Genomic DNA, 288,358 nt, shown 5'->3' with positions numbered 1-288,358 from the left:
CTGGATGACCAAATGTTATTGGCAGGGGCACTCCGCAACTCACTTGCTAGAAGCTGCTTTTGCTTGGTCCCGAGTCAGAGGTTGAGCGTCGGCTTCTACAGCCATTGCGTCAATCCACTGCTGGATGAAGGCCTCTCTCACGCCGTGTGGGTTGCGTCGAATTGTGAAACCGTACTTAACCACGCTGGGCAGTGCGGTGGTTTGGCGAAATTGAGGAACATAGACATTGGAGCATAGGAGTACAGTACAACAATTGCTTTTGCTGAGTTACCCTCTACCGATCGCCGCACCGGCACGACCTCGAAGTGGCCTACAGCGCACCCGATGGCATGCAGCGGGCACGGTGGTGACTCGTCCGAGGACTGTCCAGGCTCCAAAAACAAATTCCTGCTTAGCTTCTGAGATCCAACGAGATTGGGTCGGAATCGGCCGAGATTCGGGGCGCGATGTGCACCTGTTCCGAGTGCGGGAAGGCGCTGCGACAGGAATAGTGTCGTCTGCACGGCGTGAGGGACGCGTGCAACGGAAGTCACTGCCATGCAAGACAATACTGAGGATCGTGAAGTAACCCCACTGTGGTCTGCGCTCCGTCAGTGGAGGAGGAGGAACAGAAAAATGACACGAACAATCTCTCTCCTGAAGCCCTCTCGTCGTGGCGAGCAGACGTCGACATTACACAAGAGTTTAATATAATTATCAGACTTCTGCCACGGTGGCGCTACAGTAGGGAGACGTTAACTACCTCGCCTGGTATACAAGAGGTCGTGGGTTCGATCCTGACCCCGACCCCTGCTGTACATTTGAAGTTTGCGGTGTCTCTCACCACGTGGTCGCGTGGAATTTTCTCCGGGTCCGGTTTTCCCTCCGCATTTAGAATCAACATCATGCGTTTCGCGTGTTTGGTTACTGCTATACATTTCCACGTGATAAGCCACTTCGTTAAGCAATCATTTATGATGGCCAGGTCGCTTCTGAAAAAAATCTGCATAGCTAAGTGGGCCTTGCCTGGTAAAATAAAAACGTAGTTTTAGTTTAGCTTATAAATTAGTGGCCGATGTTTAACCACACGACAGCGCCGCCGTGACATTAATGAGCTCTAGATTTGAAGCTTTCGTGACTGCAAGGATCCATACTCTTTGGTTTTTTCGGCGTTTCGAAGGCAACACAAGCCTCCGTCTTGAAGACGGAGGCTTGTGTTGCCTTCGAAACGTCGTAATTTAATTTATTTGGTTTCTCTCTTTTAACCTACGTGACTTTACCGAAAAAACCAAAGAGTATTAATGAGCTCGTTCGCAAAGGTGACCAGGAGACCTCGAGTACAGGATGGCTGGGGTACAGGAGACCTGGAATAAATCTGCAAATGCGTGAACTATTTTTCGCAACCTGGGCGGAGTGGTGGCGCAGTGGTTAGCTCACTCGGCCGACCCGGTGGCAACCTGAGACCCGATTCCCGGCCGTCACCCACATCAGTGGCGAGTGATACCTGAATATATCTGGGGCCTCCCCTAGATCGACTCAGCCGTAAATACATTCTTGTACTAAATTATTGCTATATCTGAACCAGTCTTGCCCACTCTCCCCCACCCATTTACTCACCAACCCGCGCTGACCAAAGTGGTGAAGTATGGTCGGATATTTTTCGATTTTAAGCTTTCGTGACTGCAGGGATTCATCTTCTTGGTTCTTTCGGTAAAGTCACGTAGAAACTGGTCGGACATCATCATCATCACCACAATCCATAGGCAGGTCGCCTGTAGTAGGTGTCCACTGCGCATTCCGTCATTTGTTGTTTCCACTTTCCTCTCTGTCTTGGAGTGCCAACATGCTCAAGTAGTGGCCACAACTTTCTGCCACCAATCTCTTTATGTCGCCATGAAGCCACTCTCTGTTAGTTCTTCCACTCTTTCCGGTTCCTAACAACAACAACACTTTACGTTTTCCTGTTCTTGTCCATCCTACACGTGTGTGTCCAAATGGTTGAACGGGCTGTTTATTTGTTTAGCCAAGGTGTGTAATATTAAGAGGTTGATCAAAAAAATTGTTTTGGGGGGGGGGTAGATCGCGTAAATGTACTTGTGTCGTTAACCCGCCACCACCCGACACAGCCAATTAGAATCGTGAAGATGTCTTCCTGTATCGGTCTTCTGCACAATTCTGGAAAATTGAAAATGTTGTGGGTTTACTCTCCAACACACCGGTGTGCTGAAGTAGTGACGAACTGGCAGGTGTTATTTTACGTGACAAACCTTACTAATTGGCTGTGTTAACAACACATTATTCATATTTACGTGATCTAATATTGTTTCGCGAAAGCCCACGTGTTAAACTGATTAAGAGGTTGGGTCTGGGGCTATGGCACATTGGGCACATCACGGAGTCTTGAACGTCACGTGGTGGTGGTGATGGTAGTGGTCGTGACGTGCGCCTGTAATACAGCGCCTTGGAGGCAGGGGTTGGTGGATCACGCAGAGATTTGTAAAACTCCGACACAACGCGGGCGGGGATCCCAGGTGGCCAGGAGATGGCAGCGTCCAACCCAGGGGGTCGGACACCCGCGGCTCCGGAGGTGCATTGCGGTGGCCCTTTGAGGACTGCGGTGCGGCTTCTGCTTGCCGAGCCCTGACCATGGAAATCCAGTTTACAATGAGGTTTCAGTTCGCCATGGGAGTCCAGTTTACCATGGAAGTCCAGTTTACCATGGAAGTCCAGTTCACCATGGAAGTCCAGTTTACCATGGGAGTCCAATTTACCATGGGAGTCTAGTTTACCATGGAAGTCCAGTTTACCATGGAAGTCCAGTTTACCATGGGAGTCAAATTTACCATGGGAGTCCAGTTTACCATGGAAGTCCAGTTCACCATGGAAGTCCAATTTACCATGGGAGTCCAGTTTATTACCATGGAAGTGCAGTTCACCAAGACTGTCTCGTGACGTGGATTTATTAAGGATCACCGTTTCATATTCACCACACTGCATAGCGGCTCTTGAAATTTGGGGTTGTTGTTTTTGACCGAATTCGAAAAAAAAATATCCTCTTGTTTATTCTGTTGCCGATCCCTGGTCCAACCGCACAGGTTGGGTGAACCCGTGTGCAAAACCGTGTGTGGGACGTGTGAGGGTTATCCCTTCGTATGCGCGGTGGGGTTTCACCAGGATCCCCATTTGCATCTCACACGAAATCCTAAATTAAAACGGTATTTGCTCGAACATCCCCAAATGCAGTAACCTCTTTAAGTGTGAGTCTTGAGACTCGGTGAGGATTTCCAGAATGAAACAATGTATGACATGACAAAGATCCCCCGTATATATTTAGTAGACTTTAGGGGCAAGTGCTGTTAGAGAGCACCTATGAAGGCCGGAACGGCACACGAGGGGACAGTGGCCAACACCACGCCCGACCGCCTTTGTCTCCCCAGTGACGATGTTTACACACCGCACCAGGTACTCATTTAAGGCTGAGTCGACCTAGGGGAGGCCCAGGACCGGTTCACATAATCGCCACTGGTGTTGGCCGTGAGCGGGAATCGAACCTGGGTCGCCGGGTTCATAGCGCAGTGCGCTAACCACTACACTACCGCTCCCCACACAGACGCACGCACCACGCACACAGCACACACACAGCACAAACACACGCACGCACACAGCACGCACACAGCACACACACACGCACGCACACAGCACACACACAGCGCACAGACACGCACGCACACAGCACACACACACGCACGCACATGGACATACACGTGAGAGATGGTGGCGGCTTCGGGAGTAGCCTTCCTCCAGCAGTGGACCGGCGACTGGAATCGATGTCCGTGGTCCGAAGCTCTTCGAGTCCGTGATGACCCGTGGGGTGGAACGTGGCCCCTGCGAGTCCGACTCGGTGGCGCTGAGGAGGAGGAGTGGGGGGGGAGGAGGGGGTAGGAGGGGGAGGAGGGGGAGGAGAAGGGGGAGGAGGGGAGAGGAGGGGGGGGGGAAGAGGAGGAGGGTGGAGGGGGAGGAGGAGGGATGGAGGAGGAGGAGGGGGTAGGAGGGGGTGGAGGAGGAGGGGGTGGAGGAGGAGGGGTGGAGGAGGAGGGGCTCGCTTCGTCTCGGATTCTCGCCACGCGTTCGTCTCATCAGCACGCGGTGCGCCACTCGCATCGCGCGGGCAAATGAAGACCCCTGCTGCCACGTGGGTAGCGCAATCACAGCCCCCCCCCTGCCGCCACCTCCCCCCCACCCCTTAGCCTTTGTGTGCAAGTGCTGTTAGCGAGCATCTATTTAGGCTGACGTGGCATGCGACGAGATGATTGCTAGACGCGCAGCCGGCCGCCTTTGTCTCCCCACTGCCGACGATTACGCACTGCTGACTGTTGGGGCAAGTGCCGTTACCCTGTAGCCCCGATAAAGGGCAGCACGGCACACGAGGTGGCGGTTGCCGCCTTTGTCTCCCCCGACTTTGTCTTAAATCCCCTACAAGGTACCCATTTATGACCGAGACGAGGACCTACGGAGAGATGCAGGATCGGTTTCGATATTAGCCATCAGCGGGTCCCCCGGATTCGTAGCTTCGGTGCGCTAACCACTGCGCCACCGCTCCACACACGCGAATTCCAAGCACAGCTCCCCGAAAACCAATCGTATGGCCCCACGTGTTTCGCCAGGTGGGAGCGCATTGAGAATGCATCGCACGTTCTGATGGAATGTGGGCATCCCACACTAAACCAGGGACAATTAGAACACTGGACTATACGTTTTTCACAGCTCGCTCGAACGCAATATTCAACGTTTTAGTACACGCGCCATGCACCACGCGGGTGCTCGGTTCTCCTTGAAGACACTTTTTGACTTGCGTGGGGTCATCAGCATCATCAGCCAGCCATGAGCATCTAGCGCTATCCACTGCTGAATGGTCGAGTCCCAAGCCGTGGCCATTTCCTCTTTCACTGTCACGCTACGGAAACGATCCGTCCAGCACTCGAGCTGATTTAATCCGCTCCATCTCCGCAGTGCAGGATCCCCTCTATTCTACACGTGACTCGTTTACGGGAGCGGTAACACAGCGGTCAGCCGCGCTGCGCTACGAACCCGGCGAACCCGAGTTCGATTCCCCCGCTCACGGCCAACACCGGCGATGGTTATTTGAACCGGTCCTGGGCCTCCCCTAGGTCGACTCAGCCTCAAATGAGTACCTAGTGCGGTGTGTCAACATCGCCACTGGGGAGACAAAGGCGGCCGCGCGTAGGGCTGGCTACTCACCCCTGGTCGTATGCTGTACCGGCTTTCAAAGATGCTACTCGCTAACAAGCAGAATTATAATTAGAAAATGTATTTTATACTGGAGGAATCCGATGAGCTATCAAGCTCTTTTTCACAGATGTTCAGTAGGGGCGGGTCAGAACTTTACAAAAATAAACAATAGAAACACACGGTAGGAGTGCAAAGTATAGCATCGCGTAAAACATATACAAATATAACACATTGTGCAAGAGCGCAGCTGCGTGGTCAACACATCTGCGCCCCTATATAATGAACGAAACAGGTGGACTTCTCCACAAATATGGCTGTCGCCTGATGAAGCTGGTTGTAATTACTGGCGAAACGTCGTACTCGGATTGTAAATGTTGTGGCTTGGCTCTCCAACACACCGGTGTGCTGTACTAGTGACGAATTGGCCACGTTCTGTTTACGTGACAACCCTTACTAGTTGGCTGTGTCGGATGGTGGCGGGTTTTAACGACACATTTATATATTTACGCGATCCTACCCAAAAAGCCTCTATTATGGACAAATTTAACTAAACCATTTTTATCTTACTAGGTAACGCACACTGAGGTATTAATTTATTTTTCAGAAGAAAATTGGCCACAATTGATAGCTCAACAAAGTGGCTTATCACATGGACATTTATATCAGCAAAATAACCTAAATGCATGTTTATAAATGTGGAGGAAACACTTGAGGACTCGGAGAAAAAAAAATCCACGTCACCACGGGGATTTAGACACCGAAAACTCCAAATATACAGCAGCAGCAGGCGTCAGGGTCCGGATCGAACCCCCGACCTCCTGCACACCAGGCAAGGTAGTTAACATCACACCACCGTGGCGCCCCTTTAAACAAATAAAGTACTTACGTTAAGATTGCAAGTTAGTGCATCAACTCCCAAGTTTGGAAAAGGCAATAGTGCAACAGCAAAAACAGTCCCAGGCCACACCAAGGCAACACACAGTCCCTCAATAAAATTGTCCATTAAAATGTAATCAGCAATACATTGTTAAGAACCAAATGTATTAATCGCATTTGCATGTGGCTATACCCAGCACGAATCTTCTGCTTCAGCATAATTTTCTGAAGGAAGATGCATGATGTTAAGCGCCCGCTGCTACAGTCTGTGAAGGCGATACGGGGGATCTTTTATCTTTCTTACTCGTTTCACTGCCACTGCGTTGTGAGTCTCGTCCTCCGGTCATCATCCCACGAGGCGACTCCGTCCTGTGGTGATGATGGCGATTTCACGAGATCGCGTAACCGTCCCTGTTCTACACGTATCTCTCTCTCTCTCCGTTTGGTGGAGATGTTAACTACCCCGCCTGGTAAACAGGAGCTCGTGGGTTCGACCCCGATCTTGACGCCTGCTGTATATTTAGAGTTTGCGTGTCTCTCTGCCCGTGGTCGTGTGCATTTTTCTCCGGGTCCTCCGGTGTTTCCCTCCACATATTAGAATCAACATCACGCGTTCAGAGTATCTGGCTGCTATGACATTCCACGTGATAAGCCACTTCGTTGAGCTATCATTTGTGGCCAAGTCGCTTCTCGAAAAGATCTATATAGCTCAGTGGGCCTTAGCTGGTAAAATAAAATTAAAATAGTTTATTTTATTTTTAGTTTATCTGGTCACATCTTAGTTTTGCAGTGTAGTTTAAACACAAACGCACACCACAATCCACCCGATAGTCAAATGAAATCCCCTGCCGTTTATTTTAAAATGGAAAAGTAAATAAAGTGAACACAACCAAACATCCCAGAACAGATCTGGGAATCGAACCGTAAAACGCCTTCCTCACCGGCTCAGCAGCCCGCGAAATTGACAAAGGTCATTAGTTCAACTTAACTCTCCTGACCCCGTGACCTCCACGGGAGGGGGGGGGGTCTCACCAACTCGCTGTGAGCCCCCTGAACTTGCAGTGACAAGCGCAGTACAACAACAAACCCGGTTTACGTCTCCCTCCCCCCTTCCCAATTTTATAGGTCTTTTCGCAAATGCGTCGTCGCTGTGTTACGAACACCGCTTCTACCGGATGTGCACTCGCCCCAACCCCCACACACCGACACGCATCCCCCGTCCTTTCCTCGTCTCCGCCACCACCACCACCACCTACGACTAACCCTGTACATCGCTTCGAGTTACGTCGTTTCGATATTCGTCGTCGCACCTTCAAGGAACGCAACCCCGACGTAAACCGGGGCTAGGCGTGGGGGAGGGGGTATTTCTGTACAGTTCGGTATATTATACACACATTTTACCATGCCCTTTGTTTGCCCGGCAAGGCTCTGAGCCGAGTCTCAAGACACACAGTATGCAAGGAGGAGTTGCTGCCACCTTGGAGATGTTTGGCACACACACACAACATCTTCCCACTTGTGACAGTCGTTGTTTTGCTTGCTGTGTGGGAGGAGACCGGAGAAGCACGCAATGCGATGGGGGGTGGGGGTCATGTACGTATGTTGAACTTCTTTCGCACCGTACGTAGACAGCCACGCTCATCGGAGGTACGGTATTGGGGGGGGGGGGGGTGCAACACGCTGAACACAAAAAGCAGTTTTAAAGAAATTCGTTTTCAATCTCGATGATTTAAAAGTGCATCACAGCTCCATGTGGCTTCCTAAAATCGGAATGGAAGAGCGTTCCAGACGGCCGCAGAAGCGCATCCGAAAGCGCCGCGCGATGCAGTGACCGCCTTTATCCGTATGACCACTCAAAAGCGCCGCACAGATAGATTCAAGCAACTATTCCCGTGGCTGCCGTCTCCTGAGCACCGTCACGCAGAAAAGGCGTTTACAGAAGCAGGGGTGGTTTTGTTTTGCTCTTTCGGGAAGCCTGGGAGACGAGTCCGACTCGCACCGCGAACCAACGCCGAATCACGCCTGCATCGCTTGCGAGGTCCGGATCATTGCAGGTGGCGAGATGTTAACTACCTCGCCTGGTATACAGGGAGGCGTGGGTTCGATCCCGACCCTGAACGCCTGCTGTATTTTTGGAGTTTGCGTGTTCTCCGCTGTGGTCGCGTGGACGATTTTTATCCGGGTCCTCCGGGTTTTTTCCCCTTCCACATTTAGAATCAACGCCACGCGTTTAGAGCCTTTGGCTGAGATACATTTTCCACGTGACGGTAAGCGACTCCGTTGAGCAATCGTCATTTGTGGCCAGGTCGCTTGTGAAAAAGAGCCGCATATCTCAGTGGACTTTTCCTGGTGAAATAATTTTATTTTTTTATTTTTCATCGAAGGCAATGTCCGACACTGAACCCCCACGGCAAGCTTGCCTCTCAGCTCCCCCGGTTCGACACCCTACCCCCAGCGCTCACCCACCCACTGTGTGTGTGCTGTGTGTGTACTGTGTGTATACTATGTGTGCTGTGTGTGTATTGTGTGTACTGTGTGTTTACTGTTTATTTGTACTGTGTGTGTACTGTTTGTGTGTATACTCTGTGTACTGTGTGAACTGTGTGTGTGTACTGTGTGTATACTCTGTGTACTGTGTGTGTGTACTGTGTGTACTGTGTGTGTACTCTGTGTACGGTGTGTGTACTGTGTGTACTGTGTGTGTGTGTACTGTGTGTGTACTCTGTGTACTGTGTGTGTACTCTGTGTACTGTGTGTGTACTGTGTGTGTGTACTGTGTGTGCACTGTGTGTACTGTGTGTGTACTGTGTGTATACTCTGTGTACGGTGTGTGTACTGTGTGTACTGTGTCTGTACTGTGTGTGTGTACTGTGTGTGTACTGTGTGTACTGTGTGTACTGTGTCTGTACTGTGTGTGTGTACTGTGTGTGTACTGTGTGTACTGTGTGTACTGTGTGTATACTCTGTGTACTGTGTGTGTACTGTGTGTGTGTACTGTGTGTTCTGTGTGTATACTCTGTGTACTGTGTGTGTACTGTGTGTACTGTGTGTGTGTACTGTGTGTACTGTGTGTGTACTGTGTGTATACTCTGTGTACTGTGTGTGTACTGTGTGTGTGTACTGTGTGTACTGTGTGTATACTCTGTGTACTGTGTGTACTGTGTGTACTCTGTGTATACTCTGTGTACTGTGTGTATACTATGTGTACTGTGTGTACTGTGTGTACTGTGTGTAATGTGTGTGTACTGTGTGTGTACTGTGTGTACTGTGTGTATACTCTGTGTACTGTGTGTACTGTGTGTATACTCTGTGTACTGTGTGTGTACTGTGTGTGTACTGTGTGTACTGTGTGTGTACTCTGTGTACTGTGTGAATTGTGTGTGTACTGTGTGTGTACTCTAGCGCAACTCGGCAGGCAGCTGCCTCCTTGTGCGTTTTAGCTTTCCATAATAACGAGGGCTTTTTATTGTTTGGATTAGATCGCGTAAATATAAATGTTTTGTTAACGCAGCCAATTAGTAAGGGTTGTCACGTCAAACAAAACCTGCCAATTCGTCACTACTTCAGCACACCGATGTGTTGGAGAGCAAACCCACAACATTTACAATTTAAGTACCGTAAGGTTTCGCAGGTGATTCTTTATATTTATGGGATGTAACCCAACAAAACCTTTAATGTGGATAATATTGGTCGCGAAAGCCCTACTTACGTGTTAAACGGTTTCGCTTTAGGGAACCCTTTTGTTTGGGAAAGCATCTACTACCAACGACCGCACGAAGCGACGGAAACCTGTAAAGGTCGAGGCACCCGACAATGCGCTCACCCAACACGTACCCAGGAGTGTGGGCGCAATACAATGTGTGCACACCACCGCATGCATACGCAACATGCAGGCGTGTTTGGCCTGGCTACGTCTGTCCATTGAGCTCTTCCTGGGCTCAGTGTCTCTACGAACGGTGTCTTCTCGTGGGACGCTGCGTTGGCAGCGAGTGGCGCACAAAACGATCAGACAAACTCGACACATTCGTCAACAACGCCGTGGCCGTGAAAAGGAATACAGAATATGATATGCGACGTTTCGGGCAATTGTCCTTCTTCCTCACAGAGAGAAAGAGAGATGAAGCCTCCATTTTAGTTTTTTTCTTAATTATCAATGCTGCGATTATTGTCAATATAAAATTCAAATTTACAGGTGAACATCACTGTAGCAGTAGCAGAAATATTCTATACTACACAAAGACAAAAATCCCCCTGTATAGCCTCAACAGACTGTTGGGCCAAGGGCTGTTAGCGAGCACCTATGAAGGCCGGCACGGTACACGAGGGGGTCGGTGGCCAGCACCACGCCCGAACGCCTTTGTCTCCCCAGTGGCGATGTTTGCACACCGCACCATGTACTTATTTGAGGCTGAGTCAACCTAGGGTAGGCCCAGAACCAGTTCAGATATTCTGCGCACACACACACAGAGTACGTGGATGGGGCTGATAATGACCGACAGCTCACACACGTGACGCGTGTTACCGGGGGGGGGGGAACCACGTGGCCTGACAGAGCGGGTTCAGCCGTGCTCCGATAATGAGGAGGAGGCGAGCGAGCTGCACAGACCAAGCGAGACTGAGAGAGTGGCATACCGACTCTAATCACCCAGCAATGTCTGTCCCTAACGCTCGTGACGTCACTCCACATCGACCAGCCCCCCCCCCCCTCATTAATAATCATGAGCAGGTGACGTCCTACAAATGGACACACCCCACCCCTCCTCATTAATAATCATAAGCGGGTGACGTCACTCAATATAGAGTCCTCCTCCCGCCTCACTAATAATCATGCACAAGTGACGTCACTCCACATCGAACAGCCCCCCTCATTAATAATCATGAGCAGGTGACGTCCTCCAAATGGACGCCCCCCTCCCATTATTATTACCTGCTATAATGAGCCAAGATTGTCTGTGTGCAACGCTCGTGACGTCACGTCACGTCGACCAGCCCCCCTCATTAATATTCATGAGCAGGTGACGTCCTCCAAATGGACCCCCCCCCCCCACTATTAATAATAATGAGCGGGTGACGTCACTCCACATGGGGGGGCGAGGCGCCTCCTCGCCCCTCCTCGGCGTCAACTCACAACCCTCACTACAAAGGCAGAACCCTCACGTCACGCGATCTCCGTAACGCTGTTGAGACATCAAAGTAAAAAGGACGTCGTGATGAACAAGGGATTATAACCTTAAAATAGGTCTGTGTCACCGCGGCCTTACACATTTCACGCAAATTGATGCAATGAATATCACGTCGCGGTCTGCCTTTCGCTTGCAAGTTTCAGGTTTACTGCAATACACCCGTCCTGGGACGGACAAAGGGCTAGTAGAGAGAGAGAGAGATGAAAGCAGGGATACAGATGGACGTGTGGAGAGAAGCGAGAGGGGCAGTGAGAGGTCAATACTTAGATATGTAATGAAGAGATAAGGAGAGATAGCGGATGCATGAAGCATCACGCAAACTTGGCTTTTGGCTGGCCATCACATCCATGGAAGGGGTTACGACTGGAAATCTGTGAAAAATAACTTCATAGCTCATCGGATTCCTCCAGGATGAAGACATATTCTGATTCTGAACAAAGACGGTCAGCGCATCGCACGCTGTCAGATGCGCTTCTGCGGCCGTCTGGAAAGCTCTTCCTTGTAATAATGTATTCGAAAGCCACTAGAGCTATGAACTTGAAAATGATCGATATTGACAAACGAATTTCTTTAGTTTGTTGTCCTTCACTCGATTAGCACGGTTGGCTACGTACGGTGCGAAAGAAGTTCAGCATACAAGGGAGATAGAAATGGGAGATGGAATAGAAGAAAAAAAATAGAGAAACAGAGATGGAGAGTGATGAAGACAGTGATTGGTGACGAGGTAGGGGGTGGTGGTGGTGACGAGGTAGGGGATGGTGGTGGTGGTGACGAGGTAGGGGGTGGTGGTGGTGACGAGGTAGGGGGTGGTGGTGGTGACGAGGTAGGGGGTGGGGTGGTGACGAGGTAGGGGGTGGGGTGGTGACGAGGTAGGGGGTGGTGGTGGTGACGAGGTAGGGGGTGGTCATGGTGACGAGGTAGGGGGTGGTGGTGATGACGAGGTAGGGGGTGGTGCTGGTGACGAGGTAGGGGATGGTGGTGGTGACGAGGTAGGGGGTGGTCATGGTGACGAGGTAGGGGGTGGTGGTGGTGACGAGGTAGGGGGTGGTGGTGGTGACGAGGTAGGGGATGGTGGTGGTGACGAGGTAGGGGGTGGTCATGGTGACGAGGTAGGGGGTGGTGATGGTGGCCGCCATCTCGCCCTCCCAAGAGCCGCGCTTCTCGGAGGCAAATGGCGGTGGGGGGGGGCAGACGAGGCGAAGAGAGAGGAGTGAGTAGGTGTGTGTGTGTGACATGGAGTGAGTAGGTGTGTGTGTGTGACAGTGAGTGAGTAGGTGTGTTGTGTGTGTGTGACACGGAGTGTGTAGGTGTGTGTGTGTGTGACAGGGAGTGAGTAGGTGTGTGTGTGACAGAGAGTGAGTAGGTGTGTGTGTGTGTGATAGTCAGTGTGTAGGTGTGTGTGTGTGTGACAGGGAGTGAGTAGGTGTGTGTGTGACAGGGAGTGAGTAGGTGTGTGTGTGATAGTGAGTGAGTAGGTGTGTGTGTGTGATAGTCAGTGTGTAGGTGTGTGTGTAACAGTGAGTGAGTAGGTGTGTGTGTGTGTGATAGTGAGTGTGTAGGTGTGTGTGTGTGTGTGACAGGGAGTGAGTAGGTGTGTGTGTGATAGTGAGTGAGTAGGTGTGTGTGTGGGAGTGAGTAGGTGTGTGTCTGTGTGTGACAGGGAGTGTGTATGTGTGTGTGTGTGAGTGAGTAGGTGTGTGTGTTTGTGACAGTGAGTGAGTAGGTGTGTGTGTGTGTGTGTGTGACAGTGAGTGAGTAGGTGTGTGTGTGTGACAGTGAGTGAGTAGGTGTGTGTGTGACACGGAGTGTGTAGGTGTGTGTGTGTGTGTGACAGTGAGTGAGTAGGTGTGTGTGTGACATGGAGTGAGTAGGTGTGTGTGTGTGACAGTGAGTGAGTAGGTGTGTTGTGTGTGTGTGACATGGAGTGAGTAGGTGTGTGTCTGTAACAGTGAGTGAGTAGGTGTGTGTGTGTGTGTGATAGTCAGTGTGTAGGTGTGTGTGTGTGTGTGACAGGGAGTGAGTAGGCGTGTGTGTGACAGTGAGTGAGTAGGTGTGTGTGTGTGTGATAGTCAGTGTGTAGGTGTGTGTGTAACAGTAAGTGAGTAGGTGTGTGTGTGTGATAGTGAGTGTGTAGGTGTGTGTGTGTGTGACAGGGAGTGAGTAGGTGTGTGTGTGATAGTGAGTGAGTAGGTGTGTGTGTGGGAGTGAGTAGGTGTGTGTCTGTGTGTGACAGGGAGTGTGTATGTGTGTGTGAGTGAGTAGGTGTGTGTGTGACAGTGAGTAGGTGTGTGTCTTTGTGTGACAGTGAGTGAGTAGGTGTGTGTGTGTGTGACAGTGAGTGAGTAGGTGTGTGGGTGACACGGAGTGTGTAGGTGTGTGTGTGTGTGACAGGGAGTGAGTAGGTGTGTGTGTGACAGAGAGTGAGTAGGAGTGTGTGTGTGTGTGTGACACGGAGTGTGTAGGTGTGTGTGTGTGTGACAGGGAGTGAGTAGGTGTGTGTGTGACAGGGAGTGAGTAGGTGTGTGTGTGATAGTGAGTGAGTAGGTGTGTGTGTGTGTGATAGTGAGTGTGTAGGTGTGTGTGTGTGTGTGACAGGGAGTGAGTAGGTGTGTGTGTGATAGTGAGTGAGTAGGTGTGTGTGTGGGAGTGAGTAGGTGTGTGTTTGTGTGTGACAGGGAGTGTGTATGTGTGTGTGTGTGAGTGAGTAGGTGTGTGTGTTTGTGACAGTGAGTGAGTAGGTGTGTGTGTGTGTGACAGTGAGTGAGTAGGTGTGTGTGTGTGACAGTGAGTGAGTAGGTGTGTGTGTGACACGGAGTGTGTAGGTGTGTGTGTGTGTGTGACAGGGAGTGAGTAGGTGTGTTGTGACAGAGAGTGAGTAGGAGTGTGTGTGTGTGTGACAGGCAGTGAGTAGGTGTGTGTGTGTGACAGGGGGGAGTGAGTAGGTGTGTGTGTGACATGGAGTGGGTAGGTGTGTGTGTGTGTGTGTCAGGGAGTGTGTAGGTGTGTGTGTGTGATAGTGAGTGAGTAGGTGTGTGTGTGACATGGAGTGAGGAGGTATGTGTGTGTGTGTCAAGGAGTGTGTGTCTGTGTGTGTGTCTGTGTAGCGGTTTGCACGCTGCGCTATGAACCCGGTGACACGGGTTCGATTCCCGCTCACGGCCAACACTAGTGACGATTATCTGAACCGGTCCCGGGCCTCCCCTAGGTCGACTCAGCCTCAAATGAGTACCTGGTTCGGTGTGTAAACATCGACACTGGGGAGACAAAGGCGGTCGGGCGTGGTGTTGGCCACCCACCCCCTCGTGTACTGTTCCGGCCTTCATAGGTGCTCGTTAACAGCACTTGCCCCTACAGTCTGTTAAGGCTATATGGGGGATCTTTGTCCTTGTGTGTCTGTGTGGGTCTGTGTGTGTGTGCATGGATACAGCAGCGGTGTCGGGGCAAGCGACGTTCTGTCGGCGAGCGCCTATTATGAGGCCGTGACCTCGCACGACTGGGTGGGGTGACGGGGCCCAGAGGCAGAGACACACAGAGACAGAGAGAGATAGTGACACAGAGATACAGAGAGAGACAGGCAGTGACACACAGAGACAGAGAGAGACAGTGACACACAGAGACAGAGAGAGACAGGGACAGTGACACACAGAAACAGAGAGAGACAGTGACACACAGAGAGACAGTGAGAGACAGGGGCAGAGACACACAGAGACAGAGAGAGACAGTGACACACAGAGACAGAGAGAGACAGGGACAGTGACACACAGAAACAGAGAGAGACAGTGACACACAGAGACAGAGAGAGACAGGGGCAGAGACACACAGAGACAGAGAGAGAGACAGGGGGCAGTGACACACAGAGACAGAGAGAGACAGTGACACACAGAGACAGTGACACACAGAGACAGAGAGAGACAGAGACAGTGACACTCAGAGAGACAGAGAGAGACAGGGACAGTGACACACAGAGACAGAGAGAGACAGAGACAGTGACACTCAGAGAGACAGAGAGAGACAGAGACAGTGACACTCAGAGAGACAGAGAGAGACAGAGACAATGACACTCAGAGAGACAGAGAGAGACAGAGGCAGTGACACACAGAGACAGAGACAGAGAGAGACAGTGACACACAGAGACACAGAGAGAGACAGAGACAGTGACACTCAGAGACAGAGAGAGACAGAGGGACATTGGCACACAGAGACACACGGAGAGACAGAGGGACAGTGACACACACAGAGACACAGAGAGAGACAGTGACACACAGAGACAGAGAGAGACAGAGGGACATTAGCACACAGAGACACACGGAGAGACAGAGGGACAGTGACACACACAGAGACACAGAGAGAGACAGTGACACACAGAGACAGAGAGAGACAGAGGGACATTAGCACACAGAGACACACGGAGAGACAGGGGTACACAGCGAGACGGACTCAGTGGATAGAGAAACAGAAGGAGACATATACCACCATCACCACCACCAACAACAGCAGTCACCTCTCTCTCTCTCCAGCCACGCAGGCGATGCCTCCTGCGACCTCTGTGCTGTTTGATAAAATAGTTTTTAGTAATAAAAAAACACGATGAGATGACGTCCCGTATTGCAGACGTTTTTACGTTTTCGCGAGACTGCTTCGTTAGCGGCAAATTGGCAAGATGAATTAACGCGCGCGTGCCACCCCCAACGCGCTCAGAAGCCACGCCAGGGAAGTTTCGTCCGATGAATTACACTGTGTAACAATGTGTTTTGTTCCTGGGTAGTAAGTGTTATTTCCTAATTGATTATGCCTCAAAAGTACAGAAAATGGCTATTGTTCCCCATAAAGTTTGCTTTTGTGACCAGGACGTTGATATTTTGAAATGTACCTATTTTCCAGAACATTCCAGATCGATTCAGTGCTGAGTAAACTTGGAGTAACTTCTAGAACACTCTATAACTTTTCAGTAATATAAATAGTAGTATAAATACAGGGGCCTTAAGCCCACCAGTTCAGTTTAGTTCCAGCTGCCCAAGTGGATACATATCTGTATTTTCCTGAGATGGCATCAAGAGGCTGCAAGCATCCGGCAGACGCATTTTGCTATGTTAGCGGCCAATTCATCAAGACAAGAGCAAAAAAGTACCCCGTGGAAGCATCTGCTAAGATGTCTGAGGCCTGCAAGGCATATTTCGGCATGCCTGTCGGGGATCAAGACAAACCCTGGGCACCTGCGAGCAATGCAAAAAAACTCTAGAAGGTGTTGCTCGGAATTTTATGTTATAGAATTTGTTAAAAAATTTAAATTGTAAAAGTTTAACATGTTCAAATGTTTTACAATTTTCTCTGGTGAAGAACTACGTCACAATAGGCTGTAGGATGTCCCTCAAAGTCCATATCCTTGATGCTCATCTTGATAAATTCAAGGAGAACATGGGAGCGTACTCGGAGGAGCAAGGCGAGCGCTTCCAGCAGGATATACTATTATACTGGACTTGAACGCCGCTACCAAGGACAGTATAACGAGAACATGATGGGAGATGACATTTGGGGTCTGATTCGTGAAAGTGATTTACAGTATAATCGTAAATCTCGAAAAACTACTCACTTCTAAATATTTTGTAGTATTTTTTTTATTACTTTACTATAAATACATGTTAATTTTGATGTATAGGCTTTTTTCTGACTTTATGTGAACGAAAAGAGACAAATTCGCCCGTTTTCTCATTGAAAATAGGTAAAATTTTAAATATCTCTGTCCTGGTCACAAAAGCAAAGTTTGTGGGGAATAATATAAATTTTCTATACTTTTTAGGAATAAGCAATCACGAAATAACACTTACTACCCAGGAACAAAAATTGTGTTGCATAATGTCATTAATAATTAACAAAGTCTGAGTATATTTTGTGTACGCGCCATTTGTTATAGTACAGCGGGCTTGGCTCTCCAACACACCGGTGTGCTGTACTAGTGACAAATTGGCATGTTCTGTTTACGTGGAAACCCTTACTAGTTGGCTGTGTCGGCTAGTGGCGGGTTGAACGACACATTTATATATTTACGCGATTTAACCCAAAGAAAAACCTGTATTATGGATGATATTGGTTGCGAAAGCCTACTGCGTGTTAAACGGCCGTTGAGTTGTTTGACGGGACGAATAGCCTTGCCAGTAGGGGGAGCGACATTGCTATGTTGTTTTTTTACCAAATTAAGAAATAATTTACATAACTTCGTGATTTTTTTTTAAACAATTTTTTTTATCGCGATGGCAAAACATAACGACCTAACATCGCGGGATCTTTAAACTTCCCATGTGAAGCTGACGGCACTATTGTTGTTAGCACACCCGCAATATTAACCAGGGTGGCCGCTATCCTTTAAACCATGAACTCCCGCAACAAGCGGCGAACGCGCTGCCATATCACAGTGATAGCAGTGCCGGATTAAGCTAGTGTAGGGCCTGTCGCATATGTTATAAAGGGGCCCTAAATAAAATAAAAAACACAAATATTTCAACACTAATTTTTCACTTGCATAGTAAAGTAATTGTATTTTTATTTATTTGATATACAGCCAGATAATACGACAAATCGTTAACCTTAAACACCCAGTCGTCCGTAAAAGTTGAAGGCAGTCTAGTACTACAGTAATAGAGCAAGTGCAGAATCGCTGAACCGGAATTGAGAGCTTGAAAGCATTTAGCGCGGGGCCCTTGAAAGTGCGGGGCCCGTAGCATTTGATACTTTTGCTGCTAGGAGAATCCGGCACTGAGTGATAGCACGCTCGATATGTGGCGCCCGTGAGAATCGATGTTTTTTTAAAAAATATATACAGAACAGTATATCACTTTCCAACTAAGTTCGAATTCACACGGTGATAGTTGAGCCCTCTCCGTCTGTCTTGTAACGCGAGGTCACGATAACCCCCTGTAATCATGCTCCCTACACAACCGAACTTGAGTATGGGCACGTATAAAGTTGTACCGCTACGAGGGCTATGCTGGTCTCGGCCAGTGGTTCTCAACTCGGGGCGGGGGATACGCGGAGCCCCGGGGGGTACGTGGCAATGTCCGGGGGGGGGTACGCGAAGTGATTTAACACATTCCTGCGGAGGGAGCTGGTAGGAACGTTGGGTTGCTCGGTCAATGGCCAGGGTCAACGGCGGCGTGGTGTATTCCGCAAATATGGCCGACTGTGAGAGCGGACACAAGCCGGCGTGAGTAGGTTAAACGTCGAGTTTTATAAGGGCACCACTGGGTGACCAGCCCCTCCCCACCCAGCCCCACCCTCCTCACCCAGCCCCTCCCCACCCACCCCTCTTCACCCCGCCCCTCCCCACCCTCCCCACCCAGCCCCTCCCCACCCTCTCCTCTCCACCCAGCCCCACCCCTCCCATTTTTGGATCCACGACGGACGGACGGACACAATAATCCCCTGTGGGCTGGTGTAACCAGGAGGTTCCTACCAGTATAAACGTGTGAAATTATACTATACGTGAGAGTCATTGGTGAACAATGATGTTAGAACCTGCCAAAATACAATAACTACGATACAAATGTAATCCATATGGTGACCGAGAACGACCTTAAAGACCCTTTTAAACTCACTGATCGATAACAGTTTGGTTTCCAAGCGTAGCCAGCGAGCGAGAACAAACCGCGTCGCGCATGCAGAGCGTTAACATCGTTTTTTTTTATTCGCTTGCAGTTACGAGCGAAGTTAGTGTTCGATAGTCGTACATTTATCACTCTGGGCCATGTTGAGATCAGGCAAAGTGGGGTGTAATAGTCATGATAATTCAAATGTATAATAATAATTATAATGTATAAGATTAATAATAATGTATAATTGCGCATTCCATCCTCGGATCACAATGCGCATTGCAGGACAATCGCGAAACAAAAACAGAACCGAAGGGGCCAACCGAGCGAACTAGCGAGTGAAGGCCACTTTACAGAGATGGGGGTTTCACTTCGGCTTGAGACAAACATTCAACAAGTTAGGGGTGTGTGTGTGTAACAACACAGAGTAGCCACCAAAAGTGTTGGGAACCACTGGGCTGGGAGGGGTTCGATCGCACCCACCCCCTCCACCGGCAGAGTCGCGATCCGAGCGGCCGCTGTCTCTGTGCTCGCCGCTTCATCCTCCTCCTGCTGGGCCTTCTTTTGCCGCTCGTTAAAAAAAGCTGCCGAGGACACACAGACAGAGAGAGAGGCAGACAGCCAGAGACGCGTGCGTTGGAAAGGCCACCTTTACGGAATCCACGCGTACGGCCGATGTTTTCCTCCCTCCCTTTTTTATTCATGCTCATTGCTCAATCCCTCCTAATCGCACGCCGTTGTTCATCACGGTTATCAGAATCAGAATAATATGTGTTCATACTGGAGGAATGCGATGAGCTATAAAGCTCATTTTTTAAGCAGATGTCAAGTAGTTGTCTACTCAATGGAGCGCAGAACAAAAGATAACGGCAAACGAGACGGGTCCAGAAAGACTCGAATATTTGGATGGAGTCGCGATGATTCATCGTCTGAATCGTTACACCACGAACCGCCACGGTCTATAGTCCGGTGTGGTCTTCACTGGACCAGCGTGGTGAAGTATGGTCAAATAACCCACACTGCGCGTGGGGAGGACCACATCCAGCAGTGGATTGACAAGAGGGTTGTTAACGTATGAAGGTTGAACTTCTTTCGCACCGTGCGTAGCCAACCGTGCTAATCGGAGGTGCGGGGGGAAGGACAACAAACTAAACACACAAGACGACGTTCTATAAGACGCGTGCATTGTTCGGCGGATTCACCGCTGCAGCAAGAAGGCGCGGGTTCCACACCAGCCGCCCAACGACTCCGAGGCCGCTAAAGCGAGAGAGGGGGGGAGAGGGGGGGAGAGAGCGGCTCCGTCTCTCGCGATGGCCCAGATCCCACGTCTGCGACACGACCCGCGGATAAGTTTGGCATCTCAGCAGACTCGCCCGCTCGCCTTGCTGCGAGCGGTCGCCACGTGGCGCTGGGATTGGTGAACTTGGAGATGGACCTCTGTGAGTTGTTTGTTTGTTTGTGGACACGGCGAGTGGCTCCCTGTAGGGGCACGTGAGTAATTACTACCCGTGTGCCCTTCCTCGACCGAAGGCCCCATGCATCTCAGCACCGCCCCGGTCATTCACCACGACCCCTCCTCCCTCCTGTTAAGCGCGCTCGCGCTCGGGAGTTACCAAAGAGCGCTCCGGTGTCGCCACGTGAACGTTAAAGACCACTCAAGCGGCCCCAGCAATCATCGTAGCAGAAACAGTCAACCTGAACGCAGCGACACTTTTTGTTTAAAGGCCATTCATTGCTAACGCAATACATTGAAGAAAAGGCCATTGCCTGAAACGTCAACCAATTGTATTTGTTGTTGCTGTTGTTGTTGTTGTTCACGAGCAGCCCTCACGTCCATTGGACTTGACCGTCCGTTTGTCCCTCTGGACGTGACGTCCTGCCAGTGGGGAGCGGTGGTGCAGTGGTTAGCGCTACGCTGCGCTACGAACCCGGCGACCCTGGTTCGATTCCCGCTCAACAACCAGTGATGATTATTTGAAACCGGTTCTGGGCCTCCCCTAGGTCGACTGAGCTTCACATGAGTACCTGGTACGATGCGTAAACATCGCCACTAGGGAGACAAAGGCGGCCGGGCGTTGTGTTGGCCACCTACCCCCTAGTGTGCCGTGCCGGCCTTTATAGGTGCTCGCTAACAGCACTTGCCCCTACAGTCTGTAAAAGGCTATACGGGGGGTCTTTGTCTTTTGACGTCTTGCCAGCTGAGCCAGCCAGCCAGCAAACCTTGTTTGCTAATATAACTGCAGCATGATTGTGCTTGTGCACGACTGCCAGCAACATTATTTGTCACAGGAAAAGTGTTGGGCCGCAAGCCATATACGTTTGACAAGACACATTCGTCAACATCAAATTTTATCAGCCATCAACGTTCGCAACGATCGGTTGTTCAGCACCGGTGTCATATACACACACACAAACAATCTCCAGTGTAGACTGTCGGGGCAAGTGTTCTTAGCGAGCACCGGTTTAAGGCCGTAACGCCGCACGAGGATGCTGGAGACAGCACCACGACCGCCCGTGGAGTTGTATACACACACACACACAGCACAATGCTACTCATTTGAGGCTGAGTCGACCTAGGGGAAGCCCATGACCGGTTCAGAAAGTCGTCACTGCGTGTTGGCCGTGAGCGGGAATCGAATTCGTGTCGCCGGGTCCGTAGCGCAACGCGCTAACCGCTGCACCACCGCTCTCCCACGGACACACACGCTCAGCAGGGTAGCGTCTCTCTCTCTAGCCAAGGGCCTCGTCGCGTCGTCAAGATTTGCACTTAGTCCATGAGCCCAGACCAGGTGTCTCACTCGTCCGCACCACTGGAGGATTTCCACAACTTGACTGGTTCCAATTTCTTGATGTGGACAATGCCAGTGAAATATGTGATTCACCACTTGAAATGAGTGAGCTTAACCAGCAAATCGCACGTATTATCCGTGTAAATATATCAATGCTACTCAAGTTTTGTTACATTAAGAAGAGCCTTTTTTCTCGAATTCGGTACAAAATAAACCCTCAGTATTTCAAGAGCCGCAATATTTTGGAAGTATCCGTGAAAAAAATATAATTCAGAAAATCGTATCAAGTCAAGCACTATAGGACATTACATCCGTATTATCGTTGTAATGTGAACATTAGGGACTTTATATAAAGAACGCCACCCCTAATTAACCGCCGATTTTATGACCCTAATCTCATCCTGCAACTTTCGCCATCTGACATCGATTAACCCCCCCCGCCCTCCCCGTATCGTTCGTGGTGAGCTCGCCCACTGCCCACTGCCCCCCTCCAGCCCCCTTAGGAACTTCGTGGAGGGGGTGGAGAGACGGGCTGGGTCCCTTCTGTTTTTGTGTCCCGGGGAGCAGAAATACAACAACCCCGACGCTGGTGATCTCACAGCCTGACGACCACTTCGAGCTCGGAGAATCAACCCAGTGCCGATGAGGGCGACTGGCATTGCTGTCGGGGCTGGGCCGGCGTCGCAGGGGTGATGGGGGGGGGGTGTGAAGGGGGCTATGAGGATGGCGCCTTTCTAAGATGTTAAACGCAGCACAGCTCTGCGCCAAGTCTCGTGGTCATCGTCATGAGAATCATCGTCAGTAGCAGCAGCAGCAGCGACGTTTTCACGAGGGCACGGGCGCCGCAGTGGTGTGGAGGTTAACTGCGCTGCCTGGTATACAGGAGGTTGTGGCTTCGATCCCAGCCCTGACTGCTTTACATTTGTAGTTTGCGTGTTCTCCCCCGTGGTCGCGTGGATTTGTCTCCGGTTTTTCCCTTCCACATATAGAATCAACATCAGGCGTTTAGAGTATTTGGATGAGCGATGATTACATATTCCTAATGGTGACATCGATACGATTTACTACTTTTTTTAACCAGCTAAGGCCCACTGAGCTATATAGCCATTTTTCAGAAGTGACCTGGCCACAAATGATAGCTCAACGAAGTGGCTTATCATGTTGACATTTAACAGGACCCTGCGGGGTGGGCTGGTAGGAATAATACTTAGTACAGGTACAGGGATATCGACCGGGTATAGAGGAGTTAAAGAAAAAAATTAACTGTATTCTAGTGTAACGTTAATTAAAAGTGTTTGTTTTGACAAGAAACGCTGTGAGATTTAAAGACCCCCCAACAACACCCTCAACACCACCCCTCCCACCACCACCCCCCACCACCATATTCTTAGGTTTTTTCGGTAAAGTCACGTAGGAAAAACATTCAAATTAATGAAAGTAAAATAAAATAAAAATCACGACGTTTCGGAGGCAACACAAGTCTCCGTTATCAGGTGGGACCGTCACAGCCAGATTTGCTGCATCAAGTGAGGCAATGATTCAAGATGTAATCCCTTAAAAGCAAGTTGAGGGGGAGGAGAGGGGGGCGGAGCTCATCAGAATGTGGTAGCCAATGAATGGAACGTATCGGGAGGGAGGGGGGCGGGGCTCAAAGACGGCACGACGTGTCACGTAGAACGCCTCGAGAGGGGGAGGGGGGGCAGGGCCAAAAGAATGGACGACGTGGTACACGTCGACGGCGTGGACGTGGTTGTGCGCAACAACTACTGCTGCACACGCCAACGCATTGGACAGAGAGGGGGGGAGGGGAGGCCAAACGAGAGTGTGGTGCAAGTGTACGTGGCCATGTGTGTGTACAAGCACCTGTTGATACACATGATAGAAAAGAACGAAAATGCCCATGTTTATGCAAGTGCTGGCTGAACAATGAAGAGAGTACTGTTAAACACTGGAGATGTTAACACTCGGTAAAGTAAAGTAAAATAGTGCCTGTCAGATAAGATGGTCCAAAAATGTGTAATTAAGTCTTTTTTGCGTGGTTGATAACATCTTTCCAATGATTACTAAGTTTGTACCCATCATCACGGTTGAAATTATGTCTGTGTTTGTATATTTGTATGGCTTCGTGTACAAACATTTGATGGTAGCCAGGAGGTTTGCAGAGAACCTTGGTCTCGGAAAAGACAATTTCATGAGAGCCCACCGAGTTGTAGCAATGATCGGCAATGGCCGAAGAATCAGTTCTGCCGTGTTTCAGATCTGACTTGTGCTCGCGGACACGATCAGAAACATGACGTTTCGTTTCTCCAATGTAGCTATCACCACAAATGCAACTCAATTTGTAGACTCCAGGATATTGTAAGTCAGGAACGACATCCTTCACAGATGGGATCAGATCACGGATTTTATGCACCGTACTGAATCGGACTTGGATCTTATGTTTGTTTAGAATTTTGGAGATCTTTTTGGTCACGCCTGCTATGTATGGTAACGTGATAGTTTTGGTCGGAGTTTCATGTGGCTGTTTCTGTGTGGTGGGAGAAACAGCTTGGCAGATAGTGTGGTCAGAGTATCCGTTCATCCTGAGGGCCCGATGTACATGTCTTAATTCACCGGTCAGGTGGTGTTGGTCAGAAATGCCATGGGCTCTGAGGTATAGCGTTTTAATGAGAGAATTCTTTTGAGATAGGCCTCGCGAAGCCTGCCGCACTAGGCCTCGCGAAGCCTGCCGCACTAGGCCTCGCGCCGTGCTTTTCGTGCACAAATAAGGCGATTAAATGTATCTCGTCTCTGTGTTAATAAACGTTTCTTGTCTCTGTGTTAAAAAACGTGCTGCGTTTCAGTAAAGTAATTTTTTTTTTAAATAAACGTGCTGCGTTTCATCTCTGTGTTAATAAGCCTGCCGCACTAGGCCTCGCGAAGCCTGCCGCACTAGGCCTCGCGCCGTGCTTTTCGTGCACAAATAAGGCGATTAAATGTATCTCGTCTCTGTGTTAATAAATGTTTCTTGTCTCTGTGTTAAAAAAACGTGCTGCGTTTCAGTAAAGTAATTTTTTAAATAAACGTGCTGCGTTTCAGTAAAGTAATTTTGAAGCGAAGTTTAAAGTTTTGCCGTGATGCGCCGGAAGCGACGGCCATCTTGTTTAATTCACAGATCGCAGGGGGAGCGGGCGGCCATCTTGTCGGACAGGGTCATGCCAAGTGTTTGCAGTAGGGGGCGATGTTGATACACGGACGGACGGACGGACGCGGACGGACGACGGACGCGGACGGACGGACGGACGCGGACGGACGGACGGACACATTAATCTATTGGTGGTCTGGTCCACTTCGTTCCTACCAGTATAACAGCCAAGTTCTCTAAACGCGTGATTCTAAATGTGGAGGACTCGGAGAAAAATCCACCCGACCATGGGGAGAGAAACATGCAAACTCCGATTTAAGAGCTGCTTGGCTCACAGGATTCTTCATAATCAACTGAACTGACCTCCTATATGCCAGGCGAGATCGTTGACATCTCGCCAAAGTGGTGCGCGAAGGTCTGCGGTGGCAGTGATGCACAAAACACAATTAACAAAATAAACTCAACACATTCGTCAATAACAACAACAGTAGCAATAACAGCAACTGTGTAGCTTTCAACAGAAAATGAACGTGAAGCGACTCACAGATTCCACCGGTAGATCAAAGACTACCCGCCGTCCCGGTCACGCGAGCACGTGTATCAACGCCACCTCCACTGACATTTCCACCGCAAAAAATAAAACGACACTTTTTTGGGGTTGGTCTGGGTCAAGGTTTTTTTTCCGAGATCAAAAGTGGTGGCTCAACGCTCTCGTCTCGTTCTCCTTTCTCACGCTAACCTTTCAAGCGATGCGGACGGTTGTTCGTCGCAGCAGTAGGCGGAGGTGACGATTCACGCTGTACCCCGGGAAGTTTCAGACAGGAGTTGGTGGTTCATGTAGGGTGGTGTCCCCCAACAAAGACAAAGATCCCCCGTATAGCCTTAACAGAGTGTTGGGGCAGCGGTAGAGTAGCGGTAGCGCTACGAAACCGGCGACCCGAGTTGGATTCACGCTCACGGCCAACACCGGTGACGATTGTCTGAACCGGTCCTGGGCCTCCCCTAGATCGACTCAGTCTCAAATGAGTACCTGGTGCGGTGTGTCATAAACATCGCCACTGGGGAGACAAAGGCGGCCGGGCGTGGTGCTGGCTACCCACCCCCTCGTGTCCCGTCCTGGCCTTCATAGGTGCACGCAGACAGCACTTGCCCCGACAGTCTGTGCACAGTACAAGGATCTGACTTAAGAAGATAGCAGCACAGCAATCGTGTTTGATGTGTTATTCACACGTTTTTTTGCGTGGGTTTCCTCCAGGTACTCTGGTGGGGGGAGAAGCAGTAGTCCTTCACTCGGGGGGTCACAGCTAACTGGTGGCGAAATGTTAACGACTTCGTCTGGTATACAGGAGGTCGTGGGTTCGATCCCGACCCTGATGCCTGCTGCTGTATATTTGGAGTTTGCGTGTCGCTCTCTACCCGTGGTCGCGTGGATTTTTCTCCGCATCCTCTGGTGTTTCCCTCCACGTTTAGAAACACGCGTTTAGAGTATTTGGCTGCTAAAATGTCCACGTGATGAACCACTTCGTTGAGCTATCATATGTGGCTATTCGCTTCTGAAAAATAACAATTTATGCAGCTCAGTGTGCCCGGTAGCATAAAAAACATGTTTAGACTTAAATTTCGATTTAAAGCTTCTTTCGTGACTGCAGGGATTCATCTTCTTGGTTCTTTCGGTAAAGTCACGTAGAATGGAAATAATAAAATAATAAAAATAAAACAATAAAACAATTCTCACGACGTTTCGGCCACAACGCAAGCAGCCGTCCTCAGGTGAAGAACGTAACTTTACCGAAAGAACCAAGAAGATGTTTAGACTTACATCACCAGTACTGACTGACCAACATTGTAAAGTATGGTGAACGGACCCCGTGCCTGACAGCGTGGATTGACAAGGGGCTATCAGAATCAAAATATGTATTCATACTGGAGGAATCCGATGAGCTATAAAGCTCATTTTCACAGATATCCAGGAGGACATCCGTAACATCACCTCTCACGGGCAAATTACAACGCTCTCTCTGTAGGGCAACTGGCCAAACATCTCGCTTACACGACTCTCTTGAAAACGAGTTTTGAGACTCTTCTGAAGTATTCCACACGATTGTATGTTTGTTGAACTTCTTTCGCACCCTACGTAGCCAACGTTGCTAATCATAGATCACTGTTGTGTAAAGTCGCGCCCAACTCCATCTCAAGCTAAAATATCCGGACGCAACGCGACGAATTCCACATTTCTGTGGCGAGGGACGAGTTCATCCATCGTCCAAACAACGGACCGTCGACTTCCACCAATGTGGTACACGTTTTAACCAACCCCGGAGAGGTGATGGGTTAAATGGCAAGGAGAGGGGCGGGGAGGGGAGAACTGACATGTATGCTGGCTGTATTTGACTCGGAGTTGGCCTGGCTCTCGCACGGATGGCAGTGGCGTGCCCCGGGTTACACTTCCAGGGCTGCGGGAGTCTAAATCTGTCTCATCGAGCAGTCTGACATTACGCATCGATGTATTCTGCAGCTGAGCACCGTGTGTGTGCGTGTGTGCGTGCGTGTGCGTGTGTGTGCGTGTGTGCGCGTGTGTGTGTGCGTGTGTGTGCGTGTGTGTGCGTGTGTGTGTGCGCGTGTGTGTGTGCGTGCGTGAGTGTGTGTGCGTGTGTGTGTGCGTGTGTGTATGTGCGTGCGTGTGTGTGCGTGCGTGTGTGTGTGTGCGTGTGTGTGCGTGTGTGTGTGCGTGTGTGTGTGCGTGCGTGTGCGTGTGTGTGTGTGCGTGTGTGTGTGCGCGTGTGTGTGTGCGCGCGTGTGTGTGTGTGTGCGTGTGTGTGCGTGTGTGCGTGTGTCTGTAAAGTACTGGCCACCCACCCTCTCGTGCGCCGTGCCGGCCTTCACATGTGCTCGCTAACAGCACTTGCCCCAACAGTCTGTTAAGGCTACACGGTGGGAATGGTCTTTGTCTTTGTTAGTCCAGGCGACCCGAGTTCGATTCCCGCTCACGGCCAACACCAGTGACAATTATCTCAACCGGTCCTGGACCTCACCTAGGTAGTCTCAGCCTCAAAGGAGTACCTGGTGTGGTGTACAAACATCACCACTAGGGAGACAAAGGCGGCCGGGCGTGGTACTGGGCACCTACCCTCTCGTGCGCCGTGCCGGCCTTCACAGGTGCTCGCTAACAGCACTTGCCCCAACAGTCTGTTAGGGCTCACGGTGGGAATTATCTCGTCTTTGTCGCTAAGGGGAGCGGCGGTGTAGTGGCTAACGCGCCGCGCGACGAACCCCGGCGACACGTGTTCAATTCTCGCCCATCTCCAATAACGGCTGGCGAATATTCGAACCCCGTCCTGGTGACTCGCCGAGGTCGACTCAGCCTCAAGCGCGTGCCTGCTGCAGTGTGTAAACAGCATTGGGGAAACAAATGTGGCTGGGCGCTGTTGCTAGGCACACCGCCCCCTTCTTGGACCATGTTGGCCTTCGTGGGTGCTTTGCTAACAGCACTTGCCCCCAACGGTATATTCAAAGCCTATATGGGGGATCTTTGTTTTGTGTGTGTGTGTGCCCTGAATATCAAACAGCACTCGAATCCCCATCTCTCTCGTTATCGAGTTACGACCGTTATTAATTCATGTCGCCGTTGTTTGTTATTTTCATGGGTGCACAAAACCAATTGCAGAAAGGCATGACCCAACAAAAAATTAAACGCCTCTTATCTTGTAGCTACGGTACCGAGGCTCTTGTGTGTGTCCTGGTTTTTTGTTTCCTCTACGCATACATTTGTCGCTTTAGTTAATGAGAAGAATACGAATTCTAAAGTCACTTTCAGGCACACTCGCACCTCCGATTAGCACGGCTGGCTACGTATGGTGCGAAAGAAGTTCAACATCCATACATTCGCTCCAGTGGCATCGCTGCGGCACCATTGTATTGAGAGTGTAGCTGACACTGCTAAGATATTGGATGGAACAAAAAAATAGGGACATTTGGCATTCGTGCCCTCATCAGAAGATGTATATATACTGGAGAGTCCCATGAGCTAAAAAGCTCTTTTTCACAGATGCCCAGCAGTTCACGGATGTCAAGTAGACATCTGCGCAAAGGCTATCATCACAGTACAAATGCTACCATCGCGAAGGGAGGCGATACGGTTCTGCTTTGCAAGCTTTACTATCTCGAGTCGACTCATGCAGACAGCACCGTCCACAGCGGGGGTAATTCGAGGCCCGGGGTAAATCCAAAGGTGAGGGCCCCTCCCGACGCCTTCGAACTAAACCGGGAGTCAGTTTAACACCTCGCAGTAGGGTGTTCGCGGCCAATATTATCCATGATAGAGGTTTTTAGGTGAGATGCCGTAAATCTAAATGCTGTGGGTTTACTCTCCCAACACACCGGTGTGCTGAAGTAGTGACGACTTGGCACGTTGTGTTTACATGGAACACCTTACTAAGTGGCTGTGTCGCGTGGGGGCGAGTTAACGACACATTGAAGTGCCAGGCCGCCCCCCAAAGCACGGGGCCCAGGGAGGTTGCCCCGATTCGCTGTACCCCTCTAGAACCGGTTGAGAGTCAGGGTGGAAATTGCGAAAGGTGACCGGGTTTCCATAACCATGACTTAAACCACCGTGATTTAAGGTCGCCACGGTGGTGAGATGTTAACCACCTCGCCTGGTATGCAGGAGGTTGCAGGTTCGATCTCAACCCTGACACCTGTATATTTGGAGTTTGTGTGTCTCTTTCCCCATGGTCGCATGGATTTTTCTCCGGGTTCTCTGTTGTTGTTTTTTCGCTCCACGTTTATAAGCAAGGTCACGCGTTTCGAGTATTTGGCTGCTATCAATTTCCACTTGATAAGCCACTTCGTTGAGCTATCATTTGTCATAGGTCGCTTCTGAAACAGAGCTGTGTAGCTCAGTGGGCCTTACGTGGTACGAAAAAAGTCTTATATTTTATAGTTTAAATAAGAGCTGTGTGATTTTGTTTTTGGGTCGCGTCTTCTATTGAGAATTGCAAGCAGCGTCCAGCCCCCGATGCCCCCCCCCCACCACCCCACATTAAATAAGGGATCACCACAGCAGAAGTGTAATGAGGTCACGCCGTGTGGCTTTCTTATTAAAACGTTGATGTAATTTGACCTCAAAAGGTGAATTCAGTTCAAGCGCCCCTTTGCTCATTATCCACTTAAGCCAAAAACAACAACAACAACAAAAACTCCATGTACTCCAACAGGACCACAGATGGCATTGAAACGTGGACAAAGCCAACGCAAAATTGATTTTGTTTTAATCTTCGACTTGGTATTGCTGGGCTCAATTCGTGTTGAGCGAGGATAACGCTTGCGCAGCTGCGCTGCATGGCTCCCGCCTGCGGCGTCCTAAGCCCTTCTCCGATGTGAACTCAAATTCTATCCCCTGGAGGGGAAGCCTCCCCCGAGCACCGGGAGCGAAACGTCGGATATTGTAGCGGATCAAACGCGCGCCACTGAACCTAGCAACAGGCCGGCAGAGAGCCGTGCAGAGGCTCGGCCCCCTCACCTCAACCAACAACAGGCCCTGTCTCATCTGACCGCAGTACTATACATATTTAATAATTACGAATTTCATCATCATCACGATCCATGGGCAGATGGCCCCGTGAGTGTCCACTGCAGATTTCGTCGTTTGTTTTCCCCACTTTCCTCTCTGTTGTAGTGCCAATACTCCTGAAGTGGTGCCACATCTCTCCGTCACCAATCTCTTCTGTCATCGTCAAGCCATTCTCTGTTACGTCTTCCTCCGGTTCCTTCTATTTTCCCGAACACCACACTTTGAATTCTCCCGTTGTTGTCCATGCTACACGCGTGTGTCCATACAGTGCCAGTTTCCTTCTCATCATCACTGCCTGCATCACTGTCAGGTTGTCCTCTTCTTTGTGCAACCGTTTTTCCTACTTCTACGTTGGTCATTCTTTGGGTCAAGCTTTCGACGATGCCTGAAAGCTTCAACAACGTGGTGACGACACAAGTGTCAAAAATCGTGCATATGAAGAAAAAATAAAAACGTGTTCACTATTTATACACTCGATTTACCTCCACGTTATGGCGAGGCCGATGGAACAGACGAAACTGCGAAAGAGGCAACAAAAGTAAACCATCTACAAACCATATCACGAGCTTGACCTATTAAACTGAGCCATTTTTTGTAGTTATTTTGCCAGGTCAGGCCCACTGAGCTACGTAGCTCTTATTGTTTTTTAGAGACGACCTGGCCGTCACAAATGAAAGATCAACGAAGCGGCTTATTGCGTGGCAATCTAAAGCAGTGGCCAAATATTCTGCGCGCGTGATGTTGGTTCTTAATGCGGAGGGGAAAAAAACAACGCAGGAGGACCCGGAGAAAAAAAAAACCCACGCGGACACGGGGAGAATGTGCAGCCTTTCACTCGCCTTTCTTTTTCTCCGACCTCCGCCGTCTCTCGGTGGTCATTTCACGTCCGAGGATTTTCCCTCTGCACACTTTTCAGCCCCCGTTTCAATCTCCTGCGGCGGCTGCGGCGGCGGCGGCGCGCTCAGTCTGCAAGCCATCGATCCTTAAATCATTGCCAAGCAGCTGCATATTCGTGAATTGGCGCCGCATCGCTAAGCACGCAGTGCAATTGCCCAGCAATGCGTTTGATTTATCGCGGCGTTTTTTTGTGTTTTGTTCGTTTGTAACTGCGTGGCTGCAGTCGTTCCTACGACGGCCGCGTAGCCGTAAGTTGTAAGCGAAAAATATCGAGGCGACCTTTTAAACACGCATACCCAGCGGTCTGATTAGGCGCGCCACTTTGGCACTGAACGGAACACAAATACGATGCCGTTTTCTGAACAGGTTGCACACACACACGCACGCGCACACTGCAACATGAATTTCGATCGCCACAAAAGAACAATGATCAAAAGCTGAATATGTATTTATACTGGAATAATTAGAGCTATAAAGCTCTTTTTCACGGATGTCAAGTCGGGCCAAGTCAGAACGTTCCACCAACTAATAATAAAAAAAAACACGATAGGAGTGTAAATTATAGGCAAGGTAAACGAATCACTTAAAATATAGACACATAAAACGAAACATTTTTTTGTATCATACCAGGCAAGGCCCACTGAACCATTAGCTTATTTTTCAGAAGCGAGCTGGCCACAAATGATAGCTCAACGAAGTGGATTATCATGTGGAAATCCACAGCAGCAAAATTATCTAAATAATCATCGTCGTCCACCTTGAACAATCCACTGCTGGTTGAAGTCCTCCACAAGCTATCAGCAAATACTCACGATCTTGCAATGCGGCACAATAATGCGATTTATCTATCTAGGGAAGCATCGCTGGGTCTCAAGACTCATTTTTAAGAGGGTCCTGCTACATCGGGATGTGTGGCCAGTTGGATTAACGAGCGTTTTGTGATCGGGACTTGTAAGATAGAAGTCAAAATATTTTCGCTACGAGGAAAAAAACTAGAAAAAAGCGTAAGCCTTACAAGGAATTGTGGGATTACAACGTCAATCACGCAGGATCAGCAAGCGACCTCGCAACGTGTAACGATGGGACCATGAGACAATATTTGCGGCAGCAAGGTTTTTTGGTGATCGGCACAGGGTACATTTTTCATTATTGCTGGGGCGTCGTGGTGGCGAAATGTTAACTGTCTCGCCTGGTGTGCAGGAGGCCGTGGGTTAGATCTAGACCCTGACCCCTGCTGTATAGTTCAAGTTCAAGTTCATTTATTAGGTATAGCCCTGTGAGCCATTCGGCTCTTGTTGGAGTTTGAGGTGCCTCTCTCCCCGTGGTCTCGTGGATTTTTCTCCGGGTCCTCCAGGTTTTCCCTCCACATTTAGAGATATTTGTTTAGAGTATTTGACTGCTATACATTTCAACGTGATAAGCCACTTTGTTGAGCCATCATTTGTGGCCAGATCGCCTCTGGAAAATAACAGTATAGATCTGTGGGCCTTACCTGATAAAATAAAAATAGTTTTTAAGAACAAAAACTCGCATTATGTTATGCCGATGATGCCTAACAAGGGTGAAATCTCTTAAGCAAAAAATAAAAACCGTAATTCAATTTGGATTGCACCTCGCGATGGGATGTGAAGATATCAAGGGTAACGGGGAGAGCCGGGGGAAAGTGCCCTCCCAACAGCCTCGAAGTATAGACTGCAGGATGAGGGCGTTGCCACACTCGTGTTTGGCCATACTTCACCACGTCAGTCAGTGCGGGCTGGGGCTGGTGAAGGCAGGGGGCATAGAAGCACAGTACAACGAACTTCTCCCCACTGGTGGGCACCGATCCAAGCACTATCCAAGCTGAAGCCTGCTTACCTTTCAGGATCTAACGAGTTCGGTTGCATTTTGTGTGATTTTGTCTCATCATCTTACAGAGCCATTCAATGATGATAACAGGAAGCGATTGTCTTTGGAATCGCGCGACGCTTTTCAGGAGCCATGCCCTTTCGTGCGTGTGACGGGAACGTGACCTGCAACGGAACGCACTCGACATCCGCGCGTCTCTGTGTGCGCGTGCGTGCGTGCTGCGTGCGTGTGTGCTGCGTGCGCGCTGCGTGCGTGCTGCGTGCGTGAATGCTGCGTGCGTGCTGCGTGCGTGTGTGCTGCGTGCGTACATGCTGCGTGCGTGCGATTGTCCAGGGCGGGCGAGATGGCGTCTGACATGCGTCAGGAGCCGGTGCCCGTCCCGGCGACCTCGGAGCTGTCAAACTGCCAGGACCCCCCCGCCCGCGCGCTCGCCACGAAGAACCCCGATCCCAGCCAGCCCGACGCGGTCAAATCGCCCGCCCACCGCGAACACCTCCACGCCGTGGCCACCGCCAACTCTTCAACCTCCTCCTCCTCGTCGTCGTCTTCCTCCTCCTCCACCTCGTCCTCCTCGTCCTCCTCGTGCGTGACGGCCTCTCCGACGTCCCCGTCGTCCAACTCGTCGGGGTCGTGCGCGCAACGGGCGCCGGACGCGGCGAGGCAGCGAGGGGCAGCCGGGGAGATGGCGACCCCGGCGAGGGAGGTGGTCGCGGAGGTCAGGGAGGTCAGCGAGGAGGTCGCGGAGGTCGTGGGGGCGGGAGCGGCGTGCCAAGGGCAGAGGAAAAACGCCGCCGAGCAGCCGCCTCGCTGCCACTCCGCGGCCAAAAACGGCTGCCTCGACTCCCCCTCGTTCTCCTCCTCTTCGACGGAGCCGTCGCATCCGAGGGTCGGACAGGTCCGGGCGGCGGAGGTGGTCGCCGCGGAGGCTCGCGGCGTCGCAGCCGGGGAGTCGAGCCGAGGCGCCGAGGTGAGCGCGGCGCGAGCCGCCGGCGTCCCCTCGGCGGCCCCGGCACCCCGCGGCCTCCCCCAGGACGGGCACGGCTGCCGGCCCAAGCGAGAGGCCTCGGGCCACGCGGAGGCGAGGGTGTTCGAGGCGGGATCACGCAACGAGCACGGCGAGTTGCCGTCGAATCGCCCTGAGCAGCAGGCACAGCAGCAACTGATGCTTGAGCAGCAGAAGCAGCCAGAGCATCAGCCACAGCAGCAGACGCGGCAACAACAACAACGACAGCCGCAGCAGAATCAGCAGCAGCAGAAACTCCAGCTTCAGCCGCAGCAGAAAAATCAGCTTCAGCAGCAGCAGCAAAAGCTTGAGGAGTGCGCATCGAAGAGCAGGGAGGTCGGCACCATGACGTCCCCGTGCCACACGCAGCAGCAGCAGTCACAGCAGCAGAAGCGCGACGCCGAGACGCAGGCGACGCAAGCGGCCCCCAGCCGCCGCTCCGTGGCCACGAGCCCCAGGACCCCCCCCTCGGGGACCTCCCCGGTTCACGTCTACCCGGAGGTGAACCTGGGGGGCGGCGGCGGGAAGAAGGGCACCAAGGCGACGAGGGCGAGCAAGAAGTCGAGCGGCTCGGGCAACCGAGCGCGCAGCCCGACGGCGTCGGCGGCGGCGGGTGACGAGGAGGAGGGCGGCTCGGGCGACGAGGAGGAGGACAAGTCGCCGGTGCGCGAGGTGCGCTGGGACGACAAGGGCATGACGTGGGAGGTGTACGGAGCCTCCATGGACGTCGAGGTGCTGGGGCTCGCCATACAGAAGCACCTGGAGCAGCAGATCGAGCAGCACTCGCGAGAGCGCAGCACGCGCAGCGACAGCACCGTGGCCGCCACGCAGCAGCAGCCGCCCCAGGAGCAGCAGCAGCAGCTGGCACAACCGCAGGAGCAGCAGCAGCAGCAGGCGCCACCGCCTCCGCTGCAGAAGCAGCAGCAGCTGCGGCAGGCGTCGCAGGCGCAGCTGCAACCGCTGCCCCTGCAGTCGCAGCAGCAGCAACAGCAGCAGCAGCAGCAGCCACAGCCGCCCGGGGTGGAGGAGGCGAAAGGTCGAGCCAAGAGGTCGAGACACTCCGCGGTGCTGCGGACCGTGCTGCAGAACGTGCGCCAGCCGCGGTGCTGCACGCGCGCCAACTCCATCGCGGACTGAGCGCACCCAACCCCAGCGCCGCACATCCACCACGGCCACCTCTACCACGGCCACCTCCACCACCGCCACCTCCACCACGGCCACCTCCACCACGGCCACCTCCACCACGGCCACCTCCACCACGGCCACCTCCACCACGGCCACCACCGCCACCTCCATTGCCACCACCGCCACCACTGCCACCATCGCCACCTCCATTGCCACGACTACCACCACCACCTCCACCACGGCCACCACCACCTCTACCACGGCCACATCCACCACGGCCACCTCCACCACGGCCACCTCCACCACCGCCACCTCCATTGCCACCACCGCCACCACCGCCACCACCGCCACCTCCATTGCCACCACCACCACCATCGCCACCTCCACCACCGCAACCACCACCACCACCGCCACCTCCACCACGGCCACCACCACCACCACTTCCACAATGGCCACCTCCACCACCGGCACCACGGCCACCTCCACCACCACCACCTCCACCATGGCCACCACCACCACCTCCACCACGGCCACCTCCACCACCGCCACCTCCACCACCGCCACCTCCACCACCACCACCTCCACTATGTCCACCTCCACCACCGCCACCTCCACCACCGCCACTTCCACCATGGCCACCTCCACCACCACCTCCACCACGGCCACCACCGCCACCTCCACCACAGTCACCTCCACCACGGCCACCTCCACCACCGCCACCTCCACCACCGCCACCTCCACCACGGCCACCTCCACCACCTCCACCACCGCCACTTCCACCATGGCCACCTCCACCACCAACCCCTCTACCACGGCCACCACCGCCACCTCCACCACAGTCACCTCCACCATCGCCACCTCCACCACCGCCACCTCCACCACCGCCACCTCCACCACGGCCACCTCCACCACCGCCACCTCCACCACCGCCACCTCCACCACAGTCACCTCCACCACGGCCACCTCCACCACCGCCACCTCCACCACCGCCACCTCCACCACGGCCACCTCCACCACCTCCACCACCGCCACTTCCACCATGGCCACCTCCACCACCAACCCCTCCACCACGGCCACCACCACCACGGCCACCACCGCCACCTCCACCACAGTCACCTCCACCACCGCCACCTCCACCACGGCCACCTCCACCACCGCCACCTCCACCACGGCCACCTCCACCACCGCCACCTCCACCACGGCCACCTCCACCACCGCCACCTCCACCACGGCCACCTCCACCACCACGGCTACCTCCACCACCACCACCACGGCCACCTCCACCACCGCCACCTCCACCACGGCCACCTCCACCACCGCCACCTCCACCACGGCCACCTCCACCACCGCCACCTCCACCACGGCCACCTCCACCACCGCCACCACGGCTACCTCCACCACCACCACGGCCACCTCCACCACCGCCACCTCCACCACGGCCACCTCCACCACCGCCACCTCCACCACGGCCACCTCCACCACCGCCACCTCCACCACGGCCACCTCCACCACCGCCACCACGGCTACCTCCACCACCACCACGGCCACCTCCACCACCGCCACCTCCACCACGGCCACCTCCACCACCGCCACCTCCACCACGGCCACCTCCACCACCGCCACCTCCACCACGGCCACCTCCACCACCACGGCTACCTCCACCACCACCACGGCCACCTCCACCACCGCCACCTCCACCACGGCCACCTCCACCATCGCCACCTCCACCACGGCCACCTCCACCACCGCCACCTCCACCACGGCCACCTCCACCACCGCCACCACGGCTACCTCCACCACCACCACGGCCACCTCCACTACCGCCACCTCCAGCGACAAGACGAGGCGCTGGTAGAACATGGGGGCACGACAAAGCGTCTTGCCAGCCAAACAAACGATCGCCCACAACCCTCTTGCCGCCGACCCGTGCACTAAGTTCTACGCCTCTCTCGCTGACAACTCGCCGCTATCGCTTCAGCCCATCCGGTCTCGGGCGCCAAATCCCCCACCTCTCCGAAAGCCTCCACCAACGCGCCGATCAGCCACAAGTTCTGGACCTCGCGTTGACCCCGACGTGACCCTGACCCTGACCGACCAGCCAAACCGGGACACCTGGTGCCAGCCCTGCTGCTGTGAGTCCTGAAGAGACCTCCAGTGATTTGTCTGGGCCCCCAATTCACGTCGTGTTTTCTGTCCAACTCGGGGTTTACAGCCCTGCTCGTTTACCGAATGCTTTTGTCGGGATGACGAATCGCGTTGAGCTATGGTGCGGCACTGGCCGAAACATTCGCGTGTTTAAGTTAAAATGAGCAAATACGTTCTGCTTAGAATTCAGTGCGATGCGGTCGTCCATTTTCTGTCGTGGGTTTCACTCATCACTCACGCCAACCCTTGCTGTTGATAATTGGACCATTGTCAGATCTGACTTCGATCAGCGCTCTCGCCTGATCATTCAGTGACATCAGCAGCATCTCCCCTCCGCTGGGTCCGATACAATACAAGACGGAACCCCCACGTCTCTCTAACGCAACCACCTCAACATCACACGGCCCCTCCCTCGGAGCGATGGCAACTTGTCAGGATGAGACTCGATGGAAGCCCTCAAACATCTTGAGAAAATCGCAGACGATGGGACTCATGAGAGGTTCCGTTTGGTGGGAGCCGACAGATCTAGAGTGGCAGGCGTGGCTCATTGAGTTCGCGTGGATGTCGTGGGGGAGAGAGGACGCGCGACCCATCAATCGTGGAGGTTGATCACACACTCCGCCAAGCGCAATGTTTGGAAAACACAGACGCAGCAGCCCGTTGGCTGTGCCGCAGCTGTGGTGCACGCGCACGCGGCCACTCGTGCGTCGCGGCACCAAACGCAGCGATCTGTGCCGCCGAATGTTCTTCTGCGCGTAACGACTGATTCGCCCATCAGAGTCGATTCCTGCACTCACGATGCACGCACCGAGTTGTGTGTGTGCGCGTGTGCCGAGGAGCGACGAATTACAACGGATGCAAATGACGTAAAGGCCACCCGCTATTGATGGGCAGGAGGAGAGGCGAGCAGCGGTGGGTAGCCGAGCGCGCACGCCAACCAAGCGCCCCAGCCCGAGTCTTCAAACCGAGTGGTCAAGCAGCCACCCGCCGGCACGAGCGCCCCACGCCGAACTCGTCACCGACTCGCCGGACATCCCGCCGACCCCCCACAGCCCCAAGAGCCACACCTGCTGCAGAGCTTTCGCCGCCCGGGTTGCCTTCTCATGTTGTTGGTGTTGTTGTTGTTCACTTCTCATTGTCGGTGTCCACGATTCGGTGGGCGATTTTAGCAAACAAAAAAATACACGCGTATAGATGCCACTGTTTCAAACAAACAAACAAAAGTACGCCGGCAGCGAGAGTCTGGTGTGTGTCTGCGGGGACGTGCTCACTGCGGAGTCGATGTTTGTTTGCGAGCTGACGTCTCCACCGTGTCCCACTCAGCCCAGCGACCTGTGGCTGCAGTCTTACAAACAGCCGCTGGGTTCTATTATTCTGTGTCTGCTGGCTCTCACACACACCACACGCACGCACACACACAACGCGACTCTGATAAGGGTCAACTCTGTCCCTGTGCTCAAACGAGCACCGGCACTGTGGACAGCGGAGAGTAGTGCAGCAAAATGCAGTGTTGTACTGTAATTGTATGCTCCCCCCCCACCTTTGCCAACCCACACTGACCGCAGAGTAATGAAGAATGGTCAAGTGATGCCCCCCCCCACACCGCTCCAGGAGAACCGCGCAGCGTTAGGTCATCATCCAGCGGTGGATTGATCAGCCCCAGCTGTACCCGAGCCCTACCGCTGGCGATTTCCCAGGCACCTGTGTCGCGTCTTTATTTTTATCTTCAGTTTTAGCGTTGACAGTGCCACAACAAATCTATCAGACTGAGACGCGTTCGAAGAGACGCGGAACTCGGTCGAAAGATGACCCTGATATAAGGCCCACAAAAAATGGGGTATTTACAGCACTTATATTTGAGTGCTCGCTTGACCGGTGAGAAATGAAGACGGGTTGGGGAGAAATTGATCTCGCAGTGGATTGATCATGGCTGGCGATGATACGGAAAACAGATGCCGAATGTCACTTCGGTGAAAGCTGCAGTGAAGGCAATTGTGAAAAATAATAAAAGTGATGAATGCGAATATTTGTCAATAACAAGCCCCCTTCAAATGCGTGCCTCCTCTCCGCTATTGAAATCGCCCTCCAAACAGCGAGCACGATGCGTGATTGCATCATTCAAAACAAGCGTGAGAACGTGCGTTTTGTACAAAGACGAGCACACACGGTGACGTCAGATAGTTCTTCACTCGTGCCAGGGGGTTTGACACATGTTTTATTTACGTCCAGCATTCTCGCATCTCCTGTATAAACAAATATCGATTCCCATTAGTAATACACGGGCAGCTTGCGCGGCTAATTGGCGATGCTTTACTCTTGAATAATAGCACATGGCACAAGCCATATGGACCAATGTCCTACAGTGGACACACCTTGAGTCACCGACGGTCCTGGCGAGACCTATTTTTTCTGTTATTCAAGAAAAACGGGTGCTGAGCTACAGAGTATGGCTCCGCACACACAGTTCGAATATCGCACGAGAATTCTCAACGTATTAAAGGGCCCCTCGCTCTCGCAGGAAAATTGCTTTTGCAATTCTTTCTTTTTCTTTGGGGCGAGCGCAGTGAAAGAGGCGCTGTACACCAACAAACCACGAATTGCCCATGTAGGATGAACATGGCTGCTAAGGCTTCGATAATCTGCCGATGGAAACGGTCTGTCAGAGAGAGAGATATTGTGTTTCGTAGTATTCATTGAGGGAGCAATAGGTACACACGGGGGACAACCCTCACAAACTTTTTGGCGACAGATGTTTTTTTTTCTGCAGCAGCCACGTCAGCGAATTTGACACGGTGGCACGTGTCACGTGCAAGCATTGAGCTCGACATCGCTATAGTTCAGAGATGGGACATTCCATGCTGCTCAACAATGTGATGGTACCTCGCTCATGTTGTGCCCTTTATTTACCCACTCACTGAGTTTCGAGACTTTCAAGAGGTGCCTGCATTAGAACATTGGGCCAAATCTGTGAATAAATGTTTGGCTTCGTGTGGCAGGAAAAAAAAAACACGGAGCTCGGAGCTCTGCACGGTTATGTTCAAGAACCCATTGCTGTCCTGCCAATTCCTGGCCACCTCGCATTGCAAGCCTACAACGCACGGTGGTCTAATCCAAGTACTATCCGTGCTCAAAACCTGTTTAGCTTCGCTGTTCTGATGAAACGTGGGCGTGCATTCAGGAGGACGTGGTCACACGAACTCGCGTTTAGCTTTGTGTCTCTTTATGTCGCCCACTATAAGGCACCTTGTACAAGCGCTGTGGAAATGTAGCAACAGAAGGTACGAAGACTTGTTAAAGTGAATCGGACGGACACTTTAACGAGCGTTGGATCTGAACTCCGGATCCACATCCACAACACAACTGCCACAAACTACCAGTTGCATATGAGTGGTTGGTCTTGTTTTGGACGATTCAAATATTTAAGTCGAATAGGTCTCCAACGTTGGCCGGTGATCATCTCCATCGGGCGGTGCCGAGTCAGCGGCAGAAGGAAATTCCACATTCCTACGACCGGTGACTGTCCCTGCATAGAGACAACCGTTGAAACGTCCGATAAAGTTGTACTCGCTTCACCGTCCTTGCAGGGATTAATGTGGCCGAGTCGAACCCCCTAATGGTATTTTAAACAGAACTATTGAGAGTTTGGCGAGTTTTGTCCGCCAGATAGAGAGGGTTCCACTTCTTTAGTTTTAGCACCTTGTGTGTGTGTTTTTATTTTCTATGATGAAGAATTATTACAAACTTCATCTGCGACACATACGGGCAGATTTGTTGAGAAGCAGTGTTCACGATTATTAAAAAAATATATATACTATCCCACACGCAGTGGCCGCGTCGCGTGTGATTGGTTGAAATGACGATCCCGTCTGATGCGTAAACACTCACCGCGCGCGTGCTGTTTATAAAACAACAAGTGTCTTGTGAGCACTTCTTTAGGCATATAGGTCGATTTTTTTAAACATATATTCACGGTATGCAGTAAAAGGTAAAACGGTGTAGACAGATCGAGAGCCTTCGAGGCCCCTGTGATACACACGCGTAATAATATTCACATTTAGTTTTTTTTTATATATATGCAGTGTCTGTCTAGGTTGAAGAGGCAGGGTAGTACGTTTAGTATGGTGGAAATATGAAAAAATATATAACACACACGAAAAGTAAATGTAATGTATGATATGCAGTATAGGATACAGAGGGCTCTATTCTGGATTTTAGAACCATACTAAGTGGTACAAGTGGTCATGGGGTTAGGTTGTTTCATAGACAAATACATATTATTATTTGAGAGAATACAACACATGCTGGAGGGGAAATTGGTTTAGAAAAGTAGAACACTTTGCTGTGATGCTACGTAAAGTAGTATTGGTGGTTCATGGCTCTGCATCTTGCCCATGCATTCACTGTGAGCCTGGAATAATAGGAAGTTAATTTCATCTCCAGAGACAATTGCACTCGATGATGAAAGGACACAACTCTGTATTACGGATACACGCTGTAGCCTAGAGATATAATTGTATATTAAATACACACAGATACAGACACACAACTGCCATGCATCCAAACACACAAGCACGTGCACACTCAATTGTTTTAAAAAACGAGGACTTACAGTAAGTGATGTTTGCCAAAAACTGCAGCCGTAGATATTTTTTCCCGTTTGTTCTCTCGTGCCGTGAAGCAGAGGTTGTGTATTCATTAAAGGTGGAAATCGCTTTACTGTCGAATAATAAACAAGGACAATCTCACGTTTCCTTGACCTCAATCATCATACTGTACAGTGTATGTTGAACTTCTTTCGCACCGTACGTAGCCGACCGTGGTAATCGGATGTGCGGGGGAAGGACAACCAACTAAACACAAAAAGCAGTTCTAAAGAAATTCGTTTTCAATCGAGATTTAAAAGTGCATAGTTCCAGTTGGCTTCCTAATATCGGAAGGAAGAGCGTTCCAGACGCCCGCGAAGCGCATCTGAAAGCGCCGCGCGGTGCGGTGGCCGCCATCTTTGTTCGATGGCTGCGAGGGTGACCACCGGAGTCTGCGTGATGATGGTTAATGTTCCTAAACGAGATCAGCAAGGTATTATGGTTCATTTGTGGCAAGCACTTTATGTGTGGCAATGAGTGCGACCTCATAATGTATTGGTTCAGCAATCGGAAGCCCAATGTAACTCGGCAAGCACTCGACGGACATGGTCAGATCTTGCAGTGCCCGTCACGACGCGTGCTAAAGAATGTTGTACATGCTTTAGCTTGGTCATATTTTTTGGCAGATGTTCCTTAGAGTAGCGAGTTGTGACGATCGAGCTTTGTCGATACTATACTATGCTACACGCCACCGTGTTCGCTATTTCACGACTCAACGGTGGTCGAATGTGTTGTAGAGCCCTGATATGAAAATGAAAATTATGACGATGAACCCGGCTTCTTGTTATCCCGTGGGTCCAAGGGCACTGTAGTTCCTGTCATGGACGTCACGAACCACCTCCAATTAAATCCGATCTGGTGCTCGTATTACGTTTACACTTGTGGTAGCTGCTGCTGCTGTTGTAATTCCATCCATCTCACTCAGGGGATGGACCCCCCCCCCCCGCATCAGCAAGTGCCCCTTGCAGTGACATAAGTGAATGAGGTGTGTCTGTGTGTGTTAATATGTAGCCCACCAAATGTATTTGAAAGTCATATTTGGTCCTCAGTAAGGAAATAAAACTATAAGTTGAAACTTAACTATTTTTTATTTTATCAGGTCAGGCCGCCGGAGCTATGTAGCTCTTTTTCAGAAGTGATCTGCTGACAAACGATAGCTCAAGGAAGTGGCTTATCACGTGCAAATTTATTGCAGCCGAATACTCTAAATGTGAAGGGAAAACCCGGAGAAAAATCTACACGACCACGGGGAGAGCTTGCAACCCCCAAATATACAGCAGGCATCAGGGCCGGGATCGAGCCCACGACCTCCTGCACACCAGGCGAGGGAGTTCACATCTCCTAGCCACCGTGGCGCCCATAATAAGGGCGTGTTAGGCCGGGTGGAGTGGTGGCACAGTGTAGCAGCATCAAACATCGGCATCATCGTTATGATCGTGTAATGAGCGACTTCGGCGACACGTCGTGTAGAGGATACTCTTCTTGATTTCATAATCGGGCACAGCACAGGCCAACGTTATCTTCTCGCTCTTCCGAGTACACACTTTGGATATTAACGTTGTTACAGACTACACACACGGTTGATCACACGGCGGGGCTCCACCCGTCCACTCCCGGCCTCGCCGCTGGCTGACGGGGTGCCGGTAAGGGCGGTGGAACTCCGCAGGAGATTTGCCACGTGGCCAAACGACGGAGAGAGATGACGGCGAGCAGCGACGCAGTCCGGACCCAAGACTCCACACAGCGACCCCGAGTCCTCCTCCGCCTCCGCTTATATAGCTGCAGGTGTAGCTAGGCTCCGCCTCCGGCCACGCCCTCTCGTGGAACTTTCTAGCCGGTTCTCGGAGTTTCTCGGCCAGCCCCGCCCTTCACCTTTGACCCAGATACCTCTCCCTTGGGGATTGGATAATGTTTATAGTGGTGTCTGTACCCGTGCTTCCCTTTTCCAACCAGTAGATGTCACTATCTCATTACAATCGTAAGGCGCCGTTTTTACCACGGCAGCCCCTGCCGTCTGGAACGCGGCCAGCATACCGCTGCTGCTGCACGTTCGCAGCCATCCACATCGATTGTAAACCAAACCATTTTTTTTATTATACCAGGTAAGGCCCACTGTGCTATATATATATATTTTTAGAAGCGATCTGGATAACACAAATGATAGCTAAACGAAGTGGCTCATCGTCACGTGGAAATTTATAGCAGCCAAATATTCCTAAACACATGTAGATTCTAAATGTGAACGGAAAAAAACCCGGAAGGACCCGGGCAAAATCCACGCAACCATGGGGAGAAAGACACCGCACACTCCAAAAATACAGCAGGCGTCAAGGTAGAGATCAAACCCACGACCTCCTGCATACCAGGCGAGGTAGCTAACATCTCGCCACCATTTACCTGTGATCCGCCAGGGGAAACCCACGCAAAAAAAGTGGGAATTAAATCAAACAAACTTGCTGTACTGCTATCTACTTAGATCAGATCCTTGTACTATACTCTACATCCATGCATACTCGTTAGCTTTCCCTGTTTTCTTTCACAATACCTTCCGTATTTTTTTCCCAAACAGTTGATTTGACTTCTCACAGCATGCCCAAAATACATCAACATTATTCCAATACATTGTTTAATTCCTAGCTGTCTACACCCAATATTTTAGAATAGCCGTGTCCATGTGTTCTTCTATCTTCATACGAGGGCTGTCATCCATTTAGTGCGTACACGTGGAGGGGGGGGGGGGGTGAAGCCTCGACAATAATTTGTCTACATTGGCCTTTAACTGAGTTAGATAGTCCGGCGGTGGACTGTCTGTTTGCTTAAACACGTTAATATTATTAATCCTTGATCGTTTCTGCGTGGATTAAATATCAGCTGTTCTATAGGATTCGGGGGGGGGGGGGGGGTGCGTCAGGCGAACGTACGCAGGTGGGGGGGGCGGGGTGTAAAAAGTCCGCATGTGTACAGGGAGTGGGGGAGGGGTCAAGTTTTGACAGATTTTTGCGTACCTTCTCAATGGATCGCCCCTAAATGCTTCTTTTGCATTACAAACATGGGATGGAAAGGCTAAAGTTATCAAAAGGTGCTCCTGCAGTATAATTATATTAAATTTACGCAACCACTGACTACCACCTCAGTAATTTAGCTGTGTGTGCGCTACTGTGCATTTAAAGGTTTTGCCATCAGCACAATCAGCATTTATGTCGCATTGTTGAACGGCGAAAAGGGTGGATTAGAAACTAATCAATCTTAGGCGTGTCAGGGACACACGTGACACCCACCACAGTGTATGTGCCCCTTTTGGAGTGGCAGCCAGAGGTTAGTAACTAAAGGAAAGACCTAACTCTAGATGGTGGTGCTGATGGTGATGAGACTGTTAGAGTGGCCCTTGATGGACGTGTCAACTGTGTATGACAAGTTTGGGTGGCAAGGTGGTGCAGTGGTAACACGCGTGCCTCACGAAAAGAAATCCCTGGGTTTGAATCCCATCTCGGACGCCTTTCTGCATGGAGTTTGTATGTTCTCCCCATTTTCTGTATAGGTTTCTCCACTTTCTGCCCATAGCAACAACACACATTATTACAACGCAACTGCTAATGTGAAAATACCCCGATGCTGAAAGCAATTTCGACAAATCACTCAAATTGTGTTACGTGGCAACATCGCCTCCGACTGTAGAAGATTCGGCAGGACCCTCCTGAAATGAAAGTCTTGAGTCACAGGGAGGCTTTCCTGGGCAAACAGGCATTAAAAAAGGGAGAAGATCCAAAGCCAGATGGTGGGATTTGACTTAAAGAGCAGACATTGGAGGTCGGCTGTTGCTTAGCAACAAGTACAGGATTTATCATGAAGCTATAGAGAGGTGTGATGACATCGAAAGCATTGACTTCTTTATATGAATTTCTGGCTTTCAATCCAATTTCCTTTTCATCCGCATGAGGTTCTCTGCTCGAATATGTTTAAGTGGGCTTTGAGCCATCATACGTGGTTCGCTCATAATAGTTTTAAGTAATCCAGCATTTGCGTGCAGGGAATATTGATGAAAGATTTGGGAAGTTTAATGGAACCCACACTATTTAATTTAAAAAATCGTCTTAAAATAACTGATTTACATTTCTCAATCCACGAAAGAAGGCGTCCTGTATGTGTGTTGACCTTCTAATTGGTGGTGCCGTGTCAGCTATGAATGTTGTTTTGACCATTCTTCACCACGCTGGTTCTGAATAATCAATGGTGAAGTTAATCATTAACGACGTTATCCAATCTATGATCATTATAATTACTACATTAAAGTGCTTAAATGGCGCATTCATGTGCTCTGAAGGGCTAGTGTCCGAAATGTCACCTAAAATAAGACTTTTCCTTTTAGGGTCCTCTGATGAATGTGTTTTTTCACCTCTGCCAAACTTAGTAGCGGGATCACCAATCTATTTATTGCTATAATGAGCCAACAATGTCTGTGTGTCCCGCGCGTGACGTCACTCCACGTCGGCCAGCCCCCCTCATTAATAATCATGAACAGGTGACGTCTTCCAAATGGACACCCCCCCCCTTCATTAATATTAATTAGCGGCTGACGTCACTCCACATGGGGGAGGCGAGGCGCCTCCTCCCCCCTCCTTGGCGTCAACTCACAACTCTCACCACAAAGGCAGAACCCTCACGTCACGTGGTCTCCGCTATTGAGACATGGAAGTAAAAACGACGTCGTGATGAACAAGGGATTATAACCTTTAAATAAAATAGCTCTGTGTCACCGCGCCCTTACAAATTGCACACCAATTGATGCAATGAATATCGCGCTCTGCTTTTCGCTTGCATGTTTCAGATTTACTGCAATACACCGATGCTTGGACGGGCTAAAGGCGAGTTTTTTAAAATAATTATTACGATCACAACCACCAAAAACGATCACAAACTACTGGAAATAACTCTTTGGTTACTTCGGTAAAGTCACGTAGAAATAAAATAAATAATATAATACGCCGTTTGGATTTCAACACAAGCAACCGTCATCAGGTGTGAATGAATGAGATAACAAGGCTGGTAAACTTATAAATGTAATGCAACACAGAGGGTCGGCTAACACAACAGTTAACACTTTTCCTGGTTGATTGCGGACACATTGTGAAAAACACAACAGGTGAAACGTTCTCAAAATGACATTTCTCTCGGCTCCATCGTGTAGTTGCAGTCTGTTACTTTATGTGAAAAAAGAGCTTCATAGTATGGAAAAATAAGAATAGGTTTTATCATGTCTGGCCTAAAAAGACAGGTGTTAAGATATTATTGGTTGTTTCGGTAAAGTCACGTGACTTTACCGAAATAACCAAGAATATGAATCCCTGCAGTCACGAACGCTTTAAATCGGAGGTGTTAAGATGTTCAAACACCAAATAGAAACCTTTTGCAAGGAATCAAGTTCGCATTAATGGAAGGGGAGGGGTGGGGAGTTACCCCTGACGAAGATGGCGGCTAATGGAGGGGGACTGGGGAGTTACCCCTGACTAAGATGGCGGCTAATGGAAGGGGGGCTGGGGAATTACCCCTGACTAAGATGCCGGCTAATGGTAGGGAAGGGGGCTGGGGAATTACCCCTGACTAAGATGGCGGGTAATGGTAGGGAAGGGAGCTGGGGAATTACCCCTGACTAAAATGGCGGCTAATGGAGGGGATGGGGGCTGGGCAGATACCCCTGACTGAGATGGCGGCTAACGGAGGGGGGCTGGGGTGTTACCCCTAAAATGGCGGCTAATGGAGGGGAGGGGGCTGGGGCTGGGGAGTTACCCCTGACTAAGATGGCGGCTAATGGAGCGGAGGGGGCTGGGGAGTTATCCCTGACTAAGATGGCGGCTGATGGAGCAGAGGGGGGCTGGGGAGTTACCCCTGACTAAGATGGCTGCCCCGGGTGTTCGTCAAGTGGCGACAGGCCTCTCAACGTGCGCGCCAGAGAGACGGGACAGAGAGGATGGCGCTACCCGCGTCTCAGCGACGAGCCGAGGACGTGGTTCAATACCGGGTCTTCTTCCTCACTCCCCACGGCGGCCAAGGGGACCCCCCGCCGCGAGAGACCGAGGCGGAGCTGCGAGGCTGCCTCGAACGAGTCCGAGCCGCCCTCGCCCCGCTCGTTTGCGGCTACATTTGGCAGGAGCAGCGGTTCGCGCTGAGGGTCCGGCCCTGCCGAGGTAAAGACGCGGGTCTCGGGGTGTTTACTCGATTAGAAAATAATTAGGTGCAATTTGTTTGACGGTGGTATTGTTCTATTATTGTTATTATACATGTGACTTCACCGAACCCGCTCTGGCCGACGTAGTTGACGTTATGGTGAATGAAACATTTCAAGTATTTGGCTCCTGCTGTACTTTTGAACGTGACGATTGGCCCACTTCGTTTGGACTGTCATTTGTGATAGCCAAGTCGCTTCTGAAAAATAACAATAAAGCAATCAAGGAGGTCCCATGAAGCAGCTTGGTGGTGAAATAAAACATTTGTTTAAACTGAGCGACACGGCGTGGTGAGGTCCTCATCCAGCAGTGGAGTGTACCCCCTGCACTGCAGTGGCACACTGCCATGTGGAGGTGGAGGGGTTTGAGGCCTTTCATGTACCAACGGACAAACTCACACTTAAATAATTCACATTCCTCAATGACACTGCCCTAAATGGGAAAAAATTAACCCGTAAAAACAAAGTTTTTCACTATAATGTTCAATGGGCCACAACCCAGCCCACATTGGTCTTTGAAACGGGCGGCTAGAGTCCTCTCGTCCTCTGGCTTAAGATGGCTGCCACCTATGGGTCAGATGATTGCCTGCCACCATTAAGCAATTGGTAATTAAATATAATTTTTTTTACCTAAAAAGTGTAAAATTTTGGAAAAAAAAATTTCACGAAAATAAATTTTCACGCACAACGAGTCTGTGTGCAAAATGTCAGCTCGATTGGATCACGGGAAGTGGGTTATAAAACGACCGAAAGATTTGCACGGTCGTAAGCGCGCAAGCAAGTGAACTTAATATAAATGATTTAAAAATACATGTTGAACGTTAAGTTGTTTGTGTACATTTAATTACGGATGTGCGGATATTTACCTCGGTAAGGAAATGTTTTAGCTGTTTATGATCTATCGTAATCTGTATGTCTCGAACACCTCTTAGAGTACTTCCCGACAAGGTAGAACGCTGATATATTGTACACAATGTACCTTTTAGAACACAATCTGAAAATCCGAGATTTTTCATTTTAAGGCCCCCAGATCTCGATTTTAAGTGCCCCATAAACATGTTTCGTGTAATTCAGAAACCATTCAAAATATGAGTGCGGGTCTTTTTCGTTTTATAAAGAGTTAAACAGCAAATAAAATTAAAGCGAGAACCATTGGTTCAGTCTTTTATTGTTGGGAGATATGTAGGATTCAAGCGGTTTTGAACTAAAAAATCCGCATTTTATGATGTTCAAATTTGAGTAGTTCGATCATGGTAAAATATAAGTGTCCTCTCATAGACTATTGAGTTCATAAATGTTTGTTGTTTCAAATAAAAAACGGAATTTTTAAATTGAGCTGTTTCTGTTGGGTACGTCTATAAATATAAGAAGTTGAATTAAGTCATCAACAAGTAAAAAATTGTGTAGTTAGTGTCTCACCGTAGATACAAATAGTAAAACAAAATCCTATCAGTTGAACTACTATATTTATTGAAAACCTTTTTCCTGGCGAAGACAGGCTTAGTTTATTATATAGTTTAGATTCCAAGCATACTCCCTTCAAATATTGAAAATGTATTTTAACTTTAGTTGTGATATTTAAATTCACTTATTAATCACTGAAAGAACTGTTCGGATGGTTTGGCACTTGCGATATAAAAGAAGTGATAAAAAATAACTCGTGTAATTTTGCCTCAAATATAAATCGGCGCTTTAAAAAGTTGTAGATCTTTTTGAAAATTGAGAAGAAAATTTACGGCAAAAAATAATTGTAATTTATCGTTAATTATGTTGGCAACTTCAAATATTGCCCGAGGGCGAATTATACTTAAATATACTTAAATAATTAACACTGCCGTAAACAAAATAATATATATACATAATGCTGTAGGATATGGCCCTGCCATAGGTCAGAAATAATGAGTGAATAACAGACTGCAACTGCACGGTGGAGCCCAGAGAGAGAAATTTAATTGTTTGGAATGTTCTCCCTGTTTGTGTTTTCCAATCGTGTCCCTCCGACAATGTTCTCTTGCTCATCTTTATCCTCACTTTGCAAAATCTCTTGTAAATGTAAGTCACTTCCAGGAGTTTGTGACAATTGTGTACATGTATGTATGTACTATATGTTGAACTTCTTTCGCACCATACGTAGCCAACAGAAGCCATGCGTACGGATGATTTTTCAATCCAAATCACATGCTGCTGATAAACACATTCCTGCGGAGGGAGCTGGTAGGAACGTGGGGTTGCTCGGTCAATGGCCAGGGTCAACGGCGGCGTGGTGTATTCCGCAAATATGCCCGACTGTGAGGGCGGGCACAAGCCGGCCTGAGTAGGTTAAACGTTGAGTTTTATAAGGGCACCACGGGGTGACCAGCCCCTCCCCACCCAGCCCCACTCCTCCCACCCCCCACCCAGCCCCACCCTCCCCACCCAGCCCCTCCCCACCCCGCCCCTCCCCACCCAGCCCCTCCCCACCCTCCCTTCTCCACCCAGCCCCACCCCTCACATTTTTGGATGCACGACGGATGGACATCATAATCCCCTGTGGGCTGGTATAACCAGGAGGTTCCTACCAGTATTACATTCATGCTTAAGGGAGCACGAACAAACGAGACGGTCAAGAAAGACTCGAATATTTGAATGGAGTCGCGATGATTCATTGTCTGAATCGTTACACCACGAACCGCCACGGTCTATAGTCCGGTGTAGTCTTCACTGGACCAGCGTGGTGAAGTATGGTCAAATAACCCACACTGCGCGTGGGGAGGACCACATCCAGCAGTGGATTGACAAGAGGGTTGTTAATGTATGAAGGTTGAACTTATTTCGCACCGTGCGTAGCCAACCGTGCTAATCGGAGGTGCAGGGGAAGGACAAGTGAAGTGAGTTGATTGTCTCAGCCCGATGACTAATGAATGACTGCAATACAATTATTATCACGTGTATTATTTGATTACCATCTGACAAACGCCTCTATATCGTCCAGAGGCTGTTCTCAAATACAGTAACACATTAAGGTCACTGCTTGTTGCCAGAGTTCCAAATGGATCATGACATAACACCCATTGCACACTTCAATATAAGAATATACTTTTTAAAAAAGACACTGTCTAAAAAAAATGTCACATATACAAGTTCATAGTTTAGGCATATTTTCGTTTGTAGGCAACGGATGATGGTGAACTCGTGACACCATCCGACCCACGTGGGTACATCGTTGTCGGCACACCTGGTAACAAAGTCTGGAGATCGATTATATTGGGAAATGGCCGAAGCATGGCAGTGCCCAGAGAAAAGGGGAAAAGCCTATTACCATATTTTGGTACTGGCAAAGGATGATGAGTGTGCAACAATTGATTTATTACGGTACATGGTTTGAATTGTACACTAAGAATCAATTTACAATTCGTATTTTTTTACGGAAATGTTCCATTAAGGCTAATGGGGGAAATGAGACAATACAAATGAGACAGAACACGTGGCACAGAGAGTGGGTGGGTGTGGGGCAGGGGGGTTGTGAATCATGACGTGCCACGTCATTATCATTGGCAGTCTCATCTTTATCTTGCCTTTCACACTGAAACATGTCTGAGTCAGTGACACTGCAGTGATATTATATTTCTTCCTCTAATTTTCCAAAATCTCTTTCACCCAATTATTTCCCCGTTCTTTATTGGCATCCTGTCACGAGATGAACTGGCTATTTGGGTCTGTCGCCAGAGATGAATTTAGTAATTTTAGAAATTGAGGGTTAATTATTAAATTTGAGTTCTGGGCATGATCACCCTTTAGTGGAGCCACTGAGGCTGTGTTACCTCCAGCACCGGCGACTCCGATGCAAAGGAGGCGCCACCGGTGATGGTTTCATGGAAACGGTGAGGTATTAATGGACGAAATGGATTGGAAATGGAGCACGGTACAAGCAAAGTAATTGAATTATATTCGGAGAAGAGTTATCGCGACACTAAATCTGTTTCAGAGTTGCTTTTGGACCACTCAGCCATTTACTCCTGTGCCTCGTGCAGACACATTGTGTAAAATACCAACGGATGTTTGATTATTGATACAACCACGTCCTGATAGCAGAAAGTCCATACCTGATGTATGGTTGAGATAACTGGGCTCCTTCAATGAAGGCATTGTTGTGCAGAGACTCTTGAAATCACCTGTGAGGAATACTAGTCAAATGCAAAAGGTGGTTACACGTTTTTTTAAACGTAATTTGTGCAAATGGAACGGTATTGCGCTTCTGCTACATGTATCATTCTTTCCGTCTATCAGGGCAAAGTGGTTAGCATGTTGTACTGTGAAACCATTGACCTGTGTTCGATTCACGGCCATGGAAACATTTGTGGTGGGTCATTTATACCAGTCGTGGGACTTTGCCAACCTTCACTGACCAGCGTAGTGGAGTTATCATCATCATCAGCTATGCTCAATCCATTGCAGAACGAAGTTCTTCTCAATCCGTCGCCATCTCTCATGATTCTGCGATTTAACAATCCACTTTGCGCCTGGACATAAGTTGATATCATTCCACCTCCTTGGTGAAGATCAAGCATGGGTTTAGCAGTAGAGTTAATAGAAGTCTGCAAAATTAAGATAATGACTTCTCATTGACAATGGACATAGTCACCTTCGTTTGCGTCCACACAGATGGGATTCCCGCGCACCTCTATGGCCAGACGACCTTCGGTGACAACGTGGAAGATGAGTGGTTTGTGGTCTTCCTGGTGCGGGAGATCACGCGTCTCATCCCGGAGGCCGTCGCGTGGTGAGTGCCCCCCGTGCCGCCCGTGCCCCTCCCCCTGTGCCCCCCCCCTCACCCTCCACACAGCTCACAGACAAGAAGTAGCAAGTAGCAAGGCTAACAAAACCATTAAACTTTTTTCACACGGCACGAATTGTGTTTAAAACAAATAACTGCATAATTTCAGTGGAAGAGCAGATGGAGTAGAGGGACCGAGAGTGAGATGGAACGATGGGGGGTAGTGGATGTGGCAAAGATGGAGAGAGAAAATTGGGAGCAGTCGACACCATGCAATGATGGGAATTTTGCCTTTGTCGAAGAGGAACAACTTGCTAAACATACAATTGCAAAATATAATGTGGAAATAAATCTTTGTAGGTGGAATCATGAAGCGGAGGTTGAGACTTATGGGCGGGATGGAGGAGGCGGGGTTACCGAGAGGTTCGGGGCCAAGGGAAAGACATAATTCCAGGCGGTGGTGGTGATGAGAACGGTAAGAGTGGTCCTTGCAGGACGTGTCGACTGTAACTACGGTATACTTAAAGCCAGATGGTGTCGGTAAAGACTGTCAAAGTTGACTTTGAAGGTCAGGTGTCAACTTTACAGCAACTTTGGGATCTAGTGGAAGGAAAGAAGCAGCATGGCAATATGTGGTGGCATAATGATCATTGGCAATTATGACCTCTCGACCTTGTGCTTCATCTTGTGACCTCCGCACGCTGCCCCTCAGGCTCGAGGACACGGACGGGCAGTTCCTGCTCATCGAGGCCGCCCACCATCTGCCTCGCTGGCTCAACCCGGACACCAGCGAGAACCGGGTGATTTACCCACAAAGCCACACTCACACACGTCCACCTTCAGTGAGGGTGCTGGAGGTACAATAAAATTGGCATGGAATAAAACGTGCACAAATATTCCACGTGTTATAATCACGTGGGAAGAGCTATTATGTGCTCGACCAGAGACGTACAGCTCAAAGGCAATGCACTAGTGCATTGTCTCTGAGCTGTACGCCTTTTGGCGTCCTCTGGTCGAGCACCAATTGGGTCGAGGCTCAAAAGAAAGCCGTCCCTTGGTGTGGACCATTCAGTTTCAAGGACAATGCATATATTCTCATAGTATGTTTTTTGTTTGCATTTTGACTGCAAGTATTGTGGTTAATGCAGACATGAATCCTTGTAAAAAGGTTTCAGTTTTGTTGCCAGAAAAAAGGGGAAAAACCCTGCTTTTGCAACAGGTAACTCTTAACATCGGGTGGTGACCACCGACCTATCCTCGCTAACACACACCATCACACGCCATCACTCGCTAACACTGACGCTCTGATACGACTGGCGTGGCCAAGCCAGGAGGGCTACTGGTTGGCCACGCTGACTTGAGGCTTGACTCTTCTTCTTCTTCACGAGGCGTCTTCATGAGGCATCTTCATCCCGGACACATCATATCAGCAGCCCCGCACCAGGTGCGGAGGCCGCTGATATGCGCCTCGGCGTGTCCGGGCCACACCCCGGCCACACCCACCTTCGAGAAATCTCGAGAAGGCTCCTCTCCTGTCCACGTGGCCCCCAAGGTGCCCCCGGGGCCCCCGGCCCCCACCTTGATCCGGTCACGTGTCCAGCCGGGTTCATACAACCCCCGCGGTGCTCACCCACGGCCCCCAGGCCCCCCGAACTGACGTCATTCCCGCATGCAGACGTGATGACGTCATGTGTGAGTGAGTGTGTGTGAGTGTGTGTGAGTGTGTGTGAGTGTGTGTGGACCCGCGTTGTAGTGACGCTCCCCCGCGTAGTGACGTCACGCGCGTGTGTGTGTGTTTGTGTAGGCCCACACGGTAGTGACGCTACAAGTCACTACACAAGTAAACAGTTGGATTTATAAAGAAAAACGAGAAGGCAATCTGGAGAGTGTTATTGTGTTATTTTCTATTTGTATAATTATACTATTTCATTAAGTGTGTGGATGTTATTTATTTGTACAGTACAGGATAATGTTCTTATATCAGATGTTAGGAAACATTTTTATTTTCCCCTATGCGCAGTCGGACACGGGAACCTGATCCACTTTTTCCCCAAATATACAGTAACAGTACATACATTCGCAAATTCCCCCCCATGGTCCGCCTTGACAGAGCGTCGTCGCTTTTGCGCCAGGTGTTCTTCTACCGCGGGGAGCTCCACATCCTGCCGCTGCCTCGCACACCGGGGGACGTTGGGCGCCTGCCGGTGGGGACCCCCAGCGTGGAGAGCGCCCTGGCGCTGCTGGCGCAACGCGGCCACGACTTCCTGGCGGACGAGCCCATAAGACGCGCCGTCGGCAAACGGATCGACGGGTTCGTAGGCGACGCTGACGACTCTTCTGCACAAAAAAATGATGATTTCACCCCCCCGTCCGCCACATCATTGAAAAAGAGCTTAATAGCTCATCAGATTCCTCCAGTCTAAATTTTGATTCTGATGAAGATTTTGAAAGCCTCACCGACTGTAGAGCTAACCGCTACCCTACACGCATACACACACATGCGCACGCACACCACCCACGCGGTCGCCAACTCGGGACGCTGCTGGCGCGGCGGTGTTTGGCGCAGGTACCCAGGCAGGGCGCGGGAGAGCGAGCACCGCGCGCGCTGCCTGCTGCCCCTGGGCGTGGCGGCCGTGCTGCGCCGTCGGCCCGACCTCGTGGCCCCCGCCGTGCGGGCGTTCTATCTGCGCGAGCCCGGCGACCTGCGTGCCTGCCGCTCGTTCCGCACCTTCCCTCCTGGCGCCAGCGTCCTCGCGCTGGTACGGCCGGACGAACGAGAGGAAATCCCCGAACGAAAGGGGAGGTGGGGGGGTTTGCTTGCTTTGTTCGCTTTTTCTGGTTTGCGCAGTAGCTACTCGGGTCGATGATCCATCTGTGGCGTGGTAGGGGGGTGCGGGGCACGTTATCTCTTGAAGAGATGGTCCGATATGTATAACAAATTAGTTTAAAACAAAATTAGGTTGGTTTTACCCTTTCTGCCAATATTACAGGAGGTGTTAAGATGTTCAAACGCGAAATGGACACCTATTGCAAAGCATCAAGTCTGCATTAACTACACAGACTTGTGGTAAAACATGCAAACAGACATACGTTGATAATTGAATGCATTGTCTTTGAAACTAGTTGGCCTACACCAGAGACAGCCTTCTTTGTCTCACCGGTGTTCTAAACATCTTAACACTTGTGTTGTCGGAAAGAGTAAAGCCTGTTTTTTCATATGCATCGATTAATTGAAAAATTACGGGGGTAACATTACGATGTCATCGCTCGAGTGCAATAGTGATGGGCTTGGCCATGACCGGTCATATGACACTGGTCAGTCACTGGAGGTTCTTTTATTTCTCATTGTGGGACACAAACACTTGTGCCTGTAGGTAGTAATATCTGTCCTACACTCCACTCTCTTGTGGACATGCGGTGTACTGGCCTTCGTTAATAATGAAATGTTGCTACGAAGTATAACGTTCGTTTCAGTTTTTTGCGCTTTTACACGGCGTTAGTTTTCTTGCGGCAAAACGTACACGCTCTTGCGTAGGTAATAGCCACATGTACACTCAACAATTATGCACTGTATAATATCACCTTTATCTGATGCTTGTTCACCCACTCTGCGATTCAACTGCGTAAGCAAACTATCTTCAGGAAAGGTTTCTCTACCATCATCCTTTTACATACCCCGTGTTCTCGTGGCCAGGTGACGTTCACGCGATGCCTCTACGCGCAGCTTTCTCAGCAGCGCTTCGATCCAGACCGGCGCAGCGGCTTCCAGCTGCCGCCACCCTCCGACCCCACGTATCGGGCACACAGCCTGGGCATGAAGCTGGTGAGACAGAGAGCCACCCTGTGGGCGCCACGGTGGCGAGATGTTAACTACCTTGCCTGTTATGCAGGAGGTCGTGAGTTCGATCCTGACCCTGACGCCTGTCTATTTAGAGTTTGTTTGGTCGTGTGGATTTTTCTCCGAGTCTACCGGTTTTTCCCTCCACATTTAGAATCATGCGTTTAGATAATTTAGCTGCTATAAATTTCAAATGTGATGAGCCACTTCGTTGAGCTATCATTTGTGACCAGGTCGCTTTTGAAAAACAGATATATAGCTCAGTGGGCATTACCTGGTAAAATAAAAACAATAATGGCTTCGGTTCCCCCTGCTGCACTTGGTGCAGCGTTAACCAAGGGCTTCCAGAGGAGGCCGGGCCACTTCAGAGAGCAGAGCGCTGAGCCGGCGATGCCGAGAGCCTGGGTTTGAGTCGGAGCAGCCCCGCGCGATTAAACAGAGTTCAGTGTAGCGAATTGATGGTCTCGGCCTCGTCACCAGTGACTGCAAGAAAAACAACCATCAGATTAAATTTGGTTCTTCACTTAATTTGGATCAATTCCAATTTGTTTGACATTGATATGACGAACATTACTCTCAGGGGCAGAGTGGGTAGGCAGGTGCTGCCCCCTACTGTGTAGTCCAGATGTCACATGAAGGGTCCTGTAATATCCGCCTCCGTGAGCCATCCTCTAGCATGGAGGATTGACTGTTTCTATGAGGGTTTAAGATGGATTCTTCATCTCTTTCATGACAGAAAAAGAGTGGCGTCAGAGGGGAGAAGTAGGAGTGTTGTGAGATGGGAGAACTAGGCAGGGGTGAGCCCAAGGAGGGCCTTTGTGAGTGCGCTGTGTTGTTTACGCTGTGTGTGTGGCCAGGCTCATGGGTTTGAGATCCTCTGCGCGCGCTGCGCACTCCCGCCCGGCGACACCGGCTCAGAGCGGCCGGTCTCGGACCCACGATGGCAAACCTTCCATCAGAGCCTGGTCGACGGCGGCTACTTCAAGGGGGAGCTGCAGGGCTCTCGGAGACACCGGGAGCTGCTGCAAGCTGCAGAGACGTACTTCACCCAATCGCTCAGCGAGCCGGCCAGGTGAGACAGCGCCGAGTGGCGAGCGCGGCGTCCGTCAATCTGGCTAAATAAACGCCGGCTCCTGATATTAAGGACACAGAAATGTGTCACGATGCCAACGCTTTACGATCCACAAAGGCGGCTGCCAGACGTCTCTCCTTCATCCTTAAGTGAGACCACATTACCCATCCAAGACTCCAATCCCCCTCCAGTGGCTTTCCAATCCAGTCGTGGATTAATTTCAAGATCGCTCTCACCATCATCAAGACTTCTTGTGGACTTGCCCCTGCCTACCTCCAACCCTCTCACATCACTACTGCCTTCCAAGCACTCTATGCATCAGCAACCAAGGCTTTTTTATCGAAACCCCCAGTCAACCTTCACTCAGGTCGCTCATTCTCCTCTGCTGCCCCCACAGTCTGGAATTCTCTTACCAGCCGTCCATGCTGTTGACTGCCTGTCCCTATTCAATTCTGGCTCAAGACTTACATTCTTTCTTCTGCTGATGGTTGACTGCCTTTCTATAAAATAAATACGCCCACTGTTTTTGTACAGCACCTTGAGATGCGGTCATATTTAGGTGCTGCATAAATCCACATTGGATAGTATTATAAACACGCCCCAACTCGCACATCAAACGGCTTTGATGTTAGCAGCATCGAATTGTTGGAAGTTTTGTGTCCCCGTGCTGTCCGAAAAGGGATTTGCGGATTGTAACGTGTAAAATAACTTTGTGTTGCGCCCAGTCAGATGCTCCATTATAGCACCGAAGTGACATTTCTTCGGCATCACTGCTCTTGTTTGACCCCCATCCATCTTGAGAAAGAGACGTTCGATGTTAATGGGCTCTCACCTGGTTTGAAATGTGGTCCGCTACGTATGTCTGCGAAACAAGTTCAACATACATACAAATAAAGGACTTTAACCCGTTCCCTTTGTGATGATGTACGTGTACATCATCAGTTTTTCTTGCAATTCCATATGAAATCATTCAATTCCAAATGAAATCGGAAGTTTAAAGACCTTGCGGGAGGGCGTGTGGCACAGTTTGGTTCCAGCTATCAAAGAGTGCGGTCGTGTCGTTACACTTCTCTGTGGTGAGTACAATGTCTTTAAAAACAACGGCACGCTATGCTTCTCTAAGTAAAATTAACGCTAGCCGCTTGCGCGTTCCAGGATTCAGCGGTGAATGGGAGCCACCCTGCAACTTGCAGATGTCTCGGAACGGGAAAGGGTTAATACACCAGTGCGGTAATGTCCATATAGTGCTCTGATGGGGCACCTGACTGATTTTGACGAAGCTTCAAGCTCGAGTGGGACAGCCCGGAAGCACATCCCGGTGTGTTTCCATTCGTGGGCCCTGAGCCGGTGAAAGAATGTCCGTGTTTATACGACAAGTACCAGTTTCTCCATCGGACTGCCGCTGTTGATTTCTCACCCCGAGTTGGTACTTAATTTATTTGCTCCCAAGGGATGATGGGCCACGTCATTCCCTGAACATAATTTGTACTCACACACCTTATAATCATTGTTGTGAATAATACAAATTATTTATAGCCATTTTTCCCTTGACATTCAGATGGGGGCTTCCCCCTATTGTGTCGGTCATGGGTAGTTGCTGACCATACTTCACCGTACAGGTCATTGCAGGCTGGTGTTGCATGAACCCGACAACCTAAGCTCGATTCCCAGCCACAGCTAACATCAGTGGTGAGTCAGACATCAGAACCACTCCTAGGCACCCCCCTCCCTCACCAAGGGGATCCAGGGCCAGTTGAGATAGAACTCGTCAACGATGTTAGCCGTTGCCAAAAGGATGTATATAAAATATAACAATATTAATTATTATTCTTATCATTGCATATATATTGTTTCGCTATTTTGCTAAAATGGGTGTAGTGATGAGGTGCAGCCGGGTGACGAGGTGCTGTTGGTGCTTCGCGAGGCGACGTTGAGCGAGGAAGAGCTGAAGCGTGAGGAGGAGACGCTGCCCCCTGATGATGGTGAGACCATCAGCAGCTATCGGACGCTTACAGCTTGAGAATTCCTCATCATCGGCATCATCATCGTCATCATCGTCAGTCACGATCAATTCAATGATGGATGAAGGCCCTCCCCAAGCCAATTCTGCATTGCAACAATCCTGTCACCTGCACACGGGCTGATTCGTCACTCTATCTCTTGGGTGGACGCCTTCTCGGACACGTTCCACTCCTTGGCTTCCACTCCCATCGTTATTTTTGACCATCAGCCGTCACCCCTTTAGGCAGCTTGTTGTGCCCAGGCCCACGAACCATTACATAGTTAAAATAAAACCTATTAGTATTTTCTATGTCATTTAGGCTTCACCACAGCCCGTAGGTGTCCATGTGAAGCTGTACGCTTGTGAATCGTTGCTGTGCATGTGGTGTGTGTCGCACAGATGACAGCTGGATGGATCTCACCCCCGACCAGCTGGATCACATGCTGGAGGAGAAGGAAGCCTCGTGCAAACAGATGAATGGACGGTGAGGAAGGCACCAACCTCTGTTTTGCCTACTGCGCCACGCATTTTTCACAGTGAGAGTCGTCGCGCAAAGTGGGAGGTCGCTCATTCTCCTTTACTGCTCCCATGGTATGGAACTTCCCCAGCAATCCGTGCTGTCGACTCGCTGCCCATGTTCAGTGTAGTTCAGTGTAGTTTAGTTTAGTTCAAGTTCGGGCTTAAGACCATATTATGTGCCTTCCGCCTGTGATCGACTGCCTCTCACTATGAAATAAATATTCCCTCCGTTGCTGTACAGCATTTTGAGTGGTGGTCACGTAAAGATGCTTTTTACATTCACATTGTATTGTAAAGATATCGTGCAAATGATTTTCGCGTGTGTCTGTGTGTATGCGCGTGTGTGTTGAGGAAGTACTGAAGGCGATCCAGAGTCTGAGACCAGGAAAGGCACCGGGCAGAGATGATCTCCGAATCAAAATGCTTAGGGAGGGTGGTATTTGTGCACAGACTGCCTTACATGACATAACAACAGTCTGGACCACTGGACGGGTTCTGCAGGATTGGAAGGATGCCCTGGTGGTCCCCCACCGCACAGACTGTAACAACTATGGGGGCATCTCACTCCTCAGTGTGCCGGGAAAGGTCCTGGCAAGGATTATTCAACATCGCCTTGCCAGGCACGCTGAGGAGAGGCTTGCGGAGCCCCAATGCGGTTTCAGGAAAGGGCGGTCCTGCACAGATGCCATATTTTCTGTCCGTCTGCTACAACAGAGGTGTAGAGAATTCCAACAAGACCTACATCTCTGCCTTATTGACCTGGTCAAGGCCTAAGATACCATCAGTAGGCCTGGGCTCTGGGTTGTTCTTCGTGCTTTCGGAGTCCCTGACCCTCTGCTCACGATCATTAAGGACCTTCATGATGGTGAGCGGGCCCGGGTAAAACTACATGGCCGGGAGTCGGAGCCATTTCCTGTTCACCTTGGGGTGCAACAGGGATGTCCTCTGGCTCCACATTATTTAACATATATTTTGACCATGTAGTTCGTGAAGCCTTCAATAGCTGTACCGGAGGAATTTTCATCTGGTACAGATACAATGGGAGGCTGATCGATGCCCGGGTGCGGTCAAGGGATGGCTCCCTATTGCTCAACCACGTTATGTATGCCGATGATCTGGTAATTGCTGCTCACTTAGAGGAGGAGTTGGAGGTGCTGCTGCTGAACCTGGAGCTTGCCACTAAGAGGTAGGGCCTTACCATCAGCCCCACCAAAATTAAGCACCTGCGTGGGTATTTTGTACCATCGGACACTCCACCCCCACAACTCCGAATTGGCGATAGGGCAGTTGTGGAGAGACTGGAGAGTTTCCCATACCTGGGCAGTGTGCTCATGACCGGCTCTGGTTTGACAGCAGACGTCTCACTCCGAATCAGTCGAGCGGCATTATCTTTTCATCGGTTGCGTAACGCTGTGTGGAAGCTACCTGGTCTGTTGCTCCACACAAAGCTTCAGGTCTTCTCGGCCACAGTCATTCCCTCCCTTCTATCCGCTTGTGAAACGTGGACCCCCCTAATGGAACATCTTCGCCGGTTAGAAACATTTAGGTTGACCTGCCTACGATCCATCCTTGGTTTAACCAGGCTTGATTGTGTGAAGAGCTCACAAATCCTTGAAAGATCTAGACAAAGTCCTATCGGTGTGCTCCTCCAGCAGGCAAGGCTGTGTTGGCTGGGTCATAAAGGCCGCATGCCCAGCCACCGCATGCCTAAACATATTTTGTTCGGCTGGATCGAGGGGGCTAAACGGGCGCTGCACGGGCTAGAGAAGAGATGGAGTGATGTGGCACAGGAGGATGTGGAGCTGAGTGGACTTGCCGATGACTGGTACCAGCGGTGTCAAGATCGGCCTCTGGAGGAGGCTCGTAAAGGACACTACTGGGCTGTTGGAGACAGTCGCCCTCCAACAACAACGGAGGGCGGAGGAGCGATGCTCACAACAACGTGCATGACAGCAATTTGACACAGTGGGGTGCATCTGACAGTTAACCCACAACACCTTGGTCTGTCCCATGACCTCCTGCCAGGCAGTGAGACTTCCACACTTCATGTTGCCATACAGTGTGAAGCAAGCCTAGCACAAGCGCTGTGCTGACGTCACTGCCACTTAGCGGCAGCTGCTGTAGCTTGTTCTGTTTGTGCGTGTGAAAGCGGTGGGGCCAGAGAGCGCAAGCAGAAGGAGCGCAAAGAAGTCCCGGGGGAAGAGCCTCGGGGCGAGGACAGCTACGACCTCTCAGCGGTGGCCTCCAGCATGAAGGCCTTCATCAGCAAGGTGTCCAGCCTCGAGGGAGCCGAGTTGCCACGGTGAGCTGCCCCATGCTCACTTGCCACGTGTGGCGAGCAGGCCTGGACTGGCCATAGGGCAGTCAATAGGGCAAATACCCAGTGGACCGGTCCATTCCGAGAGCGGGTTGGCCGGTCTGTGTGGGGAAATTGCAAATGTGATCAGAGTAAAAAAAACATGTAATCAAATATTTTATTACCTATAATGTGTCCGCTTCATTTATTATTCATGCTCTCAGTTACCATTAAGTCCCAAGTTCGGCAGCCCCAAACATTATTCCTCACCGGCCCATTTGCTTTTTGGACCCAGCCCAAATGGGCAAATGAGATCGCACGGCAAAATCACGCAAAATCACGCAAATACGTCACATCGCAAATCTAGCTTCTAGTATGCAGTTTGTAGTACAACCATTCAAATAAATAGATAAATAACTAAATAAGTAAATAGATAAATTGCCCATAGCCCGAATTTGGGCCGGTGTATTTACAAATTCCTGGGCCGATGTTTAGTCCCAGTCTGTCACTGGCTGCGAGCACTGGCCGCGTTTCACCCGACCACATGGCCGCATTGCCTTCAGGTCTATCTATATCAGCCGGGCATGGTGGCAACGCGATTCAGGACATTGGAGGCAAGCGTTTGGTGGATCATGTCGAGATTTGTGTGAAACTCCCAAGTCTCACCAGGCTGCGTGGTGGCCAACGGATGACAGTGAAGTGGGTTTGAAAACCCTTCTCTACAGATCTTTACAGACCTCTTGAATGTTACCCCGTCGTCCGTGTGGTTTCCTCCCGATACCCCAGTTTCCTCCCAAATGCAAAACACTCCCTGAAAATGAAGGCATCTTGAGACTCGGTGAGGCTACTCTGGATAAATTACTATAATTATAATAACTTAAAAACAAATGACAGTCCTTGTCAGTCCACTGTAGGATGACGGACCCCCTTCACACCATATTGATCACGTGGTTAGTTGATCATTTTTCACCACGCTAGTCAGTGCAGGTCAGTTGGAGGGAAGATTGCCACGAACTAATTTATGTATCACTCGCCACTGAATCAATCTCAGGATGCCGGCTTCATAGTGCAGTGCACTGACCTCTGTGCTACCAGTCCCTCCACACTCCCCCACCCCCCCCAAATGCCTCTTGTATTATAATTTTAGTTCTGTACAATGCCCAGCAGTAGGGCATTCGCTGCCTGTTGCATTGGTTCACAGGTAGACTCCAGCGGCCGCTCTGGTTGATTACGGTGGGTGTATCAACTGAAAAAAATTCTCACCGTCTGCTTCATCGTGTGCTGGATTTTTCTCCGGGTCCTCCGATCTTTCCCTCCACATTTAGAATCAACATGTGTTTAGGCCTTAGCGTGATAAGCTACTTCGTTGAGCTATCATTTGCGGCAAGGTCGCTTCTAAAAAAGAGCTACATAACGCAGTGGGCCTTACCTGGTAAAATAAACAATAGTTTAGTTGAGTAAAAGAGGGCAGTCTTGTCAATTACAAAACCATTATTATTTATTGAAGCGCTCTGAGTCGACGAGTGTAACTGTGCCATTAAAATCTGTCCGCTTTCTCTTCTCAGCCTCGAAGACGAACGCCCCGTTCGGCTGGACGTTGACGCCTTCATGGCCGCACTTCACAAGTTGACGGGTGAGCGACATACAAGGCTGCCGTGGCTGCGTCATGTTTAATCGTTGTGTCCTCACTTAGGCTTCGATGGCTATGCTTCGTTCATCGATAAATGAACCAGGTGCATGTCGGTGCCGCACCGGCCAATCTTGAACGGTGGAGTTTTGAGCTCTGTAGAGTTTCTCTGCGCGGCTTGTTTTTCTTCTTACTTGGACATTTTTTAACCTAAAATATCTTCGCATGGGTCGGCCTCGGGCGCATTCCCTTCCTCTCCTTGGCTGCCACTGTCGTTAGTCTCGACCACTGGCCGTCATAGCTTATTTGTGAAAAAGAGCTTCATAGCTCATCGTATTTCTCCAGGATAAATATTCGGATTCTGCTGAGGCCCAGTTTCACAGTTAAAATTACATCTCTGACCTTCATATGTTATTTACTCAACGTGGTCCACTCTTTGTCTCTTTTCCCTTTAACCAAACAAGCAGGCAAGTGGGCTGTAATAATTTTAAATTTTCTCATGCGGCACGACATTCACAAGGTCCCTTCGCCTCTTCCAGGCCCCATGATGAACGAGGATGGCGCCGATCGGTCAGGCTCGGATGACGGGGCCAGCGATGACGACGACGACGATGACGATGACGATGACCTCGACTGGGATGACTGTGACGATGCCGACGATGCCGATGCCGAGGAGTGGGAGGGTGATGATGGCGGTGCTGGAGGAGGCGGCGGCGGCGTGACGGGGCTGAATGATCTGAAGGGCCTGCGCGACTACATGGAGCAGATGGACCGTGAGCTGGCTGCTACCAACGTGGGGAAGAGCTTTGAGCGGCAGCCGCCTGCACAGGTGCGTGCCGGCGTGGGCGCCGCACACGCGGGGGGCGACGTTGGGGCACGCGCTTGGGGGGCGACGTGGGAATACACACATCGTTACCTCTCCTGCGTCTCTCCCAGGTCTCTCAAGTTTCTCCTGCCAAACACGTACCCTGTGTTGTCTCTGCGCAGCAACAGAGACGGGGGACCGTGGGAGGCCCCGCCGGGGTGCACCACGGCCAGCCGCACACCGGAACGGCTCGCGGTCCTGGCGACTACCGCGACGCCAGCGACAAGCTCCGGGCCGCGTCGTCCACCGGCGCGGACGATCTCCGTCCCGTCGACGTGGACCTCAACCTGGTAAAGAACCTGCTGGAGTCATTCAGCTCCCAGGACGGCCTGGCCGGCCCCGCCTCCACGCTCTTGCACAGCATGGGCCTGCGGCTGCCCCACGATTCGCGCGACGACGACTCCTTGTAGCACCACTGCCGTCGCTGCTGGCAGCGGATCAGCCCGGGGGTTCGGCCGGACTGCAGAGGTTGGAGCGGTTTGTCTGTGTCGTGTGCAAGAGTTTGATCGATGGAGTGCGTGTGAATTACTGATATGGCCAGTCGTGCAAGAGACCAAACCATCCCACATGCTGCTGGCGTTAATCGGAGCTCGGGAACGTTAGCGTTGGTGCCGTCGTGGTTAACGCACTGTGCCCTGGACTTGCCGTCCCGAGTTCAATTCCCGGCCACGGCTGACATCAACGGCGAGCGATATCTGCACTTGTCCTGGGCTCCTCTGTCCCGTCTCCTCATTTTCCCCAACCCACATAACCAGCATGGTGACATCTGGTTAAGCAAGACCGACGTGGCATGGGAAGGCCTTCATCCAGCAGTGGATTAACAAAAGGCGTGTAAATTGTAATTTTTCAAACTCCAATCCGACACGGTCGACCCCACGTTTACCACTCTTCTTCAGTTAAATACAAAATTACGCCGTTACACACTGCACACTCCTGATCATCGCTAAGCACGGCTCTCGTAGAAAGCGCGATTCAATTTCTCACCACCAGGCCAAGTAGGATACACAAGGGGGGATGTTGTCATTGGTATCAAGAATTGAAATATCCAGCCGGCTCCCATAACTGACACTATTTGTTGATAAATACTGATGGCTAGGAGCAAACGGGGAACGCCAGATGAACTTGCTACCAAGACCAGTGAGGAATATACTAGAATTAAACGCATCGGTTATTAACCCTTTCCCATTCCTATGTTGTACGTGTACATACAAATACGTCATCAGTTTTTCTTCTGATTCCGTTCTGGAATAAAAACCAAAATAACTTTTTTTCTTCTTGGTTCTTTCAGTAAAGTCACGTAGAAGGGAAGTAATAAAATAATACAAATAAAACATAATAAAATCAAATAATTCTCACGACGTTTCGGCTACAACGCAAGCAGCCGTCTTCAGGCTGCTTGCGTTGTAGCCGAAACGTCGTGAGAATTATTTGATTTTATTATGTTTTATTTTTATTATTTTATTACTTCCCTTCTACGTGACTTTACCGAAAGAACCAAGAAGATGAATCCCTGCAGTCACGAAAGCTTTAAATCGAAACAAAATAACTTTATCGGTACCAAGGCTCCCACAAGGCCATGTGGGAGGGCGTGCGGCACAGTATGGCGCCAGCTATCATTGAGTGTGGTTGTGTCGCTACAGTTCTCTGTGGTGAATACAATGTCTTGAAAAACAACGGCGCAATGCCTCTCTAAATAAACTTAACGCGAACCGCTTGCGTGTTCTGAGATTCAGCGGTGAATGGGACACGCACCCTGCAACTTGCAGATGTCTCAGAACGGGAAAGGGTTAATGTGCGTCATCGAGCTGATGAGTGTGCGGTCCAGTGTTTACAAAGAGCTGCTGTGTGCACTTGAGAATCGGGCAACCGTTCCCTTCGCTAAGTGCCACCACTGGTGTAATGTACGCGATGCAATGTATACAGATGTATGTAAATGTTACTTGTGTAATGGTTGCTTTTGTTTTATGTATGCATTTATTACATTGCTTTGCTTGTGGTGTCCAGTGTATCCGAAAGCCGGACGACAGCATCGTGTCGTGTAAGCGGCAATGTGTTTTGTTGTGTATTATCACGAACTCTGGAACCTTTGTAAATGCATTCTGTTGGAAAATACATATTTTTTCTAAGCAGTTTTTCGGCTGAAGTCTCAATCGTTTATTCCATTTCAAAAGGCAAAGCACAATACATTCGTCAGGGTTACTTACACCGTACGTATATTTTTGTCTTAGCAGTGTTGACTGCTGTCTGAATTGTTTATTTGAATTTCAAGAGGCATTGCACAGTGTGCTTGTTAGTGCGAATATTGCTTTTTTGTACGGAAATGCAAGGCACTTGATAACCATTGTGCAGTGCGGGAAGGAGGCACCTTTCTGACTGCTAAGGGCACTGCACAAGGGGGTGCGTATCGATCACGTCGTTGAAATCTCTCGAGAGCGTCGTCATTTCAAGGGGATCTTGCCCCCCCCCCCCTCGCTTGAGCGGCGGCCGTGTGTAAACACCGGGCAGCGGGGGTCACGCCACCGCCACTGCCCCGATGATTGCCGATGTCAACGAGAGCAACAACTCGCGGCCGAGTGCCAATCGAGCTCCCTCGGCACGTGCGTCACTCAACGATGACTCGCTCGCTGTTTGCTGCTTGCTGCTGATACTCGCTGCTGCTGCTGCAATTGAAATCTAGATCATTGTCACTTCACGCAAGAGGTGGAGCCGAGGCATTCCGGTGATCATTTGTTACTTTAGCCGGTTGTGGTGTTGGGTAATGTCGAATATCCAGTCCTTGCGGTGAGATGGACTGCAACGCATCGCAGGACTGAGGAATGGCACAGTGAATAATCGTTGATGATAATAAGAGTGATCTGAGCTGCCTGTTTTTTTGTTGTTGATGATAAAGATAACCATTGAGTGGATTTTACGTCTAAAATTATATCTGCAATATGCTGCTATTAATCCATACGAAAGAAGAATACCATTAAGGCTGTCGGGTTTTATGCTGAAAATTATATTTGCAAGAAGAAGTATTGTTGTGCCATTATCAGATCTTAAATGCTACTGGACAGGTTGATGCTGTCGTGCGAGTGTTTGATGGTCATTTTCAACACGAGCACCACTTTGTACAAAGGCACCAGTAGTGGGCCCCACCATTGTAATGTGGAATTTGCACCACAGGTTCAGAACTGGCAATGGAGACACTTTGATCGTCGTCAGTATTCCTGGGATCACGCCGCACCCATCATAGGGCAGTGTCTGCTCCCAGCTGGTGCTAGTCCATCCCACCCACCCTAATGCTTCGTCTCACGAGTCGGACACAGGGCTTAAAATCAGCCGGGTCTGTCCGGGTTGGTAACCTGCATATACTTCTATATATCTGACGCACCACATCCAGTATACGTCTCGTTATGATTCCGACTGCTAGTCGCATGCCTCCTCCAATCTAGCATAAAATCCTCATCCGCAATGACCGCGGGAACGCTGCCGATGCTTTAGTTGCCAAATCTTTTCACTCTTTCCTGTCCTGCGCAGTTTTTGTTAGGTGTTGGACCAGTCCTTGATACTGCATTTGTCAACCAGTTGATTTCATATTGATTTAAAAAATATATATATAGCACCATTCGTACAATTGCACCTCTAAATATTATACAACAATTTCACAGTTACATCAATGAAGGTGCTAATCCTCTGAATAAGGAACTCTTGAACGATATTAAGTGCAAAAATCAACCAAACTTTAAATCAACAAAACTAAAATCAATGCTTTTACATAAGTCCCCCGTTTCATGTTGCGTGTCCAAACCCATCGCGGATTCCTCTTCTATCATCGGTAATAATCAGAGGTTCGTGTTGCCACACTTTCTGAGACCTCGGCCAAAACTGATTTGTGCGGTGAGCTGTGTGCGGCATTGTCATCTCGTGACGACGAGAAGTGGTGAGATGGCAACATCCTCGCCGGGTATGTAGGAGGCGGTGGGTTCGATTCCGACCCCGACGCGGATTTATTCCCTACAAATTTTGAAACATGCATTTAGAGTATTTGGTTGCTATAAATGTCCACGTGAAAATCCACTTCGTTGAACTATCATGTTGTTTTGTTTGTTGTCCTTCCCCCGCACCTCCGATTAGCATGGCTGGCTATGTACGGTGTGAAAGAAGTTCAACATACATGCATACAGAATCAGAATCTTTATACTGGAGTAATCTAATTAGCTATGAAGCTCTTTTTCACAGATTTCACAGATATCCATCTTTTTTACAGATGTTCACAGATGTCCATATATTACTGGTTGGAACCTCCTGGTTACACCAGCCCACAGGGGATTATTGTGTCCGTCCGTCATGCAGGGAGGGGCTGGATGGGGAGGGAGGGGCTGGGTGGGGAGGGTGGGACTGGGTGGGGAGGGGCTGGGTGGGAGGGGTGGGGCTGGGTGGGGAGGGGCTGGTCACTCCGTGGTGCCCGTTTAACTTACGCCGGCTTGTGCCCGCCCTCACAGTCGGGCATATTTGCGGAATACACCACGCCGCCGTTGACCCCGGCCATTGACCGAGCAACCCGACGTTCCTACCAGCTCCCTCCGCAGGAATGTGTTTGTGGCCACGTCGCTTCTGCAAAAGAGCTATATAGCTCGGCGGGCCTTGCCTGGTGAAATTTAAAGTTTAGTTTTATTTCCCAAGGCATCGGTTCGCAAATACCAGTATTCTTTCTTCTGTACTCTGTAGTAAGTGTCCACGCTTGGCAACCAACGACCCGGGATATATTCACTGAGACATTCATCCCTGTTTGGGCACCTGCACCCACTCGCGGATGAGCCAGTGGGCGACCGTCCACTTTGGCGGCACCCAAAAGGGGACGTCGCCCCGGGCCACCTGGGACGATTCCTCCTGCGACGACACCGCCCAGCCACGCAGCACCTCCGGCGGGATGGGCCGCGAGAACGCGCTGCGTACCTCGTCTCGCGAGAACCAGCGCGCGTCCTCCAGCTCCGTGGTGTCCACAGAGATCTGCTGGGGCGGGGGGGAGGGGTGGTGACACGGGACGACGGGAATGCGAAGGAAGTGGGGAGCGGGGGGGACACGGGATGAGCAAAGCTACCGAGTGTCCTGGTTCGGCCGGGGCAGTGTGGGTGGTTTCAGAAAAGGTGGTCACCGATGTGTTCCCTCTGCCAGAGATGGGCACAATGCATTAAAAATAGAAACTACTGGAATAATGTAATGCAGATACAAATGACCAATGAAGTCATGTTATTTGGATACCAATTTTAAATGTAATGATTACATGACATTTGAATACTGCCCCAATCCGGGTCCTGTCCCCGTATAAACATTTCTAGCCTCGTGTTTTGGCACATGATACGAACAAAGGAGGTGGAGCTATCCGAGTAGTGGACGTGGTTGGCATGATATTGATGATTCAGAGATGAAGGGAGGGGAGGGGCATTGTTTGGATGTGGTGGGCTGGGTGGTGGCGGGGTGGTGGTGGGGTGGGGGGCACCCATGCGATGACTTGGTGATGGGCACCACGTCATCGCATACACCATCATCCCAGCCAACACTGCCCCAACCCAAATCGTAACAACCATCACCCGACACACACCATCACTCCAACCTGCACCATCATCACCCTGGCCTACACCAGCCAACACCATCACCATATTATAAATCCAAACCATCACTCTGCGACCATCACCCTACACACACATCACCCAAATCCCAAATGCACACCATCATCATCCTGGCATGATTAAGAGATGAAGGGGGGGTGCAGTGTTGGGATATGGCGGGCTGGGGGGGTGGCCTAGATAATGACGTGGTGATGGGCAGAGCTGTGGCGATGGAATGACGGTGCGCCCGCCCGCCTGCCGGCCCGCCGGACCTCCGTGTGGCCCTCCTCGGCCACGGCGTGGCACGCCAGCATCAGCGAGCTGCTGGGGAACGGCCAGTGCTGGGAGAAGACGAAGTTCAGGGAGGACACCGTCACCCCGACCTCCTCGGCCACCTCCCTCCTCACCGCCATGTCCACGTTCTCGCCTGCACAGCGGCGGCACGTGAGCCCCTCTCTCGCGTTGCACCCATAAACGATTTTTGGAGAGTTCGTCGTACAAAGTCACGAATTTTTTCGAGAGAAACAAAAATATATAATTGCATATTCATTACGTTTTCATTATATTTGAATGGAAATATTTAATTGCATCTCGATTTCAAATTACCAAGTTATATAAATTACGCGAAACATTTTACACTCACGGAAAATTGTCTGATAGTGTTGATTAGGGTGATGATGGTGTACTAGTACAAAGGTGCTGGCTGGGATGATGGTGTATGGCAGGACGATGATAGTATTTTAGTGTGATGGTGTTGGCTATGATGATGGTGTATGTCAGGATGACGATGACAATGATGATGGTGTGTGTTTTGGTGATGGTATGTGTAGGGTGATGGTGGTGATGGTGGTGAGTGGGGTGATGATGGTGTATGGCAGGACGATGGTGGTGTGTGTGTATGGGTGATGCTGAAGTCACTCGGAGGATCTTCCAAGAGCCACGCACCGATGTCGCAGAACCCTGCGACGGTGCTGTACATGCCAGGCGGGTGGATGTCCTTGCGGGCCAAGAGACATCGATCGCCATCCACCACCAAAACGATCACTACAGGCGCCATCTGAGGTCAGGACAGGGGTTGGTGGATCATGTAGAGATTTGTGTCACTCCCAGACCCATTGGGCCAGCAAGGTAATGTACGGTCAAACAACCCCACGACCCCGTGCCCTCGCCCAGCAGTGCATTGACGAAGGGGCGGCTGCAGGAGGAGTGTTCCTCGGATGCAGCCGGTGGCAGTAATCACCCCAATTCACACCGTCACCCAAACACACCACCACCATCATCCATCATCATCCTGGCATACACCGTCATCACAGCCAACAGCATCATACTCGCACGCCACCATCACCCCAATCAACAAAGTCAAAGTTCCCCCGTACAGCCTTAACAGACTGTAGGGGCAAGTGCTGTTAGCTAGCACCTATGAAGGCCGGAACGGTACACGAGGGGGTGGGTGGCCAGCACCACGCCCGACCGCCTTAGTCTCCCCAGTGGCGATGTTTACACACCGCACCAGGTACTCATTTGAGGCTGAGTCGACCTAGGGGAGGCCCGGGACCGCTTCAGATAATCGTCACTGGTGTTGGCCGTGAGCGGGAATCGAACCCGGGTCGCCGGGTTCATAGCGCAGCGCGCTAACCGCTACACCACCCAAATGCCCCCAATCAACACACCGTCACCCACACGCACAGTTGCAGTGAACGAGCAGCAGCTGCTGCTGTAGGTGCCCACCTGTGGGTACTGCACGTGGCCCGTGTCGGGGCAGGTGCGCTTGCTACCCGACGCGTCCCGCAGGCTGAGCCGGCCCGAGCGCCCGCTGAACCGATGATCCCCGTGCCACCTTAAAAGCGCCTGGCCCTGCAACATCATCCATGGGGCCGTCCATAAATGACGTCACGCGATTTTTGACAATTTTTTACCTCCCCCCCTCAAATATGACGTCACAAAGCTCTGACCCCCCCCCCCTCCCAAAATAAAACATGCTTAAAATCGCTTTAAACTATTGTCATTGTAGTGCGTATTTAATGTGCCGTTGTAGGAGAAAACATATATTAAAAAGTCTATTTAATTAAGTAGAACGTGTTGTCTATATTTAAAGTTGCGCATTTTGATGTAACGTCACATTTCTCAAACCCCCCCCCCCTCGTCACACATTGTCACAAATGTCTGCCCCCCCCCCACCTAGGTGCGTGACGTCATTAATTGACGGCCCCCATCATCAACATCATAAATCCATCATCATTACCGTAATCATCCATCGTCGTATATATCATCAAACCATGGAGTGTGCTAACCTGTGCCACCACTCCACCCCATGGTGAATTAATGAAGTGCAAATGTTCACATCTAATCTAGCGTAACTGCATTGAAACACAAAGTTAATTTATGCAATGCAAAATCATTAGCTCTGACCTATGCTCATTTGTTGTGTTTTTCACGAACATTTCCAGACGTGGTAGCTTTCAGTGGTTGCCCGTTAAGAGAGTCCATTTTCAGGCGCACACAACCTGTAATTAGTGTGCCTCTATTAAACCCAGCGTGATGTGCAAATAGTCAATTCGATAAACTCAACAGCAGCTACATTCGTAAGTGGTCCATAGAGACAGAGAAGCCCATCTGCATTGAAATGTGCTTAGTTAATTGATGGGAAGCGACCGCTGGCTTGCATGAGCAGGGCTCTGCATTAAGCCGAGACACACTGGAGATAATTGCCGAATGGAGGTCGGTCAGGAGCGCGACTTTCACTGCTGTGGGTGTGGTGGAGAACGAGGAGTTTGGGCTCGGCTCTAATCTCCCTTGGACGGCACCCGTTGAATGTACGCAGAGACACACCAGGGGAGAGGAGGCAACAACAATCCACCCCAGGGTTTTTAAGTCTCGGTTGACGACGCATGCAGTGAGAGCCCTGGATGTGCTGGCAGTGACTTCATCATCAGCTCTGACTTAGCCACCCATTGACTGGTATCGAGACAAAGATTCCCCCGTGTAGCCTTAACAAACTGTTGGGGCAAGTGCTGATAGCGGCACGGTACACGAGGGGGTGGGTGGCCAGCACCACGCCCGACCGCCTTTGTCTCCCCAGTGTCGATGTTTACACACCGCTCCGGGTACTCATATGAGGCTGAGTTACGTTGGGGAGGCCCGGGACCAGTTCAGATATGTTTCACTGGTGTTGGCCATGAGCGGGAATCTAACTCGGGTGGCCAGGTTCGTAGTACAGCACGCCAACCGCTATACTACCGCTCACCACACAGAGTACCACAGTCTCACATGCGTGACCCTTAGACTCGCATAGAGACCCTTAGACTCGCATAGAGACCCGATTGGTATCGGGTGATAATGCATTCCGGTGGTAATTGGAACATGATGATACTGCTGCAGCACTGCTGAACTCCACCAGACCAATTCTCATGGGAAGCTGCGTGGGCTGCAAGTGTGTATGTACGTTGAACTTCTTTCACACTGTACGTAGCCAACCGTGCTAATCGGAGGAGCAGGGGAAGGACAATAAACCAAACACAAAAAGCAGTTGTAAGGAAACGAGTTTTCAATCCATCAGCCTGCAGGAGAAGGCACTGATGATGAAGCCATTACCAGTGCATTCCAGTTCCTTATTGGGTATCTATTTAAGTATGTGGATCCCTTTGAATCTATGGCTATCTACACGAGCCTGTAGGTCTCAAAGTTTGCGGGTCTCTATGAGAGTCTGTGGGCCTCTAGGTAAGTCTATGGGTCTCGATTTCGGAAGAGCGCTAATGATGAAGCCACCACCAGCACATTTATATTTCTGAGTGAGTCCACCTGCACGCGGTTGTCACCTACGACTGGAAAACCCCGAGATGGACTTTTGCTGCTTCCTCGACCAGGGGTCACAAAAACAACACCGGTCGACACCTTAGACAACATGTGTGCATCCTTCCCAGACAGAAGAAAGCGCTGCGCATCTTCATGAAGGATCCATCCAATGCCGCCTCCAGGGCACCCTTGTTCGCGCAAGCCGCTGTGGGGGAGCAGAGATGGGACACTCGGTGAGACACATTGAGGCACGACTTCTGCTACTTTTATTTTACCAGCTCAGGCCCACTGAGCTTTATGACTGTTTTTCAGAAAGTGATCTGGCCACATATGATAGTTCAAGGAAGTGGCTCATCACGTGGAAATTTATTGTAGCCAAATACTCCAAACACATTTTTAAATGTGGAGGGAAAAACCGGAGGACTGGGTGAAAAGTCCATGCGACCACGGTGAGAGACACGCAGACTCCAAATATAGAGCAGGCGTCAGGGTTAGGATCGAACTCACGCCCTCCTGTATACCAGGCGCGAGAGTTAACATCTCGCGACCGTGGCACCGCACGACTGACGGTACAGGATGAGACGAGCTAAAACTGAGATGTTTCCAATTAACAGGACGTGTTAACAGGGCCAGATTTAACGGGGTGGGGGAAAACAGAACTCGATTATACGGTAGTTTGCATCTTCCCGTTGCTTACAGCATAATTTTCATTGTAAAATACGCAGAGTTTGTTGTTTGCAATACACTGCGTCCCTGCAGTGAGGTGTGTGGATTTTGCGTTGGTTGCAAAATCAACGAGATCTAGCAGAAGGAAATGATGGCGAGCTCTGGTGAGGCCAACAACATTTGTCCATAATGTTAGCTGTGCCTCCCCAGCCACCTACAAATGGGGGTGGTGGGGAAGACTCATTTGGGGGGGGGGGGGACAAGCCAAGCACGTGACGATGCATCAATTCATCGACACAATCGCATTGTTTCGCTCGCGATGTACGCATCGAATGTGTGAATAGATGATTTATGATGCATGCTTGGCTACGTACGGTGCAAAATAAGTTCAACATATATACAACGGAGCTAACTGAATTCTTCATAATTGAAGACAAACGAGATGGTAAAACAATAATTGGTGCATGTTAGTAACTATTGCATCAAAGGGGGGTGGTAGGGTGGGGGGTTAAATCATTACAAGTTTGGTAAGTACCCCCCCCCATCATCACCCCTGCTCACAAACCGAGCTTCACCTCACAGCTGAATCGGAGGGCGCTGAGAGGAAATCACAGCTGGCACGGGAAGAGAAGCGAGAAATTTCACACCAAACCTCCGCTTATTTAGGCAGCAGTAAACCCTGTTGACTTGTAAACGGGCAGAGCTTGGAATTTTAATGTTCTGGGCGTCAAACAGCCAACAGAGACGGTGAGCTACAGTCCACCTCCAGCTTGAGTTTGGGGGCATACGGTGACCTCTTGAAACACCAACTTTGTTCTACAAACCTTTCACAAGGTAAAATAATAAAAACATCAATCTAGGGCCCCTTGTCAATCCACTGCTGGATGGAGGCATTCACCACAAGATGTGTCAGTCAGGGGGATATTTGACCATACCTTACCACGCCGGTCAATGTGGACTAGTGAGGAGGGGGGGGCCAAGGTGGCCCGGACCGGTTCTGATATTATCACTCGCCACTGATGTCAGCCGTGGCTGCGAATAGAACTCCGGTTGCCGGGTCCATGCAACACTAACCCGATTTGACCAGTGTGGTGAAGTAGGGTCACGGTTTAAGCAAAGCTTTTGCCCCTAGTTTGCATACATTGTAATTCATCGCTTCTCGGCACACACACACACAACTCGGTGCGTCCATCGTGAGTGCAGGAATCGATGGCGAATCGGTGTAATCGTCACGCGCAGAATAACATTTGCCGGACACAGATCGTTTGGGGCTGCGACGCACGAGTGATACGTGCTTGTGCATCACAGCCGCGGCACAACCAGCGGACTGCTGCGTCTATGTTTTCTAAACATTGCGCTTGGCGGAGTGTGTGATCAGTCTCTAGGATTGATGCGTCGCGCGTGCTCTCTCCCCCACGACATCCACGCTCACTCAACGAGCCACGCCTGCCACTCTAGATCTGTCGGCTCCCACCAAACGGAACCTCTCATGAATCCCATCGTCTGCAATTTGCTCAGATGTTTCAGGGCTTCCGTCAAGTCTCACCCTGACAAGCTGCCACCGCTCCTAATGACCTCCACGGTGTGGACAGGCCCTTGTTCAGAAGCAGATGGACAAAAGGGCTATACATTTTTACTGAGAGCCAGACCACCATCCACCACCACTATTACCTGTGTCCAGAGCGAACCGTGGAGTGAGATCTGGGGTGCAGTCCAGCAGCACAGCATCGTGAAGCCTCTCGGGGGGCTGCCCCCCAACATCCAGCACCCTCAGCACCTCTATTACAGTCCCAGATGATCGATGGGGGGGGGGGGGGGCGGGGGTAGAGTTGGAGTTGGGCACAGGTCACGGGTTAGGGTTAAGCGTTATAGATAGGGGTACATAGTAGCATGTGGGTTTGGAATAGGAATAGGAATCAGTGTAGTGTTAGGATAAATGGATGCAGTTTGTGATGGCGTGACAGTTAAGGTTAGTGATAGGATTAAGTTTAGTGTTTGAGTTTGGGGTAGCGTAAGTGATCAGGTCAGGGGACGGAGTGATAGGTATGAAACGGGAAATTTATAGAGTTGAAGGTTATGGATCTGGACAGGGTGAAGGACACAGATAGATGTAGGGGCAGGGGTCAGACACACTCCGGACATGTCAATCTGGCGTGCGTGCACACAATGGATATATAAATCGCCAAATGATATCGACAATATTGCGATCGTACACACTGTTGACCCTTTCCCGTTCCAAGACATCTGCAAGTTGCAGGGTGGGTCCTGTTCACATCTGAATTTCGGAACGCACAAGTGGATCAGCGTTAGTTTTATTTAGAGAGGCGTAGCGCCATTGTTTTTAAAGTCATTGTACTCGCCGCAAAGAACTGTAGCGACACGACCGCCACTCTCTGATAGATGGCCCCAACATTGTGCCACACGCCCTCCCGCATGGCCTTGTGGGAGCCTCGGTACTGATCAAATTATTTTATTTTAGTTTTTCTTCTGCTTTCGCATTTGGTGATGTACACGTACGTCATCAGAACGAGAAAGGGTTAAGCATGCACCAGTGTACATTGGCACACGACCAGGCGAAAGCGTGCCACCTGCGGCGGGCAGCCAGGTGGCCCTGTAGGCCGAGTCGTGGCGCTGGACAAAGGGGGCGAGGCGGTGGAAGAGGAGGTAGAGACCAGAATCCATCGCCTGCCTGCATTTGGTGTCGTTCTCCTTGAGCTCCTGGACGAGCCTGCGGGCAGGGAAATACACGGGGGGTTGGCACTGAGTGGCGAGACAGGATTGCCAACTTTGGCTGGTGATGTATGTAGAACTTCTTTCACACCGTACGTAGCCAATCCTGCTAATGGGAGGTGCGGGACACACTGAGCAGGGTGCTGCCGAGGCGCTGAGTTTGAGTATGGGTCTCGGCTATGGTGGTAAGTGGGGGTGGGTGAGGGGTGGTGGGGGGTGGAGACGTTAACTACCTCGCCTGGTATACAGGAGGTCGTGGGTTTGATCCCGACCCTGACGCCTGCTGTATATTTGAAGTCTGCGTGTCTCTCTCTCGCCTTTATCGCGTGGATTTTTCTCCACGTTTAGAAAGACGCGTTTAGAGTATTTGGCTGCTATAAATTTCCATATGATGAGCCACTTCGTTGAGCTATCATATGTAGCCAGATCGCTTCTGAAAAAGAGCTATATATTCTTGGTTCTTTCGGTATAGTCACGTAGAAGGGAAATAATAAAATAAATAAAATAAAACAATAACATTCTCACGACGTTGCGATTGCAACACAAGCAATCATCATCAGGTGTGAAAACCACAGCAAGAACATTTTATTGTTTTATTTTTATTATTTTATTATTTCCCTTCTACGTGACTTTACCGAAAGAACCAAGAATATGAGAATATGAATCCCTGCAGTCACGAAAGTTTTAAATCGATTTGAATAATGTTTTCTTTTCAAAATGCAAATATGGTTTTGGGGGGGGGGGGGGGGGCAAAGCTTTGTGACGTCATATTCGAGAGGGGGGGGTCTGACTTTTTGTGACGCCGCGTGACGAGAGAGGGGGGGGGTAAAAAAATCCTTCAAAATCGCGTGACGTCATATATGGCCGACCCCTGACTTGCTGCCGACAACATTCTCCCCCGCGAGGGCGCTCACCTGACTTGCCGCACGTGGCCCGCCAGGTGGCGCGTCGGCGCCGTCCCCGCGAGCAGCCGCAGCCGGCGGCGGAGGGAGCCGTCGACCGCCGCGCGCCTCGGGGTCCCGGGCCCCGTCGCCATCCGCGCCATCCCCAGCAGCAGCAGCAGCGGCGGCAGCGGCAGCAGCACGACCGCCATCGCCTCCCCCTTCCCCGACAACAACAACGACAACAACAAGCACGCGAGTCGCGGCGGCGGTGGTGGCAGCCGGAGCGAGAGGTCACCACTCCCGCACGAGAAGAAGCTGTCCCGGAAGCGTTATCGGACGGGGGGTGGAGTTTGCTGCGAGTGTGCGGATATCAGAGCGACCGGTGCGCGTGAGTCGTTGAGGTCACCGCGTGAGTCCTTCAGGTCACCGCGTGAGTCCTTCAGGCTGAGGTCACCGCGTGAGTGGTTCAGGTCACCGCGCGAGTCGTTCAGGTCACCGCGTGAGTGGTTCAGATTGAGGTCACCGCGTGAGTGGTTCAGGTTGAGGTCACCGCGTGAGTTGTTCAGGTTGAGGGGGGTTAGAGCGGTGGTGCAGCGGTTAGCGCGCCGCGCTGCGAACCCTGCCACCCGAGTTCGATTCCCGCTCACGGCCAACATCGGTGGCGAATATCTGAACCGGTTCTGAGCCTCCCCTAGGTCGACTCAGCCTCAAATGAGTACGTTGTAGCAGTGCGTAAACATCGCCCCCCCCCTCCTCGTGTGCTGTGCCGACCTTCATAGGTGCACACTTACCCCCAAACAGCCAGTTTAGGCTGCACGGGAGGTCTTTGCTGCACATGGTGGTCCAGATGTATTGTTATGCCCCATATTAATTGACCCTTAAAAATCTTGCCCCCTTTGCATAATAATTTATGTTTTTTATAAACGTGACTTAAAAAAAAAACTTCGAGAATGAAATGGGGGGGGGGGGTCACAAGACATCTGGGCCACCCTGTAGATGGTGGATGACCCAACTTGACCACTGCTCTCAATTGTTGGTGTGGGCGCCACGGTGGGCGAGATGTTAACTCCCTCGCCTGGTATGCAGGAGGTCGTGGATTCGATCCCGACCCTGGCGCCTGTTGTGTATTTGCAGTTTGCGTGTCTCCCCGTGGCCGGGTTTTCCCTCGACTTTCAGAAACGTGCGTTTCACAGTATTTGGCTGCTATAAATATCCACAAAAGCCATCATTTGTGGCCAGGTCGCTTCTGAAAAAGAGCTATATAGCTCAGTGGGCCTTAGCTGGTAAAATAATTCTTTTTATCGTTACGTAATCTTCTGGCACGGTCACCCCCCTTCATTGTGTGGCTGTGACCCAGCCGTGAGTGAAGTTGCCAGGGCCCCGCAATGTTGAGTTGTTTTGGTGTCGTGATCTGGACGTGGATTCTTCGTTTTCATCCAGAGCGTGGCTTGGCTAGCGTACAACGCGGCTGGATAACCATCGCATGTAGAGTACTGTACAGCAGGCCCTGCACACGTGGCGGAGGTCGCCGGTTCGATCTCTCTGCGTGGCAGCTGAAACGTATGAGATGCGCACGTCGAGTCGGCGGTGTGACTGAGTCAGGCTGAACGATTAATCGATTTCAAATCGAAATCGCAATTTTAAACAATGCGATTAGCAAATCGCAAAGGCAGCGATTTTTTGCGATTTGAAAAGTCCTATTATTTACTTTTTGGAATAGTTTTATTATGTTATTATTATAACTTTATTTATTTAACTTAACAATTGTTCTATGTTTGTTCTATTTCAATTTAAACATTTTAATAAATGTTGGAAGCAATTCATATATTTTAAGTTCTCATCCCTGCATTAGATTATATAGAGCAGTTCATATTTTGATGGTATCATGTGGTAATGCTCCATCACATGTTTTAAATCTATTACACAGTGAATATTGAACTGAAGCTTAACTTTAAAACATTTAATCGCAAATCAAATCGCAATATCTATCAGAAAAATCGCAATTCGATATTTTCCCCAAATCGTTCAGCCCTATAAATGAGTAAGCGCCACGGTTTAAAGTTTTAATGTCTCTGTCAGCTAAATAGCGTGGATGACCGTGCCAAACTTATTCAGCATCCTGTGACCAAATCAACCGGACTGCGTCCAATCCCGTACGCCAAGCAGGATTGAGCCAGGATAGCTCATGGACTGGGCAGCCCCCGGGCACGGTGAGTTGTGGCAGTCTGCGGGGATACGTGGTGGGCAGCAGAGGGCCTCGTCCTCTGCAGGGTGGTCCAGATGGCATGTGATCCCCAATGAATTGACCCCTAACATTTTTTGCATATTAATTTGTTTTAAATAAACCTTACTTTAAAAAAAAATATTCTACGTTTTAGAGAATAAAATGCGGGCCAGAAGACATCTGGACCACCCTGTACTCCTGACCGGCTCGAGTAGCCAGATCATTTTTTTGGACCCATGCCTGGCGAGACTGAACGTGTGTGTGAAACACAATGACGGTTGTTGACGTCTTAGAGGATGCACACATTCCAAAGCCTTGTCAAGAAACAAGGTAATCTTACACATGGTGGAAGTCATGTTCGCAACAAAGGTGTGTATCAGAGGAGCATACCTTTTGTATGAAGGTTTTCAAGAGTGCAGCTCACGGCGTCGTGAATATGGTATTGCAGTGATGGTATTATTACACGGGGTGATATTAGTGCAGCTCAAATGCAGAGACAGACGTGAATACACTCAGACACGGAGACAATCTGAGACAGACACACGGACACGGAAACACTCAACCAGACACGAATAAACTCAACCGGTTCGGCAAATTCTTGTTACGGATTTTGGCAGCGCCACTTGCTTTATTTGTTTTCGTTGAGAGCAGAATGAGCAAGGAATAGGGAATTCTCTCTCGCCTTCAATGCCATGCCTCTTAAGTCACCCACCTGGGCCCACAGTGAGTTTTTTGGGTTCAGTGTGCCGCGAAGATTGAGCCTGCTGAAAAGTGCGTGGCCTTGGAATGAGAAATGTTCAGAGAAACTAAAACTAAACTACTGTGTTAATTTACCAGCTAAGACCCACTAAGCCATATCACTCTTTTTCAGAAGGGATCCAGTTACAAATGTTAGTTCAGCGAAGTGGCTTATCACGTGAAAATGTAAAGCACCCGAATACTCTAAACGCATGTTTCTAAATGTGGAGAGAAAATCGGTATAAACCACTACCGCCACCAACAGCATAACTACCACGCACGAGTAAGGTGACGGTTCAGGGGGAGTACGTGATAGCTCTGGTTCCAGCCCATTTTGCACATGGGTACGAGTCTGGTACTAATGCTTTGTTTTAGAACTAAATAAAAATCACGTTTCACTGTGTTGTTCTGCGACCCACGAATGGGGTCGCGACCCATAGTTTGGGAAGGATGCTTCCATGTCTTGGCTCCCAGTGTTCACCAACCCGCACCATAATATACAGTATGATCTATCCCCCACGACCCACACCGCGTGCTGAAGCCCTCATCCAGCAGTGGATTGACAAAAGACCTGCAAGGTAAAGGTCCAACCATGCCATTGCTCACTCACGCCACTTTTGGCGGAACCCCACTAGCAGGAGCGCTAGAGACCCTCTTAGAGTCCAGATAATAATTGGCCTACTCTTCCACTGTGGTCAGACGACTTGGAAGAGGTGGGAGTTACCCACACTTTACCCCACCTGGGGCAACTACCCTAGCTTTACGCGACCTGCCAGTCGACTGGAATTTTATTTGGGAGACTGAACGGAGGTTTTCACCACGTACTTTCTAAGAAAACTTGTCTGTTAACTCATCATCAGGCCCTGCCTCGTACAGTATCTAAACTGCCGGAGCGCATTCCACCACTTCACGTGGATGCAAAGTGCACCTAGCCTGGCACAAGCGCCAAGGAGAATGTCACCCTTACACCGTAGTTTTGTTGTTTGGAATGGACGCTAAAGGAATTATCTTCCGGTGTTTATGCAACTAAAGTACCACATACGTGAAAAATAAAGTGGTATAACCTAATTGTCTAAGGTTGGTAATAAACAACAACACTGTCAACTGCCAAACTAATGCCTCAGGTTATGTATGTATGTTGAACTCCTTTCTCACCTTACATAGCCAAAGGTCCGGGGGAAGGACAACAAACTAAACACAAAAAGCAGTTCCAAATAAATTAGTTTTCAGTCTAGATTGCAAAGGAAGGAAGAGCGTTCCAGACGGTAAAAAGTTGCACTTTTGCAAGAGACTATCCTGGTGGTCTTGCATTCTCACCTGGTTACACAACAACTTCTGATTATGAACTTCTGAAAGAAGAAAGTTTTATATCGGTGCATATTGTCGTATATGACACGGATCGCAGGCTATGGTCACTGACATGGAAATATCGTCTGAAATGTGTGTAAATATTCATAGAGAGGTGCGTACATTGTAATTGTGATTAAACTGAGATGAATAGGAACATGCGGGTGAGAAGACAAATGAAAATAAGTCATTCCCGTAATAAAAGTGGACTTGGGCAAGTCATTACTTGAAGGGGAGATGAGCGATAAGACTGGTTAAGGAATGGCAGCCAAATGAGAGAACTACCAACTTGGAGATGGAGTGCTTAAATCGGCTTTTGTGCAGGAGGGATGGATGACTGTATGGAGCAGCCCTCATCCAGCAGTGGATATACCACGGTTAAAGATTGATCCCATAACGTTAAACATAATCCATCGCATATAGAGGCCCTGTATAGTTTTCATGAAAGTTGACTTTTTTCGCTTTGCATCTGAAAATAATTGCGTTGCCATTTCACTTTGATTAATGTACGACAAAAGTACAATATTCAAACCGATGAGCTGTCAAATCACCCAATGGTGTTCGTGCAAGGCCCTTGCTTTAAAAACCAGCATCTGTTTGAATGTCAAAACACTGCTGATGAGACCAAGAAAATCGAAACCGGCATAGAGTGTGCTGTTCAAACCGATGCTACTGTAAAAAAAAATAGTCTGAATAGAGGGCCGATAGGGTGGCTGATGCATTTCATGTTGTGAACTAGTCTTGCACCACAACATCATGAACACATTTTGTACCATTTAACGAGTCTTGCCCAGGAATTCCACCAAGATTTCGGTGATGATAGTCAAACGGATTTTTTTCTCCCCCCCTCAGCACATATCCAACAAAGTACTGTTTAAGCTTCTACACAACGAGAATGTATTATGAGTGCCATTACTTAAATCAAGGGGAGAATGAGGAGTGTTGGGGGTGATGAGTAGCGGCTGTGTAGGAGGGGGAATATTTTTAAATCCAGATACTAAACCGGCCACATCAATGGTTGGGCCATCGATTCCACCAACTTGCCCTCCACGTTGGCTTGAGTGCTAGGCAAGAATCTTCAAGCCTTAAATTCACACATACACATTAAAATCCATTGGATATATGTCTTTAAGCTTTGTTATGATCTTCTTGGTTCTTTCGGTGAAGTCACGTAGAAGGGAAGTAATAAAATAATAAAAATAAAACAATAAAATAATTCTCACGACGTTTCGGCCACAACGCAAGCAGCCGTCCTCAAGTGAAGACCAGGTCTGTCGGGGAGACTTCCCTTCTACGTGACTTTACCGAAAGAACCAAGAAGATGAATCCCTGCAGTCACGAAAGCTTTAAATCGAAACTTTGTTATGATGTCCATTCAAGTTCGAAATGTGTCTGCAAAGGTTTTTTTTTGTCGTGAAATGTAATGCTGAATACAGTATTTATAAAACATTTTAAGTAAAATTCTGTAACAGCCTCCGGGCGGCATGAGGTAGGGAGGTGGTGGTGTTGTTTTTGTGCGCCCCTGTCTGAAAAAGTAAAATAGTAAAATATGAATGTGGAAGAAAAATTAGACAATACTAACTCACAAGCGTGTCATGATAGCACTTCATTTATGTCAAATGTGTTGCTAATGTCCCTCATACAATTGCACAGTCCATCATAACTGTAGTCTTGTTTCCCCGATATGCTCATCACAGACAGCGAAGGAGACGTCGTAAGTGGGTATCTAAAAGTCGCCGTGTGTTTTTCGTTGCATCCTGAATGAATCGGCATAAAAAGCAATAATGTACCTTTTTTAATGTAATTGGCAATAATGTTAACGCTTTCCAGCTTAAATATAGCAAAGGTTAATGAGTACATTAGCTCTGTCCGTCCTTTATGTAGCGGGGTGATTGGCACGATAACTCGTAAACATGATCCAATATGAACTAAATGTTTGTCGCTAAAAGGCCCTGGCTAGGAGTCCCGACCCTACCGGCCGGGGCGTGCCCTCTCCGGTAGAGCCGCTATCCGAGCCCCGTTGTCTCATTGCGGCCTACGGACCCACTGCTTTCTTGTGCCAAATCATTTCGTTGAAGCTGCTGTGTTGTCGTGTGTTTAGTTTGTTGTCCTTCCCCCGCACCTCCGATTAACGCGGTTGACTACGTACGGTGCGAAAGAAGTTCAACATACGTACACATACATAGCTGGAGCGATCGATATTATCGAAGTATATATGAGCGACACAGCCACGTACAGACGACGCGTGGTCTTCATATTTAGATTTACGACCTATTGTGTCTTAAAGACAAAGGGGTTTTTGTTGTTGTTGAACTTACGTTTGGAATTTCATGAAGGTAATATTCCTACAGCCCTCGGGCGCTCATGAGAACATCTTTGTTAATCGATGAAGCCATGGGATAACAACCGTGTTGCACACACACACCTGTTAACCCTTTATCAGTGCCCTACCTTATTACAGACCAATTCAGACCTTGCTGGTCACCCCGTGCCCGTTATAAACCTCCACGCCCATCCTCCAAGTCACATCACAAGGGAGACACAAAGACGGACACATTTTTGTTGGTTGCCCTTATTGAAACGGCTGTGCGCCGTATGGACCTGAAAACTCAATGTCCCTGTACAAGAATACTGGGCAAACCGTGTGGGTTGACAGCCATGTGCACATAACCACGTTCGTATGCATCTCTGGGCAGAATGAAACCGCTAGGATGAGCGACCGCCGTGCGTAACAGGTGTTATAGGCTGCGTGGAGGCAGTGACGTGCGGTGAGGTCAATGGCTGAGGAGGCACTGGCTCGTGTCAGAGCCAGATTCACACACCGAGGGGGCGTGGTCTCACTAAGTGGGGGCGTGTCTTCACTGAGGGGGACGTGTCTAACACGCCCCCCTCTGAGGCAGATGTGAAAGCTGCCTCCCCTGGTGCTTTTTCATTGCAGTTTCATGACGGGACCAGCGAGCCTAAATATCTTGATACACACACGTGAAATAAGTTACCTGGAGTATGTAAGGCGAGGACATGAAATGAAGGGGTCTACAAACATTACATTGGTGACATACTGAGATAGTAACAGGCACGCGCTTATTGCCTGCGCTCCATCCTGTTACTGAGGGGTTGTGCAATCAGAGGGGAGGCTGAGCTCGTCGCTGCCTCACCTCTCGTCTCTTTCTGTATTTGCAGCGGAGCTCCGCAAATTTGGCGATTTTGACTATAAAAATGATTGGAATCGTACAGAAATTACATTTACAACACAGATCAGTGGAAAAATCTTAACTTTTCCTTTATTCTTTTTTTTTACTTTTCGTAACAACTATTTTCATTGGAGTATGACAGGTGAACTCTGCCTCCCCTGCCTACCCTGACCGCACGTCCCTGCGTGGAGGGCAGCATTGCCCGTCGTTCTGCCGCACACACCGTGGCTCTTGATGCCACGTCTCTGCCTCCCTTTCCCGGTCGTCACTAACCCGCCACTGACCAGGCCGGTGAAGTATGGTCAAATAACCCCCGTGACCCGCAGCTGTGGACCTATTCACAACCGGGCTGTGCATGTACAGGGGTAGGGTGGGCATGTGGGTGTACAGGGGTAGTAGTAGTATGAGTATGTGAGTGTACAGGGGTAGGATAGGCATGTGGGTGTACAGGGGTAGGGTGGCCATGTGGCTGTACAGCCACAACTTACTTTTATGTTTTAAACTATGGATAGTACCGTCCAGCGTGTATATTGTTGTATTACATTCTCTCGAGTTATGTTCGAGTATTAATGCGAGAGCACTTTGAGTGGCAGCTTTGTGCCAGAAGAGTGCTGCGTGTCTAAACTATTTGTGTTTACTTGATTTTGCACAGGTAGGATGGGTATGTGAGTGGACAGGGGTAGTAGGATGAGTATGTGAGTACACATGGGTAGTAGTAGTATGGGTGTGTGAGTGTACAGGGGTAGTCGTATATGTGAGTGTACAGGGGTAGTAGTAGTATGGGTGTGTGAGTGTACAAGGGTAGGATGGTTGTGAGTTTGCAGAGTAATGGGCCTAAGGTATGTGAGTGCGACACAGCCGCTAGAGTAGGCGGAGCTGGCTGTGAGAGTGAGGAGGAGGAGGGAGTGGGATGGGCGGAGGAGTGGGCTGGGTGGAGGAGGAGAGTTCGGATGGGCTGGGTGGAGGAGGAGTGTTGTGTGTCTCGGGGGTGGGTGGAAATGGCTGGAACGTTTGAGTTGAATTCGGGATCAAGTTTATTCAAGGGATAGGGGGAGGAGCATTGTGAGTGGCCAAGGGGGTACAGGCGGAGGAGTGCGCGTGGGTGAGAGGCTGGGGGAGTGGAGATTCACTCGGCCTCAAATCGAGTACCTGGTGCGGTGTGATTAAAAAAAACATCGCCACTGGGGGAGACAAAGGCGACCGGGCGTGGTGCTGACCACCCACCCACTGACCCCCTTGTAGAGCACCGTGCGGGGGCCTTCAATCGGTGCGACTCGCTAACGGCACTCTCCCCCAGCAGCCTGTTACAAAGTGCACACGGGATGGGGGTGATCTCTGTCTTTGCGGTTCGGGGTGGGATGGAAGGAGGGGGGATAACTGTGAGCTGCGCAGGAATTGGAGCCAGGAGGAGGAGTGGGGAGGGGGGTTTGGGTGAAGGGGGGTTAGCGGTCTACGGGGGGAGGGCGGAAGGGAGGAGGGCTTTAGGGGTCTGGATGGGTTGGGCTGAGCGAGGGAAGAGGAGGAGGAGGGGGGTCCCACTGCTGGTTTCGTGCGAAAAGTGGAGACGTGGCAAAAGCCCCGCACCGCTCACCCGACTTGCGCCCCGCTCACCCGGCCAACTCGCCGGCTCCATTGACGACGACGACGACTCGCACCGTTCCACAGCGCTCCGCACAGAGAGGGTGAGTTGCGAGCAGTGTGAACGCTTTCACTTCTCGCCTGCAATTGGCCGCTGCCGTGTCTTCAGAATCTCTCTCGACCGCCGGACTCGCCCATCTCGACGGCGTCGTCGTCTTTCGGATCGCTCTCGTGACAAGTCGCAGTTAGTCGCCGGTGACTTTAACGACGTGGCATGGTTAACGGTGCGGTCCTGTGAGCGGTTTGGGGGGAGCACCACCCACGATTGATTCAACCCCGCCGCACGCAGCGCATCGCCGTAAGTGCCAATGATGGAGCATCATTGTGTGGTGCGTCTCGTCTGCGACGATCTGCGCCAACGCTCGTGGCGCAGATCGATTCGTTCGCGTGGACGCTGGGAGCCGACGGGATTCACTCACAGACGGCTCGGGTCACCGGCAAAATAGGGACATTTTCTTTTGTGCGCACACGGCACACCACATCACATCGTTAGTGCTCCTCGTTACTCGTTACGGCTCGTAGTTGGAGTAGTTGCCTCTCTCTGTGGCTTACGCGTGACACCTCATCCACTCGTCAAACCAGCGTGACAGCCTTGGGCTTTATCGTTTGTCAGAGACGAGAGAGAGAGAGGCGTGATCAGACGGCAGCGTTGTTTGGCCACTGTCAGTGATGAGCCCACTTCGACGAGGTCATCATGATCATCGGTGATGGTCAAGGTCGCTTCTGAAAGAAAAAAAAGTTATGCAGTATAGCTCATTGGGGCCTTAACCGGTCAAAAATGAATTAATAAAACACGTATAGTTTAAAGTTTGTTTGGGCGAAGCTGGATGTTGTGAAGGAATGCTCGCATGTGATGTACTGGGGAGAGATGCAGGGGCAAGGCGACTTGAACCCGCGTTGCCCTTCGGCCTTCATCTCTTATTGATCACGCGGAATACGAACGGAGAGGGTGGGGGGTCTTGAGCAGTATTGGCAAGACCAATGAAACCTCGCTGATGACTTCTACACAAGTCTGGCGCCGTCATCGCAGACACGAACGACTGTGTGCCTCCCCCCCCCCCCCAGTGTACGTGCTAAGACAGTGGCAGATAATGGATGCTGCTGCTGCTGCTACTGCCTTGGGGTGCAAATAGTCAGCGCACTGGTATTGAAATTCAGAGGTCACCGGATTGCAAATAGATTTATCTCCTCGGTGCAGAAGCTTTAAATAATCGGGGAAAGTTTCTTCGGTCTGCCCCTTCTCCCTCTGTTCCACCCAGCGGGTTTGATACATTGGTGGGGCAAAACGTGGGAACTCTCACCCCCCCCCCAACCCCTTCCGACGCGTCTGGAAAGCGTGGAAGAGTTGGCGAAATACCGTCTAGATTGGAGCTCTCTCTCGAGTGGGAGGCTCTTTTATCATTGGTGGGGTGAGCGAGCAGTTGCAAGGGCTGCACCTGTAACACATGTCTAACGTATGCGCCTGACGAGGTGCAATGGTGACATGAAAGCCATAGTCCGGTGGACTGAAGCCTCGGGTTGGAGCATCGTGCAGGGCTGGGGCCAGAATGTGCCCAAGTGACCCACTGGCAAGAAGGCGAGGGAGGCGAGGTCTCGGTAGAAGGCATCTCGTGAGGACTGTGCGTCTGTGACGGCCTCTTGGCGGGCATCATGAGTGTGCTGGAATTTCCTCCCACACAATAATAATCATAATTAAGTGCACTCATTCCAGAACATCGCAAGCAAGGACTTTTGCTGGAAAATCATCTTGAGATTTGGGGAGACTTAGTTGGGTAATCAGAGACGCACAAACCACTGTCAGTAACAAGTCTCGCTTGCAAGCCCTGCATATATAACCCGAGGGATTGTGGGTGCCGTCTTGATGGTGTCCGGCTTGTTCTCTGGCCGAGCAGAAGACCGGGCCTCTGGAGTTTGGCAATGATGGAACAGCGGTGGAGGACGCTGCTGCTGCTGCCGCTGCTGGTGCTGCTGCTGCCCACGGCTTCACACTGCGAGGTGTTCACCTCCATAGGTAAGAGCGCCCGCGCGTCCTCCTGCCCCCTCCTGCCCGTGTGTTCAGGACCCCAGGTACTCCTTGCTGACCTGCCCCTTTTGGACGTCTGCGTGAAAGAGCTTCATAGCTCATCGGATTCTTCCAGTCGAAATAAAAAGTCTGATTCTGATATAGGGACTCCCTCTGCTTACGAATGAGTTAAAGGTTCCAGAGGTCTGTTCGTAATTCGATTTGTTCCTAAGTCCAACTTTATTCCTATCGATTCCAAACGTATGGCATGTACACTAAACATGGAGGGGGGGTGGCTTTAGAAGTTGTATAATCTGTAGATGCAGATGCCACTGGTTCTTCATGTTTTGCAGATGTAGATGCCACCACCACCATCCATTGCACGGCAGTTGAACGTATAACTCAATTCGAACAGGCAACTGGACATATGGACAGGTTTGTTCGTATCTCTGAAAGTTCGTGAGTCGAATGTTCGTAAGTAGAGTAGTCCTTGTACTCCGATCCTGTTGCCCAGGCCTCAAGCAGCCACGTGGCAAGATTTTCACGTCGGTAGCTGGGTGGTGCTAGTCATGTTTGACGCGGCTGCCTGAAATCCATCACTGTAGGTAACAGCGAAGGTTGGTGGATCACACAGAGATGTTGTTGTGAAACTCCCAGTGAGCGTCGAGGTACCATACCATGGCGAGCAAGGAGAAGGGACTAATCGCTATCTGTTTCCATCTGTATGGGGATAGAGCGTTTCCCTCTCGCTCACGTGGGTTTTTTCCTCCGGGTGCTCCAGTTTCCTCCCACTTGTATGATAAACATTCATCGTTAATTGGCTGAAAACATCCTTAAAACAAAAACCCAATGCAGAAAGACCCTCCCTGTTTGTTTAACACGATGTTCACCCTTATATTAAATGATGCTGAGTCGCTTTCTATTCCTTGTGTGTGTGTACACATTCTTTCAATTTCACCTCAACACAAAACCACCGTCTCCATTACTCAGCTCGCACCGCGGCACTCGCGCCCAACGCTCACCCCCTGACACTGAATTCCCAGCCCAACGCTCGCCCCCTGACACTGAATTCCCAGACCAACGCTCGCCCCCTGACACTGAATTCCCAGACCAATGCTCACCCCCTGACACTGAATTCCCAGACCAATGCTCACCCCCTGACACTGAATTCCCAGCCCAACGCTCGCCCCCTGACACTGAATTCCCAGACCAATGCTCGTCCCTTGACACTGAATTCCCAGCCCAACACTCACCCCCTGACACTGAATTCCCAGCCCAACGCTCGCTCCCTGACACTGAATTCCCTGACCAACGCTCACCACCTGACACTGAATCTCCCAACGGGTGGGTGCCTAGATGCACCGGGCAACGTGTGTGAACATCTGCGTACAAAAACATACTACAAAACACACACATGTTAAATCGTTCTCGAGTCGATTAATTCATACCAGAGTACCTTTCAACGGATGCAGCTCTCTTGCCTCTCGCAAACCCATCTAACGATTTTCTTCGCGACAATCTTGGCAACATCAAACTTCGTATCGCGGAAACATCGCCCCCGTTTTCCGGAAAACAGGCCTCATTCGGTAAAGCGCGTACAGTGGTAACTCGCGTGTGATAAAACCGCATTCGCCGAGATGTGCCCTATCGCATGACCTTGTTTAAAGGGATGGGGGGCGGCCATATGACCACAATGTTAAAAATAAACTTGAAACAAACGTTCAAGCACCCAATATAAAGAGAAGCGATGCGTTCCGCGGTGTGCAAGAAAAGTGTCCCCTTGTAGAAGAAGGGCATTAGAGCGACAACGCATTGACATCTGTGTTTCCACTTCCACGCTCGCCACCATTGCCAACCCGCCCTGGCCGGCGTGGTGAAGTATGGTCCACCAGCCCCCAGGACACGGAATCCAGCAGTGGATTGGCACAAGGGCTGTACAAGTGCGCAACGTTCTGGAGCGTCACGCACCGTACAGTCCATCGGTCTCCTGCTAAGCGGCGGTGGCGAGATGTTAACTACCTCGCCTGGTGTACAGGAAGTCGTGGGTTTGATACCAACCCCGACGCCTGTATATTTGGAGTTTGAATGTTTTCTCCGTGGTTTTTTTTCCCTCCACATTCAGAAACATGCGTTTAGAGTGCTTAGCTGCTATAAATTCCACATGATGAGTCACTTTGTTGAGCTATCATTTGTGGCCAGGTTGCTTCTGAAAAAAGAGCTATATAGCTCAGTGGGCCTTACCTGGTAAAATAAAAAAATAAAAATTGTTAAATCGTTGGTTAACTCAAGGAATCTCTCATGGTACAATCCACCATTGCGACCTCCTCCCCTATTCATAGCTCCCTCGCAGCAGCAGCTGTCAAGCCAAGAGGCTGTGGCCCGGTCACTGGCTGTCTGCACCCCCCAGGTGTTCTCGCAGACAGCACCTGCAACAGGGGTCAGCCGGAGAGATCAACGGCATCCAAAGGTCATGCCGTTGACCGTAGGCAAATGCTCGCAATGTTGATCATAAAATTAGTTTTTGTTATATATAGGTAAGACCTCTAGAACAGGCAATTCCTGGCCGTTGTGCAGCATTTTTAGGACTGTGTATGCTTGGTGGTCGTGCTCAAGAGTTAGGCAGGCCCCGGTTCAAACTCCTCGTGAACAAGTGTCGGCTTGGGTTAGGCCGAAGGAACATTTTGGTGTTGCAGGGGCCCAACCTCGCGCCTGCCCTGAGAGCGGGCAGCGTGAACTCGCGAACGCGGCATTACTTTTTTCCAGCTTGCAATTCTAAACGCTCGTCCCACTCCACTCCCCCTTCCCCCGGCCTTTCTGACGACGCGTACGAACCGCGCCGTAAGTCGGGCCACGGAACTTTCCGCAGCGCTCTTTCCAGGGAGCGGCAGCCGCACACCCCAACCAGACATTTGCCCTGCACGTGTAGCCGCAGGTTTCTTGATGCAGCCCACATTGCCCGGGTACAAGTGTTTATAATTGACTGCAGCACTGTGCTCAGCAGTGATGTGAGGGTGATTATTAGGCAGGAGAGCTACGTGTTTAATCTTTAGTCCGTGGCACATCCCTGTCCCCTCTTGAACTTTCGTCAAGGCATTTCCGACCCCCTCCCCCACTTGAAGTCTTCAAGCAGCGTTTTCCTTTTTTCTGCCTCATGGCCTCTCTCCCAACTTCCTTCCAGAACTTCCTTCACCAAGCTTTCACATCTGAGAATGAGCCCGATCCACACATGTTTGTCTTTGCTTGATTGTTCTACTTAGTCTCGTTCTAATTAAGACGCCTTTCCCGCTAAACCCTCTTTATAACATCCTCGTTTCTCTTTATCTCCATTCATCCATCTGGTTGTACTACTTTGTCTATGCAACGTAGGTAGCAAACCGTGCTAATCGGAGGTGCGGGAAAATGACAACAAACTAAACACGAAAAGCATTTCGAAAAAAAAAAAATCTAGATGATTTAAAAGTGCAAAGCTGCAGCGGCTTCCTAATATCGGACGATAGAGCGTTGCAGATGGTCGCAGAAACTCATCTGAAAGCGCGCGATGCGGTGACCGTCTTTGTTCGAGGGTTGGCCAATGGCCGCTGCTGCGAGGATGTGGGAGTTCGCCTTATGGTCGATGCACCTTGACGATGGCAAAACCCGCATCTCGGTGCAAACCGAGTAGTCTAAACAGTGTTGCAAGGCTACTCGAGAGAGGGCACGGGTTGCCCATTTGACGGCTTCCTTTCAGCTGCGAACGATCCACGGTTGTTTGCCGGAGTGTTATTATTTCCGCACGATGGTGGCGATTGCCCGGGGCATTTGAATGGGCACGGATTGGCGACTATTAAAAACCCATTCTAGAATTCCGCCGCGGCATCGCGCGGCGCGCACGCTATCGCGTTACGCATTGTACGCGGGCCGTGCAGTGGCTCTCGGCTCGACGGCGCGCGCACGTGTTCGTTTCAGTCGCACTTCGTACGGCTCCCACGTTTAGTCCAAGCCGCTGCTGGATGAGGGCAGGGCCGCCCTCCCCCATCCACCCACGCTTTGCTGGCCACGAGAGAGAGAGAGATTTTGAACATCGCCACGCAACGGAATGATTGTATGCACTGCCCACTCAACCGCACATTACGGCCACGGCACCACCTGGTGTCTACGCACGGTGCTCGCCCAACCCAAGCGCCGTGCGGGTTCTTACCCTGTTGAGCTTTCTGGTTTCTGACGATATTGGAAGCTCGGATGGAGGCCCATAACCGGTTGAGATGTCGCTGACCTCTTGCGATAACCGCGGCCGGGAATCGGTCACCGCATCGCCGGGCTTTGTGGCACGGAGCGGTGCGCATGCCACACGCGCAGCGCTCCCCGACCCCCAAAAACTGACTCCACGAATCCTGCAGGGCAGATGACCGACCTGGTGTTCATGGAGAAGGACCTCCTCACCTCCCTCAATGACTACATCCAAGCGGAGGAGAGCAAGCTGGGCCGCATCAAACGGTGCGTGAGCGCGCGCTCTCGCACTGACCCCTCGGTCGCCGCGGCGGATCAGGCGCTCTCCCTTACCCTGTTGCGTGTGGCTGCGTGCGACTCGGTGCATGGGTACGGGGGAGTGTGTGTGTGTGTGTTTGTGTGCGCGCGTGTGTGTGGAGGGGAGCGGTAGCGCGCTGCGCTATGAACCTGGCGACCCGGGTTCGATTCCCGCTCACGGCCAACACCAGTTGACGATTATCTGAACCTGGGCCTTTGTTAGGTCGACTCAGCCTCAAATGAGTACCTGGTGTGACGTGTAAACATCATCGCTGGGGATACAAAGGCGGCCGGGAGTGGTGTTGGCCACCCACTCCTCGTGTGCTGTGCCGGCCTTCATAGGTGCCACTCACCAACAGCACTTGCCCCAGCAGTCTGTTAAGGCTTAATATTCGAGGGCATTTTGGCTAAATATTTTACAATTACCGGATTGTAAAATATTTTTTGAAAATGTTTCTGAAGCCAACATTATGTTGGCGTGCAAATAGCAGTGAGCCAAAGTACTTTGTCCTCATTCAACTCATCTAATGTTTGAGTTTTACGGACCCCAAAGTCAAACAGAGTAGACGATGTTTACTTCCATGGAGTCTGTGGAGTAAACACAGCCTTGCCAGCGAGCAGAGAGATACATCCAGAGAGTGGCAGACATCCTCTCTCCTGCGGCTTACATTACTCCGCTCACTCACATGCTCGCTCACTAGCTCTCTCACTAGCTCTCTCACCCTATCACGCACTCGCTCGCTCGCTCGCACACACTCGCTCTCACGCACACACTCGCTCTCACGCACTCACTCGCTCGCTCGCTGCTTCGTCATGTGCCGTGGTCGTGACACAGGTGGGTGGAGAAGGTGCAGAGGGTGATGGAGAAGGCCACATCGGACCCAGAGACCTTTCTGGGCCACCCCATCAACGCCTACCAGCTGGTGAAGAGGATGAGCCACGGCTGGGCGCAGCTTGAGAGCATGGTGCTGCAGGACACCACCGAGGGTGCGTTGGCGCTTGCGTGCGACCGTGTGCATGCGTGTCGAGCACTCGTGCTCACAGGGAAGGGCGGTGTCCATGGTGCGTGTAATCGGAGTATTTTTGATCCGTAAGCGGTATATGATTCGGCCAAGGAGGCTCGGTCGGTGGAGCAAGCGGCTCGCGATCGGAAGGTCGCGAGTTCAACTCCTGGTAAGGGGGAGAGGCGCGGGGGGTGGGGGTTGACTCAGCCCGTCATCCCTCTAGGGTCGCGATACAATAGGTACCACTTATGTATTCATACTGGAGGAATCAGATGAGCTATGAAGCTCTTTTTCACAGATGTCCCGTAGGGGCACGGGGTAAGAACGTTTCATTGCTCATTTGCACAAGTCGCTTCGGACTGTATTTAAGTGACAAACCTCAGAGTAATTGTTACTTTGCATCTAAATCGCACAAGACGTGGGGTTAGTTGGTCATTTGTATCTTCACAACATTGCTCCAGTAATTTGAATGTATTTGAATATAACGTGTAGTTTCAATATATATCACCCAACTCAACTTGCACACGTACGTGTACCCGTTGCGTGCACGCTGTCCGTACGTTATGTACGTTGAACCTCTTCCGCACCGTACGTAGCCGACCGTGCTAATCGGAGGTGCGGTCGTGACCCCCGACGGAGCAGCTGATTTGTGGCCGTCGCGATCCCCCCAGGCTTCGTCTCGAACCTGACGGCCCAGCGGCAGTACTTCCCCACGGACGAGGACCAGAGCGGTGCCGCCAAGGCGCTGCTGCGCCTGCAGGACACCTACCGGCTGGAGGCGCGCACCATGGCCAACGGCCTGCTGCCCGGTGAGCGACGGCGTCGCCGGCGGTGACTCCCCTCCTCCGCTCGCTAAATTAAACTATTAAAACTATTTTTTTTTTATTTTACCAGGTAAGACCTCCCCCCTGAGCTACAGAAGCTGACCCTGGCTATCGCAAATGATAGCCCAACGATGTGGCTTATCATCGTGCGGACATTTATAGCAGCCACATACTCCACGCGACCATGGGGAGAGAGACACCCCAAACTCCAAATGTACAGCAGGCGTCAGGGTTTGGATCGAACCCACGACCTCCTGCACACCAGGCGAGGTAGTCAACATCTCGCCACCGCAGCACCATTAAGGTGTCACCCCGCGCGTGGGCACAGGTCCTCGCACGGTCGGCAACGGCGCTCGGCTCGTCGCCTGCGCACGACCTCTCTGACGGGCGACAATGGAGCGGGGGGTCGTGTTTCCGGGCCTGGTTGAGATGGCCCCGCTGTGCGGAGGCCAGCTTTCGGGTATCGCAAGATTTGCCCGTAGTTCCTGTATGTGTGTACGTGGAACTATATTTCGCGCCCTACGTAGTCAACCGTGCTGACCGGAGGTGTGATTTGTAAGCAGTTTCCTTGACCCTGATCCAAGATGTCTCCGCTTGCTCGCGGTCTCATCTCACAGTTAACATCTCGCCGCGTATACGGCGGCTTGACAACGATGCCGATGTTCTCCTCCTCTGCCCAAGGGGTGACCGAGCCGCAGAGGGCGAGGCTGTCGGTGCACGACTGCTTCCAGCTGGGACGCATCTCCTACACGGCGAGCGACTACTACCACACAGTGCCCTGGATGGAGCAGACGCTGCGCATGATCGACGAGTTCGACGCCGCCGGCACGACCGGGGCGGAGGCCGAGGCCCCCGGCAGCGCCGGCGCCGGGCTGGTGGGCACGGACGAGCCCCCCGGCCGGGCGGAGGTGCTGGACTACCTCTCCTACTCGGTGTACCAGCTAGGGGACGTGGAGCGGGCGCTGGCGCTCACGCACCAGCTGCTCGCCAACGGTGGGCGCTCGACAACAACAGGAACAACTACTAAGTGGCGGTGACGTCACCACGGCGCTTGCGCCACGCTAGGTGCACTTTGAGACCACGTGAAGTGTTGAAGGCTCACTGACGGGAGGTCACGGGACAGACCCAGGCGCCATGGCTTGACTCATTGAAATGACTGGCAGATGGACCACCTGTGCCCCCTACTGTGCCAATGCACACAGACACACGCACGCTCACGCACTGAACAACAACAACCGCCCTTCACCACTAAGTGGCGGTGACGTCACCACGTCGCTTGTCCCACGATAGGTGCACTTTGAGGCCATGTGAAGTGTCAAAGGCCCGCTGGCAGGAGGTCATGGAACAGGGGCGAGATGTTAACTACCTCGCCTGGTATGCAGGAGGGGTTTTGGGGGCTTTATTCCGACCCTGACGCCTGCTGTATATTTTGAGTTTTCGGGGTGTCTGTTTCCCCGTGGTCGCGTGGATTTTTCTCCGGGTCTCCAGTTTATCCCTCCACATTTAGAATCATAACATGTGTTTACAGTATGTGGCTACTGCTATAAATTCCCACATGATGATAAGCCCACTTCGTTGAGCTATCATTTGTGACCAGGTTGCTTCTGAAAAAGAGCTATATAGCTCAGTGGGCCTTACCTGGTAAAATAAACAAAAATAGCTTTATTTATTTTCAAATTGGGGGGCCCCACATACACAGTATTATTTACCCTATTGAGGCCACAGTGTTATTGACGAAAGCATTGATTGGTTTGTCCTACGTCGTGGACCACTTTTGAAATTTCTCAGCCAAGGGATGGAGCTCATCTACACGCAAGTAGCCAGCCGTGCTAATCGCAGGTGCAGGGGAAGGACAACAAACTAAACACAAAAAGCAGTTCTAAAGAAATGAGTTTTCAGTCTAGATTTAAAAGTGCATAGCAGCTTCACAGGACCACGAGCGAGCGAGAGAAAGAGAGATGGACTCGGCTCGGAGAGGCCCTCATCCGGCAGTGGATTGTCAGGATGGAAAAAACGGGTTGGGCGGCATTGGGTCAGGCCTGACGGGACAGGTCGCGGGGGTCGCGACGGCCGGGGCCCGGTTGGGATGGATGGGGTCCTGGGGCGGTCCTGACCGTGACCGTGGCTTTGCCTCCTCTGCTCCTGTCGCCGCAGACCCCGGGCACCAGCGCGCGCAGGGCAACGTGCGCTACTTCGACTACGTGCTGGAGCAGAAGAGGAAGTCGGGCAACACCTCGAAGGTGGAGGCGAGCCGCCCGCCCGACGCTTACCCCGAGCGCTACGCCTACGAGAAGCTGTGCCGCGGGGAGGGCATCAAGATGGTGCGGAGATGATCGAGCGGACGCACACAAGCACACGAAGATAAAGATCCCCCCCCCTGTATAGCCTTAACAGACTGTAGGGGCAAGTGCTGTTAACGAGCACCTATGAAGGCCGGCACGGCACACGAGGGGTGGGCGACCAGCACCACGCCTGCCTTCGTTTCCCCAGTGGCGATGTTTACAGAATCAGAATCTTATTCCTGGAGAAATCCGATGAGCTATGAAGCTGTCCAGCCTCATTTGAGGCTGAGTCGGCCGAGGGGAGTCCCATGACCGGTTCAGATAATCATCACTGGTGTTGTCCGTAAGCTAAAATTGAACCTGGGTCGCTGGGTTCATAGCACGGCGTGCTAACCGCTACACTTTGACCCCTTCGTGCGCCGTACCGGCCTTCATAGGCTCTGCACGCTAACGACACTTGCCTCAACAATCTATTGAGGCTGTATGGGGCCGGGGATACTTTCATCCAGCAGTGGATAGATTACGGCCGCAGCTGCTGCTCATCGACGGACGATAACGACGCTGGCGTGCGTCGTGCGCTCTCCCCTCTCCCCGTGGCAGACGTCGAGGAGGCGAAGGCGCCTGAGCTGCCGCTTCCAGGACGGCGGGCGAAACCCGCGGCTGCTGCTGTCGCCGGCGCGCGAGGAGGAGGAGTGGGACCGCCCGCGCATCGTGCGCTACCACGGCGTGATCAGCGACGGCGAGATGCAGCGCATCAAGGAGCTCGCCAAGCCGCGGGTGAGCACGGGAGTTGGCGTTCGTCGGGACGGTGCGAGGCTCGCGTCGGCCGTGCCAGAGCCACCGGGCTGGTGACGATGAGGTCCTTGTCTCGAGCCCTCGGATCCGCTGCCTCCATGGGTAAAATATTATTTGATACGATGACTGATTGGCCGCACGGAGAACCGTCACAACACTGGAGTGGCTGGCCCGGCATTCTGACGTGCGGTGTGAGCCTCCTGAGTAAGAACTTTTATATTGCACACTCTTTATGAGTCCCATTCCTGAACCACCTCTACATTTATTTCACTCGCAACCTCGAGCAAGTCCAGTCATGCACTGGGATTGCGCTGCTCGGTAAAGCCTCGCTGGGCTACCAACTAAACTTTGTATTTTACCAGGCAAGGCCCACTGAACTATGACTCCCACTGATAGCTCACCAAAGTGGCTTATCATCACGTGGATATTTATATCAGCCAAATACTCTGGACGCGTGTTTCTAAACGTGGAGGGAAAAACCGGAGGACCCGAAGAAAAATCCACGCAACCACGGGGGGAAGAGACAGGAAACTCCAAATATACAGCAGCCGTCAAGGTCAGGATCGAACCTACGACCTCCTGTATACCAAGCGAGGTAGTTAACATCTCGCCGCCACTGCCACTCCCACCTACCACCACCCTCCCCCCTCCACCACAACCCCCCGGGGGAGGGGCGTCTGGAATTCAGAGCGACCGCTGGCGAAACTAAACGCTCCTCTCTCAGGAATGTTGGGCCGAGGCTCGGTTACCGGGCGACGCGAATGCCTCGACTATTGCGCCGCGGTGGCGAGATGTTATAACCACCTTACCTGGCATGCAGGAGGTAGTGGGTTCAATCCCAACCCTGAAGCCTGCTGTTTTATTTGCAGTTTGTGGATTTTCCCCCGGGTCCTCGGGTTTTCTCCTCCACATTTAGAATCAACATCACGCGTTTAAGAGTATTTGGCGATGGTAAGCCCACTTCGTTGAGCTGTCGTTTGGCGAGGCCGCTTCTGAAAAAGGAGCTACATAGCTCAGTGGGCCATACCTGCTAAAATCTAAATAGTTTCTAGTTAAGTTTTTATTCACGAGGGCCTCTCCGCGACCGCCATCCCCCCCACCCCTCGGCGGCTGCGGCACAGCCGGCGAGCGGAGCGGTACGCGAAAATCTAGGGCAAAGGTGACGTGACGAGCGTAAACAAAGTTACCGTGTGGGGGGCATCCCCACCGAGTAACAACGGGGAGAGCTGCGGACGCCAACCGTGGCAGAGAGCCACTTGGGGCTCGAGGCGGCAGCGGTTTGTACAGTTGACCCGCCGCCAGACTGTTACCGTGACCTTTACCGCACCACTGTTGTAAACAATCTGAACCAAGGCCTCGTTGACAGTGGCGTAGTAGCCGACAAGATCATCCAGCAGTGGACTTGATCGCGGCTGACGATGACGACGATTACGACGATTGCGATGACGACGGATTTCTACTTCTTTCACATTGCGTTTGAATGAACAAAAAAAATACGAGTGGGTCACAATAGCGTGTTTAACGTTGCGAGCCATCTCACGGCATCCGGGGAGGGGGGGGTGGGAGCTGAGTGGAGTTGGCTCGTTCCTCCAGATTGCGCGAATTTGCACCGGGCAGTTCTCGTATGTCCTGATGCACTCACCGCATTCACAGTTCGGTGGCTCCCTGATCTATTGACCTATTGATGACGGATCAAGTTCCAGATAACCGTTCAAGGCCTGGGAACGCCACACCACCAATCGTTGACGCGCCCCGCCACTGCCGCTACCGCTGCTGCCGCTGCTGCTGCAAGTGAACTCGCTCACAATGGGGTGGGCAGGCACAGGGTGGGGGGGAGTCTAGTGATGTGTGTACAGTATGTTGAACTTCTTTCGCACCGTATGTAGCCAACCGCGCTAATCAAAGGTGCGGGGGGAAGGACAACAAACTAAAAACAAAAAGCAGTTCTAAAGAAATGAGTTTCAATCAGGATGATTTATAAGTGCATAGCTCCAGTGGCTTCCTAACATCGGAAGGAAGAGCGTTCCAGACGGCCGCAGAAGCGCATCAGAAAGGGTGCGATGCGGTGCCCGTCTTTGTTCGATGGCCATCCAAAAGCCGCTGCTGCGAGGAGGACCGTAGTTTGCGTGATGGTTTATGCTCCTTGACGAAATCAGCAAGATATTGTCGTTAATTTGCGGCAAGCACTTTGTGTGTAATAGCGCAACCTCATAATGTATTCGTTCAGCAACCGGAAGCCAATGCAGCTCGGCGAGCACTGGACAGACACGGTCGGATCTTGCAGTGCCCGTCACGACGCGTGCCAGCGATGAAGCGATAATGATGACGGCGGCGGCGGCGATGCCGGTAGCTCAGAGCCACTGATGGCGATCTCGCCACTGGGCCCCCGTTGTGTGCTGTGCGTCGGCTGCAGTTGCAGAGAGCCACCGTTAAAAACCCGCAGACGGGCGTGCTAGAAACGGCCGACTATAGGGTGAGCAAGAGGTAAGCTACCCGAGCACCGCCAGCCGCGGGCGGGGCCCTTCTCTCCCTCCTCTTCGCTGTTCCCATTGGCGACTCCTCAGGGAATCCGTCGAGAGCTGCTGCAGCAAGTCGGCGCGTGCGGCTTGACGGCGCGTTTGCGTACACGGGGGGGGACGGATTGTTTGGCGGTGGTGCACAAGCGCAAACGACGACGCAAACTCGACCCGTTGGGTCAACAACGCTGCGGCCTTGAAGGTGATGATATAAACAACGTGGCGACATGTCGGGCAATGGCCCTCCTTCTTGAACTTATGTTGCTAAATACGAAGGAGACTTCGCAGCGATGACACTCCGCTGCTCCTGACACGCTTCTCTAGCTTGGCCACCTGCATGCAGAAGTGGAGCTGAATCTACATCTGCCGCCCCACGAAAGAAGAAGACTTATGTTCCATGCAGAAGGGACATTGCCCGAAACGTCACCGATTACACATATTTCATTTTAATTCCGCAGTGTTATTGACGAACGCGTTGAGTTTCATATCCAAGGACTCCTCTACTACGAACTTTCAGAGGTACAAACAAATCTGTCCATATGTCCAGTTGGCTTGTAAGATCAACCGCCGCGCAGTTGATGGCGGTGGTGGCATCTACAGAACATAAAGAACCAGTGGCATCTACATCTGATCCTTATGGCGGTACCCCGGGGTCTCAAATAATACAAACTATCCGAGGCAATTAAATATTTTATTTCTGGGACACTATTTTTTCCAGGGGTGTTACTTAACTCCGCGACTGGGGCACCAATCAATCCTAAATCAGTGCCACACTCCGCGATGTAGAAACGCCAAACATTAGCATAAAAAAATGAGTTTTCAACAAATTCAACTTTGAATAGTGCATCGTGTAACAGCTCGTCGAGATGAGTCGACTGCCGCATCGCCGACCATCAACAGACTAAAAATTACTGCATCACGGACATTATGCGAGAGCCGGGGCACTGGTACCCCGGGGTACCGCCATAAGGTTCATCTGCAGAACGTGGAAAACCAGTGGTATCTACATCTACAGAAGATTATACGACTTTTAAAGCCGTGGCCCATGTTTGGTGTACATGCCGTACAACACGTTTGGAATTGAGTAAAGTTGGACTTACGAACAGACCTCCGGAACCTAACTCGTTCGTACATAGCGGAGTCCCAGTACGTGCACACATACACACGTGTGTATACGTCGTACGTAGCGGAGTCCCAGTACGTGCACACACACGTGTGTATACGTTGTCGTACGTAGCGGAGTCCCTGTACGTGCACACACGTGTGTATACGTTGTCGTACGTAGCGGAGTCCCTGTGCGTGCACACACACGTGTGTATACGTTGTCGTACGTAGCGGAGTCCCAGTACGTGCACACACACGTGTGTATACGTTGTCGTGCGTAGCGGAGTCCCTGTACGTGCACACACACGTGTGTATACGTTGTCGTACATAGCGGAGTCCCTGTACGTGCATACACACGTGTGTATACGTTGTCGTGCGTAGCGGAGTCCCTGTACGTGCACACACACGTGTGTATACGTTGTCGTACATAGCGGAGTCCCTGTACGTGCATACACACGTGTGTATACGTTGTCGTGCGTAGCGGAGTCCCTGTACGTGCACACACACGTGTGTATACGTTGTCGTACGTAGCGGAGTCCCTGTGCGTGCACACACGTGTGTATACGTTGTCGTACGTAGCCGGCGCGTTGTGCTCGCTCTGAGCGGAGGCTCTCTGCGACGGCTCTCAACAGCGCCAACGTCTCTTAAGAGGAGGTGCTCGTCCAGGCTGAGCCACTTGAGAATTAGAATCAGAATATTGATACTGGAGAAATCCGATGAGCTATTAAGCTCTGTTTTTCACAGGTGTGCATTCCGGGGGGCACGGGGTCAGAGCGTTACAACAACAACAACAACAACAAACAATACAACAACAATAATCAATACAACAACAATAAACAATACAAAAACCACAGCAGGAGTGCAAAGTATAGGAAAGGTAAACAAATCACGTACAAATAAAATCAAATAAAACGTAGAGCGAAGGTCATTCCGATTATTTATTTATTATTATTGGTTACGTTTTTATCAGGCGCAGCAGCAGACCCAACAGAGGGCTTCAGAGTGCCCAGCAGTAACATTTAAAACAAAAACACAAACAAAAGCAACGCACGGCCGGCATGCCGTGCGTGCAACTCGCAGCCGTGAAACGACTCTTCACTCCCCGTCCCACGCCGCCGGCCTTGCGACATTACGGATGAAATCACGATTCCGTCCCGAAGAAAACCCTCTTCGTTTTTGGTTCCGTCTCTCCTCTCCTGTCCGTTTCATTTGCTACCGTCTTCCGTGTCCCACATCGACTGTGTCGTCTCACCTCGACTGTGTCACTCGTCTTACGGGCTCCTCTACACTGTTTCCCCTTGTCCTATTAGGGGCACCACGGTGGGCGAGATGTTAACTACCTCGCCTAGTATGCAGGAGGTCGTGGGTTCGATCCTGACCCTGACGACGCCTGTATATTTGGAGCCTGCGTGTCTCTCTCCCCGTGGTCGCGTGCATTTTTCTCCAGGTCCACCGGTTTTTCCCTCTACATTTATGAACATGCTTTTAGGGTATTTGGCTGCTTTAACTGTCTACGTGATAAGCCACTAGAGCTACCACGTGTGGCCAGATCGCTTCTGTAAAAGAGCTCTATAGGTTTTTGGGCCTTACCCGGCAAAATTTAAAATATTTTAGTTCATGCCCTGCCTCGTTCTCTTTGTCTCATCTGCCCCGTCTTGTTGACCGATCTTGTCTATTCTTTCTCATTTGTCTGATCTCTTCTCTCCTGCATCATCTGTCCCGTCTCCTCTGTCCTGTCTAGAATGTCCCGTCTCATCCATTCTATCTTACAAGCTCCGTCACGTCCATTGCCGACTTGTCTTCAACTGAACATTTTACGTAGATTTGCAGGCACTAGAATCGATTCTAATCTACGAATATCTTCATCGGTAGATTCCTGCAATGCACATATACACAGTTCATATCATTAACTAGTCGTCCACGAGCAGAGTCGTAATCGTAATAATAATGAAGTGTGTTCTCTTATAACTCTCTTCCTGAAGAACACGCGTTATGGAAAGATCGAATTATAATAAAAAATATAAAATATGAGGGGTGAAGCACAGTCCGCGACAACACGCAGGCTGAACAAAGACTCAGGCGCAGTGGGAAGCATCCAGCAGCATCCCACCGCCTTGTCGTGTGATGATCCTACGCCGAGGCAGCCGTACAACCGCCGCCTATTCCTGCCCGCGTTGCGACGTAGTTCTGTAACCAATTCGCATACGCGTTATAAAAAATGTATTCCCAAATATATTGATCGCATTATATCCAATTTGCGTCATGAAAACCGTGCGTTGTAGAACGGACTGCAGCTATAACTGGAAGCGCTCGCAAGGGAAGGGTGGCAGTTGTTAATATCGGCGGTGGTGGCAATGGGTAGAGGCCAGTCAGACGAGCACCTCCTGTGGAGAATGGAGCGGCCGTCCACTGCTGCTGCTGCTGCTGCTACCGTAGTGGTAGGTGGCCTCGCTGCTCGCTGCTAACGCAGCTGTCTGATTGGTTGCTTTCACAGCTGAGGAGGGCAACGATCTCCAACCCGCTCACGGGCGTGCTGGAGACAGCCCCCTACAGAATTAGCAAGAGGTGAGTGAAGAATCCAACCCAAAAAAACTAAAACGTGAATACTAACGGCTCGAAAAACAAACAACACGTGCAAAATGTTCAACCGTGGCCTAATGTTCTAACCCTGCGTTGGAACGATCTTGATGAAAGCAATCGATCAGACGTTCGCTTCGCCAGCGAGTTCTGCTGTCCTCCGCATGTTGACCGATGCTTCTGCTGCTACTCCTGCTGCGTTAAATACGAATCGGGAGACCACGTTTGACGATTGCCCACGTGCGTGGGATGCCGCGTGTGATTTATTCTTTTCTCGCTGATTAATATATTTTTTTTACAAAAGAGGCGCAGAGCTAGTTTGAATGAGCTTTGCTTGCTTTGCCCTTCTCACAGCTTCGCCAAATCACAGCCCCCGACTTCTTTCTAACCCCCACCTTGCCACTCCCCCCCCTCCCCACCTCTTTCTACAGAGACGATTGAAAATTTGCGTGTGTTTGCAAAGGTTGCCGTTTTCATTTGCATTTCCAAAAGTAATAAATGTTACTAAAGTCTTGAGAAAATTGCCCCCTAGGCTAAAGGAAAAAAGGAGATAAATACAGCAGATGGTGATTGATTGAGGTGAGATGGCTAGGGTGTAATGTGTGCCAAGACGCTGGGGTAATTCAAGCGGCCCCCGATTCTAAAATGCAAGTCGTTAACACATCTCCCCTGCGCACTCGGCCGCCACGGCGGTGAGATGTTAACTACCTCGCTAGGTATACAGGAGGTCGTGGGTTCGATCCCGTCCCCTGACGCCCGCTGTATTTTTGGAGTTTGCGTGTCCTTCCCGTGGTCGCGTGGATTTTTCTCCAGGTCCACCGGTTATTCCCTCCACATTTAAAATCAACGTGCGTTAAAAGTATTTGGCTGCTATACATTTTCTCGCAATAAGCCACTTCGTTGAGCTATCATTTGTGGCCAGGTCACTTCTGAAAAAAGAGCAACATAGCTCAGTGGGCCTTACCTGGTAAAATAAAAAATATATTTTTTAGTAACGTTCCATTCCCGTGAGCCCCAGAAATTCCGTGGTTTTCGAGGAGGTGACGGGAACTCCAGCCGCCCATGCTACACCGCGAGAGCCACCACGATCCCGCGAGCTCGTGCAGTGCTGCGCCTGCTAAACATTATTTTTACATTTATTAGCAGGGGTGGGAATTGTCAGTGCCAGACGCTGTGGAAATGACGCGTCGTAAAACGTCCAAAGGCGCCGGCTGCTACATGGTGAAGACCTTTACGACGATGGCACTTCCTGCACGCCGACTAGGCGGAGAGGGTGGAATTGAGGTCAAACACCCTGGCACACACCCATGGCACACCTGTTGGATTCGAGCGGGGAAGTTGCCGATCGTAAAACCCACCCCGGTTACCGCACGGCCGACTGCCAAAGCACTGCGTCGACGCTTTTTCCCATTCAAGGGCGTTCTAGAGCGGTGGTACGCAGCAAAAGCGGCTTCAAAATGGGCAGCCCTGCCGCTTAAATCATTGTGGTGCGCTGGAGCGTTGAGCACGGGGGTTCTGGTCAGCCGAGTGCCCTCGGAACAACGCCAAATTGCACCGCACGTGCGTGGTAACGCGCTACAACCCCGACCGACTACGGCGGTCAGTCGCCTCATTATCGCTCGTCCATCGGGACTGCCACGGTTGCCGTTTCCACCAATGTCACTCCTTCATTCCCTCCGCCCAGTGTTGAGGATTCGGTCTACCAGACCCGACTTTTCATATCATCCACACTGCAGGTCACAACAATACACTCATTCACCCACTCACACACTCACCCATCCACTTACGCACTCACTCACCCACTCGTCCACTCACTCACCCACTTACACACCCACTCACCCACTCGATCACCCACTGGATCCCCCACTGACACACCCACTCACCGACTCACCCATCCACTCACCCACTCGTTCACTCACTTGTTCACTCACCCACTCACCCACTCACACACCCACTCACCACACTGCACATCATCTCACTTCTCCGTTTGCTTCTTCCCTCGCACTGGAATTCCCTCCTCCCATCATCATCGTCAGTCTCTTTTCCCCAAGCTCTTACAACAATAACCTCGCTCATTTCAAGAAATCGGACTAACTCTTAATCTATTACACCTTCAATATTCAATGGTGCTGTTTGTTGCTGACCGCTACCCAATAATAACGGGGGGCTGGTGTGACCCCCGTGACGTGACCCACGTGACCCCCGTGACCCGCGTGACCCCCATGACCTCCGTGACCCCATGCAGCGCGTGGCTCGGCGAGGAAGAGGACCCCCTCATTGCTCGGCTCAACCAGAGGATCGAGGACGTCACGGGCCTCAACATGCGCACCGCCGAGGACTTACAGGTAGCGGCCGCGGGGCGGCTCCGCGGCCTGGTGACGGCCTCGTTCAGAGGGAGGGCGGAATGATTGACATGAGTGTCGAGTTGATTTTGTTTAACCCAGGTAGTAACTCGAGAGAGACCAGGACGAGCCATCGCGCGTCAAAGTGAGCCAGGGTCACCAAAATGACGGAAGGCAAACAGCGTAACGTGAAGCACGTCAAAGTCGGCGCAGCAGCAGCAGCAGCGGTGGCGGCGGCGACGACGACGAGCCAGATCGAAACCTGAGCCTAAAACAACCCGCGTCGCAGGAGAAATGGAAAATGCTGCGTAAACTTGGACCGTTATTATATTAAGTACATTTCCCGCGACGACAGTTGGCTTGGACAAATTACTTTAAATAATTGCTCACAAATAATTGTTGCTGAAACGTGAATATTGATGTAGGGTGACTTGCTGCGTAAACGGACGATGACGTGTATCAAATACGGGACGGTGCCGCCTACCGCCGCGACTGCAGCGTGCGACGTGTCACTGCTGAGGGCCATCGCGCTTACCCAGGACAGCCTCGCAGAGTCTCAGGACGTTTGGCCAATTCCTTTCTGTGTAGCGGCCACTAACAAGGCCTCGGGGTAGATCTCTGCGATGGGTTCAACGGAGCCGCGTCGCACGACGAGGGTTTGGTTGCTTGGCAACGGCGAGTTGAAGGAGGAGGGACGAGCGCGGCGTAAGCCGACTCGCGTGACCGCGTGTCTGCACGTGTCCACCGTGCGTGCGTGTGCACATGGGCCTCCCTTTTGTCAGTCCTCATGCGAGCTGTACTTTACCACGCCGGTCAGTGGGGATTGGGTGAAGTGAGGGAGGGGGGGGGCACGAACCGCTTCGGACATTGCTCGCCACCGGTGTTCGCCGTGGTCGGAAATCGATCTCGCGTAGCCGAATTTCGAGCGCTGCTCCTGCGCCGCTCCGCCGTACAGACTCGGTATCTTTATCCCGGAGAGATCAGTTGGATAATATTCTTAGGTTTTTTCGGTAAAGTCACGTAGGTAAAACATCAAAATTAATGAAAATAAAATAAAACTAAAATCACGACGTTTCGGAGGCAACACAAGTCTCCGTCATCAGGTGGGACCGTCACAGCCGAATTAGCTGCATCAAGTGATGCAGCTAATTCGGCTGTGACGTGACTTTACCGAAAAAACCTACTAATATGATTCCATGCAGTCACGAAAGCTTCAAATCTAGAATTAACAGTTGGATAATCACCGTGCAGTATTTTTTAAATCTGCACGCGCACACACGAACACGTGTCTGTGCACGCGCACGCACGCACACGCAGCCTGTACAAATGTGTGCCGGGTTCTTGACGCGGCTGCCCGCGGCGTCGAGCGCGCAGGGACCCCGATGGCGAGAGCTTTGTCCGTGTCGTCTCCTGACAGGTGGCAAATTACGGCATGGGCGGCCAGTACGAACCGCACTTTGATTTCGCCAGGGTAAGTGACGTCCGGTTCGGCCCATCGTCCGTTACATCCGTTTGTCCGCCCGCCCCCGTGCGTGTCCGTCCGTCCGTCCGCCTGTCTGTCTGCGCGTGCGTCCGCGCGTGCGTGCGCGTGTCTGTCTGCGTGTGTTTGTCTCGTCTGTCTGCAGGTGGCTAACTATGGGTTGGGGGGACAGTATGAACCCCACTTTGATTTTGTGACGGTGAGTATACGGGAGGGGGGGGGGGTAGGGACCCCTCGGGACCCCGCTTCAAGTGGCCTATTCAGCATTCAACGACGGCGTTCGTTAATGCTCATTAATCCGTCCTCGCAACGCGGATGGGAGGGGGGGCGCGTGGCCTCGTTCGCCGCGCTGCAGCGATTTGACGTCGCGACGCGTCGACGGGCCGACGCGTCCGTGTCCGCGGAGGAGGAAAGACGGCATTAATGCGCCAGCGATAGAGCCACTTCGCCGATGCCGCCCGTCGTTAAAGCCGCCGTTTGCTTTGCGGATAGGGCGTGACATTCGTTTTCGGGTCCGGAATGAATGTCCCCCTTTGCTGCCAGCTGGCAAAGCCGACTTGCTTTGATGAGAGAAGGTTCTGTCGGCATGCTAACTCTGCATCCGAGCCGAGTTGCCTGGAACAGCCATCCGAACGACGAGCAGAGAGGGGGATTGATGTCCTCCCGACGATGCCACAATCCACGCTTTCACGTGTGCCCACGGCCCCCACTGACGGAGAGCCATTGGAGATATCATTTCAAATCTAGATTGATATCATTTCCGTCTATTATGTATATTCAACATTTGCCGGACGTGAATTTGGGCTGGGGTGTCGATAAAAAACCGTAAGCAAAATGGATTTTGATGTCTTTAAAGGGGCAGACTGCACGCTCTGGCAGTTGTAGACGATGCCAGGTGAACGCAGCTGGGGGTTAAACCGTGAAGCTTGCGGAGGGTGGCCCGGCAGTTAGCCGCTCGCTACACACACACGCTGCTCCACACACACACTCCACACACATTGCCACTCCACACACATGCCGCTCCATGCATGCACACTCTACTCCACAAACGCGCACACACGCCGCTTGTAAAGCTTTACGGTCGCAATGTTTTGGCTTTACTTGCGCTGAGCAGCAATTTCTTTCCGCTTTTTAAACAAACTTTAGTTATTCGAAACCCGTTTGCTTGTAATGTGGCATTGTGAGAATTATTTTTGACTTTGTTCAATTTGAGTTCACGAGCATAATAATCAAATTGCAACGACTTCACCTACTTGTACAGTGCAGGCATGTGAAGTAGACAAAAAAAAATGGAATTAAAAGTAAAGAAGCGGGGAGGTGCCAACTGGTTTGTGTTCACTAACCCCCGTGTCGTGTTTCTCACAGAAAGAGGAGCCAGACGCGTTCGAACGCCTGGGCACAGGAAACCGCATCGCGACATGGCTCTTCTACGTAAGATATTCCGTTTCTCGGTGTGTTCGCGTCTTATTCTACGTCACGTTTGGCTTTCTGTTTAAAGTGATGAATCCTAAGTTCGCCAGACCGAAACTTAGTTGATCGAATATTCTCCGGTCATCCTCGCAGCAGCCATCGAATAAAGACGCTCACCGCGTCGAGCGCTTTCAGATGCGCTTCTGCGGCCGTCTGGAATGCTCTTCCTTCCGATATTAAGAAGCCATTGGAGCTATGCACTTTATTAAGCTTTAAAACTAATTTCTGTGGAACTGTGTTTAGTTTGTTGTCCTTTCCCCCGCACCTCCGATTAGCATGGCTGGCTATGTACGGTGTGAGAGACGTTCAACGTACATACTCACGCCCGCGCATCTCCCACCCACGTCACCTCCTCTCCTCCTCCCGCATACCCCCCCCCCACCATCCTGCCCCCCCTCCTTTCCCACCACCCTACCACAGATGAGCGACGTGCCATCAGGTGGAGCGACCGTCTTCCCTGAAGTGGGTGCCTCGGTTATGCCCAAGAAGGTAAACGTGGCTCTGTGTACAGCTCGTGATCGTACCTCCCATTAGCACGGTTGACTACGTACGGTGCAAAAGGAGTTCGACACACACACATACATACATGACGTGTCATTCGTTCGTTCCAAGTCACTTAGATTGGGACAGAAATCACAATGATCGGAATCTTTATTTATCTCGGAGAAATCCGATGAGCTGTGAAGCTCTTTTTCACAGATGTCCAATAGGGGGGCGGGTCAGAAAGTTACAACAAATGATACAAAAACGAGTGGACAGTTACCTTCAGTTGTTTGGTGAAATACTTGCTCGGCCAATATGGATAACAAGTATGGACAATGGGAAATGAAACTAACGAACAAATGAATGTCAGAAGCGATGCATGCTGGGAATTAATAATGGCGCATGCCTACAAGTGTGGGGTGACTGAAAGGCTCCCTCTCTTGGCTGACCGGAGTGGCTGCATGGATGCGTCCCATATGACTGAACTAAAACTAAACTATTGTTTTACTTAAAGCTTTCGTGACTGCAGGAATTCATATACTTTGGGTCTTTCGGTAAAGTCACGTAGATAGTTTCAAAGAAAATAACAAAAAACTACGACGTTTCGATCGCAACACAAGCGGTCGCAACACAAGCGATCGAAACGCCGTCGTTTTTTGTTATTTTCTTTGAACCTATCTACGTGACTTTGCCGAAAGACCCAAAGAATATAAACTTTTTATTTTACCAGGTAAGGCCCACTGAGCAATACAGTTCTTTTTCAGAAGTGACCTGGCCACAAATGATAGCTCAACGAAGTGGCCGATCACGTGTAAATTTATAGCAGCCAAAATACCCCCGAATGCATATTTCTAAATGTGGAGGGAAGCGGATGACCCGGAGAAAAATCCACGCAACCCGAGGAGAGACACCGCAAACTACAAATATACAGCAGGCGTCAGGGTCGAGATTGAACCCACAACCTCCTGTATACCAGGCGAGGTAGTTAACATCTCGCCACCGTGGCGCCCTTATCAGGGGGGCCCCTGGCATCGGCTATTTACGCTCTCCCACCCCCCTGTCACTCCTGTCAATAGCACCGCTCACCTCGCACTGACCGTGCCCCGATTAGGGGGCCCTAAACTGTATCGAGCCCATGACCCCATCGCCCGAGGTGCAACCTCATCAGCATCTTGGGAGCTAAGCAGGTCTGAGCCTGGGCCATCACTCGGATTGGCAACCGCCATGCGGGGGCTACGTGGTGGGCTTACAGATGGCAGCGCAGCAATACCCGCTGTTGTACTCCGCTCCATCTGTGCTCTCCGCCTTTATCAACGTGCACTGAGCAGCGTGGCAAAGTATGGCCAAGTAACCCTCGCGTGGCGAGGTCATCGACGAGTGGATGGGCTGTGCTCTGACGCAGCAAGAATTGTACGGATGAGATGGAGAAAGCCGAATTTTTTGACAGCTCGCGTCGTTCAGACTTTGCCGTGGCCCCTTAAAAATAACGCGACGTCGGGCTAAAGCGATCATACCTGCACGCTCTGCTTCCCCCCAGGGCACCGCCGTGTTCTGGTACAACCTGTTTGCGAGCGGAGAGGGCGACTACAGCACGCGGCACGCCGCCTGCCCCGTGCTCGTGGGCAACAAGTGGGGTGAGTCGCTTGGTCTCGCATGCTCACCCTCGCTCACCCTCGCTCATCCACCGCTCGCACGCGACGCAGTCCCCGTGACTCGCTCAAACAGTGGCGATTTATGGCTCCGGGTTGACGAGGCAACAGTCCGCCTCGGATTTTCCATTCGCTTGTGACAATGCTTTGTCTTGGATTCGCCGAGATGCAGAGAGACCCATAGTTGCACATGATGACCAAAGACTCGCACGCAGAGGCCCGTAGAGTCACACACAAACACTTGCAGATGCATGTACAGACCCATAAGTCTCGCACAGACACCCCATACACTTACGTACGTATGTTGAACTTCTTTTGCACCCTACGTAGCCAACCGTGCTGTGTAAGTCTACACAGACTCGCATAGAGACCCAGAGGCTGGAATGTGCTGGCAGCGGTTTTCGTTGCGAGCACTTACAGCCCCTACAGCCCCTACAGCCCCTACAGCCTCTACAGCCCCTACAGCCCCTACAGCTCCTACAGCCCCTACAGCCCCGACAGCCTCTACATCCCCTACAGCCCCTACAGCCTCTACAGCCCCTACAGCCCCTACAGCCCCTACAGCCTCTACAGCCCCTACAGCCCCTACAGCCCCTACAGCCCCTACAGCCCCTACAGCCCCTACAGCCCCAACAGCCCCTACAGCCTCTACAGCCCCTACAGTCCCTACAGCCCCTACAGCCCCTACAGCCTCTACAGCCCCTACAGCTCCTACAGCCCCTACAGCCCCTACAGCCTCTACAGCCCCTACAGCCTCTACAGCCCCTACAGCCCCTACAGCCTCTACAGCCCCTACAGCCCCTACAGCCCCTACAGCCCCTACAGCCTCTACAGCCCCTACAGCCCCTACAGCCCCTACAGCCCCTACAGCCTCTACAGCCCCTACAGCCTCTACAGCCCCTACAGCCCCTCGGGAGAGCTGCCCAGCACCGGTGCAGCAGCCGCGGTCACCGTAACCCCCCCACACGCTGCCTTTGCGTTCCACGGGTCAGTTAGTCCACCCTGCATGCGCTATCGCCCGAGACTGGGAAACCTGAGACGCACTTCGATGCCGCCTGCAACCTTTGGCCAAGAACCGCCAACCGCTCTCGACGAAGAGATTCTCTTGCGTGGCCGAGTGTTGTTGTCAAGGTGCACCTTAAGCTGTGGAGTGAACCTTTTTAAGTAATTCACAGGTAGACCAAGTTTTGACAACGTCTTTGCCCAATTCTTTTTATCCCAAAACCCGGCAAACTAAACGTAAAATGGCATTGCCCATTTCCACGCAGTGGCTAACACTGAAACACGTGAACCTCACTGACCATTTTTGGTTATCACCTCCGATTAGCACGGTTGCTACGTACGGTGCGAAATAAGTTCAACATACATACATACACGTTCCACAGCTGTTTCGCTGCCACTTCGATTTCGGTGGGGCTGTCGCCTGCCGCAGAGATATGCAGCCAGTCCACTTGCGACATTTGGTCGAACCCGACACCGCTGCTCGGGTAGAATTTGTGTTGCGGTGCGGTGAACAACAGAAGCCTTCAACTTCACACAGCCCTGAGCTGTACATACATACCGAGGCCTCTTGCACGGTCAGTGGCCAACCAAAATGTTCAGTGACAAACCACCTTTGGTCAGAGTTAAATCTACAAATGGTGAGTTAAATCTAACGGTAACTGTATATATCCACACCCAACTGTGTATCCGTGGCTCTGTATGCTCTGACACACTATACCTTATACAGGCAGACCCCACTATTACGACACAATATGTTCCTGGATACCCCGTCGTAAATCGAACCATATTTACCCATAGACCATAGAAACCGTAGAAACAGTAGAAACATCACTTGCCAGATATGCGTTTTCCTTTTATCAGCCGTATTTAACATGGTTTATTTGGTAAAATTCCACAAAAACACTCGGGAATAACAAAAGCTCCACGCCAAGTCCCATCGGAAAACCAGACTTACTCTGTTCAAATGTGTTCGGAGTTCTAAAATCAAGTTTCTGCATCATAAATCAATCTACGGTGGCATTATATGAACGTCGTAAATACAGAACCGTCATAAATCAGACCGTCGTAAACCGCAGACCGCCTGTGCTAACATAGGCCTTGATACGTAACGAATGTTTGGCCTTACACGGTATTATACCTGGCTCCTGTGGTGTCACTGTTGTACCATCCGTGGCACGTTTCACCACGGTGCAGTGTTCGGCGACACACGACCATTGTAGCTACCGAAGCGCGATGGCCATTTGTGAAATCATAGTTTTTTAATCGACTATCTCACGCTTTACTCGACTATTTTATACTTTACGCGTGTGTGATTTATATCTGTGTATGTGCTTGTGAACCCCACCACCGGCCTGCTCGTCCCAACAGTGTCCAACAAGTGGATTCACGAGAGAGGCCAGGAGTTCCGGAGAAAGTGCGGCATGACAGAGACGGCGTGACGAGCTTGAAGGCTTCTTCTCCCCGCCTCTTCCGCTGCTGCTGTCCCTCTTGCTTCGCTTCCTTCACGGCCTTCTTTCACCCGCCGGTCCTTTTACCCGTCGCCGCGGCGAGCCGGCAACGCACTCCAGGCCTCTGCCGCGAGCGGGAGCCGCCCAGCGTCCCGAACCCCCCCCCCCCACGTCCCCGCCGCTGCGTCCACCCGCCAGAGAGAGGGCAACCGGTGGTCCACGGACGCACTAAGGGCCGCCTTTGAATTAAGATCGTAACTCATGCCCAGACGAAAATAACGGTGAGGAGCTCGATGGGGTAAGTCAGGGGAGCGTGCGGGGCACCGTGGGGCTCGCCTGTCCCAGGCCTCGCTGCTCTTTAAGCTTCTCGCGTCTGGCCACGCCCAAGCGCGACGAAAAGTCGCACAAGCCGAGCGATGTTCAAAGTGCGTGGCTCCATGGACTCGCTGTCCCTCTGTCTAGCCCCCCCGCCTCTCGATCACCGCATACTCCAAACACCCCTCCGACCGCTTTTTAATTGGTTGTTGATTTTGACAACTTTTGCCGACGCCAAAGTTAACTCTTGACAACCCTGGCAAGGGTTTGAATCATTGATTTTTTCTGTTTAGAGAACAAAGCAATGAACAAAGTGATTGTATTGAACGTGTGGGTTACAGGCTGCATGGCTTCATTAAATCAAGGTGATGTAAATGCATCACAAATACATCACAGATGAAAGTATTAATGCTCTCCCTAACCCAAGTGCACGTTTATATAGTTTTTTTTACATTAGCATGACAGTCTGTTGTTTTTTATTATGCTGCAAATTCATGTCTTTGTCAATAATTGTATTTCTCTGGCTGAGCTGGCATTTATTTTCCAAAATCGCTTGCTGGAGCTCGGCTGTACCAAAGCTGGGGCCCTCGACGCTTGCCAGTTCATTTCTCTAATCTTTTGTGTTCGTGCAAATGCCTGGTGCTACTAACAGGATTATAAATATGCATTTGCCTCGTTTGTGGGGTTTTTTTTCCCGGTACAATTTTTGTTTTCACAGGAGCCACTTTCAACGTCCGTTTGGAATAAGTTTTGTGTTTAAAGGCAAAGACGCGAGTGTTCCTCGTCGGCAAACGTTTTACAAAGGGAATTGATAGGAAACACGCGATGGTTACACGATTTAGTGATAGGGATGAAAATAGCATGCTGGAAGATCAGCCATGACCTTTTGTGCCTTACTGTGGTGGTTTTGGCATGACCCAGCTCCTCCTTGACTTGCAAACAATCATGCCCGACTTCAAAGTAACTCGAGCGTACACAGCTAAAGTTAGTGAACAAATTACTCCTCAACTGAGCAATTCTATACAAGAATAGAATTGAATGAATTTGAAACCGCATGTGAACTTTTTTATACGACCAGCAGTAAGAGAAACTCAAGTTGTGATTGGGTCTATGTTTTAAAACGCGCAAAAAGGCTCGTCGTGATGAATCTGCCGCCCTACCGCTTGCCGTTTCTGTCTCGCGGGAAGCCAACCAATGAAGTTACTTGTGGCGGCATTTGTAACAGCGCTGTCAGCACCAAATACTGAATAAGTGTTTGAAAACCTTAAGTCACACGGAGCAGTGGGGGAGCGGCGTGCATTTTGGTATTGGAGCAAACCAGCGTTTGGCCAACCAAACGCTAACCAGCTCGACATGGTGATGCGATATTAACTCCCTCGCCTAGTGTACAGGAGGCCATGAGTTCGATCCCGACCCTGACGCCTGCTGTATATTTGGAGTTTGCGGTGTCTCTCTCCCCATGGTCGCGTGGATTCTTATCCAGCTCCTCTGCTTCCCTCCACATTTAGAAATGTGCGTTTAGAATATTTGGCTGCTATAAATTTCCACATTATAAGCCACTTCGTTGAGCTATCATTTGCGATGAGGTCACTTCTGAAAAAGAGCTACATAGCTCAGTGGGCCTTACCTGGTTAAATAAATGATAGAACTCCTCCCACTTGCCCTCAATCCTAACCCTACCTCTCTCACCCCCACCTCTTGACACTTTGGTAGGGCTCTCCTCATTTGTTTATACTTCTCAGTTTCGGGTGCTCAGAGCGCCGCTCGCCAAAGCCACCCGTCGTAGAGTGTGGGCCCCACGCGGTGAATATGGTGTGTGGGCATTTGCTGGTAGCGCGCGCTAAGATTCCACGCGACCGACCGGCCCTGTTCTGTTCGTCGGACTTGTATGTGGGGGGGAGGGGGTCGCTGTTCCGTAGCCCGGACGGACTTCGAGTGTTTTCATGTTCGATTTGTGGTCAATAAAGACAGCCCCTTGCGTTTTGGTAAAACGTTTATTTTCTCCGCGTTCTTATTACTCGCTTATTAACAAACAATAAACCCGAAGTGCATAAGCGTACGAAAATGAAAACCCTCCGTGGGAAAGTGAAAATCCTCCGTGAGAAAGTGAAAATAAACAGAAGACTGGAGAATGTTATTTGTTTATCAAGACCTACAAAGCCAACTGCAATATGCATTAATACAAGCACTGCAGCCAACGTGGAGTCCGGGAAGTAGAGTAAACGGTCCACTGGATATATGTTGAACTTCTTTCGCACAGTACGTAGCCAACCGTGCTCATCGGAGGTGCGAGGACGGACAAACGAAACACAAAAATCAGTTCTAAAGAAATTAGTTTTCAATCTAGATTTAAAAGTGGCTTACTAATATCGTAAGAGCGCTCCAGACGGCTGCATAACCGCATCCTGAAAGCAGCTCTTTGTTTGATGGCTAGCCAAAAGGCATTGCGAGAATGGCCGGAGTTCACGTGCTGGTTTATGCTCCTTGAGATCAGCAAGGCATCGATGGATTATCAGTCCACGTTAGATCTTCATTTTAGTTTTAATTTTGTGGACCACTGTAACAGAAGTTCGGGACATTGCCCAAGACTGAAGACTGCGATGTGACTGACTGACCATGACAATTAAAAAAAAACTTTTTTCTTTTACAAAACCACTAAAATATTCCTTAATTATCACTAGTGCCGTTGCTAAAACTTATTACCGAAACGTTGCTGCTGAAGCTGTACAAATTCAGATTAGGGATGAGGCATGGGGGGGGGGTATGACAGGGGCAGCCACCCCCATTGAAATCCCCTCGTGTAAACGGACTTCATAACAGCAACGTGGACAGCTGTGTGACCACATACGGAGCTGTACGAACGGGTCAAGCGAGATCAGTGGATCCAGGGTAAGGGGACTTCGGGGTGGTAGAGGGGAGCATGCGGAGAGTATGCAATGTCCACCGCCTGGTGTGGGGGGGAGGGAGGGGGGGGGTTCCTACTGGAAAAGTTTGCCAAGCGAGCCCCCTTCCTATCCCCCCGCGAGTCTCGACTGTAGCAGTTGACCTGAGGCAGCCGTGAGGCCTGTGGGGCCGAGTTCTTGGCCTCCCACGAGGTTCTCTAGCTCGGAGAGCCCGGTTGGCGTGGTCAGCCAAGGGGAAGCGAGTGACATATGCCAAAGTGCCATAGGTTGGCATTGCGTAATCACGCAAGTAACAAGCCCCATCTTAGTTCCCTGCAGCAGCCTGCGGTTAGACACAGTCATCCCAATAAGTACCCCGAGATTGCGTGAAAAGACTTGGTAACAATCGTGGCACCCTTAGTGTCCGCATACCAGCTCCGCAGTGAGTAGGGGAAGCATCGGAGCCATGAAAACGCGGAACTTTGTCCCGCCGCTAAGATAATAACAACACCAAGCACTGGGAAAGCGAATCCGCTACCCAGTGGGCCAGTGTCGGTCATCTCAAGACGTCCGATTCTGAACCTCCGTTGCTCTGGTTAACCCTTTCCCGTTCGGAGACGTTCCCAAGTTGCAGGGTGGGGGTCCCGTTCTCCGTCAAATCTCGGAACGCGCAAGCGGCTTGCCGTTAATTTTAGAGATGCGTAGCATCGTGTTTCAAAGATATTGTACTCACCGGAGAGATACCTGGCACCAAACTGTGCCGCACGCCCTCCCGCATGGCCTTGTGGAAGCTTCGGTATCAAAAAAGTTATTTTATTTTCTTCCGATTACCGTTCCGATGATATGCATGTACAGGCAGTCCCCGGATTACGGAAGGGTTAGGTTCCTGAGAAATATCCATAACCCGATTTTTCCGTATGTCGGAAAACTGACCAATTTTCCCCCAAAATCAAGAAAAAATCCCCAAGCCGGAAATAGTTGTGCCTCTCCTACCATTTTCTCTCAGCACTGTATCACATTGTCATCCATTTTCTATCGCTACATGTATCGCTGTACATACGCTCTGAACTTTCATTTAATCGATTATCTACCCTAAGACTACCCATTAAACTAATGGAACATATACTGTACCCAATTGTTCATTTTAATATTAACAGAAAGCAGTCGCTTCCGGATGTTTACAGTGCATTCATCTAGGCCGAGACTTCACATACACACACAAACACACGGATACACATACACAGTACATACTGTACAGTAATGCTACAAAAGGAAAAGAATTACGCGATGCTAAAAATCCATTTACCTTAATCCTCTTGAAGCTCGGGTTCAGTGAAGGCGGCGTTTTGGTGCAGCGCGGTGAGGTCCATCCGCAAACTCACCGACTTGCACTATTTGAACTCGTGTAACTAACGCAAACATTTCCGCATATTTTTTTTTTTAACATGATTTATGGGAGCAGTTCCGTAAAGTCGGATTTCCCTAAGTCAGGTCTTTCTTAACCTGGGGAGACTTCAAAAACGAATGACGTACACGCACGTACATCATCGGAACGGTAAAAAAGGGGTTAAGCGAACCCATCCGAGGTCTCGACCGCCGTACCTTTGGCAAGCTTACCCGACGACAAACAAGCCAGGGGTGGGGGGGGTGGTGTCAGGCGTTGCCGAGCGCGATGCGCAGCTGTTGCAGGAAGAGCGGCAGCCGCTTGGGGTCCTGGGGCCAGCGGAGGACGCAGTGGCTCGGGAACATGGCGGCGCGCAGGCCCAGCTTGTGGAACAGCTCAAACTCTGGGAAGTCCTCCAGCAGCGCCAGCACGACGTCGTCGCGGTTCTGCTCGATGGCGCGTTTCCGCGCCTGCGCGACCGCGAACCTGTCGGTGGCAGCGCGGGACGCACCACCGGCTGTCGGCCTAATCCGTGCAAGTGCCACCAAGTTGTAATTTCTTTATCAATCAATTCACATATCTGGGGTTAAGTCGTCATCGTATCAAATGAAGTGCTATTCCATCTTGGAATTTGGTCTTCGGAATAGATTAGCCCCTGCCATAGGGATGTGGAATTTCTATCAGTGAGTCAGGGAGGACAGCCAAATAAATGTGGGTGGTACTGATAAAAAAACTCATCAGTTTATATTCCAGCAGCTGATAAGCATGAAATGAAAATTTTAATTCAGTTTCCTACACTCAGATTTAGGTTCTGGCGGAGTCATGATGCTGGTCGTAAACACCAGCGGAACGTCGCAATCAATGGTAAATGTTGCGGGTTTGCTCTCCAACACACAACCGGGTGTGCAGAAGTTGTAACTCATTGGCACAATCTGCTCACGTGACAAACCTTACTGATTGGCAGTGTTGAGTGGAGGTGGGTTTACGAAAAACGTTATCATGAATATTATTTATTTACCCCTACCAAAGGAATAAGGGATTTCCTCCACTGGCTCCATTAAGCAGAGAAACACTCATTTGAATCTGACCCACGAGAGCTGAACAAGCAGTGTAAAGTCAGCTGTGGTTTTGGCGGTGAGATGTTAACTCCCTCGCCTGCTATACAGGAGGTCGTGGGTTTGATCCTGACCCTGACGCCTGTGTATTTGGAGTTTGCATATTCTCCCCGTGGTCGCGTCGATTTTTCTCTGGGTAGAAACATGCGTTTAGAGTATTTGGCTGCCATACATTTCCACGTGATAAGCCACTTCGTTGGGATATCATTTGTTTGCCGGGTCACTTCTGAAAAAGAGTTGTAGAGCTCAGTGGGCCTTACCTGGGACAATAAAAAAAGTTATATTTAGTTCAGACTCAAAAGTATGGTTATAGCCAAAGGGCCTTGGATGAACCTAACATAGGGCTGGGGAACCTACAACCCGCAGCCCAGAATTTAATATTTGTCACTGTGAGCATCTTGGCTACACAAATCAAGAACTGGATCGGGATATGTCTAACCTCTCAAAACACCGTTTCTATTTCCAACACACGCAGTCCCTTATTCTGTCACTGCAGTGGACAGCATCGACCCGACGCCTGTGTTAACAAGTGGGGAGCGGCAGTGTAGCGTTTAGTGCGCTGCACTACAAACCTGGCGACCCAAATTATATTCCCGCTCGCAGTCAACAACCAGTTGGCGATTATCCGAACTGTTCCTGGGCCTCCCCTAGGTCTACTCTGCCTCAAATGAGTACCTGGTGCCATGTGTAAAACATCGGAACTAGGGAGACAAAAGCGGCCGGGCGTAGTGTTGGCCAGCCTTCATAGGTGCTCGCTAACAGAACTTTCCCCAACAGTCTGTGAGGCTATACGGGGGTGGGGGGGGGGGGATCTTCGTCTTTCTTGCTGCCTGAGGTCCTATTGAAAGTCTTTATTCGGCCCTCAGTAAGGAGGAGGCTTTTAAGCAGCTCTCCCCCCTGTCCGGGAGCGGCGGCGCGTGGACTCACTTGCGGTAGTAGGTGTCGCGGAAGAGCGCCCTCGTGACGACGACCAGCACCCGCCGGCTCTGCTGCATGCTGCTGCTGTACGCTTCGGCGCGCACCTCTCCGCCCGGCAGGTCGCGCTCCTCCAGCCAAAGCTTAATCCCGTTGTCTTCCAGCGGCTCCAGGTATCTGCTCGTCCAGTGCTCGTCCTCGCACGAGCAGATGACGAACACGTCGTAGCTGCGCCGCCACCGCCACCGCAAAAAAACGATCAAGGACGTCGTTAGAGGGTGGTTAATGTGGGCGCGCACGACCGATCATCGTGCTTGCAGGCGGCGGTGCGCGCCTAGGAATCCAGCGCTGTGCGGACAAGTGAGTTTGGGGTCGGAGCTCACTTTGATTTTGTGCCACAAAAGTGCCGTGAGCCCATCCGCGCGGATTTGAGTGTGTTATTGCCACCAGTGCGTGGGTTTTCTTTGTGAACTCTGGTATCCTCCCACATCCAAAACTTTAAAATGGATTTAAACATACCAAAGAGCTGTGGGTGTTAGCCATAATCAGAATCTTTATTTATCCTGGAGAAATCCGATGAGCTATGAAGCTCTAGTAGACAGCAGTGTTGGACTGCTACCTATAGATGTTAGGGTGCTCACTGCAGAACGTATTTCCATCGACGGTTGGATGGATGTGACAATCAATGGTCTAAAAAGTTAAATAGCCCTACCTTACCCAATATATAAAATACATGTGCGTCTGCAGCTTCGAGCCACTCAGCCGTTTGTAGTACGGATAACCTAAGCCGAGACCTACCACTTGTCTGTGACGCAGAGCGGTCCTGGCTGAGCGGGCGCTCAAGGTCGCACAAAGCAACAACCGACGTCACTGAAAACGGCCTCGACCAACGCCGCCCAGATCTAGCAGACACCACCGCACCTGTACTGCGCCCGTCTTGCGGCGCCCACGTCCTGGCCGTCTTCTTCCCCGTCCCCGTCGTTGACGGACGGCAGCGACTCGTAGCCAAGCACGCGGTTCCCTAGCACCGAGGCGAAGTACTGCAAGCGCCAGCCCTGAAAGTGGACGAACAGCGCGACCACGACGACGGAGAGCAGCACCGACTGGCTGACCACGTACATGACGAAGAACGGCGCGTGGTCCTTGCACGCCAAGGTGTCGAACGCCAGCACGGACGTGTTGAAGTAGCTGGGCGGCGTCCGGCAGACGTACTCCGTGGCGGCGCCCGGCACGTGGACGTGCGCGCGCCTCGGGGATCCGGTGGTGTTGCGCAGCCAATTGGCGAACCAGCCGAGGCTGTCGCACGTGCAGTCGAACGGGTTTCGCGTGCCCAACCACAGGTCGTCAAGGTGCTCGAACACCTCCCCGAACACCTCCTCCGGCACGCCGGTGATGAGATTCCTGCGCAGGTCGAGCGAGGCGAGGCTCGTCAGCGGGTTGAAGACCCCTGGCGGGAACTTGTCCATGTTGTTGGAGTTCATGTTGAGCAGGCGAAGGTTGGAGAGGCCGGCGAAGGCCGCCGCAGGAACCTCGTCGAAGCCGTTGAACAGCAGCTCCAGCGAGCGCAGCTGCCGGAGCCCGTCGAGGTAGAGCACCGGCGGGTTGTTGTGCTTCCAAAGGCGGGCCAGGTTGTTGTGCCCAAGCTTGAGCGTCTGCAGCGCGGTGAGCCCGCGGAACGTGTCTGCGAGCACCTTGCCCATGTTGTTGTTGCTCAGGTCGAGGTAGGTGAGGTTGACGAGGCCGTAGAATGGTGACCGGTCCGTGTCGAGGCTGGTGAGACGCGTGCGCGACAGCCACAGACGCCGCAGAGAGGGCGTGTTCGCGAACGAACCCGACGTGAGCATCACGTACGTGTTGTACGACATGTAAATGTCCAGCACGGCGCTCAGCCCGGCGAATTCGTCACCCATTAACCTCTGGTTGAGCTTGTTCAGCCCGAGGTCGAGCCTCTGCAGGAGCGGCGTGGACTGAAAGGCGCCTTTGGAAATTTTCGTAATCCCCGAGCGGGACAGATTCAGGTAGAGCAGGGGCGACTGGGACAGGGAAGACAGGGTATCTTTTCCGATTGCGCCGAGACTCCGCGAACTGTTGGCCATGTGCAGGTACTTGAGTGCGCTCAGGCCCCTGAACGTGTTGCCCGAGAGTCTGAGGAGGTTGTTGCTCTCCAAGACGAGCTCCTCGAGGTGTTGCAGCCCCGTGAAGGCGTCGTCGTCGATGTCGGTGAGGCCGTTGTCGGACAGGTCGAGCCTCGTGAGGAAAGGACACGAGGCGAGGTACTGGAACGGCTGCGACTTCACCGATCGCAGCTGCACGTTCCTCAGCGACAACGCTTTGAGGGGCACCCCCTTGAGCTTCTGGCACAGCGAGGTCAGCTTCGTGATGGGTGAGCCCAGCGCCGTCGAGTCCAGCACCAGCAGGTCAAAGAGAACGTCTTTGAAACAGCCTTCTGCGAACTGACAAAGACAAAGATCCCCCTCGTGTAGCCTTAACAGGGCTATTTGGGGCAAGTGATGTTGGCGAGCACCTATGAAGGCTGGCACGGTACACGAGGGGGTGGGTGGCCAGCACCACACCCCCTTTGTCTCCCTAGTGGCGATGTTTACTTCACACCACACCAGGTACTCAATTGAGGCTGAATCGACGAATGGGAGGCCCATTGCCACTCTTATTGGTCGTGAGCAGGAATCGAACTCGGCTGACCGAGTTCATAACGCAGTCCACTCATCATTGTGCCACCGTTCCCCATAAAACTGAGCACACATACAGACACACATACAGACACACATACAGACACACATACAGACACACAGACAGACACACAGACAGACACACATACAGACACACAGACAGACACACAGACAGACACACATACAGACACACATAGACACACAGACAGACACACATACAGACACACAGACAGACACACATACAGACACACATACAGACACACAGACAGACACACAGACAGACACACATACAGACACACATACAGACACACATACAGACACACATACAGACACACAGACAGACACACATACAGACACACAGACAGACACACATACAGACACACATACAGACACACATACAGACACATGCGCAATGCTCATTAACAATCAGCCAACTCAGTTTGCCCATGATCAAATCACCTGGGATGCACCCAATCTAGCAATATCTCAAAATGAAAGCAGTACTGAGCCTGGATAAAGCTTGGATGGGTTTCGACTATTCATAAAACAGGCGTTAAAGGATGGAAAACTAAACTGTGGGCAGCAAAGGGCAGTGCATAAAAATTAACTGGTGTACTATACTCCCTACCTCCGCAAGACTGCACTGACCAGGGTGGTGAGGTCAAATAACCCTCACGGTATGACAAGGCCCTTCTTCTAGCAGTGGATTACATGTGCATACTCATTCTGAGGTATACTTGTTCACAAATAATACTCTGTTTGGTGTGCCTTATGTCAATACTGTATCTACTTTTCAAAAATTTGACCGCATCTCGTATTAAGTTTGTAGTTTAGTGGAATGCACCTGTCCAGTATTAGTCCCCAACTGTCCACTCGCTTCAGCTTCAAACAGCAGGATCGGTAAGCCAAGATCATGCTCGTGAATTTAGGGCCCATTAAATAATTCCTCACATCAAGGCCAATGTCTCTCTGCACCCGTCACGTGCTGTTAGCTGTGGCGCCAAACAAAAAACTGCAACATTGACCTCCACCAGTGTTCTTCATATATGTTCAGAGGCGGGCCACTTTCACTGGTAAGTCATCAGTGTGAGGGATGCCACACGTTTTAAAATATTTGGTTTGGCAGCACGATAATGGGTGTTTTCACCTTTGTGTATTGTTGAGCGCCGCACTAAAGGCCACCACGGGCCTAGCAATGAAGAACATTGGCCAACAGAAACCACTTGCATCAACGTGGCATCTTTCCGCCAGCCAATAACAGTTTTCACACGGACAGCTCCAGTGGTCGTCCCACATGCAAACCCTCGAGGTTGCTTGCGCAGCTTTACAAGAAGCCTTCAATTATTTTTCCCTCTAAAAAAACCACCACCAACAGCCGATCCGACCCCACACCGCTGCATGCCTCCTCGCCACTCACAGTTTGCAGGGGGTTACGGGACAGGTCAATCGCGTATAAGCTGACGTTCTGCACGAACAGGAAGTCCAGCTTTTTGAGTGTGCGGATGAAGTTGTTCGAGTAGTTCAGGTAACGGAGCTGGGGCAGCTGCATGACGGTCCCGATCTTGACCGTCTGCAGACGATTGTGAGTGACGTTCAGCACCGTCAAGTTCTGAAAAAAACACACAAGGAGGCATGTGCCCGTTCGGTTATGGCGTTTTCCTCTCGCCTGCTGTTCAGTTTGTACAACAAAAATTATGGCGTGAATGCTCTTGAAAGCCAGATATTTGAGATGGAAATCGTTTTTTTTTCATGCTTCATTGGCGTTCAGACACAAAGAGAAGGAATTTTCCATTCTGGATTCCCTTAAAGAGCAATGGCACACATGCCGTATAACCAGGGATGGGGGGGGGGAATCACAAGATTTTGCTCGATATACAAAATATTCTGTACTCCCACATGAAGCCCATCATTTACTTTTGCACACAAGTGAGAGGTTTACTAGGCTGACCAAGTGAAATGAAAATAACTTTTTTCCCAACTGTGACCAGCCTGAGAGACCACTGCATGTAACAAGCTGGATAACTGTCAGACAAAAAACACGCAGTATTCAGACTCAAACGTGAACAGAGTCGTCAAAGCTCCTGATGCCTCGTTTTCCACAGCCAATGGGAATCGTGCTGGAACCGGGATTGGAAGCTGGCAGTTGAGTCTGCATGAACCAACCATGATGGATCCTCCAAGATGAATCACAGAGCCTATTCACCAAGTATTCTACAGTGGTACCTCGGTATACGACCGCTTTGGAATATGTCGAATTTGGTATACGTCGTGTTTTTACGAGAGAAAAAATGTCTTGGGATACGACGTCTTGCTTGGGATGCGACGTGCTTGCTAGAACTTGTATGGGTCGGGATGAGTCACCGCGTACAGTACCCGCGTATGCCTCGTTCACGACTAAAACAAAGCGAGAAGGGGCGGGGTGGCATGGGGGAGAGGGGCGGGGGGCGTGGAAGGGAGGGGCGGGGGCGTGGGGGGAGAGTGGGAGGGAGGGGCGGGGCGTGGGAGGGAGGGGCGGGGGGCGTGGAAGGGAGGGGCGGGGGCGTGGGGGGAGAGTGGGAGGGAGGGGCGGGGCGTGGGAGGGAGGGGCGGGGGGCATGGGGGAGAGGGGCGGGGGGCGTGGAAGGGATGGGCGGGGGCGTGGGGGGAGAGTGGGAGGGAGGGGCGGGGCGTGGGGGGAGGGGCGGGGGTGTGGGGGGAGGGGCGGGGGGCGTGGGGGGAGGGGCGGGGGACGTGGGGGGAGGGGTGGGGGCGTGGGGGGGAGGGGCGGGGGGCGTGGGGGGAGGGGCGGAGGGCGTGGGGGAGGGGCGGGGGGCGTGGGGGGAGGGGCGGGGGCGTGGGGGAGAGGGGCCGGGGGCGTCGGGGGGAGGGGCGGGGGCTTGGGGGGGAGGGGCGGGGGGCGTGGGGGAGAGGGGCGGGGGCGTGGGGGGGAGGGGCGGGGGCGTGGGAGGAGGGGCGGGGGGCGTGGGGGGAGGGGCGGGGGGGGTGGGGAGGAGGGGCGGGAGGCGTGGGGGAGAGGGGCGGGGGGCGTGGGGGGGAGGGGCGCTGGGCGTGGGGGAGAGGGGCGGGGGCGTGGGGGGGAGGGGCGGGAGCGTGGGAGGAGGGGCGGGGGGCGTGGGGGGAGGGGCGGGGGGCGTGGGGAGGAGGGGCGGGAGGCGTGGGGGAGAGGGGCGGAGGCGTGGGGGGAGGGGCGGGGGGCGTGGGGGAGAGGGGCGGGGGGCGTGGGGGTGAGGGGCAGAGGGCGTGGGGGGGAGGGGCGGGGGGCGTGGGGGGGAGGGGCGGGGGGCGTGGGGGAGAGGGGCGGGGGGCGTGGGGGGCTGCCCCCATGGAGGGTGGAGCCCTGGGTCGAGGCGCGTGACGTGCCACGTGACCAGCGCAGCTAGCAGCAGCGCGGTCACGTGGCTTGTGTATGCATTTTAGTAATTAGTGTCTAAATTATTTTACACAACCCCATTAATCTAACCTATATAATTCATTTTTTGTCTGTCCGTCCATCCGTCCGTCTGCGTACGCTCCCTACCGGGGGATTTAGCTCTCGGACCGTGGGGTTCGGCGAGATTAAATTTTGCAGGTGGGCACGCCCCCGGCCCCGCGGTAAACTTAGGCATTTCCGATTTTTCGTCTCTAAACTTTAAATCGGACCGATTATCGATTTAGTGCGATGTATCTTTATTTATTTATTTGACGCTTTATTTATTTATTTACTCTTGCCGGCCGGCGGTTGCCCCTGGCAACGAGTAGCGACGCATTCGCTGCGGGGTGGACGCCATTTTTAATTAACGTTATAAATATGCGCACGCATTAACACGCGACTCTGAGGTAAATTCATCAAAGTTTCACGTCCTCTTCACTCCCCTTCCACCCCAATGTGTGCAATTACTATTATAGGGTCGGTAGATAATAAAAATATAGCGATTAGACAGTATTATTGTAGCGCGGGGGGGGGGGGGGGTTAACGGGCCCAGCACCCAGCCTCAGCCGGGTGGGCAATCTAGGCGAGGCCGGAGGCTCTGCACGGTACTAGGCCTCGACACGCAACTCTGTCAGGCGACGACTCTGTGGTATAAACTCGATATACCCAGCGTTGCCCGGGGGAAAAATACATTTAAAATCTTCTGAAAACTTTAAAACATAACATCCCAATGAAAATACAACTGTGTAATTAAAATTCTAAACCCGACCGCGCCAAGAATCGATTCTCTGAATCGCGAAAAGGAATCGACGGTTGTAGATTAATTTAGAATCGCCTTATTTCCGTTTAATATAAGTTGGTTATAGAGTTGATATAAACTGCTACGAATGGGAAATATCCGGCGTTGACCAGGGCTAAAATGTAATTAAAAACTCCTGCAAACTTTAAAACATAACATACGAATGAAAATAAAACTCTGTAATTAAAAATGGAAACCTCCTATGCGCCAGGAATCGATTATTTGAATCGCGCAAAGGAATCATCGAAGGTTGTAGATTCCTTTAGGATCGCCCTTAACATGTGGTGAGGGAGAGTGGTGAGTGAGGGAGAGTGGTGAGTGAGGGAGAGTGGTGAGTGAGGGAGAGTGGTGAGTGAGGGAGAGTGGTGAGTGAGGGAGAGTGGTGAGTGAGGGAGAGTGGTGAGTGAGGGAGAGTGGTGAGTGAGGGAGAGTGGTGAGTGAGGGAGAGTGGTGAGTGAGGGAGAGTGGTGAGTGAGTGGTGAGTGAGTGGTGAGGGTGAGTGGTGAGGGTGAGTGGTGAGGGTGAGTGGTGAGGGTGAGTGGTGAGGGTGAGTGGTGATTGGTGAGGGTGAGGTTGAGTGGGGAGGGTGAGTGGCGGTTGTTAGTGGTGATTAGTGAGTGGTGAGGGTGAGCGTGAGTGGTGAGGGTGAGTTTGAGTGGTGAGCAGTGAGGGTGAGTGGTGATTGGTGAGGGTGTAATTGGTGAGGATGAGTGGTGAGGGTGAGTAGTGAGGGTGAGTGGTTGTTGTGAGGGTGAGTGGTTGTTGTGAGGGTGAGTGGTGAGGGTGAGTGGTAAGAGTGAGTGGTGAGGGTGAGTGACGGTTGTGAGAGGTGATTAGTGAGTGGTGAGGGTGAGTGGTGAGTGTTAGTGGTGAGCATGAGTGGTGAGGGTGAGTGTTGAGCGTGAGTGGTGAGGGTGAGTGGTGATTGTTGAGGGTGTGATTGGTGAGGATGAGTGGTGAGTAGTGAGGGTGAGTGGTGAGGGTGAGTGGTGAGGGTGAGTGGCGGTTGTGAGTGGTGATTAGTGAGGGGTGAGGGTGAGCGTGAGTGGTTAGGGTGAGTGGTGAGGGTGAGCGGTGAGGGTGAGCAGTGAGGGTGAGTGGTGATTGGTGAGGGTGTGATTGGTGAGGATGAGTGGTCAGGGTGAGTGGTGAGGGTGAGTGGTGAGCGGTGAGGGTGAGTGTTGAGGGTGAGAGGTGAGTGGTTAGGGTGAGTAGTGAGGGTGAGTGGTGAGCGTGAGTGGTGAGTGGTGAGGGAGAGTGGTGAGGGAGAGTGGTGAGGGAGAGTGGTGAGGGAGAGTAGTGAGTGGTGAGGGTGAGTGGTGAGGGTGAGTGGTGATTGGTGAGGGAGAGTGGTGAGGGAGAGTGGTGAGGGAGAGTGGTGAGGGTGAGTAGTGAGTGGGGAGGGTGAGTGGCGGTTGTTAGTGGTGATTAGTGAGGGGTGAGTGGTGAGGGTGAGTGTGAGTGGTGAGGTTGAGTGGTGAGCAGTGAGGGTGAGTGGTGATTGGTGAGGATGAGTGGTGAGGGTGAGTAGTGAGGGTGAGTGGTTGTTGTGAGGGTGAGTGGTTGTTGTGAGGGTGAGTGGTTGTTGTGAGGGTGCGTGGTGAGGGTGAGTGGTAAGAGTGAGTGGTGAGGGTGAGTGACGGTTGTGAGAGATGATTAGTGAGTGGTGAGGGTGAGTGGTGAGGGTTAGTGGTGAGGGTGAGTGGCGGTTGTGAGTGGTGATTAGTGAGGGGTGAGTGGTGAGGGTGAGCGTGAGTGTTGAGGGTGAGTGGTGAGGGTGAGCGGTGAGGGTGAGCAGTGAGGGTGAGTGGTGATTGGTGAGGATGTGATTGGTGAGGAGTGAGGGTGAAGTTGAGTGGTGAGGGTGAGTGGTGGTTGTGACGGTGAGTGGTGAGGGTGAGTGGTGAGGGTGAGTGGTGAGGCTGAATGGTGAGGGTGAATGGTGAGAGTGAGTGGTGAGTGGTGAGGGAGAGTGGTGAGTGAGAGTGGTGAGGGTTAGTGGTGAGGGTTAGTGGTGAGAGTGAGTGGTGAGGGTGAGTGGTGAGTGGTGAGGGTGAGTGGTGAGGGTGAGTGGTGAGGGAGATTGGTGAGGGAGGTTGGTGAGTGGTGAGTTGTGAGGGTGAATGGTGAATAGTGAGTGGGAGTGGTGAGTGGTGAGGATGAGTGGTAAGGGTGAGTTGTGAGTGGTGAATGGTGAGGGTGAATGACGAGTACAGTCAATATGCACTGCTGTTATCATACCAGGTACCACCACCACAATATGTACTCCTCTCATCATAGCAGATACCACCACAGCAGTATGCACTGCTGTAATCATAGCAGGTTCCACCACAATATGCACTGCTGTCATCATAACAGGTACCAACACAGCAGTATGCACTGCTGTAGTGATAGCAGGTACGACCTCAGTCGGTATACACTGCTGTAGCGATAGTAGATACTGCTATCGAGTTGGTAGATACCGCTATAGTAAATACTAAAACAGTCAGTATATACCGCTACAGTCAGTCAATACTGCTACAGTCAGTATATACTACTATACAGTCAGTACATACTACCACGGTGAGTAGCTACTAGAGTCAGTAGATACTATTATAGAGTGAGTAGATACTGCTATAGATTTTGTAGTTACTACTATAGTCAGTGGATACAACTATAGAGTCAGCAGATACTATACAGTTAGTCGTTACGAGTATATAGTCGGTAGATACTACTGTAGGCCCAGTAAATACTACTATGGTCAGTAGTTATTACAGTCACTAAATACTACTACACAGTCAGTAGCTACTACTGGCTCAGTAGATACTACGGTACAGTCAGTAGATACTACTACAGAGTCAATAGATACCACTTCCTCTGTTGTATGTAAGGTGTTGTTAGTATATATACCTACGAGGGGTAAAGATATTTTTTGAGGGGGGGGGGGGGGGAGACCGCAATTTTCGGAAACCTTTTGACATCAACTATTTACCCCACACTTTCTACAACTTTTTGGACTTGTGAAAGCCTCTTATATATTTGTTGGTGGAGAAATGTACAAACAGCCAACCGGGCTTTGACAATACCTTAGTATCTGTGTATATATATGTAAAGTTTTTAAGAAATATATTTTTCACCCGGGCAAAGCCGGGTACTTCCGCTAGTGTATAATATGCCACATAAAATATAATTTCTTATACTCTGGAACGGATTATTTCCTTTCCCTTTATTTCTTATGGGAAAGATTCGTTTGGTATACGTCATTTTCGGTATAAGTCCTACCTTCTGGAACGAATTAACGACGTATACCGGGTACCACTGTATTTCTTTGTTAGCCGCGCCAACCCACGCCAACCCAAGAACAGTCATGACATCACAGGAATGACACATTAACTAGGCACACGTGCCATGATGTCACTCTGCTTAGTTCAACTTCCTGGTCGTGTTGGTTCTAAATATTCCCAACCAAAAAAATTAAAACACTATTCGAATTTAATTTAAAATATCCTAACCTAAAGCCTGCTTACATTACACTTTGCAAAAAAGTCTGCTCTATTTGCAGACCGCTTCCTAAACGCCACCCGGCCGGATAAAGTCAGAAGTATTTGTTGATGGATGAAGCGAGCGCTCAGGTGTCCAAGCCCACAACACGGCCTCATTTGCACACCCAAGCGTGGGGGGGACTGGGGCAGTTTCTGGGCCTGTTACACGCTGTCCCTGGAGCTGGTAAAAACGAATTCAAAGTGACGGTGAACACGAGGCGTGAGCTACCACGTCCCTACCAATGACTCGGTCCAGGTTAAGCCTTTTAAAATATCGGTCACCGTCAACGGCGCGAAGATGTTTTCTTCGGCCGACGTCCGTTGAAGGGTGTTGAATGACAGGTCGAGCTCGGCGAGCGAGGAGCAGCTCTCGAAAACCCCGCTGTGCAGCTTGCCCAGCTGGTTGTGCGGAATCGAGAGGACAGCGAGGTTGGGCAGCACGGTGCACGGGTTGTCGTTCGGCGACATCTGCGAGATGGAGTTGTAACCGGCCTCGAGGTAGCGGAGGGCAGGATAGCGAGCGAGCAGGTGCGACTGGAGCGAATGCAGCCTGTTGTGCTCCAGCAGTAGGGAGGTGAGATCAGTCGGGAGGTTGTCTGGGACGTGCGACAGCTGCAGGTGTCTGCAGGAAAGGCGAAAAACAACGGTCATGTAAATGACAAGCGTGCACATGCTAATGTCACTCGGAATTGCTCCATGTTCTGACAGCATAAGTGCAACATCAACAGAAACGAATGCGAGCAGCTGAAAAGCATAATAGTGCAAGGACCTGGTCTAACATCCCACTCCAGTCTAACAGACTGTGAGATGCATAAGTACATGACAGCATGGATGCAGTGATTTCTGAAAAATGTATCATAATGCCTTGTGGTCTACAAGTAGACTCCACTTTATTTTGTATTATCTGATACCATGAGAGCCTGTGGGCTGATGTTAACTATTAGTTACATTTATTTTTATTGAAATTAAATACAGGGGAGTAAACTTGTAAACCGCTTGCAGAAAAAGACAATTTGGCCTAGGTTCTGCCGTGTGTGTCTGCTCTGGTGGACATTATGTGGTTGGGTAGGTAGGCCAAGCACAAAGACAAATATCCCCTGCATAGCCTTGACAGACTCGTGGGGCAAGTGCTGTTAGCGAGCACCTATGAAGGTCAGCACAGCACACCACGAGGGGGTGGGTGGCCAAGCACCAAGCCCGACCGCCTTTGTCTCCCTAGTGGCGATGTTTACACATCGCACCACCTACTCATTTGAAGCTGAGTCGACCTAGGAGAGTCCCAGGAGCAGTTAAGATAATCGTCACTGGTGTTGGCCGTGAGCGGGAATCGAAACCGGGTGGCCGGGTTCGTGGCATGGCGTGCTAACCACTGCGCCACCGCCCCTCATATGCAAGGTACAGAGCAGGGTGGCACCTGCAGTCCGCTGTGTGGTTGAAGACGTAGCAGCTGTGCGGCGTGGTGGCCGGGAGGACATATGATGCCACCTGCACCAGCAGTGAAGGCTGTGCCACCAGCAGCAGCAGCAGCAGCGGTGTCCAGGTAATCTTGAAGGTAGCCCGGCTGTAGGCTGGTCTCTCTGCAACAACCATCCTCCCTGCTGCAGTATGTAATGTGGAAACACAACACTCGTACAAACACAGTCGTGATCACAGTCAAGTGGCTCATATTACATTGTAATATGGCCACAGTCTTTTATTTTTATCACCCCTCATATTGTAAATGTGTGAAACAAAGTCAAAGGGTCCCCTGGTCAGCTGCATGTACTATGTATGTTGTTAGTCAGTACCTATTAAGCCCACCATGCACAAGAGGAAGCGATATGGCCAATGGCAGGCACAGCTAGTAGCTTTAATATCCCGTGTCTTGATGTTCACGACCACACCACTCCACCAGATACACTAATAATTTTAGATCAAGTCATCCCATAAGGATCATCATCAGTTTCCACTGCTGATGGCGATGTGTTAAATGATCAGAGCCAACTGGTCACAAGACAGCCCTAATGTGTACACGTTTTCCTGGAGAAAGGGACCAGTCATCTCGATTAAAATTATTTCACAATCCCTCTCCTGTGCAGCTACTTCCTCTGTAATATCAACCACTTCCTCAAACACAGTTACTTCTGCATGGTAAATAGGGAAATAAGCCACATATGGTTTCCCTCGTTATGTAAATCACTGTATCCTCGATGGATATGCTGTAATTAAGATCATTTAGCAACACCATGTAGCCCCGCAAGTAGAGAGACCTAGCCCTGCTTAGCGTTGGGAGATCTCACAAGATATATGTATTTGAACTTATTTCGCACCATTCGTAGTCCACCGTGAAAATTGGATAGGCCACATTCTAGGTGATTTTATAACAGGCATATACAATGTGCCATGTACTATCTTGACAAACGCCTACATTTGTAGGAATTAAAACAAAACCACAATACTATATTACTTGCGTCACCTGTTTAACCGGCAATGCATTACAATAATAGCTTAATGTATGTGGCCAGTATATGAAATATTAATACGCTCCAAAATATTCAGCGGTTGGTCTATAATAATTCACAGCCCCTTGTTTAGCCACTGCTGGAAGAGGACCTCTGCTGACACCGTGTAAATTATGGTGGTTTTCTGACCATACTTCACCTCACATGGTCAGTGCGGGTTGTTGGTCAGTAGGATCGGTTCACCCGCTGCTGATGTTAGCCATGGCAGAGAATCGAACTCAGGTTCACAGCGAAGTACTCACCAATCTGCCACCGCTCCCAAATTGGTCTCCACAGAACAATACTCTACAGATCAAACAGTTTCAAGTCCCATGACCCACACCTCGAGAACGTGGCTTCACGTGGTACCACATGGATAGACATGTTTAATGAGTGGACATTCCAGGAGCATGACCTTTGCTTCAGGTTTCAGGGCCGACGTCATCATTTAACAGCAATATTGTGTGACAATAACACGGTAAAGTTAATTACTTATCCAGAATAGCCTCACCGAGTCTCGTGAAACATTGTCACAAGGATCATGCTACATTGGCACGTTTGGCAAATTATACTTGTTATTTTTTTCTCTCCCAATAGTATCTCCTCATACAAATGTAACATTGATAAAGTTGGTGCAAACATTAATTAATTATACATTCTAAGGCCAAACAAAGAAGATACATGCAGTGTATGCTAACAGCATTACATACTGTATTGCACGTGAAAGACACACATGGCCCTGTTGGGACGCACAGACTGTCGGGGACAATTGACATTGGCGAGCACCTATTAAGGTCGGCATGGGGCACGACTTGACGTGGTGTGGGGCCAGAATCGGGCCCTTGTCTCTTGCCAGTGCTGGCATTCACACGCCACGTCAAGGGCCACCAATTCGTGCGACCCATAGCCTGGGATCGAACTCGAGTGGCCAGGGTTTGTGGCACAATACGCTCATCACTATTGCTATAGACCAATGCTGTGCACTGTGCACATGTACACCAAGGCAACAGAGTACACATGTACACTAAGGCAGCTGAGTACACATGTACACTAAGGCAACAGAGTACACGTGTACACTAAGGTGACAGAGACGTGTACTCTAAGGCCACAGAGTACACATGTACACTAAGGCAACAGTGTACACATGTACACTAAGGCCACAGAGTATACGTACTCTAAGGCCACAGAGTACACATGTACACTAAGGCAGCAGAGTACACATGTACACTAAGGTGACAGAGTACACATGTACACTAAGGCAACAGTGTACGCATGTACACTAAGGCCACAGAGTACACATGTACACTAAGGTGACAGAGTACACATGTACACTAAGTCCACAGTGTACACATGTACACTAAGGTGACAGGTACACATGTACACTAAGGCTACAGAGTACACATGTACACTAAGGCCACAGAGTACGCATGTACACTAAGGCCACAGTGTACACATGTACACTCAGGCCACAGAGTACACATGTACACTAAGGCCGCAGAGTACACATGTACACTAAGGCAGCAGTGTACACATGTACACTAAGGCCACAGAGTACACATGTACACTAAGGTGACAGAGTACACATGTACACTAAGGCCACAGAGTACACATGTACATTAAGGTGACAGAGTACACATGTACACTAAGGCCACAGAGTACACATGTACATTAAGGCCACAGAGTACACATGTACACTAAAACAGAGTACACATGTACACTAAGGCCACAGAGTATACGTACTCTAAGGCAGCAGTGTACACGTGTACACTAAGGCAACAGAGTACACATGCACACTAAGGCAACAGAGTACACATGCACACTAAGGCAACAGAGTACACATGTACACTAAGGCAACAGAGTACGCATGTACACTAAGGCCACAGTGTACACATGTACACTAAGGCCACAGAGTACACATGTACACTAAGGCAACAGAGTACACATGTACACTAAGGCCACAGAGTACACATGTACACTAAGGCAACAGAGTACACATGTACACTAAGGCCATAGAGTACACATGTACACTAAGGTGACAGAGTACACATGTACACTAAGGCCACAGAATACACATGTACACTAAGGCAGAGTACACATGTTCACTAAGGCAGCAGTGTACACATGTACACTAAGGCAACAGAGTACACATGTACACTAAGGTGACAGAGTACACATGTACATTCAGGCCACAGAGTACACATGTACACTAAGGCTACAGAGTACACATGTACACTAAGGTGACAGTGTACACGTGTACACCAAGGCAACAGAGTACACATGTACACTAAGGTGACAGTGTACACGTGTACACTAAGGCCACAGAGTACACATGTACACTAAGGCAGCAGAGTACACATGTACACTAAGGTGACAGAGTACACATACACCGCTAAGGTGACAGAGTACACATGTACACGTGTACACTAAGGTGACAGTGTACACATGTACACTAAGGCCACAGAGTACACATGTACACTAAGGCAGCAGAGTACACATGTACACTAAGGTGACAGAATACACATGTACATTAAGGTGACAGAATACACATGTACACTAAGGTGACAGAGTACGTACTCTAAGGCCACAGAGTACACATGTACACTAAGGCAACAGTGTACGCATATACACTAAGGCCACAGAGTACACATGTACACTAAGGCAACAGTGTACACATGTACACTAAGGCCACAGAGTATACATGTACACTAAGGTGACAGAGTACACATGTACACTAAGGCAGCAATGTACACATGTACACTAAGGCCACAGAGTACACATGTACATCAAGGTGACAGAGTACACATATACACTAAGGTGACAGTGTACACATGTACACTAAGGTGACAGAGTACACATATACACTAATGCCACAGAGTATACATGTACACTAAGGTGACAGAGTACACATGTACACTAAGGTGACAGAGTACACATGTACACTAAGGTGACAGAGTACACATGTACACTAAGGTGACAGAGTACACATGTACACTAAGGTGACAGAGTACACATGTACACTCAGGCCACAGAGTACACATGTACACTAAGGCAGCAGAGTACACATGTACACTAAGGTGACAGTGTACACGTGTACACCAAGGCAACAGAGTACACATGTACACTAAGGTGACAGAGTACACATGTTCACTAAGGCAGCAGTGTACACATGTACACTAAGGCAACAGAGTACACATGTACACTAAGGTGACAGAGTACACATGTACATTCAGGCCACAGAGTACACATGTACTCTAAGGCCACAGAGTATACGTACTCTAAGGCAGCAGTGTACACGTGTACACTAAGGCAACAGAGTACACATGCACACTAAGGCAACAGAGTACACATGTACACTAAGGCAACAGAGTACGCATGTACACTAAGGCCACAGTGTACACATGTACACTAAGGCCACAGAGTACACATGTACACTAAGGCAACAGAGTACACATGTACACTAAGGCCATAGAGTACACATGTACACTAAGGTGACAGAGTACACATGTACACTAAGGCCACAGAATACACATGTACACTAAGGCAGAGTACACATGTTCACTAAGGCAGCAGTGTACACATGTACACTAAGGCAACAGAGTACACATGCACACTAAGGTGACAGAGTACACATGTACATTCAGGCCACAGAGTACACATGTACACTAAGGCTACAGAGTACACATGTACACTAAGGTGACAGTGTACACGTGTACACCAAGGCAACAGAGTACACATGTACACTAAGGTGACAGTGTACACGTGTACACTAAGGCCACAGAGTACACATGTACACTAAGGCAGCAGAGTACACATGTACACTAAGGTGACAGAGTACACATACACCGCTAAGGTGACAGAGTACACATGTACACGTGTACACTAAGGTGACAGTGTACACATGTACACTAAGGCGACAGAGTACACATGTACACTAAGGCAGCAGAGTACACATGTACACTAAGGTGACAGAATACACATGTACACTAAGGTGACAGAATACACATGTACACTAAGGTGACAGAGTACGTACTCTAAGGCCACAGAGTACACATGTACACTAAGGCAACAGTGTACGCATATACACTAAGGCCACAGAGTACACATGTACACTAAGGCAACAGTGTACACATGTACACTAAGGCCACAGAGTATACATGTACACTAAGGTGACAGAGTACACATGTACACTAAGGCAGCAATGTACACATGTACACTAAGGCCACAGAGTACACATGTACATCAAGGTGACAGAGTACACATATACACTAAGGTGACAGAGTACACATGTACACTAAGGCCACAGTGTACACATGTACACTAAGGTGACAGAGTACACATATACACTAATGCCACAGAGTATACATGTACACTAAGGTGACAGAGTACACATGTACACTAAGGTGACAGAGTACACATGTACACTAAGGTGACAGAGTACACATGTACACTAAGGTGACAGTGTACACATGTACACTAAGGTGACAGAGTACACATGTACACTAAGGTGACAGAGTACACATGTACACTAAGGTGACAGAGTACACATGTACACTAAGGTGACAGAGTACACATGTACACTAAGGTGACAGAGTACACATGTACACTAAGGTGACAGCGTACACATGTACACTAAGGTGACAGAGTACACATGTACACTAAGGCCACAGTGTACACATGTACACTAAGGTGACAGAGTACACATGTACACTAAGGTGACAGAGTACACATGTACACTAAGGTGACAGAGTACACATGTACACTAAGGTGACAGAGTACACATGTACACTAAGGTGACAGAGTACACATGTACACTAAGGTGACAGTGTACACATGTACACTAAGGTGACAGAGTACACATGTACACTAAGGTGACAGAGTACACATGTACACTAAGGTGACAGTGTACACATGTACACTAAGGCAACAGTGTACACATGTACACTAAGGCCACAGTGTACACATGTACACTAAGGTGACAGAGTACACATGTACACTAAGGTGACAGAGTACACATGTACACTAAGGTGACAGTGTACACATGTACACTAAGGCGACAGAGTACACATGTACACTAAGGCCACAGAATACACATGTACACTAAGGCCACAGAGTACACATGTACACTAAGACAGAGTACACATGTACACTAAGGCAGCAGTGTACACATGTACACTAAAGCAACAGAGTACACATGTACACTAAGGTGACAGAGTACACATGTACACTCAGGCCAGAGTACACATGTACACTAAGGTGACAGTGTACACGTGTACACCAAGGCAACAGAGTACACATGTACACTAAGGTGACAGTGTACACGTGTACACTAAGGCCACAGAGTACACATGTACACTAAGGCAACAGTGTACGCATATACACTAAGGCCACAGAGTACACATGTACACTAAGGCAACAGTGTACACATGTACACTAAGGGCACAGAGTATACATGTACACTAAGGTGACAGAGTACACATGTACACTAAGGCAGCAATGTACACATGTACACTAAGGCCACAGAGTACACATGTACATCAAGGTGACAGAGTACACATATACACTAAGGTGACAGAGTACACATGTACACTAAGGCCACAGTGTACACATGTACACTAAGGTGACAGAGTACACATATACACTAATGCCACAGAGTATACATGTACACTAAGGTGACAGAGTACACATGTACACTAAGGTGACAGAGTACACATGTACACTAGGGTGACAGAGTACACATGTACACTAAGGTGACAGAGTACACATGTACACTAGGGTGACAGAGTACACATGTACACTAAGGTGACAGAGTACACATATACACTAAGGCCACAGAGTACACATGTACACTAAGGCAACAGTGTACACATGTACACTAAGGCCACAGAGTATACATGTACACTAAGGTGACAGAGTACACATGTACACTAAGGCAGCAATGTACACATGTACACTAAGGCCACAGAGTACACATGTACATCAAGGTGACAGAGTACACATATACACTAAGGTGACAGAGTACACATGTACACTAAGGCCACAGTGTACACATGTACACTAAGGTGACAGAGTACACATATACACTAATGCCACAGAGTATACATGTACACTAAGGTGACAGAGTACACATGTACACTAAGGTGACAGAGTACACATGTACACTAAGGTGACAGAGTACACATGTACACTAAGGTGACAGTGTACACATGTACACTAAGGTGACAGAGTACACATGTACACTAAGGTGACAGAGTACACATGTACACTAAGGTGACAGAGTACACATGTACACTAAGGTGACAGAGTACACATGTACACTAAGGTGACAGAGTACACATGTACACTAAGGTGACAGCGTACACATGTACACTAAGGTGACAGAGTACACATGTACACTAAGGCCACAGTGTACACATGTACACTAAGGTGACAGAGTACACATGTACACTAAGGTGACAGAGTACACATGTACACTAAGGTGACAGAGTACACATGTACACTAAGGTGACAGAGTACACATGTACACTAAGGTGACAGAGTACACATGTACACTAAGGTGACAGTGTACACATGTACACTAAGGTGACAGAGTACACATGTACACTAAGGTGACAGAGTACACATGTACACTAAGGTGACAGTGTACACATGTACACTAAGGCAACAGTGTACACATGTACACTAAGGCCACAGTGTACACATGTACACTAAGGTGACAGAGTACACATGTACACTAAGGTGACAGAGTACACATGTACACTAAGGTGACAGTGTACACATGTACACTAAGGCGACAGAGTACACATGTACACTAAGGCCACAGAATACACATGTACACTAAGGCCACAGAGTACACATGTACACTAAGACAGAGTACACATGTACACTAAGGCAGCAGTGTACACATGTACACTAAAGCAACAGAGTACACATGTACACTAAGGTGACAGAGTACACATGTACACTCAGGCCAGAGTACACATGTACACTAAGGTGACAGTGTACACGTGTACACCAAGGCAACAGAGTACACATGTACACTAAGGTGACAGTGTACACGTGTACACTAAGGCCACAGAGTACACATGTACACTAAGGCAACAGTGTACGCATATACACTAAGGCCACAGAGTACACATGTACACTAAGGCAACAGTGTACACATGTACACTAAGGGCACAGAGTATACATGTACACTAAGGTGACAGAGTACACATGTACACTAAGGCAGCAATGTACACATGTACACTAAGGCCACAGAGTACACATGTACATCAAGGTGACAGAGTACACATATACACTAAGGTGACAGAGTACACATGTACACTAAGGCCACAGTGTACACATGTACACTAAGGTGACAGAGTACACATATACACTAATGCCACAGAGTATACATGTACACTAAGGTGACAGAGTACACATGTACACTAAGGTGACAGAGTACACATGTACACTAGGGTGACAGAGTACACATGTACACTAAGGTGACAGAGTACACATGTACACTAGGGTGACAGAGTACACATGTACACTAAGGTGACAGAGTACACATGTACACTAAGGTGACAGTGTACACATGTACACTAAGGTGACAGAGTACACATGTACACTAAGGTGACAGAGTACACATGTACACTAAGGTGACAGAGTACACATGTACACTAAGGTGACAGAGTACACATGTACACTAAGGTGACAGAGTACACATGTACACTAAGGCCACAGTGTACACATGTACACTAAGGTGACAGAATAAACATGTACACTAAGGTGACAGAGTACACATGTACACTAAGGTGACAGTGTACACATGTACACTAAGGCGACAGAGTACACATGTACACTAAGGCCACAGAATACACATGTACACTAAGGCCACAGAGTACACATGTACACTAAGACAGAGTACACATGTACACTAAGGCAGCAGTGTACACATGTACACTAAAGCAACAGAGTACACATGTACACTAAGGTGACAGAGTACACATGTACACTCAGGCCAGAGTACACATGTACACTAAGGTGACAGTGTACACGTGTACACCAAGGCAACAGAGTACACATGTACACTAAGGTGACAGTGTACACATGTACACTAAGGTGACAGTGTACACATGTACACTAAGGCAGCAGAGTACACATGTACACTAAGGCCACAGAGTACACATGTACACTAAGGTGACAGTGTACACATGTACACTAAGGCAGCAGAGTACACATGTACACTAAGGTGACAGAGTACACATGCACCGCTAAGGTGACATAGTACACATGTACACATGTACACTAAGGTGACAGAATACACATGTACACTAAGGTGACAGAGTACGTACTCTAAGGCAGCAGTGTATACATGTACACTAAGGCCACAGAGTACACATGTACACTAAGGTGACAGAGTACACGTGTACACTAAGGCCACAGAGTACACATGTACACTAAGGCAACAGTGTACGCATATACACTAAGGCCACAGAGTACACATGTACACTAAGGTGACAGAGTACACATGTACACTAAGGTGACAGTGTACACATGTACACTAAGGCGACAGAGTACACATGTACACTAAGGCCACAGAATACACATGTACACTAAGGCCACAGAGTACACATGTACACTAAGACAGAGTACACATGTACACTAAGGCAGCAGTGTACACATGTACACTAAAGCAACAGAGTACACATGTACACTAAGGTGACAGAGTACACATGTACACTCAGGCCAGAGTACACATGTACACTAAGGTGACAGTGTACACGTGTACACCAAGGCAACAGAGTACACATGTACACTAAGGTGACAGTGTACACGTGTACACTAAGGCCACAGAGTACACATGTACACTAAGGCAACAGTGTACGCATATACACTAAGGCCACAGAGTACACATGTACACTAAGGCAACAGTGTACACATGTACACTAAGGGCACAGAGTATACATGTACACTAAGGTGACAGAGTACACATGTACACTAAGGCAGCAATGTACACATGTACACTAAGGCCACAGAGTACACATGTACATCAAGGTGACAGAGTACACATATACACTAAGGTGACAGAGTACACATGTACACTAAGGCCACAGTGTACACATGTACACTAAGGTGACAGAGTACACATATACACTAATGCCACAGAGTATACATGTACACTAAGGTGACAGAGTACACATGTACACTAAGGTGACAGAGTACACATGTACACTAGGGTGACAGAGTACACATGTACACTAAGGTGACAGAGTACACATGTACACTAGGGTGACAGAGTACACATGTACACTAAGGTGACAGAGTACACATGTACACTAAGGTGACAGTGTACACATGTACACTAAGGTGACAGAGTACACATGTACACTAAGGTGACAGAGTACACATGTACACTAAGGTGACAGAGTACACATGTACACTAAGGTGACAGAGTACACATGTACACTAAGGTGACAGAGTACACATGTACACTAAGGCCACAGTGTACACATGTACACTAAGGTGACAGAATAAACATGTACACTAAGGTGACAGAGTACACATGCACCGCTAAGGTGACATAGTACACATGTACACTAAGGTGACAGTGTACACATGTACACTAAGGCCACAGAGTACACATGTACACTAAGGTGACAGAATACACATGTACACTAAGGTGACAGAGTACGTACTCTAAGGCAGCAGTGTACACATGTACACTAAGGCCACAGAGTACACATGTACACTAAGGTGACAGAGTACACATCATGCATCTAAATAACTTAACAATGCAACTTATTAACGCGACGGGAGTTTTCATCCAGCGCACAGCTGACGGCGCCTGGGCCTACTCACCGCGCACTGTTAACCAGTTACCGACACTTTACTACAATTATTTACACACAAGAGATGATGATGTTAAGCAGTGTAACACACACACGTGTGTATTACACAGACACACACATATATATAGACTTTAGTGTGTGTGCTACGAAGCGTATCGAGTGTATACAGTCCGCTAGAGTCGATAACCCGAGCGCTCTCACCCGCCGCTGTTTCCAAGTTTGCGCAGTGATAGCCACGGGGCAATGTGCGAGTTACGGTGACAACAACAACCTGTGCCAGGCTAGGTGCACCAGGAGGTCACGGGGCAGACCCTGCATGTGCCACGTGTCGAGTGACTTGAGATGAGTGGCTGATGCACCACCTGTGCCAGGCTAGGTGCACCAGGTCACGGGGCAGACCCTGCAGGTGCCACGTGTCGAGTGACTGAGATGAGTGGCTGATGCACCACCTGTGCCCCCTACTGTGCGAACTTGCTGTGCTTTAGCCACCCGGCGCTCCGCTCGTTGTTGTGAGCTTCGCTCCTCCGCCCTCTGTTGTTGTTGGAGGGCGACTGCCAATACGCGCACACGCACACAAAGATCTTCCACGTACATGTAGCCTGTAACAGGCTGTAGGGGCAAGTGATGTGAGCGAGTGGCACCTATGAAGAAGGCCGGCACGGCACACGAGGGGGTGGGTAGGTGGCCGGTACCCCTCCCGACCGCCTTTGTCTCCCCCAGTGAGCGATGTCTACACTAACACACCTCTACCAGGTACTCACTCACAAGTCACCGGTGTTGGTGGCCGTGAGAGGGAATGGAACTTGGGTCACCCCAGCACTGCACTCGGGCAGGGGCTGCAGTCCCGATTGTGATTGATCAAGTATTGGATCACTCGATAGATTACACTGGTTAGCAGTTTTAGACTAATTTCAGGGTGCTGATTCCAAATCTGATCTCAGCTTTGCTCTATCACATCTCATTTTTATGCTATCGGCATACCCCATTTTCATTGATTTTACCCGAAATTAACTCTGTCACTTATGATTGCAAGTTGTTGCGAGTCAGTGACTGCTTTAGTGTTAAATATTGTGCTGTATTTTTAGGATTGTGTGTTTATAATATCATTTTATGTAGATATCCACATTTATTTAATATTTTTCTTCTGCAGGGCGTGATCTAACAATGGCTACAACATCCGAAAGAAGGAAATTCAGTAATGACCCAGATATATTTTGCTACATCTGTGGCAGCTTCACTTTGCAGGATCAAAGGCGCAACATCAATACCTTTGTCAAGAAGGTTTATCTTGCCTACTTTAAAGTACGACTTGGAGACCAAGACAAAAATTGGGCTCCTCACAAAGTGTGTAAAACCTGTGTTGAAACTTTGCGATCATGGTCTAAAAGAAAGAATGCTAAGCTGAAGTTTGGTGTGCCAATTGTTTGTTTGGATAACTGCTACTTCTGCCTTGTCAATGTAAAAGGTTTCAATAAGAAAAACAAACAACACTTACAATACCCAGATATCCCATCTGCCAGACGACCAGTTGAGCACTGTGAGGAAATACCTGTGCCTGTATTTACTGAGCTACCAGAGATTGATGTTGAATCCCTCAGTCTACCTGCTTCTACAGATGATGATGATGATGCTCAGATGGAATATACGCCATCTGATGCAGATTGTCATCAAATTTCTCTGTTTAGTCAGCCTGAATTGAATGATCTTGTAAGAGATTTGTATTTGCCAAAGCAGTCTGCTGAATTGTTGGCCTCCAGGCTGCAAGAGAAAGGACTACTCAGACCTGGCACTAGTGTCTCCTTTTATCGTAACAGAGAAGCAGCACTGCGAAAGTACTTCCATTCAGATGGTCAACTTGTTTATTGTAATGATGTTGAAGGGCTTCTTCTCAATATGGGACTGCCAGCATATGATTCAAGTGAATGGAGACTTTTTATTGACAGTAGTAAAAGGAGTTTGAAATGTGTATTACTTCACAACAGAAATATATATGGTTCAATCCCAATAGGACACTGTAAAAATGAATGAAGAGTATGCCAACATCAAGATTGTTCTGGATAGATTGGAATACCATGTTCATGGATGGCTAATTTGTGTTGATTTGAAAATGGTTAATTTTCTTCTGGGTCAGCAAGGAGGTCACACCAAATACCCTTGTTTTCTGTGCTACTGGGACAGTAGGGCTACATTAGAACACTGGGTTAAAAAGAACTGGCCACCAAGAATCAGTTTGACGCCTGGTGACAAGAACATCAAGAATGAGCCTCTGGTTAATAGGACTACAATTGTATTTCCCCCACTGCACATATAATGAAGCAATTCGTCAAAGCTCTTGATCACACTGGAGACTGCTTCAGCTATATATGTTCAACCTTTTCAAGTCTCAGTGCCGAGAAGAAAAAGGCAGGAATATTTGATGGCCCTCAAATAAGAACACTCATCAGGGATCCACACTTTGTTACAACAATGACTGCGGCAGAGGCTAGAGCTTGGAATGCATTCTCTGATGTGGTGCGGAATTTCCTTGGGAACAGGAAAGCGGACAACTATCGAGAGATTGTGGAGGAGCTGTTCTTGAGTTTCCAAGCACTTGGATGTAGAAAGAGCATCAAGGTTCACTACTTACATAGTCACGTGGCCCAGTTTCCAGAGAACATGGGTCACGTGAGCGAAGAGCAAGGTGAACGCTTTCATCAAGACATTCAAGTTATGGAAGAACGTTACCAAGGCCGATGGGACTCAAACATGATGGCAGATTACTGCTGATCCTTGATGAGAGACATTCCACAAGCTGTACATCGGAGATCGTCAAATAAGAGGTCGTTTATGCAGATGTAACATCACTATTGTGAATGACCTTTTTGTACATATTTTTCTTATCTTCACAATTCAATTCTTACATGGTAATATGCATTCACTCACATTGATATGCAGTCACTCTCACAACTTTGTGCTACGGCTCATTAAATGTTTGTTTCATTATTATTGTATATTGTATCTTATTTAATTCTTGTATGGATGTCTGTTTAGCTATTCGTATATGAACATAAATTTGCTGTTTTTATTGAAAATGCAATATTTGATATCTCAAAAACCTGATGTGATAGACAAAAACTGATGCAAGATTTGGAATCAGCACCACAAAATTAACGTGGGAATACCTTATGCCAGAAAAAGTGTGTTGACCAGTGTTATCGGTTCGATTACTCGACTCATCGAATGACACGAAATTCATGTCTTCGGCTAATACATTTTCCTCCCCAGACATTAATGGTCATCCCCCTGGCCCTTGTAAATCTCAACGTTATCCAACAAAGCCCCATCACAAGGGTGAAACACAAACAAATAACAAAAATGTGCCCGTATTGAAACGGTTATACGCCGTATGGACCTGAAAACTCATTTCCCTTTACAAGAATACTGAGTAAACCGCATGGGTTGACGGATATGCATGCGAATGTTGGCATGCAATTCTTGGAACCTTTGGACCAACATGGGTCGAACGTTCCATGTTTACTGGGTCTCTCTGCTCAGTGGAAAATAGAGGCATATGGCAAGCAAAATCTCTAAAATACCAAACTAAACCGCACATAGTTCGTGCAAAGTGCAGTACAGTGCTGTGCACACAAACTTGATCGAGGCAAATGAGATTCGCTAATGTGCTGTAGGGCCGCCACGGTGGTGAGATGTCAACTACCTCGCCTGGTATACAGGAGGTCTTTGGTTCGATCCAGATCCTGACGCCTCCTGTATATTTGGAGTTTGTGGTGTCTCTCTCCTCGTGTTACTCCGGGTCATCCGGGTTTACCCTCCGCATTTATAAACAACATCACGCGTTCAGAGTATTTGGCTGATATAAATTTCCACATTCCAGGCCAACTTCGTTCACCTATCATTTGTAGCCAGGTGGCTTCTGAAAAAGAGCCGTATAGCGCAGTGGGAATTACCGAATAAAATACAAAATATAGTTTCGTTTATTATTACAGCTGAGTAAATAAGGTCACTCAGAGCAGTGGAATGGTGTTGTTCCCTGCCATCATCATCATCAGCCACGATTAATCCACTGCTGGATGAAGGCATCCTCACGCCGTCAGCATGTTTATGCCACAATTTCCACCAATGACTCTGGGTCAGACAATTAGTGAGCTGAACGCTACACGATGCATCATTGTACAATATCATCAGGATCTCCACCAGCTGTCACCATATTTCAGTCTTGAAATGCAGCAATCCATCTCAATGTCATATAAGGTAACATAAATCCTAGTGAAAGAAAAACAGTTTTTAGGTACATTATGTGTCTGGCCAACTACAAAAGTAAGGGTGCCATTAAAAAAGTCATAGTTGGATAGAATATGAATTAAATATCAATGGATAGTAAACATTAAAAATGCAACTTAATATTCACAAATGTTACGTGCTAAAATGTTTTTGAATATCTGTAATTGTACACAGTGGTCCAAATGTCTTGTGACCCCCCCCCCCCCCCATTTAATCCTCTAAAACTTTAAATACATTTCAAAGTAAAGTTTATTTCAAACGGAAATGAACATACAAAGGGAGGAAAATAAATGTTCTGGATGAGTTAGTTGGGAGTCACGAGATATCGGGACCACCCTGTACAGGCACACCCCGTTTAGCGCTACCCCGTACAGCGCTGATTCGTCATCGAGCTGATTGATCTCGGGCACATTTTTATTTAAAACAAACCAGATATATAAACAGTACAACCAAAAACCGTCTACAACTAGAGCAGCGGTCGGCAATCAAAATAACAAGAATAGCAGTGTTATTCACCTTCGGTAAAAAAAATACAACTAGTCATTTCAAGAGCCGCAATGGCAAGTGAATGAATACAAGACGACGGTAACTTTATAGACAACTTCCAAAGCGCGATTTTTGTAATCACAATTTTTAAGAACAGCACACGCAACAAATGATTTGTAACGCCGCAATTTTAAATAATTGCTGGGCCTTTTAGACGTTCGCCGTTTACATCGAAAATAATTTTTAGGAGGGGGTTTTGTTTTTACTCTGCAATGATCGTGTCCGGGAGGGAGCCACGGACGAAGCAGTCGTGAAAGAGAAGCCACATGGCGGCTGTAGAGCCGCAGGGGTTTGTTGACCTCCTCTGAACTCGAGAGAATGCAGAGGTAAGTAACACATTCCTCCTGCGGAGGGAGCTGGTAGGAACGTCGGGTTGCTCGGTCAATGGCCAGGGTCAACGGCGGCGTGGTGTATCCGCAAATATGCCCGACTGAGGGCGGGCACAAGCCGGCGTGAGTAGGTTTAACGTTGAGTTTTATAAGGGCACCACGGGGTGACCAGCCCCTCCCCAACCAGCCCCACCCCTCCCACCCCCCACCCAGCCCCTCCCCACACTCCCCACCCAGTCCCTCCTCACCCAGTCCCTCCCCATCCAGCCCCTCCTCCCCACCCAGCCCCTCCCCACCCTCCCTCCTCCCCACCCAGCCCCTCCTCCCCACCCATCCCACCCCCACCCTCCCCAGCCCCACCCAGCCCCTCCCTGCACGACAGACGGACACAATAATCCCATGTGGGCTGGTGGAACCAGTGGGTTCCCACCAGTATGAAATGTACTAGTAATGGCAGAACTCCACGACTCCAGGCAGTGGCCCCGAAGCTTGTCATAACATAAGGGGGCCCTGGTCGATTACAGCCAACGTGAGTTGACCGTGGACAATTAGAACCAAGACGAAACATAACATATACAAAAGATGGTTTTAAAGTTTTATCATCAGTATGACATAAGTATACCAAGTTTGCAGTCGGTACCACATTGGGAAGTGGGTTAAAATTGAGTTACAAGATTTGAGGATACAACAACAACAGAGTGAAAAGAAATCGTGTAATCATAAATAAAATAAAATCGTGTAAAATAATAATAAAAACACCTTTAACGTGACAACATCGTGGCCTTCCATAGCCCGTCCAGCAGAGGTCACCAATGAGTCTTCTATGCTCGAATATTCACGAATTACACAGCTCTCTGTAGCTGCCGCTGTCGGAGACATCGTCATCTTCAGCACCCACCACCATCGTCGTCATTGGAGATTCAAGTTCAGCATTGACTGGTGTGGTTTCAAGCCAGGCTGTGTGTGATCCTGTATCACGACCATGTCTTTCTTATCTTAGATTTATATATCTATCGATCTGTTCCCTTCATCCAAGCCGCTTGCTGTATAATAGTGCTCACCACTGTACTGCTGTTGCAGCTACTGATGTCGCACTTGCTGCTGCGGCTCTGCAAGCTCTTGCTGATGCCCACTGCTGCTTTTAGCTGCTTCTGCTGCTGGTGTCTCTGTTTGCTGCCCTCTGTGCTGCTGGTGTCTCTGCTTGCTGCCCTCTGCTGCTGGTGTCTCTGCTTGCTGCCCTCTGCTGCTGGTGTCTCTGCTTACTGCCCTCTGCTGCTGGTGTCTCTGCTTGCTGCCCTCTCTGCTGCTGGTGTCTCTGCTTGCTGCCCTCTCTGCTGCTGGTGTCTCTGCTTGCTGCCCTCTGCTGCTGGTGTCTCTGCTTGCTGCCCTCTGCTGCTGGTGTCTCTGCTTGCTGCCCTCTGCTGCTGGTGTCTCTGCTTGCTGCCCTCTGCTGCTGGTGTCTCTGCTTGCTGCCCTCTGCTGCTGGTGTCTCTGCTTGCTGCCCTCTGTGCTGCTGGTGTCTCTGCTTGCTGCCCTCTGTGCTGCTGGTGTCTCTGCTTGCTGCCCTCTGTGCTGCTGCTGGTGTCTCTGCTGCTGCGCTCTGTGCTGCTGCTGGTGTCTCTGCTGCTGCCCTCTCTCTCTGCTGGTGTCTCTGTTTGCTGCCCTCTGTGCTGCTGGTGTCTCTGCTTGCTGCCCTCTGTGCTGCTGGTGTCTCTGCTTGCTGCCCTCTCTCTCTGCTGGTGTCTCTGCTTGCTGCCCTCTGTGCTGCTGGTGTCTTTGCTTCCTGCCCTCTCTGCTGCTGCTGGTGTCTCTGCTTGCTGCCCTCTCTCTCTGCTGGCGTCTCTGCTTGCTGCCCTCTCTGCTGCTACTGGTGTCTCTGCTTGCTGCCCTCTCTCTCTGCTGGTGTCTCTGCTTGCTGCCCTCTGTGCTGCTGGTGTCTCTGCTTGCTGCCCTCTCTCTCTGCTGGTGTCTCTGCTTGCTGCCCTCTCTGCTGCTACTGGTGTCTCTGCCTGCTGCCCTCTCTCTCTGCTGGTGTCTCTGCTTGCTGCCCTCTGTGCTGCTGGTGTCTCTGCTTGCTGCCGTCTCTGCTGGTGTCTCTGTTTGCTGCCCTCTCTGCTGCTACCGGTGTCTCTGCTTGCTGTCCTCTCTCTCTGCTGGTGTCTCTGCTTGCTGCCCTCTGTGCTGCTGGTGTCTCTGCTGCTGCCCTCTCTCTCTGCTGCTGGTGTCTCTGCTTGCTGCCCTCTGTGCTGCTGGTGTCTCTGCTTGCTGCCCTCTCTGCTGCTGCTGGTGTCTCTGCTGCTGCCCTCTCTCTCTGCTGCTGGTGTCTCTGTTTGCTGCCCTCTGTGCTGCTGCTGGTGTCTCTGCTGCTGCCCTCTCTCTCTGCTGCTGGTGTCTCTGTTTGCTGCCCTCTGTGCTGCTGCTGGTGTCTCTGCTGCTGCCCTCTCTCTCTGCTGCTGGTGTCTCTGCTTGCTGCCCTCTGTGCTGCTGGTGTCACTGCTTGCTGCCCTCTCTCTGCTGCTGCTCCCACTGTCACTGTCAAGCGGGTGCAGCCACTGTACACACGTGCACTGTACGGTGCGCGCTGTACAGTGTACATAGCGTACAGTGCACACACTGTATGCAGCATGTGCACTGTACGGCGCACGCTGTACAGTGTACACACCGCGTACAGTGCGTGGACTGCTGTACGCGGTACAGTACATTGCGCTGTGTACACTACATAAAATCGGGAATATTTACTTTATAGTGGAGGAATGCGATGAGCTGTAAATCTTTCCCAACCCCCCAACAAGACGTCCAGTACCTGGTGGCATTGTGAGTGGCCGCGTTGGAACCCTGAACACCGTCTCTGCGCAGAGTTTAAGATGCCACGCAGAGTGTGTAGAGACATAATCGTCGTCGGGTGCTGTGGTGAAGAAGTTTCCTTGTGCGCCGTGTGTAAGACTGGGCAAAGTATACAGCTTTCAGTTTTATTTGTTTGGTATAGCCCTGTGAGCCATTCGGCTCTTGAATCTGGTGCAACCGCAACAAACAAAAAACTAAAACATGAACAAGAAACATCTTAAAGTGACTTTGCACAAACAAAAAAATCCAGGAAAAAACTGCAAAGTTTTCCAGAAAAAAAGCTCCGTACACCAACGATGTGTGCAAAAATCCCAGTGGGATGAAAATCAAACAACAACCACAACAACCACAAGACAACGTAGATTAAAGCCACCATTCTAACTCCGTACTACAACAAACTAACATGGCCAAACCAAAAAACTTTTTTAAATCACCAAAATACAGCCATCAGCAATGTAACAGTGATCATAGGAAATGGGACCGAAATTTCACAATAAACCACGTAAACAGCATGTACCACCAAAACCTGCAGCCATAGCTGACAGCGGCTTCTATTCGCGATACAGTAAACCAAAATAAAGCCATCAGCAATGTAACAGTGATCATAGGAAATGTGACCGAAATTTCACAATAAACCACATAAACAGCATGTACCACCAAAACCTGCAGCCATAGCTGACAGCGGCTTCTATTCGCGATAAATCCGCATTCTGTGAGGCCCAGCGTCAATTGCCCCCACTAAGTTGCATTCGCTTTTTGATCCTAATGATAAGGCATACAGATAGGAGGAGCATTTCTTATTGATTGGTCCGTGTTGTGTTTGTTTTTAACAGCGTCCTATTGACAGATGAGGTCTGCAGCTGTGGCACAGTTTATAGATAATGATTGTTGTGTTGGTGTTTGTGGTGGGGAGCGGTGGTGTACGAACCTGGCCACCCGGGTCCAACACCCAGTCACGATTATCTGAACCAATCCTGGGCCTCCCCTGGGTCGACTCAGCCTCAAATTATTACTCGGTGCTGTGTGTAGTAAACATCGCCACTGGGGAGACAAAGGCGGTCGGGCGTGGTTGCTGGCCACCCACCCCCTCGTGTGCCGTACCGGCCTTCACAGTTGCTCACTAATAGCGCTTGCCCCTACAGCAGCGCTCGGGAACCTATGGCTCGCGAGCCATAAATGGCTCTTCCAGTGACAATTTTGAGTTGAAAAAAATAAAAATAAAAAATAAAAAAAATCCGTTTTGGAACTGATTTTAAAATACTTGTGATATTGCTTAATGATACCGTGTCATTTTAAAGTAAACAGAAATTAGTTTTGAAGATAAATTTCACGACGCTCAACCTCACCACGTATGAACCAGACTACAAGGCCATCAGCAAAACCATGCAGCACCAGAAGTCGCTTTTAAAGTAAGACACATTTAATTTATTAGACGTTAAAAATACTATATGGCTCTCAATGCAATATATTTAGAAATATTTGGCTTTTATGGCTCTCCCAGTCAAGAAGGTTCCCGACCCCTGCCCTACAGTCTGTTAAGGCTACACGGGGGCATCTCCGTCTTTGTTGGCTCCTGCTGTTGGAGACTTCGTGAACCTCCCTGCCTGCAGAGGCTCACGACATCGTCCACTTCCCTTTTCTCGTTGAGGCCCAGCAGTGCGATACGTCGTGGAAGTGTCACCCCGGGGTGTGGGCGTTAGAGACTTGGCGATTTGTCCTCGCGTGACCTCGCATCTCTCTTGGCCTCAAATTCCCTACGAGCCAGCCAACTACCCACGCATCACGCCAGCCAGCCAGCCCAGCCTTGCCACCCACACGGACACAATCGCACCCTTCCATCCGTGCTCTCTCTCTCTCGGCATTTCGCAAGGCTGCCATGCCAACATTTCAGACAACCTTCCAACAAACAAGCCATTTACCCATCCAGCCACGCGGCTAACATTTATATAAAACTTTTATTCAAAGAGGCAGACATTTATTCATTCAAACATTTACCCAACCAGCCCACAACCTGCAACAACCAGCCACTCCGTTTTTTTTGACACACCTCATTACATTCACATTCTCAGCCAATTACCCAAGTAGCCATCAGCCCAAACAGACATCCTCCACCTTATCCATTTATCTTCCCATCCATTCAGGCACCCAGTCAACATTTATTGCCAACCTGCTCATATCCAACTCGCCAGCCAGGAATTTGCCCAAACATCCTCTCTTATCCACCCAGCCAGCTGCCCCTAATATGACCCCCACTGCAAAATATCTGCACACCTGCCTGCCTTTTAAGTAACCTTCACAGCCTCAACTGTGAGCTCACAAGCTCGGGCGAGAACCCCAGGTCAGTTGTCTCCAGTTGTCAGGGTTGAGGATCGTATTGCAGGGACGACGTGACGGCGGTATTAATTGGATAATCCATGTATAGACCGGGTATCTGCAGCCAATTAAACACATTTCTGCAATTCTATTTTTAAGAAGACTTATCAATGCAGCTACATGGCTCAGGACAAATTAAAAGAGCTGCCTGGAATAATATATTGCAGATCGTGCTGGGAAGGCATGATTGCTGATTGAAAAGTCAATATGTGGCCTGCGCAAGTGGTTAAGCTAATTAACATGGCCCTTTATAAAGGTAATAATTATTGCACAACCACGGCTGAGTGGTCATAAGTCCCGTCAAAATCGGGAACATTTGGGTGTGGGAACATTTCAGAATATAAAGCAATGTAAAAAAAACAGCATAATTGCCTGTTAGTGTGATCAAATGCGGCCTATTTAGCCAATTTAGAAAATTACTGCAGCACATTTTAGAACAGAGAATGCTTACAGCTCAATATGGGTAGTACAAAAGGTGGCTGGGCCTTTTTGTCCGGTGGCACGGAAGTAGTAAAGGTACCTTTTTTGCATAATTTAACTTTCAAACTTGACACATTAAAACAAAGAACCCAATTAGGGTCGAATTTGCACGGTCGCTCAACAAAGACACACAACATCTGACCGACACTCCTCTGATCTACAGGTGTGACTGCTGTTTATAGGAAACCGCCGAACAACTGACAGATACAAAGCGGCAAGCCAAAAGCAAAGACAGCGGCTGTCAAGGGGGGCAACTTCGAGTGTTGCAGCGCGCGGTCGTGATGGCAGGATGCGTGTCTTTCGGCTACACCTTGGTGCCACACAGGCTTGGCATGATCGTGCGCGGCATAGACTTGGCGCACGGCGACGTGCCCCGTCACGTGATGGAGCAGATTAAGAGCGACGTCACCAAACATCGCCTGCTCATCTTCAAGGTGAGTTGCTCATCATTGCAGCGGACATGGAATTAAAAGTTCACGAAGAGCCTACAATAGTGGTTGCTCCAGCCCTGTGGTGTTGGTGGGGCTAGAGACGGGGCTGAGCCCCTCCCAGCGTAATGCTCGGCACCGCTTCTAAATTCTTATGGTTAAGTAAAACAAAGATTGTGCTTTAAACGCCGTTGTGATATTTGCAGTTTATGTGCAGTGTGCAGGTGGTTAATTGCCAGTTGGGATGCATACTTGCAAATAGATGTATTATGCACCAATCCTGGGCTTTCACCCAAGCCAGTTCTCCTGAGGAGCGAGCTGCTTATATTTAATATTCCATCTGTTGAAGGGAGTTCTGATGAAGGCATTGCCAATGCATTCGAATGCGTCAATTAAACCGCCTGCAACTTTGTACTTTGAAACAAGATAACCTGATGTCGGCTTTGTCTCGCCATCACTTTGAACAGTTTGTGAGCATTCAAAGAGAACAAGACAAAATACGATTACAAAAATAAACTCAAAGTGTGGCACGAGAGGTCGGGGTGGGGGGGGGGTTAATGTTGTGTCAGCACTGAACCAGAAACTGCTGAGAACATGAGTCCAAACTAACCAATTACGATGCAACAGTTATAATTTCATGGGTTGAGGGTCTTGGCTCGGACTGCGTTGACTGCACAAAAGAAACATAATTACATTTGGTGAATAATTTAATTCTGCATTTTGCAACACTGATAAGTAAAATATGTTTGCTTGAATGTTGTGTAATGAACAGTTTTGGCAGGTCTATTAAGTCCTATTGAAGGGAAATAAGAAGTTAATGCCGTTTTGTCCCCTTCCTGGTGCCAATCTGATAGACCACTTGCTGAAAATGTTCAAAAAAGTTTTTTTCCTCATGTCTTTATGCTGATGTGACATTTATAATACAATTGGGAGGGGAAAAAAGCTTAAAAAAGCACATTATTGTAAGTAATGTATGTCATTGATTATCATGAGGTCATGCGTTTTGTATTTTTAACACATCTTCAGCGGCTGATGCATTTAACATTCTTCACCGGAGATGTTGGCATTTGCCTGTAATCCAGTAACTTTGAGGCAGGGGTGGGTGGATCATGTAAATTTGTGAAATTCCCAAACTCACAAGATTTTGGTGTGGCTAAGAAGTGGCAGTACATTAGATTAGTTTACAAAGCCGTGTCAGAGTGTTTTTCCAATCGCGTTCGTGGGTTTTCTCAGGGCACTTTCGTTTCCTCCTACTACACTAAGCAAAACAATCCTTAAAACTGAATTGGCCAAACAGTCCAATGCAGCAGTTGAGCCTCACTGAGTCTTAAGACTCACTGAGTCTTAAGACTCAGTGAGACTCAACTCTTGGTTGTTACCACGCTCACGTTTACCCCCTGCGCTATTTGCTGTTTTTGCCGTTTAAACATAGGACCAGGGCATCATCTCTGGACAGAAGCAGGTGGACATCACCCGCTGGTTCGGCGAGCCAGAGTCCACCTTCTACAATCACCCCAAGTCGCCGCACCCGGACGTCTTCCGGGTCTCCAACGACCCCGCTGAAGGCTGCACGGGCGTGGGACGCACGGGCTGGCACATTGACGGCAGCTTCATGCCCGCACCCTTCGCCTACTCCATCTACCACATTGTGCGGGTGCCCAAGCGTGGGGCCACAGGTGAGGTAGACGATGCTCGGTCGGCAGTGCCACTTTCGTTTCTTTTTGCCCTTTCGAACTACGGTTAAAAGCGTGGATGCGTTAGTTGTCCGTCTGGTTTTTTTCACCGTCTCATTTGTAGATGTGGGGGGGGGGAGGTGATAGCTCTTGTAAAGATATTCATAGATGAAGAACATGTTTGCATAAGTAAGTAAGTCTGAGTATTTCTTATCGAGCACTCTTATGAGTCCAGTCCATCACAAATGGACACTAATCACCAGAGGTGGGACAAAGTCATTGTTATGCAAGTCCAAGTCGAGTCGCAAGTCATCAAATTCATGACTCGAGTCTGACTCGAGTCCAAGTCACATGACTCGAGTCCACATCTCATAGGTGGGACAAAGTCATTGTTATGCAAGTCCAAGTCGAGTCGCAAGTCATCAAATTCATGACTCGAGTCTGACTCGAGTCCAAGTCACATGACTCGAGTCCACACCTCTGCTAATCACTTACCTAAGCGAAACTAGCCAAGTTGATCAACTTGAGCACATCTTAAAACAACCTCGAACACGCGTTTAACAGCCCCTTTTAAATCCTCCATCTCCGCCCTCGTTCCCAATCCACATCTCCGTCTCGCACGCGTGCCGTCAGTGCCCTTTAACCCTTGACCCCCGTCTAGTGTATTCCCGTGCGTGTGATTGGTGTGTGCTCTGCTGAGTGCGGAGATTTCATGTCCGCGTGGTGCGAGTGCGTGAGGATGGCTCGCAGATCCCCTACAAAATGATTGCTCAAAAATTGGTGATAAAAAGCAAGCGTTAATAGGATCATGAATGGTCACCATGGCGATCCGTAATTAAGTTTCACGTCAATATTCCCCTTGTCGGAATGAAAACATGACATCAAATGGCTACTTCTGAACTCACTTAATTCGCCCTATTTAAACACACTTGGGTCACACTTGTGATATGCCCGGCAGAGAATGTTGATTGAATGTCAATCAGACCGAACATTTGAAGTCCAGAATAATTTAGCCAAATTATTTTAACAAAAACGAATTTAACGTGATGGGTTTTTTGTGCAGTCATCAGTGACGGGGCTGACATCATTAACACACCACACTTGCTTAATTGAGGGACGTCTCCCCGGATTTGAACCCAGGGTGTCAGTAGTACCAGCTCAGTGCTCTGACCCCTGAGCTATCTCGTAGCTTGGAAAGGTGCATTCTTGGAATTACACTGAGATGCAGGAAGAGGAAGCACATGGAGTAGAGAACATCATAGTGACTCATAATGAAGGTGTTTTTCGGTGAGATCATGTAAATATATATGTGTCCTGAACCCACCACCACCCCGGCGATGTTACCAAAATTGTGGCAAAATCGCCAAATGAAGCTGGATATAATTAACAACGTTGTTAACTCAAATTATAAATATTGTGGATTTACTCTCCAACACACCGGTGGGCTAAAGTAGTATCTAATTAGCACATTTTGTTTACGTGACAAAACTTACTCATTGGCTGTGTCGGGTCGTGGTGGGTTAATGACACATTTATCTTCACGTGATCTGACCCAAAAAAAAACTTTATTGCCGATTATATTGGTCGCGAAAGCCTACGTGTTAAACTGATCATAGTGACTTGGAAAAAAGGTAAGCAAGCTTTGGCGGGCCACGTGGCTCGAAGCGGGTGATGAGCGGTGGATGACGCTGGTGGCAGTGCCAACAAGAGAGGGAGAATACCCCCAACAGGGTGTCCACCGCGGAGATAGAGCAAATTAAATCACATTGCGTGCATAGGCTGTTTGTAAGTGTATGTTGAACTTCTTTTGTACCATACGTAGCCAACCGTGCTAATCGGAGGTGTGCAGAAGGACAAAAACCGAAACACAAAAAACAAACACAAACAGCTAATGGCATTGTTGCATCAAAGGACCATGAGAGATGATCATGGATTGGGAAGGCCTTCATCAAGCGGTGCATCGAGCCTGACTGATGCTGATGGTCATGATTGATGATGATTTATAATGATAATAACGGCATGAATGTAAGAATATGTGTGGCATAATTGGAGCATCTTTTGTGCATTGGGAGCCAGCCATATGCTGTGTTCCCTCCATATCATTTCATGGGCTCCCTTGGCCACTCAATGTAGGTTCCTCACGGTTGTTAGCCCCCCGCCGACACCCACAAAATCAAATTACTTCCCACACACCTCATCACCTACGTAGGCAAGCGAGAGCTGGTTTGTGATTGATTATCTCTTTCACGAGGTATAGGATCTGGATGACCCGGCCCTCCCGGGGGGATCTCTGTCCCGTGGCAGTCAATGGAGTTGATGTGAGATCTTGATGCCTCCCAGCAAACGTTCCGCCTGCTCCATGTCAGATGCGCCATGACTGAAAGTGAAGAAAATAAGCTGCGGACCGTGATGCCCAGCCAACCTTCACCTCCCCATGGACCAACTAATCGTGTCAACCAGATGCACACGTGTACGTGTGTGCCTGTATCTTTGTACAAATGTATACTTGATAATAAAACAACGATTTTTATAGCGCCCATGCATGGCGAGCCATCACAAGGGTGCTGGGATATATGCTCATGAGGGTTTTTTTTCTATATTATTTTTATTGAGCCAACTATTGGGGGGGGGGGTGTACAACTTCCGCAACAGGTGAGCAGTGCATAGCGGGATAGGCGGCTCGGACAGACAACCAACGCAGACGTGTACGACCGTAGCGTTATGTGGTACGTGGTGTGTCAGATCCCTTCTCTTCGAGGAAGGAAGGGGGAAAGAGGTGGGCGGAGTTCAATCAAGTACACTCAGGGTCTCAGGAGTGGCATTCACAAGGGGGGCCCAGATCTGGATGAACTCCCCTTCCCCATTCATCAGTTTCAGACTCAGGTGTTCTAAAGCTGCTAGGGCGAATAGGGAGTTATGCCAGAGGGTGAATGATATGTCCCCATGATTTTTGCAGGAGCTCAGGATGGTCTTTCTAACCGAAATGTTGAATAATTGGAGAAGAGTGAGTTGGTGCCTGGTAATACCTTGGCGTTTAAGGCCCAGGAGGGAGCTCATGAGGGCTTTTAAAAGCTAACCGCACTCGTCAGTGACACTGCCTTACAGAGGACAAGTACGTCCGAGGCGATGTGTTGGAGAATGGCCCTCTTTCACAGCACATGCATCACGAGGCCAGATAGGTAGATTGTACAGGGTGGCTCACAAATCAGGACACATCGGGTTATTATGTTTATTTTATGTACGTATGTTTCACTGCTTTCGCACCGTACGTGGTCAATCATGCTAATTGGATGTGCGAGGGAAAGACAACAAACTAAGCACAAACATACTTTCGAAAGAAATTAGTTTTCAATCTAGATTTAAAAGTGCATAGCTCCAGCGGCTTTCTAATATCGGAAGGATGCTTTTAACAAATCATGTAGGGTTATTTTATTTCTTTTAGCAACTGTTCAAACTGACTTCCATTAACATTAATGCATCCGTGAAATATTTTTTTAAATTAATTTTGGGATTTTAAGATCACAGGTTGTAATATTTGAACGTGAATAAAAACAATTTTTTGTCTCAATTTATTCAGGGTTTTTGGTTGAGTCTTGTAAACGATGGATCTTTAGGTGACACCACAGGAAGGTGAAAAATAGATATTGATAACGATAATAGATCAAATATTAACTTTAAGAATAAACAATTAAAATAGTTTAATGCCAGTGGTAAAATAAATTTAATAACCCTGTGTATCCTCACTTTTGGGCCTCCCTGTATTAAATGTAAGCTTCCGTGTGTTGAGCAGACTCGAGTCTGCACTATTGGACATCTGTGAAAAATAGTTTTATAGCTCATCAGATTCCTCCGGTATAAATAAATATTCTGATAGCGCTTGTGGATGGGTAGCCACCATGCACAGGATGTTGTTATAGGCTGCAGGACCGCAGGATACCGTAGCAAAGAGCAGTGCAGCTAAATGCTTTGTTGTACTGTTCTTCTTTGTTGTACTGTTCTTCTTTGTTGTACTGTTCTTCTTTGCTGTCACATGCGCCGCAGCCTTCACCAACCCACACTGACCATTATGGTCAGGTACGGTCAAATAACCCCTACGTCCCGCACAGCTTGAAGAGGTTCTCAGTATGGATTCATATTGATTGTTGGGTTAGGCCACGTAATGATCTGCCCAAATTTGTGTCGTTAAGACCCTCCACTCGACATCACAAAACAAATTAAATTGTCACGTGTACAAGCGTTTAAAGCACCAATTATTATAGCTTCAGCTTGCTGGTAAGTCGAAGAATAATGCTCACAATTCTCAGAACCCAAATTAGTATCTAATGGCGAAAGTTTTTGTTAGATTTGTTCTTCAACCTTACCATTGAGCTGACACAATAATTTGCGGGTAAATCGCTGCTACACGTGACAGTTTAATTTGCCAGATCATTACTTGGCCCAAGGCAAAAAACAACTTTGAATTAATTCCATATTCACCAAATCAGTGCATGGAGATATTGTGTTCTTCACCTTTAAACGGGAGTCAGCTGCTCACAAGTCGACATGCAGAAATGGGGCTAGCCTAACAACTCACCTACTCACTCATCAACTCGCACACTCAATACCACACATACACACTCACTCACCCATTTTTACACTCAGACCCACTCAGAATCGGAATATTTATACTGGAGGAATCCGATGAGCTATAAAGCTCTTCTTCACAGAGAGTTACAACAACAAGCAATTACAAAAACACCATAGAAGTGCAAAGTATAGCAAAAGTAAACGAATCACAAAACATTATTAAAGTAAAAATAAGCTATTGTTTATTTTACCAGGTAAAGCCCACTGACCAAATGAGCTTATTTTTCAGAAGCGACCTGGCCACATGATAGCTCAACAAAGTGGCTTATCACTTGGAAATTTATAGCAGTCAAAGAATCTAAATAATCACTCATCCACTAACCCATTCATTCATACACCCATTTACTCACAACACTCACTCACCTGCTCACCTGCTCACAGATCCCCCGTGTAGCCTTCACAGACTCTTGGGGCAAGTGCTGTTAGCGAACACCTATGAAGGCCGGCACGGCACACGAGGGGGTGGGTGGCCAGTACCACACCTGGCCACCTTTATCTCCCTAGTGGCGATGTTTACACACCATACCAGGTTCTCATTTGAGGCTGAGTCAACCTAGGGGAGACCCAGTACCAGTTCAGATAATCTTCACTGGTGTTGACTGTGAGCAGGAATCGAACCCGGGTTGCCGGGTTCGTAGCGCAGCGTGCTAACCACTCTACTACCACTCCCCACTCACTGACTCATTCACACCTCCATTTACTCACGTTCACCATTCACTCACACAGTCGCTTGAAATTGGGAGCTGGCAGTGTCATAAGTCAACATGCGTAGGAATTGGGGCTACTTGAGCGACAGTCAGACGTGACTGTGAGTGAGACGCAGACCGTGGGACATATCTCGGTCTTATCGGCTTCTCCAGGAGCTGTGCACTGCGTTGGATCTTTCCAGCGCTACAGACCGGCCCATATCAGCGTGGGCACGTGGCCGATACTGGATAAACACAGGGCGGTACTGGTGGCAGCACACGATAATAAGGTGATGAAGAAAAGTTTGGAATGTAATTCCAAGCCGCAGTACTAATCGAAGACAGAAGGAGGCGATGTTGTCTTGAATCGGCTTGAGATGGCAACTCCACACCCCGAGCAGCCAAACGTGGGGTGTTATATATTGTTTTATATTAACATGTACTGTTATTTTTTTTTCTTCAGAATTTTAGCCCTCACTATCTATTAGGTTTTTAATCTTACCTCCGACATGTATGCTGAAATGTTTAATTCGTGAGCGACTTTGTATTTAATTCGAGGAGGCATTACTTTCTCCAAGTTTCGCGACGAAGGGCACTTTTCGTCTTGTGAGTGATTATAAATAAAACAAATTCCACCTTGTTGCCAAAAGGGACAGGCCTGTCACCAAAAAAATTGCTTTCAATTAATTTTGCTTTCACTGCGCTCTCTCCATGTCAACTTTCGTCCGCTGTCACGTCTCATTAATGCTCATTCCACCCCATCCGCGTGAATCTTCATCGGCTCGATTTTAAATTGACCATGCTTTTCATTTTTATTTCGGCCAGCGATTGTGGTGAGGCTGCCATGCACGTAAGGCACTCATAGTTCAACCAACGCTCGCCACCTTCGTCGCGAACGTTGCCCCGTGATGTGCGTATTGCTATAACCATTTTTCGTGATGACTGGGATGGCAGTCTGCTATTGGGGTCTTCCTGTAATGCTGCTATGCCTACATTTGTTTTCACCCAGAAGTTTGCAAGTAGTGAACATCATCACTTTTTTGACCTATTTACCCAGAAAGTTTCACTGAGTCTCGAGACCCTTTCGGGAAGGCATTCATTGCAGTGTTTCACAAATTCGTTTCAAACAAATAATTTAGCATGTAGAGACGGAAAACAGGATTAACCCCAAGGAAGCCTATCACACATACGAGGTAACAACACTCAATGGTCCGCACATATGGGTTAGTGAATCCGTTTGGGCACCATGGTGGTGAGATGTTCTCTAACTCGCCAGGTATACAGGAGGTCGTGGGTTCTATCCTGACCCTGATGCCTGCTGTATATTTGGAGTTTCCATGTCTCTTTCCTCGTGGTCGCATAGATTTTTCTCCGGGTTCTCTGATTTTCCCTCCACATTTAAAAACATGCGTTTTAGAGTATTTGGCTGCTATAAATTTCCACGTGATAAGCCACTTCGTTGAGCGAATATTTGTGGCCAGTGCTCTTCTGTAAAAGATCTATGTAGCTCAGTGGGCCTGATCAAATAAAATGCAAATGTGTTGAGTTGTAGTTCATTTCCTGCCACCTTCGGCCGACCTGCCTTGGAACCTCGTTGTTCTGTGAGTTTACAAATCTGCATGTGGCCTTCGAGCGAGGCACTGCATCGCAGGCTCGCGCCAGCGTATGTATTAAGGATTGTGGTTTAATTGAGCTGTGCTGCATTAACACAGCGCGGTGCCTCCATGCCGCCAGCGCGACGCGAATCTCGACCGGCTGCTCCCCGGCGGGCACAACTTCTGACCTCCCGCGGCGGACCGGGCCGTGACCCCCGGTTAATTTTTGCCCGGGCGGTGCGTGGCGGTGCGGCGACGTGTGTGACGGTGCGTCGCTAATCCCTGCGCAGTGTTTGCCCCGCTGACTGATCTGATCGAGCGGCTGGAGCCGGAGAAACGCGCGCGCTGGGAGAGGCTCTGGATGGTGAGCGACCGGCGAAACCGGGTGATCCACCCCCTGATTTATCCGCACCCCGCCACGGGCCTGCCGGTACGAGCCGCTTTTTCACATACACGCTCACACACACACATCCCGCACCCAGCCATGGGTTTGCCGGTATGATCTGCCCTCTCCCATGCTGGACCTACACACGCAAACAAGGACAAAGTTCCCCCGTATAGCCTTAACAGACTTCTGGGGCAAGTGCTGTTAGCGAGCACCTATGAAGGCCAGCACGGCACACGAGGGGGTGGGTGGCCAGCACCACACCCATCCGCCTTTGTCTCCCTTGTGGCGATGTTTACACATCGCGCCAGGTACTCATTTGAGGCTGAGTCGACCTAGGGGAGGCCTAAGACCGGTTCAGAAAATCGTCACTGGGTGTTGGCCATGAGCGCGCATCGAACCCGGGTGGCCAGATTCGTAGCGCAGCGCGCTCACCCCTACAACACCGCTCACCCCTCCCCCCGCTCACACACACACATCACACACCCCTCCATTGGCCTGCCGGTATGAGCCGCTCTCTCTCTCTCTCACACACACACACGCCACACCCCGTCGCGTGACAGTGGGTACAAACCGCTTGCGCAAAGACAAAAATCTCCCAGTATCGCCTTTAATAGACTGTTGGAGCAAGTGCTGTTTACAAGCACACTCATCACCATTGTTGGCTGCGAACTGGAATCGAACTAAGGTCACTTGGGTTCGTGGGACAGTGCATTATCCACTCGAGTATCGCTTGCACTCACGCGCACGACATCCATTCTACACCTCTGCATGCCACACACACACATGTCACACCCTGCCATTATAAGCCACTTGCACCCCGTGCACACACACTCAACACACACACATCCCACACTCATGCCACCCACACACAAAAGCCCCCACCCGGCTATATATCTCAATCAGCTCAAGCCTCCCATATATCACGTGACTTCTGTGTGCCCACCCCCACTCTGAATATTTGCTTTAGTTTATTATAGCAGGTAAGGCCCACTGAGCTATGTAGCTCTTTTTCAGAAGCGACCTGGCCACAAATGATAGCTCAACGAAGTGGCTTATATCTTGACTTAAACCTTTATTTTTGTTTGCATTCTGACCACAAGTATTGTGGTTAATGCAGACATGATTAGCCGAGGTATGCCTAGCTCTGCGATCTTACATTTACTTGCAAATTCCATCTCTGGCACCGCCCACTTACCCTTGGATTGTGCCCATCTCAAACCTATATAACCTTTGGCTGCAGTAGCTCTCTCGCTACATGTCTTCCTGCCTCAGCAGTCCGCCTGCTCTATATTTTCACCTGAAGACGATTGCTTTTGATGCGGTCGAAACGTCGTGATTTTATTTTATTATTTTTATATCTCCGTGACTTTACCGAAAGACCAAAACAGTATGAAGTGGCTTATGTGGAAATGTATTGCAGCCGAATACTCTAAATGCATGTTAATAAATGTGGAGAGAAAAACTGGAGGACCCGGAGAAAAATCCACGTGACCACGGGGAGAACAGGCAAACTTGAAATATACAGGAGTCAGGGTTGCGATGGAACCCACGACCTCCTGTATGCCAGGCGAGGTAGTTAACGTCTCGCCACCATGGCGCCCCACTCCCTGCCATTCAACATTGAGGCCCTTCTTCAGCCTCTTGCTATATATCCTCCTGACCCCTGAGCTCACGTTTTTCCATTTTTTTCCATTCTTTTCCTCTTATTTCACATTGTTTCTCATCTCCCTCCCCATTCTCATCACTTTCTCTTGGTCCATGCATTGTATCATTGACTCTGCTCCCCTTGCCGTGGTGCGCCACCAGGTAAAAAGTTGCAAGTAAACAAGAAAAAAAATGACGCTCAATATCGTGATCAGTAGCATAGCCACCTTCGTTTGGTTCGTGAAATGAGCACCACTGGGTTAGGTTATATCAACGACAGATCGATTCGATTAAAGTTAGACACTCGTGATGCAAGTCATGCATCCAGTCAGTTGGATGTACATGAACAGCCCGTTTTGTCAATCCACTGCTGGATGAGGGCCTCCCCATGCCATGCGGGTTGTTGGGATTGCTTTATTATGCTACGCCACACTGATCACTGCCGGTTGACGAAGGCGTACATTACAACAATTAAGTGTTTTCACCTCTGCCTTCCGCTGACAACATAGCCTCGCAGCCTATAACGGTTGTTATGCTCGATGGCTAAACTTCAAATCACCTACCGGAGTCAAGCCTGTCCCTAGCTTTTGAGATCTGATGAGATAATCCACATTCTACGTGATATGCCTGTGTGATTTGTTCATTTGCATCGCATCTTGTGTGCGGGAATATATATTTATTTATGATGTTTGCAAATGGTGTCCATGGATACATTGAGCAAATGAGACTATGAAAACTGGGCACAACAAATAAGAAATCATGCATTAAATTGCAGAGGGCGAATCATTGCAGATGAAATTTAGACCGAGTCCCCTTTGGAGTAACTTGGCGTGTTCACTGTTTGGCTTTGAAAATTCCAGCACAGCTGAACACTGCCGAAGATAATTGAAGAGCTTTACCTTGACTTTACACTTTGTCATATTGTTTGTATGATCAGTTTTGTTGTTTAACTTTTATATGCTGCCTTTGGGTTAGGCTTTAGAAAATAAGCCTACTTAAATATTGATCTTACATCCATTGTAAACAAAAGTCATGACATTTTGTGTCTGGCGCCACTCGTGATGTTCGTGTTGCTCAGAGAGAGAACGGAGAGTGCGAAGCCAGCGATCAGCTGGGTGTGTGGTCCCACTCACCCTGAGTTATTTATTTTCTGGATCTGGGCACACAATAAGACTGCACTTTTAATTGGTTACGGAGTGTTCTCATTACCCCTCTGCATTAAGACTCAGATGGTAAACGGGTCTGAGTTGTGAGGACCGTGAGTCCGCGTGACCTCGCACTCTCTCTCTCTGTGTGTGCACCTCTTTGAGTGTAAAACGGCATTGCCGAGTTTGGCAAAAGGGGGCGACGGGGTGTGTTGATCACGTGACCTCTTGACACAGAGTTGAGCCGCAGCCTCCTGGCTTCATGCTCGGGGCTCGTAGCAAGAGGTTTGAGTGCTGACGTAGCCACCTGAAACGCTTCAAAGTCTTGAGTTGTGCAATAACTTATGAGACTGCGAGGAGGGAATTGCAGTAGGAGGATGTGAGTTCTGTAATTTTTTTCTATTTTATTTGTATTTTACCAGGTAAGGCCCACTGAGCTATCTAGCGCTTTTTTTAGAAGCGACCTGGCCATAAATGATATCTAAACGAAGTGGCTTATCACGTGGAAATTTGTAGCAGCCAAATATGCGAAACGCGTGTTTCTAAATGTGGAGGGAAAAACCGGAGGACCCAGAGGAAAATCCACACGACCATGGGGAGAGAGAGACACACGCAGACTCCAAATATACAGGTGTCAGGGTTGAGATCGAACCCACAACCTTCCTGTATACCAGGCGAGGTAGTTGACATCTCCTAGCCACCGTAGTGCTTACTGGGAGGACCGGCATGTCTGCATTGAGATTTGTTAATTTATTATCCAAAACAATGCATACTTCGGAATGGTGACATGGCCCGGTGGTAGCGCATTCACCGCTTGATGTATAATAGGTTCGTGGTGCGAATCCGGCAGGCCATCCTGGTTAATAGTGCAGGCATGATAAATTAGTCTGCGCCGTGTGCTTCACAGTGCACGTTAAAGATCCCCTGACATTAAAACAAAAAATTAGTCGGACATTGTGTGCTGGTGTCGCTGTACAAATTTGAAACATCATTGGCATGCTCCTTACGGGCAGACCGTACCCATCGGTAAAACACACAGCACCTTCGTCTGTGATCGTCTGCTCTTTAAGAATAACACGAATACCACATGTCATTCATTACGAATGTTATTGTTGAAATTATTATCATAATCATGCTCATAAAGATGACAGTAATGATGGTGATCATTATAATGTAAGCAGCGATAATGATGATTAAATATTCCCAGTTTCATGATGATTATGGCCGTAATGATGACAGTAATTTAGCCAGTAATGATTCGCTGTGCAGGCAAATTCAATAATTCAATAAACTGTCACGATATTTTTTTCACATTTTGCCGCTTGCAATTCATTCACTCCGTTAACCTTCATGCAGCCCTGAGCATATTGCCGGCGTTTGCTTTTGTATGAATAATACATCGTCAGTTATCATGCATGAAATTGCTTGTTGTTGTAACTTTCTGACCCGCCCCTAGTAGACATCTGTGAAAAAGAGCTTCATAGTTCATCGGATTTCTCCAGGATAAGTAAAGATTTTAATTCTGAAATATTCGGGAACGTGGAAATCATATTTCATCGATTCATTAATGACCACGAGGAAAGTTGCAGTCCGTGCCGATGGTGGCGACAACGCCATCTGGACGAGCCTTTCCTCTCCAGCCGCGACCTCGATCACCCCTGTGCTCCGTGACGCCGGCGCGAGCAGACGCTGTGCTTCCACCTGGGCATGACGGAGGAGTTTGTGTGGGACGCGGAGGACGCGCCGCGAGCTCGCACCACCCAGCCCGGGGAGACGGGCGCGCTGCTGCGCGAGATCGAGCACGAGTTCACGCGGGACGGGGCCTCCATCCAGTACGAGCACGAGGTGCGTCCCGCACGGCTCAACAGCTGGACAGACACACACACACAGCCGTACAGCTGTATAGACACACAGACACATGGCCGTACAGACACACACACACAGCTGTATAGTCACACAGACACATGGCCGTACAGACACACACACACAGCTGTATAGTCACACAGACACATGGCCGTACAGACACACACACACACAGCTGTATAGTCACACAGACACATGGCCGTACAGACACACACACACAGCTGTATAGACACACAGACACATGGCCGTACAGACACACACACACAGCTGTATAGTCACACAGACACATGGCCGTACAGACACACACACACAGCTGTATAGTCACACAGACACATGGCCGTACAGACACACACACACACAGCTGTATAGACACAGAGACACTTGGCCGTACAGACACACAGACACACAGCTGTACAAACAAAGAGACACATGGCTGTACAGACACACACACACACAGCTGTATAGACACACAGACACATGGCCGTACAGACACACACACACACAGCTGTATAGACACACAGACACATGGCCATACAGACACACACACACACACAGCTGTACAAACAAAGAGACACATGGTTGTACAGGCACACAGCCGTACAGCTGTATAGACACACAGACACATGGCCGTACAGACACACACACACAGCTGTATAAACACACAGACACATGGCTGTACAGACACACACACACACACAGCTGTATAGACACACAGACACATGGCCGTACAGACACACACACACACACACAGCTGTGCAAACAAAGAGACACATGGCTGTACAGGTACACAGCCGTACAGCTGTATAGACACACAGACACATGGCCGTACAGACACACACACACACAGCTGTATAGACACACACAGCTGTATAGACACAGAGACACATGGCCGTACAGACACACACACACACAGCTGTACAAACAAAGAGACACATGGCTGTACAGGCACACAGCCGTACAGCTGTATAGACACACAGACACATAGCCGTACAGACACATACACACACAGCTGTATAAACACACAGACACATGGCTGTACAGACACACACACACACACAGCTGTATAAACACACAGACACATGGCTGTACAGACACACACACACACACAGCTGTATAGACACACAGACACACAGCTGTACAGACACACAGACACACGGGACACACGGCCCTACAGCTGTACAGACACATGGCCGTACAGACACACACCACACACCACCATACAGACACACAGCCTTGCAGCTGTAGACACACAGAAACATGGCTGTACAGCTGTACACACACAGCTGTAGAGCTGTACATCCGCACAGTCACACGGTGGTACTGCCATACACACACACATTCACAGCCATTCGACCACATGGCCAAACAACTATAGACACAAAAGTGCACAGCTTCACAGCTGTACAATTGTTAACATCCCCCGTGTAGCCTTAGCAGACTGTTGGGGCAAGTGCTGTTAGCGAGCACCTATGAAGGCCCGCGTGGCACACGAGGGGGTGGGTGGCCAGCACCACGCCCAGCTCCTTTGCCTTCCCAGTACTGCTGTTTCATACACATCGTACCAGTCACTCATTTAAGGCTGAGTCAACCTTGAGGCGGCCCAGGACTGGTTCAAATATTCGCCAACTGTTATTGGTCGTGAGCGGGAATATAACTTGGGTCGCCGGGTTCTTAGTGCAGTGCACTAACCACTGCGCCACCGATCCCAGATGTTCGTGTGCCTATACAGCTGTACAATCACACTGGCAGACAGCTCTGAAGACACAGCCGTGCAGTAGCACTCAGCATACACACAAACATTCAGTCACACAGTAGTAGCACTCAGCATACACACAAACATTCAGTCACACAGCAGCAGCAGCACTCAGCATACACACAAACATTCAGTCACACAGCAGCAGCAGCACTCAGCATACACACAAACATTCAGTCATGCAGCAGCACTCAGCATACACACAAACATTCAGTCACACAGCAGCAGTAGCACTCAGCATACACACAAACATTCAGTCACACAGTAGTAGCACTCAGCATACACACAAACATTCAGTCACACAGCAGCAGCAGCACTCAGCATACACACAAACATTCAGTCACACAGCAGCAGCAGCACTCAGCATACACACAAACATTCAGTCATGCAGCAGCACTCAGCATACACACAAACATTCAGTCACACAGCAGCAGTAGCACTCAGCATACACACAAACATTCAGTCACACAGCAGCACTCAGCATACACACAAACATTCAGTCACACAGCAGCACTCAGCATACACACAAACATTCAGTCACACAGTAGTAGCACTCAGCATACACACAAACATTCAGTCACGCAGCAGCAGCCCGCACACCGTCGCGTACTTGCGTGCCCGCGGTTTCATACATCTCTCGCTGTCGAGTTGTTGTGTTGCTTTGTCCCGAAGGAGGCGGCTTGTGTCGTGATGTATAGTGAGTTAAGTCTATACCCATTATAGACTTCAATTCCATTGCTATGGCCAGATGGTGCAATGGTTAAAATATATGGCTCGCAGTGAGACTCACAATAAGACGGTGGCTAGGAGATGTTAACTACCTCGCCTGGTATTCAGCAGGTTGTGGGTTCGATCCCGACCCTGACACCTGCTGTATATTTAGAGTTTGCGGTGTCTACCAATGGTCACGTGGATTTTTTTCCGGGTCCTCCGATTTTTACCTTCACATTTAGAAGCAAACATGCGTTTTAGAGTTATTTGGCTGCTATAAATGCCCACGTGATGAGCCACTTTGTTGAGCCATCGCTTGTGGCTCGATCGCTTCTTACCTCGACAAAAAACAGAGTTTAGTTTAGTTTGTTGGAATACTGATCGTGGCCAACTTGGTCTCCCGCTTCTCCAGAGTCAGTGATATGAGTCAACATTCGTAAGGCACCAACAGTGGACGATGTCACTAGATTGTCCTGCCCCCTGCCACAGTAAGATGGAATTCCCGTTACAATTGGCAGAAGCATAAGCAGGGGGATAAATGCAGGAAACCATTTTTCATTTGGTTTGTTGTTAGGTTATAAGGTAGATGAGGATGCCTTGCATGATGTGATATTCATGAATTTATGAAAGTCGATTGTTGACCCAAATGGTGCTTGCATGAAAAAACCTTGTACCCATATTACACCGCGAGTTGGAAGATCTCAATTGCTAGGACGTCCAGGAGGTTGTCAACAATCGGCGTTTCTTTTCAGTTGTTAAACTACGCGCACACATTATGGTGACGATCTGCTGGTTTTACGTTCATGCACTGATGGATAAAATGTACACGTTCAATGAAGATGGCCATTGTGAAAAACAGAATACACATTGCAGACCGAACGGCACAAGGACGTACGGAACTAACATGGGAGTGCACAGACAGCATAAAAATACAGTACCTAACTAACTTACAGACCAAAAAATATATTAAAAAAACCTAAAAGCACAAGTTCAACATGTCCTTCCCCCACAACTTCGATTAGCATGGTTGGCTACATATGGTGCGAAAGAGGTTCAACATACGTACATACAGCAGGGGAAGAGCAAGGAATAATGTTGGCCCAGGTACAGTGGGAGAACTATAAAGAAATAAACTATACAATTTTTTTAATTTTACAACATAAGGCCCACTGAGCTCTATAGCTCTATTGGAGAAGTGACCTGGCCACACATTATAGTTGTTTACCGAAGTGGCTTATCACGTGGAGATTTATAGCCGCTAAATACTCTAAACGCATCTTCATTCATAATGTGAAAGGAGAAACTGGAGGACCCAGAAAAAAATCTACATTTCCACGGAGAGAACATGCAAACTGCAAATATACAGCAGGGATCAGGGAAGGGATCGAACCCCCGACCTCCTGTATACCAGGCGAGGTTGTTAACATCTCGCCACCGTGGCACCCAAATTATATTTTAATTGTAAATATTTTACAATTGAAATGTTTTAATCACTCAATTATTTCTGCTGCCAAATTCAAACGGGAATTACTTACTTTTGTGTCGTTTCATTAAATAAATATTTGGAACGAAATGTAAAAAAAACTTATTGTCTGCTAAGGGTGGTGGGAGCCGCTGGGGGGGGTGTGGGCGGGCAGTCGGGCGGGTGGGGGGGTGCGGATAATGGTAATTATGATGCAAAGAGTGAAATCGCTTTACTGCGATGCAAGATTTGACCCAGGGGGTTAGAATCGTTTCTGGCGCTGACTTTCCGACGCCCGTGACAAAGTGACGCGGCGGCGGCGGCACACGGTGGCTCGTGTCATTCGACGGCACGTCGTGTTTCTATCTCAAGCCGTCCGATGGCACGTAGCACTGTAATTATGTAAATGTGGAGCCATACCCTGTCTAGAATTGCTGTGTGCACGTAGGTTCAGACAAAGTATTTGATTTCATCCCAGAATGAATGTTTTGGCTTCCAGGCTAATTCTTCTAATGCACATTCCCACTGCGTTGATGTTGAATAGCCGGCACATTTTAAAGCTTTAGACATGAAGGCACTGTGCTATGCTTTCAGGCGGGTTTTGTGAGTTCTCAGTTATGATAGAAGTTCGCGTATTTGTAAGCAAAATTGCCAATTAGACTTTAGTTTAAAGATGTCCTCTAGATAGCATACTTCATGGTGTAGTTGTCTCTGGCCTCGTGTCATTACAATGTTTTTATCTGATGATTTTGATTGCCAAATAATCTCATTTAAAGACGAGTTGAGTGTTTGCCTAATTGTGTTTTAAGGAAACATGAAATAACCATCAGTTGACATGTGGAATGATATTCATAGTCGACGGCTTCAAATGAATGTGTTATTTTTAGTCAACAATCCTTAAATGTCCAAGTGTTTATGGGGCTTTTTTTTCTCTTTGCCTAAATTAATTGCGCACGCAACGGGGCCGTGCGTATCGCGCAATCTGACGTCAGCGCGACGTTCGCCGGGCGAACGACAGTTGGGGTCGTTATCTTGTAGACCTCGCAGCAGCAGCAGTCAGTCAGCTGCTGAAAGTCCTCCCAGAGCGGTTTCATAGGCGTGGGTAGGGGGTGAGGGGGGGTGGGCAGGATTAATGTGAGCAGCCTTTGGATAAAATTAAGAGATGTATTGCTTCAAGTGACCGCATTTTATCTTCACCCTGCGCAGTGGGAGGAGGGGGACTTCATCATTTCCGACAACCTGGCGCTGGGCCACGAGGCCCACCCCTCCACGCAGGCCCCACCCAGCACCGTGGGGCTCCGTGTCATGCACCGCACCACCGTGTGCGGCACCTCGACCCCCAGCAAACGGCGCCGCGGGGCCACCGCTGACACGGCCAGCGGATGAGCGGTTAAGCGCGCGCGCGTGTGGATCAGCGCGTTCGTGTGTGGATCAACGGACAGCCGTGAGAATCGGCACGCGTGTGCGTCCGCACGAATGCACGTGTGAGCGTCCGTGGGTGGGCGGTTGTTCACGCACGCGTGTGCGTTTATTTGCAAGCACACATACCTACGCGCTTGCACGCACACACGCATGGAGTAAACGATGGGATCTCTTGTTTGCTCATGTGGAACACATGGGCAAGTAGTGTTGGCGAGCACCTATTAAGGCTGGCTCGGCGCACGAGGGTAATATTGTCTTGGCCTAGAGCTAAGAGTCCAAAATCGGTACAGAGTCCTTTCCTCTACCCAGGGATTGCATTTATCCACTGCATCAGGTCCTCACCGCAGTGAACCTGGGGAAAGTCCCAGAGATTTAATTCACAATCATTTACAGCTGCGTCAGTCCGTTATTGGATTAAGGCCTCCCTGGGCATACATAACCACGCACACCAGTGCTGGATGGTGACGGGGAGACGGGACTTGTATTGATATCACTCAACAATGACGTTAAGTCTAGGACAAGAATCAAACTCGGATCAGTGGGCTCATATTGCAGTGTGCGATCCACCTGCGCCACCGACAAGATGTATCTATAAGACAAAAGAGAATTGGCCGAATATTTTAAATCAGGCTTTGATGGGCGAAGATATTATGTTGCATAATAAAGCCTACATGTTAAACGAACATATTGCATTATTTTATGCACAGGCACGCATATTATCCTGCATTCCTTGTACACATGCATTTTAACGCTTCTGAATCTCCACTCAAAAAAACACTTAACCTCAATTCCAATAATCGCAGGTGCTAATAGTAAATTAATTTGTAACATCTTGCACCATGGATTTCATAAGTGGGCTGTCAAGAGGATGGCCACAAGCTTTTCCCGGTGGCCAAATAAGGGCCCAATGTCGTGTCCGTTGGGTGCGGAGGACAAGAAAAGTGTGTTGATAATTAATTAAACAGTTACACACGAGGATGAATGAATGGACGTTCAAAGTGTCGAAAAACGCCGTCGTAAAAATATATATTTTATCCCAGCTTTATTTTTAAGACGAAAGGAATTAAAACACACACATGGACACGGGGGAATGTGCACATTGGCTGTTGAAAGTGTTTTATTATGAACCAGCTTATCGCTTCTTTCAAGTCATTTTGAAATAACCGGTGCTGTGCACACTCACTCCCTGCGGGTCAGCCTTCACGGTAAACTTCATATAAAAACATGAGATTATTTCATAGATATCTGTATTTTCATCTTCTCGTTATAATATTATTTTCGGGGCCAGATTTGAATGCTGCATTCGGATCATAATCGACCTCGTGGGGCTGTACTAAATGCAATAAATATTTGTTTAGCCATAAACAATTCCTTAAACCTTAACAGGTGTGTATTTGCATGGGGGAAGGGGGGGCTGACGAGGCCGTGATGAATGCCCAGGGCTTGCCCGCCTCCTCATCCTAAATGATCTGTGTTTCAAGGAAACTGCCAATTCAATTTCGTGTTCTGGCATGTCAAGAGTTAGAGACCGCACGCTCGCTCGAGTAGCTGGGCACACGGCGCCCACATTGACGTGGAGGGGGAAACGCGCAGGGTACGTTGCGCCTTGGGTTACTGGAGGGGGAACACGATAAAATATAAAATATGTATGTGCCGTAGGATTCTCAAGTGACTTCCGACACTGACATGTATCCGAAGCAATTTGGACGGCATTACACAAGATTGTAATTGGTATAGTGCCTGTACGATAGATGCGTTGAACTGTGGAGTATTGTGTGTGTGGGGGGGGGGGGCAGTTTTTTGTCTCCCTTATTTTGGATTGTTGCATTGTTGTAGAGAGCGTGAGGGGCTGGTGGTTATCTGGAAAAGCCTTCATCCACGAGTGGGATAGGGCCCCCTGGCTGGTGATAAAAGGTTATACGAGTGCAGTTATTAGATGTGGTTGTGGTCGTACGTGGCTTCCGAGGTGCAGTTGCATCGAACGCATTCGCCGTGGTGACAGCCTCACGATAATAACAACATTGACGGTCAGGATTGTAAAAATAAATAATATACGTTTATTTGAAATGTGATAGCGTTGTGTGCAATGATCATAATTCATTATAATGGGATAGCGGGAGTATATAGCGAAATGCATCAGGTATATTTCTGTTTTATCTTTGCAGTTAATTTCCACATTAATGAAATACGGTTTGTGGAACCAGTCAAACATCTTTTTGTTGTTAAGAGCGCTGGTGCGTTGGACAGATTTTTTGGGCCGATTCATCCTCGGTCTTCTGTGCAGTTGTGATGGAAAGTGCAGATAATGAGGCACGTGTCCACACTTCCCAGCAGTGATTCCACGTTTCTCTCTCCCTGCCCTTTTGTTTTAAACCGTGTAATTGCCTTGGGGTGGAAAATGGGGGTGCGGGGAGTCAAACATCAATGGCGTGTTGATGATCTATGTGCAGTACGTGCTTTTCGTGAACACACAATAGGGGATTGCAATTTTATGGAAAGTTTTTTTTTTATATACGTAAATGTGCGAATCGCGTAGCTTGCATCTTTTTTTTGCATGGGCAAAATTGCAATGCGCTGAGTATCGCCCAACCTCCTGGTCGGAGCGCAACTCGTGTCGTCATTGCACGATGTCCGTCCGTCTAGTGAAAGAAGCCATGAACTCGGATATGTTCAAAATTAAAACATCACAATCCCTGGGGGACCAAGGTGGGACAAGGGAAGGGGGGTGATGGGGTTAGGCAATTGTGGATTGTGGAGCCACAGTGTGGGTTTCGCGAGACAAAACATGTTGACATTTACGCGGTCTAACCCAGGTTTTTTTTAATTCTGGATAATATTTCTGGCGAAAGCCGGCTACGCGTTAAACTAAACATGAAACGTGCTTGATTAGACAATTACGCGCGATTCAATTCCGGGACGTGGGATTCCAGCCAGGTCTCCCGCGGCAACAACGAGAGATTAATGAGGCCTCCTCTGTGCGTTCACTTTGTTAATTAAACATAGACGTTGCATTCAATCGGTTTCATTTTGCAGCCAAAATCAAGGCTACATGCGCAGGTCAATATAATAATTCCCGTTTTACATGCACGCTCGTACATGTCGACATGTGCACACAGACTCGTGCCGGGCTCCCAGTTCACACTCTTCTCGGGTACCTGCTGTTGAATAAAATTCAATGTTTTGGAAATTTCTCCCACCGATTAAAATGTCATTCTAAGCACGTGGCAATCCACTGCTAGATGACTGCCTCCTCCCCTATGCCTTCGGGGGTTATTTGACCATACTTCGCCACTCTGGTCAGTGCGAGGTTCGTGAACACTCTACAAAGCAACGCATTCTCTTAACACAACACCAGCAGTACATTGGCGCACACACACACACACACGCAGCTCATTAACATTCTTTAATTACATGTATTTACGACACAGTAAATGAGAGTGGATATAATTTATTTGTACATGTACACTCAATTTACATGTTCATACTTGTAATTGCAAACGCAGTGATGCACGACCAGCACAAATATCCAATCGGCCGACAGAAATGATGCAAATGCCCCAACAGCCTTAAAATGCGATCGGAACCATAACTGGCAAGTGCCGCGTTACTTTGTCAACTCGGAGAGTGCGTTTGTTGACGGCGTCGTCGTCGAGAATGCTTGCATTGCAATTCCCCAACAACATAGCACTTATTAGTAGTGATACATCACAATGAGCACTTGTTGTTGGGGATGCGCCACGCAGCCAGAGAGGAGTTGAAGGCGATTCGCCGTCGCCGCGTTCACGAATTCGAGCAAAAAAATGAACTTTAGTGGCGAGCCGTCCGTCTCGCGTTTAAAGACATCATCGGTGCTAAGATAGGTTACAGGCGTGGGAAGTGTGGGTGTGGGGGGGGGGCTCCCTCCCATGAGTTTTGTTGGGATTGTTATCGAGTTCCTCTGTAGAATTATTGTGGCTGCCGTTGAAAGATGAAATCCCATCAATTGCCGTATCACATTGTACACAGCACTGTGCAAGTCGTATCGTGACTCGGTTATAAAACTGCCCTCCGTCAGTTGCTTTTTCGTGTGCCAAACAACAAAAACTGAACGTGATGGAATTCAAAGCGGCTAATGAATGCCCTTGTACATATTTTCCCCAGACTTTAGCAACTTTGTGTTGCTGCGGACAACTAAAATCACCACCGTGATTAACACCGGAAGCGCTATTCCTGAACTACATTTTACATGACAAATGTTTTGTTAAAGTTGAGTTATAGGAGTTATTTTGAGTCCGTGCGTGCTAAGTGATATAATTAGGTGAACGCGAAAGAGTTGGCTGAACAAAGAGGGTGGAGGGAATGCCATGAATCACGGGGTGGTGATTGCGATCAGTCACGATGAGGCCTCGACACACATAGCGAGAGAGAGAGAGAGAGATTCGCGGTTGGCCACCCCTTAATACGCCGTAATCCCCTCATTTCCGCGCGGGTAGTTAAAGACATCACGGGTGTGTATAGAGTCATTACTCATCAGAGGCTGTTACGGACTCCTTCCTCGCTGCCTCACCGATCTCACGTCTCGCACACATCTCCGCCTCGTGCAACAGCCCCGTTGTTGGTACTAATCACAGCGAGACGAGGAAGGGCTCCACTGTGCGTTAGACAAGCATCTATTTACATAATTGCTGCGTAAAGGCTGCGTAGCCATTTTATTTACGGCCACGTGAGGTCGCATGATATCCAGCCACATTTTGCCCTTCGGATTAATGTCAGCTGTTTGAATTCAAGAAAGTCGAGTTGAATACGTGTGTGTGGCTACACACACACTCGTCAATGGACATAAACATTTAATGAACGTTCGTTTCGCTGCGATATCATTAACTCGTGCCCACGTGACGTGCCGTGCGGGAGACCGATTCGAGATGAGCGTTTCGCTTGAGACGATTCATAGTTGCGGAATCCGTTCTTTGAAACGGAGGAACCACAAAGAAAGGGACATCGCACAAAGACACGGAAGAAAACGGAGAGAAGCGGGACATGAAATGCCCGCGCGGTCTAAAGGAATGCGAAAAACGTCTGTGCCGAAGAACGCGACCCGTGAAGAAAGGGAATTTCGACAAAAAGGGAAGAACCATCTTCTTGGTTCTTTCGGTAAAGTCACGTAGAAGGGAAGTAATAAAATAATAAAAATAAAACATAAAAAATAATAATATTTTAATATATAATATAATCAAATAATATATAATATAATTATTTTTATTATTTTATTACTTCCCTTCTACGTGACTTTACCGAAAGAACCAAGAAGATTAATCCCTGCAGTCACGAAAGCTTTAAATCGAAAAAAGGGAAGAACCAATTTGGGTTTTGTTTAACTTCAGAATCCTCCCTTATCCCGATCTCCCCCATCATCATCATTATCCTCATCATCATCAAAGACTTCGGGAACCCCCCCCCCCACCACGTTGCCAACTGATGCGACGGATTTCCTCTACCGCTGATGCCCAAACAGGTAAGCACTTACTGCGGCTCATAATTCTAACAGCAAGTACTGCCATCTGGGTAGCAGTGGCGAGGACTCGTGGCGACGGGGGTGGGGGGAGGAAGCTTCTGCGAATGTTTCATCGAGAGAAGAGGGGGGGGGTAACGACAACAATGGCATTTAAAGTTAAAGTTTTACTCTCCTTTTATAAAGCCAGGATCTCACCATTCACCGCTGGCAACAGCAGCAGCAGCGGGCACAAAGGCAGGGTTAGTTTTGGGACCTCTTTGTGCTCAAAGCTTAAACGCCTTGGTGGCACGCACAATGAGGGCCCATATCCCGAAATGGCCCATTGTTAATTATTCACGTCAACGCCCGTGGGGGGGGGGGGGCGAATCAGCCGGAATGCGCCACATCTCGGAAGCTAAGCAGGGATTTTTGGGGGGTTTTAGCCTGCGGGCGGTGACCATCGCGGAAAACAAAACACCGCTTGTTACGTCGGCTGCTGCTGCCGCGATGAAGCTCAATCGGTAAAGTCGCTCGAACAAAATGAACCGTGCACCTCCGGAGATATTTCTCATCGCGAAGAAAGTGTACGTTAGTTAAAGCGTGGTGCGCGATTGTTTATCGACGATTTATAAATTCCCACCACGCACGCCTTCGGGTGCCCAAGATCCTCGATCGCTTACTTAGTCGGCGACTCGCGACGTGCCACTACTGCGCCACTATCACGCGCCCCCTCCATATCGCCGGCGGGTGGGATGGATGGAATTTTTCCCCCACCGCTCCCCTTCTGTGAGTTACTGCCACAGATTGTTACAGACAGCAACCCGCGGTGATAAAACTGGAATCCTGGCACGAGTCGTGGTGACACGCGCCCGCTGACAGCTGATGCTTGGAAGGAGCACAATCTGGTTTCCTTTGGCGCCGGGGGTTATTACCGATGCACATCGGCAAAGACTTATCGCGTGCGATTATCTGAAAACGCACACACGGAGCGATCCATTCGTAGACGGCCCACTAAAAAACAAAACTCGGGGGAACGCAAATGTGGAGTTGGGTGCCGCGCGCAATCCGAAGATGGTGTTGTTCTGAGTGCCGCGCGAGTTTGTGGACTGCGCTGTTGTGAATCGTCAATTTGCTCTCTTAATCGCGCTTGGCGGATCGTGCTATTGTCTATCAATCACGTGCTTTTTTTTATATCGTACGATGTAAAAAAAAAGCCGAAGTAATGTATGACAGGCATAATTTAATTCCACTTTGGTTATGCCAAGAGCCGCCGATTTAAAATTCACACACGGAGCAAGCAGTGGCTGCAGCATCGGCCCATCTTTTCAAATGTTGGGTGATTGTTTTTGACACTGCGGAAAATGCACGAAAGCGGTTGCTTGTGATACGGTTTGACCAGAATGAATAACAACGAAAAAAACCCCACTGGCGATAACAACAATAAACAACATCGCTTCATACTCAAGGTGGCATCGGCCTTCAAGATGAATAATACCTCTATAAGTATCCGATATTACTTGGGGTGGGGGAGAGGGGGGTAACTTTGTGTTCCGAGTGCTTGACTTCAAGACACTGACCAACCACCAAAGATAGAGATGTGACTTTTGAAAAAGGCGTTTAAATCCCAAGCCCGGTACATTTTTTAATTCACAGCCCACCGCCGCCACCCTCCCTTGTCAATCCGCATCTGGGTGGAGGCCCTCCCCATTGACTCCGCTCACTGCTGCTGTGAACCCGGCCCCACTCGAGTTCGATTCCCCCCCTCCCCGCCCCTGCCACGGCTGGTATCGTGGAAATCAAAATGTAACTATTTTTGACTCCCACATTTTGGGAAGATGTATTATAAACATAAAGCAATCTATTAAAGTATAAGAACGTTTTCAAGCGAAAATGCTGTTCTTATTGTAACAGACTGTTGGGGAAAGCGCTGTTAGCGATCGCCTAATGAAGGGCCAGCACGGCACACGAGCGGATTGGTGGCATGTTTACACACCTTGCCAGCTCCTCATTAATAAGGCTGAGTGGACCTAGGAGAGGCCTGGTTAGCCGCGTCGTGTGTCGGAGCGGCGCTAACCACTTGCGCCACCGCTCCCCACGCACAATGCACGTATACATCATAACAACAACATGGTTTACTCTCGCGATATTGAGATATTTGTTGTTGATTACTTCCCGATTCTTGCGTTCATTAGCGAGAAGCACTTTGCGTTCCGCGTGCCAGAGCGCACACGTGTAAGTTAAGCATGTGCTTACACCTCCTTAAGGCTACCGCCGCATGTATATATATTTATATTAACGTATACGAAAGTAAAGCTTTAAATGGAAACAATCGCGGATGAAAATGATGCCGGGAGACGTGGCCGAAGGAGCCAATGCACGCGCACAAGGAGAGGTCACGGCGTGATGCAACCGCGCGAAGAGAGACTAAAAGTACGGAGGGGGGGGGGGGGTACGGCAGTTCAATAATGACGCGCCACGGTTAATAAAATAAAATCACTAAATAAAATATACAAACCCACACAACATGTTTGCAACCACACACAGCGCCATCCCCATGTACGCGCTCTGCCCACAGGCATGGGAGTGAATGCCATTGGGGGGGGGTACCCTGACCCCCCGGCGTGTTTTAACTATTTTTTTTTATGTTGCGAGATTTCAAGCTTTGTAAACAGCACGCACCACCACAACCACCGCTGTATGTAACGAAATCGTCAAATCTCTTGGGGGGGGGGGGGGGGGGAAATGGAGCCCCGCAGCAAATGGCAGTGGCAAAATGCGGCGTGCGTTCAAAGTACATGGCCGGATCACGCGACTCGACGTGGGAGGAAGAGAGACCAGGCAAGCGATGTGCATCGACAGCTCGTGCGTGCCACGGGAAAAACTGCCCCCCCCCCCTCCGTGTTGCCAAGCGCTATATAGTGTACCATCACAATATCGTCAAACAATTAACAAAAATAATCATCTACGCTTACGAGTTTCCCGGCTGGCCGCTGTCTGGGCATTCACTCCACCCCAACAATAATTCGGTAGATCTCTGGCTTTGCTCGGCGTGCTGTGGTGGTAGTTGATGGTTGTGGTGGTCGTGGTTTTGGTAGCGATGGTTGTGGTGGTAGTGGTGTTGGTGGTAGTGATGGTGGTGGTGTTGGCTGCTGATTAGACACCTCGTAGCAAGCGCGCTCACGGGGCGTTGTCGCGATGTTGGGAGGCCGACGATTTTTGGCGCGCACCGCACATTACCCCAACATTAAGCACTTACTGCGCTATTGGAATCGCAGAGAGTGCTCATGTTAGGGCAGTGTGCAGTGGCCACGAGGCTCCATCTGCAGACCCGCGGCGCGGGGTTACCGTTTGCACAGGGCAGCATCGGGAGTTCGGAGTAAGGGGCAGACAATTACAGCTCCCATTGATTTACTTCCCGTTTCTAAAAGCGGCCCCCTACACACACACACTCCTTAAACTGTGCAATGGAAGAAAACAGAATCGATCGGAGGTTATTCGTTTTTTTCGCACGACAACTCGAATGGCCACCGCTGCTGTGGAACCCACTGCTTGAAGGTTCCAGTAATCGCCACACCAAGACGCCCAGCAGTGGCTGTTAATTGTCAAGCGTAAAAACACACCAAATAGGACATTAAATAGCCAACGAGAGAGACAATTTCAGGATAAAGAAAGCGCACGTTGGAGCAGATGGGACGCTTTACAACCACTCTCAGCTGTGCAACTTTGACCCCCTTGAAGCCATATTTCGTCATTGTCATTTTAATGCCCTACTAGTTTCACCCTCCGTTAACACCGAATGCGTGGCCTTGTGGCAGGCGCTTAAACGACAAGGCTGCGTCCGACCACCAAGACCCGACCAAGCCCCCAAACTCACTAAAGATGATGTCCCCTCTTACCTGCAAGCTCTTGTCTTCAGGAGTGGCTCTTGGTTGACAGAGACAGTGTGCCAAGCAGCAGGTACCTTTATACCCCCTTGAGCCCTCTCATCCCATTCATATGCGACCCCTTGGTGCCCACCCTCCCCCTCTGCCCTCATCCATCCCCCATCTCCCCAGGCACTGGGTTAATCAGGAGGGTAATCCCATTGTTTTCTCTTGATTGGGACTGTTTACAGGCCAGACTTTCGGAGCCGCATTTTTTTTAGCGGGAATATGGGAGGGAGTGACACCAGGATGGGAGGCACAGCGGGAAAGCGGAGGGGGGAGCGGGTGTGGGGGTTTGCATATGCAAGGAAGGGGGTGGAGATGACGGTGGAGGATGGGTGGCGAAGAGTTAAATCCCAAAAAAATCTTGGATCTCAAAAGTTCATATCCTGGCTCTTTCTGGAGTCCGTTTTCTTAAGCGGTGCTTTGTTGTGCATTTTTTTTCTTATTTTGGAGCGGCTTTTACCAGGCTATGCAAAGTGCAGCAGCTTTGTTCGGTTGACCCCATCTTGAGATTATGGGGCAGGCTCTCACCGGTAGATATGGACCGTGGAATTGACCGTTTTGTCGGAGGTGAGGACGAATATCATCTGGCGGTGGCAGAAATAGTTGAGGCACTTGGGCGAGAATATATGGATCTGCTTTTCAGACTGTTGCCGAAATGTCAGCACGAACTCTGGAGATGCAAAAACGCGTGGCCAGCAAAGTGGAAATATAAAGCATTTTTTTTTATAACATGAAATGGAAGTATTGTTGCTCATCTTTTTATTAGCAAATGTTGTGTTTCTACAAAGAAAAAAAACTCAAAGTCGCGAAAAAAATCAAAGCGCGCGATGCCCATTAGGAACACCGTGAACCCAGACACTCATTTCAAACACGCTGAAGTGTCGCCCTTCATTTCGCATCTCTCCCTGACTAGGAAGAAAGAAAATAAAAAAAATCTGCACGAATTGACAACCGAATACAGATGAGAAAGCTGTCGCTGCCTGCCCACGGAGGGTCGTTTCTGGCATGCAGCCCCATTGTCGTCTTCATCGGCCATGAACAATCCACTGCTGGATGAAGCCCATCCCCCCCCCCCCCCCACTCTACCCCGAAGCCGCCCGTCGCCATCTCTCGAAATCCTGCGATGGAACAATCCACCCACGGCACTTGCACACTTGGAGCCGATTTGCTGATGCGCAGGCGAGAAAACGTCGTCTCGCATCTCCGTGTATACTGAACCAGTGGTTCTCCATAAATGTTCAGGGGGGCTGGGGTGGCACTATCGCCGATGAGGCATCATCGGCGATAGTGCCACCACACGTTTGCAACCATTGAGGGTTTGACAGCAGCACGATGATGGGGAGTGTTTTCACATTCGTCTATTGTCGGGGGCCAGTACTAAAGGCCACCAGAGGCCGCCAGTTGCTCCGCGCGCCTTTGAGCGAATGAAGAAAACTCGTGTTGGCATCTTTTATTGATTGTATTTGTTTTATATAGAAGCTGTGCAATTGGCTGTGGACCACGTCCCATCGCGCACTTGACCTGGGCATTAATTTTCTGACTGAATGGTGTCCCGATCGCGGATAGGCTGGAGCTGTTATACTGGATGCAGTGCCCCCCCCCCCATCCCACCCCCCCTTCCCGAATTTGTGTTACCACTCCCCAACACAAGCTCGGCAACAGAAAAACGAAACTCATTGTCTGCACGTTGTCTGCATTTTTATAAATCCGGTAAAAAACAAGTGTATACCTACTTCCACTCTTTGGGAATTTTGCGATTTTTTTTAAAGCCGGGTAGTCAGCATTGCGTAACCCTTCCCCATTGCAGGGCGATCGCACACGCGGCTTGTTCTAGCTTAAAAGTTGTAGCTGCGAAAGAAGAGAGGAGGGGGGAGAGAGATGAAGCGTTGCCCTTAACTTGCTGATGTTCGCGGCGGGAACTGAAATAAAATGACACTCGATTTGAAAAAAGTCAGTCTCCAAAACTCCATCGGCACGGTGGAGGGGGGTGACAGCTTCATTGCATCTAAGAGAGTGCCTACATGTGTGTGTGTATGCGTGCGTGCTTGGAGAATATTTGCTGGCAGGGGCTCTGCTTCTATTGCAAAAATTTTGCTGGGGAAATTTGGTCACTGCACGGGCAGCCGCAACACCCATCGCTCGCGTGACCGCTTCTCATGAGTGGGTTTTTTTTCGAGTCCCCATCCAATCCCAGCCGAGATTGGAGAGAGAACCAAAAAAATATGGCTTCACTACCACTGAGGATGGCGCTGGTCTCTCGGAACCGTCTCTCGAGCTGGTGGCTCGTGCTCCCTCGCCCCACTCGAGTCCCGCTTCGATTTTAGATTTAAGCTCAATAGCGGTCTACCACGTTTACGCTGCGAAACATTGGGTCGAGTCACGTGAGCACCAATGACCCAGGTGGGTGGTGGAAGGCCGGGGAGGGGTGTGGGGGTCAGGGGAAAGTGGCCCCCCACGCCTCCCCATGTTCATTGGGTGGGGGGATAGCGACTCAACTTTGGGGACCCCCAAAAACGAAATTCCTGTGTCCCTGTCCAAATGTAAATTGTGGTGCATTGTCGGGGTTGGCATTCGAGTGTTGAGGTGGCCTCGTGGCTCAAGGTGGCCGATATCATCTCAGGGGAGACTCTCATCCAGCAGTGGATTGACCTGCGCAATAGATGACATCGGGCGTAATTTTTCGTGCCCCCCCCCCACCACAATGAGGATGGGGGGGGGCCTTATGCTGCTGCGCGGTGGGAGGAGGAGTGCGATGATGGTGGTGGGGTGGTGGTGGTGTCGCTACCGTTGTTACCGGGTGTTGGTGGGAGATGTACCCCCCGCCCCCCCCCCCCTCTTGAGAGCTGGGACATTGCTTGAGAGTGCTTTTGAACCATGGCCAAGAGAGCGAGTGACTCCATTAGCCCAGCCGTATTCCCTGCTTCCTGAGTGAGTGCGCGCGCGCGCTGTTCGTACAATTTGCCAACATTAAGAGTGTGCGCTGCTTGTGGCGGGGGAGTGGTGGCACAGTAGTTGGCGCACTGCGCAACAAACTTCGTAGCCAGAGTTTGGACTTCTGTGAAAACAACAAAAGCTTTACAGCTCATCGGATTCCTCCAGTATAAATACACATTCTGGTTGTGCTTGATTCCCGATCACGGCTAACATCCGTTCTGGTTGTCTCAACCGTCCCTGCGCCTCGCCTGGGTCGACTTGGACCTAAATGAGTACCCCGGTGCGCTGTGTGTGTGTGTGGAAACGCGAGCACTTGGGAGACTAAGTGCTCGCGTTTCCATCGTCGTGCCCACCGTCATAGGCCCTCGCCAACAGCCCCTTGCCCCAACAGCGTAAGTCGGCTATACGTGGGGAGGAGATCTTTGTCTTTTTCTGTTTTGGGCTGCTCGCAGCACATTTCGCCGACATTTCAAAGACTGCTTTTGTGAAGGCTCAAGTGGCATTAGATGCATTTCATGCCGCTGTGGCTGCAGGTACCCTGCGCACTTTGCACGCTGACGAGTGTAACTTTCCCCATTTTAATGCCCGCTGAAGCCGCTTACGACGAGGTGTGTGTGTGTCTTGTGTGTGTGTGTGTCTTGTGTGTGTCTTGTGTGTGTGTGTGTGTCTTGTGTGTGTGTGTGTGTCTTGTGTGTGTCTTGTGTGTGTGGGTGTGTCTTGTGTGTGTGTGTGTCTTGTGTGTGTCTTGTGTGTGTGTGTGTCTTGTGTGTGTGCGCACCAGCCCGGAACACGGCGTCCCTGCCCGTTCGGCGCAGCCATACATCAGGAATCGTAATTAGTACATTTGTGTTCTCTTAATCCGTGCCGATTGCGTTCGACAGGCACGGTTTGTTGTCGCGTTAGTTGCGTTGAAATCTCAATTGTCTCCGCTTGCTTTTGGCGCTTTTTCAATGGAGGTATTTTAACGAACAGGGGGTGGTGTTCGTAGCCCGGAGACATTTGCACAATATTTCACAGGAGACACAACTTTGTAAGGGAGAAAAAAAAACACAAATCTGGTTTCGTCCTTGATAAAATCTGACGACCACACTTATCCAAGGGGGAGCTGATGGTCATTCCTTGGGAAAAAACAGTACCCCCCCTCCCCCCCATCAGATTGTTCGCATTCCTTGCGCTCCACAGATGACTTAACACCCAAAACCTCCCCCTCCCCATGTTGATGTTTTGAGGACGCACCCATCTCCACACACACACACCCGCCCACCCACCCATCCACCCCTCCTCCACCCACCCATCCACCCCTCCTCCACCCACCCCTCCTCCACCACCACAAACTCCAGCTGCTTAAATGACCTCCTGCTGTACTAGGAAGAAGGGGGGGGGGGAGATGGAAATTCATTTTCTGAAGGGGTCGAAATCGGGTTATGTGCTTCTTTCAATTCAGGTGTGTTTGCCTCTCGGATAAACCCTTGTTGGTCCACCTGATTAAGGTTCAACAATGAGCAACAAATGGCAAACACGTTTTAATCACACACTGCCCGGACAGGTCCTCCCAGGCACTGTGATTGGCCTGGGCAGCTCTGTTTCCCTTGCATCCCTGATGCTTAGAGCAATAAAAACTAACAAACTCAAAAGCTGTGCTTATAAGAAATGATTTAAAAATTTAATATTGAATCAGCATTGCAAAAATAGATGTCCTTTTTTGTTATTCATACAGTCTGCATACTCGAGTGTGTCTCTGCATTGGTATTGTCGGGAGCGGTAGTGTAGCGGTTAGCCCGCTTCACTACGAACCTGGTGAACCCCAGTTCGAATCCCTCTGTTACGGCCAACACCAGGTGAAGATAATCTGAACCGGTCCTGGACATCCCTTAGGTTAGCTCTGCTTCAAATGAGTACATGGTGTGGTTGTATAAACATCGCCACTGGGGAGACGAAGGCGGTCGGGCGTGGTGCTGGCCAACCCACCCCCTCGTGATCCGTGCCTGCTTTGATGGGCGCTACTCGCTAATAGCACTTGTCCCAAAAATCTGCTAAGGCTATACGGGGGATCTTTGTTGTTGGTGCTTGGGTAAATGGCGCCAGTAACTCAGTTGTTTGATCGTATTGGGGTATTATCTCGGTTTGCTTTTCTCTCTCTCTCATGATGTCACTCACTGACTCACTAACTTACAAAAAAACCTTCCACAATAATCACTCTGCCCGAGAGAATGTTTAATTTTCTTAGCTGTGGTGAAATATCGGTCAACTTGGAAATACAATTAAGCCACATTTTAGTTGCTTAATAAGCCCATCTGCTTCTCCGTATGGCTAATGACGACGTAAAGGACTACACTTTAACATGGAGACGGTTAATGAGCCATATTATTGAGTCAAGAGGAATATCAGAGTGGTGCATCAGCACTAAACTAAACTAAAAACTAAAACTATTTTTTAACCACTTAAGGCCCACTGAGCTATATACAGTAGTTCGTTTTCAGAAGCTACCTGGCCACAAATGATAGCTCAATGAAGTGGCTTATGTGGAAATTCATAGCAGCCAAAAATACTCTACATGCCTGTTTCTAAATGTGGAGGGGAAAAAACTGGAGGACCACACAGAGACAGATAGAACACACAAACTCCAAATACACAACAGGCGTCAGGGTCGGGATCGAACCCACGACCTCTTGCCCACCAGGCGAGGGAGTTAACATCTCGCCGCCGCCGCCGTAGCCGCTGCGGCGCTGCTGTCACGATGGCGCGGCTTTTCCCCTCCCATCTTCGTGTTCTGTGGACGGGGTGTCGAGAGTCGCCACGAGTCGTCCCCTCGTCCACCTTCTGGGTGCAACCAAAAGGCCGGAACGTGTCGTGCCGAACGTTGCTCGGGCTGGAAGGGGGGGGGGCACGGGGGTTCGGGGGGGGCACGGGGGTTGTGGGGGGTGGCTCCTTCGGTGAAAGTGGATAGATTTATTTTAAAACATGCAAAGTAATTTTTAATTCCAGATCCTGCTCCACACGCCCAAACATCACGACATATTTTTAGCGCCGAGACGTCGTGCCGTTTTAAACAATTTCTGCTTCTGCTTGAGAAAAAAACAAACCCCCCAACCACGGCTCCAGCAGAGTCGACAAGGCCGACCATGTAATTGTTATTGTACGGCAACGCTCCTCGCGCGGTGTATCATTTGTATCGTGTTAAGCGACTCGCCGCGTCCTTCCCCGTCCGCGTGGTTCGCCGATACGATTACACGTTTTGTTTGTTTGTTAAACAATACGGATGGTGCCCGGCAATCGCATTTCCGCAGAAGAATATCATCAGCAGCAGTGCGGGGGCACCCATTGTCACGCACCTTCCAAGGCTCACCTCGACAATGGCTCGCGTCGTTCTCTATTCTTGTTTTGTATATCGACGTTTCTGTCTATGAAGATGTTGGCTCAACGTGAGAAATGAGCCGGAAGGGTTTTACGGACATTTTCCGTAATTAAAAATGTGCTCGTCCCGCGCTCCCCAACACCACCAACCCCACACACGAATCCACTTAAAAAAATAAACTATGCTCATCATCATCATCATTGCGATCCATAGGGCAGATATCCCAGTAGGTGTCCGCTGCACATTTCGTCATTTCTTTCTGTCTTGTGCCAGTGTGCTCAAGTAGTGGGCCACGTCTTAATATTTATGTCTTTGTCAAGCCGTTCTTTGTGAGGTTTTCCTCTCTTTCCGGCTACTACCATTTTGTCGAACAACACACTTAAAAAAACATTTTATGGTGTCCATCCTACACGTGTGTGTTTTAAATCGCGGCAGTCTTCTCGTCATCACTGCCTGCATCATCAGGGTATCTTCATATCCATGTGCAACCGTTTTCTCACTTCTACGTTGATCAAACTATGTTAGCCCCCCACCCCACCGTCTTAAAGCCCCCCCCCCACCCCCCTTACTGCAATGGCCAAGCTTGGTCCGTGTGGACACGAGAGCTCAAACGAAGCTCAACTTGATCAGAGCCATCTGTGATAGGGGTGGTTTGTGTTTACCCGCGTTCGTGTATGAACCCTATAACCCTCTCTCGTCTTAGGAGGAGTTGATGAACTATTTGTTGCATTGCTTTCGGATGGCAGAGAAGACGTAGACGAGGTTTTATTAAAAAGTACATTTATGGAGGAAGAACATCAAAGTGGAGATGTTATGAGCGGGGACACATGACTACTCGGCAATTAAACTGCACCACACATCGTTGCTCATCGCGATCTGGCGATGCCACGTTTCCTGCTGCTGCTGCTGCTGCTGTGCGTGACATTCATAATTTATTTTTCAATTTAAATTCATATTCTTGTGTCTTTCGGTAAAGTCGTGTAGATAGGTTCAAAGAAAATAACAAAAAAAGAACAAAAAAACTCCGACGTTTTGATCGCAACACAAGCGATCGGAACGTCTCCTGATGATGATTGCCTTTGTTGCGATCGAAACGTCGGAGTTTTTTCTTATTTTCTTTGAACCTACCTACGCGACTTCACCGAAAGACCCAAGAATATGAATTCCTGCAGTCACGAAAGCTTTAAGTCAAGATTCACAATGTAGCCGTCAGATCTAAGATCACCACCCTCCGCCAGCAATCGCATAGCCACACTGCGAACGGGCGTCTGTCACCGTTCAGGTGGCACATCCGTTAAGTCATGACGAGTTTCGGGTTGTATGTATGCACGTTGAACTTATTTCGCACCGTGTGCCCCTTAGCCAACCGCGCGCATCGGAGGTGCGGTGGAAGGTGTCCGCAAACTAAACACAATAACAACAAGAAGAAGAAGCCGTTTTTAAAGAAGTGAGTTTTCAGTCCAGAACTTCGCTTTCAATCGGGGGTTGGCGTGCATGTGCGTTGGTGAGGTTGTGTGCGGATTCATATTTTTATTTTCACAAAATTAATTCCCGTCGCGTGCGACTCGGGTTGTTCGTGACAATCCCTGCGTTTGTCCTGATCCCCGATGAGCGAGGCAAAGTGGAGGGGACCCATTGTTATTTTTTTCCTCCAGGCAAACGGATTCTCCTCGTCCCTTCTCCTCCTCCTCCACCGTGCCCCACACGCAGCGTCCAGCCGAACAAAGAGGGCAACACAAAAAAGGTCAAATTGAGAATGAAAAAAAAAGAGTCGCAGAGAGAGTGAGATAAAAAAGAGCCACCCAACCCCACACCACACAAGCGCATTCATTAAAATTCTGGTCGGTTTCATGAAACGAGTTTAAAACAAGCAGAGGCTTTGGGTGCGAGGTGGTGGTGGGGAGGGGGAGTGGGGGTCACAGAGAGGGGAGCTTGCAAGCTGAGAATTGGAATCCCAGCATGTGGTCTCGTGTCCACGTTGGTGCCACCCTCCTTTCTTGAATGCTACCCCACCCCCTTCCCCCTCACCACCCCCTCCCGATCACCGCCTGCCCCTGAGGCGCCAACCCACCACCACCACCACCACCCCCTCCGCTCCCCCCCACGGAGTTCCTTTAGCATGCGCGGCAACACCCGGAGGAGCCCTCCGGACTCTTGCAACCAGGGCAACAGATGGCCCTTCCCCGTGCTGAAGAGGGCCGTGTGCAGATGCAGGCGAGGGGTGGCACGGGTGCCAGGGGGCCCCGCCAGGTGTAGCCCCCCCCCCCCCCCATGCAGAGGCGACGTGGAGTTGCTCGCATACAAGAGCCCCCTTTCATATGCAAGAGCTTTCTGTAGCTTGGGCTGCTGGGGATAATCACTGTGTGCGCAGGCAAATGGTGAACAGACTGTAGGGGCAAGTGCTGTTAGCGAGCAGCTATGAAGGCCGGCACGGCACACGAGGGGGTAGGTGGTTATCACCACGCCCGACCGCTTTTGTCTCCCCAGCGGCGATGTTTAGACACCGCACCAGATACTCTTTTGAGACTAAGTCGACCCAAGGGAGGCCCAGGACCGGTTCAGATAATCGTTACTGTTGTTCGCCGAGAGGCGGGAATCGAACTCGGGTAGCTGGGTTCGTAGCGCTGCACGCTAACCGCTAAACTACCGCCCCGCCCCCCACACGCATTCCAGGAGGCCACCAGAGCAATGTGGGCACAACACACACGCGCACGCGCGCGCGTGCGTGCGCACATTCCAGGAGGCCATCACAACAATGTGGCCACCACACACGCACGCACACGCCGCACACTTACAAAAGTGTTATTGCACGCCGCTGGCCAAACGCACACTTCCGATCCCACGTGGCACGATGGACTCGCGCCAGCGTAGACACGAGATAAATATCTCCTGTGTAGCCTAAACAGACTGTTGGGGTAAGTGCTGTTAGCGAGTAGCACCTGTGAAGACCAGCACGGAACACGAGGGCGGGGGTGGCCAGCACCACGCCCCGGCCACCTTTGTTTGAGTCGGGCTCAGGGGAGGCCCAGAACTATATCAGATAATTGTCGCTGGTGTTGGATGTGAGCGGGAATCGAACTCGGGTGGCCGGGTTCCTAGCGCAGAGCGCTAAACGCGACACACACACGAGCGTCCGCTTACAATGATGAAGACATTGCACTTGTCAGGATGCGCGCTATGATAAACCAAACTCTCGTTTACTCATGTGTGTGTCTGTGTGTTATTTGGGCCTTTTCGCATTTTTTATAAAGTTATCTTTGGCACGACGCACGTCCCAGACATTCGGTCAATCGCGAGAAAGCAGCGTGCGGGAACCCTTTGCGGGACGACACCACTCTTTAAATGTTTACGAATATTTATTTTTATTGCACGAGGTAAGGCCCCACTGACCTATGTCGTTCGTTTTCAGAAGGGACCTGGCTCTTACAAATGATAGCTCAACGAAGTGGAATTTGCCACACCTCCGATTAGCACGGTTGGCTACGTATGGTGCGAAAGAACTTCAACATACATCATGTGGAAATTTATCACAGCCAAATACTCTAAATGCATGATGTTGATTCTAAATGCGGAGGGGAGAAACCGGAGGACCCGGAGACAAATCCATGCGACCACGGGGGAAGAGACATGCAAACTCCAAATCTACAACAGGCGTCAGGATCGGGATGGAGCCCATGGCCTCCTGCAGACCCGGCGAGATAATTAACATCTCGCCGCCGCGGCACCACTTTAGTACGCCGAGCAGTGGAGTCAAATCAGACGGTGACCCCGGAGCTTCACCGCCTCGGCATATTGGTGCGACAACGGCGAATGTTTGTCGACAAAATTGTACTTGGATTCCACACGCTACAACAAAAGTTGGAATCGGAATGTGCTTTGTTTATCCTGGAGGAATCCGATGAGCTATGAAGCTCTTGGGGTGCCATGTTGGCAAGCTGTTAACTACCTCGCCTGGTTCAATCCCGACCCTGACACCTGTATATTTGGAGTTTGCTCGTGCTTCCCGTGGTCGCGTGGATTTTTCTCCGGGTCCTCCGGTTTCTCCCCTCCACATTTAGAAGCAACATCGCGCATTTAAAGTCTTTGGCTGCTATAAATGTCCACGTGATGATGATAAGCCACTTTGTTGAGCTATCATTTGTGGCCAGGTCTGAAAAAGAGCATCATAGCTTGGTGGGCTTTATCTGGTAGTAAAACAAAGTTTAGTTTAGTTTTTTTTCACAGAATTACAACGTGTGTGGCTAGCTGCAGGTCATCTAGAGCACGACACTGACGACTTCATGAAAAAAAACACTAGCGTTAAATCTGGTATCTGCACCTTGATATTGGTTTGGTTGTCACCGAACGAAATTTTCCGGCTGTGGCAGGGCGGATGAAGAGGTGCTGCCCTCACCGCCCCACTGTGTGGGGTCAGAGGTCACTTGAATGGATCACGGAGGTCGCTCCATGATATCCGTTTGCGTGGGCCCTCTTCTCTCGCTCGTCAATGGGTTTGCACACTGCTCTGCGAGGGTTCCGAGTGGATTGGCCGTCCCAGAATCAGAATGTTTATTAATAATAATGGAGGAATCCGATGAGCTATGAAGTAGTGCAAAGCATAAGAAAGGTAAACAAACCGCCCAAACACAAACAAATGAGGGTAAACCATCCCCATCCTACCAGGCAAAACCCACTAAGGTATTAATCTATTTTTCAGAAGCGACCTGGGCACAAATGATAGCTCAACAGAGCGGCTCATTATTTGTACATTTATAGCAACAAAATAATAAAACAAACATCTCTATGCATGTTTCTAAATTATGGAGGTAAAAACTGGAGGAGCCAGAAAAAAAACATCCACACGACCACGGGGAGAACATGCAAACTCCAAATATACAGCAGGTGTCAGGGTCGGGATCGAACCCCCTGACCTCCCGTATACCAGGCAAGGTAGTTAACATCACATGACTCGTGACGTCAACGTGAATAGCGCAACGGGGAGGTGGTGGGGGTGGGGGGGATATGAAAATGAGTTGACGGTAAAAACGGAACATGCCCCCAACCATGATGAAAAAAGTTCTATTGTTGGCATCGTCATCATTATCATCGCCGCCGCCACTGACAATCAATCTCCGAGCTTAAGAGAGATTGAGCAAATGATTGCATGATGTTGCTGCGTTGGCAGTGTTGCACATTTCACGGGGGGGGGGGGGGGGTTGAGTGCTATCAAGCAGGGCCATTTGCCCAAAACGCCACTGCTTTTTAAATCCTTTATATTAAGTTCACTTGCTTGCGCGCTTACGACTGTGCAAATCTTTCGGTCGTTTTTTAACCCATTTCCCGTGATCCAATCGAGCTGACATTTTGCACACAGACTCGATGTGCGTGACAATTTATTTTCGTGAAATTTTTTTTCCAAAATTTTACACTTTTTAGGAAAAAATAAATTATATTTAATTACCAATTGCTTAATGGTGGCAGGCAATCATCTGACCCATAGGTGGCAGCCATCTCAAGCCAGAGGACGAGAGGACTCTAGCCGCCACGCATATATAGGATTTATAGTGAAAAACTTTGTTTTTACGGGTTAATTTTTTATATATCTTTTTCTACTTTATATATATATCTATAAAAATTTACTTTCTTCCGGTTCAACTTAAGAATCCTCCTCCCTTGGTAGACGGTGGCGACGCACGGCCGCGCACAGGATCCTTCCGAGAACCCCGTGGCAGGCGGAGGGTGGGGGGTGACCGTACCACCAACGATGAATCTCCGTCGACTCAATGGACACGCGCCGCTAGCGAGCGTGTGATCCGGCCTGGCGTGGGGCGCGCGAGCGAGCGTGTGAGGGTGCCGCGCCCAGCGCCGCCACCTCCGCCGTTGCGCTTGCGCCAACAGCGGCGGGCGACCAAGTCGACTCCCTGGCACCGTTACTTGTGGGAATCCAACAAGGGGGGGGGGGGGGTGGGGGAAGGTTTTTCTCTCGGTTGTCCTCGTGAGACGCAAGCCGGTGGTGTCGGCGGTGCCACAGATGCCCCCCTGGGGTCCGTTGGTTGAGGGGCCACAAGGGCCGAAAGGACACGGGGCCCATTCCAGCCGCCAGCGACGCGGGTACTCATTAAAGGCTGCGTCAACCTAGGGGAGCGCTCGCCACGACCATGCACATGCTGGGTACAAAACAAAGATCGTGTGGTTCGCGTTTTAAGAGGTTTTTTTTAGCGAGCACCTATTCTGGACGGTGCAGGACACGAGAGGATGGCTCCGCTTGCACCATTCCCAGTTGCCTTCGTCACCCCAGTGCTGCTGGTATATTCGGGGCACCACGGTGGCGAGATGTTAACTACCTCACTTGGTATTCATGAGATCGTGGGTTCTGTATATTTGGAGTTTGCATCTCTCTCTCTCTCCCCGTGGTCGCGTGGATTTTTCTCTGGGCCCTCGAGGTTTCCCCTCCACATTTAGAATCGATGCGCATTCAGATGATTCGGCTGCTGCTATACATTTCCACGTGATGATAAGCCACTTGGTTGAGCTATCATTTGTGATCGCGCAGATTGGTTCTGAAAAAGAGCGACACAGGTCAGTGAGCCTTACCTGGTAACACCAATTAGACATTGGAACTCTACCGGGCGGCACGTCCCACTGGGCACAAAGACTCCGGGGCCGGCCCAGGACACGCTGCTGGCGGGACGATGTCGCTCAGCAGGCCTGGGAACGCTTGGGAATTCCATGTGTATCGTAGTATATAGTGTATAGTAGTGTATAGTGTATAGTAGTGTATGGTGTAGTAGAGCTAGTCTGTGTATAGTAGTGTATGGTGTAGTAGAGCTAGTCTGTGTATAGTAGTGTATAGTGTAGTAGAGCTCGAGTCTCTGTATAGTCGTGTATAATGTATAGTAGTGTATAGTGTAGTAGAGCTATAGAGTCTGTGTATAGTAGTGTATAATGTATAGTAGTGTATGGTGTAGTAGAGCTAGTCTGTGTATAGTAGTGTATAGTGTAGTAGAGCTCGAGTCTCTGTATAGTCGTGTATAATGTATAGTAGTGTATAGTGTAGTAGAGATATAGTCTGTCGCTAGGGAAAGGGAGGTTTGGACCATTCTACTCAACACGCTGCCGCTGCGACCCTCACCAGGACAATCGGACTGAGCAACGAACTAAAACAACACATTAACTCTCTCCACCAAGTGTTACAATGTTAGGGCCGAGTTGACCCTGGAGAGGCCAAGGACGGGGTTCAGATCCACACCCCGCTTGGAGCTTCCACGTGATTGCCTGGGATGAAATCCAGGTCCAGCGGGGTTGCGAGCGCGGCGCTCTGAGCCATCTCTCCCGGCGGCCGTCGTTGTTATATATCATTTGGAATTAATGGTTGTGTAACCGCGCTGAAAACTCCCTGCATGATCTGCACAACACACACGCACACACAAGCCGAACTCCTAAGCCATGTTGCGAAGCTACCTCGGTGAAGTGTGATGATGAATAATGTTCATTACACTATTGTTGTGGATGTTGTTGTGGTTGTGGTTGTTATTGTTGTGGTTGTTTTCACTCGGCCAGTCCAAAAACGTAAACGAATCTGCATTTGCAGATTGTGGCTATGTGCGAGATGGGGTGCGTCTGTGCGTGTGAATGTGTGGGGAGCGGTAGTGTAGTGGTTCGCGTGCTGCGCTACTAACCCAGCGACCCAGATTTGATTTCCGCTCACAGCCACCATCAGTGATGATTATCCGAACTGTTACTGGGCCTCCTCTAGGTCGACTCAGCCTCAAATGAGTACCGGGTGCGGTGTGTAGTAAACATCGGCAATCAGGAGACAAGGGCGGCCGGGCGTTGTGCTGTCCACCCACCCCCGGGGTCTCTTGTGCCGTGCCGGCCTTCATAGGGGTTCGCTAACAGCACTTTCCCCAAAAGTATTTTAAGGCTGTACGGAGGATCTTTGTCTTTGTGCGGGCTCGCTCATCACCTGCACAATCGTACATGAACTCCACGCGCATTCAAGACGCATTGTAAGAGCTACGGAACACGGTGTGCTGGAGTGCAAAAGAGAATGGCATGCCAAGCTTTGGAAGGCAAATTAAAATGTAAACAGACGTGTTTACGACTCCACACCACCACGAGAACATGACGACAAATGGTTTAAAAAAATTGTTATTCACCCACCCATCTGCAGTTGGAACACTTAATAAAAATAAAAAAAAACACTTTGATTTTTTCGGCTTTTAAAAGGCAAGTGGGGTATCGCGCTGGCGAAGCACGACCCTTCATTTGCGAGTCTCTCCTGGAGAGTCTCGCAGTGCGATGCCGGACACAACGTGACACTGCCCAGACGCACGGGTGTCAGTACGCAGGTTGAACTTTTTTCGCGCCGTACGTAGCCAACCGCGCTCATCGGAGGTTGCTGGGGTGGGGGGGACAACAAACTAAACACACAAAAATCAAACTCGGCGTGCGAACCTCACTGCGTTGTCCGTTCCTGGAGTATATGGCCATGAACCATGGTCCACTCAAACCAGTCGGGCGCTTAGAGCGGTGGTTCTCAGAGTGTGGTCCGCGATGGTTCGCCACGTGATCGTCCGCGGGGCTGTGATTACAAACGCAGGTCGATCGTTTCGGACATCAATTAAGATTTAATATTTGTACTTATGATGTTTCACGAAAAAATGAAGCGAGGTAAACTACCCCGATTGAACTACCCTAAGATCTAAATGCCTTCCCTAATAAATGTTTTTATGTTCTGGCAATATCATACATTTTGCATTACTGTTATTTAGAGAGAATGGAATGCGCTGTGCTGGTGAAAGCCAAAAGCCAGCATAGCTGGTGAGGCCTGGGTTAAAATCCCAGGTTTCGGCCACCCGTGGTGAGATTGGGTTTGTCAAGCTCGGCGAGTCGATTTGGTCACGTCCCGGTCATCGATGATCGCGAAAAAGAAAATGGTGTAAAATTTGTTTCTGCAATTAATGTGGCGACATTCCAGCTACTGATAATTTAAATATCTCTTGGGCTGCCATGCAACGAGCGTTTTATTCAGATTTTATTTCAGGGGCGCCACGGTGGTGAGATGTTAACTACCTCGCATGGTATGCAGGAGGTTGGGGGTTTGATCCCGACCTTGATACCTATATAGTTGGAGTTTGCATGTCTCTCTCCCCGTCGTTGCGTGGATTTTTTTTCCGGATCCACCAGTTTTTCTCTCCACATTTCGAAACATGCGTTTTAATTACTTATCTTATTTTGCTGCTATAAATGTACACGTGATAAGCCACTTGGTTGAGCTATCATTTGTGGCCAGGTCACTTCTGAAAGAAGAAACTAATAGCTTGGTGGGCTATAATAATTGCTTAGTTTCATTCATATTTTTCAGTGATTTGTTTTGCACTCCTATCGTGTTTTTGTTTTGACGTTCTGACCCGCCTCTAGTGGACATCTGTAAAAAGAGAGCTTCATAGCTCATCGAATTCCTCCAGGATAAATGAAGATTATTATTCTGCCCCCTCTACCGTCGTGTGGACCAGAGGACACTTCGAGGCATCGCCGCGGAAGGCTCGTGACGATGTCCGTGTGCGCGCGTCGGCGCTCGCTCAGACGGCGCTTTTGAGCTGCGGAGAAGCCAGCGCTGGGTTGATTGGCCGCGTGAACCCGCGCCGACGATTCGGTCGAACCTGGATGGAACGGGAGAGAGAGAGGGAGACACGATCGCGGGGGGGGGGGGGGGGGCGGCGGGGAGGGGGGGGATACGCCAAAATCGCAAGGAAACTTGGCCAGTAAGGAAAAAACAAGCAAACTTGTGCTGCAAAATGTCATCCCACCATACAATATATATATTTGCCAATTTATTCGGCAGTGGCGGTTAAGCAATCGCTGACATTGAACATTGTTTTGAGCATTCAGTGATTGACAATTGTTTTCCACTGCTCCGCGTTTCTTTTTCGGGTCTTCCTCTGTGGGCAAATTAAAAATAAATATACTAAGAAGCGTGCGTTATTACTTAAACGGGTAATTACACGGTAAGCAACGCAGACGTTGATGTACCGTGAATAATACACACGGCAGATTGAGGGGGATTGAGTGGAGGGAGAGAGGGAGCAGATGTGGGGGGAGAGAGAGGCAGGCAGAACGGGGGGGGGGCAGAACGGGGGGCAGGGGTTAGGGGAGAGAGAAGGGGGGCAGGGGTGGGGGGTGTGAGGGGGGGGGCAGGCGTGGGGGGGAGGTGATGAGCGGATGTTCCACGTGACTGGCGTGTGGGCGAGGTTATCCACAAGATGACCACTGTTGACTTTGCCACAATGGTACTGTTTTTATCGACCCTGGAGGGATGATGAGCTTAGTCAATCCCCTACCTCCCCCCAACCGGGATTTGAATTTGCGACCTTCTGATCGCGGACCATTCACCTAGCACAGCCTCGCCGAGTCTCAAGAGTAATGTTTAAAGCAGGGTAGCGCTCAATTGAGATGTCTGCCAATTCCATTGACTAGCGTTATGGATTGAGGACGGGAGGTGAGCCGGAGAAAGCCCCGCCGTGCACACGAGGGAGCCACACCTCGCAGCCCCACACCTAGGCCATGGCGCCACAGTGGCGAGATGTTAACTACCTCGCCTGGTATACGGGAGGTCGTGGATTCGATCCCGACCCTGACGCCTGCTGCTGTATATTTGGAGTGTGCGTGTCTCTCTCTCTCCCCGTGGTGGCGAGGATTACTCTCCGGGTGCTCCGGGTTTTCCCCTCTACATCTAGAAACCGCACGTTTAGATTAGTCGGGCTGCCTTACATTTCCACGTGATGATAAGCCACTTCGTTGGGCTATCGTTTGTGGTAACCGGGTCGCTTCTGAAAGCATATTGCTGCATCCTCCGGATGACGACGGTGGAGCCTAAGGACCAAAGGGGAGTGGAGTGAGATTTTCATTCGAGACCCCCCCCCACCAACTCCCCCCCCCCTGAACCTCGTGGTGGCGCCGGCATGGCACCCGGGCGCACGGGCACGTGTCAATCGTGTCCGTGAATCGTGATGCGCCCGCGGGTGCCCGTCCACGTTGCAGTCGGTTGCATGCTGCTGGGAAGGAATGCGACGGCTCTCGCCGGGTGTGTTGGTCGTTGCGTTTTCATTTTCTATTTTTACACCCACCTCCCCTCCCCGTCTGTTCTGAAAGGTGCCATTACAGTTATTTGGCACACTGCCTTGCTATTACACCTCCTCCTCCTCAAAGCGACTTTGTAGTGCATCGACGATGACGCTGCTCATCACGACGATGCAAATCTGCGAGGAATTCCGTCGGCTTGCCGCGGCGGCGGGGGCCGGCTGCTAAGATGGCGACGCGCGGACAATTAGCGCGGCGCCGGCCCCCGTCGTCGTGCGCGGCATCGCAAAGATGCGCGCCGCGCTCCTGGGCAGCAGCAGCAGCTGCGGCTGCAGCGGCAGCGGCAGCCAATTAGTCCGTTCGAAATGACAATAACCCGAAAGTTGTCAAAACATGTTCCCTGGCTTTTTGCATAGTTGTGCCGTGGAGACAAGAGCTGTGAGCAACAGAGCAGCATTCTGTTATTACACCCCCCCCCCCCCAACACACACACCTGCCCACCCACCCGTCACCAAAAACTACAAATATTAATTTGCGGCGAGACAACGATTGCTCTTTACGTATCAAGGACCAATTATCCAGTGTTCACAATGAGCCTCGTCGGCGGTCCATCGGCCGTGATGAATCCCTTGAGCCACTCGGCGGATTAAGAGCTCCCCCGAGTCGTCGCCAGTCTCTCTCCCCGCGGGGTCGCGACGCTGACGGGCCACAACGCGACGCCCGCGGGCGACTGCGATGCTCGTTCCCCGGGCCGTCCTCTCCCCGTCCTGGCTGCCGCCTCCGTGTTTTAGAATCCTCCGCCGGCAGTCACCTCCTCCTCCTGTCGACGTGCGTTCTGCCAAAGCCCGCCGGCGTTTCTTGGCACAGAATGCGATGTCTCCAAGCCACGCGCTCTTCTTTTTCAATCCTTTAAATTAAGTTCACTTGCTTGCTTGCGCGCTTACGACCGTGCAAATCTTTCGGTCGTTTTTTAACCCACTTCCCGTGATCCAATCGAGCTGACATTTTGCACACAGACTCGTTGTGCGTGACAATTTAATTTCGTGAAAAAAAATTCCATAACTTTACACTTTTTAGAATTTTTTTTTTATATTTAATTACCAATTGCTTAATGGTGGCAGGCAATCATCTGAGCCATAGGTGGCAGCCATCTCAAGCCAGAGGACGAGAGGACTCTAGCCGCCACGCATATAAAGGATTTATAGTGAAAAACTTTGTTTTTACGGGTTAATTTTTTACGTCTCTTTTTGTAAATTTCAAGCCACGCTACTTTGCGCACTTTACAGATTTTGCTCCAATTTGGGCCGATGTTCACGTTTCTGATCCATCCGTCGTAGCCGGCGGTCTGCACGAATTACAAACTTTCCTCTTTTAGACGCTTTGATGCGGTGCTTTTACGCGTTAATTTCAGTTTTCCAAAAGCACTCTCCCAATGTTCTTCACCGACCATCAACTCGATTCACAAGGGTCCTGCATTGCTATCCCATGCCTCCTATTTGCACCGTCGGCTACGGACGGTGCAAAAGGAGCAGTCGTCTTGCGACGAAAAGTAGTTAAGCAAATTTGGCAATTTTGAAAAATTACCCCCGAAAATCACTCCGTTCGGATTTACTCGGCACGTGGCACCCAACGCTTCCCCGCCCCTACTGCAAAAACTTGGCAGGACCCTCTTGCACGAATTACAAACTTTCCTCTTTTAGACGCTTTGATGCGGTGCTTTTACGCGTTAATTTCAGTTTTCCAAAAGCACTCTCCCAATGTTCTTCACCGACCATCAACTCGATTCACAAGGGTCCTGCATTGCTATCCCATGCCTCCTATTTGCACCGTCGGCTACGGACGGTGCAAAAGGAGCAGTCGTCTTGCGACGAAAAGTAGTTAAGCAAATTTGGCAATTTTGAAAAATTACCCCCGAAAATCACTCCGTTCGGATTTACTCGGCACGTGGCACCCGACGCTTCCCCGCCCCTACTGCAAAAACTTGGCAGGACCCTCTTGAAAAGGAGCCATGAGACTCTGCGAGGATATTTCCTGGGTAAAGGCAGAGGAGTCATAATTAAAATGACACGTAATATTTGGTAATGCTACGTTTGGCAGTGGTGCACAAATAGAAGACGTTTGGTCAGGAACCATTTGTGAAAGTTTGGTTTTAATCAGGCCCCAAGGCGTAAACAAGTGCTTGTTCCATCTCCTATGAGCCACTCTATCTATCTGGCGTCTCTATTTATCTGCTATGAAGAAGGGACAATGCCCTATAACGTCACCCATTATTATTAATATTTTTTCCCCTTGAGGGCAACAGTTTTATTGGTGAATGTGGAGTTTTTTTTTCTTTGAAAGTTTGGGGATGTTGTTGTTTAACCCGTGCCCGTGCAGAGGTGAATGCAATACAACTTGTGAGGTCTCAGTGTCTCTCTCGCACACGCTGAACGGGACGTTTTCGTTTTAAAAATGTCATTGGCAGTGACGAGGCGTCAAGAAGGTCCTAAAGTTGAGAGCATCGCCAAGATTGAGGAATCTAAACATCCCATTAAATCTTTGGCTTTGGTGCGTGCAAAGCTGGTCCCAAACATTGGTGAGCCTGCTGTGATGGGCTGCCCTGCTGAGGGTGCATGTTGTCTGCGGGTGCACGGTGTGTTGTTGTTATTTCATTTTTTGCCGATAATGGCTCACGGAATGGTGGTCTGTCGGGGGAGGCTCACGGAATGTGGTGACGTCAGGGTGGCTCACGTGGTGACGTCAGGGTGGCTCACGTGGTGACGTCAGGACGGCTCACATGGTGACGTCAGGGTGGCTCACGGAGCATGATGACGTCAGGGTGGCTAACGTGGTGACGTCAGGGTGGCTCACGGAGCGTGGTGACGTCAGAGTGGCTCACGTGGTGACGTCAGGGCGGCTCACGTGGTGACGTCAGGGTGGCTCACGGAGCATGATGACGTCAGGGTGGCTCACGGAGCGTGGTGACGTCAGGGTGGCTCACGTGGTGACGTCAGGGTGGCTCACGTGGTGACGTCAGGGTGGCTCACGTGGTGACGTCAGGGTGGCTCACGGAGCATGATGACGTCAGGGTGGCTCACGGAGCGTGATGACGTCAGGGTGGCTCACGGAGTGTGGTGACGTCAGGGTGGCTCACGTGGTGACGTCAGGGTCGCTCACGTGGTGACGTCAGGGTGGCTCACGGAGCGTGGTGACGTCAGGGTGGCTCACGTGGTGACGTCAGGGTGGCTCACGTGGTGACGTCAGGGTGGCTCGCGGAACGTGGTGACGTCAGGGTGGCTCGCGGAACGTGGTGACGTCAGGGTGGCTCACGTGGTGACGTCAGGGTGGCTCACGGAGCGTGGTGACGTCAGGGTGGCTCACGTGGTGACGTCAGGGTGGCTCACTGAGCGTGGTGACGTCAGGGTGGCACACGTGGTGACGTCAGGGTGGCTCACGTGGTGACGTCAGGGTGAACCACATAACGCGATGGGCCGTGACGTTGTGATGCGAAGTCCGGTGGGGGGCCTTGAAGTGAAGGGGGGGGGGGCACGGGAACGTGACCTGGAATGGCTTCTCGATTGGTTCCAGTTTCGTGTACACGGCTCTGAGGAGGGTGGATGATCGCACTCTTACCGATGAGTCCCACTTGTCTTTACTGCGGCGCAGAAATATTTTTTCGCCGCTCACGTGGGATGGCCACATTTTCTCAAATCCTTGAGTTGGTGGTTAGTGATGGTTGGTAGTGGTGGTTGGTGGTGGTGATGGTTGGTGGTGGTTGGTGGTGGTGATGGTTGGTGATGGTTGGTGGTGGAGATGGTGATGGTCTAAACTCCAAAAATGTCAAGACGACAGTCAGCTCTTTTTTTTTTGGGGCGGGGGGGGGCAGGTCCGAGCGAGCAAGGAAATCTTCGTGTTGTACGCGCAGTGCCGCCCGGTGCTCACCTCGTGTGCGAATACGTCAACATCTAAGAGTGGACCCGCTGCAGGAATTAATTCGGCTCGTGTTGACTCCGGGGCAGCCGTCCTTCTCGCACACGAGGCAGGCGTGCCACCCCCAGTGGGGGGTGGTGGGGCAGTGGAGGGGTAGTGGAGGGGTAGTGGAAGGGTAGTGGTGGGGTAGTGGAGGGGTAGTGGAGGGGTAGTGGGAGGGTAGTGGAGGGGTAGTGGAGGGGTAGTGGTGGGGTAGTGGAGGGGTAGTGGAAGGGTAGTGGAGGGGTAGTGGAGGGATAGTGGAGGGGTAGTGGAAGGGTAGTGGAGGGGTAGTGGTGGGGTAGTGGAGGGGTAGTGGAGGGGTAGTGGAAGGGTAGTGGAGGGGCAGTGGAGGGGTAGTGGAGGGGTAGTGGAGGGGTAGTGGTGGGGTAGTGGAGGGGTAGTGGAGGGGTAGTGGGAGGGTAGTGGAGGGGTAGTGGAGGGGTAGTGGAGGGGTAGTGGGAGGGTAGTGGAGGGGTAGTGGTGGGGTAGTGGAGGGGTAGTGGAGGGGTAGTGGAGGGGTAGTGGAAGGGTAGTGGAGGGGTAGTGGTGGGGTAGTGGAGGGGTAGTGGAGGGGTAGTAGAAGGGTAGTGGAGGGGCAGTGGAGGGGCAGTGGAGGGGTAGTGGAGGGGTAGTGGAGGGGTAGTGGTGGGGTAGTGGAGGGGTAGTGGAGGGGTAGTGGGAGGGTAGTGGAGGGGTAGTGGAGGGGTAGTGGGAGGGTAGTGGAGGGGTAGTGGAGGGGTAGTGGGAGGGTAGTGGAGGGGTAGTGGAGGGGTAGTGGAGGGGTAGTGGTGGGGTAGTGGAGGGGTAGTGGAGGGGTAGTGGTGGGGTAGTGGAGGGGTAGTGGTGGGGTAGTGGAGGGGTAGTGGAGGGGTAGTGGAAGGGTAGTGGAGGGGCAGTGGAGGGGTAGTGGAGGGGTAGTGGAGGGGTAGTGGTGGGGTAGTGGAGGGGTAGTGGAGGGGTAGTGGGAGGGTAGTGGAGGGGTAGTGGAGGGGTAGTGGTGGGGTAGTGGAGGGGTAGTGGAGGGGTAGTGGAGGGGTAGTGGGAGGGTAGTGGAGGGGTAGTGGAGGGGTAGTGGAGGGGTAGTGGGAGGGTAGTGGAGGGGTAGTGGAGGGGTAGTGGAGGGGTAGTGGAAGGGTAGTGGAGGGGTAGTGGAGGGGTAGTGGAGGGGTAGTGGAGGGGTAGTGGGAGGGTAGTGGAGGGGTAGTGGAGGGGTAGTGGTGGGGTAGTGGAGGGGTAGTGGAAGGGTAGTGGAGGGGTAGTGGAGGGATAGTGGAGGGGTAGTGGAAGGGTAGTGGAGGGGTAGTGGAGGGGTAGTGGAGGGGTAGTGGTGGGGTAGTGGAGGGGTAGTGGAGGGGTAGTGGGAGGGTAGTGGAGGGGTAGTGGTGGGGTAGTGGAGGGGTAGTGGTGGGGTAGTGGAGGGGTAGTGGGAGGGTAGTGGAGGGGTAGTGGAGGGGTAGTGGTGGGGTAGTGGAGGGGTAGTGGTGGGGTAGTGGAGGGGTAGTGGTGGGGTAGTGGAGGGGTAGTGGGAGGGTAGTGGAGGGGTAGTGGAGGGGTAGTGGAAGGGTAGTGGAGGGGTAGTGGTGGGGTAGTGGAGGGGTAGTGGGAGGGGTAGTGGGAGGGTAGTGGAGGGGTAGTGGAGGGGTAGTGGAGGGGTAGTGGGAGGGTAGTGGAGGGGTAGTGGAGGGGTAGTGGAGGGGTAGTGGAGGGGTAGTGGGAGGGTAGTGGAGGGGTAGTGGAGGGGTAGTGGGAGGGTAGTAGAGGGGTAGTGGGAGGGTAGTGGAGGGGTAGTGGAGGGGTAGTGGGAGGGTAGTGGAGGGGTAGTGGAGGGGTAGTGGAAGGGTAGTGGAGGGGCAGTGGAGGGGCAGTGGTGGGGCAGTGGAGGGGCAGTGGAGGGGCAGTGGAGGGGTAGTGGAAGGGCAGTGGTGGGGTAGTGGAGGGGTAGTGGAAGGGTAGTGGAGGGGCAGTGGAGGGGCAGTGGTGGGGTAGTGGAAGGGCAGTGGAGGGGTAGTGGAGGGGCAGTGGTGGGGTAGTGGTGGGGGAGTGGAGGGGCAGTGGAGGGGCAGTGGAGGGGTAGTGGAGGGGCAGTGGTGGGGTAGTGGAGGGGTAGTGGAAGGGCAGTGGAGGGGTAGTGGAGGGGCAGTGGTGGGGTAGTGGAGGGGCAATGGAGGGGTAGTGGAGTAGTGGAGGGGTAGTGGTGGGGTAGTAGAGGGGCAGTGGTGGGGCAGTGGAGGGGCAGTGGAGGGGTAGTGGAAGGGCAGTGGAGGGGTAGTGGAGGGGCAGTGGAGGGGTAGTGGAAGGGCAGTGGAGGGGTAGTGGAGGGGCAGTGGTGGGGTAGTGGAGGGGCAGTGGAGGGGTAGTGGAAGGGCAGTGGAGGGGTAGTGGAGGGGCAGTGGTGGGGTAGTGGAGGGGCAGTGGAGGGGCAGTGGAGGGGTAGTGGAAGGGCAGTGGAGGGGTAGTGGTGGGGTAGTGGAGGGGTAGTGGGAGGGTAGTGGAGGGGCAGTGGAGGGGCAGTGGCGGGGCAGTGGTGGGGTAGTGGTGGGGTAGTGGAGGGGGAGGGGCAGTGGAGGGGCAGTGGTGGGGTAGTGGAGGGGGAGGGGCAGTGGAGGGGCAGTGGAGGGGCAGTGGTGGGGTAGTGGAGGGGTAGTGGAGGGGTAGTGGAAGGGCAGTGGTGGGGTAGTGGAGGGGCAGTGGTGGGGTAGTGGAGGGGTAGTGGAAGGGCAGTGGAGGGGTAGTGGAGGGGCAGTGGTGGAGTAGTGGAGGGGTAGTGGAAGGGCAGTGGAGGGGTAGTGGAGGGGCAGTGGTGGGGTAGTGGTGGGGTAGTGGAGGGGCAGTGGAAGGGCAGTGGTGGGGTAGTGGAGGGGCAGTGGTGGAGTAGTGGAGGGGTAGTGGAAGGGCAGTGGAGGGGTAGTGGAGGGGCAGTGGTGGGGTAGTGGTGGGGTAGTGGAGGGGCAGTGGAGGGGTAGTGGAGGGGTAGTGGAAGGGCAGTGGAGGGGTAGTGGAGGGGCAGTGGAGGGGCAGTGGTGGGGTAGTGGAGGGGTAGTGGAGGGGTAGTGGAAGGGCAGTGGTGGGGTAGTGGTGGGGTAGTGGAGGGGGAGGGGCAGTGGAGGGGCAGTGGTGGGGTAGTGGAGGGGGAGGGGCAGTGGAGGGGCAGTGGAGGGGCAGTGGTGGGGTAGTGGAGGGGTAGTGGAGGGGTAGTGGAAGGGCAGTGGTGGGGTAGTGGAGGGGCAGTGGAGGGGCAGTGGTGGGGTAGTGGAGGGGTAGTGGAGGGGTAGTGGAAGGGCAGTGGTGGGGTAGTAGAGGGGCAGTGGAGGGGTAGTGGAGGGGTAGTGGAAGGGCAGTGGAGGGGTAGTGGAGGGGCAGTGGTGGGGTAGTGGAGGGGTAGTGGAAGGGCAGTGGAGGGGTAGTGGAGGGGCAGTGGTGGGGTAGTGGAGGGGTAGTGGAGGGGCAGTGGAGGGGTAGTGGAGGGGTAGTGGAAGGGCAGTAGAGGGGTAGTGGAAGGGCAGTGGTGGGGTAGTGGAGGGGCAGTGGAGGGGTAGTGGAAGGGCAGTGGAGGGGCAGTGGGGGGGCAGTGGAGGGGTAGTGGAGGGGCAGTGGAGGGGTAGTGGAGGGGTAGTGGAAGGGCAGTGGAGGGGTAGTCGAAGGGCAGTGGTGGGGTAGTGGAGGGGCAGTGGTGGGGTAGTGGAGGGGCAGTGGAGGGGTAGTGGAGGGGTAGTGGAGGGGTAGTGGAGGGGTAGTGGAAGGGCAGTGGAGGGGTAGTGGAGGGGTAGTGGAAGGGCAGTGGACGGGTAGTGGAGGGGCAGTGGAGGGGTAGTGGAGGGGTAGTGGAAGGGCAGTGGAGGGGTAGTGGAAGGGCAGTGGTGGGGTAGTGGAGGGGCAGTGGTGGGGTAGTGGAGGGGCAGTGGAGGGGTAGTGGAAGGGCAGTGGAGGGGCAGTGGAGGGGTAGTGGAGGGGTAGTGGAAGGGCAGTGGAGGGGTAGTGGAGGGGTAGTGGAGGGGCAGTGGAGGGGTAGTGGAGGGGCAGTGGAGGGCTAGTGGAGGGGCAGTGGTGGGGTAGTGGAGGGGTAGTGGAGGGGTAGTGGAAGGGCAGTGGAGGGGTAGTGGAGGGGCAGTGGAGGGGTAGTGGAGGGGTAGTGGAAGGGCAGTGGAGGGGTAGTGGAAGGGCAGTGGTGGGGTAGTGGAGGGGCAGTGGTGGGGTAGTGGAGGGGCAGTGGAGGGGTAGTGGAAGGGCAGTGGAGGGGCAGTGGAGGGGTAGTGGAGGGGTAGTGGAAGGGCAGTGGAGGGGTAGTGGAGGGGTAGTGGAGGGGCAGTGGAGGGGTAGTGGAGGGGCAGTGGAGGGCTAGTGGAGGGGCAGTGGTGGGGTAGTGGAGGGGCAGTGGAGGGGTAGTGGAGGGGTAGTGGAGGGGCAGTGGAGGGGTAGTGGAGGGGCAGTGGAGGGGTAGTGGAGGGGCAGTGGAGGGGTAGTAGAAGGGCAGTGGAGGGGTATTGGAGGGGTAGTGGAGGGGCAGTGGAGGTGTAGTGGAGGGGCAGTGGTGGGGTAGTGGAGGGGCAGTGGAGGGGTAGTGGAGGGGTAGTGGAAGGGCAGTGGAGGGGTAGTGGAGGGGCAGTGGTGGGGTAGTGGTGGGGTAGTGGAGGGGCAGTGGAGGGGTAGTGGAGGGGTAGTGGAAGGGCAGTGGAGGGGCAGTGGAGGGGCAGTGGTGGGGTAGTGGAGGGGTAGTGGAGGGGTAGTGGAAGGGCAGTGGTGGGGTAGTAGAGGGGCAGTGGTGGGGTAGTGGAGGGGTAGTGGAAGGGCAGTGGAGGGGTAGTGGAGGGGCAGTGGTGGGGTAGTGGTGGGGTAGTAGAGGGGCAGTGGTGGGGTAGTGGAGGGGTAGTGGAAGGGCAGTGGAGGGATAGTGGAGGGGCAGTGGTGGGGTAGTGGAGGGGTAGTGGAGGGGCAGTGGAGGGGTAGTGGAGGGGTAGTGGAAGGGCAGTGGAGGGGTAGTGGAAGGGCAGTGGTGGGGTAGTGGAGGGGGCAGTGGAGGGGTAGTGGAAGGGCAGTGGAGGGGCAGTGGAGGGGCAGTGAAGGGGTAGTGGAGGGGTAGTGGAGGGGCAGTGGAGGGGTAGTGGAGGGGTAGTGGAAGGGCAGTGGAGGGGTAGTGGAAGGGCAGTGGTGGGGTAGTGGAGGGGCAGTGGTGGGGTAGTGGAGGGGCAGTGGAGGGGTAGTGGAAGGGCAGTGGAGGGGTAGTGGAGGGGTAATGGAGGGGCATTGGAGGGGCAGTGGAGGGGTAGTGGAGGGGCAGTGGAGGGGCAGTGGAGGGGTAGTGGAGGGGTAGTGGAAGGGTAGTGGAGGGGTAGTGGAGGGGTAGTGGAGGGGCAGTGGAGGGGTAGTGGAAGGGCAGTGGAGGGGTAGTGGAAAGGCAGTGGAGGGGCAGTGGAGGGGCAGTGGAGGGGCAGTGGTGGGGTAGTGGAGGGGTAGTTGAGGGGTAGTGGAGGGGTAGTGGAGGGGCAGTGGAGGGGTAGTTTAGGGGCAGTGGTGGGGTAGTGGAGGGGCAGTGGAGGGGTAGTGGAGGGGTAGTGGTGGGGCAGTGGAAGGGCAGTGGAGGGGTAGTGGAAGGGCAGTGGAGGGGTAGTGGAGGGGCAGTGGAGGGGTAGTGGAGGGGTAGTGGAGGGGTAGTGGAGGGGTAGTGGAGGGGCATTGGAGGGGTAGTGGAGGGGCAGTGGTGGGGTAGTGGAGGGGCAGTGGAGGGGTAGTGGTGGGGCAGTGGAAGGGCAGTGGAGGGGCAGTGGAAGGGCAGTGGAGGGGTAGTGAAGGGGCAGTGGAGGGGTAGTGGAAGGGCAGCGGAGGGGTAGTGGAGGGGTAGTGGAGGGGTAGTGGTGGGGTAGTGGAGGGGCAGTGGAGGGGCAGTGGAGGGGTAGTGGTGGGGTAGTGGAGGGGTAGTGGAGGGGCAGTGGAGGGGTAGTGGAGGGGCAGTGGTGGGGTAGTGGAGGGGCAGTGGAGGGGTAGTGGAGGGGTAGTGGTGGGGCAGTGGAAGGGCAGTGGAGGGGTAGTGGAGGGGTAGTGGAGGGGTAGTGGAGGGGTAGTGGAAGGGCAGTGGTGGGGTAGTAGAGGGGCAGTGGTGGGGTAGTGGAGGGATAGTGGAAGGGCAGTGGAGGGGTAGTGGAGGGGCAGTGGTGGGGTAGTGGTGGGGTAGTGGTGGGGTAGTGGAGGGGTAGTGGTGGGGCAGTGGAAGGGCAGTGGAGGGGTAGTGGAAGGGCAGTGGAGGGGTAGTGGAGGGGCAGTAGAGGGGTAGTGGAGGGGCAGTGGAGGGGTAGTGGATGGGTAGTGGAGGGGTAGTGGAGGGGTAGTGGAAGGGAAGTGGTGGGGTAGTATAGGGGCAGTGGTGGGGTAGTGGAGGGGTAGTGGAAGGGCAGTGGAGGGATAGTGGAGGGGCAGTGGTGGGGTAGTGGTGGGGTAGTGGTGGGGTTGTGGAGGGGTAGTGGAGGGGCAGTGGTGGGGTAGTGGAGGGGCAGTGGAGGGGTAGTGGAGGGGTAGTGGTGGGGCAGTGGAAGGGCAGTGGAGGGGCAGTGGAAGGGCAGTGGAGGGGTAGTGGAGGGGCAGTGGTGGGGTAGTGGAGGGGCAGTGGAGGGGTAGTGGAGGGGTAGTGGTGGGGCAGTGGAAGGGCAGTGGAGGGGTAGTGGAAGGGCAGTGGAGGGGTAGTGGAGGGGCAGTGGTGGGGTTGTGGAGGGGTAGTGGAGGGGCAGTGGTGGGGTAGTGGAGGGGCAGTTGAGGGGTAGTGGAGGGGTAGTGGAGGGGTAGTGGAAGGGCAGTGGAGGGGTAGTGGAGGGGTAGTGGAGGGGCAGTGGAGGGGTAGTGGAGGGGCAGTGGAGGGGTAGTGGTGGGGTAGTGGAGGGGCAGTGGAGGGGTAGTGGAGGGGTAGTGGAGGGGCAGTGGTGGGGTAGTGGAGGGGCAGTGGAGGGGTAGTGGAGGGGTAGTGGAGGGGCAGTGGAGGGGCAGCGGTGGGGTAGTGGAGGGGTAGTGGAGGGGTAGTGGAAGGGCATTGGTGGGGTAGTAGAGGGGCAGTGGTGGGGTAGTGGAGGGGTAGTGGAAGGGCAGTGGAGGGGTAGTGGAGGGGCAGTGGTGGGGTAGTGGTGGGGTAGTAGAGGGGCAGTGGTGGGGTAGTGGAGGGGTAGTGGAAGGGCAGTGGAGGGGTAGTGGAGGGGCAGTGGTGGGGTAGTGGAGGGGTAGTGGAGGGGCAGTGGAGGGGTAGTGGAGGGGTAATGGAAGGGCAGTGGAGGGGTAGTGGAAGGGCAGTGTTGGGGTAGTGGAGGGGCAGTGGAGGGGTAGTGGAGGGGTAGTGGAGGGGCAGTGGAGGGGTAGTGGAGGGGTTGTGGAAGGGCAGTGGAGGGGTAGTGGATGGGCAGTGGAGGGGTAGTGGAGGGGTAGTGGAAGGGCAGTGGAGGGGTAGTGGAGGGGTTGTGGAAGGGCAGTGTAGGGGTAGTGGAGGGGTAGTGGAGGGGCAGTGGAGGGGTAGTGGAAGGGCAGTGGTGGGGTAGTGGAGGGACAGTGGTGGGGTAGTGGATGGGCAGTGGAGGGGTAGTGGAAGGGCAGTGGAGGGGTAGTGGAGGGGTAGTGGAGGGGTAGTGGAGGGGCAGTGGTGGGGTAGTGGAGGGGCAGTGGAGGGGTAGTGGAAGGGCAGTGGAGGGGTAGTGGAGGGGTAGTGGAAGGGCAGTGGAGGGGTAGTGGAAGGGCAGTGGAGGGGTAGTGGAGGGGTAGTGGAGGGGCAGTGGAGGGGTAGTGGAGGGGTAGTGGAGGGGTAGTGGAGGGGCAGTGGAGGGGTAGTGGAGGGGCAGTGGAGGGGTAGTGGAGGGGTAGTGGAGGGGTAGTGGAGGGGCAGTGGAGGGGTAGTGGAGGGGTAGTGGAGGGGTAGTGGAGGGGCAGTGGAGGGGTAGTGGAAGGGCAGTGGAGGGGTAGTGGAGGGGCAGTGGAGGGGTAGTGGAGGGGTAGTGGAGGGGTAGTGGAGGGGCAGTGGTGGGGTAGTGGAGGGGCAGTGGAGGGGTAGTGGAGGGGTAGTGGTGGGGCAGTGGAAGGGCAGTGGAGGGGTAGTGGAAGGGCAGTGGAGGGGTAGTGGGGGGGCAGTGGAGGGGTAGTGGAGGGGCAGTGGAGGGGTAGTGGAGGGGCAGTGGTGGGGTAGTGGAGGGGCAGTGGAGGGGCAGTGGAGGGGTAGTGGTGGGGCAGTGGAAGGGCAGTGGAGGGGTAGTGGAAGGGCAGTGGAGGGGTAGTGGAGGGGCAGTGGAGGGGTAGTGGAAGGGCAGTGGAGGGGTAGTGGAGGGGTAGTGGAGGGGTAGTGGTGGGGTAGTGGAGGGGCAGTGGAGGGGCAGTGGAGGGGTAGTGGTGGGGTAGTGGAGGGGTAGTGGAGGGGCAGTGGAGGGGTAGTGGTGGGGTAGTGGTGGGGTAGTGGTGGGGCAGTGGAGGGGTAGTGGTGGGGTAGTGGTGGGGTAGTGGAGGGGTAGTGGAGGGGTAGTGGAGGGGCAGTGGAGGGGTAGTGGTGGGGTAGTGGTGGGGTAGTGGTGGGGTAGTGGTGGGGTAGTGGAGGGCCAGTGGTGGGGTAGTGGTGGGGTAGTGGAGGGGTAGTGGAGGGGCAGTGGTGGGGTAGTGGAGGGGTAGTGGAGGGGTAGTGGAGGGGTAGTGGAGGGGCAGTGGAGGGGTAGTGGAGGGGCAGTGGTGGGGTAGTGGAGGGGCAGTGGCGGGGTAGTGGTGGGGTAGTGGTGGGGTAGTGGTGGGGCAGTGGAGGGGTAGTGGTGGGGTAGTGGAGGGGTAGTGGTGGGGTAGTGGTGGGGTAGTGGAGGGGTAGTGGTGGGGCAGTGGAGGGGTAGTGGAGGGGCAGTGGAGGGGTAGTGGTCGGGCAGTGGAGGGGTAGTGGTGGGGTTGTGGAGGGGTAGTGGTGGGGTAGTGGAGGGGCAGTGGAGGGGTAGTGGTGGGGTAGTGGAGGGGTAGTGGTGGGGTAGTGGTGGGGTAGTGGAGGGGCAGTGGTGGGGTAGTGGTGGGGTAGTGGAGGGGCAGTGGTGGGGTAGTGGAGGGGTAGTGGTGGGGTAGTGGTGGGGTAGTGGAGGGGTAGTGGTGGGGCAGTGGAGGGGTAGTGGAAGGGCAGTGGAGGAGTAGTGGAGGGGCAGTGGTGGGGTCGTGGAAGGTCAGTGGAGGGGCAGTGGAGGGGTAGTGGAGGGGCAGTGGAGGGGTAGTGGAGGGGCAGTGGAGGGGTAGTGGAAGGTCAGTGGAGGGGCAGTGGAGGGGTAGTGGAGGGGCAGTGGAGGGGCAGTGGAGGGGTAGTGGAAGGTCAGTGGAGGGGCAGTGGAGGGGTAGTGGAAGGGCAGTGGAGGGGTAGTGGAGGGGCAGTTGAGGGGTAGTGGAAGGTCAGTTGATGGGCAGTGGAGGGGTAGTGGAGGGGCAGTGGAGGGGCAGTGGAGGGGTAGTGGAGGGGTAGTGGAAGGGCAGTGGAGGGGTAGTGGAAGGGCAGTGGTGGGGTAGTGGAGGGGCAGTGGAGGGGTAGTGGAGGGGCAGTGGTGGGGTAGTGGAGGGGTAGTGGAAGGGCAGTGGAGGGGTAGTGGAGTGGCAGTGGTGGGGCAGTGGAGGGGTAGTGGTGGGGCAGTGGAGGGGTAGTGGTGGGGTAGTGGAAGGGCAGTGGAGGGGTAGTGGAGGGGCAGTGGTGGGGTAGTGGAGGGGCAGTGGTGAGGTAGTGGAGGGGTAGTGGAGGGGTAGTGGAGGGGTAGTGGAAGGGCAGTGGAGGGGCAGTGGTGGGGTAGTGGAGGGGCAGTGGAGGGGTAGTGGAAGGTCAGTGGAGGGGCAGTGGAGGGGTAGTGGAGGGGCAGTGGAGGGGCAGTGGAGGGGTAGTGGAGGGGTAGTGGAAGGGCAGTGGAGGGGTAGTGGAGGGGCAGTGGTGGGGTAGTGGAGGGGCAGTGAAGGGGTAGTGGAGGGGCAGTGGTGGGGTAGTGGAGGGGTAGTGGAAGGGCAGTGGAGGGGTAGTGGAGGGGCAGTGGTGGGGCAGTGGAGGGGTAATGGTGGGGCAGTGGAGGGGTAGTGGTGGGGTAGTGGAAGGGCAGTGGAGGGGTAGTGGAGGGGCAGTGGTGGGGTAGTGGAGGGGCAGTGGAGGGGTAGTGGAGGGGTAGTGGAAGGGCAGTGGAGGGGTAGTGGAGGGGCAGTGGAGGGGCAGTGGAAGGGTAGTGGAGGGGTAGTGGATGGGCAGTGGAGGGGTAGTGGAGGGGTAGTGGAAGGGCAGTGGAGGGGTAGTGGAGGGGCAGTGGAGGGGTAGTGGAGGGGCAGTGGTGGGGTAGTGGAGGGGTAGTGGAAGGGCAGTGGAGGGGTAGTGGAGGGGCAGTGGTGGGGCAGTGGAGGGGTAATGGTGGGGCAGTGGAGGGGTAGTGGTGGGGTAGTGGAAGGGCAGTGGAGGGGTAGTGGAGGGGCAGTGGTGGGGTAGTGGAGGGGCAGTGGAGGGGTAGTGGAGGGGTAGTGGAAGGGCAGTGGAGGGGTAGTGGAGGGGCAATGGAGGGGCAGTGGAAGGGTAGTGGAGGGGTAGTGGATGGGCAGTGGAGGGGTAGTGGAGGGGTAGTGGTGGGGCAGTGGAGGGGTAGTGGAGGGGTAGTGGAGGGGTAGTGGTGGGGCAGTGGAGGGGTAGTGGAGGGGTAGTGGAGGGGCAGTGGAGGGGGGTTTGTGGGGGACGGTGTGGGCGGGGGTGTGGGTGGGGGTGAGGGTGACGGAAGCAACGACTGCCGCCAGGGAGGGACCACATGTTTTTACAGCTCAAGCTTCCAATGTTTTTTTTTTACTATTCCGATTGGAATAATGTGATTTGGAAGATCACTGCTGGGAAACGGACACACCCTCCGCGCATCAGAATTGAGCCGCTTGCTTTGAAATGCAAAGCTATGGGGGAGGAGGATGGGAGCGGGGGTGTTGGGTGAGATGTTTGGGGAGGAAGGGGGTGGGAAGAAGCGTTTGCCTCCTAATGAGATGATGGTGGGGGTTGGGGATGGAGGGCACTTGAGAGGTCATCTTAAGAAAGTTAGAAATAATCACAGTTTAACAATTCATGAAAGCCATGATCCAGAAATTGCAATGAGGATTTCGGTTTGTCGGGTCCGATTCTCCACATTGGAGGCGGGCAGGTAATTTTAGGGCATCATCATCATCAGCATCATCATCATCAGCATCATCATCAGCATCATCATCATCAGCATCATCATCAGCATCATCATCATCATCAGCATCATCATCATCAGCATCATCAGCATCATCATCAGCATCGTCATCAGCATCATCATCATCAGCGGCGGCGGCGGTGGCGGGAGCAGCAGAGTTGGTAGCTGGGAGCCTTCGCACGCCTCTGTGCGTAATGGGCTCCGGCCGCTGGCTCCGTAATGAGACGTGCGTGGCAGTTCCAATAATTTCTGCCCATTTAGCCTTCAATTTGAAACATTACAATCCGTATTCACGGATTATGGAACGCACCGTTACATTTTTTTTTTCATCTCCGACAAAACCCCCAAATTGTACAGCCGTGATGAAATGACAGTGAATTGGAAGACAGTCTCCTTCACAAAGATACAAATGATCGTGATGTAAAATTGCCGGCTATCGCATTTTCGACGACCGTGACGGGTCACGTTTCACTGGAGAAATGTCGACGGTCCTTTGCCACGTGCGAGCAACACGTGCTGTTGACGTGACGTTACCCAGGTCGCGCTTGCAAAAGAGGCGATGTTATCTTGAGAGAGAGGGCCCGGTGGGTGTTTTCACCTCCTAGTTTAATACAAGAGCCATAGCGATGGCCTGAGAGGCGACGGTGGCATTGATGAGAGTTATTCACAGTTTGCAACTGTGGTGCGACATTCAGACGTGACAACACGTCGCGAACGACTTGCCCAATGGGGATCATTCAACGGCGATCTGAAAAACATTTCGCGCAGCTGTTCCTAAACCAGTCGAATGGACATCGAATCTCGACGTCAATCTGTAATCTGTTGCAATTCCCCAAAATGCCGTACGAAAGAAGAAGAAGATTCACTCGGGATCACATCTGCTTTGGATTCAAAATGTGATGTCAAAGCTGCCCTTCCGCTTTGTCGTGGGGGGGTGGGCGGTCAGCAACCTGCGGCGCCGGAGCCGCGTGCGGCTCTTTGGCTTCACCCCTTGCCGGCAGCCGTAAAAAAATGAAGTAAAACTTAAACAGAATTTCGCATGAAGATATATGATTAACTATGGCAGGTATGGGTCACTATGGAATGGCTCGGGTGACGAAAACATGTACAACAGTGAAACTCAATAACTAAGGGGGGGAAACGAAATGGACGCAGTTTATTCCATCACCTCTTTTGTTTATGTAAAAGTCAGAATGTGTTGTTGTCATCTGCTGTGTATCCGCTGCTGGGTTTGTGTACATGCAGCTCTGCGCGTGATGCGGCTCTCAAACCATTTTGGTCAAAACGACGACAAAAACAAAACAAATGCCTCTTCTTCTTCTCCCTTTGAAAGGTTGCCCACCCCTGCGCCGTTGTGTGGACCAGAGGTCACTTGCAAGGATCCCAGAAGTAGCTCTGTGATATCCACTTCCGTGGGCCCTTCTCAAACACCCGATGGGTTGCGGTGGTGCTCTGCGTGCGCGAGGTCCCCCGGATCGATTCTCTGCCTCGCGACGCGTCGCCTGCGGCACGGCCATGGAGAGAACGCGATGGCGCAAAATCTGAATAATATTGACTTGCATGGGTTTCTTTTTTTTTTAGGACAAGTCTCTAAATCAAGGGGCTGTGTGGCTCGAGTTACATGCTAACCACCACGCTGTTGATCGTTTTACACGTACCTTGATTAATTTCATAAAAAAAGATATTACCTGCTTGCTCGACCCTATCAAAACTATAGACTATTTAAACTAAAACAATGTTTTTTTTAATTTCACCATGTAAGGTCCACTTGAGCTATTTAGCTCATTTTCTGAAGGGACCTGTTCACAAATGAAAGCCCAACGAGAAGTGGCCAAATGCCCTAGAAGCATGCTTCTACACGTGCATGGAAAAACCGGAGGACCCGGCGAAACATCCACGCGACCACAGGTAGAACACGCAAACTCCAAATCAACAACAGGCTTCAGGGTCGGAATCGAATCCACGACCTTCTATATACTAGGCAAAGCAATTTGGCGACAGACGAACGATTTAAATTCGTTTATATAACGTACGTGAAAGAAGATTGCTGTAGTTTTTATTAAAGTCCTGAATTCATTTCAGAAGACAATTTATGCACGCATTAATACGAATGGAAGCCAGTTTGAACGTTTGTTAAACTAAATTATTTCACCCTGTAGGTTCTGGTAAGATAAACACAATAACCCTCCGTGTGACTGGTGGGCCACGCCGGTAGGTGGTAACGGTCGAGCCGGGGCCCGGCTCGTCAGAAGGGGCCTCCGTGAGAGGTCAGCTCCAGGAGAGGGTGTGTTGGCCTACTCTTCCACACTGCCGAGACGTCTTCGAAGAAGGTGGCAGTTACCCACACTTTACCCCACCACGCGCGACCTGCGATCGACTAACCCGAGTACCCGTGACACCGCTGCTGCTGCTGCTGCTGGGTGGACAGATATGGAAAGATTTAATACACCTTAGCGCCTTTGTTTTGTACGTATGCACGTGCTGAACTTCTTTCGCACCGGACGTAGCCAATCGTGCTAACCGGAGGTGCGGTGGGGGGGGGGGGAAGGACAACAAGCTAAACACAACAAGCAGTTCGAAATAAATTAGTTTTCTATTTGCAGCGCCGGGAGATCGAAACGAACCGGCGACCTCTGGATCGCAGGCGCAAGTGCGCTCGGCATTGACACCGCGCAAGCATCACACGTGTGCCGAGTGTGTGGTCCGATCATCTTGACACGTCGACGCGTGGTCGCCATGCGACCTGTGGGCAGGAGAAGTGGGGAGGACCGCCACCTGGTGCGCTGAACAGGCAACTGCCGCGGGACCTCAGAAGTAGTTCTGCAACGTCGTCTTCCTGGGCTCTTCTAGCTCCGCCGGTGCACGCCGCGTAGGTTGTCGCGAGGCTTGTGCGTGGCCAAAGCTCTCCGCTGGCGGCGTTTTCCGGCATGGTTACCGTGAAGCCGCGGCAGCAGCGCCCCGAACTTATGAATACGACTCGCCCAGGAGCGCGGTGGCTGAGCGCGGTGTCTCAGCGCCGTGTCTGAGCGCGAGTAGGGGGGGGGGCATCTTTCCTTCCAATTATTTTTGGCACCTAACATCATGCCGGGCTGACGGGTTTCACTCCCTGGCCGGTGGTAGTCGCCCGGCCTCGCCGTGCGGAATTTCCACTCCGTCCCCTGCGCCGGCGGCCGCTCTCCTGCTTGCATCCTTGCGAAATGTTACGAGCGTGCATTTATACACGGCCTCTCGTTTCAGATGTACACTCTTTTTACTCTTTAAGATTGGTAATTTTGTTTTATATTAATTGAAAACGACGGTAAAATATGTTTTTTGAGAATTTGGCACCGTGGCAATAACACTCGTGCCTTACAGCAAGTTGCGGCTGGGGTCAACTCCAGACACGGGCACCTGTGGGGTTTGTGTGTTTTGTCCGGTCTCCCGTTTCGTGCATGGGTGCGTGTGCGCGTGTGTGTTGGTTCGAGAAGAGACGAACCAATGGGGCACACAATGATGTGGTGCTGAGTGGACTTGCCGAAGATTGGTACGAGCAGTGTCAAGATCGCCCTCTGTGGAGGAGGTTCCTCGTGAAGGACGCTGCTCCAGCAACAACGGCGGAGGGCAGAGGAGCGACGCTTACAACTAAAACAATATACTGAACTTTTTTTATTTACGAGGTTAGACCCGCTGAGCTACACAGCTCTTTTTCAGCAGCAACCTGGCTATGGCAAATGATAGTTCAACGAAGTGGCTTATCACGTAGAAATATATTGCAGCCAAATACTCTAAACTATTGTTTTCTAAATGCGGAGGGGGAAAATCGGAGGACCCGGAGAAAAATCCAAGCCACCACGGGGAAAACATGCAAACTTTTAATATATAAATATGGGGATACCGCGCGAGGTAGTTAACTTCATGCCACGTGGGGCCCAACAATGAGTGGTTCACCAGGCAGCTAAAACACAGCGAGTTGGCACAGTGCATCGGCCAGTCATCTTGGTCAACCCATGGCACATGGGTCTGTTCCGTGACCTGCCCAGCAGCGAGCCTCCGGGCACAGGGGCCGTGGTGATGTCCCCGCCACTCAGTGGCGAGCGGTGGCAGGCGCGCACATGAAGCAGGATCGTGATGAGTGGGGCTGTGGGAGGGCTGCTCGCGGAGGAGCCGGTTCCGTCACACGGTGTGCACTGTGGGTAGAAACTTGGTGCGTCTGCAAGAGGTGGTGGAGCCAGGTGACAATTACGTGATGCCTCTCCTCTGTGTTCGTGAATCGTTGAGTAATTAATTATTTGTGGCCAGTTCACTTCTGAAAATGATGCTAATAGCTCAGGGGGTATTTACCTGATAATGTTTAGTTTTATTTGTATATTTTCTTTACAAGTGATTTGTTTACTTTTCTTATACTTTGCACTCCTATCGTCTTTTTGTATTGTTTGTTTTTGTAACGTTCTGACACGCCCCGACTGGACATCTGTGAAGAAAGAGCTTTATAGCTCATCGGATTCCTCCAGCATCAATACATGATTTCACGTCCCATGGTTTTGTTCTCAGTGGTGTGACCAATTGACGCACACTGCCGGAGAGTTTTTAAGTTTCAATTCTTCCACCATCATCATCATCAAAGTATCCGCGTCTGCCAGGCTTCAGGTGGTTGCGAACTTCCGGGCGGAAGATGGAAGCCAGGGACCTTCCACATCGTCAGTTTTTTTTTCCCACGAGGGAAGTGTTTGTTTGTGACTCCTCTTGAACTCCGTTCGGCTCCCCAAAACTTCACCATCGTCATCGTCATCAAGTTAACATTGCGCTCGCCACAGTGCGGGGTTGGCGAGGGTTTGCGAACTGGAGAAAACCCCGCCGTGCACACGAGGGAGCGAAACACAACGCTGCCATCCCCTGGCCACACCTCGCAGCCCCACGCCTAAACCATGGCGCCACAGTGGCGAGATGTTAACTCCCTCGCCTGGCGTACGGGAGGTCGTGGATTCGATTGGACTTTGCGGTGTCTGTCTCCCTGTGGTCGCGTGGATGTTCTTTCTCCGGCTCCTCTGCTTTTTCCCTCCATATTTAGGATCAACGTCACGTGTTTTGGAGTGTTTGGCCTCCAGGAATTAAGCTAACTTCGTTGAGCTATTATTTGTGGCCACGTCGCTTCTGAAAAAATACCTATTTATCCCAGTGGGCCTTACCTGGTGAAATCAAACTTGTTATTAGTTCAGAACTCGTGTGGCCAGGCTCGGCGTAGCCCAATGCGGGGAGAAGCTGCCAGGACACCCCTTGCAGAGCGAGTAGCCGGTGGGCGTGGAGATGTATTTATTCAGCGCATGTTATTTCACGCGACTCCCCGCAGTCAAAAGACCAGATACATTTACAAAATATTATCTGGATAAATAAATAAATGTTCTTTGAGTGGACGTCAGCCCACATCGCCACGGAGTCGCGCTGCAGCCTCCTCATCCTCCAGCACGTGCAGGGCACCCGGCACGCCCTGACGGACCTCACCGCCGAAGACGACGTGCACCGCGGCCTCCGTCTCCCCGCGTTCACACAGCGGCCTGTCACGTGGCCCCCACGGGACGGGCGTCCCGCTCGTTCCAGCCCCGGTGGGCGGGCGGGCAGGAGAGCACGCAGGAGAGACATCGCACGCGGCCCCAACGTGTGTCGCAACGTCCTTAGGCGGTCGTGGGAACACTTCGGCCTTTCGGCGTTCTTCTGGTCCAACACTGGTGGTGAGACAAATGCCATAAAGAGAAGGCTGTGTGGTGCAGGTAAATCGGTTTCAGAGACAGTGCGTATGTAACTATCAGGGCATGTTTGTTTGCATGCTTGGGTCACAAGTACGTGTGGCTATTGCAGACTTTGATGCCTTGCAACAGGTATTTCTATTTGGTGTTTGATCATCTTCACAGCTGTGTTATTGCCAGAAAGGGTAAAGCCTATTCCTATTTTTTCCCATCCTCTTGATACTGCCAATAAAACAGGTCCCATAGACGTGGAGCAGCACATTGCAGCGGTACAATTCCAGGGATAATAAATGACAGAAGCAGTCCGTTGTGATTCATCTCCACACATTTCACGCCAAACCCGGCGCTTATTAAAACCACGGACTCGCGCGTTCTCGCCGTCGAACTCGCGACGGGTAAAAAAAAACCCGATGCCGGTTGGCCCCTAAACGTCGATTGCGACCGTCCAGTGCACGTAGGAGGCGTCGAGGGGGGGCAGGCGCACAGCGCGCTCCGTTACAAAGTGAGCGAACTGGTGCATTGAACGGCTTCCTCCGGCCACACGCGTAGGATTATAAATATTCCACGCGTGAGCGCAGGGTTGCGAAGGTTGACGGGCCTGGGGGGGGTAGCCGGGGGGGGGGGGTAGGAATCATTTGGCGAGGGCCTTGGCAGGCGCTGTAATTAGCGTACACGAAACGTAACAATTGCTTTGCACTCAGCGGCACAGAGCACCACGCCGTTTGTCAGATTTAAAGGCGTTGGAGGTTTGGGGGGGGGGGTGAGTGCATGGCGCACGGGTGCCCTGTCATGGTGTGGCTCTCTCTGCCGCCGCTACGCGTCGTGCTTAAGAAGCACCACGCGCCTCCTCCTCCTCGCCCGTCGCGCCGTCGGCTGCGCTGCAGTCGGCAGGGCGCGCGCGAGCTGGGGGGGGGGGGGTCCCGTTTGGAGTGGAGGACTCCCCCATCATCCTCCCGTGCATTGCGCTGTTGTTATTGTGAATGCACTTGACGTCAAAGTTCCAAAGGTTGAAATTGAAGCGGCAGTGTGAAATGTGTAAAGAACAGCAACAACAACAACACAAATGGTACTCTTAGGTTTTTTTCGGTAAAGTCACGTAGGTAAAAAATAAAATTAAAATTAATAAAAGTAATAATAGGTTAATTATTTTATTATTATCATAATGATGTATTATTTTATTTTATTTCTATTATTACTTTTATTAATTTTAATTTTATTTTTTACCTACGTCACTTTACCGAAAAAACTTAAGAGTATGAATCCTTGCAGTCACGAAAGCTTCAAATCTAGAATTAACACACATTGTGTTGATTGGCCGATGAATCGGTTTCGACACTGCCGATGCAATAAAGTCGTTTTTCGTCGGGGAGAGTTGTGTACCCTAGTCTCGGCAGTCGCTGGGGTGGGCGATCCTCATTCTTTTAGCACTGTGTTCCCACGTGACAGGGAACGTTGAGAAGCCAGAGAAACCCCCCCCCCCCACACACACACACACAGAGACTGGAGATGACACCGAGCGGTCCACGCATAATTTGACGAACACATGTAAACAAACAAACAATCAAAACAATCTCAGGGCATTTCTTGACAAACGTCTCGTCCTTTGGCGGCATGCTGGTGGCTTGATGACATCGAACCAAGGCACTGCTGAGTGGGCACCGTTGAGGGCCTGGGGTTGGAATGAAAGTTTCATCGACCCGCGAGATTGATTCAGATTCGCGAGTGTCTCAGTCTGGTCACCAATGAATGACTGCACACCCACGCACGCACCACGCCATAAAAAAAAACATTTTATTCAATTAGATTTCTCACTGAATACGGATCATTCCAGCTCTGATGATGAAAGAAATTACATTTTCAATTTGCTTGCGAATACTGCTTCCCTTGGTTACGGCGCGAGGGAAATCGTCGCGAATTATTATCACGACAATTGTAATTGTAACATAAAGGTGTGTCTTCTTGGTTCTATCGGTAAAATCACGTAGAAGGGAAGTAATAAAATAATAAAAATAAAACATAATAAAATAATTCTCACGACGTTTCGGCTACAACGCAAGCAGCCGTCTTCAGGTGAAGAATGTCGGCTGCTTGCGTTGTAGCCGAAACGTCGTGAAAATTATTTTATTATGTTTTATTTTATTATTTCATTACTTCCCTTCTACGTGACTTTACCGAAAGAACCAAGAAGATGAATCCCTGCAGTCACGAAAGCTTTAAATCGAAAAATTGAAGGTGTGTCCTCATTCTAGATCATTTGGGAGTAGTCCCGTCCCTCCAGCCCTGTCCCTGACGGTGATCGGCACGCCGCACGCCGCTCGCCGTTGTTCCGGGTGTCAGGCGCATTGAGGCCTCGGAACGCGCAATTTGGAAGTAAAATTTTGAACAAAAAATGAATCCAGAGGAGTCGTCGTCCTCCTCCTGTGCCGAGACGCTATGCGGCGTTCCGCACGAAGCTGAGCGTTGCGCTCCCACCGCACTGCGTTCATCGCCAAGGTTTCTCAAACGCTGCACCGCTCGCTCCCGCCTGCCTTGCGATTTATTTATTTATTTACCCCCCCCCCACCGTCCCCCCATCCCTTCCCAATTATATTCAATCCGTGCTATAGCGCGGTCTGTCACATCGTGCGGGGGGGAGGGGGAAGACATTTCTAGATGAAAGTTCTCTTCAGCGAGCAGGCAATCCTGGCACGCGTGACATCGCCCGACATGATTGCAACGTTCCGTCACCGTTCTCTTATCCTCCACGGGGCACAGCCTCTGTATACCCCCCCGCCCCCCTCTCAAAGGAGCGGTGGGTGCGTGTCAACCCGCACTTGAAGCTGACGAGTTTAACCCTCCACAAAACCTCGTGCTTTGCACGTTTTACCACGAGCGAGGGTGTGTGTCGTGTTGGCTTGCGGTGGGTGTCTATTTGGTATTGGGACATCTTAACACCTACATGTATTCTTGCCTGAAAGGGTAAAGCCTATTATTATAATTTTTTGTCATCATCTTTAACACCGAAAAAAAGTGGTCACAGAGAGCTAAAACCTCCATTTAACGTTCGCGGAGTTGTCTTGGTGCAGTCATCCCACGCTCGGGCCGTCACCAACTCCTTCCGAATGGGAAGTCAGTTGGATGACCGGTCGGCGGGAACCCCAGATTCAAAGGCGGCAGGTTCTCAGCGGAGCCTTCCCGGTCATCTGGCACGGTGTTACCCCCCCCCTCCTCCACCACTCAGCCCCCCTCAACTCTCTACTGCCCTCCCCATCCCTCCCCAACCTGCCCTCCTCCCCTCCCCAAATACCCCACGAGTCTCAGAAGTCCCCCTCGTTTTGCAGGTCGGTTTGCAGGTCAGTTTGCAGGTCAGTTTGCAGGTCGGTTTGCAGGTCAGTTTGCAGGTCAGTTTGCAGGTCAGTTTGCAGGTCAGTTTGCAGGTTAGTTTGCAGGTCAGTTTGCAGGGGAAGTGGGGGCGGGGCTGGGGGGCGAGGATGGCCGTGCAAAACTCTGCGGTGAATTTTTTTGTTCAGTTTTTTTTTTCGTCCGTTTTGAGTTTAGTTTATGAAAGTCAGAAACCTGCATCGCATTAATCGCAAAGGTGACATTGTGGTGTCAGGATTTGTGGGTTTGGGCAAATGAAATGTAACATAAAAAAATAAATGCAAGCGTAACAATTTGCCTGCTGGGTCAATGCATCCTAATTTATTTGTCCCCGTTTTTACCCTGACTTTGCTTTCGGCAGGGCAATGCAAACCCGTTGTTGTGTGAGGGAGAGCTTGCCCACGGAAGCAGACCACAGAACTTCCTCTTTGAGATCCCTTCAGGTCAGGGTGACATTGACAATTAACTCGTGCCTCACAGCAAGCAAGGTACCTGTGTTTGATTCCTGACTCGGGCAGTATGTATGTTCTCTCCCCTGTTCTGCCTGGGTTTGTTCCGGCTTATCTGGTGTCCTCCCATAGATGATTAAAAAAACAACCCCATACATTGTAACTGGTATTGGCCAAACATCCCCACGCTAAGAAAATAACCGGCAAATTCACCGATTCCGGATCACACATTCGTAACATCGCCCCACCCACTGTGAAAACGTGGCAGGACCCTCCTGACAAAGAGTCTTGAGACTCGGTGAGGCCTTCCTGGGCAAACTAAGCCCCCTCTGGACTTACTCTGCCGTTGAGGTTCAGTGCAAGGCACTTTGTGGTGACGCAACTACTTTTATTTCGCTATTTTTATATTCTCGTGTTTTTTTTGGCCTAAATTTTCTAAACAAAAAAAAATCTACTTTTACCGAAACTATAAATCACTCTGTACATGTATAAACCTCCGTGTGCCCTTGATGTTCCGAGCTAATGGAAGTGTAGTGGTGGTGTTGACGCGCGCCGACAGTGAGAGATCACGGGGCGGCGCGGGGTGCGTGGTTGTGCGCGCTGACATAAGGTGGGAAATAGGATCGTGGGCAGCGCGCAGTGATTGGTCAACTGGGGTGGGTGCTCTCAGCGACGTCCGCATGAGGGACTATAAAGGGGGACGCGCGGGAGCACTCGGGGAGTTGTTAACCAGTTGAAGATCGAAGACGGAGTTGAAGAGGTAGGGCCCTGAGACCCCTAGTCCCGCTGTCCTTGTAAGGGCCGGGACCCTGTGTGGCTCGGAGGCGAGACTGTGTACCGTGGTCTGACGTCCATGTGGGACGAGGCTGTGGGACCCAGAGTCGAGACGGACACCCCAGCCGGGTGGGTTCCGAGAAGCTACGGGGCGTAAGAGCCCGTGTGGGTGTAGCCAGGGGAACCCCGTGGGTTAGGCTGCAGTTAGCCACCCGTGTAATATAAGTTGGTGTTAATAAAGAGTGTGCTACCCGTAAGGTCGTCTCCCGTCAAGTTACTACATTACAGAAGCATGCATTGAACGGGATCTCACGCGATCAATTGCAGACGGTGGCCGATGTTTTTCGAGACGTGCATCGCCAATGATGATGGGGCTGGTTGCGCCGGATGACACAATCCTGCTCATCGCATAACAATGGGCATCTCACACAACCAGGGCTGTCCAGGTTGGGGATTGGGGGTGGGGCGCGGGGGGGGGGGCAAACGTGGAAATGAGCTCCGGACCTCAGCACAGAAGAAGGTCACACAATCTCACATCATTAGTTTGTTGTAAAAGAGGAATTAGCACCCCCCTCAACCAACTCGCCCTGGGCCTCCCGGAACCTCTGGGGTGGTCTGAGACTTTTGGACCTCTATTTCCTTTCAAGTGCAATTGATTTCGCCGCTTTGCAAACTTTTAGGTTTTAATGCGTTTGTTGTTGCTGTTGTTATGCAATGCGGTGTTACTATTCGCCTTGCATCCCGTGTGCTGGCTGTAGCCGGAGGTGTTGATGCGCGAACTTGCCGCTCGCTACTTGACCGTGTGTGCGTTTGTTGTTTGTGTTGGTGTTGTTTGTGTTGTTTTCGTGCTGTTGTTGGCGGTCGTGTTGTTTTTGTGCAGCTTGCATTGTCGTTCGTGTTTGTGTTGCTTGTGTTCGTGTTGTTTGTGTTGTTTGTGTTGTTTGTGCTGTTGTGTTCGTGTGGTTTTGCTGTAACCAGGTACCCATCGCAAATGTGCATTTATTATCAAATGGGGTTTTTACCTGTGGCAAAATAAAACCAATAGCTGGACACACTCACAAGTTTAGCAAATTGTATTTGTAGAAAGCAATACTTTAAAATATTACTTCTTTTCTCTCGAAAATGTACTACATTAGTATACAAAAATATATATAGTCACCTGTAGACTCACACAGGGACCCATAGACCCGCGTAGAGACCCCACTGAGTGAGAGGTTCGCGCTGGCACTGGCGTCATCATCGGAGCTGTCTCCAGCACGTCGACGTGCATCGCGGTGGCAAAATGTTAACTCGCTCGCCCGGTACACAGGAGGTCATGGGTTTGATCCTGACCCCTGTATGAGTTTCCGTGTTATTCCCGTGGTCGCGTGGATTTTTCTCCAGGTCCTCCAGTTTACCCCTCCAACTTTAGAATCAACAGGAAGCGTTTTGAGTATTTGGCTGATGGCATACATTTCCACGTGATGAACCACTTTGTTGAGCTATCATTTGTGACCAGGTCGCTTCTTGAAAAAGAGCTACATAGCTCAGTGGGCCTTACCTGGTAAAATAAAAAAAGTAGTTTCGCTTAGTATTAGCTTCCCAGGAAAACTGGTCTGGTGGAGCCGAGCACTGATAGACCACCACCATCGCTCTCGCCATCATCATTAACGTCGGTTATCATCAGCCACGTGCTGCATTCATTTTCCAATCGGTCATCAATCCACATGCAAATAATCGCCTGAGACTGGAAATCCCGATCAACCTCGAGCCACGCACTTAGCCACCGCCGAGAATCACTGCCCTGTTATAATTGTTTCTATTGTCGCGTCATGTTGTTTGCCGTCGCGTGTTGCAGTCATCGATGGATCAACCTGCGGCCTGACACCGGATTGCAAGGGGCGAGGTGGCATTTGCTGCCTTCTCAAACGGCAGGGCTCGGGCCCTCTCCAGGGGCTGCAACGCGACAGAGGAGGAGGAGGAGAAGCGTCTCGACGGGCTTGGCGAGGCGATGACTCTCGAGCCGCGGGCGACGTACGAGCGAGCATCCACCCCGCGTCATCGCAAGAAGCGGCACTGGAGCTGGGGGGGGGGGGGGTGGTGGCGGCCAGGGGGGTGGGGGGGGCAGGGGGGTGGGGGATGGAGCCGAATGGTGGGGGGGAGGCGCCGCTGATGGCCTGCAGGAGCAGCTGGCCGCTGTGCGTTATCGTCGTGTTGATCACTGGCAGTTTGCGCCGCTCGCCTTGTCGTTCGCTGCAACACGGCGGGACCGCTGAGGGAATGAGTCTCGTTTCCGTATCTCCAAATAAAATGATAATTTTTAACTTGTGACGCGCCCGCCACGTTATCCGCTCCCTCTCGTGGAGAGAGAGAGGGCGGCTTTGAGTAGCGAGGAGGAACCACAGACGAGCGGGAAGCTAGCGGTCGCACGGTGAGCCAGCACCAACAATTGCCCAAGCTCTGTGGTCCTCTATATACAGTATGAGGTTTTAGCGACCAGTTAGGTGTTACCGACCAAATAGTACGTGTTTATACGTGTGGAAGGAAACCGGAGCACCCCTGAGAAAATCCACATGTGCGAGGGGGAAACACTCTATCCCATGCAGACGGAGCAGATGGAGTCCATTATTGCTGTACCGTCTTCTCGTGGCAAGCCAGGGTGTGGCTCCTCCTCGACACCTACGGGGATGGAGTTTCACAACATCTGTTTGTGTGATCTACCAACTCTCGCCTCAACGGTGTTAAAATTAAATTATAAGTCCATTAAATCTTGACTTAAAGCTTTCGTGACTGCAGGAATTCATATTCTTTGGATCTTCCGGTAAAGTCGTGTAAAAAAAAAGACCCAAACAATTACCCTATGGGCTTTCCCAACGAATATTCATCACCATCATCATTATCAGCCATGATAAATCCACTGCTGGAAGGACTCCTCAAGTAACTTCCATTACTCGTGATCCCTGGGATGAAATGATCCAGAAAGCAACACCAGCGGAAATCATTGCTCCGTCTCCCCGGCTGATGTGCTTCCAGGACGACGACCCGTTCCATCGCTAGGACTGTCACTCCCGTTTTTAATCCGTTCCATGTTTCAAAAAAGCTTTAAATCTGTAAGCGGATGAGGCTACGGCCCTTTCCAAACCAACGTTATCTGGCAGCGTTGAGTGAAGCATCTGTTTGTTTAATTGCACCTCGACCAGGGGGTCGGCAACCCGTGCGACTCTTTAAGGACTTTGCTTCGCGAGGCTATTAAGGACGACCGTGATCTGTTCACAGGCAATTTGTACGTACTACATTGACCTTCTTTCGCACCGTACGTAGCCAACCGTGCTCATTGGAGGTGCGAAATGTTGATTTTATTTCTTGGTGTTTTTTTTTTACAGAATTTTGCCCCCACCCGCCCCCCCCCCCCCCCAAAAAAAAAGTCTCTTCTCGTTATTTTGGTTGCCAGGGCCCCTAGGGTTTGTTGTTTGTTTTAAAATGACCCCGGTGGAGAGAGAATGAATCTGGCGGAGTTGGGGGCTGGGTGCGGTGGGAGAGATGAAGCTCGCGAGGCAGCGGCGCTCGCCCCTGCAGACGGACGCGAGTTCACATCTCGACCCCCTCGACCGATGTCGCCGCCGCCGCTGCGGACGTTTTAAAAAAAAGGGGGAAGCGCGCATTGGTCCCGTGACGTTTCCGAGCGATGAAGAAGGACCGTTGCCTGAAACGTCAAAGTTACGTTGACGTGAGTGAGTGTCCAAGTGTGTGTGTGTTGATTGCCCACCGCTTTGAATGCAGCAGCATCGATACCAGCAGCAGCAGCAGCATCGCCAGATAACGAGATTAGATCCGCTGGGAGAAATTCCTCTCCCGCACTAAACTTTTAGTAAAATGTTAAATAAATTCGGTTTGTCCCGCGCCGTGAGATATCGATTCATCCTTGTTGCAATCAACTGTAAATAAACACCTTGAGGGAGCTCCCGGCGCAACTGCGGCGTGAGGCTCTCTCGCTCTCCCCTCTCCCTGTCGGCAATCAGTCTCTGTCGCGCGGCCTCACCCTGACAAATGAGAAACCAACGCACGTGTCCGGCCACAGTTCCTCGTTCCACCGCGGCCCCCAGAGCGCTCGTCCCATCGCCGCCCCTCCCCGCCCCCCCCCAGAGCGCGGAGACCGGCGGGGGCACCGCCCCACCCGACCGTTACGCGACGGATACGAGCCACATCACTTAATCATATCACGCGCGTGTTGAAGTATTGCACGTAATCGTACTAATTACAATCAGCTCTTCGTTATTTACCGTCCGATTTCGCAAGCTATAAGGTTCGTTGCTTGGATTGAATGGACCTCCGTGCATAACAGAATGGTGTAGGCTGTTTGTTGAGATGTACTACTACGCTCCAATGTCTACAGGCCCTCTCCTTCGCCAACCGGCATTGACCAGTCTGGTGAGGTATGGTTAAACAAAAAATATCCCTTACGATCTGCAACATCGGTGGGCAGGCCCTTATCCCATGCAGTAGATTCATCAAAGGGGCCATACATTTGCACGCAAATAGTATGACGACAAAAATATAAACGGCAGAATAAGCTCCATATGCAGTGATGACATACACTTTAATATCAACGGGAACATTTCGCTGAAAGTGAAAATTCACTCTAATTCGAATTAAATTATCCCGCTGACTCGCTCGAATCCGTGCTCAAAGGGTTGTGTGAGGCCGTGGCTTTGAAGTACGTTTGAAAGCGGTGATTCTATGCAACATATAATTATAATAATGATGCTGCCAATTATCTCGCGACCAATCATAGTGTCACGGCCGGCAGCCCACTGGACTTGCCAGCAGCTGCTGAGGTCGCTGCTCTGGTTTTCCATCTCCTGGGTCGGCAGATGAAATTTAGACTGCGGGGAAAGTTTCGTTAAAACTTTGGCCACCCACACCACCTCCACCTCCAGACTGCGCCTCGGCACCCGGCAGTATCAACAAGATGTACCACAGTGTAGTCGATCGGCTGGTAGCGGGTTAAAGTGTGGGCACGCCCGCGTGTTCCAACACAACTCCGATCAGCAAGGTTGGCTACGTACGGTGCGAAAGAAGTTCAACATCCATACACACAACATACATACAAAGACCCCCCCCCCGTATAGCCTCAACAGATTGTTGGGGCAGGCGCTGTTCGCGACCGCCTGTGAAGGCCGACACGGTACACGAGGGGGTGGGTTGCCGGCACCACATGGAAGACGATGCCAAATGCCCTCTGTGTCGAGTTCGCGAGAGGGGAAGGTCCTTCTGCAAGCAGTGGCGTCAGCAGGAAATTGCAGGGCTGCCCCTTTACCTCATCGCCGAGTCCAATAGACTCCTCTTGAGAAGAAGGCTCCTGTATTGGAATCGTTGGGCTAAACAAACAAAAAAGAATATTCTTGGTTATTTCGGTAAAGTTACGTCGATAGAAAAAATAATAATAATAAAAAATGAAAATTGAAAATAAATTGAAAATAATAAGTCACGACAGTTTTCAGTAACAAAAATAACCCCATTTACGAGTTATTTGGCTTCTCGTGAACAGAAAGTGGAGCACCTGGAGAAAGGGCACGACACGTGGGGGGTGGGGTGGGGGGTCGAGGGGTGGGGGGTCGATGGGGTGGGGGTCGAGAGGGGGGGGGGGGGTCGCTGTCGACACTCGCACCACGTGGTAGCCTCGCAGCTGGATGCCCACTGATTGCTTGGCCAGTTCAGAATCAGAATTTCTAAATAGGCTGGAGGAGAAATCCGATGAGCTGTGAAGCTCTTTTTCAGGCATGCCCGGTAGGGGCACGGGTGTCAGCAAGTTGCATTGATATGAAAGGACGTGCGATGGAATGATAGCAATGCTGTATACAGCATTGCTATCAACGTAAGTTGCCTTTTGTCAATCTGCTGCTGAATGAAAGCCTGTACGTATGTTAAACTTCTTTCGCACCGTACGTAGCCAACGGCGCTATTCGGAGGTGCGGGGGAAGGACAACAAACTAAACACAAAAATCAGCTTTGAAGAAACAAGCTTTCAATCTATATGCTTTCAAAGTGCATAGCTGCAGTGATTTCCGAATACAATATTTGAAAGCGGACCGTTCCAGACGGCCGCAGAAGCGCATCCGAAAGCGCGCGATGGGGTGGCCGCCTTTGTTCGATGGCCATCCAAAAGCCGCTGCGAGGACGACCTTAATTCGCTAATCCCACGGGGAGCGAGTGGGGTTGCGCTTGTTGTTGGCAGTGCCGAATTCAGCTAGTGCCGGGCCTGTAGCATATGTTATAAAGGGGCCCTAAAAATATTTAAAGAAAATTGTTTTACTTACATAGTAAACTAATTGTATTTTTTCATTTTCTATACAGCCAGATAATACGACAACCTTAAACACCCAGTCGTTCATAAAAGTTGAAGGCAGTCTAGTCCTATAGTAATAGAGCAAGTGCAGAATCACTGAAACGGAATTGATAGCTTGAAAGCATTTCGCGCGTGGCCCTTGAAAGTGCGGGGCCCGTAGCATTATGTCGCTACGTTTGCTACTGGGATAATCCGGCACTGATCGTTGGTCATAGTTCACGACGGTGGCCAGTCCGTGTTGGTGGAGGGATGAAGCGCACGACTCAACACAGATGCCGCTTCCCACCGATGATGCGAAGTTGAAACGCCGCGCGCAACGGAGCTTCTCGCCGCGCTCTGGCGGAGACGGCTTGTGTAAGAGACGGCTCGTGTAAGAGACGGCTTGTGTAAGGCTCTACGAAGGCGCGCGCTATTTCCGCACCTCCGATTAGCACGGTTGGCGACGTACGGTGCGAAAGAAGTTCAACATACCCCACGTGCTCCGACAGGAAAGGGGGGGGGGTCGCGTTATCACCACCGACTTCTGGAGGCCGGAAGCTGTCACGTGGCACTGTGGCTAGGTGGGCTGACGTCCACTCACCAAATAACATCGACATATATACATATTTATTTATTATTCTTGTTTATCTCTGAACTGTGTGAAAAAAGCATTCGCTGAATAAACCACAGACTTCTCTGGCACTCCCTTGGGACTGAATGCAAAATATTAAATGCATCGCTTGTCGCGGTGTGCGTGTAGGGGGAGGGGTGGGGTGGGGGGCTGTGACGAAGTGGGGGCCCGTTCTTGCTGCTCGTAGCAGATGGTTCGTGGTTCGAATCAAGTGGCCGCCCTGGTTATTTACCCTGCGTGTGTTGTAACCATAGGCTGAGTTTGACTTCTATATTTTGTGGGGTAGGGGCGAGGCAGGGGTTCGCTTTGTCCCTCACATTAGGATTCGAGTGTACATTAAATCTGCGTATTTATTCATCTTAATTGTAAAGTACTGAAAATAAATGTTGATTTACAGCTTTCGTGACTGCAGGAATTCATACTCTGTGGGTCTTTCGGTAAAGTCACGTATATAGAAAAATAATAGACCACGACGTTTCGATTGCAGCACAGGCAATCGTCTTCAGGTGATTGCCTGTGCTTAATCGAAACGTCCTGAAAATAAATTAATAAATGTATCCAGTTTCGGGGGAGGGGGGTGGGGGTTCCGCGCCCGTGCCCCCCCCTCCAAAAAATAACTCCGCCCGTGGTTGTAACCGTAGGTGCCTACTTCGTCTGCTTCGCGGTGCACATTAAAGACCCCTTCCTTGGTGTCGTTCCAGATGAGTGGGTCATCGTGCGTGGGCATCGTGCCCTGGACCAAATTGGGAAAAAGAGACACCGCCGCACACGACTCAGTCGGGATCACGCACAGCAGCGGTCACCCCCCGCCCCCCGTTTCCCACCGTCAGAATAATGCCAGACTTCTGGCCAGCTGCCAAGTCACATTATGCCATTATTTGTAAACAATGTAAAATGTTGCGTAGAGTTTGAATCGATGGCAGGGGTTTGCCAGAGCGTCGATGACCTCTGTTTCGTTGTTACCACGTGCCACGCGAAATGCCCGCGCCGCAGCCCGTCAGCCGGCCGGTTCGTGCCCGGCGTGGTAAAGTGTGGGCAGCCTCCACTCTGCTAGGACGCGTGGCCACCGTGGACGATCGGGCCCCATGCCCACGAGAGACGCCGTCGCAGGCAGAGCGCCTCCTATCGAGAGCTCCTTTATGCCAGCGGTGACAGTGGGCAAGGGAATTGCAGGGGCTGCACATTTGCCTGTATAGTAAACCAACAAACGTGGCGGTTATTTATGGCTATTTATTTATTTATTTTACACAGCAGTATTTTTGTGTTGTTGTTGTTGTTGAGTAAAGGTACAAATGAGACGGCCTCATTGTCGCCGAGTCCTCGCTGGCAGTTTGGGGTCACACGCGTTGACCTTAACAGTCGGCCTTCTCAGAATAACGGTGGGGGGGTTGGTGGGGGGGGCTGGTTGGGGAGGAGGCGGGGGGTGTGGGGGGGGACTGGTGGGGGGGGAGACGGGGGGTGTGGGGGGGAGCCGGGGGGTGTGGGGGGGGACTGGTGGGGGGGGGGGGGACTGGTGGGGGGGGGGGGGGGGGACTGCTGGGGGGGGGGGGGGCTGGTGGGGGGGTTTTGGAGCCGGCGAACTCCGTGGGAGCAGATGGGTGGACCACGGCACGTGTGAGTCTTTCTCGTCCAGCGCAATTACCACGTTGACAATCACCATGCAGGCTTCACCGTTCACCGTGGCGCGGGATTAATTTGCAAATCAATGTATATGTTAGCAGCTTTGTCGTTAAAATCGGCCGTGCGGCGGCAACGTGTTTTAGTAGGCTAATTTATATATTTGTTCGCGTAGTTCAAGGTTTTCCAGCGCGGACTGTATTTTGGCTGAAGCAAGTGAGAATTGAAGAGACCAGGGCGACGTGATTCTGCAAAACGGTGACCTGGGTCACCCAAAAGAATAAAATACAAAACCCAGTCACACCTCAATATACACAGTAGATGCGTTCCTGGAGCTTCGTTCGTATATATCGAAACTGCGTACAGGGAATAAAGTATAACTTCAGCACTATGAGGATGCGTTTCCACGGCTGTTGTCGTGAAGGCGTTCATTTAAACAATGCGAGGGTACGCCGCCGCCGCCGCGTGCAGTATCGTCCCGCGTCCTGCGTCTTACCGCTCAGCGGCGCACCGCAGAAAAGTAGTTCGTCGTCAGGCGTTCAAAACCGCGTTATAACGGTGAGCATTTCGCGTTATGATCGGGGGTGCTCCTGCATTACACAAGGCTCGTTCCACGTTATAACGGACGTGTTATAACGTGCGAGTTTCATGTTATAGCATGCACATTCCTCGTTATAATGGGCACGTTCCGTGTAATGATGTGCTCGATCTGCATTATAATTGGTGCGCGTTCCGCTTTGTGCAAAACGTGTTCCCCCACAGAAGTTCCGTGTTAGAGCGAAACCGCGTTGTGTGAACACTAAGCGAGGACTTGCCGTACGTCCGTGTTGAAGCACAGCTAGACCACGAAAAGATGTACTTATTACTTAAGCCACGCAGCCTCATCACGGCAGCGCGTGTCTTTTTCCAGAAACCACGACAATTTATTCCCAGGTAATGTGAAGAGCAAACAGGTTCAGGAAACCCATCTGTTGCATCTCTCACCTCCTCGTATAACTGGTGTTTTTCTGGTACTCCTTCAAAATAAAAAAAAAATCGTAAAATAAACACTATAAAAAGTGGCCAAACATCCCAATGCAGGATCCTCATATAGAATAATCTTGAGACTCTGTGGTGACTTCCATAATAAATAAATAACTTGCCCTATAAGCTATTTTTTTACTTTACCAGGTAAGGCTCACTGAGCTATATAGATATATATATGTTTTCAGAAGCAACCTGTTCACAAATGATAGCTCAACGAAGTTGGCTTATCACGTAGAATTTTATCGCAGCCAAATGCTCTAAACGCGTGATGTTGATTCTTAACGTGGAGTGGGAAACCGGAGGACCCGGAGCAAAATCCACATAATCACGAGGATAGAGACTCCAATTATACAAGCGTCAGGCGAGTTAGCTAACACATTATTGCCGAGGCAACTTAAGTGAAAGAACATTAATTTTACGGGCTGTGTGTTATTGGTGGTGGTGGGGGGTGGTGTAGGAAACCTGGATTCAAACCCAGCATCTCAGAGGTACCGGCTCAGAGTGTCCGATTGCTGAGCCACCTCTCGAAATTCGCAATTTCAATTCGATGTCTTTGCGGTGGGATTAGTGAATCCCAGGGAGGGAAAGCGAGAGAGAAAGCGAGAGAGCGAGAGAGCGCAATGACCCAACTGGCCTCTTTTGGTGCCCGTGTTCACACTCGCGCGATGCTCGCAGCATGTTGACGCGTGGATTCTTATTCCGCAGCAGAGGCCTCGGTGGAAAAATTTGGCTTGAGATGACAATAACAAAAAGTTGTGACGCTTTTCACCGACTCATCCCGTAAACTATTTAACTATTTTTTGGGGATTTTACCAGGTCAGGCTCACTGAGCTGTACAGCTCTTTTTCAGAAGCGACCTTGTCGCAAATGATAACTCAACGAAGTGGCTTTTCACGTGGAAATTCAAAGCAGCGAAATATTCTCAACGCGTGTTTCTGCACGTGGAGGGAAAAACCGGAGGACCCGGAGAAAATTCCACGCTACCACGAAGAGAGTGACACCGCAAACTCCAAATATACAGCAGGTGTCACAGGGTCAGGATCGAACCCACGACCTCCTGCACACCAGGCGAGGTAGTCAACAATTCGCCAACGCGGCGCCTAAAGCCTGGGCACTGAGGCCTGGGAAGGACACATTGCCAGGCACGGCCGCGGAATAATGATGATGATGAGAAGGAGGAAGACGCGGCGCTATAACAGCGGTGGCCACCAACGTGTTTGTTTTCACGCCGAGCGTCGTAGCGGGCAGTCGAGGCAGAGTGTGAAACACCCGGTGGGTTTGTGTCGTTAAAAACTAAACTTATTACGCACGGCTTTGTAGTCCCACGTGGGCGATGGAGAGCTGAGATTGCGCCAAGACGTTTACGTGAAAACAATGAAGTAGATGATCGATTATAGACACTAATCTTGCACATTCTTGCATAACTTAATGTTGTAGGTGTTGTCAATGTTTTATTTGCGATGTACATTTGTTTACTATGTAAATTTTGCATAAATAAAAATACAAAAAAAGATCCCAATGTAAAAAGTTACTATTTATTGTACCATCCTTACCACTCCGATCTCGCAGACTCTGTATCATGGGGTGATGTACGTAGTACGACTAATACGTTCTTGTTTCAACAACAACAATATTATGTACTCTTTGGTTCTTTCGGTAAAGTCACGTAGGTAGAATAAACAATAGATCACGACGTTTCGATCGCAACGCAAGCGAACGTCATCGTTGCGATCGAAACGTCGCGATTTATGATTTCTACCCACGTGACTTTACCGAAAGAAACAAAGAGTATGGGTTCCTGCATTCACGAATACTTCAAATCAACAACATGATGTATTTGACAAACAAAAAATCCGTGACCGTCCTTTGCGCGCTGGGACATTAATTCAATACAACATTTCACGCGAGGCTTTGTTGTTGTTGTTGGTTCGTTTGCTTGCGTTCCGCGAGAAAACCGTGGAATCGCTGACAAACCCAAGGGGATTGACACTCGCAAAGGTCCACACAGCCCACTTGCTGCATTGCCACCTCCCGGGCTCATCGCTGTGGCAGCAGCGGTTTTGAAAGATTCCCAAATCCCTCTCTGATCCACCAACCCCCTCCGCCGTGCCGTATCACGAACGCGCCCAGTGGCGGTGCGTAATTAGAACAAACATTTTATCCCTTGCCTGCCTTACTGGCAGCAATAGTCACGGATCGTCACAACAACAATGCTCAACAGGAATGAACCGCCTTTAGTGAAGGCCTCGTCCACGTGTATGCGAGTTGTTTGACCGTCAGTAACCACTCTGGTCAGTGTGGCCACTCTGGTCAGTGTGGCCACTCTGGTCAGTGTGACCACTCTGGTCAGTGTGGCCACTCTGGTCAGTGTGGCCACTCTGGTCAGTGTAACCACTCTGGTCAGTGTGACCACTCTGGTCAGTGTGACCACTCTGGTCAGTGTGGCCACTCTGGTCAGTGTGACCACTCTGGTCAGTGTGGCCACTCTGGTCAGTGTGACCACTCTGGTCAGTGTGACCACTCTGGTCAGTGTGGCCACTCTGGTCAGTGTGGCCACTCTGGTCAGTGTGACCACTCTGGTCAGTGTGGCCACTCTGGTCAGTTCGGGCTAGGGAAGGGGGCAGCCGGGATTCATTCGGATATCACTCGCCACGGTCGCCATGCACGTGCTGTATGTTGAACTTCGTTCACACCGTACGGAGCCAACCCTGCTTGACGGGGGTGCCGGGGGAAGGACAACAAACTAACACAAAATCAAAGTCAGTGAGCGAATCCCACTGCGTTGTCCATCCCTGTAGTAGACGGCCATCAGTCATAGTCCACTCAAACCAGCGAGGCGCTGATCGCGGTGCTTCTCAGAGTGTGGTCCGTGACGCTTCTCCAGGTCGTCTGCGGGGCTCTGATTGCAAGCGTTGGTTGATCCGGACAATCACGACAATGTTCTTAAATCTTTCGGTAAAGCCACGTAAAAGGGACTTTACCGATAGATCTAAGAATATGAAGTCACGAAAGCTTTAAATCGAAAAATAATGACAATGCTAATTATACCTTTTGTTTCGGACATGAATTTATATTTTACTCGTGATATTTAATTAAAAAAATGAAGTTAGGTAAACTATCCGGGGATAAATTACCCTAACCCTAAGACCTGAATGCCTCCCCGCCTAAAAAACATAACAACTCACAGCTGCGTTCACATGTTTCTGTTATGTTCCGGTCACATGAATAATTGTGTACGAGTGGCATTTAGAGAGAAACGAATGCGTTTGTTTGTCACCTGGGCAGGGGGCTGGGTGGGTGGTCCGCGGCGCCAAACAAGTTTGAGAAACACAGCAGCAGAGGAATTCCAATCGGCATCGGGAACCTTTCACACCTTAAACTTTTGGTCCTAGAAGATTAGCCGACGGGAAGCTCAATATCTACATATATATGTTTTTTATTCTTTGGGTCTTTCGGTAAAGTCACGTAGATAGGTTCAAAGAAAAATAACAAAAAACGACGACGTTTCGATCGCAACACAGGCCTGAAGACGACCGCTTGTGTTGCGATCGAAACGTCGTCGTTGTCTTTGAATCTATCTACGTGACTTTACCGAAAGACCCAAAGAATATGAATTCCTGCAGTCACGAAAGCTTTAAGTCAAGACTTATATTTTTTCTTTTACATTATGTTTTCCCAGGAAAGCCACGTTTGCGCAATAGGGGGCAGCGTTGCGGTGTGTAATCCCTTTGAGTGGTTTGCAGGTAACTGGTCAGCATTGGCATATTGAGGCTAGTTCCAGTGAAACTGTGTGTTTTATTTAACCATGACAGGAAACCAAGCCGAGTAACCCGGAGGATACCCCACGCAAAACAGGGGAGATGCAGACTGACCTCACATAGAAAGAGTAACCGTGTCGGGAATCAAACCCAAGAATGATGGTGCTGATATAAATCTCCCCACGATAAGCACATTCGATGAGCTATCATTTGCGGCCAGCTCGCTTCTGAAAAATAAGCTAACAGCTCAGCGGGCCTTACCTTGATAAGATAAAGAAAGTGTGTTTTGTTGTATTTTATATTTTTCTTAGTGATTTGTTTACCTTTCCTATACTTTACACTCGTATCGTGTTCTTGTGTTTGTTGTTGTCGCGTTCTGACTCGCCCCCTACTGGACATCTGTGAAAAGGAGCTTCATAGCTTATCGGATTTCTCCGGCATAACATGTTTTGATTCTAACTGCTTGCTGTGAAGGGCCTGTGAGGCACCAGTGTTATAGCGTAACGAAATATCAACAACCACCGAGACTCGCGTACCAACCAAGACCTCTGTGATGCATATCTGCTTCGTTGCCGTAACTTTAATTCATTCGTTTTGTTTTTGTGACTTTGGTGATTCGGGTCACCCTTGCAAACGAGACTCATCCTGGTCGGGTGAAACAAAATAAATCCGAACCCCCCCTCCCTCTCTCTCCTCTCTTTCTGTGCACATCTAAATGTCGATTTAAATGCCCAGCTCTGCGGTGTGATCACGGTTCGCACCACGCCCGCGTTATCGGCAATCCGCGTTCTGGGAGCCTTCGGGAAAAAAAATCTCGGGCGATCCCAGCGAGTAGAGAAACCGGAAGTGGAGCGAAACGTCGAATATCGTGCAGCGGAGGGGGGACATCCTACGCAGCTTGAGGGCAGCAGCGGTGGTCGTGCAGAACCGTGTCCCGATGTTTCCCCGAATTAGGTTTTTTGCTCTCGCTTGCATGACGGGAGAGAGATGGAGATACAGGGAGGGAGGGAGAGGGAGCGTCAAATTAAAACGGAGCTGTCCGCGTCTCTCGACGCGTTGCTCGCGCTTACGACCGCGTCCATAAATAGTCTAGATTTGAATCTCGATTTGAGGTTTTCGTGACTGCATAAATAGTGTGTTCTACTTCGTGGTTCCCTAGGGGGTGGGGGAGGTGTGTGGTGGTGGTGGAGCGTCTCCCCAAGGCGGAAGGCATTTCGGTGGAGCGAGGAGGGCTCCAGGGCCGTGAGATGGAGTGGACAAATTGGTTTTGTCGCCCCGACTGACGAGGGGGGGGGGGGGGCTGCCCTCGGTAAACTTCTCCCGGCAGAATCCGTCGTGATCGGCCGCGTGGCGTGAGCGCGTTCAAGCGACGCAGTCGGCGGTGGTGTTTGCTTGGGCGGCTTTAGCAACAACAACAACAAAAACAACAACACCAACACGTAGCAGCATTAGCAGCAGGAGATGGCTGCTGGTAAATGCATGCGATTGCGTAGAACATTCACAGCGCAGCAACGCGCGCGCGCGATATTGTTTTTCCGTGCGCAGCAAGCAATACAAATCCAATTTGCCTGCGATGTAGTTTGTGACAAAACTTACATTTGTTTCGAATAAAATATTTATATATAACGCGCAATTCTGATTTGAGAGTTCCATGCAAGCCCAAGGGAGCGTGGTAGAGCGCCCATGATCTCGAGTGGAGTTTGTGGGTGCCCTTAACACCAATTTTTTTTTGCATTGCCAGAAAGGCTAAAACGTATTCTTATATTCGCCCCCCCACCACCCCGTCATTTTGATAACTGGCAAAGAAGAGTCCCCACAGATATCAATTGGAGTCGTTTGGCGAGTGAATTTTTTTTTCTCTCTCTCTCGGAGAATTTCGCGGTGCCGCGTGGGGGACCGCCGCTGTCGTTCCGCGCAACTGAAGTTGCTGGTTTCGGGGTTGTCCTTCCCCCGCACCTCCGATTAGCGCGGTTGGCGATGTACGGTGCGAAAGAAGTTCCACATACATACATAAGGACCGGCATGCGTGTATATCCGACGCTCTCATTCCCCCCAAACTTAATATACGATGAATACATAATTTTTGGGGTCGTATCGCACAAAAAAACAACCCATTCGTGAATCATCATAGCGATCGCGAAAGCCTACGCATTAAACAAATACAATTATGATTTATAGCATCGGTATGATTATTATTGCGCTTGTTTACCCAGGAAAGCCTCACTGAGCCGAGTGACTCTTTTCAGGAGGCTCCTGCCATGTTTTCGCAGCAGAAGCTGGGCGATGTTTGCTTTGCACGCACAAATATGAATATGTAGAACAGCTAAATGCCACTGCGTCTCGCGACGCGGTACAGAAACAGCGGGCGTATTTATTCTACAGACACACCGACAGACGGAGAGGAGAGAGAGCGAGGCAGTGAGTCAGAGGAAACAAGGAAGGTCCTAAAGCCTCGGTTGGAACAAGGAGCAGGCAGCCGATGGCACGGACGGCTGATGGGAGGGCAGTTCCACGAGACGAGGAAGGGACAGCAGAGTCGAAGGAACCGTCTCTCACTGAGCCCAGGAGAGTATGTGGAGCGGAGTGAGACGAGAGGGGGTATGAGAGTGCGTGGAGGGGAGTGGACTGCGATGGGGGTGATGTGACCTCATTAGTGTTGCAGGTGGGAAGAATAGCGGTAGATGCTCGGTTATCAGAAGAAGACGAACCCCCCCTCCCCCATCCATCGCGAGCCAGAAACTCTGTGATGAAAGCCACCTTTGAAGCCTCTTTCACGTAAAGTGGACTGTTTTTGTTGTTGAAAACTTCACGTAGCAAAGTGAAATTTCTGGAGGAGAATCGGAACCTCCTCGGAGCGCGGTTCAGAGGGACGGACGGCTCGGGTCTTGAGATTCTACTCGAGCGTGTAACGAGCGCGCCACGTTCCACGTGTAACGCCTCGTTCCGCGCGGGGGGACTACGACGCTCTAACAGCTCTACTCCCCCAGGGGACCATCTGCGCGTCACCGGAAGATGTACCTCTCAATTAAGGGCGACGCTACCGAGGTGTTGACAGAGTCGCTCTCGTTCACTCGGTTATGATTCGCGGCTTTTGGGGCCGCGCTGGGCTCCGTTTGGGGGGCGGCTGTGGGGGGAGGGGGGGGGGAGACGCTACCGGGATGCGTGGCACGTGACACGCCACGCATGCTACTTGCTCGCGAGTAACGGACAATGCCATGGATCTGGTACAGGGGGTTGCGGCCTTGCTGGCGGAACGATGAAAGCGATTGTCTGTCCCCCCCCCCCCCGCCCCCCCCCCCGGCGTGATTCATCCACTGCTGGATGAATTCCTCTAACCCCCGAGCCGTTGCCAAGCCCTCACCGTCGTGAGATGATAAAAGAAATCCTCGCGAGCCGAACTGGTCGCTCCATCTCCGCGTCCCCCTCTCTTTGCCTGCCGCTCGGTACTTGTTCTTGCCTCGTCGGCCATCCTCCTGTCCAGCGACTTGTCCTGCCCAAGAGGCCCACTTACTTTTGTGAGCAGTCGGCGTGATGGGGCGCCACGGTGGCTGGGAGATGTTAACTACCTCGCCTGGTATACAGGAGGTCGTGGGTTTGGAGTTTGCGTGTCTCGCTCTCTCTCTCCCCGTGGTTACGTGGATTTTTATCCGGGTCCTCCGGGTTTTCCCTCCGCATTTAGAAGCATGCGTTTAAGAGTTTTTGGCTGCTATACATTTTCACATGATAAGCCACTTCGTTGAGCTATACTTTGTGATAGCCAGGTCGCTTCTGTGAATTGAAAAAAGCTATACAGCTCAGTGGGCCTTACCTGATAAAAACAAAATATGTATAAAAGAGTAAACTGTAGTTACAGTCAAGAACATTCGCGTGTGTTTACTAATCCGTGTGAACGAACAGGATGCAGACTCCTGGCATCGCCATCGCGCCAGGCGTGCGATGTTCCAGCTCGGACCGCAATCCAAGTTTGTGCCTGGGATTGTTGAATGATTACACGGACAAACTTAATGATCGTCGTGGTTTTCCGAGCGTGCCAGAGCGAAGTGCTTCTCTGCCACACATTTTTTTTTTAGATCTTTGCGTTCCATCTGCGTCGTCGTTTGTCCGTGGGTTTTTTTCTGTGTTACGATCCGTCAGTCATCGGTGGACGCGGCTCAAGGTATGCGGTGATGTATGACTTCAGCATTTATGGGAACAGCGGTGTCAGGTCACAAAGGAGATTTGAAAAAAAAAATAGTCTTGCCGACCTCATATTGCATTTTCCAGGGATTATCTTGCCATGTCAATGGCACGCGGGCCCCTTCCTGGGTAAAGATTTAAGATTGTATCCCTGCTGTGGAATATAAAATCTTCCTTGCCACGTGTGTGGATTATTAAATTATTATCATCACCTTGAACACCTCACGCGCCCTCCCCCCACCCCCGGGTCTCGCCGCGATGTTTCGCGAGGGCGTCTCTCGTCACCGCTCGAAACCCTCCCGCACCGCAATGAAATCATCGCACACAGGAGCAGGTGCAGAATGTTTGCATTAGCACTGCCCTAAGCGCGCGGGGAGGGCAAAAATCCCAGCGGACCATTCCATTCCTTACCGCGGCGGGGGTGGGGGGGAGAATGGAGGCCTCGTATTGATTCGCCACTCGTTTGATATCGCCTCGGGAAGGGAAGATAAGATGACCCCCCCCCCTCACCACGTGTGTATTCGGGTTGCAACCGCGTGTTGATCGGCACGATGTACGACGTTTCGCACAACGCGCCCGAGGCGTCTATTCACGGAACGTCGGACGTCTCGCTCCACCGTCTGGAAATTCCACATTCTGCTGGCAGGGCGTGCGGGTGTGGTGGGGGGGGGGGGGTATATCCGTGGCACAACGACTAGGAATGTAAAAATGCATCGTTTGTTCGTGATCGTGATGCACGCGTCGAATCCTGCAAGTGTGCACCAAGTGGGAGTTTGTTTCTCTTATCATGCCTTTGTATTTCATCAGTTCGAGCGGTGACCCCTGCAGCCAATAAAGGTGCCAAAGTTGTACCACGAAATGTAACAAAAGTGTAATTCGATGGTCCTCGAACCGAGCTGAGATGCAAGCCCGAATCGTGGTGCCAATGAATGCAGTTCACCCCCTGCCGACCTTCCACAAAGTGGTCTTTATTTATGTATGTTTATCGACCCCGGGAGGGATGATGAGGCTGAGTCAGCTCCCTGCCGAGATTTGAACTTGCAACCTTTCCAACGGTGAGTCACGATGCCCTGACTGCCGGGCCGCTGAGTTCGCGGACCGCGAAACCGGAGAAGGCCCCGCGCATTTGAATTTCATGGCGAGGAGGAGGACGAAGAGGCGGCGGCGGTGGCAGGGTTCTATTATTCTAAAGGCTGCGTGCCCGCTGCAAGCGGGGAACGGTTAATGAAGACCCCAGACACTGCATACATACATAAATACATACACAGCACATTCGCCCTGTAAACATACATAACACCCACGCACCGTGCACCCGAGGAAGCTTGGGTAAATATTGTTTTATTGTCATTTCAAAAATATATAATCAAGTCACCTTCCTCCACTAATCGTGCGCAATTTCGTGCGCATTGAAAGTGGAGCGGTGGTGCAGTGGGTTAGACCACTGCCTTATGAACCCCGTGACCCGAGTTCGTCTCCGGGTCACGGCTAACATCGGTGGCGAAGTAATTCCAGAACCGGTCCTGAGTTTGCCTGCAATAACCACCTCGCTCATCGGCGTGGTTCAGTATGGCAAGAGAGTCCTTCATCCAGCAGTGTGTTTACAAAGAGGTCTAAATGAACATTAACTTTGTTATTATTACTGCTCGTATGTTGGTTGCGAAGACAATCGTGGTGAGTAAATTAAAAGTCTGTGTGTGTGTGTGGATCATTATGAAAACCCCATTACGAAAAAAAGTCACGCACCCTTTTGTGTACAGAACGCGCACTGTTGCAGCGCATTAACTCGCAGTGGGTGACGTGCATTATTGAATGTGGCATACGATTTAGACGCGAAACGATTCGCCGCAAATTGGCGAATGATTGAACAATGCTTAACGCACGCGCCAGCGTCACTCCGGGACCCCACGATGCCGCCGCCGCTGGAGGCCCCGAGCAGCCTCTGATTGCTCTGACGAATGAGAAGATTCCTGAAGGCCTGGGCTGCGCTTCCTGGACGAGCCGAAGGGTTCCTGCAATCGGGCGCTGCTCGTCAAGGGGTCACGCGTGCGTGGACGCGCGGCGTTATCCACCCCCGTGTCCGCGGAGCTGGAAGCTGGGGGGGTGGAGGGGGGTGGAGGGGATGGAGGGAGGGGGGTGTCGCGCCTGCAACAACAACACAAATATCGATGGTGAATTTACACATGATCGACTCAGAACATTCCTGCGCGGTCACAGAATGCGAATCTTCATTTATCCTGGAGGAATCCGATGAGCCATAAAGCTCTTTTTCACAGATGTCCAGTAGGGACGGGTCAGAACGTTACAACAACAAACAGTACAGAAACACGATAGGAGTGCAAAGTACAGGAAAGGTAAACAAATCACCCAAAAATATATACAAATTAAACGAAACTATTTGACACTATGAGACCTCCTTTACCAGTGGCAAAATATAGTAATAGGTTTTTTCCCTTTCAACTGGTACAAAAACTGACACTTTTATACAAGGCATCATGTTTGCAATAACCACAACACAAGCAGTCAAAATGCAAACAAAAAGAAAGAAACAACTCTGATGAGAAAGAAACAACTCTGATGATGATAATTATCATCATCAGAGTTGTTTCTTTTTGTTTGCATTTTGACTGCTTGTGTTGTGGTTATTGCAAACATGATGCCTTGTATAAAGGTGTCAGTTTTTGTACCAGTTGAAAGGGAAAAAACCTATTACTATGAAACTATTTGACTTCATCAGGAAAAGCCCACTGAGCTATTATCTTATTTTTCAGAAGCGACCTGGCCACAAATGATAGCTCCGTCCAGTGGATGATCATCACGTGAACATTTATCGCAAGCCAAATAATCTAAATAATGTAAACGTGTGCTCATTCTGAACATGGAGGGGGAAAAAAACCGGAGGAGCCGGAGAGAGAAAAAAAAAACATTCCACGCGACCACCACGGGGAGAAGGCGGCTATCGTCAGCGAGCCCCGTTGATCAAAGCCGTGGGAGTCATAGCCTCCACCAGCCAGCCCCATCGCACACGTCCGATTAGCGCGGTCGGCTACGTACGATGCGAGAGAAGTTCAAACATACAGTACATACATACACACAACGTCGAATCGATTTCCTTCTCAAACGAGCGCCGAGGCGGTGCGCAACTCACGGTGGACATTCCACGTTACTATGGCGTGGGGTGAGACTATTCCATAAGACGACCGCTGTTGAATTCGTCACGAATGCGGTACTCGAGTATATTATTATAAAAAGGTGTCAGTTTTGTTGCCAGATAAAAGGGTAAAAACCCAATTATCATATGTTGCTACTGGAAAAGGAGGTTCCGATGGTGGTATATTATCAGCCCCGAATGGATGATTGTCTGAGTCGACTCACAATCAGGATGTTGAGCATCGGAACATTTCCCAGCCAATTGCTTTGTTCATCCTCATTCCGTGGCAATGGGCCTATTGCTGTGATTGATTGAGAGAGAGAGGGGAGGAGAGGAGGGCAGTGGTGCGGGCGGGTTTCGGGGTTCCACGCTATTGGAGGCGCACGTCGCGACGGCCCCGCTGCTTTGGTGAAGACGTGAAAACATCGCTGGTTTGATCCTTCGTGAGATTTGAAAACAAACAAAAAAAAACTCAATCACATTTATTTTGCAGCGACTCGTGTTTCCTGCAGATTGCGTGTCGTTGATGTGTGTGCGTTGGACTTATTTCGCGCCGTGCGTAGCCAACCGTGCTGATCGAAGATGCGGGGGAAGGACAACAAACTAAACACACAAAGGCAGTTCTTAAAAAAAACGAGTTTTCTATCGAGATTGTGTTAACGCGCACAGCTCCAGTGGCTTCCTGCTGTCGGAAAGGAAGAGCGTTCCAGACGGCGCAGAAGCGCATCTGAAAGCGCCGCGCGATGATACGGTGACCGCGCGGCGAACTGGCCCCAAACTTTCATTTGGCGCTCCCCAGGACCTGGGTTCGAATCTGGGTTTCTCGCCGCCCGTGATTAAAACCGAGTTGAGCGAATTGGTGGTCTCAGCTCGGTAGCCAGTGAATGCAACAAGGACTACGATCTCGGACCGGTTCAGATAATCGTCACCGTGGTGTTGGCCGTGAGCGGGAATCGAACCCGGGACACCAGGATCGTAGCGCAGGGCGCTAACCGCTACACTACCGCTCCCCACACCCGCATACACAAAGACAAAGATCCCCCGTGTAGCCTTAACAGACTGTATGGACAAGTGCTGTTAGCGAGCACCTATGAAGGCAGGAACGGTACACGAGGGGGTGGGTGGACCAGCACCACGCCCGGCCGCTTTTGTCTCCCCAGTGGCGATGTTTACACACCGCACCAGGTACTCATTTGAGGCTGAGTCGACCTAGGGGAGGCCCAGGACCGGTTCAGTTAATCGTCACTGGTGTTGGCCGTGAGCGGGAATCAAACCCGTGTCGCCGGGTTCATAGCGCAGCGTAGCACTAACCGCTGCACCACCGCTCCCCACGACACGACTGCACACACACACATCCACCGTTTCACTGCCGTGTCATTGCCATCTCAATCGGAGGTCACGTGGGATAGTTCGGCACCCCTCGTGTGGTTTGCGAGGTCACGCGAAGTCGGTCTCAGAAGTAGGCCCATGACGTCACGCACTCCGGATGCTTCTCGAACGCCAGGGTGACGCGCATCGCTCTGGAAGAGTTCAAAATGAAAATGTCTTTATCTCTTGACAGGTTGCTGATATCACGGATGTAATAACATTGAGGGGGGGAGGGCTGCGGAAGAGACAACAAAATCCCGTTGTGTGGGAGCAAAGACAAAGATTGCCCATATAGCCGTACAGACTGTTGGGGCGAGTAAGGTTTTGTGAGCACCTATTAAGGCCTTACCGGCATACGAGAGGACCGTGTGGCCAGCACCACGACCGGCCACCTTTGTCTCCCCAGAGCTAATGTTTGTATGCTGAACCAGGTGCTCATTTGAGGCTGAGTTGATTTGGGGGTGGCAGAGGGAGAGGCTCGGTGTAACAGGCTAAAATAACCCCTGCCCCGATTAATACCGGGTATAGTTTGGCCCAGGCCAGAGTATACCCCGGGGGGATAAAGTGTCCTTGGCTAAACTATACCCGGGGGTTTAAACGAGACTGGGCCAGACCATACCCCTCCAGGGCAGAACATGCCCCATGTGAAAGTTCAAAGGCAATTATTCATACAGAGAACAGCCGACAACGAACTTCAATCAATATCTGAAAAGCATATAAATGGAAGTAAGAATCTCAATTAGATCAATTGAAGCATTTTTAGGGTTAGGGTCAGGGCTGTTATTAAAGTTTTTCTGGTTGAAGCAATCAAATGATAATTGGTTTTTTACCCTTTTATCTGGCAACAAAGCTAACACCTTTGACTCCTTGTAGGGTAAAAAACCAATTATCATATTTTTCGACTGGCAAATGAGGTTCCAATGGTGAAGCAATCAAAGTCTATGTGTTTACAGTTTTAAATAAAATGTTGGAAAAATTTAGTAATTCATGTGTATATCGCTCAACACTATTACTATCACGGGGGTATGATTTAGCCTAGAGGGGCATGATTTGGCCGAGGCCATAATATACCCCAGAGTATAAATTGGCCTCGGCCATAATATACGTGGGTATAATCTAGCCTAGGCCGGGTTAACCCCGGGTATATTACGGCCTGGGGGTATACTACGGCCTGTTACACCGGGACCGATTCAGATATCGCTTGGGACTGATGTGAACCGTGAGCAGGCATCGAACCCAGTTTAGCGGGTTCAAAGCGCCCTGCGTTAACCACTCGGCCACCGCTCCCCACCCATCCACCCACACACACACAAAGCGACTTAAATAAGTGTTTTTCTTTCTATCTAACGGATATAAATTTTGTATTTATCCTGGAGGAATCCGATGAGCCATAAAGCTCTTTTTCACAGATGTCCAGTAGGGACGGGTCAGAACGTTACAACAACAAACAGTACAGAAACACGATAGGAGTGCATCGTACATATTGTATGACCTCTCAGCCTTAATGGTCGAAAGGTCACGTATCCCCCCTGACCCCATCTCCCGGCGTCCCAGGGTGGCAACACCCAAGAGCTGCCCGGGAAGCGTCGACGGCGCGACGCGGACCCCTGATGAGAGGTAATGGATTCTGCGTGACGCCGACGGAACGCGCCAAGTGGCCTTTGATGAATATTGATCGAGTTGACGGCTCCCTTTGCTCGGCGTACAAAGTTGCGCCACTCTCCCACCCACCTCCCATCCGCACGCAACCCCCGCCTCCACACGCTGCCACCCCCCCACACGCCACTCTCCCACCCACCCACCTAGCCACTCACGCTTCCCACTCACCCACCCACGCTTCCTCCCACCCACCACGTCTTCACGTCTGCGTGAATTCCCCCCCCCCTACCCATCTCTCTCCATCCCAGTTCCCACCGCCACCTCTGCTTTCCCCAGCACGTGTTTCATAGCCGTGCAGACTGTTGGGGCGAGTAAGGATTTGCGAGGACCTATTAAGGCCTTACCGGCACACGAGAGGACCACAGCACGCGCCTTTGACTGTGAACACCAACGCACAGATTCCCTTGACAGACGAGAAAAACTGTCGGGTCAACTTGTCTGTGGGCGCCAAGGTGGCCAGAATATGTTTGCTACCTCGCCTGGTATACAGGAGGTCGTGGGTTCAATCCCGACCCCGACGACTGCTGTGTGTTTATTTGGAAACTTGCGGTGTCTCTCTTTCCATGGTCGCATGCCATTTTTTCTCCGGGTCCTCCGGTTTTTTCCCCTCCCCATTTAGAATCAACATCACGCGTTCAGAGTATTTGGCTGCTATACATTACCACGTGATGATGATAAGGTCGCTTTGTTGAGCTGTCATTTGTGACCAAGTCCCTTCTGTAAAAAAAAATGATATATCTCAGTGGGCCTTACTTGCTAAAATATAAATGTGTTTTAGTTTAGTCTGTTGTCTTCCAAGTGCCGTCGTTTACATAACACGTGTGCTCATTTGAGGCTGAGTCGACTTAGCGAAGCCCAAGGACAGGTTCAGGCACCACCTGCCACCGATGACGGCCGTAGCTTGGAATTGATCTCGATTCACTTCGCTCGTGGTGGAGTGCGCTAACCACTGCGCTGCCATTCCCCACCATGTCTCTGGTTCTCTACGCATAACCCACGTCCACCACCAACACCACCACCACCACTGATATCCCCAGCTCTCCCCGCACTCCTCTGCTTTGTCCACCTACTTTTCGTGTACAAAACGAAAGTGCTGTTAGCGAGCACCTATGAAGGGCCGGTACAGCATGCAAGGGGGGGGGGGGGGGGTGACCAGCACCACTCTGGGCTGCGTTTGTCTCCACACCGCACCCGGTGTTCGTTTAACACTGAGTCGACTTCGGGGAGGCCCAGGCCCGGTTCAGGTATTCGTCACTGGTGTTAATCGTGAGCGGAAATCGTACTCCGGTCACCAGTTTTGTGGCGATATGCGTTAACCACTGCCCTACCGCGCAAACATACACACACATATATGCAAGACAAAAACAAAGATCCCCCGAATAGCCGTATCATACTGTAGGGGCAAGTGCTGTTAACGAGCACCTATGAAGGCCGGAACGGTACACGAGGGGGTGGGTGGCCAGCACCACGTCCAGCCGCTTTTGTCTCCCCAGTGGCGATGTTTACACACCGCACCAGGTACTCATTTGAGGCTGAGTCGACCGACGGGAGGCTCAGAACCGGTTCAGAAAATCGTCACTGGGTGTTGGGCGTGAGCGAGAATCAAACCCGGGTCGCCAGGTTCGGAGCGCAGCGCGCTAACCGCTACACCACCGCTCGCTCCCCACGTGTGCACCGCACACACGCACTCACACTCTCGTGCGTGCCGTGAATTATGCATGCCGTGCACAGACGCGCATCGCGCTCGGCGCGATCAAATGCCACCGTGCGGGGCGCAGCAACCGCGCTCCCTTCTCCCGGCGTGCGCCGCTCACTGCCCACCGAGGCACGGCCTAGGCCCTGCACGGTGGCGTGGATGGCAACGTGCCTGGTGCAGGGGGTGGTATGGAGGGTCCTGGTGCAGGGGATGCTAGGGGGGGTCCTGGCGCACAGGGTGCTATGGGGGGGGGGGGGGTCCTGGTGCAGGGGATGATATGGGGGGGGGAGGAGTCCTAGCCCGGCGCCTGCATGGCTTCTCCGGCCCGTTGTCGTCGGTGCAGTTGCACTGCCTGTACACGCGATAGCTACGCCGCTGGTATGTATGTTGAACTTCTTTCGCACCGTACGTAGCCAACCGCGCCAATCGGCATGAATATCACCGACAGATGCCCGAGACTTCGCAGTGCCCAGCCAGCCCCATAGTGACGGCGGGACGGGGCTTTCAGCGCACCCCTCCCCCTTCTCAATTTCAAATATTCCAGCGACCCTGAGACCACTGCCCATTCGCGCCGAGTGTTGGTGCGCCCCCCTCTCTGTCTACGAGTGGCGCACCAACGGCACCGCGCCAGTGCTGCTGCTGCTGCCGCTGATGCTGCTGCGTGGCGACGAGACGCGGCTTCTCCTGCAGTGGAACTCAACCCGCTGTAACAGGCTCAACTAACCCCGGCCCCGATTAGACCCGCGGGTATAGTGTGGCCCAGGCCAGAGTATACCCGGGGGATAAAGTGTCCGAGGCTAAACTATACCCCCAGGGGTTTAAACTAGACTCCAGGCCAGACTATGCCCCATGTGAAAGTTCAAACGAGCTGCAATCGATATCTAAAAAGCGTATAAATGGAAGTAACAATCTCAATTTGATCAATTGAAGTATTTTTTGAATTAGGGTTAGGGTCAAGGTTAGAGTTAGGGTCAGGGATAGGGTTATTACAGTTTTTCTGGTTGAAGCAATCAAAGTCTATGTGTTTACAGTTTTAAATAAAATGTTGGAAAAATTTAGTAATTCATGTGTATATCGCTCAACACTATTACTATCATGGGGGTATGATTTGGCCAGAGTATAAATTGGCCTAGGCCATAATATTCCCGGGTATAATCTAGCCTAGGTCGTTTTGACCCCGGGTATACTACGGCCTGTTACACCGGCCGCAGGCCTCTGTCCTTCCAATGTGCGCCATCGACGACACATCACACACGAGCTCTCTGTTCTCTTTACAGCGCCTACCCGTAAAAGTATCGAGCGGACGATGGGGCCGTCCATAAATGACGTCACGCACCTATGGGGGGAGGGGGGTGTCAGACATTTGTGACGATGCGTGACGAGGGGGGAGGGAGGGTTTGAGAAATGTGACGGCACATCAAAATGCGCAACTTTAAATAAAGATAAACACGTTCTACTTAATTAAATATAATTGTTATAACAACACTAATTTTTGATGCATTTTCATGATTAACTTTTTGATTATTTAAATTTACTAAGGTCGCCTTTTATTTATTCCATTAAGGAGCATTTTGCTTTTCCATGGGAGAATGGATAAGCAAACATTTTGTAAGTGTTTTTCATGATTGTTATTAAAGATTTAGATTGTAATGATTCTACCAGGACTTTTCATTCTGTGAAATAAATATGTGATTGTTATAATTGTACTTTACATTTTTCTTCGTTCTACTACCAAGTTTCGAGTGTTAGTTATAATTACTTTTAATATTTTATAATTGTAAGATAATTTCAATATAATCTGAACATCTGCAGTTTAAGTTAGACGTTGAATATTTTCAAGTTAATTTTATGCTACATTTCAGCTTTCCAACGCCTTTTTAATACGTGTTTTCTCCTACAACAGAGTGCAGCGCCACATTAAATACGCGCTACAATGGCAATAGTTTAAAGCGATTTGAAGCATGTTTTTTTTTCAAAATAGAAATATGGTTGTGGGGGGGGGGGAAGACCTTTGTGACGTCATATTTGAGGGGTGTCTGACTTTTTGTGACGCCGTGTGACGAGGGGGGAAGGGGGGGTTAAAATCGGCCAAAATCGCGTGACGTCATTTATGGACGGCCCCTATGAGATCCTGCTGCGTACCGACAAGGCGCTCCGTGGGTTGGCCCCGCAATATTCACAGGAACTGATCCAACTTCGTTCACCAACGAGATCCCTGCCATCTTTGGATCGTCGTCTTCTAAGGACTCCGAGGTCAAGGCTCTCTGTTCCTGGGCTCATCCTCGAGCTTGTTAGCACTGCGCGGCTCCCAAACCTCGGGAAGGTTTCGCCTTTGCCAATCAGACAATCGGTGTCATCCGATTTAAAAAAAAATCTGTCTTGAAAACTCACCTCTCCTTGGACAAACGTGGCCAGTGGGTAGCGTGAAGCGATCTGCACCGCAGCCTTTCCCCGTCGACAGCTCGAGCGAGCCTGCGCACTGGGCAAACGCATCTCCTATCGTCACTCACTCCACTGAGCTTTAAGCATCCGTTAAAATAGTTTCCCTAACATTTGACCCCCTTTATAGCGAGGTCACAGGTTGCGGGGTGACGCTAAGCGCTGGAGAAGCTGTGCAGCCCCCCCCGCCCCCCCCCCTCCCTCACACACCCCCACCGCCCCCCCCCGAGCCCCCCTGATTGACTGATTCACCCATCCGCGCTTCCCCATTACACGCAGCAAGGAGCACTAGCACCAATCACGCAATTATGCCGGTGGGTTTTTATTTTTATTCATTTGTATCCTTCTCCAAAAGGTTCCTCCGAGCAACATTCCAGGAATTGAGTGCGGGGTGGTGCTCGTGAAGGGATGACACCACGAGACGCCAGCGCGTGCGCGCGTTGCGTGTGCGTGCGTGTGTCGGTGTGTGCCTGTGTGTGTGCCTGTGTGTGTGTCGGTAGGTGTCTGTGTGTGTGCCTGTGTGTGTGTCGGTGTGTGTGTCGGTGTGTGTGTGTGTGCCTGTGTGTGTGTCTGTGTGTCCGTGTGTGTGTCTGTGTGTGTCTGTGTGTGGGGACTGGTGGTGTCGCGGTTCGCGCGCTGCGCTACGAAACCAGCCACCCGGGTTCGATTCCTGCTCACGGCCAACACCAGTGACGAATTATCTGAACCGGTCCGGGACCTCCCCTAGGTCGACTCAGCCTAAAATGAGTACCTGGTGCGGTGTGTAAACATCGCCACTGGGGAGACAAAGGCGGCTGGGCGTGGCTCTGGCCACCCACCCCCTCGTGTCCTGTGCCGGCCTTCATAGCTGCTCGCTAACAGCACTTGCTCCTACAGGCCGTTAAGGCTACACGGGGATCTTTATCTTTTTGTCTGTGCGTGTGCGATCCGGCCCGCATGCATATGCAGATTTAAAAATCCAGAGCCATATTTTTTTGTGCAGCAGATGCTATCGTCTGGAAGCTTTTACGTATACGGTTGATGTTTTATTTAAGGCGACCAGGTTTGCTCCGAGTGCGATCGCCGGCTTCGATTCAAACCCCAAAGCGGTTTTCCGTGGGCATCGTCGTCGCAGGCGATTTGGCACCGCACTCGCCTCACCATCTTCCACCCCCCCACCTCCCCCCACGATTCAGTTTTCCTCAGGACACAGGGAGAGTGGTTTCATGTTTCTTTACAGATGGAACACACACGCAGTTTGTATTATCTGTCAAAAGAGCCTGCCTCGCAGTCCAAAGGTTCGAAGGTTGAGATCCCAGTTAAGTTGTCATGTTTGCCTCCAAGGTTGATGAAACGAGCAGGAAAACAATTGTGCCGAAGCCCGCAGTGCTTGTCTGGTAAAACAATCAAATTCCGACCCCTGCCATGATCGTTTTCACGATCGTCCTAATCAGAAATAGACTGTAAAGTAATTTATTTTGAGCAGTTTTTGTGTGTGTGTGTTCAGTTGGTTGTCCCTCACCCCGCACCTCCGATTAGCGCGGTTGGCTACGTACGGTGCGAAAGAAGTTCAACACGCGTACATCAGCCACGATAATTCCACTGCTGGATGAAGGCGTTCCCCAAGCTACCTCTCGCCACCCTGGAGCGCCACGGTGGCTAGGAGATGTTGACTACCTCGCCTGGTGTGCAGAAGGTCGTGGGTTCGACCCCGACCCTGACGCCTGCTGCTGTATATTTGGAGTTTGCGTGTCTCTCTCTCATCATCATCACGGTGGCTAGGAGATGTTAACTACCTCGCCTGGTGTGCAGGAGGTCGTGGGTTCGACCCTGACGCCTGCTGCTGTATATTTGGAGTTTGCGGTGTCTCTCTCTCTCTCTCCTCGTGGTCGCGTGGATTTTTCTCCGGGTCCTCCGGTTTTCCTTTCGCATTTAAAACGAACAGCACGCGTTTACGATATTTGGCTGCCACTATTAATTTCCGCGTGATGATGATGAGCCACTTCGTTGAGCCATCATGAGTGGTCAGGTCGTTTCTGACAAAGAGCTGTATAGCTCAGTGGGCCTTGCCAAGTAGAATCAAGTAGGTGGAGTATTCGTAGTTGCACTTCTCACGTCCCTTCGATGACGCACCGTTTGCGCGTGTACACGCGAGCGCTGATTTCACCGTGTAACAAAAACCTGTATTTTCTTGTTTGTCTCTGGGTAGTAAGTGTTATTTTCTAATTGATTATGCCTCAAGAGTACATAAAATGGCTATTATTACCCACAAACTTTGCTTTTGTGACCAGGACAGTGATATTTTGAAATTTACCTATTTTCAATGAGAAAACGCGGTGTGCATTTGTGTCATTCCTTCACGTAAAGTCCTGGTTTCAAAAGTAAAGTTTGTGGGGAATAATAGCCATTTTCTATACGTTTGAGGCATAGGCAATTACAAAATAACACTTTACTACCCAGGAACAGAAATCGTGTTACATCGTGAATTTTCATTACTCCATCTAACGCCACGGCCCTGCTGTGAAATGTTGCGACCACCGACAGAGATGACTCATGATGGGCCCCAGGTGTTAGTAGGTGTAGAAGTGTCATCTGCCAGTTCGTCTTGCCCACACCCCGAATGTGATTGGCCCTTCTGTGTGTGTGTGGTTTATATATGTGTGTCTGTGTTCTTTATTTCAAAGTCGAATTATCTGAACTGGTCTTGGGCCTCTGCTAGATCGACTCAGCCTCAAATGAGTACCTGGTGCGGTGTGTAATAATATCGCCACTGAGGAGACAAAGGCGGCCGGGCGTGGTGTTGGTCACCCACCCCCTCGTGTACCGTGCCGGCGTTCAGATGTGCTCGCTAACAACACTTGCCCCAACAGTCTGTGCAGAATATACGGGGGATCTTTGTCTTTACGCGTGCGTTCTTTACATCGATGTTTCAAAGCCACCGGCAGTACAAAATATTGAGCTCGGCTCAATCGTCATTCAATTCCGCGGCACCGTGGGTCGGATCGGGAGCTGTCGATGCGGCGCGACCGCCCCGTCACTCGCGCTGCGCAGCGATCGTCGTCAAATGTCATTTCAGATCATTAAAACTAAAAACACATTTCTCTACTTTATTTGTTTTACCAGGTAAGGGCCCACTGAGCTACGGAGCTATTTATTTCAGAAGCGACCTGGCGATCACAAGTGATAGCTCAACGAAGTGGCTTATCGTCGCGTGGAAATTCATAGCATCCGATGACCTCAAACGCGTGAATGTTGATTCTAAATTTTGAAGGGAAAAACCGGCAGAACCGAAGAGAACTCCGCACGACCAAGGGGAGAGAGACACCGCAAACTCCAAGGATACAGGCGTCAGGGTCGGGATCAAAACCCACGACCTCCGGCATAGCAGGTGAGGGAATTAACATCTCGCCACTGCGGCGCACCACAGCACTGCTGCTGACCCCCCTCCCCCCCCCCCGGCTGCAGATTTTTCCTCCGAGATTTGTCGCAAGATGCAACTCTGCACGTCCCGAACCGGACATTCTTCGCATTTACGATATGGGCTGTTGACTCTGTACGGTGTGAAAGAAGTTCAACATACATACACACGGGCATTGTTCCCAATGCCAGCAGCAGGAGAATCAACAAGAAGGGGGTTAAATGTATGAGCAGAGGTGGTGGTTTGGGGCCGTCCATAAATGACGTCACGCGATTTTGGACGATTTTTAACCCCCGCCCCCCCTCGTCACACGGCGTCACAAAAAGTCAGACCCCCCCCTCAAATATGACGTCACAAAGCTCTGCCCCCCCCCCAAATAAAACATGCTTCAAATCGCTTTAAACTATTGTATTTAATTAAGTAGAACGTAATTAAGTAGAACGTGTTGTCTATATTTATTTAAAATTGCACATTTTGATGTGACGTCACATTTCTCAACCCCCCCCATCACACATCGTCATAAATGTCTTAACCCCCCCCTCCCCTAGGTGCGTGACGTCATTTATGGACAGTCCCTTTGGTTATTGCAGCCTGCAAGGTCTGGGTTTGATTTCAGTTGCTGGCCAACGATGCTTCTGCTCAGGCTCAGCGATTTCATAAATCCACTGCTGGCTTAGAGGGCCCTCCCCACACCCCCACGCCGTGCGGGTCCCGGGGGTGATTTGACCATACTTCACCACGCGGGTCGCTACGGGTCGGTGGAGGCCGGGTGTGTGGACTTGGAAGCTATAAGAGGCAAGCGCAACAGGTCATCTTGGTGCACTGCCCCCTGCTGTCTACGACGTAGCTCTGCAGAAGCCAGCAGCAGCAGCCAGCAGCAGCAGCAAGCAGCAGCAGCAGTAGCAGGCAGCAGCAGCAGTAGCAGCAGCAGCAGTAGCAAGCAGCAGCAGCAAGCAGCAGCAGCAAGCAGCAGTAGCAGGCAGCAGCAGGCAGCAGCAGCAGCAAGCAGCAGACAGCAGCAGCAGCAGCAGCAGACAGCAGCAGCAGCAAGCAGCAGCAGCAGCAGGCAGCACGCAGCACGCAGCAGCAGCAGGCAGCAGCACGCAGCAGCAGCAGCAGCAGCACGCAGCAGGCAGCAGCAGGCAGCAGCAGGCAGCAGCAGCAGCAGGCAGCAGCAGCAGCAGGCAGCAGCACGCAGCAGCACGCAGCAGCAGCAGCACGCAGCAGCAGCACGCAGCAGCAGCAGGCTGCAGCAGCAGGCAGCAGCAGCAGGCAGCAGCACGCAGCAGCAGCAGGCAGCAGCAGCAGGCAGCAGCAGCACGCAGCAGCACGCAGCAGCAGGCAGCAGCAGCAGGCAGCAGCACGCAGCAGCAGGCAGCAGCACGCAGCAGCAGCAGGCAGCAGCACGCAGCAGCAGCAGACAGCAGGCAGCAACACGCAGCAGCCAGCAGCACCCAGCAGACAGCAGGCATCAGGCAGAAGCCAGCAGCAGCAGGCAGCCAGCAGCAGGCAGCAGCAGCCAGCAGACAGCAGCAACCAGTATCCAGTAGCAGCCATCAGCAGCCATCAGACAGCAGCAAGCAGCAGCAGAGGAAGCAGCAGCAGGCAGCAAGCAGCAGCAGCAAGCAGCAGCAGCAAGCAGCCAGCAGGAAGACAGCAGCAGCAGACAGCAGCAGCAGGCAGCAGCAAGCAGCAGCAGCAAGCAGCAGCAGCAAGCAGCCAGCAGGCAGACAGCAGCAGCAGGCAGCAAGCAGCAGCAGCAAGCAGCAGCAGCAGGCAGCAAGCAGCAGGCAGCAGCAAGCAGCAGCAGCAAGCAGCAGCAGCCAGCAGCAGAGGAAGCAGCAGCCGCCTGCAGCGACCTCGTGGTGTGCCCGCACCGGTTCCCCGTCCAGTCCCAGGGCTGTCCAGGATTCCGAGGTCTGACGAGATCGCTCAGGGCTGCTGATTGACAGCAGCGGGCTCTGCATTCGAAGCTGCTTCGTCGCTCTGCTTGCAGCCGGATAATGTTTTACGGAGTGACTGGCGTGGCGTGTTGTCTGGAAACACGATTGATTGAAGGGAAGAGATTTTTCATGGGCAGAAGATTCCGTCGATAAGCATTGAGGAGGGGTCGTCTGCCTGGGCTCAGGTATTCGCTCCGCTGCCACCGGCCCCCATCTTGAATTTACTGTTCATCTTTGAGCCAAGTGAAGAATGCTTCTCTTCTCAAGAATGAGCATATCAATTCTGCTTTTGGAATAAAAAATGTTTTCAAGTGCCTTTCATATCAAACGAAAGCCAGGAAGTTCTTTCCTTCGTTTACCCGTCCGAAACCAGCGATGAAAATTCCACATTCTTATGTCGAGGGTAAAGTCTATCCATAGGGTGGGCGTTGTGGGCGCCACGGTAGTGAGATGTTAACTACCTCGCCTGGTATATCGGAAGTCGTAGGTTTGATCACGACCCTGACGTCTGAATACGGTATATTCTTGCCTCGTCGGCCATCCTCCTGTCCAGCGACTTGTCCTGCCCAACACGTCCACTTACTTTTGTGAGCAGTCGGTATGATGGGGCACCCCACGGTGGCTAGGAGATGTTAACTACCTCGCCTGGTATACAGGAGGTCGTGGGTTCGATCCTGACCCTGTCGCCTGATGTTTGTTTGGAGTTTGCGTGTTCTCTCCCTCTTCCCATGGTCGCGTGTATTTTGCTCCGGGTCTTCCGGTTTTTCCCTCCGCATTTGCAATCAACATTTCGTTTCTCGAGTATTTGACTACTATAAATGTTCGCACGATAAGCCACTTTGTTGGGCTACCATTTGTGATCGCCAGGTCGCTTCTGAAAAAGGACTGTACAGCAGCTCAGTGGGGCCTTATCTGGTAAAATAAAAAAATACTTTGAAAATGGTTTTAATAGAGAATAGACTCCTCGATTCGTTGACCGCGGTGGTGCCCATCGCGCTCGCAGCATCGTGAATGCTCTCGGAGAGGATGGAAAACAAATGGTGGTGGTTCTTCGAAATGTGGAATTTATATTCCTCTAAACAATGCGTATTCATCAGCATCATCAGCATCAACTATGGCCTATCAGCTGTTAGATCAAGGTATGACCCCCCCCCCACCAAATCATCGCCATCCCTCGTGGCCCCGGGATGCAGCGATCGTATTTGTACGTCTCTCGCGTGCAACGCGACCACAAGACGCCGGGGACATTTTGACTTCGTGCGTGAAGGAGCTTGAACCGTACGGCTAGATACGCACATTCATTTATGTATCATCCGCATTAGATATGTGCCCCGGAGTAAATTATAGCGCACGAGGCAGCGGAGATGATTTCCTATCAATGTGACTCAGCGGCGGGGGTGTGGGAGGAGAGGGCATCATCATCACCGTCACATGCACAGGAGTGCGCGTCCTCTCGCCGTGTTGTAGTGACAGCGACACAGCACTTTGAGGTTTCAGCCAAAAACAAGGGAGAAATATTTACGCACACACGCGCGCGCACGTATGACAAAGATCCCCCTGTATAGCCTTAGCAGACTACTGGGGCAAGTGCTGTTAGCGAGCACCTATGAAGGGCCGGAAACGGCACACGAAGAGGTGGGTGGCCAGCACCACGCCCTAGTTTACATGTAACGGGTTCCGGAGACACTTGTAGAGGTAACTCCTTTATTACAATACAACACTCCAACAGTCCTGATACTCTGTTACAGCCTAGGTACACAGCCTAGGTACACAGCCTAGATACACTACTCTGGCTACGCTCTGGAACTCGCCCTCACAAGGTCGTAGAGTCGGGAGTTCCAGTCCCACCACTCGCTCTCACATCGTCCCAGGGTCTTCAGATGGCTGGTCGTGGGTCTTGGGTCTTGAGTTACAACTGGCCCTGATCGTCCAGGGAGCTCCGCTTTTATAACCAGCCCCCAACGAGGGGTGGGGCAGTGTGCGCCCCCAGATCTCCCACAGAGCACACACAGCCCCCCCCCCCCATTTGGCGGCGCCAAGGGGATTAAGCGCCTGGGAACTCAACGCCTGACGCCAAGAGACTTAAGCGTCTGACCCGCCTGAGAACTCACGCCTGGCGCCAAGGGGATTAAGCGCCTGGCCCTCCCAGGGACCCAGAGCCCCCAGCAGCCCCTCCCTTCTTATGTCACTACATTACCCCCCTCTATGTAGCCTCCAGCCGTCCCGGCTGTCAATAATTATAAAGTTTAAATTAACGAAAGGGAGAGAGAGAAAAAAAAATACGCGAGCCTCAACAGGAAAAGAAAAGAGAACAAGAAAGCAACCATAAATACCATAACCAACCTGTACAACTCTACACTATATACAAGCATCAATCAACAAAAAGGTGAAGCAATGACACGTGAACAAACGACCCGCGGCACACCTAGCCCTCCTCGGGATCCGCATAGAAAACGGGGAATTAACAACAACAAATATACAGATTCCGACGCGTTGGATGCACAACTACCGCATGGATGGCAGGGTTCCACACCACCCTGCCAGCCTCCCATCCGTCAGGTGGAGAGAAGGCGAAGACCAACATGTCGAGCATCCCTCTACACACACTAATCTGGACGTCTGTCTACGTCCCGGGTCGAGAAGTCGTACTTCAGGGCCGACCCGTGTACTGGGCAAAGAAGTCGCACTTCAGGGTTGCTCCAGTATCTACATTTTAAAATATATATATAAAATTTACATGACACAAACAAAATAAATCTGCCTGCTCCTGCCCAGAAATGGTGGCCGCACGTGCGAACCGCATCTCCAAAAGGCATCCCGTGCTTGCGTCCCAGCAGCCCTCAATGAGGACCACCACTGACATTACATGTCAACCGTTAGCACCCCCCGCCTTTCCAACGTGGCGTCTCCATCCTAAAACCGCGCACGTCGGCCATATCGGGGGGCTTCAACCCCGTCTCTCTCCAAGACTCGCATCGCAGCATATAGCTGTACCGACCGAGCTGAGACCCAATCTCTCTCCAAGACTCGCATCGCAGCATATAGCTGTACCGACCGAGCTGAGACCCAATCTCTCTCCAAGACTCGCATCGCAGCATATAGCTGTACCGACCGAACTGAGACCCAATCTCTCTCCAAGACTCGCATTGCAGCATATAGCTGTACCGACCGAGCTGAGACCCAATCTCTCTCCAAGACTCGCATCGCAGCATATAGCTGTACCGACCGAGCTGAGACGACCCATCGTTCACTCCCTGCACAACATGCACCCTAACAACTGAGGGAAACAGTCCCAACGTAACGGGACAACTACACTTGAACACCACGAATCTCCAGCCCACTGTTTCAACGCGCCTCGGAGTGTTTCAATCTCCGGGCTGTCAGGGCGAGCCTACTGCTCCAGACACACCACGGAGGGTCTCAACCTCCGGTCCGTCAGGTCAAGCCCTCAGCCATAGCATGACGGGACCACACTTTCCGAGCCATGTGAGCACACAGCCCACTAGGCTAGACATGCCACGGAGTGTCTCTATCTCCGGGCTGTCAGGTCAAGCCGTCAGCCATAGCATGACGGGACCACAACTCTCGTGTTAGACACGCAACACCCGCTGGCCCATCCTGGTCAGGATCTGCACCCCAAGATATTTGAGAGCCAGCCTGACAATTCCAAATCCTTGGCAGCATGTCATCATCTCAAGATAAATGCCCCATACAGTCTATACATCGTTAACAATGACAGCACAAGCTATACATTAACAATCATGAACAAAGCTCAATACAAACCATACATTGTTAACAATCACAAGCAAAGTTTCGCACACACATTGACAACACTCACGAGCGAAGCTCCACACAGTTTACCCAACAACAATCACGACTCCCCGACGACAACGAAGAGAATGTCAACAAAAAAAATCATTAATCCGGAGCGCATAAATGTACGAAATGTCAGGGGCCTGGTCTCCCGACCTCCAACCTTTGGCCAGAGCAGCAGAGGCGGCGACCAACGTGTCGGTCGATGTGCCGGCCCCGGCGCCGGTTACAGTAAGAATGGCGCCCTCACTGTCCGGTCACAGCGCTGATGACGCGGTATGCTAGGTTGCAAACAGCTGTCACCCGGCGGTGAGGGACGCAGCGCTGATGACGCGGCGTTGCTAGGTTGCACAGCGCTGAGCCCAGAAGTGATGTCACTCCCAGCGGCCACTGCTCCCCCGGCAGAAGTGACGACACACCCGGATGTATTTGTGCCGGGAACGGCTGCGGCGGGATGGCGCGGCCGCTGCGCTGCCTCTCTCCCTCCTGTCTCCGCCTGTGAGCGACGCATGTCGTCCAGGATGGAGACGGTGGCGTGGAGCAGCTCGGTGAGGCGAAACAGCGTTTCCTCCATTGCTGCTCCCGACGCTGGAGAAGGATCGCAGGTGTGGTGGACGACTGCTCAGCCGGCGGTGCGGCGTCGTTGTCGGCCCGAGTTGGCTGCCCCGTCGCCGCTTGCTCCTCAACATCGCCGTCAGGACTGAAGGTACGTGACTCACTTCTTGTCTCCATTGCCACTTCTGACGCCAAATGTAACGGGTTCCGGAGACACTTGTAGAGGTAACTCCTTTATTACAATACAACACTCCAACAGTCCTGATACTCTGTTACAGCCTAGGTACACAGCCTAGGTACACAGCCTAGATACTCTACTCTGGCTACGCTCTGGAACTGGCCCTCACAAGGTCGTAGAGTCGGGAGTTCCAGAGTCCCACCACTCGCTCTCACATCGTCCCAGGGTCTTCAGATGGCTGGTCGTGGGTCTTGGGTCTTGAGTTACAACTGGCCCTGATCGTCCAGGGAGCTCCGCTTTTATAACCAGTCCCCAACGAGGGGTGGGGCCGTGTGCGCCCCCAGATCTCCCACAGAGCACACACAGCCCCCCCCCCCTTTGGCGGCGCCAAGGGGATTAAGCGCCTGGGAACCCAACGCCTGACGCCAAGAGACTTAAGCGTCTGACCCGCCTGAGAACCCACGCCTGGCGCCAAGGGGATTAAGCGCCTGGCCCTCCCAGGAACCCAGAGCCCCCAGCAGCCCCTCCCTTCTTATGTCACTACATACACATCAGGTACGTGTGTACCAATGCCAACACCCCCCGCCATTCGCCACTATGTGACGGTGACGTCACCACGGCAACCTGTGCCAGGCTATGTGCACTTTGAGGCCACGCGAAGTGTCGAAGGCTCGCTGACAGGAGGAGGTCTCGGGACAGAGTCAGCAGGTGCCATGGGTTGGCTGACTGAGATGACCGGTAGATGCACCACCATCTGTACACTCCAAAAGTTCATTGTGTGGGGCACGTCTGTACACATGCGCGCGCGCCTTCTCTGCCCGCCCGCCCGCCGTCACCAACTTCCAAAAGCGGGGGGCGGGGGAGGGGCGAATCGAGAGGCGCGCGCGGGATGCTGAGAGAGGGCGGCGTGAGGGGCTCCCGTTGGCGGGGAGAGATTTCGTGATTTCGTGTCGGATTAAACGCGCCGTGCCCGGGCTGCCGTCACGATGGCAGCACAAGTCAGAGACCACCGCGCGCTTCGCTTGAAGCGCCTCCTTCTGTGCATCACATCGCCGCCAACGCGCGCCGTCTCGCAGCGAGAGGCGAGGGATTACCGACGACACAGCGCCTCCTCCTCGCCCCCCTCCTCCTCTTCGTTCCCCCTTCTTCTCCTCCCCCCTCTCCCCTCTTCTTTTGTCCCCTCCTCCTCTTTCCCCCTCCTCCTCCACCCCTTCTCCTACCCCCTCCTCTTCCTTCCCATCTCCCCTCCTCCTCTTTCCCCCTCCTCCTCTCTCCTCCTCCCCCCCTCCTCTGCCCCCTCCTCCTTCTCCCTCCTCCTTCTCCCTCCTCCTCCCCCCTCCTCCTGCCCTCTCCTCCTCCCTCCTCCTCCCCCCCCCTCCTTCTCCCTCCTCCCTCCTTTTCCCCCCTCCTCCTCCCCCTTCCTCCTCCTCCCTCCTCCCCCCTCCTCCTCCCCCTTCCTCCTCCTCCCTCCTCCTCCTCCCTCCTCCTCCCCCCTCCTCCTCCTCCTCCTCCCTCCTCCCCCCTCCTTCTTCTCCCTCCTCCCTCCTCCTTCCCCCTCCTCTTCCCCCCTCCTCCTCCCCCTTCCTCCTTCTCCCTCCTCCTCCCTCCTCCTCCCTCCTCCTCCCCCCTCCTCTTCCCCCCCATCCCCCTTCCTCCTCCCCCCTCCTTCTGCCCCCTCCTCCTACCCCCTCCTCCTCCCTCCTCCTCCTTCACCCTCCTCCCCCCCACCTCGGCTCGATGCGCGGATCGTGGCTCGTAATCAAGGCGCCGCCCGCGCCGCAGAGCGAGAGAGAGAGAGAGCGAGCGAGAGAGAGAGAGCGTGAGAGAGAAGTCCACCGCGCGTCCTTTCATCTCAAGGAGTCGCCGCAATCTGAGCAACAGATGGCTCATCAGCCGCGGATTCAAACAACAACAACAAGAAAGAGCATATTCATACTAAACGCGCGCGTATTTATGCTTCTTAAATGCCGCATTGCAAAGAAACCTCCCCAGGTGCATTGTTAGCGCCGCGCGCTTGAATACTGAACATTCTTTATTTTCTTGTGTTTCGTCGAGATGACTTATTAGGCAAAGCGTGAAAGGAAATCGGTAGCCGATGGCAGCCTCTTCGTGTTGCAGTAATGAAACGCTTAGCCGTGGCACGACATTGCTGCTGCTGTTGTTGTTGTGGTTGTGTCGGCTCGAGTCGTACCCACTGGAGCAATGGTTCTGGCCCCTTTCCTCTCCTCCGTGCCAAATCTACGCGAGGAGCTTCTGGCTTTCTGTGGCGTAAGAAGAACCTTGCACAAATACATTGAACCCTTCGTATGCTGCTCGACTGTTCAATGTCACATCCTATACGTACCTGGGTGGGGTGTTTGGCCTGATCCTCCGTGTAAATGCTAGTGCGCACATACGGACACCTAATTAAGTAAAAGTTGGGCTTTCTTTCACCGAAATTAGCCGCTTGGCTCGTTCACCGCTCGCATACCAACTTGCAGTCCACCGCCCGCTCGCTCGCCAATTAATTATCGATGGCGGGGCCCCACGGGGCTTTAATTATGGCTGGAGATTTGTGGAGGGGACGGGGGGGGGCAGAAAATATTCCATACCAAATTAAGTCGCGGTTCATGGAGTGAGTTTATTTTTACAAAATCACTCCAAACGCGCGTCGCTCCCCTCTGTGTGCCATCGTTACAAACCTCGCCCGCCTTGAATTACTGCCCTAGCTACCCAAACCCCTACCGTATATTCCCGTTTAACGAAAAGCAACGTACCAATTAACTAAAATGTATTTATTCTTATTTTATCAGGCAAGGCCCACTGAGCTATTTAGCTCTTTTTCAGAACTCACCTGGCCACAAATGATAGCTCAACGACGTTGGCTTGTCATGTGTACATTTACAGCAGCCAATTACGCTAAACGCGTGATGGTGATTCTAAATATGGAGGGGAAAACACGGAGTATCCGGAGAAAACTCCACACGACCACAGGGAGAACTTGCAAGCTCCAAATATGCAGGCGCTTGGGTCGAGATGGAACCCACAATATCCTGTATATCAGGCGAGGTAGTTAACATCTCGGCAGCGTGGTGCCCTCCCAAGCGATTACAAAGAAATTCACCACCAATCCAAACTGGTTTGAATTCAATTCACGCGACACGTGCCAACAGTAACTATCTCAGTTTAACATGTAGCAGGCTTTCGTGACCAACATCATCCTTAATAGAGGTTTTTTTTTGGTTTAGATCGCGTGAATATATAAATGTGTCGTTAAAACCCGCCACCACCCGACACAGCCAACTAGTAAGGGTTGTCACGTAAACAGAACGTGCCAATTCGTCACTAGTACAGCACACCGGTGTGTTGGAGAGCCAAGCCACAACATTTACAATATATCTCGTTCATTATTCTTCTTTATCCAGGGAACACTGAGCCTCAAGACTTTCTTTCAGGAGGATCCTGCCAACGTGAACCGTGGCAAGAAATCGAACTCAGGTGGCCCGTGTTACAAAAAACCCAACGTCTCACATTTTATTTGGTAACTTACCGACGTTTGCTGTACAGTGCTGTGGCGATCTCGTGTGCTCACCATGAGAATGTGGAATTCCCATTAGTGGCTCAGGCTCGAGGCACTAAGATAAAAAACATAAATTGCTGCCGTTGGAGTGAAAGGTGTTAGTTTGTGCGACCGTGAACACGGAGCTTTTCGAACCTTGCCACGAATCGCCGTCGTTATTTTACTTCCACCTGGAAATTATTGTCCGCTGTAATCCGTACGAATGGCTGGACAAAAAAAACAATGAAAGTGTGAACCCCCCCTGAGGCCACCGAAGATGGATGTATGTGGGTTGATGGAAATGTCAGGGTCTGTGCGGAGTTGGGGAAGAGTTGTGGATGGTCTGTGGGACATGACCGTGTTAGGTTGAAATTAAATTGTCGGAAGTCACACAGTGCGACGGGCAGTCTCTTCTGAAAGTCTCAGCAAAATGTGGACTCCCATCCCGCTCACGGCCAACACCAGTGACGATTATCTGAACCGGTGCTGCGCCTCCCCTAGGTCGACTCAGCCTCAAATGAGTACCGTGTGTGGTGTGTAAACATCGCCACTGGGGAGACAAAGGCTGCGGGCGTGGTGCTGACTACCCACCCCCTCCTGTGCTGTGCCGGCCTTCATAGGTGCTCGCTAACAGCACTTGCTCCTACACTGTGTCAAGGCTATATGGGGGATCTTTGTGTTTGTCTTGTATGTATATTAAACTTCTTTCGCACTGTACGTAGCAAAACGTGCTAATGGAAGGTGACGGGCGAAAGACAACAAACTAAACACAGTTCTAAAGAATTTAGTTTTCAATGCCATAATGGCCATCAATTTCATACGTAGGCTTTCGCGACCAATATTAAGGCAAATCGCCATCACACTGATTTGCTGAAGTAATAGCTAATGGGCACGTATCGTTCACGTAACAAACCTTACTGATTGACTGTGCCAGGTGGTGGTGCGTTACGACGCATCGATGTTTTCGCGATCTTACCCATAACACCTGTATTATGCATTCTGGCCGTGTTGTGACCCAGAGCCAGTGGCCGCTCTGCCCTTGTGGTACGGGATACAGCGTTGCCCCCTCGTGCGTGTGGGTTTTCTCCGGGTGCTCCCCCCCCCCCACCCATGTAAAACACGAATTCATTGTCCGAAAGCATCTTGATGTTACAGAGCACCGTGAAAGCTTGGCCAATTGTTGTTAACGCCTGTTCATCGTCGCGTGGCTGCTGCTGCTGGTGCTTTACCGCTCGTTTATCGTTCATCGCGCATCTGAGTCGTCCTCTCCCCCTCTCTACGAGAGCGAGGAGCGGATATTGTGCGGAGGCGGCGGCAGCGGAGCGGCGTTACAATTTGTGTGAGAGAGAGAGAGGGAGGGAGGGAGAGAGGGAGAGAGAGTGAGTGAGATACTTTTTTGACTTTTATAACAATTTTATTCCTCCAGCGCCAATTGCGCTGGAGCCTTTCCGTGCATCAAAACGAACGTACATGCCTTTATGGCAACAGCATTCACTTCATTTGATCGCCAAACAAAATGTGCATGCCTTCATGGCAACAACCACACTTCACTGATCGTCACGCAACACATCGCCACCGCATCACAGTCAATGTCCGGTGTGCGCGTCGTTCAGGTTCCGGCGCAAACCGCACTGAAACCAGTCCAAGTGCATTCGGTGTGATCATCTCATGGCAACACCAATCACTGCTCAGCCATCGCGCACCACATCGCCACCGCCTCACAGTCAGTGTCCGGCGTGCGCGATGTCCAGGCATTCACGGTCCCTTGCTTAAACCAACGGCCCTCCCTCTCTCACATCTTCACCCTCCATCTCAACCGACGACAGCGATGATGGTGGTGGCGGTGGCGTCTTCAAGGCCCCCAAGGCCTCGGACGGGAAGGGGGTGGTGGGTGGGGGGTGAGGGCTGTTTCTGGACTTTGCTCATCAGAGCTTTCACCCGGAACATCTCCTGGCGGCTATATCCGTACCTGCTCGGGTCTTGGACGACACGCCGAGCCACGCTCATAAAGTTTCCACTATTGGGGAAGCTGTCCCGCACTCGAATGTTACGTCTCCCCTTGGACCATCTCAGAAAACCGAGAAGGTATTCGGGAGAGCACCCCCAGTTCTTCATGGGAGGCCAGGTTTCCGGCCTTTCCGCCTGCGGATCGCTATCGACCCCCCATATCTTGGCTCCCACCTCCTCCTTCTGTTTGTAAAAGTCAAGCATTCCCAAGTCGCCCGTCAACGTCATCGCGCGATCGGCCTCCACCTCGCTGTAGCCGTACCTGTGGGGATTGAAGAAACCCTTCATGGCCGCCCTCGCAAAGGCGCGTCTATCGGGGAAGGCTTTGTATAGCTCTCTCAACATGTTCCCTGTTTTTACCTTATTCATCATTCTTATCCAAGCAAGGACGGTCTTCGGCGTGCAATCTCCCGGCTTAGGCTGATTCCTCCAACCTCCAAGCTTCTGGGGGTACTTCGCCCTGTCCAAATCATCCTCCAAGTCATCGCCATACGCTTTCCCGTCGGCGCCAACCCACCCTCCGGCGTCTGCCGACGTTCCGGGAACGGGGACCTCACCAGGCTCCGTCCCGAGTGCAGGCAACCTCCTCCAGCCCTTCGGTCTCTTGATCCGTTCCGTGACGAGGGGGAGGTTGCCTTTAAAGGGTACAAACCGCGCGGCACCCGGCTCGCGTCCGCAACGGTCAACGTTCCTACTCCAAACTTTGTCTGAGAGGCTGGAGTCGAAATCGGCCCTGCTTGCATGGCAGCAGCGCAGCAGCAGCAAAAAATAATCGTAAAAAAAAGTAATAAACCCCGCACGAAACAAACACACAACAACACACAACCAAGCAATCTACCAGACAGACAGACGAACAAAAAACCAACAAACAAACAACAAACAAACAAACACGCACAAACAAACACACCAACCACACCACACCAACCACACCACACCAACCAGCCGACAAGCAAACAAAGAAAACGAACAATCAAACAAACGAACAAACAGACAAACGAACAAACACGCACACAAACACACGAACAAACGTTCAACAAACCGACAAACAAAACGAACACCAGTGGTGTTAAACCAGGTAATAAAACAACAAGCAGACAAACAAACCGACCACCAGTGGTGTTAAACCAGGTAATAAAACAAGAGGCAGACAAACAACCAAACAAGCAGACAAACGAACAACCACACAGACAAACACACAAACAGACAAACTACACAAACAACAGCAGTACTAAAACTGCAGGCTGATCCACACTGAGAGAAAGGACGCAGAATAACTTAGCGTTTTCTCCCTGATTCACCTCTCTCTAGGCTGGGCTCATGCTCTCACCTGAGCCCAGGCCTCCACCCGCACACACGTTGGAGCAGGAGCAAACGGCTTTTGCGACCGCACCCCACGGAGGCAGAGAGAGAGGGAGGGAGGGAGAGAGAGAGAGAGGGAGAGAGAGAGGGAGAGAGAACGCCGCCCGTTAGATGGCCCCACTCCTTCAACCACACACACAAAGTGCTTGACACAAATGGACCACGACAGCTCGCTGATCTCGCCGAGGAGAATTCAACCATCACGCGAACTCCGCTCAACTTCGCAGCAGCAGCAGCAGCAGCAGCAGGAGCAGCAGCGGCTTCTGGTTCAGACATCGAACACAGACGGCGGTCGCCGCATCGCGCGGCGCTTTCAGATGCGCTTCTGCGGCCGTCTGGAACGCTCTTCCTTTCCGATATTAGGAAAGCCACTGAAGCCTGCGCACTTTTAAATAATCTAATAATCTACATCAACCTGCGCATCCGGAGCTGCATGCGGCTATTTAAGGACCGCTTATTGACGCAATGTGTGTATGTATTTATTCACGTGCACTGCGGCTCTTAAAATATCGAGTATTGTTCTGAATTAGAACAAAAATGTCTCTTCCTGTTATTTTGGTTTCTGATCCCCGAATCTACATTGAAAACGCATTTCTTTAGAACTCGTCGTTGTTGTTGCTGTGCTTAAGTGTGTTGTCCTCCCCCCCCCCCCCCGGGCACCTCCGATTAGCGCAGTTGGCGACGTACGGCGCGACAGAAGTTCAACATGCTGTAACATACACACGCACGCACGCGCGCAACCAAACACTTCTCCTAGGAACATCGGCGGAACACGCCGTCCGTGTTGTTAGCGGTGCCAACCAATCTCGAGCGACGGCGATTGCAATTTGAAAACGGCCACTCGTGTCCGTTCCCCAAAAAAAATCGCGTGCACGTTCAACGCAGCGCTGGCGGAAATGTTCCGGGGGGGGGGGGGAGGGAAAAACACATTTTTTGGAGCAATTTCCCGTGTTGCCCGCGATTGAGCCGTCATGTTGTTGGGCAGGTGGCGTCATGGACCCCAGTGCAGCACGCACGACCCCCATGCAGCCGACCTCTCCGCGCGTCCCACGGAATCGGCATTTGAGACGAGGCGTGTCACCCACCTCTCTCGCTAAAGCCAAAGACTACGGGAGAGCGGAGGAGCGAGAGAAATCGGGTAATCGCCGGCCCCCGGTTTAGAGGAGAGGAGAGGGAGGAATCGCCCCCGGCTGATTGTGCCATCGGGCGTAAGGGGTCAGGGAACGTGTGCTCGGCTAAAGCCGCTCATTACCGTTGGGTCGTGGTGTCACTTACCGTGACAGGAGAGGCCACAAGGCCACAAGCAACGCTGCCTCGTTGTCAATCGCTCACTGATCTATCGCCGATCGTGCCTGCCGACTAAACGCAGGCAGTGATTTATTTTTAAATGCACTTGATCTTTACCTCTCCCCCCACCACTCAGCCCAGCCCCCCCCCCCTTCATCTCCCACCACACCCCCCCCCCCCAATTTTTAATTCCCTCCCTTCTTGTTAGATTGTCTCCTTTGCTTTCTGATTCAATCATCTTTAAAGTGACACGCTAAATGCCCGCCGCGAGTGTTCATGCCGATACATGCGAACGCGTGGTGTGGCGTGAATACAATCGCCCCGACGACGAAGACACGGATCTCCGACGTAGCCTTTACACTATTTTTTTTTATTTTAACAGGTGTAAGGCCCACAGAAGCATCTGCCGGTCATCTCACAACTGCACGAGTATTTACCGCAAAATAACCACGCTCCGTCTGCTTCACAGTTGACATGTACGTCAGTTGGAACGATTGGCCCATTGTGTGCCGGTGTCGTAGTCCAAATCTGCTATAGAGTACTGTATAATAATAAAAAAGTGCCTGCAAATCACTCGATTGTGATGGCATTCAGCAGCATCGCCCGCTGCTGAGTAACGACTGCAGACTCTGTGACTTGGAATCATAGCAGCAGCGCCGTCCTTCGCCAGCGTCCACCTGTGACATCAGATTTCGACTGGTCATCTGTGGAAAAGAGCTTCATAGCTCATCGGATTTCGCTAGGATGAATATCGATTCTGATTCTGAGATTGGCGTGAATACCAAATTATTATTATCATTAAATGAGCGTCACCAGGGTGACACTCGTGTCTTCTGGTAGCCCCCCGAGACAACAGTGGGATATTCCACGTGCTCATGACGGGACCAGGCTACTCCAACAAGGACGGGTCACGGGGAGGGGTCAACTCCATGGTGGTCCAGATGTATTGTGACCCCCCCCTCCCATTTAATTCTCGAAAACTTTATATTTTTAACCAAAGTTGATTTAAAACAGAAATTAATATGCAAATATATACATACAATGAATATGCAAATGGTAAAACATTTCAGAGGTCAATTAATTTAGGGGTCAAAATAATCGGAGCAATTAATCGCTCCGACGACAACCACTGCTGTCTCGCCACAATTCGGTACTTGTTTTTACGACCATGTATTGCTGATTGGTTGAGATTTACTCCGACCCTTTCAACTAAAAGCCAAAAATGCAGAGTCAGTATCGTGGCGGTTGCTCATCTCCTGTTCATAGTTCTGAGCCAGTGGTGGACATTCCACATTCTTATGGCAGGGTGGGGAATGCGATGGGGGTGATTCTCTGCAAAGGGAGGACCACTGTTGACTCGCCCCTAAAGTAGTTGCTACTTTTATCGACCCCGGAGGACTGATGGGTCGAGTCATTCCCCCGACAAGGATTTGAATTGGCGACTCTCCGATTGCGAGCCGCCCGCTCAACCCGCTACGTTGCTGGTGGACGACTGAGGAACACGGCCCAGTGAAACGAAGGGTGGTCCAGATGTCTTGTGACCACCCACACGCCCCCCGCCCCCAATTAATTGACCCCAGAACAGACCGTACAACATATATACGACGCAATGCGCCGAGCCAAAAATACGAAAGAGACATCATCGCAGCGATTACACTCCGCTGCTCCTGAACGCGGTGATTATCTGGGCTTCACCACCTGAATTTTAAATTGTCGTCGTTTATTTTCATTCTACGCGACTTGACCGAAAGAACCAAAGAGTAATTCCTGCAGTCACGAAAGCTTCGAATGTAGTTTGTAGTCGTTGGCTCTGCATCTACATCAGCAGCCATACGAGTGGAATTGACACCTAACATTTTTTTACATTTGCACATTCGTTTCTGTTTTAAATCAACCTAACTTCTTTAAACGAATATACATTACGTTTTTATAGAATGAAAAAGGGGAGGGGAGGATGGGGGGGGGGGGGGTGAAGTGGTCACAAGACATCTGGACCACCCCCTTGTACATTGCACGCACGACGTTTCACGCGGGCGTTGGGGCCGTTTGGACGACGCAGCGCCGCTGTGCCGTGGGGTTCGCCGCGTCCTCCATCGGGGAGGGATTTGCGTCATCGCGATGCATTTAGCAGCCGGTTTTAAGAACGCGTGGGTACAAATCTCACGGCTGTCCGGGGGCCCCTGTGTGTGTGTATCTTTGAATCGGTCCTGGGCTTCTCTTAGGTCGACTCAGCCTCAAATGAGTATTGTACCTGGTGCGATGTGTAAACATCGCCGCTAGGGAGACAAAGGTGACCGGGCGAAACGCTGGCCACCCACCCGCTCGTGTGCCGTGCAGGCCTTCATAGGCGCTACTCGCGAACAGCACTTGCCCCAACAGTCTGTTACAGGCTACACGGGGGATCTCTGTCTTTGTTTATGCGTTTATGCGGCAGCGTTGGTTTGGCTGGAGAGAGCGGTGGTGGGGTTGGAAAGTGCTGGAGAACAGATGGCTTGGCGAGTCACGAGCGCACCTGAATTGGATGTGCCATAGGCTCGCTTTTTCCCAGCGTTGTCAGAATCGGCCTCCGTGAAGAGAGGATTCGTGGAAGGCGCTTACATGGGGAGGGAGCTCCTTCTGGACCATCGCCGTAAATAAGCAGAAGAGGGGTGCAAGAGTCATGGATGCTCACAACAACGCGAAGAACATGGGGAGGCTAAAACACAGCAGAGATGTGTTTATTTCATCACGTTTGCTGAGCTCCGACCCAAAGGGCCAACCATATACGCCACAAACAGCACTATTGAACGTGTAACGAATTTATTTATTTGTAACACTTCTGCTATGTAGCGCTTATTCAGAAGCGATCTGGCCACAGATGATAGCTCAACGCAAGTGGCTTATTATCACGTGGAAATTTATAGCAGCCAAATAATCTAAACGCGTGTTGGTTACCAATGTGGAGGTAAAACTCCACGCGACCACGGGGAGAGAGAAAAGACGCATATTCCAAATATACATCAGGTGGCAGGGTCCGGATCAAACCCACGACCTCCTGTGTACCAGGCGAGGCAGTCAACATCTCACTACCGTGGCGCCCCAATTATTTAGCGACGATTAATCGATCAATAAAACATCCAGGTGTAATAGATGATAATTATAGATAATTCGTGTCTTGATTTTACGTTGGGAAAATAATCCCAGAGCCCAAGCTGCCAGGCAGATGGGATGGCGGGGAGGGTGAGCGCTACCCAGAACATCTGTGTCTTATCTGATATAGATTTATACAGCGCCTTAATCCTCGCGACTTTACGTATAATTGTACAATTATACAATTGTACGTAGAGATGATGGCGGTTGAGATAAGGAGTGGGATTGTTATTAAAAGTGGCGGTGCAGTTGTGGTGACAGTTATGTACTGGACATGCGTTGAACTTCTTTCGCACCGTACGTCGCCAACCGCGCTAATAGGGGGTGCGGGGAAAGGGCCACAAACGAAACACAAAAAGCAGTTCTAAAGAAATGAGTTTTCAATCGAGATGATGATCTAAAAGTGCATCATCGCTCCAGTGGCTTTCCTAATATCGGAAGGAAGAGCGTTCCAGACGGCCGCGGAAGCGCATCTGAAAGCGCCGCGCGATGCGGTGGCCGCCGTCTTTGTTCGATGGCTGAGCCAGAAGTCGCCGCCGCTGCTGCCGCTGCTGCTGCCTGCGAGGATGAAGGCCGAGGTTCGCGTGGTGGAGGAGGACGGCTCGGAGGACGGGCGCGAGTGGTTAAGGGAGGGGTTGGGTTGGACCGGCTCGGGGCAGGATTGCCAGCCATTGGCACTCCACGTATAGCCAAACCAAAAAAATGCACCTAGCCTGGCACAGTTGCCATGGTGACGTCGTTGTCAGCTGATATTGCCAGTTCGGCTTTGCTGGAAAAAGGGAAATCTCAAGTATTACAATTTTTTTCTCTCTCACGATTTTTGCCAAAGACTCGCCGACAAAGACAAGTAATTGCCACAATCGCTGTCCCCTGCTCGACCGCCTTCCTCGCGGGCGAACCGCTCTGCCACAGCCCCTCCCCACTCCAATCCCCACCATCACGGGGCTCTCCGCTGTTACAAATGAAACGATTCTAATCTCCGCCGTTTATAAACACATCGTTCCTATCTCCCCGGCAGCCGTGTCTGGGTCGGTGTCGCCCCCCGCCCGCCCGAGGACACGCGCGCTGCGCCTCTGGGTGTCTCGTTGTTGCGTCCGACAGCCGCTACGGGGAAGTCAGTTAGGAAATAAATAAATAAATATAACAACTACATTAAATCACGCCGTTTCAGAGGCAACACAAGCTTCCGTCTTCAGGTGGAACCGTTACAGCCACTTTTTTGTACCTACGTGACTTTACCGGAAAGAACCAAAGAGCATGAATCCTTGCAGTCACGAAAACTTCAAATGTAGAAGCCACTACGGGGATTCGTTCCCCTTCGTGGCAGAGCGCCTCTCTGTGCGCCCTGCGTGGCCACGTGGCGTGGCCCTCGCACACGTCCAGCTCACAGCCGTCACTGGCGGGAGGGCCTCCACCCGCTGGCGGAGGGAGCTCTACTGGAGACCTCCCCCCCCTCTGCAGCAGGGGTGATTCGGTCCGTCTATGGTGGGAGTTGGGCCTACTCTTCCACGCTGGTCAGACGTCTTGGAAGATGGGTGGCAAGTACCCACAATCAACTTCAAGGACAGTGCACATTATCAGAGTTATGTTTTTTGTTTGCATTATGACTGCAGGTATTGCGGTCTATGCAAACATGACTCCTTGTAAAAAAAGGTGTCAGTTTTGTTGCCAGATAGAAGGGTAAAAAACCAATTATCATATATTTTTTACTGGCATTTGAGGTTCCAATGATGAAGTACCCACAATTTCACCCCACCAGCAGCAGCACGCGATCGGCAGGTGACCTGCTGATTGTAGACTAACTGTGGTGCACCCAGTTATACTGCTGGAGGGCGCGGGGGCGGGGGGAGGTGAATTGAGAAACGTTCCCTATTGTTTTGGAATCTTACTCGGCGACCTTTGGGTATAAAATCCGGTGCGATGCGAACCACACTCCATCATCAACTGTGGCAACAGCAGCAGCAGCGGCGGCGGCAGTGGCAGCGGCAGATTTCCCAAACGTAACGCGGAATGAGAGGAAATGATATAAGTTAATGTCGGGAGGATCTAATTAATGAATGCATCATAATTAATGAATGCACAAAATCGCTGTGTCGGAGTTAAACACGAGTCGCCTCGCCGGGGTGAGAGGAGTGTTGGGAACATTTATCATAAAAGGACATTGCGTAGGCTCATCTCTCTCTCTCTATTTCTCACCGAGTCTCAGTTTTTTTCCTCTCTCTCTCCGCATAACAAAACCATCGTGGGTGATTGTCGCAAATAACAATTATCGACCGTTAAACGCGTGACTCGCTTAACCTCTAAACGCAGGCGTTTTAAGGGACGTCAGCGGCAGTAGCTGCAGCAAAGGGGTCGTGATAACGGAGCAAGCTCTCCGCTAGGCTGGTGTCTCTCGACTTTCGCCCTCCTATTCGTTGTTTTTTTCCGTATTGTTTTGTTGTGGTGACTTAATGACACGTCCCGTGCCCCTACTGGACATGTGTGGAAGAAAAAAAAGCTTCAAAGCTCATCGGATTCCTCCTCAAGTCCAAGTAAAAATGTGAAAGTGTAATTGTGGTTACGGGTCTCGCAGACGCGAGACTTTTCAACTCTCCACGGCTTCGTTATTCACCCTAAATCGCATCCATTGCACAAACCATGGCAGTAGATGCGGACACCTGATGCACATAATGGGAACATAAATAAAACACTCCTATTCTTGGTTCTTTCGGTAAAGTCACGTAGAAGGGAAATAATAAAATAAAACATAATAAAATTCTCACGACATTTCGGCCACAACGCAAGCAGCCGTCCTCAGGTGAAGAACAGAGCTGTCGGAAAGAAAGTATCCTGCGTTGTGGCCGAAACGTCGTGAGAATTTCATTGTTTTATTTTTCTCATATTCTTGGTTCTTTCGGTAGTCACGTAGAAGGAAATTAATAAAAGAATAAAAATAAATCATAATAAAATATTTTATTTTATTTTATTGAAAATATTTTATTTTAGTATGTTTTATTTTTATTATTTTATTATTTCCCTTCTACCTGACTTTACCGAAAGAACCAATAATATGAATCCCTGCAGTCACGAAAGCTTTAAATCGAAAAAAAACAACACTCCAGTAGTGTGGCGACTGCGGTAATCCAGAACAGACCGTACGACGCGTCACGACGCCATGCCCCGATCCACAAACACGAAGGAGACATCGCAGCGATACACTCCGCTGCACCTGACGAGGTCATTATCTGGTTCGCCCACCTGAATGTGACAATTGCAGCTGTCGGTCGGCATCGACATCAGCAGCCGCACGACAGAAACGAAAGGTGCAGGACTCTGCCGGCGTTTTATTTTCTTTCTCTTGGCCGGAAGAGCGTCGTTGGTGAAACGCAGCAGGGGCGTTACATTTCTCGTGGCATACATTTTCTGGAGCTCTATATACAGTGAGGGAAAAAAGTATTTGATCCCCTGCTGATTTTGTACGTTTGCCCACTGACAAAGAAATGATCAGTCTATAATTGTAAAGGTAGGTTTATTTGAACAGTGAGAGACAGAATAACAACAACAAAATCCAGAAAATGCATGCCAAAAATGTTATAAATTGATTTGCATTTTAATGAGGGAAATAAGTATTTGACCCCTCTGCAAAACATGACTTAGTACTTGGTGGCAAAACCCTTGTTGGCAATCACAGAGGTCAGACGTTTCTTGTAGTTGGCCACCAGGTTTGCACACATCTCAGGAGGGATTTTGTCTCACTCCTCTTTGCAGATCTCCAAGTCATTAAGGTTTCGAGGCTGACGTTTGGCAACTCGAACCTTCAGCTCCCTCCACAGATTTTCTATGGGATTAAGGCCTGGAGACTGGCTAGGCCACTCCAGGACCTTAATGTGCTTCTTCTTGAGCCACTCCTTTGTTGCCTTGGCCGTGCGTTTTGGGTCATTGTCATAATGGAATACCCATCCACGACCCATTTTCAATGCCCTGGCTGAGGGAAGGAGGTTCTCACCAAAGATTTGACGGTACATGGCCCCGTCCATCGTCCCTTTGATGCAGTGAAGTTGTCCTGTCCCCTTAGCAGAAAAACACCCCCAAAGCATACTGTTTCCACCTCCATGTTTGACGGTGGGGATGGTGTTCTTGGGGTCATAGGCAGCATTCCTCCTCCTCCTAACACGGCGAGTTGAGTTGATGCCAAAGAGCTCCATTTTTGTCTCATCTGACCACAACACTTTTACCCAGTTGTCCTCTGAATCATTCAGATGTCCATTGGCAAACTTCAGACGGGAATGTATATGTGCTTTCTTGAGCAGGGGGACCTTGCGGGCGCTGCAGGATTTCAGTCCTTCACGGCGTAGTGTGTTACCAACTGTTTTCTTGGTGACTATGGTCTCAGCTGCCTCGAGATCATTGACAAGATCCTCCCGTGTAGTTCTGGGCTGGTTCCTCACCGTTCTCATGATCATTGCAACTCCACGAGGTGAGATCTTGCATGGAGCCCCAGGCCGAGGGAGATTGACAGTTCTTTTGTGTTTCTTCCATTTGCGAATAATCGCACCAACTGTTGTCACCTTCTCACCAAGCTGCTTGGCGATGGTCTTGTAGCCCATTCCAGCCTTGTGTAAGTCTACAATCTTGTCCCTGACATCCTTGGAGAGCTCTTTGGTCTTGGCCATGGTGGAGAGTTTGGAATCTGATTGATTGATTTCTTCTGTGAACAGGTGTCTTTTATACAGGTAACAAGCTGAGATTAGGAGCACTCCCTTTAAGAGTGTGCTCCTAATCTCAGCTTGTTACCTGTATAAAAGACACCTGGGAGCCAGAAATCTTTCTGATTGAGAGGGGGTCAAATACTTATTTCCCTCATTAAAATGCAAATCAATTTATACCATTAGTCCATCTGCACAGCACGTAGAAAGACCAGAGCGGTAGAGTGGCAGTGTTAGCATTCACGTGTTTAGGCTGTTGTTGTCGTCGTTTTTGTTGTTGTTTGTGTACCTGTGGTCACACACCACTAGCAACAGCAGCAGCAGTACCATATCGATATCGCGAATCAACGGCCGCTCGCCCCATGCTTGCGAGATGCTGGTTCCAGAATCTGCTGCTCCGTTGGATCACACGTGTCCCACCACCGCCAATAAGATTCGAGAAGAGGGCGACTGATCGACTCGTGTTTTTTTACTGACGACCACGATGACGACATCGTTATACTGGTAGGAACCTCCTGGTTACACCAGCCCACAGGGGATTATTGTGTCCGTCCGTCGTGCAGGGAGGGGCTGGGTGGGGAGGGAGGGTGAGGAGGGGCTGGGTGGAAAGGGTCGGGCTGGGTGGTCAGTGGGGGGGGGGGGGGGTGGTACTGGGTGGGGAGGGGCTGGTCACTCCGTGGTGCCCTTATACAACGTTTAACCTACTCACGCCGGCTTGTATCCGCCCTCACAGTCGGGAATATTTGCGGAATACACCACGCCGCCGTTGACCCTGGCCATTGACCGAGCAACCCAACGTTCCTACCAGGTCCCTCCGCAGGAATGTGTTTATAACGACGCAAATGAACCGTGGCGATGATTGAAGACCTCGAGGGAGAAGGATGAGAGGTGTGTGCCTCAGGGTACATCCGAGAAAATCTGAATGTTTGTTTATCTTGGATAAATCTGATGAGCTGCAAAGCTCTTTTTCAGGCTGCTGTTGCCTGCACCACAGTGCTGGGCTATAGGCAGCAGTCACGTGCAGCGTAGCAACCACTGCCAACACCAAAAACAAAATATAGACCCCCCGTATAACCTTAACAGATTGTAGGGGCAAGTGCTGTTAGCGAGCAATATGAAGGCCGGAACGACACACGCTGTACATCCGATTAGCGCGGTTGGCGACGCGAAATTGGTTCTACGAACGTACATATACGTACGTGCATGCATCACCTTGCCACTACGTACGGATGGGATACACGAACGACGAAAACAAAACGGCTCAACAGTTCGCGCAAAGAAGGCACGGGCCGAGGCGTTCGCTGGGAATGAAGATCGAGAGGCAGGAGGAGGAGGAGGAGCGCACAGATCGGAGAACAATCGCCAATTGGAGACGCATCGCTGGAAGGGACAATCGGAGACGGGTGAGGTTGGTGATGAAGCGGGCATGGTCGCTCCATATTTGGCTGCCTGCCACACTTTAAACTATTTGTTTTTTTTTACTGAATAATGTTTTGATTTACCAGGTAAGGCTCACTGAGCCATGCAGCTCTTTTTCAGAAGCGATCTGGCCACAAATGACAGTTCAACGAAGTTGCCTTATCACGTGGAAAAGTATGGCAGCCAAATACTCTAAACGTGTGTTGATTGGTAATGTGGAATGGAAAACCGGAAGACCCCGAGAAAAATGCACGCGACCACGGGGAAAGAGAGAGAACATGTAGACTCTAAATATACAGCAGCAGGCGTCAAGGTTGGGATCGAACCCACAACCTCCTGTGTACCAGGCGAGGGAGTTAACATCTCCTCGCCACCGTGATGATGATGATAATGAGAGAGACACGCAAACTCCAAATATACAGCAGGCGTCAGGGTCGGGATCGAACCCACAACCTCCTGCATACCAGGCAAGGGAGTCAACATCTCCTAGCCACTGGGGCTTCCCCATCGACGAGTCCCGCCCAAGCCCACAGCATCACGGGCATCGGCGTGGAGAATATCAAAGACAACATAATTTAGCAGCCGCAAGTGCTCCTCTTCATATCTCTCTCTCTCCACACATTTCATATATATGTGTAGTGGTGATACGCGCTGGGTGTATACGTCGTGTGCCAGCGCGTATGTACGGGTGTGTGTGTGGTGACGCGCGCTGACGGGGAGGAGCAGGCGTCAGTGCGCGGGTGGAGGTAGTGCTGCTGATTGGCTGTGTGCCGGTGACGCGCTGAGAGGGAGTGATCGGGTGGCAGCGCGGTGTGATTGGTCGGGGAGTGGAAACACGCGCTGGGCGGAAACGGATCGTAGAGATAGCGCGTGGTGATTGGGTAACTGAGGAGCGGTGCCGACGTTGAGGTCCGCATCCGCTCCGTCTCCCGGGAAGAAGAGATATATAAGGTGATGCACAGAGGAGTAGGGGGGCAGAAGTGGAACCATCTAAGAATGAAGACGAAGGTGCAGAGATAGAGCCCGGAGAGGAGAGTAAAGGAGAGTAATGGAGAGTAGAGGAGAGTAAGGTATAGGTGTGTAGCCAGAGAGAGAGAACGGTCTACACGAGCTGAGTAATGTATAGTGTGTAGCCAGAGAGAGAGAACGGTCTACACGAGCTGAGTAATGTATAGTGTGTAGCCAGAGAGAGAGAGAAAGGTCTACACGAGCCGAGTATGCATACGGTGTAGCCAGAGAGAGAGAAAGGTCTACACGAGCCGAGTATGCATACGGTGTAGCCAGAGAGAGATGCAAAGTCTACACGAGGCGAGTGGAGAGTGTAGCAGAGGCGCAGAGTCTACACGAGACGAGAGAAGGGTGTAGCCGAGGCGCGGAGTCTACACGAGGCACAGAGAGCCAGCAGCACAGAATCTAAGAGAGTCAAGAGAAGCGTAGGGCGGAGAGAAGAGGTCACGAGTTGTACCGTTGTATGGTGACCGCATTGTGAAGAAGAGAGGCCACGCGTTGTATCGTTACAAGTCAAGATTTAATAAAAGAAGTGTGTTCCCGTCAAGGAGTTTCCTGCCGTCATTTTCCAATACTTCATATGTAAAAGTATTTATTTCACAATCCATCATCGGCACTGCCCTCTGGGAGTGCGTCCTTTCAGCAGCATTGTCTCAGGACAAGCAAACCTGGGGACATTGAATGTGGTAACCACTCCAGAGTTTGCTTTGCCCTGAAACAACGCTGCTGAAATGATGTACTCACAGAAGCCCGTGCCGGCTGATGGGTCGCGTAAGAAAAAGTTGTATTTTTAGATACGTAGATATACGATAATAGGGTTTCCCCCTTTTTTCTGGCAACAAAACAGGTGTTAAGATGTTAAAACACCAAACTGAATCCTTTTACAAGGAATTATGTCTGCATTGACCACAATGCTTGTGGTCAGAATGCTAACAAAAAACATACTCTGATAATATATGCATTGTCCTTGAAACTGATTGGATCACACCAGAGACAGCTTTCTTTTGAGCCTCGTCTCAAACGGTGTTAGACCAGAGGACGCCAAAAAGCGTGCAGCACAAAGACAATGTCACTATCAGAGTAATGAGAGCTCGGGGTGAGCATCTACTGTACATCATGGGACCTCCTTTTCCAGTACCAAAATATGATCATAGGGTTTTTCCCAAAACAGGTGTTAAGATGTTAAAACACCAAACTGAAAAGTTTTACAAGGAATCAGATATTTTATGTGCGGGGACGGCATCGTAAAGGACGCTCATTAATTGTGTTACTTTTCTGAACAGTCAGTGTGATGTGTCTTGTAATCGATTTCATTCGGTTAAGACGTTTACAAAGCTACGTAAGTAATCTAATTAAAGTAAACACTTATCACTTGCTCTCATTCATTGGCGCTCATGAGCTCGTGGTGTGAATTCCACATTACTTTGCTGGGAGCAGTAAACTCATGACGGCTGTCCCAAAAATGTGGCCCGGGATATTGGCATCTGTGAACAAGAGCTTCATAGGCCCACCGGGATTATTTCTCCAGTCTAAATCAAGATTCCGATCGTGAGAACGCACCCGGCATGGCAATGTTGTTAACTCGGAAGAGAACTGCAGCGTGCTCCAGATGTCTTGTGTAACCCGCATTTAATTATCTAAGACGCAATATTGTGGTGTTTTTTTAAAGTAAGGTTTATTTAAAACAGAAATTAATATGCAAATAATTTTTCGGGGGTAAATTGATTGGGGGTCACAAGACATCTAGAGCAACCTGTACAGTGAACACGAAAATATAGACACCACTTCTGTTTTTTTGCCGATTTCACTTTTAAACAAATTCAGCGTTTGGTTCAACGAAATCCCAAACGTAGCCCTCACACTAATCCTCACGCTAATCCAATACCTTTAGCCTAACCTCCCAGTCAGATCTTGGTTTGAAGCTGTCGTGACTGCAGGAATCAAATACCACGATGTAATTCTGACTCCCAGTTCAGAGTGACATCGCGGTATTTGTCCTGGCTTTAGCCGCAGATAATCCATTCTCTACACTCGTCTGGCATCGACGCCCACCCGTGCCCCCTTACCCACGCTTGTGCCCAACTGTGCGCACGTTTCAGAGTCGGCGATGCATCTGCCGGTCATCTCAGTTAATCAACCCATGGTACCTGCAGGGTCTGTCCCGTAACCATACTAAATGGCCCACTGAGCTGCTATTAAGCCCATTTTTTTTTCAAAAGCGACCAAGCTATCACTAATGAGAGCTCAACGATATTAGGAAATATAATTCTCGATTGAAAACTCGTTTCTTGAGAACTGCTTTGTTTTTTGTGTTTAGTTTGTTGTCCATCGACTGGACCTCCGACTAGCACGGTTGTCTGCCTACGGTGCGATAGAAGTTCAACATGCATACATATTCGAGAACATAGATACATATTCGGGCGCTAATCTAGACCGGTTTCTCTGCTACGGATAAAGAGTTCATGAATGTTGTGTTTGTGTATGCCGAGTTTCTGTATGTCGAATTTGTGCACGCTGTGTTTGCGTACGTGGCGTGTCTGTGTACGTATGTCGAGTCTGTTTGCAATGTACTCGCGTGTAATGTTGTACGAAGGTTCCGCAGGGCAGTGGGTCAATCATTAAATGAACGAATGAATAACGTAGCGGTGCAGTTGAGCGAGTAATTACAAAAGAGCTTTAAGAATGTACACGTTAATTAATAAGTGATGGATTTTGTTCAAACGCCCACTCTTACCCAGACTGGTCAAGAGGCAGTAAGTTGTGCTGTTGTTTGTACCGAGTGGCGCGATGTTTTTCCTTGTGCGCCTCCCATCGCTTTCAGTTCTTTGATAGCCTTGCCCAGTGCAATGCACTTCCCCCCCACCCACCCATCCCTCACTCTCCCTCACTCTCCCGCATCACCTTCCCTCTCTGACTTTACGTGCGACAAGACAATACAGATCCTCCTCTAGATTTGAAGTTTTCGTGACTGCAAAGATTCATGAAAATTAAAATGAAAAAACAACTAAATTAAATCACGACGTTTCCGAAACGTGATTTAATTTAGTTGTTTTTTCATAAATGTTTTACCTACGTGACTTTACCGAAAAAAACAAAGAGTAAGCTCCTGCCCTCTACAGCTGCAACAGACTTGTTGTGAGAAGCGCTCTTAGCGAATAGCAGCACCTATGAAGGCCGGCACGGTACACGAGGGGGTGGGTGGCCAGCACGACACCCGGCCGACTTTGTCTCCACTGCCCGCTACGCACACAGCCATTCCTCTGCTGCACTCTCTCACAAAGACAAAGATCCCCCGTATAGCCTTAACATGCTGTAAGGACAAGTGCTGTTAGTGAGCAACGATGAAGGCTGGTGGTGGGTGGCGAACGCCACGCCCGACCGCCTTTGTCCCCTAGTGGTGATGTTTACACACCACACTAGGTACGCATTTGGGGCTGAGTAGACCTAGGGGAGGCCCAGGACGAGTTCAGATATTCGTTACTGGGTGTTGGCCGTGAGCGGGAATCGAACTCGGGTAGCCGGGTTCGTAGCGCAGCGCGCTAACCACTGCACCACCGCTCCCCACACCTACACGCACGCACAGACCGCAATGTCCTGTGGCCCCCGCCATCAAACACTCATCCCTGTACACATGAAGTACCGTTGATGACTCTTGGACACCGTTGGTGAGGCACACGTATTTATTCCGTACAAGTAGTCACAACTGTGGACATACAATACTAGAGGGGGTATCGGCCCCCTCACCCGGCTAGCTGGGAATACACTGCTAGCTATCTCTGACCTACCTCCTAGTCCTCCACTAACGGGCTAGGGGAGGCTGTCTGGCCCGACACTGGTAAGTCGGGCTACGGTACCCAGAGTCCCAGAGCACTAGCTCTGGTTCTCGGGACCACGCCGCTGGCTCGGTCCTGCGCGGCCCTGACAAGGGCGGCGTCCCAGGGGAGTCCAGGGCTCTAGCTAGACGATCTTCGGTCTTCACTGGTTTAGCTTTAACATTCTGCCCCGAGCCCTCTGACACATCCCCCTCTATACTCCACCCCCGCTGAGGGGTGGGGCCCCGGGCTGCCTCGTGTGGACGTCGTTGAGAGCACCCCCCCCGTGCACTCACGTAGCCCCGCCCACTGTGTTTGTTTCCCATAAGCTGCCATGCATAACGGCTCTCTCTCTAACACCCCTACATCACCCCCCCCCGCATAGCTTGCAGCCGTCCCGGCTGCCAACATACAAAAAAAACGACAATAAAAGCGCATTTACCCCCTGACCGCGTGTGTGCCTCACTATTTTTCAACATAACGCGAAGAGAACAACAACAAGAACCAGAAAACCCCGAAGGGAAAACAACCCGACGCACCCCCCCCGAATAAATACGAATTCCATAAAAGCAACGTATATACAAATCGCAAGGAACCCCCAACACACACACAACACAACACAATGTGCCAGGAGCACACCACCGACGCAGCGCACAGTAACCATACACGTGAAAATAAAAAATAAAAAAAAATTCTTCTTTTTGTGCATCACAAGAGTCTGCGCATTCTTGCGCGCGTCCTTGCCGCAGGCCCGTCACACGGGGCAACCCCGGATGGCGGACCATCCGGTGGCAGCTGTGCATTTCGAAGTGAGTCTGCGCTTGATGTCGCGAGACCCTCGGCATCCCCCGTAGGGGTTGTTGGGCGGGAGCCCGTCATTCCTGGTGCACCGGGGGCGGGACAGCCGGCAACACGTCAGGCGAGAGCAGCAGAGACGGACCCTTTGAGTCGGCCGACCCCCCACATGTTTGGCCACGCGTGTGTGGAGTGGGGCCTCGCACCGCAACGAAGGGTTTCAGCCTAGAGGGGTGCACAAACCACCGGCGCTTCCCCCATTTGATGCGAACGCACTGAGGCCGCAAAACCTCGACCACCTCGACGGGGCCCCGCCACGGCCGCACCAGTTTTGAGGAGGTCGCGAGTGGTACCTGGGGACAGTGCAGCCATGCCCTGTCCCCCGGC

General features: G+C 50.9%; 6 protein-coding genes across 17 annotated transcripts in view; 4 read left to right on the top strand and 2 right to left on the bottom strand.

The window, feature by feature from the left end:
* LOC144934235 (uncharacterized) overlaps positions 1 to 35,364 on the top strand; it is a 46,612-nt gene extending 11,248 nt beyond the window's left edge. The window contains exon 2 of one of the 2 annotated variants that reach the window (XM_078859860.1): positions 33,432 to 35,364. In XM_078859860.1, coding sequence (XP_078715986.1) covers positions 33,432 to 35,238 — 1,807 coding nt within the window. In that variant the 3' untranslated portion in view covers positions 35,239 to 35,364. The remainder of the gene's footprint in view (positions 1 to 33,431) is intronic. The other variant, XM_078859862.1, reaches the window with a different exon arrangement.
* A 12,539-nt stretch (positions 35,365 to 47,903) lies between these two features.
* ECD (ecdysoneless cell cycle regulator) lies at positions 47,904 to 66,518 on the top strand. The gene is made up of 13 exons (XM_078859859.1): positions 47,904 to 48,196; positions 52,876 to 52,993; positions 53,700 to 53,787; positions 55,120 to 55,298; positions 55,554 to 55,746; positions 56,682 to 56,810; positions 57,683 to 57,897; positions 59,776 to 59,879; positions 60,299 to 60,383; positions 62,568 to 62,720; positions 64,280 to 64,347; positions 64,881 to 65,170; positions 65,329 to 66,518. The coding sequence occupies exons 1-13, from the start codon at positions 47,980 to 47,982 to the stop codon at positions 65,614 to 65,616; spliced, it is 2,127 nt and encodes a 708-aa protein (XP_078715985.1). The 5' UTR covers positions 47,904 to 47,979; the 3' UTR covers positions 65,617 to 66,518.
* A 737-nt stretch (positions 66,519 to 67,255) lies between these two features.
* Positions 67,256 to 79,078, bottom strand: LOC144934238 (NAD(P)H pyrophosphatase NUDT13, mitochondrial-like). Its single transcript, XM_078859870.1, is given in 9 exon segments — positions 67,256 to 70,198; positions 71,070 to 71,224; positions 71,743 to 71,854; positions 72,526 to 72,651; positions 74,689 to 74,720; positions 74,723 to 74,794; positions 76,927 to 77,034; positions 77,844 to 77,983; positions 78,900 to 79,078. Coding segments are annotated over 9 exon segments (1,155 nt in total). The 3' UTR covers positions 67,256 to 69,967.
* A 108-nt stretch (positions 79,079 to 79,186) lies between these two features.
* On the top strand, positions 79,187 to 117,798 carry P4HA1 (prolyl 4-hydroxylase subunit alpha 1). 6 transcript variants are annotated; one of them, XM_078859866.1, is made up of 15 exons: positions 79,187 to 79,251; positions 89,900 to 90,018; positions 94,386 to 94,482; positions 95,348 to 95,499; positions 96,188 to 96,325; positions 97,022 to 97,333; positions 98,495 to 98,661; positions 99,223 to 99,399; positions 105,532 to 105,602; positions 107,860 to 107,959; positions 109,374 to 109,427; positions 110,802 to 110,867; positions 111,327 to 111,395; positions 112,927 to 113,023; positions 115,409 to 117,798. In XM_078859866.1, the coding sequence occupies exons 2-15, from the start codon at positions 89,925 to 89,927 to the stop codon at positions 115,477 to 115,479; spliced, it is 1,665 nt and encodes a 554-aa protein (XP_078715992.1). In that variant the 5' UTR covers positions 79,187 to 79,251; positions 89,900 to 89,924; the 3' UTR covers positions 115,480 to 117,798. The 6 variants fall into 6 exon arrangements, with proteins under 6 accessions (XP_078715992.1, XP_078715990.1, XP_078715991.1 ...); XM_078859864.1 differs by having other exon boundaries at positions 79,203 to 79,278; XM_078859865.1 differs by lacking the exon at positions 79,187 to 79,251 and adding an exon at positions 79,263 to 79,299.
* On the bottom strand, positions 103,855 to 145,381 carry LOC144934233 (toll-like receptor 3). 4 transcript variants are annotated; one of them, XM_078859857.1, is made up of 8 exons: positions 145,030 to 145,258; positions 133,930 to 134,113; positions 132,798 to 133,137; positions 126,204 to 126,395; positions 123,021 to 124,552; positions 122,112 to 122,327; positions 120,303 to 120,555; positions 103,855 to 104,913 (listed from the first exon to the last, which is right to left on the bottom strand). In XM_078859857.1, exons 2-7 carry the CDS (start codon positions 134,103 to 134,105, stop codon positions 120,339 to 120,341), a joined length of 2,673 nt encoding a protein of 890 aa, XP_078715983.1. In that variant the 5' UTR covers positions 134,106 to 134,113; positions 145,030 to 145,258; the 3' UTR covers positions 103,855 to 104,913; positions 120,303 to 120,338. The 4 variants fall into 4 exon arrangements, with proteins under 4 accessions (XP_078715983.1, XP_078715982.1, XP_078715981.1 ...); XM_078859856.1 differs by lacking the exons at positions 103,855 to 104,913; positions 145,030 to 145,258 and adding an exon at positions 145,291 to 145,381 and having other exon boundaries at positions 117,782 to 120,555; XM_078859855.1 differs by lacking the exon at positions 103,855 to 104,913 and having other exon boundaries at positions 117,782 to 120,555.
* Positions 145,382 to 150,837: 5,456 nt separating this feature from the next.
* LOC144934232 (3-((Z)-2-isocyanoethenyl)-1H-indole synthase-like) lies at positions 150,838 to 179,293 on the top strand. 3 transcript variants are annotated; one of them, XM_078859853.1, is made up of 6 exons: positions 150,838 to 150,923; positions 155,864 to 156,115; positions 157,542 to 157,785; positions 164,980 to 165,119; positions 169,553 to 169,711; positions 174,862 to 179,293. In XM_078859853.1, the coding sequence occupies exons 2-6, from the start codon at positions 155,963 to 155,965 to the stop codon at positions 175,039 to 175,041; spliced, it is 876 nt and encodes a 291-aa protein (XP_078715979.1). In that variant the 5' UTR covers positions 150,838 to 150,923; positions 155,864 to 155,962; the 3' UTR covers positions 175,042 to 179,293. The 3 variants fall into 3 exon arrangements, with proteins under 3 accessions (XP_078715979.1, XP_078715978.1, XP_078715980.1); XM_078859852.1 differs by having other exon boundaries at positions 155,845 to 156,115; XM_078859854.1 differs by lacking the exon at positions 150,838 to 150,923 and adding an exon at positions 152,724 to 152,798 and having other exon boundaries at positions 155,845 to 156,115.
* The last annotated feature ends 109,065 nt before the right edge of the window (positions 179,294 to 288,358 follow it).

This window comes from Lampetra fluviatilis, chromosome 9 (assembly GCF_964198595.1).
Source record: "Lampetra fluviatilis chromosome 9, kcLamFluv1.1, whole genome shotgun sequence".
Classification (NCBI taxonomy): Eukaryota; Metazoa; Chordata; class Hyperoartia; order Petromyzontiformes; family Petromyzontidae; genus Lampetra; species Lampetra fluviatilis.
The sequence above is the reverse complement of the archived record's forward strand: the minus strand, read 5'-3'. Positions and strand labels throughout refer to the sequence as shown.

Coding starts and splice junctions, on each gene's coding strand:
- ECD (XM_078859859.1), top strand. CDS start 47,980: ATGGCGCTACCCGCGTCTCAGCGACGAGCCGAGGACGTGGTTCAATAC. Junction 60,384..62,567: donor TGCAAACAGATGAATGGACG/GTGAGGAAGGCA, acceptor TGCGTGTGAAAG/CGGTGGGGCCAGAGAGCGCA. Junction 62,721..64,279: donor GAGGGAGCCGAGTTGCCACG/GTGAGCTGCCCC, acceptor TTCTCTTCTCAG/CCTCGAAGACGAACGCCCCG.
- P4HA1 (XM_078859866.1), top strand. CDS start 89,925: ATGATGGAACAGCGGTGGAGGACGCTGCTGCTGCTGCCGCTGCTGGTG. Junction 90,019..94,385: donor CGAGGTGTTCACCTCCATAG/GTAAGAGCGCCC, acceptor CGAATCCTGCAG/GGCAGATGACCGACCTGGTG. Junction 97,334..98,494: donor GCACCAGCTGCTCGCCAACG/GTGGGCGCTCGA, acceptor CTGTCGCCGCAG/ACCCCGGGCACCAGCGCGCG.
- LOC144934233 (XM_078859856.1), bottom strand. CDS start 134,105: ATGGTTGTTGCAGAGAGACCAGCCTACAGCCGGGCTACCTTCAAGATT. Junction 126,396..132,797: donor ACATCTTCGCGCCGTTGACG/GTGACCGATATT, acceptor TGTTTTTTTCAG/AACTTGACGGTGCTGAACGT. Junction 124,553..126,203: donor CCCGTAACCCCCTGCAAACT/GTGAGTGGCGAG, acceptor TGTCTTTGTCAG/TTCGCAGAAGGCTGTTTCAA.
- LOC144934232 (XM_078859853.1), top strand. CDS start 155,963: ATGGCAGGATGCGTGTCTTTCGGCTACACCTTGGTGCCACACAGGCTT. Junction 156,116..157,541: donor ATCGCCTGCTCATCTTCAAG/GTGAGTTGCTCA, acceptor GTTTAAACATAG/GACCAGGGCATCATCTCTGG. Junction 157,786..164,979: donor GCCCAAGCGTGGGGCCACAG/GTGAGGTAGACG, acceptor ATCCCTGCGCAG/TGTTTGCCCCGCTGACTGAT.